At 39.5% G+C, this 288,358-nt stretch overlaps 4 protein-coding genes and 1 long non-coding RNA gene across 9 annotated transcripts in view; 4 read left to right on the forward strand and 1 right to left on the reverse strand.

Annotated features, from left to right (window-relative positions):
• The first annotated feature begins 5,570 nt into the window (after positions 1-5,570).
• On the forward strand, positions 5,571-94,649 carry LOC116507635 (myosin light chain kinase, smooth muscle-like). 5 transcript variants are annotated; one of them, XM_032215940.1, is made up of 6 exons: positions 5,571-5,926; positions 49,882-50,051; positions 85,893-86,097; positions 87,819-87,867; positions 91,083-91,249; positions 94,561-94,649. In XM_032215940.1, the coding sequence occupies exons 2-6, from the start codon at positions 49,890-49,892 to the stop codon at positions 94,563-94,565; spliced, it is 588 nt and encodes a 195-aa protein (XP_032071831.1). In that variant the 5' UTR covers positions 5,571-5,926; positions 49,882-49,889; the 3' UTR covers positions 94,566-94,649. The 5 variants fall into 5 exon arrangements, with proteins under 5 accessions (XP_032071831.1, XP_032071849.1, XP_032071840.1 ...); XM_032215958.1 differs by lacking the exon at positions 5,571-5,926 and adding an exon at positions 6,051-6,680; XM_032215949.1 differs by lacking the exon at positions 5,571-5,926 and adding an exon at positions 6,687-6,814.
• Positions 94,650-98,255: 3,606 nt separating this feature from the next.
• On the forward strand, positions 98,256-199,379 carry LOC116507659 (myosin light chain kinase, smooth muscle-like). The gene is given in 35 exon segments (XM_032215971.1): positions 98,256-98,344; positions 100,269-100,367; positions 100,369-100,469; positions 101,032-101,106; positions 101,109-101,165; positions 107,198-107,350; positions 121,515-121,652; positions 123,272-123,469; positions 125,752-125,998; positions 132,605-132,685; positions 133,048-133,100; positions 133,103-133,314; positions 133,316-133,558; positions 133,560-133,616; positions 133,618-133,730; positions 133,732-133,784; positions 133,787-134,104; positions 144,435-144,551; positions 148,656-148,679; positions 148,682-148,726; positions 159,976-160,026; positions 161,957-162,084; positions 163,807-163,870; positions 163,873-163,959; positions 175,643-175,945; positions 179,697-179,735; positions 179,822-179,915; positions 180,738-180,941; positions 184,784-185,001; positions 185,546-185,669; positions 190,156-190,308; positions 192,216-192,339; positions 193,790-193,916; positions 196,069-196,200; positions 197,073-199,379. Coding segments are annotated over 35 exon segments (4,473 nt in total). The 5' UTR covers positions 98,256-98,336; the 3' UTR covers positions 197,306-199,379.
• Positions 102,032-123,259, reverse strand: LOC116507663. Its single transcript, XR_004255236.1, has 3 exons — positions 122,448-123,259; positions 119,226-119,256; positions 102,032-102,529 (listed from the first exon to the last, which is right to left on the reverse strand). It is a non-coding gene; the product is annotated as an uncharacterized LOC116507663 (long non-coding RNA).
• A 19,426-nt stretch (positions 199,380-218,805) lies between the features above and the next one.
• HACD2 (3-hydroxyacyl-CoA dehydratase 2) lies at positions 218,806-241,544 on the forward strand. Its single transcript, XM_032216554.1, is given in 10 exon segments — positions 218,806-220,554; positions 225,222-225,339; positions 226,606-226,624; positions 228,491-228,579; positions 236,011-236,079; positions 236,082-236,115; positions 236,118-236,133; positions 237,812-237,990; positions 240,712-240,753; positions 240,756-241,544. Coding segments are annotated over 10 exon segments (765 nt in total). The 5' UTR covers positions 218,806-220,393; the 3' UTR covers positions 240,794-241,544.
• A 22,417-nt stretch (positions 241,545-263,961) lies between these two features.
• ADCY5 (adenylate cyclase 5) overlaps positions 263,962-288,358 on the forward strand; it is a 290,915-nt gene continuing 266,518 nt past the window's right edge. The window contains 2 exon segments of the mRNA XM_032226514.1: positions 263,962-266,084; positions 266,087-266,700. Of these exon segments, the coding sequence (XP_032082405.1) occupies positions 265,700-266,084; positions 266,087-266,700 (999 nt within the window). The 5' untranslated portion in view covers positions 263,962-265,699.

The following is a 288,358-nucleotide window of genomic DNA, read 5'->3' on the forward strand; positions in this document are numbered from 1 at the left end:
TTGTGTTTATCATTTATCATTGAGTAGAAAAAAAAGTCTGTTAATTGCCCGTGCACCTGCAAAACCATCCACAATAGATCCCAGTTTATTTTTTCTCCCAGGTAGATCTAATGAATCAAAAAATGTAGTTTTCTCAACAGTGAAGCTTTTCTGTAGAAGAATGTGAAACTCCTGTGAAAATTGTGCTCCTGTTCACAATACAATCCTGTTATAAAGTACAATTCCGTGAATAAATTTAAATTTTACCAACAAATAAATAAAGGGAGACTAGTATAGCTATTTCAAACTGTTTAGCTCTCATCATACCCTTCTGGATTCGAACCCGGGCCACTTGCATATTAGACAGATGTATTAACATCAAGCAGCCTGGGTTCGAATCCCAGAAGGGTAGGGCTAGCTGATGAGAGCTAAACAGCTTGAAATAGCTATACTAGTCTCCCTTTATTTCTTTGTCAGTAAATTTAAATTTAACACAAAATAGGTTGTGGTGGAAGTGACTGCCTGCGAAGGCTCCTGGATTGGGGCTGAAAGGCGAAAGCAGAAGCAGTATGCTGCCTCCCATATTTGCGTAGACCAGGTTGTCCTGATAGACCAGTCTCACTGGAAAAACATTCAATCCTGTGAATAGCATCACTTGAGAGAGGGAGGAAGATAGGAAGGAAGATAGGAAGGAAGGGGGAGAGAGAGGAAGGACAAGAACCTGCATTTTTCTTTGTCTAAGATCAAAGGAGAAGATGAATAAAGATTTTTCAACTTTAAAATGAATCCTTTGGGAATAAAAATGCAGGTGGTGTTTCCTTGATTTGGCAGTGTTTTCTGGTGCATCAGAATTGTTCATGTTATTTCTCATATTACTTCAATATTTGTCACAAATATGTACTATCACTTACACTGAGGCTAAGTAATGAAGAAAAAATAAATGCATAAACTGGAAGATACTTGTAATCAAGAAGAGTTAAAATATCCCTACAATGGAATGATATCAGTTTGGTAAACTTAAAGAAACAGCAGTCTGCCAATTCTCAATAAATGTATTTTGGAAAAGAAATAGTATATGGAAGGCGATACAGCTGTATACAGCACAAGTAAATATGACACAGTATTCGAATAAAATATTAATATATGACTTACTGGACTTTGCATGCAGTGACAAACCAGGAAAATTAAAAAATTATGGTACCCAGAGGAGGGATGAGTGCTAGTTGGAGCCCAAATGTCATCTGGTACCCTTACCATAATTTGGAGTTATTTCTACAATTTAGATTGATATGCATCAAATATGTGACATTGGCATACAGGCAGTCCTCAATTTACAACCATAATTGAGCTTGAAATTATAGTTGTAATATATAAACAGATCACCACTGGTGGGTCCTACCGGTTCGGACTGGTTTGGCCAAGTAGGTAGTAACTTGGCCGCCCATGCATCTGAACCAGTTCAATTGGCAGCGCCTATGGCACTACCATCTTGTTTTTTGCTTCTGCGCATGCGCAGAAGCATTTTTTTTACTACTGTGCATGAACGCGTAACTTGCATCAAGTGTGTGCGTGCCCAAAAGTGCATCTCTGAGTGAACCGGCAGTAAAAGAATCTGGAACCCACCCGATTACCATGTGACTACATTCAATTTGATGACCTGTTTTCTGGTGGTGGTGAAGAATATCACAGTCAGTCAGATGACTGCAAATAAAATGGCAGACAAAATAATATATTACAATTGGTGGCTTATCTTTGGGCAGTTAGAATCTAATTTTGCATAGACCAAAACAGAACCTGGCCACATTCAGAGAAACTACTACTTACTGATCCGATAACAATAGTTGTATATAGAAGATATCAGTTTTCCCCGTATATGTTATTAGGAAAGGTATTCTATATTTGAGTCCATGAGTCCTTAGAGAAGATGCAGTATAATAGGATGTGAGCTTTAAGTTGAATGGCCCCTTGACCTCTGGGGCACAGTCTCAGTTTACATTGGAGTTTTGTTTTTTTTGTATTGGCCCTCCAAAACTGCTTCTGGGAAGCATGTTGCAATGCACTAAGGTTAATGCCCTTCGGATTTTTGGGACACCTATTTGATATAAATATCTCACTGCTTTAAAAGGGGGAAAGACAGTATTCTTGTCAAGAATATGAAATGAGTTTACTATTGCTTTCTTGGTATTTAAAAAAAAATTCCTAGTGAAAATTTCTTATTTCCTCCCATCCAGTTAAAAGACAAGTATGATGGATATTTTCTAAAAGGGACGAGATCAAACTTTCGTAAGGTTCCTTGATATTGCATCACTGAATTTCAGCATCAGATTACAATGAAAGAACAGGAAGATTCACCTCCATATTTTTACAAGGAAAACAAAAAAAGAGCATTTAGTATTTTGTTTAGATTTAAAACCCACGCTAAGAAAGCCTTCCAGTCTAACAACATATTAGACTTAAAATATGACTAATAGATGACTTAATGTGTTTTGGTAACACAACCAGGTAATGTTCCATTTGCACATCCTCTTGAAGGGCAATAGAAAGACTGATGTTACATATAACACTCCACATTATTTTTGCAGTTGCCAACAGAGAGAAAGCAGACAGGAGACACAACACAGGTATGTTAAAACTCAAATGTATTTTTTATAACAAATGTATTTGTCTTTTCTTTCCTGAGGGCTCAGTTACTTCAAAGATTTGTAATCTTCACATCAGCCTTTTGAAACAGGTCTAAGAGAGATTCAGGATTCTCCCTGTGAGTCTCAGATTGTATAGAGATATCAAGGCCTTTTTGTGCAGACTTCTGTAACAAACAAGAAATTTCATTTTCTCAATTCATAGAGAACACAAATCAATCAACCAATCATATTTTAGCCTACCATGCTGTGGAAGTCAAGCCCCTGTGGTTAGTTTTTGGTTCAGAATGTGTTACATAAGCCAAATTATGTGAACATAAACACTACTTTATTAAAGGATAGATTACCCCTTCCTGAATTGACTGTTTGCATGAGTTTACATTAAAGATGTCTGATATGTAAACTCTATTAAAAGAAGTTATACTACTAACTAATCAGAAGATTCTATACATGCTACAATTTCTCTGTGTTTAAGGTTTTCAGTATTTTGTCCTTAGATGTATTGTCTGCTTGTGTCATTCCCTTGCAATTTGAGGGTAAATGGAGGAAAGACAATGTAGAGATAGCCTGCACTTCCAACTGTTTTGTGGGAAGATGCTTTTGATGGAATGTAAGAAACACAGGGTGACATCTTCCTTTTCCTGTCCAATTTTATTCTGAAATATAGAAATAAATCCACAACCTTCACTCCCAGAAACGAAATAAATAGCTTTCTTTATAATCATACCCTTTGCTGGTGGCTTTTGGCAAAGCTGGGATGGGGGTTGGTGTGTCCATTCTTGTGCTACTCCATCTCTCAGTGGCTTCTGACATTATCAACCTTCTGGACCAACTACAGGGTTTGGGAATGGGAGGCACTGTATTGTGGTGGTTCTTCTCCTTTCTCTATGATCAGATCCAATTAATGCTGATGGGAGTGTGGGAGAAAGTTCTGTCCATCGCTTCACAGCTTAAAGCTTTTGCCCTTCCTGTTTAACATCTACATGGAATCTACATGTGTGAGGCCATCTGTTGGTTTAGGGTCCAGTATTATCACCATGCCAATGATACCAATTGTTCATCTTGACTGAGATCGTTCAGGAAGTGCTGTGGATGTCCTGACCCAGGGTCTAGAGGCTGTTTGGGTCTGGATAAGGGAGAATAGGTCAAGTGGGTTGTGTCTGTTTGGATCCTTCTGGCTGTAGCATTTTTCTTCTTCTTTGGATTTAGATGGTTTCCTCATCTGAGAATAGTACCCAACTTGAGGGAGAGGGTTCTCTCCTGGTCTCATAATTACTGCTTGAAAAAAAGGTGGCAGCTGTTGCCAGGAACACTTTTGCACAGATCTCTCTTGTGGACCAGTTGCAGCTAGAGCCTCAACCTAGAGGCCCTTTAGAGAATCACTCATGCTCTAGTCATCTCATATTGGACTACTGCAATGCACTCTGCATGAGCTGCCCTTGAAGACCACCCAGAAGCTACAGCTGGTGTAAAATAGTGAGATGGGCAACAATGAGCAGACCTTAATATGCCTATATATTATAACTGCTCTGCGAACTGCACTGGTTGCTACTGGTAGTTGGCTTCTGAGTGCAATTCAAGAGGCTGGTTATCACCTATAGAGCTTCTTGTGACCAGCCTAATTGTTTGAGGGAGACCACCTGTCTCAAGTAGACTCACAAGATCAAGTGCTCCTGGGTCAATTAAACAATGTCATCTAGTGGGACCCCAAAAGCATGTCTTCTCTATCAAAGTGCCTGACCTCTGGATGCTGTTTTACCCCCCACCTCGCTCCATGGAGATATGCAGAGTTCCCATCCTACAAAGATCCCAAAAGGTTTTGGAAGTGTGGTTTTGCCTGCAAGTTCGGATTTGGTTGCTTGTTTTAGTTTTATGTGGGAATGATTTTGAGAGACAGGAGGAAGAGCTGCAGTCTAGACAACAGTGTGATAAAAACCGAGTCAGAGGGGAAGGCAGAGTTTAGAGAAAGCATTTCAGAAGGAACCTTCTCGAGTTTTCAGGAAAATAAAAATAAGGGACTTGAAAAATTATGTTACTATAACTTTCCAATGAAGAGTTAATACTCAGGTTGGTGTTTCTTGTCTGCACTACCTCAAAAGGCTGACACTTGCTGAACCCTTATGTTCTTTTGCAACACAATGGGTAATTTTGTTCAGGTATTTGTCTTCTTAACTCTGTAAGCCATCTTCCAAATCTAAATAAAAAATACCTGTTTGTCCTGATGTGAAGACACAACCCACCCACCCACCTACCCAAGTGAAAAGATACATCAAAACAGGAATGGGGAGATTTGGTCATAAGTCATGCCTGGGGAAAAAAAGATAGCTCATTTGGGGTGATGCCACCCCAAGAGTGGGTGTTTGTTCCCCCCACATCCCATGTTTCAAAGTTTTAACTTGCTATGTGAGCTGAGAACAACCTGGTAAAAAGTATGTAGAGATTCTCAGTCATCCAGATCATCATGGTCCCAAGGGTGCTTTTTCTGGAGGCAATTGGATTTTGTTTTTCCTTTGAAGACATTTCGCTTCTCATCCCAAAAGTTTCTTCAGCTCTGACAGGATAGTGGGGAATGGAAGGATTTCAGTCTCCAAGGAATATATACTCTTCCATTCCCCACTGTCCTGTCAGAGCTGAAGAAGGTTCTTGGATGAAGCTTCCTTCATTCCAAAGGTCTTCGAAGGAAAAACAAAATCCAGTAGCCTCCAGAAAAAGCAACTTTGGGACATAACCCGGTTAGCCCAGGGAACTCGTGTCCCCATGGACTCTGGAATCTCCAACGTCTGAAGCGACCCCCCCTGACAGTTGTATAACCGCGGAGGGTTGTTTATCGGTGCGATAAAGGCTGTTTTCTTCCTCCTCTTCCTCCGTCCCCCAGGCCATCACACCGGTCTCCCTCCCCTCTCGGCGCAGCCAGCCCATCCGTTCCCGCCTCGAGAAGGCTGACTCTTCCCCTCTGGCTGGCGGCAGGTCACCAGCGTTTGTTGTCAAAACTGCAAGCGGTCCGCTCCGGAGGCGGCGGCTGCCTGCCCCCACCCCTCCGGGCCGCCTTTACCACATGCCCTTGCTCAAAACCCGGCTTCCCGCCTGGGCTCAAAACTCCGACAAACATTTCCTAATAAGGTTTCGCAGGTATTGGCCAGCCCGCGTTTTCGAAAGGGCAAACCGGGGGGAGAGTTAACAAGGGACCCCGGAGTTGGGTTTTGTGTGTGAAAGCGCCGCTGAGAAAACTTCGCGAGCAAAGAGGGCTTGAAATCCGGCGGGAGTTTCTAACTCGCTTATTACACCTAGCAGCCGCCAGAGAGGTCGCGGTGAGTCCTTCCTCCCTCCCTCCCTCCCTCCCTCTCCCTCTCTCTCGCTCCTGCCTTCTTTCTCCCAGCTTAAGGCGCTGGGCTTTCTATTCTCGATTTAGCTCCTGTACCTAATTTGTCCTCAATGCCTCGGGGAAAAGACAGCGGGAGTTGGAAAAAGATTAAACCCGCAGGAGCAGCGCCGGGTTCCTAAAAGCCACGCGGCTCTTTCCACGTTGCCAACCGCGTTTGTGCATTCAGTACGCGCCTCTTCCTCACGAGGTCTGCGTAATCCTCTAGGGGCATCCGGTGCAGACTTACTTAAGAGTAAGTCCCATGAAGCCGCGTGGGAATGAAAGGAAAAACAACAAAACGCAGGGTTGCAGTCTTGCGAGGGCGCCTGGCGTCGTCCTTTTTTTTGGAGTGGGACTTTCTCTGAATGTGCCCGAGAATAGCTTTTTGCGGACGGCGTTTTAATTCCCAAACAGCTATTCCTCCCCACGCAGCCCAAAAATAGTATATTTTTGTCACAATCCTAATTGACAACAGGGAGGAAGCTCTAGGATGCCGCCTGCAAAACGCAGGCAAGAACGACGGTGGGCGCCGAAGTGGCTCGGGCCATGCGAGGCAGTCAGATTCTCAAATAGCCCCCGCCCCTTTCGCGTTGGCTTGGCTTGGTAACCGTCTTGGTGATGCAACAGATCAAGAGTGCGACCTGCGGATTACCTTGGAAAAGGTGGTTTGCGCTTCGTAAAGCAGCCGGGAGAGGATTGGCGTAAGTGGAGGAAGGGAGGGTTTGAAACCCATCACTGAAGCGCGGGAAATTGTGGTGGGCGAAGAAGCGCTCCCTCCCCCCGCTCCCCCTTTTCCTGGGAGCCTGTGGCTTTGTCAGAAATCTCTGGATCGAAGGTCAGTGTTTCGCCGCCTCGATTTTTTTTCCCTCGCGAAGCGCAACTTATGTTGCGGTTACAAGTTTTCCCTCCCTTTCTGAAAGGAACGCCGAGTTCCTGCATCAAATGTGAGAATCCTCTCAACGGGCTTCTCCGATTGCTACGTGTTGTTTGAAGCGCAGTGCCTGGGGATGGTGTAACAACAATAACAAGAGTTGGAAGGGACCTTGGAGGTCTTCTAGTCCAACCCCCTGCCTAGGCAGGAAACCCTACACCACTTCAGACAAATGGTTATCCAACCTCTTCTTAAAGACTTCCAGTGTTGGAACATTCACAACTTCTGGAGGCAAGTTGTTCCATTGATTAATTGTTCTAACTGTCAGGAAGTTTCTCCTTAGTTCTAGTTGCTTCTCTCACTGATTAGTTTCCACCCATTGCTTTCTGCCCTGCTCTCAGGTACTTTGGAGAATAGCTTGTCTCCTTCTTCTTTGTGGCAACCCCTGAGATATTTGAACACTGCTATCATGTCTCCCCTAGTCCTTCTTTTCATTAAACTAGACATTCCCAGTTCCTGCAACTGTTCTTTATATGTTTCAGCCTCCAGTCCCCTAATCCTCTTTGTTGCTCTTCTCTGCACTCTTTCTAGAGTCTCCACATCTTTTCTACATCGTGGCGACCAAAACTGGATGCAGTATTCCAAGTGTGGCCTTACCAAGGCATTATAAAGTGGTATTAACACTTCACGTGATCTTGATTCTATCCCTCTGTTTATGCAGCCTAGAACTGTATTGGCTTTTTTGGCAGCTGCTGCACACTGCTGGCTCATATTTAAATGGTTGTCCACTAGGATTCCAAGATCCTGCTGATGCCAGATTTCCCCACCCAGCAGATGCCAGAAGCATACGTTTTTGAAATGTCATTCTACCCCATCCCCTACCCTCCCAGTCACGTTTAATGAGCACAGCTCCATGCACACAATTCTTCCTCACGTTCTTGGTGTCCCCACCCCCCCAAGCTCAGAGACTTTATTCTCACAAATGCAAAACACCTTTGGGAATAATTGTGTGTGTAGTGCCAATTTCTCACCCTTCCCCTTTATGCATTTTATCCAAGCTTCAGATTTTTCTGACAGTTAATTGAGCCATAGTTTACTTAATTACTACTTAACTGCTGGGTTTGCATGGCAGCACAAACTAACCACATCTGCTGGTTTCTCTCTCTCTCTCTCTCTCTCTCTCTCTCTCTCTCTCTCTCTCTCTCTCTCTCTCTCTCTCTCTCTCTCTCACACACACACACACACACACACACACACACACATCAATATATGTGTGTGGCTTATCAATGAGTCAGCAACACCTAAGTCAAAGTGTCTGGGTCAAATAGAAATCCGTTCATGGAGCCTTTTAATTTGAAACTGCAAGGCTTAGAAGGATGCACTAATTATTGTTACAAATATATTTTTCATGCAAAAAGAGGCAGAGAAACTTCACAGCACAGTCTTCACAGCCCAGTGCTCCCAGATGCATTGAACTAGATTGAATCACTATAATTTGTGTCAGCCTTCCTCAAATTGAACAAGTTCCAGATATATGAACTTCAGCTCCAGAATTCCTGGAGTAGTGTGGCAATTACTAAGAATTCTGAAAACTGAAATATAAAGATTTGAAAAAGTTTGACCTATGGTTGTGCTGTCTGGGAGATTAAAGGAGTGTGGAAGCCTGGTGAATGTGAGGAGAACAAGTTTAGGAAGATTAACTTTAAAAAAATCTACTGCCAGATGTTTAAGTCCAGTACAAAAGCAACCCAAGATATTTTTTTAACTTTGCATAACAGAAAATATCCTCGCCTTTCCATTTAGCTTGACTCTTGACTTGCAACAGATGGATTGGCTGTTGTATCTTGATAGGATCTTTCTTATACAGGTAGTCGTCCTTTCTTGCCACAGTTTTTAAGTGAATCACTGCAGTTAAGTTAGGAATCTGGTTGTTAAATAAATCTGGCTTTCCAGTTGATTTTGCTTGTCAGAAGGTTGCAAAATGGGATGCTGCAATGGTCGTATGTGTACAAAAGATAAGTCACTTTTTTCAGTGCCATTGTAACTTCAAATGGTCACTAAATAAACTGTTGTAACTGTAGTGATGTTCTAATTGTGGCACTTTACAACCATTGTTGCCCTGACATCTTTTTACCATTTAGCTACGATATTAAATCAATCACATCTATATTATGGCTACAAACCAATATAAGGATGGAAGACAAATAATTTTAAAAGATAAGAAATGTAAAATACACAAAAATAAAAGCATAGCTAGGATATTACCACTTTCTGCATCATGTGATTTTGAGTACTGTAGTTCAGGGGTGTCAAACCTGCGCCATCACATTGTCTTGTGATGAATCATGACTTTCCCCTTCCCTCTGCTAACCCGGGGTAGGTGTGGCTAGTGTGTGATGCATCTGGCCTGTGGGCCACAAGTTTGACACCCCTGCTGTAGTTATACTGTAGCTATTTCTATTTCCTACTTTTAATTATTGTTAGCTTTGGGGGCCATTATATTTATGAGCAAATACATATAGTATTATTCTGAACAGAGAGAAATGGTTATGGAGCAGCTGCTCCCTCTAATATTGTTCTCACACCAGTGATAACACTGGCTTTCATCCCAACTTGACAAATCAGCCACTGTTTTGCAACCTGTTTGATTCAGGCATGTGGTAAAATTTAAATGGCCTGGGGATGATCAAACAGTGGTTAGTTGCTCAAGAGTTCATGCAACTTGCTTTGCTTGCTTGTAGCTTTGTAAAATATTGCATTCTTCTGCAGCAATGCTGTAGGATGCAGCGGAGGCAAAGGTTCTGATAAGATTCAGGAACTGTATTTACTTGGCCTTAGCTGATATTGAAGTTAAGCAGGATCAGAGCTGGCTAGTACTTCAGGAGAGACCACAAGAAAAGTCCACTGGCTGGATAGAGTGAAAATAAAAACACCACCACACAGAGATAATGGCATATGCTTTCTGGGTTGCCATCAAGAAAATTATCTGGATGTAACTGTGAAATTACCAAGAATTTATACCTTGATTTGAAGGATAACTTTAATATTTGACTACACTTTTCTTCATAATAAGGGATTCTGAAATCAGTATCTTCTTTGGTCATGGCTAAGATATAGAACAGTCTAGATTCAGAAGGGTCTAGAATCTTCAAGGGCATTATTTAATTAAACTGGGTGATATTCTAAACATACCAGCTTTTTTTAAAAATCATGATTTAATCCAGTGTGGTGAACATCTCTCGGAATTAGAACCCCAAAGATCTAGTCTGGTGCTTAAGGTGTTGATTTAGAAATCAGGAGACTCTGAGTTCTAGTCCTGCTTTAGGCATGAAAAGCCTGCTGGTGTTATGGGGAAAATAGGAGAAGGAAGGACTATTAGGCATGTTTGCCACCTTTGACTCGCTTATAAACAATAAAGGCAGGCTAAAAATAAAGAAAATAAGAATAAACTTGTTAGTAGAAGATGAAAAATGGTCATCTGACCAGCAACTGTAGTAAAATCTAAACTTAATGGACTCCCCCACTGCAGGGAGGTGGAACCGATTAAGTGGTTCCGCCCCAGGCACCTGATGGACCTGCTGGGATTTCAGAAGGAGCTTGGGGAGATACCTGACACTCTTGCCCACAATCCGACTGAGTCGTTGGTCGCCGCCTGGAATACAGCGGCGACTGAGGCGCTAGACCGGATTGTGCCTTTGCGGCCTCTCCGCGGCAGTGGATCCAGGAGGGCACCTTGGTTCACCGAGGAACTCCGGGAGATGAAGCGCCAAAAGAGATGCCTAGAGCTACGCTGGAGGGCTAGCAACTCCGACGCTGGAGGGCTAGCAACTCTGAATCCGACCGAACACTACTAAGAGCCTTTATTATGACTTACCTAGTGGCGATACGGGTGGCAAAATGTGCACATTTTTCCGCTCTTATTGCGTCCACGGAATCTCGCCCAGCCGCCCTGTTTAGAATAACCCGTTCCCTCCTGAAAGGGGGGGAAACGGGGGATGCCTTACAGGGACGGGCTGAGGAGTTTGCTCAGTTTCTGTCGGACAAAATCGCTCAGATTCGGACAGACCTTGACTCCATTTGGACAGAACCAGCGGAGATGCCGAGGGAGGGTCTTGCTCAGACTTCCTGGAATGAATTCCAGCTTGTCACCCCTGAGGAAGTGGACAAGGCCATGGGAGCGATGAGTGCCTCCACCTGTTTACTGGATCCGTGTCCCTCCTGGCTGGTTTCAATCAGCAGGGAGGTAACACGAGGCTGGCTCCAGAGAATTACGAACGCTTCCTTGCGGGAGGGATCTTTTCCACAACCTCTGAAGGAGGCGGTGGTAAGACTCCTCCTCAAAAAGCCTTCTCTGGACCCAGCTATTCTTAAAAAGTATCGTCCAGTCTCCAACCTCCCTTTCTTAGGGAAGGTTGTTGAGAAGGTGGTGGCCCTCCAACTCCGGCGGACCTTGGATGAAGCAGATTATCTAGACCCTTTTCAGTCTGGTTTCAGGCCTGGTTACTGCACCGAAACCGCTTTGGTCACACTGACCGATGATCTCTGGCAGGCCAGGGATAGAAGACATTCCTCTATCCTAGTGCTCCTTGACCTCTCAGCGGCCTTCGATACCATCGACCATGGTATCCTTCTGCGACGGCTGAAAGAGGTGGGAGTGGGAGGCACCATTTTACGGTGATTCTCCTCTTACCTCTCTGACAGGTCGCAGTCGGTGTTGGTCGGAGGGCAGAGGTCGACTCCCATGCCCCTTAATTATGGGGTGCCGCAGGGGTCGATCTTGTCCCTCCTCCTATTTAATATCTACATGAAGCCACTGGGTGAGATCATCCGCCGGCACGGGATTAAATACCACCAGTACACGGACGACACACAGCTGTATCTGTCCAACTCAGCATAGCGGTGGAAGTGATGTGCCAGTGCCTTGAAGCTGTTAGGGTCTGGATGGGAGTGAACAAACTTGCACTCAATCCTGACAAGACCGAGTGGCTGTGGATGTTGCCCCCTAAGGACAGCCCAGCTAGTCCGTCCCTAAGCCTGGGAGGAGAAAATGTGCTCCCCTCAGAGAGGGCCCGCAACTTGGGGGTCCTCCTGGATCTGCAGCTGACGTTGGAACATCACCTGTCGGCTGTGACCAGGGGGGCCTTTGCCCAGGTTCGCCTGGTGCACCAGTTGCAGCCCTATTTGGACTGGGAGGCACTGCAAACAGTCACTCACGCCCTCGTCACCTCAAGACTGGATTACTGTAATGCGCTCTACATGGGGCTGCCCCTGAAAAGTGTTCGGAGACTACAATTGGTCCAGAATGCAGTCGCGCGAGCGATACTGGGTGTACCTATCTTCCGCGAGCTGCACTGGCTCCCTATTGGTCTCCGAGCACGATTCAAGGTGCTGGTCATTACCTTTAAAGCCCTACATGGCCTAGGACCCGGATATCTACGAGACCGTTTTCTGCCGCACACCTCCCTAAGACCAATAAGATCGCACAGGATGGGCCTTCTCCAGGTGCCATCAGCTGGACAATGTCGGCTGGTGACGCCTCGGAGTAGAGCCTTCTCTGTTGCCGCTCCGGCCCTATGGAATGAGCTACCCCCAGAGATCCGGACCCTGCCCACTCTCATGGCCTTCCGTAAAGCTATCAAAACCTGGCTATTCCGGCAGGCCTGGGGTTGTTGAGCTCTTGATTGAGGTCCAGCCCCGCTTAGACTGCGTGTATGTTGTGTCTTTTTTAATCTGCTGTGTTTTATTTGCTTTTAAGTTTTTTTTCTTATTATTTTTATTTCTGTAAGCCGCCCGGAGTCCTCCGGGATTGGGCGGCCTATAAATTTAATAAATAGAAATAGAAATAGAATAGGTGCCCATTAAATACAAATTTATGTAATGAATGTAATTTGTCCCTATTTATTTTAAATATATGTTAATTAATCTAATTAATTATCTAAATGATGTAAACTGATGCAAATTATATCAATTTCTTTAGTGATCTGGACTGTTTCAGAAACACCAGCTTTGTTATTTGTAGATAAGCACAAACTAATTTTTAGCTGTGGCATCCTATGTCTAGGAAATGGGTATCTTTGAAATCAAAGTTTTATTATGTTTATAGAAGTGTGCAAGTGATTTGGGATGCATAAGCAGGACAGTTTTGAGTCTGCATGGATTTATTCCCAAGTCACACTTAAGAGGGTTAGTGTGAGATAAGTAATATGTTAGGGAAACATGAAAAAGGAGGTTAAATTAAATCCAAACAGTTCCAGGCATGCAGAAAGTTTAGCTAACTTCACCCAATGAGTCATGTTGTGGGAAAACCTAAACCCAGTTAACAAGCTTCTTTTGTCTAGTCCTCTGAGAAAAGATGCTGTACAAAGGAAAACTGTAATACTGAAAATCTCCATTAACAGAACTAATGAATTAAGAAATAAGAAATAAACCATGGCTCATGCACAGAGCAACATACTTCAAGCATTAGTAGACGGGAACAGTTATTATGTGGTTAATCTTTGGTGAGATTCACAGCCTTTGGGGCTGGTTGGTAGCTCAACAGCTCGAGTCCTAACCAAGGACCTAGGAACTGTTAAGGTAACGTCGGAGGACATAACCTGTTCCAAGTAGGGTGGTTTTTTTGTACAGTCAGAATGTTCACGTCTGATAAATTTAGAATTTCCAAATAGCAAGGTAGCCCTTTAGGTATTGCTCCAAGGGCTCCAATTGCAATTGGAACAACACTCAATTTCTTTTTCCACAGTCACTCAACTTCAATTTGCAAGTCCCGGTACTTTGTAATTTTTTCTTGCTGCTTATCTTCGATTTGCGCATCACCATGTATTGCAATGTCAGTGAACCAAACTTTTTTCTTTTCAACTATTGTTATGTCAGGTGTGTTGTAGGCCAAGTGCCTGTCAATCTGAATTCTGAAATCCCACAAGATCTTGACTTTTTCATTCTCTAGAACCTTCTCAATCTGATGTTCTCAGTAGTTTTTGCTGTACTCAAATCCAAACTTCTGGCACAATTTCCAGTGAATGATCTTAGCAACTCAGTCATGGCGTTGTAGGTAGTCTGTGAAATTTTGCTACACCCACTGATCAAATGGTCGACTGTCTCATCTTTCTCATTACAGAGGCAACATTTGCTGTTGGTGGTAACATGCTGAATTTTTGCCTTCCTGTAATTTGTGGCTAAGGCTTGCTCTTGAGCTGCCAAAATAAAGCCTTCTGTTTCGTTTTTTCAGTACTCCTGATCTTAACCAGTTCCAAGTTAGCTTTTGATCAGCTTTGCCTTCAATACTTTTCAAGTATTGGTCATGCATAGCTTTGCTTTCCAATTTTTGGCTCGCTTCTCAATTACTTCTTTCTTGTACTCAGCTTTCAATTTAGTCTTCAGAAGGCCTCCATTATTTACTTCCTTAATCATTGGTTCTTCACTTTCTGGATGTAGTCATTCAAGGTGTTATTTGAATTTGTTGTTATTATTATTATAGATTGTTATTAAACATTATTATTAACATTATTTTTATTTATTTATTTATTATCCAGTATACCTTCTTCCTCATATTTTCCTCATAACAATAACTCTGTGAGGTGACTTGCACTGAGAGAGAGAGCACTGCTAGCCAAGGTTACCCAGCCGGCTTTGATGGCTGAACTCATGGTCTCCTGCTTTCTACTCTGCTGCCTTAGCCACTAGACCAAACTGATCTACTACATGCCTACTACAACTGGCCAGATCAATGGGGAAGAAGTTTGTGATGTCATGAAGGCTTGTAGATCTCTTCTAGTGAGGTGGTTTGTGCAGGGGTGAAATCAGTTTACCTTCGCTACTGGTTCGCAAATGTGAGCGCACGCAGGACCTAGGTTTATCATGTACAAAAGAGGTGGCCATATAAGTTTCTAAATAAATAAATGAATTAATAAATACAATTAAGCTGGAATAGCAGGAGGTATAAAACAGACTATTTTTAAAAAGAAGAAATCTATCTACATTCTCTTTCCATAAGAACTAGGACCTTGCCTGGGAAAAATATAGCAATAATACTAGACTTAAATACCGCTTCATAGTGTTTTTACAGCACCCTTTAAGTAGTTTACAGAGTCAGCATATTGCCCCCAACAATCTGGGTCCTCATTTTACCAAAGGATGGAAAGATGGAAAGTTGAGTCAAACCATGAGCTGGTGATACCTGAACTGCCAAACTGCTGGCAGTCAGTAGAATTAACCTGCAATGCTGCATTCTAACCACTGTGCCATCATGGCTCTTATAATATAACACAATTAAAAGCCAATTGAAAAGTATCCTTCTAAAAATCACAAGGGCAACTATACTTAAAGTAGAGGAAAACATCAACAAGAAATAGCAACGTGGGTGTTGGGTGAGGCTATTTCACAATACTACAACTGAGAAAGTGTTTTACTCCATTCTTCCCTCAGGCATTGGGATGGGAGAAGAATAGAGGAGAATTGACATTATGCAGTATGAGAGTCTGCTTGAATTTTATCTAATTCTAGATTAATCAATGGGATCAGCGTAAGGGATCAAAGGATGTTTTCTTGCAGTTTCTATAGGAAAAAAGAGAGTCAGAACTTAGTCAAGTCTTTTACACTAATTCTCAGTCAAACTTGCCTGGATATCCCAAAGGTGCTTTTTCAGGAGGCAACTAGACTTCATTTTTTTCTATGAAGAGGTTTTGCTTCTCATCCAAGAAGCTTCCTCAGCTCTGATGGTGGGGAATGGAAGGATTTATACTTGCAGACAGCTGGTCATTTGCATCAGAGGTGATGTTCTGCCAGTTTGCCCTGGTTTCGGCGAATCAGTAGTGGCGGAAGCAGGAGGCTCTGCCCACCCACCCAGACATCATCATGGATGCTTTGCACATGCACAGAAGGTTCTGCACATGCAGAGAAGTGCCACACACCAGTCATCCGGTAGTGATGATTGGAGCGTTTCATGTCTGATTTGCATCCTTTTAGAGGGTTGTTGAAGCACTTGGAGGTTTATCTGTGTCATCAGGGTCATCTGAATAGTGCTCCTGATTCCTGTAGTCTGCAATTGTTTTCTTCTAGGTCTAGGATGGGAAGCAAAACATCTTCAAAGAAAAAAACAAGAAAGCCCAGTTGCCTTCCGAAAAAGCATCTTTGGGACACAAAGACCTGGATGACTGAGGATCTCTACAGAGATTTGCTGGGATATTGTTCTTTTTTCTTTTTAAAGGGTTGTTTCTATTGTAGGTTAAACATATCAAGTTCCTTTTACCATTCTTCATAGTGGATAGCCTCCAGACTTTTTATTGTCTTCTGAACTTGGTCCAATTTGTCTATTTTTTAATTTGTCTCAAAAAGAATAATCTAAATGGGATCTTACTAAAGCAAAAATAAAGTGGAACAATTAATTTGTGGCCAGGATTTTATGTGCCTGTTAATGTGCCTGTTATGTGCCAGGTGACATTTGCCTTTAAAGCAGCTGCATCACATTATTCACTCATATGTAACTTGTGGTCAGTGAGGTCTCTCAGATGCTTTTCACACATGATACAGCCAAATCAAGTCTTCCTGCTTTTTACCTTTCAGATTTCCTTCCGAGATGCAGAATTCTGTTTATCTCCCTATTCATTTCAGCCCATTGCTCAAGACAGTCTTTTAAAATCTTCTGTCTTTCCATGTTAGACCTTCAAGCTCAGAGTAGGAAACCAATGTCATGTTGGCCATTACAACTAATACTGTAAAGTATAATGACAGAATCTTGCGATTAGGTTCTTGGTTCTCCCTGAAATTGGTTGCTTTCTTGCAGACGCTTCATTATCCAAACGAGGTAACCCAAACTAGGTAACATTATGCTAGCTCAGATGTTACCTAGTTGGGTCATGAAATGTCTGCAAGAAAACAACCAAGCTCAGGGAGAACCAAGAACCACGGATCCCTCATTTTAATCCTGAGCTACAAATGTATGCTGATTATTGTGCATTTGAAGGGACAATAAAGATTCTGTTCTGTTCTGTTCTATTCCATTCCATTCCACTCCAAATACTCTCTATTAGAATCTTGCAAGTTTGAACATTCCTGCCCCTTCCTCCCTTTATCTTTGTAAGAATTATAAAGGTTTTGTCTCAGATACTGTCTCAGGTTACAGTACTGTCCCAGACTCTGATTTCTTCATCTAACCATTATCTTGGTAGTAGCTTTTCTTCCTATCCCTCAAGGTTATTTTCTCTGTCCTCTATATTTCTCTACATAGAGATTTGTGCCATGTGAAAACTATGCTAAGCATCCCCTCAATCCCTCATCAAAATCATTGATAGAAATGTTGAACATCACCGTGTGAAAGTGGACTCTTCGGGTATGGTCATTTAGCCCCTACTCTATAACTGTGTTGTTAGAGAACTTGACATATCATTTGAAATATGTGCCAATATGTAAATATATGTTCAATCTGACTTCTGGTTAGAATATATTGTATCAACTAAATGTGTTTGGGATTATACCCTATCCAACTGGGTGGTTTCTCTTAAAATGTTTTTACATATGAAGTGGAGTCTTATGTTTATTTTTCTTGAACATTTTTAATTTACTGGCTCATTGAATAGCTTATTTTTGTGTTTGAAGAGAGGGTGACAACATGCATGCTTAGAATCATTAGACCAGATTCTACACTACAGTTATCTCACTTAATCAAACTTTTGAGAGGTCGGTGAAAGATTGTTAAGTATCAAAGTACAATATATGTTTAAAAGGGCCTAATTTGTTTTTTTAATAGTTGATATAATTAATAATTATATCCAGAATATTATATTAATGGGAATAATTTCCTACTAAAAATTACCCTCCTTCCGTCACTTATTATAATAGGGAGATTTTGTTTGTTGGTGGAAAAATGCACATTTGGAAGGACACATTAATAATTGGCATTATTGGGCTAGAGGACAAGACAGTTTCTAAGCAGATCCCACCAGTTTAAGCACATTGTTTAAGAAGCATCAGTTAATTTGAAGTTGTGTTCCAGATCTTTTTTTTTCTTTTTTGAGGGTAGCAGCTTTGCTTTGTAGGGAAACAAATCCTTTCATGATCTGAGAGTTATAAATGATGATGCTTAGCATTTTACCAACATTTTTGAAAGTTTTCCTGCTTCCACAGGAGCCACTTATTTTGTGGCACCAGAGGCACAACCTTACTGGAAGACAACTTAGATTAAAACATGGAATTTGCTGACAGGTTGTTCAGGGTCTGATCTGGGACCAGGGATTTCAAAACTCTGAAATAGCAGCTATCCTATGGGAACATGTGCAGATATGAACAAAGTTGTTCATTTACTGATCATCAGCACTGTCAGTAACCAGGTCAAGGATCTTCCCTTTGCAACCAGCAGTCTTTCATAACTGTTTTACATCACACTTTGCTAAGTTCTGTTTTTTTAATGCCCTGTTTTTATAGCGCCACAAATATCTGTGTCACTTCAAAACTTCTCTCGGAAACTTTATTGTATAGAAACTAACATAGTAACACAGGAAACAACAAACAAGAATTTAGAGATGTAAATCATACACCCATCTCAAATTAAACTATTGGTTTAACAATTGTTCAACGTTATGACAGTGCTGAAATAAATGACTTACAACCAGACGTCACATTTGCCACCACTGCAGTAGCCCCAGCAGTAACATGATTGAAATTCAGGTGCTTGGTAATCAATGTTTATTTACAAAGATTGCAACTTCACAGGATCATGTGATTGTCATTTGCAAATTTCCCAGGGGGCTTACAACAAGCACACTCAATAAGGAAAGCCAGATTTAGAGTTTAGATTTTAGAGTTTTATTTCATTTGTATGCCGCCCTTTTCCCAAAGGGGACTCAGGGCGGCTCACAACTCAAACAAGGGAAGGGGGATACAAACAGTTTAACAACAACACAAAACAATACATAGTTAAAAGCACAACAATCATACCATTCGAGATAGGGGCAACGAATCTTTAGCCCCAGGCCTGTCGGAACAGCCAGGTTTTAAGGGCTATGCGGAAGGTCTGGAGGGTGGTGAGGGTACGAATCTCCACGGGGAGTTCGTTCCAGAGGGTCAGAGCGGCCACAGAGAAGGCTCTCCGAGTAGTCGCCAGTCAACACTGGCCAGCGGATGGAATTCGGAGGAGGCCTAGTCTGTGGGATCTAATTGGTCTAGTGGAGGTAATTGGCAGCAGGCGGTCTCTCAAGTACCCAGGTCCAATACCATGAAGGGCTTTATAAGTGACGACTAGCACCTTGAAGCGTATCCGGAGTCCAATAGGCAGCCAGTGCAGCTCGCAGAGGATAGGTGTTACGTGGGTGAACCGAGGTGCACCCACAATCGCTCGCGCGGCTGCATTCTGGACAAGCTGAAGACGCCGAATACTCTTCAAGGGCTGCCCCATGTAGAGCACGTTGCAGTAGTCCAGTCTGGAGGTCACAAGGGCGCGAGTGACTGTTGTGAGAGCCTCCTGGTTCAGGTAGGGACGCAACTGGTGCACCAGGCGAACCTGGGCAAATGCCCCCCTGGTCACAGCTGACAAGTGGTGTTCAAAAGTCAGCTGTGGGTCCAGGAGGACTCCCAAATTGCGGATCCTGTCTGAGGGGCGTACTGTTTGACCCCCCAGCCTGAGAGATGGAACACTTGGCCAATTAGTAGGAGGGAAGCACAGCAGCCACTCGGTCTTATCTGGATTGAGTACAAGCTTGTTAACCCCCATCCAGTCCCTAACAGCCTCGAGGCCCTGGCACATCACATCAATCGCTTCATTGAGTTGGCACGGGGCGGACAGATACAGCTGTGTATCATCCGCATACTGGTGGTATTTTATCCCGTGCCGTCGAATGATCTCACCCAGCGGTTTCATGTAGATATTAAATAGGAGGGGGGACAGGACCGAACCCTGCGGTACCCCACACGTCAGGGGCCTAGGGGTCGATCTCTGCCCTCTGACCAACACCGACTGCGACCTGTCCGAGAGGTAAGAGGAGAACCACCGTAGAACAGTGCCTCCCACCCCCACCTCCCGCAGTCGTTGCAGAAGGATACCATGGTCGATGGTATCAAAAGCCGCAGAGAGGTCAAGGAGCACTAGGACGGCGGCATGACCTCCATCCCTGACTCTCCAGAGATCATCGATCAGTGCGACTAAAGCGGTTTCCGTGCTGTAGCCAGGCCTAAATCCCGACTGGAAGGGATCTAGATAATCGGTTTCCTCCAAGGACCGCTGGAGCTGAAAGGCTACCACCTTCTCAACAACCTTACCCACAAAGGGGAGGTTGGAGACTGGACGATAGTTGTTTAGGACGGCTGGATCCAAAGATGGCTTCTTCAGGAGGGGTCTCACCACCGCCGCCTTTAGAGCGGGGGGAAAGATCCCCTCCCGAAGAGAGGCAGCAACAACCGCCTGGATCCAGCCCCGTGTCACCTCCCTGCTGTTAGCTACCAGCCAGGAGGGGCACGGGTCCAGTATATATGTGGAGGCACTTACATCTCCCATGGCCTTGTCCACGTCCTCAGGGGTAACCGCTTGAAAATCAATCCAGTGATGTCCTACCAGATTATCCCCTGGTGCCTCAGCTGGTTCTGCGCAATTGGAGTCCAGGTCTGCCCGAAGCCGAGCAACTTTATCCGCGAGGAATTGGACGTAGTCCTCAGCTCTGCCTTGCAAAGGATCGCTTAATGATGGCATGATTCACTTAATAACTGTGGCAAAAAAGCTAGTAAAGTCAGGCATGACTCACTTAATGATCTTATCACTTAGTAATGAAAATTCTGTTCCCAGTTGTGGTCTAACTCAGGGGTCCCTAACTCCTGAGCTGCAGCCCATTAATGGGCTGTGAGCTATTTACAACTGGGCTGTTGAAATAGTGAGTGTGCATGTGTGCTCTATTTGCGTGAGTGGCACACCGTTCGCACAAATAGAGCTACATATGTGCATGCACACTTGCTGGCTGCTTGTGTGGAACCATCCCCTCTCCTCTGCCAGTCCCCAAAGCTGGAAGCTTTGGGGAACCTGGTCTAAGTCAAGGACCAACTGTGTATTGTTTTTAAATGATGAATCAAGCCGAAACTCTTTAAGAAGTTTTATAGAATCATAAAGTTGGAAGGCCCCATTCAGGTATTTAGTCCAATGCCCTGCTCAATATGGGAATCCAAATTATTATTGACTTTTTGCCTTTAATTACGGGCAATTAAAAAAAGATATACAAACAGATTTAAAAAAAGAAAAAATACAGGAATAAAACAGAATGAATAAACAAGGGATTTAAAATATCATAGAGATTACATTTCCCCAGTATGTCATTAATCAAGAACAACTGAATATGTTATGTTTAAAAATATAAAAATCACTATCAAGCTTTAAGCTAAACAAAGTTATCAAGACCCATGGTCAATACAGTATAAATCGCTAAGATTATATGTTGCAATAAATTGAGCCCATATTATTAAGGGATTGTTTTAATTTAGATACCTGTAAAATTGAAATATGGATTCTGTGCATTGAAAAACCCAATCCATGGATTTAATATGTAACTGAGGAATGGTTTCCAGTTTAAACTGAATTCCACATCAGACTTAATTTTAAATATAAACTAAGAATCTAAATTGAAGCATCATAGGAGCATATATCCAACACTTTGATAGGTAATTGATTTCCCTTTCTATGAGATAGTTTTTTTTCTCATTTAAAGCCAAAATAGACTGTAGGAACTGACTGTGATTACTTTATCCTTCCTTTCTTTTCCTTTCTTGAAGCTGTCTTCAGCCCTTCAAACTTTGGTGACAGCTTGATTAGTGCTGGGAGAAGGAGTCAATACCCATCTGCTTACAATAGTTATAATAATAGTTATAATACCTAAGAGTTCTTGTCTGAGGAATGTAGAAACAGTGAAGAATTAATACAGTAGCTTATTAAAAGGTAGCTCCAGCAAACCAATTAAAATGGTGGAAGTTCCCATGCTAAAAATCAGTAGCTTTGCAGTAACTTTTAACTTCTATAGATGGCTAACATACAGTATATTATAAATGCTTGCAGCTGCATAATTTCATACCACAAATGAAAGCTGTGATAATTCTTATAAATAGAGACGTAATGGTTCTTTATTTTTCAGCAAGCTTAATGAATATTTAGCTTCATCCTATAGGACATGTACTTGTGGAGTGCAGAGAAGCCAATTCTTCTAAGGTTTATTTTAACAGCAAGAATCAAAAATGATTATGGGGTTGACTTTTTTTCTTTTTTAGGCCTGAAGCTGCCAGGTTTATAATGAAAATGTGAAAATCTCAGTTTTCATTTTAAATATATAGGAAAGGTTTATAGTGTTTTTATATAAGAAAAAAGAAAAGCATGTGAAACTTCAGTGTCTGTGGGTTGAAATGGGGGAATATGCTGTGTTGAAGATGGAATGAACACCAAACATGTGGTAGAGGGATAGCAATCGATGTTATGCAGAATCCACTTAGCTAACATGCTTAGAAATGTAGTAATGGCAGCTAAGCCAAACCACATGATTGGCTAGTCATTCTTATTTAGTAAAGCTTATTTTAAGCGTAGTTTTAAGTACATGTTTGCTTCCCCTGTTATTTCTCTTTGGAAAAGATTGATAAAAATCAACATGATTTATTTTCGTAGTGACTAACAAAAGCTCATTTTATATCAATGGCTTGCTTTACTGTCTCTAAATGTAAAAGGACCTTGGATCAATCCCAGAAAACAAAATATGGGGGTTTAATAGTAGTAGGATCAAACCAGTGGTGGGTTGCAGGCGGTACGCCCTGGTATGGGCGTACCGGAGCCTGCCCAGAGCACCGGGTACCGCTCTGGTACGGTGCTCCAGAGGGCCCACCCACCCGCCCACACTCCTTACTGGTCTTTAAAGTCTTCAGTGCTTCCATGCAGGGCGCATACAGCACCCGTGTGATGCTCTGCCGAGCAGCTGGAGCGTCATGGAGGCTAGCGGAGGCATCGCTGAATGGTAAGACGTGCACGTGTGCGCTGTGCACATCCATGTGGACGCCACCGGGCCCGTTCCAACCGTACTGGTTGGAACGGGATCTGGAACCCACCACTGGATCAAACCAAAATCCTACTAGTATGGCATTCTCTTAAATAATGAGGATTTCATCAATGCTTTATTTAAATGTGTAATTATCCAATGTTTTCTCTTTATTTCCTTTATGGTTCCTAAGACTTTAGAATGTATTGCTATATGATATAATTTTAGAATTCTCTCTTGCAAATAAAGGAGATGGAAATTTGAATGGCTAATCTTTTCCCCTTGCAAATCTTTTTCCCCCTCAAAATCTCTCTTGAAACTTAGAAATTTGTAAGGTGTTTTTATGTAGCTCAGGATTGAACACTGGAGTCCTTGATGCTCTTTGAACTTGATTGTTTTTTGCAGCCATTTTATTACCCAATTTCTGTTATTTTTATCTTCTGACAAAAATATACTTTATTTGGTATAATTGGATAATAATGATTTAAATAATTACACATTTGATTTATTGTTGAAATAAATTATTAAAAGTTGTAGTAGTTGTAGTTGTAGTTTATTCAATTTGTATGCCGCCCTATTCCCGAGAGACTCAGGGCGGCTAACAACCAAGGAGGGAAGGGGATACAAATAGGAAAATAAAAGACAGACAGGTTAAAATACAACAACAGTCACAACATTCAAGTGGGGCTGGAAATTCATCAGCCCCAGGCCTGCCGAAACATCCAGGTCTTAGTGGCTTTGCGAAAAGCCGGAAGGGTGGTGAGGGTCCGGATCTCAACAGGGAGATCGTTCCAGAGGGCCAGAGCAGCCACAGAGAAGGCCCTTCCCCGAGGAGTTGCCTGTAGAGTGCATTACAGTAGTCCAGTCTTGAGGTCACAAAGGCGTGAGTGACTATTCGAAGGGCCTCCCAGTCCAGGTAGGGTTGCAATTGGTGCACCAGGCGAACCTGGGCAAATGCCCCCCTGGTCACAGCTGACAGATGATGTTCTAAAGTCAGCTGCAGGTCCAGGAAGACTCCCAAATTGCGAACCCTTTCTGAGGGCCGTATAATTTCACCCCCCAGCCTGAGAGATGGAGTAAATGGCCAATCTTTGGGAGGAAGCATCAATAGCCACTCAGTCTTGTCGGGATTGAGTGCAAACTTGTTCATTCCCATCCAGACCCTGACAGCCTCCAGGCACTGACACATCACTTCAACCGCTTCACTGAGTTGGCATGGGGTGGACAGATAAAGCTGTGTATCGTTTGCATATTGGTGGTATTTTATCCCGTGCCGACGTATGATCTCACCCAGCGGCTTCATGTAAATATTAAATAGGAGGGGGAACAGGACCGAATCCTGAGGCACCCCATAGTTGAGGGGCCTAGGGGTCGATCTCTGCCCTCTGACCAACACCGACTGCGACCTGTCCGAGAGGTAGGAGGAGAACCACCGAAGAACGGTGCCTCCCACTCCCACCTCCCGCAACCGCTGCAGAAGGATACCATGGTGGATGGTATCGAAGGCCGCTGAGAGGTCAAGGAGCACTAGGATAGAGGCCTGGCCCCTATCCCTGGCTCTCCAGAGATCCTCGATCAGCGTGACCAAAGCAGTTTCTGTGCTGTAGCCAGGCCTGAATCCAGACTGAAAGGAATCCAGATAACTGGTTTCATCCAAGGACCTCCGGAGTTGAAAGGCCACCACTTTCTCAACAACCTTCCCTACAAAGGGGAGGTTGGAAACTGGACGGTAGTTACTCAAGATGGCTGGATCCAAAGACGGCTTCTTCAGGAGGGGTCTCACCACCGCAGCCTTTAGAAGGAGCGGGAAGGATCCCTCCCAGAGAGAGGTGTTAACTATCGTCTGGATCCAGCCACGTGTCACCTCCCTGCTGTTCGCGACCAGCCAGGAGGGGCACGGGTCCAGTATACAAGTGGAGGCACTCACCGCTCCCATGGCCTTGTCCACTTTCTCAGGCGTGACAAGTTGAAACTCGATCCATAAATTCCGCTCAAGACCTTCCCCCGGTACCTTGGCTGGCTCTGAGCAATTGGAGTCCAGGTCTGTCCGAATCCGAGCGACTTTATCCGCTAGAAACTGAACAAACTCCTCAGCTCTACCTTGTAAAGGGTCATCCGCATCCCTCCCTTTCAAGAGGGAGCGGGTTATTCTAAACAAGGCGGCTGGGCGCAATTCAGCGGACGCAATAAGAGCGGCAAAATGCGTACATTTTGCCACCCATATTGCCACGAGATAGGCTCTGACATAGGCTCTCATCAGTGCTCGGTCTGACTCAGAGTTACTGGCCCTCCAGCGGCGCTCTAGACGTCTCTTTTGGCACTTCATCTCCCAGAGTTCCTCGGTAAACCAAGGAGCCCTCCTGGATCCACTACCTCGGAGAGGCCGTAAAGGCGCAATCCGGTTTAGAGCCCCCGCCGCCGCTGTATTCCAAGCAGCAACCAAGGTCTCCACCGGACTGTGGACAAGAGCGTCAGGTATTACACCAAGCACCGTCTGAAATCCCATAGGGTCCATCAGGCGCCTGGGGTGGAACCACCTAATCGGTGGTTCACATGGAACCTGCTTATATTTACTTGTGGAAATATAGAATAGTTAATAGTTTAATAGTTTAATAAAATAAAACAGAATCAACCCCAAGTGTAAGTTTATACCATTCTAGTGATACTATAGTGATAATTCTGTAATTAGTTATGAGCAGCATAAACTCTTTGTGTGAGAAACCATGATCTCCCCCACAATTAGAAACCTATACAGTGGTTGAAGAATTGAATTGAATTAATGAGTAGATTCAGTGAAATCATAGTGTCTTGCTCATTTTCACATGATAGGTCATAATGTTGCAATAGTGGCAGATCCTAAATTCTTTCAGCTACCTGATAAACATACCTGTCTTCTGTATCACCTACAAAGAATAAAAATCTTTCCCCGCAAAGCATGTGATTAGCTTGTTGCCTCAGATATTTAATTCCTCTGCTATCAGGTCACCCACCTTTCCTTTAGTTCTTGTCTTCTTAGCTCATGTAATGATACTGTACCACACATACTTTCTTCTGCACCTCTGCCTTTAATTTCTCCATATGCCAGGCCCTTTTCTTTTCCTGGTCTTTCCTGAAGATCAGTGCCAATCCAAGTGATAGCTTTCCCTTCCCTTCTACAAATTGTAATGCAAATTGTTTTGTTCCCTGGGTAAGTGAGCATTTCAGGCCAACATATTCATGAAACCAAATAGTGTTTTACATTTTACTATCTCAAGGATTGGATTTATTTTGGGCAAGGAAGCTTGTGACTGAATTGGAGGAAGAAAACACATCAGCTAGATGTTTTTAAGCAGTGTAGACATATAACTATGAAATAAATGTGTTTCTAGCCCTTTGGAGAATAGGAATTGAAAAGCCAGCTGTTGAAGAATGAATTTACATTCAGAATACTGCCATTTTTGATTGTGAAATAGGAATATAAGTTCTAACGCTCTTAAGATCTGAAAAGGCAAGGAACAAATTTTACATGAATGTGTGTCACAACTGTAGGACTAATGGTGGGAAAATGCCTTTTGACTATTTAGGGAAGAAGAGAGAGAATCTGAACAGAATCTTAGATTAGGTAAGGTTCAGTGAATAGCTTTGTGGAAAATTCAAGAAGAAGATTTAAATAGAGAAGTGTTGATAAAAGTGCAGGGCATCAGTGATTTGCTTCCATAGCAACATTGTTCAAACAGAGGCTTAACAGAGCATTGAATACATCCTCTACAACAACCTCCAGTCTTAAACAATGTGTATGTGTGTATGTGTGTGAGAGAAAAATGCAGTTTATTGTTGTTTGCTTATTAGGTGTCTTCAAGTGGATATATGTAAGTATGTGGGTAGGTAAATAGTTTATCCTGCCAGTTATACTTTTCAGAAAACCAATGCAAGTTGCTATTTGTGAGTTATTTTATAAACTTTTGATGTGTTTCTGTTACACAGAGGTGGAGAAGTATATGGTCTCTGAATCATGGGTGACACTGATTGAGTTTTTCATGCATCCCTCCTGTTTTTCATGTAACATGCATTATGGTTACTTCTTTTAGCATTTGCAGTTTATCCAATTGAATGGATGGAATACAACACTGCTGCATATATTTTATTAGCAAATCCCTCTGCTAAGGTAAGAGGACAAAAATGATTTATCTTGGTTTCCTATGTCCTCTTTGCCCCCATGCGTTCCAGAGATTTAATGAAGTCCTGACTTTTATGGACTATAATGTATTAAACTGAAACGGAGGCATAAAAAACCCTTCTGTTTGATCATTTGCCATCCTATGAATGCAACAGCATATTTGGATTCTATTCAGCACCTGATAAATAGAAGAACATTTGGTTTGAAGTCTGGGGATACCTAGAGGTCCTCCAAGGCCCTTTCTGAGTGAATGAAACCAAAATTAAAGAAGTTTGCAAAAATTTAAAAGATTTTCATTCTTCATTTTCAAAAAAGGTTTAGCATAATTTCTTTCATAAAGATATTTTTAACTATGGTAATATATAAGTGGTTTAATATTGTTATTTTTTACATGATTCAATAATATTCTATAAGTGCAACAGATTTTTTTACTTGAACTTTTATTAAAGTTTATAATAAGATAAAATACAAATATAAACAAAAGGAAATAGAAGAGTGCAAAACACAAAGAAAAAGAAAAAAAAGGCAGGTGACAACCAACTTTATTTTAGTGCAGTACAGTACAAGAAAAATTACAACCTCATCCTTTTGCTTTACATTCCTGATTATTTCAAACCACAAAGTCAATATAGTCATCAAACCCTAAATCAAAGTTTTATACTTTTTTTCCCATTTCAAGCACAAAATCCAGAATCAATTTCCAGGTGGAAACAAAAGCCGATAAATTCTTCTCTTTATTTAAGATAGTGAGTTTTGCCATCTCTGCCAATTACATCACTTTTACCATCCATTCTTGCATTGTGCATCAGGTTGCTTTTAATTTTTAACACATTAAATATGATAAATATAACTCATATAAATAAAAACTTCTTTTGGGGCCCTTCATAATTTCTTAAAGTGGGGACTGATCATGAGAGCAAAAGGATAATTAAACACAGCTCTAGATGCATGTTTTCATTGCAAGAGTCATGTTTAATGTAATTTGTGAACCAGCTTAAGTGTGATGTGATATCCAGAAGCATTTTTGTAACTAAATATCAGAGCTGCCCAGAGTTGCTGTATTAGTGAGATGGGTGGCATAGAAATTTATTGAATAAAGAAAAGGATGTTCAGACTGGATACTTTTTTCTTTGCAACAGATTTATTCATTAACATTATAGGTCTAATGGGTCAGGAAAATGTGCAGATTATGAATAATTTTTATTATTTTTTATTCTAGAGTGTATCAGCCTGTCATAATGATAAAAGTAAAAGCATCTGTTTTCATGTATGTGATTTTCTGGGTTTTTCCCCTTCATTCTGGAACCAACTTATTTCTCTTCTTGTTTCTGAACTTTATAAGCATTAGTTACTGACCATCATGACCGCAAACAAACAATATATAGATATATACAAATATATATATAGAGGAATATAACAAAACCTTAGAGTAGTAGACATGTAATTACTTCTTGATGTACTTAAAAGCTCTTGTAGTTGCAACTTCTTTTTTTCCCATAGGTTCAATGATTAGGCTGCATATCTGTCACTATAATCCGAAACAGACAAGTACCAGAAAATGAACATTGTGCCTCGTCTTATAACAGTTATGTAACTTTGTAATGTTCTAACCAGAACAAGTAAAGATTGTTCAAAGGTGAATAGGTGAAGTCAAGTGAGACTGGGCAGCTTACAATTCTAAAATTATAAAACAGTTAAAACAATTAAAAACAATAAAGCAGTAAAAACATTGAGAAAATAAACAGCGAATCAAGATGAGTATTCAACTAATAGTAAAGCCAAGAAACAGGACCCTTAATACATTCTGAGCCCCGAGCCCTGGTAAATAGCCAATTGTTTAAAGCCTTGCAAAAGGCCAATAGGATTAGGGCCATTCTAATATCCAGGGGGAGAATATTCTACAAAGCAGGAGATATAGCTGAGAAGGCTCATCTCTAGTTCCCACCAGATAATACTCAGGATCTGCAGCATGTCCAACCTGGATTGAATTGGATGGGTAGAAACTCCAGGAGAGAGAAGTCCATCTTCACTGCAATTCTGTATTTATAAAAAGTTTCTTTCCTCCTGCCTTTCTTCTGGCTACCAACTAAAAAAAAATCTTTAGATAGTTCTTGTTAACTTTGATGTCAGTTCTTTGCTTTACTTTAAGGACTCCTACTACTTTTGCCTAAGCATGGGTATAAGACAGCTGCTCCTCTCAATTCTGTCCTCATTTAAGAAATTCTCCCATTGATGATTGATGTTCTGGTCACTGGAGATGATCCTTTCTCTCTTTCATTGTCACTGTATGTCTCTCACTGTATACCTGGATGAGGAGCTGCTCTAAGCTCTCCAATCTAAAGTTCTTAGCTCAGGTGCAAAACATTGTGACACATCAACAAACTTCATCTTCTCACAGTTTGGAAAGTATAGGTTACATAACCCAATACCGTGACTGTGTGATACAAAATAGCGCAAAAACATCCCCACCTTTTGTACCATATTTTATAGACTTAATATTGATGTCTTCTTCATTTTAACTTCATCTTGGCAATCTGTATATCTGAAAGTGACAACATCTTAACTGGCCAGCTTAGATACCTGAAATGGTTGCTCACAAATGAAAGCCGGATCTTATAATTGATAACACACAACAAATTTTATTGGGGCAGCTTCTGTATTGATGTGTGTACTTCATGGAGTAACAAGCAGTGCTTAACTTCTTATAGTAGTGATGAGATAAATTTCAGTCATTTGAGGTGAACCATGTTGAGAAACAGATATCACAAGAATTACAAGAACTCTATTTTATTGATATAGGCTATATTAATAGACTCTTTGAAGCCTGATAATGTCTCCCCTTCCTCCCTCTTGTATCAAAAATGGTCAAGGCAAGGCAAGGCAACATTGACTATATTTCTCACACCTTCCTTGTCTCTTTTGCTAAGTTTATGTTTACCTCACAGGGTAAAATAAGGATGCGGTGGCTCAGTGGCTAAGACGCTGAGCTTGTCGATCAGAAAGGTCAGCAGTTCGGCGGTTCAAATCCCTAGCGCCATGTAACAGAGTGAGCTCCCGTTACTTGTCCCAGCTTCTGCCAACCTAGTAGTTCGAAAGCATGTAAAAATGCAAGTACAAAAATAGGAACCACCTTTGGTGGGAAGGTAACAGTGTTCCATGCACCTTTGGCATTTAACCATGGAGATGTCTTCAAACAGCGTTGGCTCATCGGCTTTGAAATGGAGATGAGCACCGCCCCCTAGAGTCGGGAACAATTAGCACATATGTGTGAGGGGAACCTTTATCTTTACCTTAGCAGGGTAAAAGTGATGGCTCTTGCCTCCAGGGCCATCTTTGCACTACTCTATGTCTCTTCATCTTTTGGCAATGCCTTCCTGTTTATTCTATCTGTTTCGGTTGTTCCCCTCCTGACCAGAATCTTGGCAAAGATCAAGAAAAGTTTAATTATCTACATTCTCATGGCAACTGTGGTTTACCTTGGTGCTCTAGCTTTTCCATCTGGTGTACCATTGGTTTCTGAGCTAACCTGACATGCCCCACCAAGGACATGTCTTCCATTCATACACCAATTTCCTCCATAATTGGAGAATTTGTTTCCCCAATCTCTCTGGAGAATATGATGTAGCAAGTTACTTCAGCCTTCTAAATTGCTTCCTATGTAACTAACTTGAAATCCTTTAATCAGTCCACCTGGAAACAGCAAGTTAATTCTACACAGTGTCAGGTCCATCATATCTGGATTTTCTCTTACATTTGAAACAGTAAGGCTTGTCTGTATTGTCAGTAAAGATATGATTTGTATCTATTTCCATCATTTTTCCTTTGGGTAAAATTTCTTCTGCATTATCCAGATGTAGCCAAAAGAGTATTATAAAGACAGTCATTGTAAATGAACACTAAGAATCTTGGCTACACTGATGTATTTTTAGAGAGTTGCTTTACTGTAATTTATTGAAAAGCCACAGCTATCTGGATTGATTTATAACTCTAACCCATAAGTCGATAAAACTCTGATGGATTCAGAGAGTACATGAAACCAAAACAAATTGAATTACACTAAGGTTTAGTGTAACATAAACCCAGTCCCTGTGTCACATTATCATGATTGAATGCAGAATTAGACCCAAAGAAAGGTGCTTATTTGTCCCTGACCTTTAAATTGTGCCTTCCACATGACTGCTAATTTTATAGGGAGTGGTTTTCTTGCTGACTTTTAAACATCCAGTGTCAAAAATCAGATATTTTCATTTCAATGTAAAGAATTGATTCCTCCCCTTCCCTTCTTCTCTTTCCTTTCCTTCTTTTCCTTCCCTTCCCTGTCCTGTCCTGTCCTTGATGTTCTCTGATCTTGGTTGTTTTTTTGCAGACATTTCATTACCCAAACTAGGTAACATCATCAGTGCTGGAAAGTGGTGTTTGTTCTCAGTTTATATTTCAGTGGCATTCCCTGACTCTTAAAAAACATTACATTCTAGAAAATCTCATTGTGACTTTAAATATTAGAAGCTAGATAATCAATATTGGAAAAGATAAATTAAGTGTTGTTCCAATCTGCATATCCAATGAGTAAAAATGAACAGAAGAAAACCAAAAATAGAACCAAAGGACTATAGAAAAATAAACATAACCATTGCAGCAGAGGTCGAAATGGTATTGATCTGCTCTGCATAAGGGAAAACTAGTTTTTACAATATTAATACCACTGATGTCATAAATATCAGGTTGAAATTGACAGAAAAAAACAATATCCTTAAATTATGCAGACATATAAAATTAGTGCAATGCACATGGATCAAAACAAAGATAAAATGTATATCAATTCCAACTCCGGTAGATAGTTGTCTATTTAAATTTTGAACAAACCCAGACCCTTGAGTTCTTCCTCTGGTTCATTTTACCTGGACACTGTTTTTTTGGAATTCCTGCCTTTATCTCAGAGCTACAGGAGCATGACCTTAGCTTTCTGCTTCTCTCTGACCCAGCATCCTGCTTCTTGCTTTTCTACAGTTCCCCAGAGAATTGCCTGTCCTCTCCCAAAAGAACAAAGTCACTCCTCCTGCAGCAGGAGGGGTTGAGGTCAGTCTGCACTGTGCTTACACACCAGAGATCATGGTTGAAAAAATACAGGCTCTGAGTACATCAAAGCCTATGTGACATGAAGGGTTGTGCTTACAATAAAGCCAGGTAAAGTAGGTAATGGTAGTCACCTCCATTAAGTAGTTAACATATTAATTTGAATTAATGCCCATATTAGTCTTAAATAGCACTGGGCCTTTTTGAGAACAGGTTTTGCCATTTTCATGCTGGAAACAGCAACTATTACAATGGAAATATTTCATATTTAAATTCCAGTTGATAATTTCTTATAAAGGGAGAACATTGCACCATCATCTCAGTATGGTGTAAGAATGACTAAAACAAGGTTAATATAAATAGATAGTTTTGGACTTTCCCAACCTGGGAGAAATCTAAGACCTTCAACTCCTAAAGTTTCCCAGCTACTGTGGCCATTGCTAAGAGTTCTGGAAACTGAAACCCACATATTTGGAGCGTGGTTAGCTTGGAAGGGAAAGCCAGTTTAGTCTAGTGGTTAAGGCACCAGACGAGAAAATGGGAGTTCAAATCTCACTTTAGCCATGAAAGCCAGGCAGCTGAGAGACCTTGGGCCACTCAATCACTCCCAGCTCAATTCATCTCACATGGTTGTTGTTTGGAAAAAAGGAGGAGGAAGGGTGATTGGATATGTTCACCTCCTTGAATCACTTGTAAAGCTAACAAAGGCAAGATACAAATAAACAAATAAAAAACAATAATAAAGGTAGTCCTTGTCTTACAACAGTTCGTTTAGTGACTGTTTGTAGTTACAACAGTACTGAAAAAAGTGACTTGCAACCATTTTTCACATTATGACCGTTGAAACATTCCTATGGTCATGTGATTCACATTTGGATGCTTAACAACTGGTTCATATTCATGACATGTCCTGTCACTTGGTTGCAGTGTCCCAGGATCAGTGGTGGGTTGCAGGCGGTACGCTCCGGTACGGGCGTACCAGAGCCTGCCCGGAGCACCGGGCACCATACCGGTATGGTGCTCCAGAGGGCCGCCTGCCTGCCCGAGTTCCTTACCGTGTTTTAAAGCTTTCGGCGCTTCTGCGCATGGGCATGGTGCGTACAGCACTTGCGCGATGCCCCACCGAACAGCTGGAGCGTCGTGGAGGCTTGCAAAACCATCGTTTGCAGCTACAACGTATGCGGGTGCCACACGTGTGTGTGCGTGCTGTGCGTTTCCGTGTGGGCGACGCTGGGCCCATTCCAACTGTGCCGGTTGGAACGGGGTCCGGAACCCACCACTGTCCAGAATCATGTGATCTCCTTTTGCAACCTTCTGAGAAAGTCAATGGGGAATCCAGGTTCACTTAACAACTGTATTACTAACTTAACATCTGCAGTGATTCACTTAACAAATGTGGCAAGAAAAGTCATAAAATGGGGCAAAATTCATTTAACAAATTTCTCACTTAGCACTATAAATTTTGGTCTCAATTGTTGTCATCCATTGAGGTCTACCTGTAAAAGCTAGTGTATTAATGTGAGATTTTAATTTGTAGTGGAGAATTGTTCCTGGCTAAATGCAACATTATGCAAATGAACTTCTCATGCAAAGGAAGTTCATTTCACTACTTCTCTCCATGTCTCCAAGTATACTTCATAGTGTCCCTGAACTCTGTCAAGCAGATCTGGAGATTTGAAGATGAATTATAGAGCAGAAGGAAAAAATTATTTGCCAGTGGCGTCTGTCTGTTCCACTGGTAGGACACTGTTGGATTATAAGCCCGTAAGAAAAATATTTCAACATTATTTATTCTGCCCAGCTGCAGAGCTAGTACCATTTTATAATCTCAAGTATTTTAAAATGTGTTCCCAATTACCTTGTGCATATTTAAAGGAATTAAATTGCCATCAAAGGATTTTGCAAACCGTTTGATCTTACTGTGTCGAAAGATTCCTATCGGAACAAAGATAATTTTTGATTCTGCACATTGTTTCATTGTGAGATATGTTTCCTTTTGTCTGGATTGTGTATGCGTATGTGTTTTTAAAGAAGGTCGATTACTCTTTTTCATGTAAATGACCTGTGATGTTGCCAGGGGACATCTAGTGGTTAAGGCACCAGATGAGAAAATGGGAGTTCAAATCTCACTTTAGAATTGAGAGCTGAGGGAACAGGACTGTGGTGTGGCCTGTGTGGAGTTTCTGAATACAATTTGTAACTGATGTTTTATAGGTTTTATGGCTCTGGGTTACAAGGGAGAAGGTAGCAGGTGGAAGTGTTTCGTTCCACTTTGTCCAACTTTGCTCAAAATGATGTGTCAGTATCATAAGCAGTACACATCACTCTACACGGATATGAGCTAAATGTCAAGAAACTTTTTTTGGTGTAGCCTAAAACTGCCCACTTTCAAATTATTTATGTAATTCATTATTTTTCAGAAATAAAAATATGGAAAAGATTCAATGAAGTTGGGCCATTTGTAAGTCTTTGTAGTTTTATTAGCAAAACTAATAAAAACTTTAGAAAAAACGTATTCTAATAAAAAAAAATCCAAAATCAAACAACATATGTAAATTCATGTTACATAGACAATTAAGTTTTCATATTTTTACATGAATGTGGAAACCTATGATACTATTTGTGGTATTATTTCTATGATAAAAAATAAATGACTAAAATAAAGGACAAAAGTGAGTTTTTGAAAAATAAATCTAAAGGACAGCTTTCTGAAATAAAGTCATTTTATATGATGATAGATAGATAGATAGATAGGTTAGATTACCTTGGAGAAAGTGGGGTACGAGGTTTTAAGAAATAATCTTGCCAACCTGCCTCCTGTCATTGGTGTTTTGTGAAGAGCTGTGCCAATAATGACAGTCATTTGTAAAAGTCAGATGCTCAAACTTCTAAATTATTCATTATTCATTGCATGATATTTGAAGCTAGGGGGAAAACCCCCCACTGTAGAACAATACAATTAAATCAAGCCAAGACTGTTTGAGCTATAATTGGCATGAAATACCATTTTCTATTTGAATGTGTCTTGAGATACATTGAACATATTTTGTAATGATAGGAATCTAATCTCTTTCTTGATCTGATTTGTCCATCTTCAAAAAGAAGAATTTGTATATCATTGCAGAGTTCCAGCCATTGCATTTGGTTCCTTTTCAACATTTAAAATGGAACCTGTGGGACATGATAGAAACACAATGCTTTTAATTTAACTTTGTAGATTAAATACATCTATCTCCAGTATTCCCCAAACCCAGAAGTGAATTTTGTTTCTCCGCTGAAAAGGATGATGCAATTTTCGGCTGCTGTTAAATACTAAAAGTCCTGGAGAAGTGAAGGATTCCAAGAAGCAGAAAAATCTGTGAACACATTGCTTAGTTCCAAGAACTTAATGTATTTTTCCAGTATTCAAAATCATTACCACTCTATTGAATTTTTTGTAAGTGGATAGCTTGAAGATGATGGGAAGTTATCCACATTACTAAATATTGGCAAGCTGTCTGTTCCTTAAAAACATTCATATCAGCAGTGCTGTTACATTTTGAGCCTGCTTTTAAAATGCTCCTGAAAAAAAGGTCGCTTTGGTTCAGTCTGCAGTATGTTAAAAAAATGGAAAGGATCAGAATCATCATCAAAACCACCCATTTCCTGTGATACTTGCTTTCTGAAGCCTGAATGATCCAGGCCGCCAATTTGCTATTTGTCTAACAACTTGGGTCACTAGTTCAGTTTACTATGGTACAGCATGTCTTTGGAAGAAGAAGTTTCCCATAAAGCTTTGGTAATATTCAGATTTCCATATAGTGAAATATTAGTGTGGTTGCAAATTGTTTCAGTGATTTCGTAGTGGTACTACAATATAAGCATTGTTTTTCTAGATTGGACCCTGCTCAACTTAGTCCAGCTCTCAGAATAGCCAACCACTTGCATAAATTTCCCACTACGTGGCCTTCAGAGGCAACCAAAAAGAAAAAAAAGACACCTTCACAAATCAAGAATCCAACAGTCAATTGAAGTGGGTTTACTCTCATTCTTGCATAGGACCTTTTCCTGCAAGGCCCCCCCCCCCCCCAAGAAAAATGTTTGTAGTTTGGAAGATTATTTGTAATGGAATGTTTGATTGGAAGATAACTGCAATACTGTACAGTAGGGATATAAATTGAGGGAAGAGGGTGATATATCTCTCATCTTTGGCTGCGATAAAGAAGGCGTGTCTTAGAGGGGACCCATTTTCACAGGGCCTTTCTAGGACTTTCTATCAATTTCAGGAGGATTAAAGAATTTGTTAACTTCACTGTCATCTAATGGGGAATGGATTTAATCCTAGGCAAGATTGGGTCAATTTAAGGCTAGATCTAATCTGCTTGGGTTTAATTAACTGGCTCAATTAATATTTTAAAAAGATTCCTACACTATACTTTTCCTTGCTGACTCAGTTATGCATGTTATAGGGCAATAGGCATAGATAAGGAATGATATAGAGCCCTGAAAATATAATTTGAGAATAATTTGTCTACTTGCTATTTTTCACTTTTAGAATATCCATGGCTTTTAGTATTACAAACAATTGACTTTATAACATATATCCCAATGGATTCAGTTAACTTAAATTCTTTGGAACAGAGGGTGAATTAGAATGTGGATAAGGGCGAGAAGGACAAGCAATTCTTCTGTACATTAATGTCTCTACGTACTATGGAAAATTCATAGGCAGATGACAGACAATCATAACAAAGCTATTAGGGGATTAGATTTTATGCAGAAAAAAGAAAGTGTGGATATATGGCGTTTGCTGAAGTGGAAGCCCTGTGTTCTATAACTGGGAACTGAACTATTGAGACCATTTCATTAAAATTAAAATATATTATTTAAAATCAACCTTAAAATATGACTTTTTGCTTTTTCAATGTACTGTCAGGAATAAATTAAAGCAATTAATCTATACCTTCTAACAAATGTATTTTCTGAAGTTAATGTATCATTGACATTGTATTTTTGACTGGACTAGTCAGATGCAACAAGCTATCTGTTGAAGAGCCTTCATTATTCCTATTTCAGGCTTTCAGCATGCCTAGTATTACATTAAGAGAGGACTTTGGAATTCTTTCTTTATGTCCATAGATATAACAGAGTAGTGCCTTCTCTGCTTTTTAAAGTTAGCCTGGAAGAAAAGCAGCATAGTAGAAAAATGGATGATTCCCCCCCCCTCCCTTCTACTCCCCAGTTTAATGAAAGGAATAATCTACTGTAAATCTTCCTCATTTTAAAATGTCTTATTTCATCACTGATATCTTTATAAATGAAGATGCTTCTTATAATTAATATTACTTTAGGTTATGAAAGTTTTTCTAATTTGAAGTATAATTTTGGGGATACTTGGCTTCTGGCTAACATGTTGTCAACATTATATTCTTGTTATGATTTTAAGAAAAGTTTTGTTTAATTATCTGCATGCAGTTTTAAAATGTTGGGTACAAAGACAGAGGTAACTTGAACAATATGTAAGTAGATTTTCTTTGTATGGGAATTCAACATATGTGCTATTTTGAGCTATTTGGAGGATTTCTTGTTTGTCTCATTTGACCATTGTAATAAAAGTAGCTTGTCTAGTGAATGACATGTTCCATTGGAAGTATATCATGTAGAATTCTGCTGGCATTCTTTCTGGATTTTGATCCTTTCTGAATGATTGATTTGGGCCTGGATATTGTAAGAAAACTCTATCATGTGGTTGAATGATGTAAAGTTGGCCATGCCCACGCAGTCACATGCCCCCCCCCCCCCAGCCACCTCCACAGAATGGGTAGTAAAAATTTTTGAAACCCACCCCGGTAGGCTCATTTCAAACTCACAATTCAAAGGACTTAATTTTAGAGAAACTAATTAAGAATTAGCTGTTTTTGGACAAACATGCTTTCTAATGTTCCTTCATGAATTACTATGCACATGTCCTCACTGAAATTATTTAAATTGCATGTCAATAGTTTTCTGTGTTCATACATTGTGTTTAGGATTATTGAATTTGGGCTGCTGAATTCTGGATAACAAATAGATGGTAATAAAGAGTACCAATTTTCTGTATTTTACTGCTGCCACCTAGTGGTCATTGGAATTTTCCAGCCCAGATCTGATAGCCTTAATTATCACGCTAAACCCTGAAGTAAGGCTTACAAATCAAAATGTGCTAAGTCAGTAAACTAATTACTGGTAATAGCTAACTAACTAAACTAACTAAAATGGGTATGATGTACAGTAAGTATTTAGAAGTACTGAACACTAGAATAGATAAAAGACTTAAAGCCCCTTTGATTTATCTTGGTGTAAGAGGAAAAGCAGAGACACAGTGGCTCAGTGGCTAAGACACTGAACTTATCGATCAAAAAGTTGGCAGTTCAGCAATTTGAATCCCTAGCACTGCGTAACAGAGTTACTTGTCCCAGCTTCTGCTAACCTAGCAGTTTGAAAGCATGTAAAAATGCAAGTAGAAAAATAGGGACCACTTTTGGTGGGAAGGTAACAGTGTTCCGTGCGCCTTCGGCATTTAGTCCTGCCACCACATGACCACAGAGACGTCTTTGGACAGGCTGGCTTTTCGGCTTTGTAATGGAGATGAGCACCGCCCCCTAGAGTCGGGAACGACTAGCACATATATGCAAGGAGAACCTTTACCTTTACCTAAGAGGAAAAGAACAGCAACAATGCAGGAGTGAGCATTGATATGTCTTCTCCTGCTCACTGGAAATCAAGCACGAGAAACTTTTATTTGAGATTCTATGGAGATTTTCAGCAGTCTCAGCCAACATTATGGAGATTATTATGATTCATCAATAGTGAATCAGATGTTCAGACTGGATTTGGCATTTTTATTCACCAATTTCCCATCTTATTTTTATTATTTTTTTATTTTTCTGCTAAATATTTTTATTTATTATCGTTATTATTGTATTAGTAGATTGACAATTTCTTGAGCACCGTAAGTTCTTCATCCCTGCATTTAGTGCCTTCTGTTCATGTTAGAATCAAAGTTGGGATGGGCCATTTAGACCCTGACTCCATGTTCTTGCACACTACAAATTTTCTAAATCATAAATACTTTGGAGTGCACATGAATGTAAGTAGTGCACCATTTACTGTATGTTCGTCATTAAACACTATATAGTAACTGCTTTGTCCAACAACTATTTGAAAGTAAAGTAATTTTGTGATCGGTTTTTGTATTTATGATCTTCACAGATCTGTAAAGCAAAGTTCATAACCACAGTCATAGTTTCACTTAATGACCACTTCACTTAACAACCAAGTTTCCAATCCCAATTGTGCTGGCTAAGTGAGGATTACCTGTATGTCTTTTTCCATGTAAACATCAAACAAGATGCCACGGCTTTAAGGAGTTGATTCATAACAACTTTTTTTCAGAAGCTTGGAAAAAAAGACAGGCTAATGAATAGCAGAGAAATGCTTCTATTTTCAAGCACTTCTGCCAAGCTATTTTTGACATTTGCACAGCCCTGGTAGTAGCTGCTTCTCATAATATATATATTGAGTAATGTCTGTTTGGTGATTGTAATCCATCTAGCCTGAAAATGTTGTATTAAGCATAATGTTAATACTGGCAAAATAATTTAGAAATTAACTTACTTCCAGAGTTGAGTTTCATATCAGCCCTTTTAGAATTCGTTCTGCTGGATGCACCATGAACCCAATATTTGTTAACACTGAATTTTTACAATACTTTGATAAGAATAGGGAGATTGTGGAGTCCTTGTATTCTCTGAGATTGGTTGCTTGCAGTGTTTCATTACTCAACTAGATAACATCAGGGCAAGTTAATGTGAGTTTTTCTCCTTCTTTATATATAGAAGTTTGCCCTGCTAGTATTTGTGAAGGTGTGGCTTTCTCCTGATAGTTCCTTCATTAGGATAGTTTTCTGCTTAATTGTTTGTCTAGTGTTAATCCCTGCTATCTGGGTGTAGGCTGCAAATAGGTAGTCAAATGTCCAACCATACACATCCACCACAAAACATAGTATCCTCCAGAAAGATCTCATCAGACGATGCTAATTCAACTTAGAAGCAGCATTTAAAACAACAGAACTTGGCTCAGAGGTTCAGGTAAGGCAAACAATCATACCACAGACTGGACGAATGCAGAATCAGAGTCAAATCAAAACAGATGACACAGTAAGATGACTTAAGATGACATCTTAAGACATCTTAAATCAAAATTTAAGAACCAATAAATCAGAGAGATATCCATGGGATCAACATTCTGAGTAGTCAAAGCGGAGACCATAATGTAGCATCTACACATGCAAGTATGGATCTGGTATGTAGACGATACTCTTATAATAAAAAGGGAGCAACTAAAGAACTTATATGAAACATTATCTTCAGAACAATAATATTCACAAGAAAACAACTGCACACTACCCTCCTTGGAGCTTCTAATCAACAGAGGAAATGACAGTAAATTTGAAGTGTGTTGAAAAACCCACCCTAACCAAGTGCTCCATTATCAAAGTAACAACCAACTCCTACAGGGGAGGTATGTAAGAACATTATTTAGATGAGTACAGATGCACTGCAGAACATGAGAAAAAGATCACCTGTGAACTCTCTGTGTTGACATTCCATGCAGAGCATCAGTGGAGCCAGATCTCAGATTACAGTAGCTGGGTTGAGATGAATGAAACTATTGGATAATGTGATTTATGACACAGACTGAAGGGAGGACAAGAACACGAGCAAAGTTCAGAAGCAGATAAAGAAAGCAAAAAAGATGGCTGCGAATAAGAAATGCCTAATGAAGAATGCCTAATGAAGCTGTTAATAAATCAAGTAGGTTGTGTTTTTTGTTTGCCCAGTGTATCAACTATCTTTCTTCCTCATAATCCAGTTCTAGAAAGATGATGATAAATAGAAAAATGTTGAATTTAAAACTGAGACACTGATAAAAACTTGAGGACGACCTGGAAGAGAAGAAGTCTATTTAATTTAATTACAAAATTTAAAAAAAACTGAGGAAATGCATTAATATTTTATTTTTATAAGATTGTTAGAACAAAAGGAAAAAATTGCTTCTGTTTTCCACTGTGGAAAAGAAACGAGCTTTCAAGTGCAGATGGTTATGCTTAAGTTACATATTAAACATATCCTGTTGATAAGAAGAGCTCAGCTATTTAACTTCTTAGCTTAGGCGAGTGGAATCTTTTTGAGGAGTTGGAAGCAACTTAGCCAAGATGCCTCAGTTTGGTAGTTTTTCACAGAGCATGGACTGATTTTTTTTGCAGGGAGTGTGGCAGTACAAAGCTGGAAAGAATTTTTGTGAAAATCTCTCATATTTTCTGTGAAAATATCTTTATTTTTGTATACTTTCATATATGTGAGTATTTTCCAGAAGTTACAAATAAGATTCATCCAAGAAAGAAGATATTGGTATGATTCCACTATGTGAAATGTTTTTAGGTAGGTGATGCATTACTTTAGTTTGGGAGCCAAACGAGGTATACTTTATTCCTTACTGATAATTCAGTTAATGGTTTTCCAGGTCGAGGAAAGGTATAATCTGCTCAATATTGTTTTATTAGAGAAGTCAAACAACATAGTAAGCTATAAATCATAGTTCAGAGCATTATAAAGTCTGCCTATATGATGGTTTTGATCAATATCTTAGAAGACCAACAAAGAGTTAAATTTAGTTAAATTCAGCAATGCTAAATCTACATAAATATTTAAAGAAAACCAGTTTTATGAAGTACAGAGGACAGAAGAAACTGTTTGGATTTTTTTGTATAATATAGTATATTCAATCTTGCCATGGGGGTCTCTCCAAGTGAATCTAATGTACTGGAAGATACAGAAAGAAGTATTATTTTTAAACAAACGAAATGAGGCCCAGATGTTTTATATTTGCAGGTGGCCTATGAACAAGAGATTTGTGCACATTTATCCTGTGCAATAAATTCTTTGAAATAAGGGATTAAAACATTAATATGTTTGATGCCTAACTAAAAGAGAGTTTGGTTTTCTGCATAGTAGAACAGATTTGATTCCAGAAACAACGAAGAAAGCTAAGATGGAATTTGGAATTTGTCCACACAAATGTTATATGCCATGCTGGACGAATCAGTTGAGGCTTTGTTGGCATGCCTAGAGCAAAAGGGGGGAGGGGGGTAGAGCCAAAGATTTGGGATTTATTTATTAGGGCTATCTCCAGTTATGGAGTATGATTGGACATGACAGGTTTGGCTTATTTCAGCACTTCTGGGCCTTTTAACTGTCCGGTAAAAAGGTATTCTGATGAAAATAGCTGCATCTGCTAACATTTTTTTCTTTACATACCTATTAAAGAAAAAGGGTTTTTGTATATATGATCTGGAAATTCTATAATATGATGGATTCCTTCTTGGCATCAGAAGTATTTCATTGTAATCAGAATTATTTCCATTTGTATCTATGGAAATATATAGAGAACATTTTCTGCCTTTTTTATTTGTGCATGAGGAAACCTTGCAGTTCAATTAGTTTTAGTCTGATTCTACATGCTTTTTATAATTTTTAAAATATGCTTAGCTTTTAGTATTTTATTCATCAAAATGTAAACACTCCAGTACTCATTTGATTTATTGTAGCAATTTGTGCAATTTTTGAGGATTGTTTTTTGGAACTAGGCAGGTAATTCACAATTTACAGTTCTTTTTTCATGCCTTTCCTAGTTTTGTACTATACTGTAATCATTGGGACATTTTAAGTATTTGCAGTATTGAGTGTTATCATTGCCTAAATGAAATTTGGGAGTTTTGGGTGAATCTCTTCTAAAAGCTTCACAGGAGAGTGTTCATATTATCAAAATACATTCTTGCCATGACAAATTTCTACTGTATGCACCACATGGTTATTGTGTTTATCTCCTCAGCTTCCCCTATAGTCAAATGATTTACAGAGTATCAGAATATAGATTTATATTTGGGCTCATAAAACTTCAAAGGAAAAGGAAAACCCCAAGTATTTTTATTTTTCCCTACCACCTGAAGTTTTATGGTAGAGCCATAAAAGTCCTCATTGACTTTCTGCTTTCAGTTACTTACATTCTGTTAACCTTACCCAAATACTTCCAAGATTCTCTCAGGAGCAGGCAGTTATTATCAGAATATAACCAGTCTAATGATGACTGAACCCAAGAATTCTTCAGTGATTAATTATTGTTATACTTCTCATTACTTCTATTTATTCCCATCCATTCTTCTTCTTCTTCTTTGGTTAGAAACCAGTTTTGAAATATATGAGGAGTCTAAAGTCTGCCACTAATGAACATGTTCAGTATGCAGAAAGTATATTTTCATAATCTTTGATGGATACTGCTTTCTTTTAATTGGGAATAATGGGTCTCTAAGGCACAGAATTTTGAATTGGAAAGAAAATAATCTGTGGGCAAACCCTGGCACTGCAGGTAGTCCTCAACTTAAAACAGTTCATTTAGTGATTGTTCAAAGTTATAACAACACTGAAAAAAGTGACTTATGTCCGGTGAAAGTGACTTTCACACTTATGATCAAAATTCAGATATTTGGCAACTGACTCATATTTATGACCATTGCAGTATTTTAGGGTCATGTGATCCACTTTTGCAACCTTGTGACAAGCAAAGTCAAAGGAGGAAGCCAGATTCACTTAATAACCGGATTACTAACTTACCAATTGCAGTGACTCACTTAACAACTATGGCAAGAACGGCCATAAAATAGGACAAAATTCACTAAAGAAATGTCTCACCTAGAAATTTTGGGCTCAGTTGTGGATCAGTCAGGGGCTACCTGTAGTCTTTTTATGTATTTACTAGCTGATTGACCCATGTACTGCCCGGATATTTTTTCATCCTAATCCCCTCTGCCTCCCACACATGTGTGCATGACCCTCCCCTAGGGCCTGTTTTGGGTCTAGTAGGCCTCCCTGCAGCCTCCTGTGAACCAAAATTGGCTGCAGGAGGACTGTACCCCATTTTTGGTCTAGTACGCTTCCCTGCAGCCAAAATGGGCTGCGGGGGGCTTGCACCGCACCACCCTGCACTCCCCATCCCCCCCGTGCATGCGTGGCACAGACCCAAATATCAGCTGGCCGGAAGAACACGTGCACCCGAGGTGGGCTCTGTGCCAACTGTGTGCCAGGACACACACACACACAAACACTCCAAGAGGTGTTAGGGGTGTCTTACCCCCACCGTATTTTCTTCCACAGCAAGGCATCTGCGTAGCAAGTTTGGTTGGAATTGCTTGAGGCATTCCAGAGTTATGCTGGAACAAATAAATATACATACATAAATACTTTTTTAGATAGATAGAGGATAGATAGATAGATAGATAGATAGATAGATAGATAGATAGATAGATAGATAGATAGATAGATAGATAGATAGATAGATAGATTTTTTAAAAGCTTCAGCATGTGGAAAACCACAGTTACTTCATAAATGACAATTCTGTCCATTACAGAGATTTAAATGAATCTGCATATAGCAGCAATCCAGTAAAGCTACAAATTATATATCTGATATTTTATGTAACAGTGTTCCAATATCTGAGGGGCTGACACAAAGAAGAGGGGGTCAATCTGTTCTCCAAAGCACCTTTTTATAAGTAAAAAGCTAGTGTTGTCCAACATTCAAATGTCAAAAGAAGAAACCTGTTCATGTTGTTCCTCAACAGTCTGCTTCCCACATCTTTCCTATGGTGTTATTGGAAACATCTGGATTAGTTTTTGTTCTTTAACACCCATTAGGAAGATGCGCTTTACTGGAATCCTGACCATTCATGAAAATAATGTTTAGCAGCCTGAAGGAAAATGAAGAATGTAAAGCAGATTAAAAATTTTATTGGTGGAATGTGAAACGGAGTAATAATTAGTTCCATATAGTTTTTAAAAGTAAACATCTTGTACAACTTAATTTATTGAAGTAGAGATATTGAGAGCAAATAGATAATGGCAGTTTGCTACGCAAAATAAATTAATCGATGAAGGTCTACCACGCTAGCTTAATCCTAAAATTTATTCTGAATTCATCCTTGTCAATTACACAATACTGTATTTACGAAAGTATTATTCAATGCTGAATTTTTGAAAAGTCCAGGTTCTTCATTTTTTTTAGAAAACCTGTTTGCAATTTTTTCTCTCTCTCTTTAGGAATAAAATAAGTTTACAACAAATCGGCTGTGCTGATCAGTGTTTGTTTTCCCACCAGAGGAAATGCTTGCTGTACCCAGTTCCTGCTTAGTGTTTCAAGCATCACTTAAAAATCTCTTCCCACAGAGCTCCTCAACCTTTCCAATTCAATAGTATGCTGCTGTGATCTTTTCAATTGGGAAAAGCACACACATTCAGTTTGTCTTCAATGCTGCTTTTACCAAGATTGCTAAAATGTTGTCTTCAGAAGGTCTGCTCTGATAAAGGAGTTTCACCAACAACTTTGGAATTTTCTGGAAATCCTCAGTCCTTGTATTAAACTAACCAAATGTGATCTTGTTTAATTTTTCTGATTTGGGTCAGAAATAAGTGATACTCACTGCTGAAGCCAGAATAATAAAAGTTAGATTAAATACTTTCTTCCATTAAGGCAAGATATTTATATCCAGAACCTATATACAACCCAATACATACAGATAATTCACATATCTGGATCTGTGATGATTATTTCTTTGTACCACCCCTATAGTGATGCATGGTCAACACCAATCATACTTACACAAACAAAATTCTCCAATATAAAACAAGCACAAAAACAAATGTTAAAAGGCAGCCATTGGGCAGTTTCTAAATGTGATAAATAAATAACTAAAACATAAGATTTCATTATGTTGAGCTGTGCTTCATATAAAGATCTCCAGATTATATGAAGGGATGTTGGAAATATTCAAGATAAAATCCAGGAAAGGAAATTCTGTACACATGAAACATTTAAAAGTAGAAACTGAGAATAACAGAAAACCAGATTTATTGATGCTCCCATTCTTACTGTCTCGTGTGGAAACATTGTTTGTTAGAACTGAGATTGTTTATTAAAAATATTCAGTATACTTTGCAACTTATTTTTGAGTGTTTTCAAATCTTTCTATAGCAATATTTTAAGAATAAAAGAAAAGCTCCTTTCTTGCATATGCTCACTCAAAGCTGTTAAATTGATGATGAAAAATCCCATGAACAAGGATGAGTAAAGAAGAACAGTAAAGAAGGGAAACTAAACTACTTTTTAAACTGAGTTTTAAAAGATGGTACAGATTATCCTTGTCAGATACTCAGTAGCTGAGTATCTTACCCAATATATTTAAATCTGTTATGAATGTATGCATTGCTTATGTATTTACTTATTTATGCATTTATTTATGTGGTTTTCTGCATTGATAGTACCATGTTCTCTTTCTCTTTAATTACACACACACAAACACAGTAACACAATCCAATGAACAATGTACAGGTCATAATATACTAAATAGTGAAAATATTATACAAAAGAAAAAGTAGGATCAGATATTGTACACAAACAGACAAAAATCACATCAAACAAAACACTCCTTGAATCTTAATCCAAGACCTGGGAGAACAACCAGATCTTCAAGCTTTCTAGGTGGGAGGCACATAGATTTTCAAGGTGATCTCACTCCAGAGGGCAGATGCCACAAAAGAGAAGGCATACTTTCAGCATCCCAACAAACAGCACTGCTTAATCGAAGGAATTTGGAGCACATCAATCTTTTTGGTTTATAGTGACTGGGAAGATATCATGGTCCCTTATATAGCCTTGACCTGTGCCATATTGGGCTATATAAATGCTAACCAGTACCTAGAGTCATAAGTGGAAGCATATGCAAGTTTAGTTCTCAAAGCACAGGTGTCACATGGGAATGTGACACTGCCCATGAGGTATGCCTATCACTGCCTGCAGTGCTGCATTCTGAACCATCCAAGTAGTATTCAAAGGTACCACCGGGTGCATCATATTGCAGTAGTTAAGCTGTAATATGACTAAGACATCAGTGACTACTTTCTAGTGACTGTTTTGAGCTGGGGGTTAAATGATATAATAGACTTGTTAGGGTTGGCAGAACTTCAGGAAAACTTAATGTGGCATGTTTCCTTCAGTATTTCACTCTTGTTTAGTTTAGTTTCAATGAAATTAAATGCCATCTTCAGTATAAAACTAAAACACACACACATCCTTCATATTCTATACAAGAATTCTATACTCATCTCCTTATTTGTAAAACTATTGAGTATTTATATTTTCACTCTTCATAATGTAATGCATTATTGGATTGAGATATGTCATCCTTTAAGATATTTTGTCAGTTCAGGGTCTTAAGACATTAGGCACTTATTACTGCATTACAGGTTCATAGATGATGTATCCTGTTTAGGCATGCACATTGCTTTTGTGCTGTTATTGTTTTTAATTAATGGTAGGATGAGTGGAAGGAAGAAATCTCTTAGAATGCAATGGTGTCATGGAAAACTGGAAAATGAATCCTGGAGCCCTTTTCATCCTTGCCATATGCTCTAAACCAGATGTTCTCTTCCATTTTTTTACATCCAGTTTTAAATATATTTGTCTTCCTAATATTTGCTAGGTATTAAGCTTAGCATGAAACATCTTTAGTTACAGAATCTTAATGTTCCTATATGCCAGTAGCATGGAGAAAAGCCTGAAGACTTGTAGCAGTAATTGTATGAAGTATCATTAATTCAGGTAGATACAGAAGATAACATTATTCACACACAAAGCTAGTCTTCTGATTCCATGATTTGGCAGGCTGGAGTTTGTTTCATATGTGGTGACGGAAGCCACTTTCCAGTTTAGTAAAATGAACATGGATTGCCCAGTTTCAAAAGATAGTCCCAACATTTGAATGTACCGTATTTGTTGGAGTATAAGAAGCACTGGAGTATAAGACGCACCAAGATTTTGAAGAGGCAAATTAAAAAAAAATTTTCACTCTGCAAACCTCCCAAAAATGGCCCATTTTTCATGAAAATGGGCCCATTTTTGTCAAAAAAAGGGCATGCATAGCCTTTAGGAGGCTTATAGAGTGCTCCTGGGGGTTGGAGTGGGCAAAAATGAGCAAAATATGGTCCATTTTCGCTCATTTTTGTCCTCCTCGGCCCCCAGGAGCACTCTAGAAGCCTCCTAAAGGCTATGCACGGCCATTTTCGCAAAGAGGATGGGGTTTCGAAGGCCAAAAATGCTGTATTCAGTGTATAAGATGCACCCAGATTTTCACCCTCTTTTTTGAGGGAAAAAGGTGTGTCTTATACTCCAAAAATACGGTAATCCAGATTTATCAGAGAATTAAAAATGAATAATTTCTTAAATAAAGAAGTATGTCCCTATTAAACAATACTTTATTCCTTTTAATGAACACATTTGTCTTGCTCTTAATCAACTGAGAAATACCTAGAATTACATGTTAGTCATGATAGGAATGCTCTGTTGTTTACTTTTGTATCGATGAAGGAAGATAGATAATGAACTTTAGCCTCCTGCTAATTGTAGCATATCTGATCTAATAACAAGTTCACTGATTTTCCTTCTTATGTTACAGTAAATGAAGCATTTTCTCAAACATTTAAAAAGTTGCGAGTATTTACTCTTAATAAATGGTAGAGTATGAACTACCAAATAATTTTCAGCTAGGTCACAATTAATACAAATTCAAATAATGCAATATCCAGTTTAGTGCAAATTGATGACAGGTTGTGTTTAATGTGTTTAATGTGTTGTGTTTAACCAAAAGTTCAATTAATGTGATGCTAGTACAGGTGCAGTTATGGTTGGTATTTTAGAAACTGCTAATGTTGTGTGCAACAGGGAGAAAAGGAAGATTCCAGTTTTTCCCCTGGCCAGGTGGTGGTGATAACCCAAGCATGACTGCCATTTTCTCCCACTCACTTGTGAGCAGATACAAAACAGCAGCCATGAAGCAAACTGCTTAATTTTACTGACTTAACACGGTCCGTACAATTCTGAAAAAGCTTTTGCAGTACCATGCAGACCTTGCTAAGGCAGCAAAATGAAGCAGTTTGTCCCCTGGCCACGCAATGGAAACCTGAATGGGTCCACCATCTGTAGGCAGGATAAAATGGTGGCCGCTTCTGGAACTGTGCCATGCGGCTACACAGAAAAGCAATTCATCCCAGCATTCTAGGAGGCTCGGGAACTCTTCAAAGGTAATGAGGAGGAGGTTGTTTGGCCTGGTAGGATGAGAATCAGGCCTAAGGCTGGAGGGACCCAGAGGGAGTGGGAAAAGACCCATGGGAAGCCAAGGTCTGAGAAGTGGAGCGCAGGGTATCTTGGAGTGGTGGTGAAGGGAGGACGGCCTTAGAAGGGCAGGGGGGTGATTGCCTGTGCTAGGCCTCCAAGGGCCTCTCTCACCCTTGAGGTACCCTGAACCCCCTTAACGACTGGGCATTAATTTAACAATTCATTGGGGCAAGCAGGGGTGGGGGCTTATTAGATGAAATACTCCACCTAATGACCATTGCAACATGAAAATGTTATAGGCAGGCTTCATTATGGTCATATCTCAAGGACTGCTTGTATTTTACTATTGGACTTTATTTAGTCATAATTTAGTGACTTCAATTCCCACTTAAATAAATGGAACTTTATTTGTAAATATTGTATGCTCATAGGTGTCTTCTCTGAAGAAAGTCTCATCACATTCAGAGGGGTATACTTTTAACTACGCTTATTGTGACTTGATTGTTCTTCTAATAGTGCTTATTAAGTTCTTTTTTTAAAAAGCATCTTGTTCTTTTGTTTCCTTAATGTTTCTGAAGGTCTTAACATGGGGGATGTCAAACTGGTATCGACTCAGATCTCCAAAGCGACCTTAACTTTGAACCACTCTTCTCTAAGAACTCCCACTGCAACAGAAGCACCAGCATTTATTCTATCTCCACGAAATATCCAGGTGCCAATCGGAGGCACAGCAAAATTTGAAGGACAGGTAACCAGAGCTATACTATGCAATAGTACAGTCTGTTCTCTGGTAGTCTGAAGGGAGTGGAGAAAGTGTGTGTCTATGTGTTTTATGTATGAAAGTCATCTCTGTGTGCCAGGAGTCTACACTAAACCAAATACAAATAATGACAATAACAACATCACCTTTAATGCCTATAAAAGTACACATTTAAGAGAAATGTGTACTTTTATAAGCATTAACGGTGATCTTGTTATTGTCATTATTTGTATTTGGTTTAGTGTAGACTCCTGGCAACTTCCTGAACTAGATGCTGCACTTTTTTTGGCAATAATATTTGTTTGCCATTGCCTTCTTTTGGGGGTTTGAGACAGTGACTTGCCCAAAATCACCTAACTGGCTTCATGCCTATGGACAGAACATACATTTCTACCTTAAACGTTACATTAAACTGGTTCTTTTATTATGAATTAATCATTATTAATTCTGTTATTTTAAATTTTATTTTTATTCTGTCCTGATTCTATTTTTGCAAGACATGATTTTTGTTTTATTTAATTTTAGTTTATCTATTTTTCCTTTTTCATGTATGCATGAGGGATTTTAGGACAACACAATTATTTGGGCTTTAGCCATGTAAATTTGAAGGCCTTATTTCAAAAGTGCTAATTAGGATTGTGGTAGCAATTGTCACTTCTCAATAAACAAAAACTTGGTGCATTTTCTGAAATTGTTTAAGCACCATCAGATATTAACAAGACATTTATAGTTCTCTCATTCTTTCTCAGTTATCTGGAAGCCACAGATGAATGTTAAGAGATATAAATTTCACCACAGACATAAATTTCTTTGGCTATTAATGTTATTTGCTTTCATCACATAATATAAATATTAAGAATATTGAACTATTCTTGAATTAAAACTATTTTTTTTTACAAATAATGGCTAGACAATTTTTTCTTCAAATAACATTTTCCACTGGAATTTATCTAATCAGAAAGAATAAACTCCTTGACATTTCAAGACAGAAAATAAGGATAATATTGTGAAGATCGTATGTTTTCATTTTAGAAGTATCTAGTAAGAATACTTCAGAAAGAAAGGCTTTATTCTTTTCTAAATATATAAAAAGCTTGTAAAGCACTTTGGATGAAAAAGAATGGTGGAGCTTTAGAAAATTACATAAATTCATAGCAAGTACTGTAAAGTAGGAAAAATATTTAATTACATTTGGGGAAAAGGTCACCATCTTTCTGAATAAATTCATTTTTGTTTTAAACTAAAACAAAAGTGTATAGTGCTCCTTTCTAGGTTACTCAAAAACTGGCTACGGAAGTGCTAAAATACAAAATGAAGCATATAAAGAAAACATGAATGTCTATAAATGAATATTTATAAAGAAAAGTGCTTTGAATTCATAAAAATTAATTAAAGTTATATTTATGGAATAGGGTGTAGTAGCCTTTCCCTACACGTTTGCACATTTCTAGAAATACTGTACTATTAAATCTGATTGGCCTTAAATGAATGTTCTCTGTCTCTAAAAAATTAACACCCTGGTTAAAATTAAGTAGCAAGAGGAGATTTGCTAGAGGCTTTTAGTTTTTCTGAATTTTCCTAAACTTGGGTTCCTAGACTTTAGTTCTTCCTTCTAACTGTGAAGAAGGAAAAAACAAAATCTGGGTGCAGTCTTCGAGGATGTAGGAAAGAATCTATTCAGACTTCTGAGTACAGTGGCTATGTAGAGAATAGGAATTCAACTGGCATTTTAAATTGTACGTGCTCAAACTTTATCAGGTTTCCAAACTTAGCTTTCTAAGTTTGTAAAACACTACTTTTTTTAAAAAAAGTAAAATAAGTTTTTACGTTTTCCTACCGTCTGACCTAAGCATAGTAAACCAAATTACCTGCTACAATGTCCTACCTGTCAATGACTACTTCAGCTTCAACTGCAATAATACACGAGCAAACAATATATACAAACTCAAGGTAAACCACTCAAACTCGATTGCAGAAAATACGACTTCAGCAACAGAGTGGTCAATGCCTGGAATGCACTATCTGACACTGTGGTTTCTTCCCCAAGCCCCCATAACTTTAACTGTCTCCTTAAACTGTCTCCTGTGGACCTCACACCATTCCTAAGAGGTCTGTAAGGGGTGTGCAAAAGCGCACCAGCATGCCTACTGTCCCTCTCCTACTGGCCCCATTTATTCATACCCATTTTCTGTGTTCATATCCACGCTTATACTTATATCTGTTATCTCGTACATGTTTGACAAACTAAATAAAATGAAAAAAAATCTTCTGCAGGCTGATCACCAGACACCAGATTTAGGGTGGTCATTGTTTTCCAAAAAGCAAAAAGGGAATGGAATTTATCCTTATGCTAAGTTTGCTTCTCGAGCTGTAGTCTCCAATGTGGCCTCCCGTCACCTCTTGTGGCTCCGCCATTGGCAGGCTGACATTAAATCTAAATGGCGCCTGGCATCCACGCCCTTCAAGGGCGGGGCTTTGTTTGGATCCGTTCTCAATCCCATTCTCATAGAGACTAGAGACAAGCGCAAGGTCCTCCCTTCCTTGGGGGGGCGCAATACCCGACGACAGCAGCCATACAACAGACGCCAGTCCTTTCGGAGCGGCTATTCTGGCTACGCAGCGGCCCCCTTTGTTCCCCATTACAACAGGGGCTTTCACCAGTCACAGGACCATGGCCAGGACCATGGGGGGGGGGGCAGAGATAGGGGACGCCAACAGCACCAGGCGCAATCCCACAACAGGAGATCCTTCTGTGGCTCGGGAAACCGGTCCTTTCGAAGGTACCGGTGACTCGCAGGGGGAAGAGTCAGTGGGCGGGCGTCTGCTGGCCTTCGCTCATCAATGGGCGGAAACCACCTCAGACGCCTGGGCCCTTCGGGTGGTGAGGCTGGGCCTCACACTAGAATTTCTCTCCATTCCTCCAAGACGTTTCATCAGGTGCCCCGTTCCCAGGTGCTCAGTAAAGCGGCGTCTCATGGAAGCCGAAATAAATCATCTCATATCCATCAAAGCAATAGAACAGGTTCCCAAGGGGCAGGAAGGTCTAGGGTTTTACTCCATCCTATTTCTGGTGCCCAAAAGCTCAGGATGATGGCGAGCCATTCTAGATCTGAAAAGACTCAATTGGTACATCAAGTACCAGAGGTTCAAGATGCAGTCGTTGAAAAGCATCCTGGCATCCATCCGCCAAGGCGACATGATGACATCAATCGACATCAAGGAGGCATACCTCCATGTGCCCATTCATCCGGCTCATCGACGGTTCCTGCGCTTCCACTTTGCGGACCATCATTTCCAGTACAGGGCCTTGCCCTTCGACCTCTCATCGGCGCCCCACACTTTTACCAAGCTCCTGGCGGTGGTGGCGGCCTCCCTTCGTTCGGTTCCGGTGAGAGTGAATTGTTACTTAGACGACATCTTGGTCCTGTCACCATCCTGGGACCAGGCCCCATGGGATCTTCAGGTAACGATGGACTCCCTGCGGAGGCACAGTTTCGTGCTGAATCTTCCCAAGAGCCATCTGCAGCCGACTACAACGCTGCTTCACTTAGGGACTGTCATCAATTCCGCCACTTGCCAAGTTTTCCTGTCTCTGGAAAGGCGACAGAGCATCCAACAGCTGGCTTCTCAAGTGTCAGCCTTGCGGCTCGTGCCCCTGGCTTTACTCTCTCAGCTGTTAGGGAAGATGATTTCTTGCATCGACATCATTCCCTGGGCCAGGTTTCACGCACGACCACTCCAATGGTTCCTGCTTCCTTATCAGAGATCTCACACCAGTCATTCTCAGCTCAAGGTCCGTCTTTCACCCAAGGCCCTCAGATCACTCCGATGGTGGGCGTCCTCAAAGATTCTCAAGGGGTGTCCGTTCAAAGAGCCGGAACGTATCCAGGTTACGACGGATGCCAGCCTGTTTGGATGGGGCGGCCATGCCCTGGACAGGGTGGCACAGGGTCGCTGGTCAGACCGGGAGCTGTCCAACAGCATCAATTGGCTAGAGCTGCGGGCCATCAGACTGGCCCTGCGAGAGTTTCAGGACATTGTGACTCACAAGCACGTGCTGATTTTGACCGACAATGTGGCCTCCAAGGCGTATGTCAACCGCCAGGGGAGCACGCACTCCAGAGCTCTCATGATGGAGGCGGAGAAATTGCATCATTGGGCAGAGTCCAGGCTGTTGTCCCTTCGAACGGAACACATTTCGGGCAAATCCAACGTTCAGGCGGATTGGCTGAGCAGAGCCACAGTGGATCATGCGGAGTGGCAGTTACATCCAGACCTCTTCCAGCAGATTTCCCTCCGATTCGGCCGTCCGGTGGTGGACTTGTTCGCGCAGCCTCACAATGCGCAACTGCCCCGTTTCTTCTCCAGGTATGTGACCCCCGGAGCGGAGGGAGTGGATGCCTTGCGCAGCCCGTGGCCGGCCGGCCTCCTTTACGCCTTTACGCCTCTTCCAGTGATCCCGGCGGTCGTCCAGAAGATTCTGTCGGAACGTGCGGAAGTCCTCCTGGTGGCTCCGATGTGGTCCCGACAGACTTGGTATGCCGACCTGGTGCATCTGTCGATCTCCCGCCCATGGAGGATTCCGGACGATCAAATCCAGCTCCATCAGGGGGCCCTCATTCATCCGAACCCCCAGTTGCTACAATTAGCCGTGTGGCACGTGAGCGGACTAGTCTGACAAACCTTCAGTATTCCAGCGAGGTCATCAGTACGATTCAGGCTGCCCGCCGACCTTCCACCACTCGAATTTACGAGGCTACTTGGCAGGCCTTCTGCAGGTGGTGCCAACGGGCTGGGGCAGACCCCCTCCAGGATTCGGTGCCCCAAGTGTTGGACTTTCTACAATCTGGTCTTAACAAAGGTTTGGCACCCAACACGCTCCGCAGGCAGGTCACAGCTCTTGCCACAGTGATTGGGGGAGGTCAAGTACGCTCCTTGTCACAACATTCTCAAGTCAAGACCTTCCTGAAGGGGGCGGCCAACATCCGACCTCCGACCGTGCACCGCTACCCTACTTGGGATCTGTCATTAGTGCTCAGGGCACTTATGGACTCTCCTTTCGAACCTATTTCTTCCGTCAGTCTTCGACTATTGACTCTTAAGTCAGTGTTTTTGGTGGCGATTACATCGGCCAGGCGGGTTTCCGAGCTGGCGGCTCTTTCCGTTCGAGCGGATCTCTGTATATTCCACCCCAGCAGAGTTGTTCTCCGCTTGAACCCAGCCTTTCTACCAAAAATCAACACGCTGTTCCACAGAGCTCAGGAACTCGTCCTTCTGGACTTTTGTCCCAACCCTTCTCATCCGCAGGAGTGCCAATGGCATCACCTGGATGTGCGCAGGGTTCTTCGCCGCTACGTGAAGCGTACAGCGTCCTTCTGACGGTCTGAGGCACTCTTTGTTTCCTTTCAACCATCTTCCATGGGACAGAAAGTTTCTTCTCATATGATAGGGCGGTGGTTGAAGGCGTGCATCGCCCTTGCTTATGACAGTCAATCCCAGCAGGTTCCCAGGCGCATCAGCCCTCACTCTACCAGGAGTGCGGCCACCACGGCGGCCTGGGCTACGCAAGCCTCAGTGGAAGAGATCTGTAGAGCAGCCACCTGGTCTACACCATCACCATTTATCAGACATTACAAGGTTGATGTGTATGCCTCGGCTGAGGCGTCCTTCGGGCAGCATGTATTGCAACAGGTGCTCCCCCCTGCGGGGGACCCTGGCCAGCCTGGTTCCCGCCCTGGACCTTAATTGCTTTGGCATGTCCCATGCTTGGATTCCCCAAGCAGCACACAGGAGAACGACCGTTGACTTACCTGAACGGTCCTTCTATGTGTGCTGCGAGGGGAATCCAAACCCGCCTGCAGCTGCGGCTGGCCAGGGTGGTCATGACTTGACATTCATTATCTTCATTGATATGTTACCGCTTTATGTCAGATGTTATTTACTTATGACTTGCGTTTCTTCTTGACTATGTTTGTATGCCTTTTGGCTACGGCCTTTATTGCTACTGTTATTGTTATGTTATCATTGTTCTTCTTGTTATACATCAATAAACGGCTGACTTCGTACGAAACTGAGCCCATCCGGCCAGTGGAGGCGTGGTCACCAATTTGCATGACTCAGTCTCTAGGCTAATGGACAAAGTTAACCCATGCTTGGATTTCCCTCGCAGCACACATAGAAGGACCGTTCAGGTAAGTCAGCGGTCGATTTATGCTTCCTTGGGTTCATATTATGTTTCATTTGAGCAAAGTTGAGCATGTTTCTCATGGTTGCCTATTAGTATTAGCTAGAATTTTATTGAGTCCTTTACTTTGTTTTGAAAAGGATCGATATGAAGAGACCTGCTCATAAAACGGATCAATTGCATTTTTCTCTGTATTGTTCAGGCTCACTATGGAAAACAAAATAAATGTATTCCTGATATTTGAGAAATAAAATCACTTTCCTCCAATGAAAAACACTTTGAAAAAATCTTTAGATCAGCCAAATTTTAATTTTTATCATTTAGAATGGAAGTATGAAATGGTATCATGCATTTCATTACATTGAGGCACTTTGCTTGGAAACATTCCATTTTCATCATTTATCTTTGTCTTGCTGGCATAGGTGGTGGCCTAGATTCTATAAATCTGATGCCAGGCTGAACAAAGCCAACTTTACACACAGGCATTATTTTCATGTCTAACAGGAAATGGAAAACCTTAATTTGCTATGGATTTTACCTTATATTGAGGCTGCATATTATATTTGCCTTTTCCAGAGCCAATAGCCTCTGTATGAGGTAAGAAGATAATGCATATATGGTAGGTTTCCCCTCTTTCTGTTCCATACTTTGAAGTATAGTTTCTTTTTCCAGTATGGTGTAGGGAGTTAGCACCCACACCTCTCCTAGAAAAATGAAATATCCTGGGAAATATTAAAAAGGCAGAATATTATATTTCCCTGGATAGAAAATGGAGAAACATGTTTTAGGCAGGAAACAGACTCACTCTTAATAACCCCCACCTTTGTTAATGGGCCATTAGGGGCCCTTTATTACTCTACATAATAAAGATAGGTTTAGCCTTCTACAGAAACTCACCACATGGCATCTGGGAACTCAACCAAACTTGGACTCAAAACACAGCTAAGAGAGTTGCCCCTGCACGGCTCCATGGGAGTCTGACAACCAATCAGAATACATTTCTTACACAGGAACAGGAAACAGGGAGGTGGGGCTGAACAGAGAGTATAAAGTCAGGAACTTTCAACATCTTGTCCTTTTTTTTTCTTCACCCATCTTGAAGCATGTGATCCCCCTTTTCTCCTGTGCACCGCTTGGAGAGTCCGAGCATGGGTTATTTCAGTCTGCTTGCCCTGGACTGAGAAGTCTTTTCCCTGGCCACGCCTCCTTGCGTGGCTAAGTTCTCCAGAAAAAATTCTCAGTCCAGCCCGATCAGATTGATTTCTGTGAGCTCCAGCTACTTGTTTTTTTCCCGTTTGGCTTGGACTCTCCATTCTGGTCTTTTCCCTCTTTAAATTCTTTTGCCTTTCTTCTTCTTTCTTCCTCGTCCCTGAGCAGCCTGGATTGCTGCATTTGAGCCTCTTGGAGGCTGGGAGGCAGACGGGTGAGTGGGGGAGGGTTCTCCTGGCCGCGTGTTCACAGCCGGTTTCAGAGGCCTGCTGCTTGCCTTTTAAAGGCGCGGCGATTGGCGGCGAGGCTTTTAGGAGACACAGTGAGGCTGCGCTTGCCATTCTTTGTTGTTTTGCCGCAGTTTCTTTGTTTCTGGCCTCAGTAAGGGTTCAGCCTGCCGCGGAGGCGAGCGAGGCTGGCAGTTTTAGCCGCACTCGTTCCACGCTCGTCCTCTCTTCCTCACACGCTGTTGCGGTGGCCATTTTGGGTGAAGGTGTTTTGCGCCCTTTTAGACCCAGGCCCACCGCTTCAGCTCCGTCTCGTCGGGCAGCCGCTGGGTGAACAGGGGGTGCAGCGGGGGCTCTCAACCATCCCTCAACTGCCCCTCTGCCATCCTCATCGATCGCCAAGCGGCGCTAGCGCCAGTGCCGTCCATGGCCTGTGCCCTGGCACAGAGAGGCCCGGGGCCTGCATGATTGGCAATTTAAATTTCCCCCTCTTTTTTCTTCGCAGGCCCTGTGTATTCCTCTGGTTTCCCGATATGGTCTTGCTTTTATACCGCAGATTCCTTGGCCTCCACCCTCTCTGCTCTGTCTCTGGCACTCTCTCTCTCTGTCCCATGTATTCACGTTTATTGTGGTTTGGATCATTGAGTGCCTCAACTTATGTTTTCCTCTTTGTTCCTTTGTTGCAGAGTAGCCAGTCAGAGCTTTCCTGTTCTCCTGCCAACTTGCCTGATGTGCCTGTGTGATCATTCACCATGGATCCCTCTACTTCAGGTTCCTTAGCTGGTAGACAGGGTCCCCCGCAGGTTCCAAGCGAGGCTCACCCCCCACTATGGAGGGGGTTCAGGCAGGGTTCGGGTGGTCAGCCAGGGTAAACACCCCAAGACCCTCTCTGTGGCCAAGGCTAGGGATGCCAAAAGGCGCCAGAGGGCCCTTGATAAGCAGTTTGAGAGGGCCAGGCGCCTGGCGGAGAAGGATATCCCCCCCATCTTCTACCTCTGGGGGATCCTCAGCCCTGCCCCCTTCCAGGGAGGACCCTGCAGCCTTGTTGGCTGAGGAGGTTGGGTCGCAGGAACTATCTCCTAGCAGATCCTTGGCTCCCTCTTCCCCTACTCCTTCCTGGTCCTATGACCAGGGGCAGGACCCTGTGGGGCCTTCCGGATCTATCCCTCCTGCAGGTTCCTTTCCTCTTCAGGGGGAGCCTGCTGATCTGGATATAGATTCCGGGTCGGATTCTGATTCCGAGTTATCCCCTCACATGCAAGGGGTGGTGGCCTGGGCCATTGCGAAGGGCATCGAGGCTGCCATGCGGAAGTGCGAACTTCCAACCTCAGGCCTCCCTCAGTCCGCTCAGACTGGTCCTCCCCCGCCTAAGCATGTGCGCCACCCCTCTCTTGAGTCCTCCTGGTCAGTGAGGCCTCTGCCATTGAGGACCCTGGCCAGGATCTCTTTCAGTTGTCAGATGATGAGGACCACACTTCCGACGCCCCGGCGTTTTCGGGCCTTTTCAAGCCCAGCCTATTCAAGTCAGTCCTACAAAAAGTGAAGGTGGCTACCGGAGAAAGGGTTAAACCCACGCCAGCTCCAGCCCCTTCAGGGGCTGCTCTGGTGAATCCCAATGCAGCCATGTTTAAGCTTCCTCCTTCCCACCAGCAGTTGGTGCCAATTCCCGAACTTTTCCTTGACCTTATACAACGTCAATGGAGTCAGCCAGCCACCTCATCCTCCCCCAGTGGGGTGGATAAACATATACAATGGAGCCCGCCCTGGAAGACCTCTTGGTCCTGCCAGAAGTGGACCCTCCTATCATGGCTCTCACCTCTAACACGCCCCTCCCCGCGGACCTCTTAGAAGGGCTCAAGGCAGAGGACAAAAAGGCAGAGAAGGCCTGCCACAAGATCCATCTTGCGGCGGCCTGGGCCATTAGAGCGGCCTCCTCCGCCTCATTTTTTAATAGAGCTGTCATGATCTGGCTGCGGGAACTCCAACGCAAACTCCCGGTTGATGATGCTCATCTTCACCAGGACGTGTCTAAGATGGTTGCAGCGGCCCAGTATGCCGCGGACGCTTTGCTTAATGCCACCAAATTTGCGTCCAGGGCCCTAGCATCGAATGTCACCTCCCGCCGCCTCATTTGGCTCCGCCACTGGCAGGCGGACCAAAAACACAAATGGAAGCTGGCCGCGGCGCCCTTCAAGGGTGCCAAGCTGTTTGGGGAGGTGTTGGACCCCTTCCTCATAGAGTCCAAGGACAAGAGGAAGGTCTTGCCCTCTACTTCCAAGAAGCAGGATCGCAAATCCTCCCACTATCGTAGACGGCAGTCCTTTTGTGCCTCCGAGCCCTCCACGTCTGCTGCCTTTAATCCTTCCAAGCCAGTCAGGCCAGTCAGGGGAGAGGGTGCAGGAGAGGTCTCCCTTTCGCGACAGGGGAGGCAGCAATACGGGTTCTGTAAGTTCAACCGCGGTGGGGCCTCCAATAGGCCCTTTCGCAAGTCCAAGTGACTCCCCGATGTCGTCTCCCATAGGGGGTCGACTCCAGTTGTTCGCCTCCCATTGGGCCCAGACGGCGGAGGATGCCTGGGTGCTTCAGACCATCAGGGAGGGCCTCTCACTGGAGTTTCTTTCCCCTCCCCTCAAGAACTTCATCAGGTGTCCCACTCCCTCCTGCCCCGTGAAAAGGGAGCAGATGGACCAGGAGGTCCTTCACCTCCTGGAGATAAACGCCATAGAACAGGTGCCCCCTGGGCAGGAGGGGAGGGGTTATTATTCCATCCTCTTCCTGGTGCCCAAGAGCTCGGGGGGGTGGAGGGCCATCTTGGACCTCAAGAATCTCAACCGGTTCATTGCCTACCGGAGGTTCAAGATGCAGTCCCTCCAGTCCATCCTGGCGGGGATTGCCAGGGAGACTTCCTGACTTCTATCAATCTAAAGGAGGCGTATCTCCATATTCCCATCCATCTGCAGCACAGGAGGTTCCTGTGCTTCTTTTATGCCGGCTGACATTTCCAATACACGGCCCTTCCATTCGGCCTGTCGTCGGCCCCCAGGACCTTCACAAAGTCCTGGCGGTAGTGGCTGCTCACCTCCGGCGCAGGCCCATATGGCTCCAGTGCTACCTGGATGACATCCTCATTCAGTCGTCGTCCAGGCCGCAGGCCGTGCGGGATCTGCGCATCACCATGAGGACCCTCAGGAACCACGGCTTCTCTCTCAACTTGGAGAAAAGCCACCTTGCTCCTTCCACCAGAATCAACCACCTGGGGGCGGTGATAGACTCCTCTTCATGCAGGGTGTTCCTATCCCAAGACAGGGTAGAGGCTCTAAGGTCCTTGACACACAGGGTGATCCGTGCAAGGCAGGCTCAGGTGGTTCTCTTGTCGCAGTTGCTGGGGAAGATGATTTCATGCCTGTTGATTGTTCCCTGGGCTAGGCTCCACTCAAGAGCTCTGCAATGGCTACTTCTGCCCCACCAGAGGGCCAACAGGAACAACTCAAGCATGCTGATTCCCGTTCCTCCGGCCGTGAAGAGGTCCCTCCCATGTTGGACGTTGCCTGCAATCCTCAAGGGACACCTCTTCATGGAGCCCGACAGGGTGGTCGTCACCACCGATGCCAGTCTCTCCGGCTGGGAGGCGCATCTGGGCCAACTCGTGGTACAAGGCAAATGGTCCGCGTCGGAATCCCGCTGCAGCATCAACCTTCTAGAGCTGAGGGCGGCGAGGTTGGCCCTTCGTCACTTCCATCTGTCGGTTCATCGACGTCACGTCCTCCTGATGACAGACAATGTGGCCACCAAGGCGCACATCAACTGCCAGGGTGGCACGAGATCCAAGCGACTGATGGCGGAAGCGGAAGCACTGGGCCGCTGGGCGGAGCGCCACCTGGAGTCCATCCGCTCCAACCATATCTCGGGCGTCGACAACACCCACGCGGACTGGCTCAGCAGGACTACCATTGACCCTGTCGAGTGGCAACTCGACCCGGCCCTCTTCCGCTACCTGACCTACAGGTTCGGTCTGCCCCTGATGGACCTCTTCGCCACCAGGGAGAACGTCCAACTAGAGAGGTTCCTTTCCCGATTCCCGACCCTGGGGGCGGAAGGAAGGATGCTTTGCGGTGCCGCTGGCCCCGGGATCTGTTCTACGCCTTCCCTCCGCTTCCTCTCCTGCCGCAAGTCCTATCCAAGATCATTGCCGAGGAGGCAGAGGTCATTCTCGTGGCTCCCCATTGGCCCCGGAGATCGTGGTTCGCCGACCTGGTCAGCCTGTCGGTGTCCCCTCCATGGCGGATCCCTCCGAGTCAGGTCTCACTCCGCCAGGGGGTCGTTGTCCATCCAGATCCCCAGTGGTTGCAGTTGGCCGTATGGCACTTGAGGGGGACCTGCTGAGGAACGAAGGTCTCTCAGAGGAGGTGATACGCACCATACAAGCTGCTCGGCGTCCCTCCATGATGAGAATTTACAACACCACATGGGCCTCCTTCGCCAGATGGTGTGAGGACCGTTTTTTGGATCCTGTTACTGCGCCTGTGTGCCACATTTTGGACTTCTTGCAAGGGGGCCTTGAGAAGGGGTTGTCCCCCAATACGCTGCGATGCCAGGTGGCGGCCTTGTCTACTGTCTGGGCCGGGGATCCTTCCTTGTCTCTCAGCAAGGTCCCCAGGGTACGTGGTTTCCTGAAGGGCGTCCACCCACCATCCATCGATACCCCACCTGGCAGCTGTCCGTAGTGCTCCAGGCGCTCACCGCTCCACCTTTCGAGCCTCTGCATTCCATTTCTCTTCGTCACCTCACGCTGAAGACGGCCTTCCTGATAGCCATCACCTCTGCCCGCCGTATCTCCGAGTTGGGGGCCTTGTCGGTTCGTCAAGACCTTTGCATTGTTCATCCCGACAGAGTCGTCTTGCGACTCGATCCGTCCTTCATCCCGAAGGTTAACACCCGCTTTCATAGAGCGCAAGAAGTCATCTTGCTGAGTTTCTGCCCGTGCCCTTCCCACGCGCGTGAGCGCTCTTGGCACACACTGGACGTTCAGCGAGTCCTGAAGGTCTACCTCCACCGAACCTCAGACTTCTGGCAGTCTGAGGCCTTGTTCATATCTTTCCAGCCTGGTTCTCTGGGCAAGAAGGTCAGCTCCACTACTGTGGGAAGATGGCTGAGGGCTTGCATCACCTCTGCCTACGAAGGCCAGGCTCAGGCGGTTCCATGTAACATCACTGCCCACTCTACGAGGAGTGCCACCACCTCGGCAGCCTGGGCCACCCAGGCTTCGATTGAGGAGATATGTTAGGCGGCCACGTGGTCTTCTGAGGAGATTACCCTGCTAAGGAAGCAGGATCTCTTCAACCAGCGGGCCAAATCACGATTCCAATCCTAGACAGTTTTTCCCAATGAGACACGAAGGCAACGTCTGGATGAATTGGCTACTCTGTCTTTCCAGAGAGCTATATTTATTAGAAAAGTCAGTTTACATTGCCATACATCAAGAAAATAACAAATGACACAAAGGAATTCACAATCCTCTACTTATCTTATCAAAGAAGTTTACAGTATACCCTTAATCAACATCTTGTCAAAGGGAGGGTAGAAAAGAGGGACAGGAGGTTTACAATAGAAGATTTACAATTGAATAGTAAGTGGTATAGCTGGAGAATGTTTGAAAGGAAGATAGAGGCTATATATCACAGCAGGGAGTAACTGGGAGTTATAATTCAACATAGACAGTTTGGAAGTAACTGGCCCTTGTTACATGGCTGCATTTTTATGAGTTAGGTCACAAAGGTGTATGTTTGGAATAAGGTTTCTTCATCTCTGTGCTGATAATGGAAGGTAAACATTCGAGATGAATTACCAACACCTTTTTATCTAGATTTTTCCCAAGAAATGCCTTTGGGCTCTGGCAAATGTCCACTAAAGATGTTTTGATGTCTTTTGATTCCTTAGCTAATTTACCAGCCTTATTATAAAGGTACAATCTGGGATTCCCACAGTCTTCACCTTCTCCTTTTGTCAGGCATTACAAACTTGATGTTTTTGCCTCGGCTGAGGCGGCCTTCGGCAGAAGAGTACTCCAGGCGGTTGTTCATGTGAATGAGTCCCAGGACCATCTCTCTGCCCGCCCCATTGGTTAACGCCAATGCAGTTTCATTTGTAATTATTTCTAATACAGCTTGTAATCTAATAATTCTATTAATCATATATATGGGGGTTCTATAACCCCATGAACCATCTTGTGCCCACGTGGCGGGATCATAATATGCAATAATTCTCTCTGGGGGCCATTCGTCATCCTTCCAATTTCCTATCTTTATCCCTTTAGAGAGATCTACTGAACGTTTACGTCTTCCAAGAGTATCATATACAGGGACTCCCAATTTTTGTTTTTTCTCTATAGGAATTAGGAAGAATGAGGGTTGAATGGCCCCTAAAATACATGAACCGTACCATCCTACAGGTAACATATTATAGGCAAAGTTACCACATATCCAGTATAACCCATCAGGTGAATTCCACACAATAGTATCATTTTCAGGATCTGAAAGTCCTTGCAATTTAGTCACTTTCAGCAATGAGTTTTCAGGTTGGGTCATATTAATTTGTGAAACCCAAGTATTATTTTCCCATTCATTAGAACATTTTAGAAATCCCATAGGTTTGTTTCTTTTGATCCGATTGTTTTTATTTCTGGTATAACATATATGACCTATTATATGGGAAGTAACTTGCCAGGTTTCATTGAAGTTATTATTAAAGGTAAAATTCCCTTGCCATAGTGCTATCTCCGTATAATTTGCTTCCTGAACGTGCCATGGCCAGCGGTCTCCCATAGTAGTACCTCCACATACAAAATAATTTTTTAACATAAGTTCTGTGGCAACTTCCTGGGCCAAATTAATAAACATATTTTTTGCTCGTGGAGGTGTAGGTAGATCATTAAGTTTAGCAATTTCCTGTTCATAACTCCAAAAAAACTTTACAGGTTGATTAGTTAATCTTGTTGCTTCAGTCTTTATAATAATATATCCATAAGGGTCCTTTCCTGTTTTATCTATACCAATACCATAATGATAATATCGGGTACCCAAGGTACCTGCTATCTGTGCGGAAAGGCAGAGTGGGGTACAGTGATGGGATCGACAATTAGTAGTGGTTGGAGTAACAGAAAGATTGAAATTATTAGGTCCATAACCACTTGTATACCAATACACACTTGGTTGGGTATAGCCTCCATACGATGAAAGCGTTGAGCGAGTAAATAAATATCTACGATTTTTGATATATGATTGTTCCCATGACTGTCCTCCACAGAGTACCCCTGCGGATCCCCCTCCTTGCCCTTTTTCAATTGCTAAACATGTATCAAAACAAACAGTAATAGGTGCTATCCCCCTTGAAACATTATGGGCTATGTACCCTAATAATCTTTGTGCTGTATGAAATTCATGTTTTAAACCAGATCCTCCTTTATAGCCATAAACATAGATACTACTTGTTACAGGTCCTACCGCCTTTGGTTCATAACATTGTATCCCATTTGGTGTATAGCACTGATTGTATTGTGTATTGTTATGTGTGCATGGTGGTATTATAGTTCCATTACATTCAGGCTTCATAGTATAATATATTAAGGTCATAGAAATTCTTGTGCCTTGTTTGGTTTTTTGTAAACAGGCTGTGCAAATGTCCTCTTTTATCTCTCTTTTTTGTAAATGACTATGTAAACCTCTTCCCCTCTCTTGTTGATAACTCAATAATGCTAAAAACCATTCACTAACTGGGGGAAATTTTATACTTGCCCTTGAAGTTACTTCTGTTTTTATTATTTTATTAGGTAACCCTTTTTGATATTGTATACATTGATACCAACCTATAGAATTTTCTGTGATGATTATTCTAATTTGTGATAAACAACCATTCTCTTTCGGGTGGGAAATACCTCTCACATATCTGGAAGCCTTTTTGTATTTTGCAGGCAAAAATCGCCATGTAATCAAGCATGGTGCTTCTGGATTTTTCAAATGACAAGTTAAAGTAACTTGTGTATTGGCTTTTCCATATGTATTGTGAGGGTAAATACACAGTCCTTGAGAATTGCAGTTTTCCCTAGCAGAATACGGAATCATTGCTCTTTTTGAGCGGTTGTGTGGGAAAGGAATCTCTTGGATATCCCCTATTATTCCCTTCTTAGTTTTACGTTCGTATTTACATGCTCCCCAAACTATTAAGAGTAAAATGCCCATCCCCAATACCATACCCAAAAGGTGCAATATAAAATGCTTAAAAGACATAGGAATAACCCAGAAATCCCAAAAACCCATTTCTTGTCCAGGCAAAGGTCCTCTGATAAATGGGCATCGGGGTTGTCGCACCCTTGGGACATAGGGATGGCCAATGACTTGTTCCGGGCGGATCTTCATCTTAGGTATCAAAAGAGGGGTCAAGAGATCCTTGGTGATAATGGTTATAAAAAGGATTGTCAATAGCTTGTTGCACCGTTGGTGTGATACGAAGTTCAGTGTGAGATGGATTGGTGTAGGAAAAATATTCCTCAAGATATTGTTCAATTATCACAATGTCACACGGAATCTTGCAGTGGGTGCAAAGCACACAGTAAATGCAGTGAGAGCAACAGCAGGCCTCGCAGGGACAGAGGCAAAACCAGCACATTGAGTGCAATAGCAGGTCAGTCGTCTGTCGTTTGGAACAGAAGAGACAGGCTTGCTTCTGGATTCTTTTTGTTATCCGTTCCTACCGCTTTCTCATGGAACGGTCGCACGCATCTTCCAGGAACCCACAAAACCTTGTCTGGAAGTTGTACGGCAGCGTAACCTCGTCCCCAGGTCACGAGCTCCACTGGTCCTTTCCACTGAGGGTCTGGTAATTGCCTGTAATAAACAAGAGGGCGGGGAGAGACTACGCTATCGCTATTCTGAAAATGCCTCTCTGCCGCTGTGGAGGCTATAGGCGAGCCTGTAAGATTTAAAAAATTCTGAGTGTACAAAGCTTTACTCAGGCGGTTTTGAATTTCAGGCAGCCCTATCTTAAAGGTATCTTTTTGCTTCTCAAGCATCATTTTTAAGGTTAAATTTGCTCTTTCTACTATTCCTTGTCCTTGGGAATTGTATGGAATGCCAAACTTATGAATAATCTTCCACTGATTGCAAAAGGTAGCGAAAGCAGAACTGCTATACGCAGATCCGTTGTCTGTCTTAATTTCCAAGGGATTTCCTAGGACTGAAAAGGAACGTATACAATGGTTAATCACCTGCTTTGCTGTTTCCCCTCTCTGTGGAGTTGCAAAAATAAAACCTGAAAAGGTATCCACTGTGACGTGAATATATTTCCAGGGTGCGAAGGGAGGGTATTGTGTAACGTCCATTTGCCATATCTCACATCGTTTAATTCCTCGGGGGTTTACCCCCATGGGAATTGCTGTTCCCTGCTTGCTGCAGGTTGAGCATTGCTGGATAATCGCCACAGCTTCTGTTTTTGAAATTCCAAACATCTTCATCAAGGCTTTTGCATTTTGATGAAAATATTCATGGCTTTCCCATGGGGTTGCAAATCCAACAAAACTTTCCCTAGCAGCTTTATCTGCATAATCATTCCCTTCTGTTAATATCCCAGGAAATGGTTGATGACTCCTGATATGAGCCACAAAATATTGAAATTTTCTTTCTACTATTAATTGCTGTAACTGTAAAAACATATCTAATAATTGCTTATCTAACGCTAATTACTTGATAAACATACAAAGAGTCCACAATTAAATTAATTTCTTGGTCTTTAAGCTTCTCAAAGGCCAAAATGGAAGCAGCTAGTTCAGAACGTTGTGCTGAACTCTGGGGGGCAGTGTGATAAGTTATCCACTGTCCTGAGATCTGATACACACAAGCTCCCCTATTTTTTGTTCCATCAGCAAAAACTGTAACTGCTCCTTTAATAGGTAATTTACTTTGTAGCGAAGCCAATTGCAAGTGTTGTTGATTCAGCAACAAAAACCTGTAATCTGTGGGAAGGTGGTATTTAATTGTCCCTAAATAGTCACTTAAGGCCAATTGAAGTGCATCTGATATTTGAAAATACTTCTCCCACCAAGGTAATGGGAATGGGACATAAATGATTTCTGGATCCATCCCCACTACAGCTCGAGCTCTCTCTCTTAACTTTATAATTATCTGGGATAACAATAAAGGTTTTGTTGAAACCGTCCTCCCTTGGGTGTTTGATAAATGTATCCATTCTATGATAAAAACCCTTTGTTGTTGTGTTTGCAATAAACATCCTGTGGGCAAGTTCTTAGTATTGAAAATAGCTGCTGAAAGAGGAACGTGTGAAATCATTCTATCTACCCACTTCTTTGCTAGGGCCCTTTCAATGACCTGAATACACTGTTTTTCTCTCTCCCCTATTGTTAGTATTGAAGCAGGCTCTTTCCTCCCTGCCAGTAATGCAAATAAAGGTTGTAACTGACTTGTGGTTAAACCCATGTAAGAACGTGCCCAATTAATTGAACCCAAGTATTGTTGTAATTGCACCAAACTACATTTATCCATTTCAGGCAATTTTGGAATTACTGGTGAGGCATAAGTTGTCATTATCTTGTGTCCTAAGTACAAATACGGTGGCATCGTTTGAATTTTTTCTGAAGCAATTTTAAAACCTTTATTATTAAGTTCTTGCATAATTTCTTTTATCACTTGTGAGTGTGTATCTTGTGCATTCTTTTCTGTTGCCAATAAGATATCATCCATGTAGTGGTAGAATAAAGTACCCCTATATTTGGCTCTAAAATGTTTTAAAATTTTATTTATATAATATTGACAAAGAGTTGGGCTATTCAGCATTCCCTGAGGTAAAACTCTCCACTGATATCTTATTGTAGGTTCACTGTAATTGAAAACAGGAATAGTGAAAGCGAATAATATTCTGTCCTTTTTATGCAGAGGGATAGAGAAGAAAGCATCTTTTAAATCAATAACTGTTAATTCATAATTCTGAGGAATTATGTTAGGATTGGGTAAACCACATTGCAGAGGTCCCATGGGAGTTATCACTTCATTTATCTTTCTTAAATCCTGAAGCATCCTCCACCTTCCTGATTTTTTCTTTATTAAAAATACAGGAGTATTATAAGGGCTATTTGATAATTCTATCTTTTTATCTAATAACAACTGTCGTACAATTTCTTTTAAGGCTTCTAATTTAACAATAGGAAGTGGCCATTGAGCAATCCAAATCGGTGTGCTATTCTTTAATGTAAGCTTCATTAGGGGATCCATTTACAAGCAATTAATGGTCTTTGGATTTCTTTGTTAGTTTATCCCTTTCTGGGACACACACTCATCCAGAAAAAACACTCTGCTTTTCTAACACTTCTCAGGTCCCTCCCCTTCTCTACTCTGCACTCTCTCAACTAATCTGGAAACAATAGCACACACACGTACCTTTAAACAACCTTGCAATTTGCTGTTTCTTTAAAAAAGAAACCCAAGTACCTTCGTACCAACTTCTACCACCAATACACATTTGCACTGCAACTGAAACGCCCGTGCAAATTGATTTCACATTCAAAAATCCCTTTTTTCTTCAAGCCCAGCAACTATCACCACCGTTTCAAAAATTCATTAGCATCATTTCAAGGAGCTATACGTAAGCCAATGAGCTCCGTTTTCTACTGTTATACACACTCCCCCCGCTACTTCTGTTCCCTTCCAAAGAACAGCTTAGGGGGAAGAGAAAGGGGGGGAAAAAACTCACGCAGGCGATCACTTACACAGGCACGTAGCACAAAGCAGCACCTTTCAGACTTTGTCACTTTAAATCTTTAAATCTCTTTCCTTGAAAAGCTTATGAGTCTTTCTCCAAGCAGCCGGGGAAACTCAAAAAGCAGTTTAAATCCTAACTGCTCTTTCACAGCTTCAAACCCAAATGAACTTATTTATTTAGTTAGCTGGCCAAACATATCACCATCAATCCAATTCAATTTTACACATTATTAAAAGCACCTAAAAGTTTTTTAACAGACATCACATCAAGGCAATCAAGTCCAATTACCTAGGTCTTCCCATTCAGTCAGGCTTTACCTCGTAAAAACCAACTATTAACAGCTTTTCAACACATCCCTTTTCCTTCCTACTAAGCAGCCATTACCATCATTTCCAACATTCGTAAAAAAAAAAAAAAAAATTCCAACTCCTCTCCAGGTGTGAGAAAAAAAAATTATCCACATGCACCTCATGAAACGAAACTTTCAAGCCTGGGGAATGTACTGTCACTTTAAATCCTCAACTTTCTTTCCCTAAAGAATTTGAGGCTCGTGCTCCAAGCAGGGGGAGGAAAAAAAAAACTCAGAGAACAGTTTAAATCCTAACTGCGTTTCCTCCCCCCACAGAAAAGGCTTTGTTGGAGGTAGAAAGCTCACAGAAAATCAGTTAAACACATGGCAGAAGCAAGGATAAAACTTTTAAAACATTTACTGGGCTATTACTTTAAAACAAAGGGAAGGAAGGAAGGAGGAAAAACACTTCCCCGTGCTCCTTTCTTGGAGGGGGGAAACAAACTGAGCGAAGGCAATTTCTGCCAATTTACTACAATTACCTTGAGGGTGTACAAAAACTTAGGCACACATTTACACAAAAATAAGGAAAAAATAAGAATAAGAAGTGAAAGAGGCAAAACTCTCAGGTTTCCACATCCTACATTCCCAGTACAATTTATTAAATTAGGGAAGGTACACATTCATGCACGCACAAAAACATTTTTCTCCATTCCAATTCAAATCCCATAAATCAATTACTTTATGAAACATCTGTGAAAAAAATTTAGGTACTCAGGATGAGAAAAAACTTAAGAAAGACATCGTAAGAGGGACATCGTGGGGGGTAATAGAAGAGAGGCAGCCGAGATCATTGAATATAAAAAGGAAGATAAGAAGCAGCCTGTTGTGAGAAGCAGAATGCCCCCAGGCTATTCCCCCCCCCTTTCCTGACAGTGAGTCAGGTTAAGAAGCAGGCAGAAACTTTCTCTAAAGAGAAATGCTCTGATGCTGAGGAGTTTTACGGACTGGGGACAAAGAAATGCATATAAGGAGAAAGGAAGCCTCGAATTCAAAGTGTGAATTTAATAAAGAGGTTTCCAAATATGGCAGGGGGGTGCACGCAAGCAATCAACAGTCTCTAGATCTCTTTAGTTACTACAATCACGCCTAATCCTTAAGGGAAAAAATCCTTAAGTTAACAATCAACTTAAACAAATTAGCTCAAGGTTTTAATGGGCAGGAAATTTTAGACAGAAAATTATCCTGCTTTTTCCATACATGGAGGCAATCTCATTCCAATGTTAAGGTTGCCCCAAATTGGGAAAGCAAATCCCTTCCCCAAAGATTAACATGCAATTTTAAAACAACCGGGCGGATACGTGCCTTAGTTGCTGAACCTGGAATTGAAGCCTCTAACCACTCTGCACTGGACTGGGCCAACTGGACCCCGCCTACTCCTTTAACAGCAGCGGCTGATTGTAAGGGCCAAGAAGAGGGCCATTGAGCAGAGCTTATCACTGAAACGTCAGCGCCCGTGTCTAAGATACCAGAAAAGGGAATGCCATTAAGAATTATGGTCAAAAAAGGTTTTTGAGCTTTTACTCCTGTGGTAAAGTAATTTTCATGTGTAGTAATCAATTCTCCCAAAGGCACCTTTTCACAATGCCTCAGAGGATTATATCCATAGGGATTAACTTCTAAAGAGACAGGGATAACAATAGCAGCATTTCCCCCCCCCCTTTACTGTGAGCGGGCTGTCACAGATGCATGCCAAAGCTAGAGAAGAGATATCTGTGCCTTCTAGCAGGAAGGGTGAGGCTAGGACCTTACGGGATATAAGGTCCCTGTGGGGGTACATAATTAAGGGGGTTGCTGGTGGAAAATGGGCTGCTGACATATTTAATGGCAAAAAATATACTAATCCAGGAGTAAACATTTCAACTGTTTCTGAAGCTTGAATTATTACTGATTGCACAATTGCATCTTTTTCTGCAAAATCCACTGGTTTTCTTGGGGAGGTAACGATAGCAATGGGTTCAGGTTTATCAGATGGTAGTGAAACTATGGATTTATGATTTTTTGAAATAAATTCTGGACAGTTTACGTTAAAAGTGGCTCCTTTGATTAGCTGGCTGGAGTCACGCCCGCTGTTTAGTTTCCCGAAAACTGTTGTCTATTTTCACTTTCTTTCTGACTGTTTTTTCCCCTACACTCCCTTGCCCAATGGCCATTTTTCCCACATTTGGGACAAGGGGTCTTAGGTCTGGCCCCCTCATTTTTAATGGGTGATCCTGCCCCCCCCCTGGGGCCCTGCACTGATTTTTAAAATGACCTGGCTTTCCACAATTAAAACAATTTCCCATCCTTGGTCCTCTAGGTTTTTGATTATTTTGACTTATTACAAACGCATCGGCCATCAATTGTGCCTGATACGTAGCAGACCCTACCACTGAGGCTTTGCGTAAATAGTCTACCAGCCTCTTTGTTGAATCCCCTCTTAACGGCTCTAAAACCCTTTTACAGTCTTCATTAGCGTTTTCAAATGCTAGCTTCATCATTAGTTCCTTTCTGGCTACAGCATTATCAATCTCTCTATTTATTACAGTCTGCAATCTCTCTACAAAGGTACTATATGGCTCTCCATTTTCCTGTCTGATAGAAATAAAATTAGAAGTGCTAGCAGATTTCATGTCATCTAGATGACAAAAGGCAAAAACTGCAGCTCTTCCGGTCACTTTTAAAGAATCCCTAGGGATGGCCATCTGTTGAGCCTGTGTTTTAAAATTGCCTGATCCCTGCAGTTGTGCGACAGGAAAATTGGCATTGGTGCCATGTAACACCATGCATTGTTCTCGGAAAATGGCTTTCCAAAGCATGGCTTGCGTCATGCTGAGAACTGCCTTTGCCATCGAATACCATTCTATTGGTAACATAACATAGTTATCAGCTACATTTGCAAATAAACCTTGAACATATGGAGACAATAAGCCGTAAGTTGTTATGGCTGATTTTAGATCTTTTAAAACACTAGGTGGCAAGGGAGTGTGCACAGGATTTCGTCCTGTAAAATCAACGGGGAAAGCAGCCAACATTTCTAAGTCCTCCAATGTCACATTGTCCCCACTTCTTGCTTTCTCCATTCCTGTGGTGAGGGGTCCATATGGACACTCATTATTTAAAACTGAGTAAATTTGAGATTTCTCTTCCTGAGGAGCTTGCTGTATAATTTCCTCTTTTATTTTTTCTATAATCTCTGTTGTAATCTCCTGCTTTACCTTCTCTACAATCTCTGTTGTTCCTTTTTCATATTTTTGAGGGATATTAGACCCTTCTTCTGGAGGAGTGTGCTGCAAAATTTCCTTTTTGATTTCTCTTTCTACTCTCCCTCCAGCTTTTATTGTTACGTCCTCATATTTGGGAGGGGCGGTTGGTGTTAAAGTTGTTGATTCACCCGCCTGCTTTTTTGAAAGAGTAACTGTGTCTCCGTGATGGAGACAGAGGGCAGTTAAAACTTTTTTCCAATTTATTAATATAATTGGGAGTGCCCTGGGCTCCTCGTGCAAATAGGAGCCTATTTCCGCCCATGTGTCTATATTAAGAGATCCAAAAGCTGGATAACACGGACAGTTCTGCCAAATGTATCTCATTAATTCCTGAATCCCTGTTTTGGTAGGAAATTCACTTTTCTCCTTTAATATAATTTCATGAGCCATAACAATCTGTCTAAGCTCCTTAAGGTGAGCCTTCTGCTCTTTAGACCAACCTGTCCCCCTAAGGTGGGCCGTCTGCCCTCTAGACAAATTTCCTCCCATACTCACGGATTTTGCGCTGAGTGAGCGTTGGAAGTTGTTAGGCACGCCAGAGACTGGAAGTCCCTTTTCTGCGTCACACCTCGACGGATGTTTCGTTGTGAAAGTAGAATCACGTCGGAGGTCACCAATTGAGGAGATTACCCTGCTAAGGAAGCAGGATCTCTTCAACCAGCGGGCCAAATCACGATTCCAATCCTAGACAGTTTTTCCCAATGAGACACGAAGGCAACGTCTGGATGAATTGGCTACTCTGTCTTTCCAGAGAGCTATATTTATTAGAAAAGTCAGTTTACATTGCCATACATCAAGAAAATAACAAATGACACAAAGGAATTCACAATCCTCTACTTATCTTATCAAAGAAGTTTACAGTATACCCTTAATCAACATCTTGTCAAAGGGAGGGTAGAAAAGAGGGACAGGAGGTTTACAATAGAAGATTTACAATTGAATAGTAAGTGGTATAGCTGGAGAATGTTTGAAAGGAAGATAGAGGCTATATATCACAGCAGGGAGTAACTGGGAGTTATAATTCAACATAGACAGTTTGGAAGTAACTGGCCCTTGTTACATGGCTGCATTTTTATGAGTTAGGTCACAAAGGTGTATGTTTGGAATAAGGTTTCTTCATCTCTGTGCTGATAATGGAAGGTAAACATTCGAGATGAATTACCAACACCTTTTTATCTAGATTTTTCCCAAGAAATGCCTTTGGGCTCTGGCAAATGTCCACTAAAGATGTTTTGATGTCTTTTGATTCCTTAGCTAATTTACCAGCCTTATTATAAAGGTACAATCTGGGATTCCCACAGTCTTCACCTTCTCCTTTTGTCAGGCATTACAAACTTGATGTTTTTGCCTCGGCTGAGGCGGCCTTCGGCAGAAGAGTACTCCAGGCGGTTGTTCATGTGAATGAGTCCCGGGACCATCTCTCTGCCCGCCCCAATGGACAATAACTTGGGTATGTCCCATGCTTGGACTCTCCAAGCGGTGTACAGGAGAAAGACCATTGGCTTACCTGAAGGGTCCTTCTCTGTGCACCGCGGGAGAGTCCAACCTGCCCAGTTGTCTCGGGATATGTGGTGACTTGTCTACTGACTTGAACTTGATCTCCTTATGACATCCTCACGGACTAGACTATTCTATTTTTTCTGGAGAACTTAGCCATGCAAGGAGGCGTGGCCAGGGAAAAGACTTCTCAGTCCAGGGCAAGCAGACTGAAATAACCCATGCTTGGACTCTCCTGCGGTGCACAGAAAAGGACCCTTCAGGTAAGCCAATGGTCTTTCTGTTCCGGACCTCAAACCAATGTGGTCCTGTCCACCATTAAACCCATCTTTCCAAGGAGCCTCCATGTTTCCAGTGTCTTTTTCCCCACTTGGAACTGAACCCAGAAGGACTTTTCTTCCAACAATTGCATCAGAGTCCTTAAGGCAGTGGTCCCCAACCTTTTTATCGCCGCGGACCAGTCAGCCTTTGATAATTTTACCGTGGCCCGCTGAGCGCGCGCAGGGGCACACGGGGCTCTCTTCCCTGGAGCCTTTGCGCACGGCCCAGGAGCTTTTGCGCACGGCCCAGGAGCATTTGCGCTGCAGCCTGGTCCTTCGCCTCCCCCCCCCGGAGAAAGCCGGTCCGGAGAAAGCCAGTCCCCACGCCTCTCACTCCCACACGCGCCACCTCCGAGCGTCACAGCCCCCACCAGCCCCGCATAGAGCGAGCGAGCAGCTCAAGGTCACCTCCGGACAGCGGCAGTGGCCCCTTCCAGAAAAACCTGCAGCAAAGGCGCCAGTTAACCACCACCTGCTTACCAGGGTTGGCTGCCTCGGGCGCTTGGGCAAAAGTGGCCCCGAGGAGGCGGACGCGCACAGCTGACGCGCGTCTTTCCGAGCTCCACAAAAAACCCCAACGGCCCCCTTTCGGTGCGGGCTGGAAGCCAGGCGGGAAGTTCCCGTTCTCTTACCTGGGCTGTGACGACTATTGGGGAAGTGTGCAGCACCTCAGAAGTAAAGCTGCCACCGCTGACGCCGTTCCTTGGAAGCGACGGAGTGGCTGAGGCAGGAAGGCGCGCGGCGGTGGCAGCTGTTCAGCCAGCCGCCTCGCAGGAGAAGAGCCGCTCTTGGGTTTCGCAGGGGGCGGCGGTGGCGGCGGTACCAGCAGCGCCCGGGGATTCCACCAGCGCGCGCGCGGACCTTTGGGCAGCTGTTCATGTCCCCCGGCCGCTGCGCGGCCCGGTGCCAGGTACTCCACGGCCCGGCACCGGTCCGCGGACCGGGGGTTGGGGACCACTGCCTTAAGGTATTTGTGAGCCTTTTCTGTTTCTATAGGTAATCCTCAACTTACAGCAGTTCATTGATCATTCAAAATTATAACGGCATTGAAAAAAGTGACATGACTTTTTTTCACATTTATGACCATTGCAGCATCCCCATGGTCACGTGATTTTTACATTCAGATGCTTGGCAACTGAGTCATATTTATGATGGTTGTAGTGTCCCAGAGTCATGGGATCCCCTTTTGCAACCTTCTGACAAGCAAAATCAATGGAGAAAACGGGTTCACTTAGCAGCTGTGTTAGGAACTGCAGTGATTTGCTTAACAAATGTGATGAGAAAAGTCATAAAATGGGGCAAAAGTCACTTCACAAATTTCTCACTTTAGCAACATAAAGTTTGGGTTCAATTGTGGTCATAAGTTGAGGAGTACCTATATTTCGGAAAAACTGCTAGCATGTCTAGCTATCAGTGTCAATAAGACTTGGAGGTTTTGGAGCTGCTTGGCAGTATGTTTTGGGCGTCAAAGTAGCTGCAAAAATCTGGTTGGAGGCAGCACATCCTTTCTCCTAGTGGTGACATTCATAGTGGTTTTTTTTTTTTAAAAAAAAACGCTCGCAAGTCACACAAGCCTGCTTGGTGGCATATTGTGCAGCCTGGCTAGAGATCATCTCTCTGTGTCATGTGTATAGTATTGCTTATCATTAACATTGTCTGCAAGGAAGGGATTCAAAAAAGTTAAGATAGCAGCTGTGATTGTGTGATCCAAACTATCTATCTGTAACTATCTATCTATATCTACTATATATTTAGCTATAAACACGTGCTAAACCCACATTTTTTCTCCACTTCAGCTGCCACTGGTTAAATAGGTACTGATTTGACTTTTTACATTTTTAAGTGACAATCTGTAGTAGTCAATCTATTGTATTTCAGCCAAGTGAACTTTTCAGGAGCACAATTCCTGAATGAGTAACTAAATAAATGGCTCAGTGAATCCTATTGATTCTAATTCCAGAACACTCATGGCAATCATGCTTGCTAAACAGCTATGATTATTTTGCAAGTGACAAGTTTAAAAAAGAGCATAAACTGTATCCCTGGTATGCTGCAGTCAAAAAAGGAAACTTCTAGTATACCCTCTCAGTATGTCTTTCAGATGTGTTCAGCTACCATTTCCATTTAAAATCTTTCTGCCTTTTGAATAAAATTGTGATCATTTTAGCCTTGCAAAGCTAACCATAAGCTTAGCAGAGCTTAGCTCTGGCATAGTGAGAATGGTATATCTGGTTTTCAGTTGGATATGTACTTGTTAAAAGTTTCATGTTGGCTCATCAAAATTCCAATGATATTATGTTTAATTTAGCTATTTCAAAAGAAGATAAGATTTACTGTGAATTGAAACTGAATTCCTCTTTGAACTTTTCTAAAATATGCGTTAGCAGAAATTAAGATTGCTGTTTCTACATTTTTGGAAAATGAAAGAAAGTAAGAAAAAGCAGTGTATCAGATTTGGAGCTTATACATAAAATCTAGGTTGAAGGATGGACTGTTAGAATATCTGTGTTCCCCATTCCGCGAGAAACTGAAGAGGCTAGTCTGAGATGTGAGACAGTGAATGTGCCAAAGGATGAAGAAACTTGATTAAGGGAATGTGCTCAGTGATGTTAAATATTTACTTTCTATATGCAGGGATGCTTAAGTTTCTAGAATTGCCTTTCACTCCTAGTGCCATTCTATATAAGTACAGGGTTTTTTGGGGGGCGGGGGGTATAGTTCTTTAGAGAGCCAGCTTGGTGTGGTGGTTAAGGCATCTGGCTAGAAACTGGGAAATGGTGAGTTCTGGTCCTGCCGTAGGCATGAAGCCAAGTCACCTTGGGCCAATCGGTCTCTTTCAGCCCTAGGAAGGAGGCAGTGGCAAACCACTATTGAAAACACTGCCCAAAAATTATAAAGAATAGTCCAGGCAGTGGCTGATACTCAAAAAGCTGACTTGAAGGCACATACACAAACACAGTTATTTAATACTGTCCAATAGAATAGAATATATTATCTCCGGGTTGAACTTTGGAGTCCTTGGTGTTCTCTGAGCTTGGTTGTTTGCCTACAGACATTTTACAGAAGTTACTAGATAACATCATCAATACGAGTGGGGGGGGGGGGTTGCTCCTGGTTTATATACAGTAACTTACCCTGGCTATTGTTGATAGGGATGTGGTTTCCTCCTTAGTAGTTTCTTGACTATTGTTTTCTGCTTGATTGTTTCCCTGCAGTCAACCCCTCCAGGTTTATCTGTGTAATATTGAGTGATGTATGTGTCTATTGATGGGTGATTTGTTTGAATGCCAAGCTTTTATTTATTTATGTGTATTCATTTATCAAATTTAAATGGCTGACCTCTCTCAAGAACTGTATTTTTTTGTATATTTTAAATTGTACTGCTAACTAGGGCATACAAAACCTTTGCCAGACCAATTCTCGAATACAGCTTATCTGCCTGGAATCCACACTGCATATCAGACATTAATATGACATTAATAATAGTATACGGACATACTATATGTTTCCAGGAATTCCCTGGCATTTTTTGGATTTAACTTAGTCTAGGATAGCTGAGTCATTAATACTATATATCATCACCCTGCAGCAGACTCTTGAAAATTGTAAAGAAAAAGGTGTATTTCATTATTTTCCTGTACTTCAAGGCCTCCTTCTCCATCCACCTATTGGGGCAACACCAAGGCATCTTTTCAAGCTACATCTGCATTTCTCAAAATAAGGTCACAAGAGCTATTTTGGGATAGTCGTAAAGGTACCTGGCTAGAAACCAGGAAAGTGTGAGTTCTAGTTCTACCTTGGAAACAAAGCCAGCTGGGTGACCTGGCAATCAATCTCTCTCAGCTTAGAAAATAGATAAGGGCAAATCACTTTCTTGGCACGAACATTGTGGGGACTTATCCAGGCAGTTGCCAGGAGTCAAAAACTGACTCAAAGGCCACATTCAAAAAAGGTCATGAATATGATGTGGAGAAACATCATGAGACAACAGATAGGTGGTTGCCATAGAACACCTTCCTTGCAAGTCCTTTCTTGGTAGGCATACCACAGAATGCCAAATTCAAGATAACAGAATAGTTCCAGGGACCTGCATGAAGTCTGAATGTTCCTTTTTGAATACACTGTTTGCATTTCAGTGGTACTGTTGCCTGGAGAGCAAAGTCTCTGTGCAAAGCTCTGACTATCTAACATATAAGCTGATGCTTATTCTGCTTAGGAAATGACAATGGAGAGAAGGTGGGGAACGTGACAGGCTACAGCATGATAGGGATTTAACAAGGACCAGGCACTGTGCTTTAAGAAAAAGACAAGATATGTTCTTCTTATCTTACAGTGGTTATATGAAAAGTGAAGTGCCCATGCATATTCACTCTGCTCGTAGGAAACAGTGTGTGTATACAATATATGTAGTGTAAGTGCAAGGGTGACTTTTTTTTACTGCAAGTCAAGGTGATTGCCCTTGCCTAAATGCCACCTCAGCCACATGTTGCAAAACATCAGGTTTTATTTGCCTTCCACAATTTTTATATTCATTCTGAGGCACTGCATATTTTCCAGAAATCATCTTACAAATCAGTTCCAAAGAATCTTGCCAAGAAAAGTGCAATGATTTGTCCAGGCAATCGCCAGGAGTGAAAAACTGACTCAAAGGCACACACACACAGACATTAAAAAAATCATGAATATGGTATGAAGAAATGTCATGAGGCAACAGATAAATGGTTGCCATAAAGCACCTTCTTTGCAAGGCCTTTCTCAGTAGGCTTACCAGTCTGATACCATAGAATGCTAAATGCAAAATAATGCAACAGTTCCAGGATCTTACATGAAGTGTGAAAAATGAACTCTTCATTTAAAATGGAAAATGTATTTGAAGAAAGAATTGAATTTTACCAAGTAAAGGGACACTTTTAAAGAGTTATTATGCATAAGAATATTGAAAACAACATACATCTTTTTAATGCGGTGAGATGCTATAAGAGTTGAACTATAATTGTTTAGTGATCATATATTGTCATATATGCTGCAATGTTCTATGAATACATCTAACAATTCACACTAACCATTTTTTAGAAAGGCTACACGTGTGCATCCTCACAGAATTACAATTGTCCCATTAATACTCATCAGCATGTGATGTGCATGTGTGCGTAATACATATATGTACTGTACATCATATAAAAGAACAAACATTGCTTTGGGAAATCCCACTACTGAGGGCTGGGAAGTTTTTGGAAACTACAGGTGTGGAGGCAGAATACAATGAGTTGTAGTTGTTCTCAGCTACAGCAGCTATATTTTAACACTGAACTCAAACTTTTACATGAAAGTTAAATGCATGTATGATTGTAGATGGAAGTCACATGTATCTCTCAAGTACATACTTATACATCTATGTACAATTTCACCTGCAAAATGTTAGTCTCCACTTAGTCATTACCATTTAGTTAGTCACCAAGTAGTACTAAAAGAATGAAACTCAATCTTTCATAACCAATTATTTACATTTCAGTAGTGGCGTGTTATAAAAAATAGCACTGAGACATCACAGTACATTCTTAGCAACCATAAGGCTAGTAATAGATTTTTTTATAATAATAGAGAATTTTTAATACAATATATAGAAGCAGAAACAGTATTAGGAAGTTCGGAGGAATGTGTGGTGTGCTTTTTAGTGGCCCAGATATCACAGTGCTGATATATTTCTGAAATGTGTTACTTGAAAATGTATCCCACTTCATTCTAGTATGGTAGTGTTGATTGTAGTGTATTTGAATCTTGTAGTAATTTTTCTAACATTAAAAAAGGTGGGGGGAGCTAAACCTTTGGAAAATAATGCTAAAACCCTAGTTTATCTAAACAGAAATAATTTAAAATGTGTGTACTAAGGTACATTGCTAAAAGAATTCAAGTTAATATGTTGTTATGAAAAATTATGACACCAACCTCTGTGCAACAGTCCTCCTGGATTTTTGAAGGATACATTAAAAAGAGCAAAATAATTATCAAGAGTATGGTTTGCAGCTACTGCCTGCTTTTTTTATTACTAGACCTTGTCTCTTATAAATCAATCATGAACAGTTTTCTGTTGCAAGTATTGGGAATATCCTTGAAAGACAGAGCCACATCCAGGGCAACAGTCATATGATATATCTCAGACCACAGAGGGAATGGAGGTGTAGAAAGCATCTCAGAAGGGATCCGTCCAGTGGTGGGTTGCAATTTATTTTACTACTGGTTTGCTTGTGCACGCAAGTACAATCGCATGATGCTTCTGTTCATGTGCAGAAGCATTCAGGTGGGTGGGTGGAGCCTCCAGCCGCCATCACTACTGATTCGCTCAATCTGGGCCAACCAGCAGCAACCCACCTCTGGAGTCTGGATCCACCCTAGTTCCCTAGAAAGTAAAGATAAGGCAGGAGAGATGTGCTTTCAGATGTGCAAGATTCTATTCCTATAATTTTATAACAAAAAGTAGTGTTATTTACTCATGGCTTTGGTTTCTTGTTTGGACTACCTCAAATGGCTGGTAGATGTTCTGTTTAGTTGGTCGGGCTAATAGATCTCTGTAGCTTGACAGTTTTTTCCCCTTTTTATTGTGGGATGAAAAATAGACAACACAGCACTCCTGAAGATAAGTGTCATGAAATTTACTTATTTTTTGCATTATATATTTTTTCTCTTGAGTGCTCAGTGAGAGATGGGAGAAAATCTTCCTTCATTTGATTCTCACAAAAACAGTATTTATAAGGTAGACTATAGTGAGAGTGAGAGCAAGAGGGAAGTGTGAAGTGTGTGATGGCCTAAATACACTCACAGCTTTTTGGTCAATAGGAACTTCTTTTTGCAACTCCTTGTTCTGAGTTCAGCACCTTAGCCATTACATTGTACTGTTGGTAAGGATTCAAGTATTTGATCCAGTGAAATGTATTGATTGATTGATTGGACTTATATACTGCTCTGGTATGAAAAGATCTGCAAGTAACTAAGTATAAGATAAGGTTTCTAATTAAATTGTCAGAGACAACTGAGAATTGGAAAGCGTGTTTTTGTTGGTGTTTTTTTTTTTTTTTTTTTTTTGCTATTTTTGGATCACTGTGGGGTGTGTGTGTCTAAATATGAAGCATATTGTCTTTGCATAATAGATTATTTGGATCATTCCAAAATAACTTACTTATTAGTACTATTTGCATATGGGATAAGAACATAAACATCACCAGATGTGGAATTTCAAAATGTTATTTCTTTGTGTTGTAGTTGAAAATTGCATTGGAATTTATAGTTAAACAATGTACATTTTACCTCATGATTAGAATATTTTATTGAACTCCATTCCTATTTCAGAGAAAAGTCTCTAAATTTCTCTTTTGGTAGCTGCCAAGTGAATTCTGCAGTTAAATTTAAGAACAATAGGTTTGTAATAATATATGCAATTGAAACTTAAAACTTAAATACTGGCTCTACTTAGAATTTTGATAACCCTAAATGGATATTTTTTGGAATTCTTGAGACAGAAATCCTAAGAATTGAAAATCACAATCTACTAAATCTGCCTTAGTAGTTTCTAGACCTGCTAAAATTACATCTTCTCAAGAGCACCAAGTTGAACAAGATTTTTTTAGGGCTATTCATTATCCATGAGAATGAGGCGTAAACTTTGAAAGATTTGCTTCATAACCATGAATTGCTGACTTCTGGAATAATAGTTTTGTTATTTAGATTTTAAGTAAACTATGAGCATGAGAAGGAATCTTTTGCAGTTTTACATCTAATGTACCACAGTAGTTTTTTGGTGGGACAATTTTATTCTTTGGGAGTGATATTTAAAACACTAGTTTGTACTAATGCTTGAAAAGCAGCAGTGATTTGACTTTATATGGCTGACTTTCTGCCTAACAATACCCTGCTATGCTAACTATGTGCTTATGAGCCATAGCACTCAATTTCTTTCAGAAATTCATGGTCTATGTATTTTATTTTAGATAGATCTTGAAAAATCTTCTGCTGGTCTCAGAGTTACATTAAAAATTTAGTCTTTGGATTTAAAATGTATCTGGATTTTTTTCTTCATCTGATCAAATTATAAACGGAAGGCCTGAATGCTGTCATTTACCAGATAGAATGTAATTATGCTTGAAAGCTGTTGCTTCTTGAGTATGCTTTTTGTGTGTGAATGTGTCCTTAGAGTACAATCTTAAATATATTCATACATATTGTATCTCTTGGATGCAATTATGTATGAAGAGAGCATGATCATTTGCAAACTCGAAGTTCAGGGAAGATAATTCAGTATCTTGAATTATGCAAGTCAAGGTGCCTGATTTGCATGTTTATAAAGAAAAAGGCTCTTCTTCAATATCAATAGAATTTTCTCATTGAAGCCATGATTAATCAAGTAGCATGGACTTAATTCAACTTGAACATACTATGTATACCATACAATTCAAATGTTTGTTTTGAATTCTTGAATTCTCTTTGAAAGTGTAGTACTTATTTTAAAAAATAGGTAACGGTTAAAACAAGTGGTGGGATTCAATTTTTTTTACTACCGGTTCTGGGGGCGTGATTTTGAGGGCGTAGCATGGCTTCGTGGGCATAGCTTTGTGGGCATGGGCAGGGGAAGGATACTGCAAAATCCCCATTCCCTCCCGACCCCACTAACCTGCTTTCCAGCTCCATTCTCCTGTTCAGGGAAACAAAAGAAGATCAGGCGGGAGGGAGTGGGGGTGGGGCCAGTCTATTTGCCGGTTCTCCAAACTATTCAAATTTCCGCTACAGGTTCTCCAGAATATTGGCTGAATACCACCTCTGGTTAAAGCTCTTATGTTGCATAATATTAGATAGGTTAATAAATTCATCAGCCAATCATTATTGAATATATTATTAATGACAGATGTTTCCACAGAGCAAAGAAGATTTACCAGAATAATTAATTTTAAGTTTATGTGAACATCTGCAGTTTTGGAATGGGTCAATTGGCAGTTTTGGGTAGCTGGTGGTTTGTCTTAGAATCTATGATCAAATTTCTAATTATTTTTGGAGGGTTATTTTAATGGATCCTGAACAGAATACCAAAATGTTATCTGAAAGAAACAGATTAGTATGAGATATGACACCCCTTGGGTAAAACTACTTATCGGAGTTATCTTGCAGTATGGTTTATCTGTTTTAATACCTAACTTCAGTTAAATATCTAGACAAGAAAATGTTTAAACATAGGATTCTGCCTGTAATGCCCAAATCAGTATTAAGTCATTTGCAGATATTAGTCCCTTAAAATGCTTGGCAAAGAATAAGAAGAAATTTCAAACAGAAAAAAAAAAACCCAATATACCAAAGAACAGTTTTTATCCGAGTGAGATTTGAGTTGTATGATTCTATGGTGAAAGTAGCATAGTAATAAAGAAATTGGATACATGTGTTAACTGTGCATACTACCCATAGTCACATGCAAATGAGATGGGCAGCTACATATACTTAATAAATAATAACTGGAGTATCAGACAAAAATATTGCATACATGATCTCCTTTACTGGAAATTATGTGCCTCAGTAATAGTGAAGTTACTAGTTGACAAAATAGCCTATTGGGATACTGACAATAGATTACTTTATTTCTTTCATAGTGTACACATGTGTTACTCGTAGGTCTGCTACGAGTTAAAGATGAGAATAACTCATTTTATTAAAAAGATTGAGGAGAATGTAAAGCTAATTATTGCATTTGAAGGCACTTCATTTTATATCTTTACATCTTTGCATTTTACTTTTTGATGTTGTTTGGTATTTTGATATAGTCAATTGACCAGTAAATGAATATGAATAGGGGTGCAAACATGTTTGTGCATTGGCATGAGATTTGAAACTGATAAAGTAATTTAATAAGATAATAAATATAATGAGAATTATCTTTGAGCTCTTGTGTTAACTGCTGTGTTCAGTGTAACAGGAAACATACCACAGGGCAGGTCTATATTTATTGCTTTTTTCAGTCTCTCATTTAGTATGTGAAATGATACATTGTTGTTTGGTCATTGAATAGTTTTGTGTGGAGTTACACATTATTAAGGCATTCTGGCAATTTAAAAAATGAAAAACATAATGCAGAAGCCAAAATACCTTCAAATATAAGCAAATCTTCCCTTAATTTTAATCTCCATTGATCAAATATAAAACCTGTACCCCTGTATATTAAAATTATATAAATATGAGTATCTCCCAATATACCTTTCATCATATTCTAACTTTGACATGCACAGTATATCAAATAAATTATTTATCAGTTCACCTTGTTGAAAATACATATCCTTTGAGTTAATGTTTAAAAATCAGATTCAGATATAATTTTTCCTCAAGCCCAGATTAATGTAAATGCGTAAAATAATCCACAGATGATAATCACCATGTTTTGGCCTTCTGTGGCCTTCTACTATCCAAAAGGAAAAAGAATAGTTAAATTTACAAAATTTAATCATCTGCAATGATTTTCATCTGTGAAAAATGTTGTTGAGCAGACTTTGTACACTGACTGTTGCTTGCTTTTTATTTTGCAGCTGGTTTATATGGAATTGTCTGAATAATGCTGTTTCTGAATACTTTTCAAGGAGAGTTCATCTGATAAAAGAAATTCTATCCTGTGATTTTCAGTCTACATATGGTTGCTTTAATTTACACTGTTATATGTCTGCCACACCAGACTGAAAAATGGGTTCATAGATTTATCATCTGAAACTATTTCTCAAAATTTCTCAGTTTTGGCTTTTAAACCTCAACAGGCAGAAGAAGTTCTTGGATCAACATTGCTAGTATTAACAGCATGATGCATCCATAGATTCTCTTCTTTCTGTTCGGATTTTTGCGTTTTGGCTCTTGGTGATTTGTATGTATTTAACAGACATTACTTCAGAAAATACTTATTTCCACTGGCTTGCAAAGTGTTCTGCATTTGTTCCAGGTAAAATCATTTTTTTTTGTTTTTTTCCTTCCCCAACCCCCATTTCTTCCCTCTGGTTATTTCTATATGGAACTGTTTTAGGTTAGAGGCAACCCTGAACCTCAGATCACATGGTACAGAAATGAGCACCTTGTCACAGGAGAGCGCTGTGTAGCAAATTGCAGCATCGGAGGGATTTTCAGCTTGATGATTAAAGGGGTGAAGGAGGAAGATGGTGGTCTGTATACATGTCAGGCCAGAAATGCTGGTGGGATTCGCCAGGTGACTGTGGAATTGACAGTGGAAGGTAAGATTGTTAGCAATCTAGCACAGATTCCATTCTGGAAGCTGTTTTTGCTTCTCTGCAATGACTTGCCCCATCCCAACTTTATTTTTTTCCTGATTACAAAAGCAAATGTGGAAAATTGAGGACAGAATGCCAGTTGGCTACCATTTTTTATGCCTTGGCTAACTCGGTGGAAGAAGGGAACTCAGCAATTGAAAATACATGTTGAAATGTGTACTTGCTGCAAAGAATTTGGGGGACAAGGCCTTCAGCCATGAGGATAAATCAGGAACAATAAACCTGTGATTTCAGAAAACTACATCTCTTCACGATAGGCTGTGGTGACTTGGGCTATTGGGACCTGTAGGGTTTCAATATCTGGAGAGCTAAAGGTTACCCCATCTTAATCTAGAGATAACACTTTTGAACCTATCACCTTTGAAAGCGTGAAGGCTTTAAAAGGAAAGTGAATTAATTCATGGAGGACAGGTCAACTGAATACCATCTGTCCTAAATACTCAATCTTCCCTCCAAGATTTGAAGAAGTATGCCTCCAAATACCAGTTGTGCAAAGAAGTTTCAGTGCCTCCTGCTTGTGAGCACCCAGAGGCGTTTGACTGGGAACAAATTGCTAAGTTGAGGTGTGCCTTATGTCTGCCTTAAGCTGATCCAGCAGGCTATTCTTATACAGAATTCTCATCTGCAGAATACCAAGTGGGAAGACTACTTTGGTGTTTCAAAGCAAAGGTTAACCTAAGGAATTTATAACAATTATTTTTAAGGATAGGACATGGTTATCCTCCTATCACTTGCCTAAGCATCTCTAGAACAGCGCCCCCACCTTTTGGGCACCAGGGACTGGTTCTGTGGAGAGAGCTTTTTCTGCAGAACAGAGGGGGCATGATTTCGCATGCTGCCTGCATCCCATGGATGGGGCTCCACTTGTTTGCACGGCCTGGTGCCAGTCCAAGGCCCGGGGGATGGGGACCCCTGCTCTAGAAGAAGCCCATGATATGATTTGATCTGAGAACATTTTGGTTTAAATGTCAGACTTAACCACTATGATTTCTGTTGCAATAAGCATATGTGATTATTTACAAAAATTTGCATTAAATTATATTAATGTTTTTCAATATTTTCTGCTGTCTCCCATATTTTACAGAAACCAACTGAATTTACCATTCATTAAAGTTCATAAAGTTAGTTGCCATCCACCAGTAGATGGTGCTGTAGACTCACAACATAATATCTTCCATCCTGACTTAAATGTTTTTGGATGTGACATGTGTTATTGTCTTAAATATGTTAAGGTAATAGATGCAGGCAGGTGAACTAAATATGGCTTCAGGTTAGTCACTTGGAATTAAATAAAAACTTCGTACTGAAAAACTATGAGCAGTTTTTGAAATAGCAAAAAAAATCAAGTAATTCTATTTGTATGTATGGATAAATGCGACAAAACAACATTTTCAGTAGAAATTTATTATTTTAGTGAATAGGACTGTAGCTTGGACTGCTTCTCAAAGCACTCCACAGCAAATAGTTGTTCGTGCCCTGCAATTACTTTACCTCTGTTGTAAGGTACAAGTAAGCAAAACTTGATTAGATTACATTAGATGTAATTTTTTTTAAAAAAATGGACAAATATATTGTTTTAATATATCGAGATATATAGGGTCCCAATGATTTGCAGTCCTGATAAAGTATTTTTTTATGTCTGACCATTTTTCTGTTTTCTTTAGGAAAAGTTTTGAAGAAATATACCTTGCCTTCCAGTTCCAAAAGTTCTGGGTAAGAGTTTGGGCATTTATTTATATACTTAGAGCAGATATCTATTCCATAACATGCAGAGCTTTAGAAATATCTAAAAAAGGCAAGATTTTCTGTTTGGCTTTAGTCATAATAATTCTGCTGCTTTCAAAACATTTCATGGAACCATATATTCATGACAATGTCAATATATTTTCCTGTCTAGCCTACCTAATGTTGCAAATCTGGTTGTGTTGTATTTCTTCTCCTTATACTCTTATGAATTAGGGAGGACTTCTTCCTGAGCCACTTCCAAATTATCTTGTTTGTTTCGACTTAAAAAAAATTGGCTCCATTTCCCTAGGTCAGGGGTCAGCAACCTGTGGCTTTGGAGCCACATGTGGCTCTTTCATCCCTCTGCTGCAGCTCCCTGTCACCAGTCGGTAAAAGGAAAAAGGATGCCATGCTAGGAGGACTTCCTGGGGCGGGGGGGGGGCTGGACTTCCAGTTTGCAGACGAAAAAGGACGTAGCACTGGGAGGAGACTCTATGGTGAGGAACCAGACTTCCGGTTGGCTCCAGAATTGAATGGGGGGCTTCCGGTTAGGACCTTTGTGGCTCTTTGAGTGGTTAAGTTTGCCGACCCTTGGCCTAGAAGTGTTCTTGTACATTTCTGTCGAGTTCATCTTCCTTACTTTTTACAGTATTCGGTATTGTTAAGAATTGTAAGCCATTTGGCCTCTGTGCTTGCTTTGTTCAGCTGACTAAACTTTGAACCAAATTTATAAGTAATGTGTTCCACCAATTTATTTCATTTTAAATTTGTTATTAGATCTAATCTAGACATCTCTAGTCTGGCCAATAGAAACTTGCTTTTGCTTTTTTTTGGGGGGGGGGGGGTTATTATTCACTGTTGTTACACCTCACATTCCAGGTTACTGTCTGACCGTGATTCATATTTAGGAAGCTGAATTGCTATTTCCCCCCATGAAGAATAATTTCATGTATTTTCTAATATGATTCTTAACTCTTATTATTTCACTAGGAAGTACAGTTTAGAATATTTACCTGCTAGGTGTTTTTCAAAGCAAGAAATAGAGAGAAGTCATTGGTGGCCCATCTTTTATAACTTTTGCCCTTTATTATATTTAGCTAATTGATTATCACCTAATTATAATTTGCATTATTAAGTTTCCCTATATCACACTGTTTACAATATAGTGTTTGCTTTTTGGGCTGAAACCTCATAGTTTCTTTTAGTATTATTATATATTAGAGAAGATGAGCAAACGTTTGCATATGTTTAAGCATTTTGTGCAGAGCACATAATCATGACTTTAAATTTGCTTGAAACTCACAGCTTCATTTTCATCACTGTTTTATTATTCACATTATGTGTGATCGTGATATTTGCCATTAAAGTGAGCCAGACTTCTTGTAACCCTAATCCTACCCTTCTGTTTAACATTGTTTGTAAATTAGCCAAAAGCATTTTGGCTTGGGAATTTATAAAAATCAAAGTCCACTGGAACTGGTGGAGAACTAGTATGAACAACCCTAAATAGGTATTGCTTAGTGTATATTGAATATTCTATTACTGTTCCTTATTTCATGGCTTTTTATCACAATTTTAAATGATGGACTCACTGAACTTGTATTGGTTATTTGACCTTTGAATTTCTGAAATATAAGCAGAGCTTGGTTAACATTGCAAATATATATAATCAATTTAATTCATCTTATACATAGCAATGGCCACTTTCTGATCTTTTTTCCGAAAGGCCTCCTTCTGAAATATTTATGGCAGTATGTTAATAATCATCTTTAAAAATGGAGAAAGTATAAAAATAAACGTCGTTCCTCAACTGCTCATTCTCAAATCACAAGATTCTGACAAGCTTCTTGGTATTACTTGTTAAATAACTTTTAGTTCTTAAAGTTATTAAAGTTATTAAAAGAAATGCTCATAAGGTAGTAAATGTACTAGTTGACTGGAACACCATGAACAAGAGGGTTTCTCCCACCCCCACCTTTGCAAATATGCCAGGAATCATTCCCAAAATTAACCAAGCCAAATAGCCATAGGCTTACAGCATGTACCTAAAACATAGGGTGTTGTAGTCTCTTCCCTACAACACTCTCATTTAACCCTTTCATCATCAGTCAAAGGGGGTAGAACCTGAGTATCAGAAAGTATAATCTGTTAATATTAATCTGTTAAAATGAGTGATTGTCTTACAGTTTTGCAAAACAAATTCTGATTTTTCTGCAGAGTTGTGGTTTTTTTTTCCAGGCTCTTGTTTAAACTGCATAATTAGTGTTTCTAGATGAATTGCCAGAACTCAACTGCAGTAAATAGTTCCAATTCTTCCAAAAACAGATGTATTTAGAGAAGGGGTGTCCAACTGGATTACTTTGTGGGCCGGATCAGCATTGTATTTCTCCATGGGCAGATGGGATGGACACCTCCTGCAGTAGCCTGCCAGCCAAAATGGGGTGAGGGTGGCGCTGCAAGACACACACACCCCGTGTCCTGTTTTTGACCTAGACAGCCTCCTGCAACATTTTGCTGGCCAAAATGAGGCATGGGGGCGGCCCACAGTCCTTGAGTTTGACACCCCTGTATTAGAGTCAGCTTCATAGAATCATACGAGTTCATTTACTGTGGGGAGAATATCCTATGAGAGTCAAAGCAAGTGTGGGATATTTTCAATAGAGGAGCTGATTTTCTTTCCCTTTTGGTCACGATGGCTTCTTTCTATTAGTACTTTTGCAAGTAGAAAGAGGCTTCTAGGTGAGGTATTTTTTCCAAGCCATTCAAATGGGGGGGGGGGATCACTCTGATATTTTTCAATTAATCTAATGATAGCTATGAGAAAGTTACCCGATTTATGCTCGTACAACATCTTCCCCAATGTTCACACAGTTGAGTTGGACTTCCATGATGCATGCACTAACATGCATGCACACAGTTTCCTTTTCTTTCTTAATTATTTAGAGTTTTCATAGAGACCAAGTATATTCTTGCTGTACCAAATCTAAATTTACCATTTGTTCAAGTATGGGCATGTGTGCCTCCCCATACTGCTGGGGGGGAAAGCAAGCTTTTATTTTCTAATGCTTGAAAATACACGTTGTACTCCTGGACAATATGTGGAATTCATTTCCAGAGTGGCACTTTGCTATATATTGCCTTCAATATTCTGAAATTCATTAAGAAGCATGATTCAGTAATGATATTTGATTACTTCATTCCAGGGGTCAGTCTACTGTTCTACCTATAGAACAACGGCCCAGCATCTGGGGCGAATGTCCACCCAAGTTTGCTACAAAACCCAACCGGGTTATTGTACGAGAAGGACAGAATGGTAAATTTTCCTGTAAGATAACAGGGCGACCCTCAGCCTCGGGTCATTTGGTTCAAGGTATAGTTGATTTCACAGCTATTCGGTTTTTCTGAAGAGTTGATTATACTTGTCTATTGAGAGGATCTTCAATTCTGACTCATTTTCCCTTTTTCTATTATATTTAGGGGGGATAGAAACTTTAATCCCCTTTTGCATCCCTAGTAAAATTGTGGTTTGGCATATCAGAATGTATCCTTTTATTAACATTGAAAGACAGGCTTTCATACAGTGTCCTAACTTTATTCATTGTCTAATTTTTACTTAGGTTTTTTGCAAAGTAAAAATAATAATTTAAAGAAAAATATAGTAACAGAAAATTCATAAGTAAATACACAAGTAATAAAAGGAAAAAGGAAAGAAATAAAGGAGTAGCTTCTGATCACAGAAATTATAAATGCATTTATATTTATCCCCTTTTTCTCTAAGATTCCATCATGGCTCCCTTCTTTCCATATTCTATTATTATTTATTATTTTTAAGCATCAAAATACATGTTCATTTTTTTCCATTTTCAGCAAAAAGTACAAAAAGGGTTTCCAGTTATTAAGAATTTCTTTTTTCCTAATTTAACAAATCAATGTTGCCATCTCAAAGTGTTCTAATTTTAGTGGTCTGTAATACTGTACTTCTGACTTCTGATGGTATAAAATGATCAGATAATTTCTTGTCACTATGCAACGTGAAGCTAAAATTAAATTTATTAAAATTAAAAATAGTTATCAGAATCACTTACAAGTGAAATACTGGTAAAAGAAATCTGTCTGTATAGATTTTCTAAATGCGGAGAGAGTTGGAAGTCAAATGCAAATCCCTTGAGAATGTGTGTCATAGTTTTGAAGCAATACAAATGAGGACCGGGCCAAAATTCTGTTGAAATGCATTCGGAAATGCTGAACCTGTGAAGTCACCACTTCTTGATTACCTTTCCCAGTAATTAAGCATTTGAAATGACCCTATAGATCCACTGATTTAAATGAGGAGTAAACCTTTTATTGCAAGCCCTTAGGCAAAGGGGAACACATCCTTCCATGAAGAAGTATTGATCAACTTTCTTTAATGAGGCCAGTCTTGCTTTGGTTTACTTAAGCAAATGGTCTCTCCACATAGTCTGCCCACATTCCTGGGATCTACAGCCCCCCCCAAGAGGGGGGGGAGAGGGAGAGGGAGAAGCACATACCAAGTTTTCTCTCTCTGATCTGCCCCAATGTCACATTGTAGATAGATTTAATTACCCTGATCACAAAGAATACTGCAGATTGAACATAATAATAATATTCCAGAGCCTTCCCTTGGTAGAAGAAATGTCACACAGTAGGAAAAGCAGGGTTGGCTGGTTCAGAAGAAGTAAATATTATTCTGTCTCCACTGCAATTGAACTATTCAGGTGGGCTTTGCTCACTTAATCTGACTACACCTGAGAATTTCTGTGCTCTGCTATAACTGATGTCTTATCCGCTTCATCATTGTTTATTCTCTATTATGTCGTGCGGCTCTGTAAGAAGGAAGGGAATGCTTAGGAACAGTAGAGTAGGGTCAATACCAATCCGTTTCCATCAACAGCATTGCAAATAATGATACAGAAGCATAATCAAGAAATCATTCAAATCTGTTGGGTACCTGGGTTCAAGTATGGGATCTTTACCCCTGAAGAAGTTTATGGATAAAACTCTTGACTATGATTTGTCCAAGATAATGAAGTTGCGCAAGGCTCTTCCATCTTAAAATCACCAATCCACCTGAACAGAAAGTGCAATGCAACATGTGCCATGCTTCAATCACAGGCCCAAAACATGTAAAGATAGGTTTGTGGTCATCACAAAATGTTTAAAAAATCCTAGTTGAATATGGTTAATTACATCAGAATGGTCATTGATATACCATAGGTCAAGGAAATAGGCTGGTCAGTGAGATGTCCCTGAGTAACCCATTTAGCTCAGGACGAGGAAAAAGTAGCAGCATGCATGGTAGCTAACAGTTGCCATACCTATCCCACTCATCTAAAGATAGCACTATGCACTCCAAATGGACAGAGCATACAGCTTGATGGAATCTTATAGATCATGGGCACTCTAACACTCATTGCCCTCTAATCCTGGCTTGTTTTAGTTTGTGTGTCTGTGGGTGAGTAACATACACAATTTTATTAAATGTTTTTTTTAAAGGATATAAGCTATTCCAAACTGATATAAGTGAGAAAAAGAAGAGAACAAGAAACAAATCAAGAATGTAAACATAGTTTCTGATCTTCTTTACAAGAGTTTTAAGTACAATTATAAATTTACCTTTTACTCTATGGTTAATAGCTCTCTTCTTTCTATATTCTGTCCCATCATCCAAAACTATAAATCATAAATTCATTTTATTTTGTTTCATGCCCAAATACCCATAAGGAGTTTTCAGTTAGCAATAATATATAGATACTGTCTTTTATCTTTTCAAAGTCAATTTTAGCCAATCTCTGCAAATTCCATTATCTTCAACCATTCTCTGTTGTGGGTAGTGCTGAATCTACACACCTTTGTGCATGCAATAATCTCACTGCAGTTATCATGTATAAAATGAAGTTCTGTGGCTTTTTCAACTGTTTTTCCATCAATCCCAAAAGAAAAACCTCTGATTTCACATATATATTAATCTTTAAAATCTTCTGAACAAGTGTATGTATTTCTAGATTTTTACATACAGAGGATTTACATACATAATCCTCTGAACAGGTGTATTAAATTTTCTACCTTTTTAAAATGTCCATCAAATATGGTAAAATATCCTTTCTTGTGTCTTACATTTCCAACATAAATTTGAATTGCCTTTAAATATTCTAAGCAATCTCTCTTTTGGCATATACTAGTGGTACCTCATTTTATATATATAAAAAAAACCTTATACTGTAATGTAAATTTCAGTCCTTTCAACCACATATTTCCATTGTTCCATCTGTATATTATAACTAAGTTTTGGCCCACTTTATCAGATATTTTTTCACTGCCTGCTTTAATGTTGAGAAGCCCAACAGAAAAACTAAGACAAGTATACAGCTAGAAGTTACCTTCAAGGATGGCATACTCAGACAAGTCTTTATTCAAATAAAAATAGAAGATCCTGACCTGGCTTAAAGAAACTAACTCTATTAATGCTTATAGTTTGAGTATTACTTTGTTTCTGGTATAGAGTGGAATGGTTTATTTTGAGGATTATTTTAACATTGTATGAACATGCCAAGAAAAGCCCTGCATTGTGAAATAAAATAATAAAGCATGAAATTAAATAATATTTTTTCTCTTTTCATGACTACATCTAGATGTGTTATTTTATTTTCTTCATGCATGCAGGATGAAATTCAGGTGCAGAAAAAATGATCGTTTTAACATGTTCGAGGAAAGCAGGCATCCAGTTTTTGGAAATCCAAAATGTTCAGCTGGCTGATGCTGGAATTTACACTTGTACCTTGATGAATAATGCTGGGAAGGCTTCTGTGACTGCAGAACTCATGGTTCAAGGTATGGTCAAAACAGACTAAAAGGAAAAAAATGCAGGACATGCCAACTAAATTCCAGGAGTTGGGCCAGGTCTTCTTTATTCTTCAAAATTCTTTCCATCCTCCTGTTTTTTTCAGAGTGACTCCTAAATTATGGTCCAAACATACAGGTCAGGTTTAATTTTTTTAAAGTTGCATTTTATTTTATTAGAAACAGATTATAATGAATCCAGGCTCCTTTTTCTTCCTCCTAGTCACAGTTAAAAATTGAAGACATCTTGTGACTGAAATTATTGATGGTAGTGAGAATGATTATGATGATGTCATTCTTTTGTTGCTTCTGCTTCTGTAAACTATTTCATATTTAAAGGAATTATGATTCATAAGAGAGTAGGTTTTCCCATTAATACTCAACCATGTAAAAATGTTACATAAAAGCCTGGCCCAATGTCATCCTATTAACTTCATATTAATTCCTCAATCTGGTGTTACATAATCAGACAACAAGCTAACACTAAACAACAGCCTAATCAAGGAACTACCAAGATCAACACCATTAGTATATAAAATGAGAGCAAATCCTACTCCCTTCTAATGTATCTTTTCTTTTACAGACTATAAACTAACTGAGCATTGATTATTAAAATTGGATCAGAAAGAAGCAAAAGCTGAAAGGCAAGAGTAGACCAATCTTTGATAAGAATAAAAAGTAATTCCTTTGTAATCATCAAAGGTTTGAATCATGATTTCATGTGAGTTTGAGTCTCTCAAATCTGATCAGAAGGTAGTTCCTTGCCAAGGAGATTAAGGATGAAAGGCAGCAGCCAAGCAAAGTGCATTGCAGAAGGCCAAAACACATCAAATAAAAGAACATATATCTAAAGAGACACTTGATTTCCTTCTCTAGTTAGTTATATGCCAACAATTTAATTAATGGCTATTGTGTTGTTTCCAAGAAATTCCTGCCATTTTTTATCATGGTAACACTTTTCAATGATATGTTCCCTGATCTCATTCATCTGCCTTACTGATCATCTTCCCATTCTTCTGTACACTTGAACCTTGCCAAGTATAATTGTTTTGTCTAGCCTTGATTTGATCACATCAAATGCTGAAATCACATGAACTTCTGCTTTCTGGTCATGGCCTCAAAAATGCCATCAGTTTTTATTTCACTCAGGATCTAATGATAGGTTCTACCTGAACCTTATGGTGTTATTCATTATTGCAATATAATCCATAGTTCAAATTAATATTATTTTTTATTATTTTACAAGGGAGGAAAGGAAAGGAGCAATAATAGAATACTTTTGCCTTCCATATTTCTTAAGTTATTCTTTCCGTCTTCTCTTTTTGTGTCTGGAAACTACATCTGCTGTGAATTGTAATGGTACCAAAATGATTGTGTATATATGATTTTGCCATCATACAAACACTGCTATTTGTAATTGTGTTAAAGCTGTGCCATTTACATGACAACCTTGTCAAACAAGTGTGTCATTTAACCTGTTTTCTCTTTCCCTGCAGATATCTATGTTCAGGGATAAATTAACATGAGACCAAGGATGAAGAAGTATAGTTCTATCTTAAAGCAAACTGCAATTTGTACTTTAGCTTGAAATGTTAGATTTTATTTTTAATCTTTTATCATTTCAGGTTCTCTAAAAAGGGATGCATGTTCTCAACCTCTTTGGTATGTATTTCCATTCCTTCCTCCTGTATCTTAATTTTTACTTTTTAAACACAACACGATAACAAATTTTATGTTATTATTATTATTGCTTAAGCCTTCAGCTTACCTGCTGTATGATAGTAAATATTTATGTCATTGAATCTTCAATAGCCCAACATGAAATATGGTTGTAGAGGGGCTCCTGTATTAGAGCATTTCAACTTTTGCATGGTTGGGGACTATGTAAATTAGTAGTGCTAAAAAGGAATGTAAGCGATTACATTTCTTTCAAGTTGTGAGCCCCTTATTGTGATTTTGCCCAATATTATAGTCCCAAGACAAAAATGTAAAGGCAATAATTTTAAAAAACTAGAAGTGAGCCAATCTGTTAAGATCTCCACTGAGGAAAACTGAGATTTTATGAATTTCATTGACATCTGAGATTTTGGTTCTTTTTCAAATCTTTTAAACATGTACTGAGGGAGCTGACCCCAACTGTAAACCATTTGGCCCTGCATTTGGAATAGAGCTATGGCATGGTTCAGAAGTAGGGCTTCAGACCTAAACAGGCAAACCACTTCTGTTTTTCGTGAAAGCTTCTTGGAAGCCTGAAAAAAGCTGCAGCGGCTTTAACAAATCATTTAAAGCGCTGTGCACACACACACACACAATACAACTGTGGAAAGCACGCCCCCATTTGCGAACCGGTGGGGAAGGTAAATGAATCCCACGCTGGTAAGCTGCCATAGAGCGAGGTGGTGCAGTGGTTAGAGTGCAGCACTGCAGGCTACTTCAGCTGGACTGCAGTTCTGCAGTTCGGCTGTTCAAATCTCACCGACTCAAGGTTGACTCAGCCTTCGATCCTTCCAAGGTGGGTTAAAATGAGGACCTGGATTGTTGGGGGCAGTATGCTGACTCTGTAAACCGCTTAGAGAGGGCTGAAAGCCCTATAAAGCGGTATATACGTCTAACTGCTATTGCTATTGCTAGAGTTTTTTGTTCCTATTCCTAAAAAACATTGCCATTAAACTTAACAATGGAACTGAATGTTTCAAGCTTTGTTTATTGAAATTATTTTTACTGAAGTTACTGAAAAATAAATGTGGGATTTTTACTTGGTTTGCTTCATAATACGTATATGCATTGGCCTTATAAAGAGTGGCTTGCCTCATCCTCGATCATTTATTTATACAGAAGTAGCCTATAAGAATGCAATTCTGTTCCTTTTACCTAAAATATTATACACATTTGATGTGAAACAACGTCACGGAACAGAAATCAAATGCCCTGCCTAAAATCAACATTCAAACATTAAGCAAGTGGTTTTTAAGAAATAAACTTACTTTTACAAATTGTTCTCTTGGCTTAAGAAAATGTTTTCCCTTTAGCACATCAGTAAACCCCAGTGCCTCTACAAAATCCACCATTATTACCAAAGCTATTGAAACCTCAGAGATCAGAAAACCCACCAGCAATGGGATAGTTAAAGACCTCAAATTAACTACTACAGAGCTTTTGCTAGAATCCAAAGAAAGGCCATTGGTTGAAAAAAGAAATTCACCTTGTTCCACCCAAAGAAGCCAGAGAGACTCAATTGCAACAAGTGAAGGAACCCAGCAGAGAGCCACCTAAAGAAGAGAAGAAAGGTCAACAACTTCTGCAGAAAACATCAAGCACTATAACTCTTCGCTCTGTGAAAATACAGCCCGGACCAAAGGCAGAATTGAAGGCGGTTTCCTCTGAACAGGAAGTTAATGGAGAACAAACAAAGCAGTACTGGTAGCAGATTGGCAGGATGCGTTGTCTACCAAGCCAGATAACGTGACCTCTGAAGAATTGGAAAATAATGTTGGGTTAAAGAAGAATGCCGCCGAAATAAAGATTCAGAGAATCCCTCCGCAATTTGAGTGTCGGCCTCAGAGCCAAGAAGCTTTAGAAGGAGAAGTGGTTACATTTAGATGCAGAGGTAAGAATGATTCCTTTCTAGGATGTTTTTAAACAGAAAATGGATGGCCAGCTCATCATGGATATCAAAAGGGTCCCCCCCCCCCACTTGACAAGGGTTGAGATGTTTCCAGCCAGAGCTTTTACATAACATGGGCAATGTCGGTTGCCCTCTTGTTTCCTCAAGCATAGACAAATAACTGCACTTACTGTAACTCTAAGGGATGTGTGATTAGTTTCTATTGTTCAGCATTATATCACCTCCCATCAAGAGGCTTTGTCTTCCTCAAAAAGTAAATGAAGTGCAAGAGGCATAGTACTCGGTCTTCCTAGAATGGTGTACCAGTTCAGCTCTAGTGCCCAACAAACTGCCCCCTCTGGAGGAAACTGATGGAAGAGCTGAAAAAAATGTTACAATCAGATCACACAGGTCAAATGGCTACGTAACACTCCTGCTTTCAGCTTTATAATTTGATAATGAAAGCCAAAAGATATATTAATAACACTATGGGTATGTATGCAGACGCATGAGGGAATAGAATAGAATGGATTGTGTTATTTACACTTCACAGGGAGGAATCATGTGCATTGCAGACTTTACATGTTCTAAAGAGAATACAACAGTTCATTTAGTGATGGTTCAGTTACAGTGTCACTGAAACAGTGACTTATGACTATTTTTCATAGTTACATCCTTTCCAGCATCCTCATGATCAGGTGATCAAAATTCAGACGCTTGGCAATGGTTCATATTTATGATGGTTGCAGTGTCTTGGGTCATGTGATCAGCTTTTGCAACCTTCTGACATGCAAAGCCAATGCGAAAGCCAGATTCACTTAATAACTGGGTTCAGGGGTGGGTTGGTGCCAGTGTTGCTGCGGTTTGCTACATGCACACTTCATTGGGCGCACATGTGCGGTTGACTGCGCATGCATAGAAAATGAACAAATTAATAAAAGACATGCCAGCGGCGACTGGGGAACCGGTTCAGGGGCGTGGCCAGCCTGGGTCACCCAAACTGGTGTGAACTGGTAGCAACCCACTCTGACCAGGTTACTAACTTATCAACTGCAGTGATTCACTTAACAACTAAGGCAAGAAAGGTGGCAAAATTGGGCAAAACTCACTTAACAAATGTCTCACTTAACAACATAAATTTTTGGGCTAGTTGTGATTGTAAATGAAGGACTACTTGTATAGAAATTTCGGAGAATTAGCAGAGTTGGTTTAAATTATGTTATGTTGTACTTCTTTAACATGGAAGAGCATTCAACAATATCCTGCTACCAATGTTGGCTAGACAGAGATGGCAAATTCACAGTAGGAAGATGTTTCAACTATTTAGAACTTTGAGTTCAATGGTTTTTATATCATTAGCTCTCTTAATTAAATCAAGCACAGTCTAGTGGATTTGATTTAATGTAACGGTTGGTTTAACTTTGAAAATTAAAAACTGAAAATAATGTGTCTTGCTTTTTCATTTACATTCATTTTTTAAAAAAATCTGAAGGAACATTTGGAAAATATATCTCTGCAGTACTGTCCTGTGGCTCTAGTAAATAAAATCTTTTTTAAGTCTGCTGATTTAAGATTAATAGGATGAGCCAAAAAATATTCTGCCTTGATTATTCATTGGAAAAATTTTCAAATTCAAACTTTCTCCAAACAGCATGTCATATGATAGTTTTGCAACTAAGATTATGACTGTAAATTATGATTGTAAAATTTAATCTAGACAAGCCAAATTTTATTTCGGTTATTGGTCAGTAAAAAATGAATAACACAAATCTAATCTTTAAAAGTTGAGTTAACTTTTTAGCAGTGTCAAAATTATGGTTACTCATTAAAAGGCAAAGCTAGAAATTGGTGATAGCCAAAAAGACACATTGTGAAATTGTAAATTTTTGATCACCAGCCCCATGCTTATTCACCTGTAATGAACCAGTTCAGGGAAACCCAAGGCAACTGTTGAATGGTTCAAAGAAGGAGCCCTTCTGGAAACTGGAGACGGCATCCTGATATATGAGAAGATGGAGTCCATGTTTATGCCTGAACAATACTCAGCTGGAAGACAGTGGATTTTACTCTTGCAAAGCTTTCAATCCTGGAGGACAAGCTTCAACCAGGTGGCTATTGACAGTAAAAAGTAAGCATCTTTTAGTTGCAAAATATGCTTAGGTGACTGCCTAGGTAGATAATAGTTTCTTCACTGGAAAAAGAAAAAAAGGATACCCCTTTCATACAGGTAGTATAAAACACACTAAATAATGCCAGTGCTACATCCTTTTAGACTTGACTGTTCCCCAATCTTTGAGCTAGGGTGGGATATGAGGTTTTTTCCGTGATGTGCTTTATGTCTATTTCAGTATGATGACTATCTTTCTTTTTGTTTTCTGCTGCTGTTCTACTTCTTTGGTGTTAAATTTGTGTGCTGCCTAGAGTCACCAAGAAGTAAGCAAATTTAGGGATATGAATGATAAATAATTTATAGATATCAATTTGCATTCTGGTTTTTAGAATGAATTCAGTTCATAGGAATTATTTCTAAAGTTCTTGACTAGAAGCAGCTAAACTTGGTTAATTTTTCTCACTAAGCTTCTGCCACTTTTTCTCTTTAAGGATTAACTTTGTCATTGGTCTACAATATCTTATTCTGAGACCATCTCTTAGCACTGAGTTTCATAACTGCCTTTTGCTTTGATCTGTAGGGCCTAAAGTGAAGGAGGTACCTCCCCATTTTCTCCGAGTCTTGAAATCCTGTCACGTGAGTGAAGGGCAAGATTTTCCCTTCGATGCTCAGTTGAGGGGATACCTGTTCCTCAGATTACCTGGCTCCTTAACGGTAAGGTCACGATCAGAAAACTTGTCCATGCATATGAAGAATCAGCTGGGTTCCAAATTATCTAAATTTGTCCTCACATTTTACAAATGGAAATTTATTTCACTTTTAGGTACGATCTGGAACAGACAAGCAGAAGAGGTTTGCAATGCCTCATCTTTTGACAGGAACATATAAAATATGGGTCTATGTATCACGCTAAACCATAGTTTGCTAATTCACAATTTATTGAATAAACTACAATCAGAGCACCGTACTTACTCCTACTAAGCCATGAATGGTTTATTACAAATCAAAAAGTCTGGTTTCACCAACATTTTAACTAAATAAAACTCACCACATAATAGTTTCATCCAGGCCACTGATTGATTTTGTGAGCTCCTCTATGGTTTTCAGGTTCTGAGACTCACTAAAAGGCTATTTTCTTTGATCAGTCATGAACTTAAGTACAGCTTTGAACAACTCAGCAGGACAGAATTACCTTTATTATCTTAACATTCTCAATTACAAGGAGTCCTCATTCAACAACTTTCTTATTTAGTGACTATTTGCAATTACAACGGCAGTGAAAAACTAATTTTACAACCTTCACAGGACTGTAAAGCAAAGGAAAGCTGAAGTAAGCTCCTAAGCCAGTGGTGGGATTCAAATTTTTTTACTACCGGTTCTGTGAGCGTTTCTTGGTGGGTGTGGTAGGGGGAGGATATTGCAGAATCCCCCATTTCCTCCCCATTCCAGGGGAAGGTTTCGCAAAATCTCCATTCCCTCCCGATCAGCTGGGACTTGGGAGGCAGAGAATAGATGAGGGCGGAGCCAGTCAGAGTTGGTATTTACCAGTTCTCAGAACTACTCAAAATTTCCGCTACCGGTTCTCCAGAACTGGTCAGAACCTGCTGAATACCACATCTGTCCTAAGCACAGTCTCAGTTTCCACTTAGCAAATGCTTTGCTTAACAACTGAGTTGCTAGTCCCAGTTCTGGTTGCTAAAACCAGCACTACCTGCATATTAATTTTATTTACCTCTGTGAGGAGTCTAATCTATAAGGGTGAAAAGGCAGCAGCTGCGCTAGTCTTTAAAAGCTGTCCAGCAGGGAGCGTTAGTGACAAGGCTGCATTTCATACTCCTGGCTCCAAAGAATAGGCTTTATTGAAGTTGAATATAGTCTTCAAGTGATAAGCTTACATTTTGAACATGTATTTAATTGCCAACCACATGAGGTTTGTGCCATCTTTTGTACTCTTCTCATTTTTTTCCCTGATGGTCAAAAATTGTAACTCTTAAGCATTCAGTATTCATGGGAGTGGTATTCTGTTGAAGTACGGAAAGAGAATACACTTTCATGTGTGCTTCATCTTCATCAGGTTTCTGTGAATGACAGTGAAAAATTAGGGAACTACTTGTACTTGCTCTTCCGTGGCCATTTACTCCGCAGGAGTTTCTGCTAGAGGTCACCTGCATGCAACTCTCCATACACATTGATTCTTTGCAGAAAGGTAAAGGTGTCCCCTGCAGTTTTACTCCACTAGTCATAGAGGACTTTAGGAGGCAGTGCTCATCTCCATTTCTTTAAGGTATTGAGCCAACGCTGTCTGAAGACTTGTGAGCAGCATGACATCACTCTGCAGCGCAAAGCATATGGCGAAACACAGCATTTTGTTACCTTCCACCTACTTGCATTTACATGCTTTCGAACTGTTAGTTTTACAGGAACAGAGGCAAGTGATGGGACCTCACTCTGTCATGTGGTGCTAGGACTCGAACTGCCGTAGTATAGACCTTCTCTGACATCTTTTAAGCCACTGACCAACTGCTCCTACTGATTTATGCACATTGACTATGGCTTAGTTTTTGCTCTTCCCTAGGCAATCCTGGTTCTTGTTCTATTTTGTAATAGAAACAATAGGAAATCGATTACTATATAAACTACGTATAGATGATATAAGTTTATTGTACTTTATGTTGTTACTCTGCATTTATTATCATCAAAACACAGTTTTAAAACCTGATTTACAGATGGCAGGGATATATGGAATTCAGAGGTGAGAAGAATTGGAGCAATTATGGTTGTAAATTGAAGACAACCTGTATATGCTTCAGCGCATTTCAGGTCCCCCCCACCCCTGCAACGTGAATGTGCATTTTAATGGCACATTCAGAATTGGGTTCATTCAAAGGATCTGGAGGAAAAGTCAGCATTTTTTCTTTAAAAAAACCTTTCAATCCATTTAGGGCTTTGGAACTTAAAACCTGGATTTCAGTTCTACATAAAATGGTTTTGCCTAATAGAAGTGTCAGGAATTTGTAATTATGATAGGAACATAGTGTTTTATCTGCAAGGCATAGACATGTACTTTGTTCCCAAGTTACATCTCTCACTTCTGATCATGATGCAGAGCTGTTTATATATCATTTGGTACTGGCTTGGTCTAGTTTATAAACTATAACTAAACACTAAGTTTTCATGCAGCTTCTCGCCATATACCTTTTAGGACAATTTTATTTAAGAATCAAGTTGGGTAATTACACTATCCTTGTGAATTCAAACTATCTATTAACATTCAGCAAATGATGATTATATTGCAGGAAAAGATAGTTGCCTATTACCAATAAAGGCAAGAATTGCATTCCTGATTCATGATTGCTAATACCCAACATGCTTAATTATGGTACATTGCCTAAGTTGCAACTCAGGACAGTATTGTGTTAAAATATTGTTCAGTTGGCAGGCTGTAGCTTGATGTTTGGAATTCACAATTTAAAATACTTCCATATTGGGTGAAAACATGGATCCAGTGGTTTTCAAGCCTCGAATAACCTTGAGTTGCTTTTAAAGAAGATTCCATAGTATTTAACTATCTCTTTGAACTTACGCCAGACAGTGACTGTTAGAGGTTGTAGTTTAGGAGACAAGGTTAAAAGTATATAACGTAAGGATATGTTAATAGCAATAGCAGTTAGACTTATATACCGCTTCATAGGGCTTTCAGCCCTCTCTAAGCGGTGTACATATTGTAAACGGTCAGCATATTGCCCCCAACAATCCGGGTCCTCATTTTACCCACCTCGGAAGGATGGAAGGCTGAGTCAACCTTGAACCGGTGAGATTTGAACAGCTGAACTGCTGAACTGCAGTGAGCTGAAGTAGCCTGCAGTGCTGCATTTAACCACTGCGCCACCTCGGCTCTACAGATTCTTAAATACCTACAGATTCTATAAACAAAGATAGGATCCATGGAACCAAAGGCAGGAATATTTAATAGAGGCCTGTATATAATTAGAGAACCTGTTTGGTAAAATGGTTAAAGACAACAGGCTGGAAACCAGAACCATTTTGAGTTCTAGTCCTCCCTTAGGCTTGACGCCATCTAGGTGACTTTTGACCTTTCAGTGTAGTAGCCGTAGTAAGAAGACAGCGGCAAACCACTTCCAAAAGTGTTGGCAAGAAAACTGCTAGACAGTTGCCAGAGGTCAAGAATGACTTGAAAGAACAATAACAACAAAAAGGATAGTCAAAATAGACTCAGGAAAATACTGTATATAAGATTAATAATGTAATCCTGTGCATTAAATTTTATTTAGTCACAGATAGGAAATTTTAGATTATCTATTTAATTATTTAAATTATTTATATAGCTCTAACATGCCCCATCTTATGCAACATAACCTGGGGTGGTTCACAACAACAGTAAAAAAAAAATCTACACAGAAATTTTTGGCGCTCCAACATACAACACATCTTTACTCATCCACCAATAACTTGACATCTCAAGAAACAATTTTACATCCCAGATTGACTTACAGTATAGATGTTAAATGACTTGTGGTAGAAGCACCTTCCTTGTGTTGACATTAGAGTTAAACTGATTTTTACATTACGTCCTTAGTTATGCTTATAATGCCATATACATTTTCAAATAATAAAAACAGCATGCAGCTCATGATAAACAATGTCAAGAACAATTTGTTAACCAAGTTGAGGGTTTATGGAAGAAAGAATCATCCCTTTGTGTTTTCCACTCAAGAAATTCCTTAGGAAAATTCTATCAAAGTAGCTAATTGGCTGAGATGGTGAAACTGACTACTTTGATTATGGAAAAGACTTTTTTTTTTCTACAAGGAGACCATTTTTGGACTTTTTGTTTGAAACTGAAAGGAACTCTAATTTTAGGATTTGACAATTAGAACTATTCATGATTATAAAAATACTGGTGTACTATTGTTAATCTTAGAGTAAGAGGTTAATATACTATGTATCTAGCAAAGAAGGTCTGAAGTTACTCTTTTCCTACACTCCCAACTTGCCTTTTTTCTAATCTTTTCTTTCTTCTTTCTTTCTTTCTTTCTTTCTTTCTTTCTTTCTTTCTTTCTTTCTTTCTTTCTTCTTTCTTCTCTCCCTCCCCCTCTCTCATTGAAACTTTTTTTAAGAAATAAAAGTTCTATCAAGTTTCTGTTAAACTGATCAAATACAGAAATATGTATAAGGTATTGATGCCAATCATGTGCATCAAATTGAAGAGCTGTGTGTTATGTCTCTTTATCTTGGTGAAGTCATTTATAATCAGTACATTATTTTGATAGTTTGGTGTAGTGGTTAAAGTGTTGGCCCAGGAAGCAGTAGGCAGTGAGTTGTAGGTTTTCTGTAGGTTGGGTGACTTCAGGCCAGTCACTTTCTCACAGCCAAACACAGAGGGTTGTAGTTGTTGGGAAAATAGTCAATTCATTATCTAATGAATTGACTTTTCAAAGTTGCTGTGAAGTGACTCCCTAAATGAAGGAAAGGGATTTTTTTTTCAAATTTTCAAATTAAATTAGATTTAACTTGTATTGTACTTTCTCTAGATTAATTTAAAGAGGTGGTCAACTAAAACCAAAAGACTAATCCCTCAACTTTTGCTGCTTTTTACTTTAGAAGAGTAGAATGTATCAAATTGATATTTGGTGTATTTGTTTTAGCAGTCCAATATTAGTTCTGTCATTCCCTAGAATAGCATTGCTTCTCATAAAATTACTATATGTGCCTATTTTACGCTATTGCTATCAATATAGCCATTACAGAGGTGAGTTGCTCTCAGTTTGGCCCGGATCAGGTGAACTGGTAGTAGCGGCAGCAGGAGGCTCCTCCTACCCATCCGGATGCATATGCAGAAGTGTCGCATGCGCACAAGCAAACTGGTAGTAAAAAAAATGGAAACCCACCACTGAGCCATTACTACATTCCCCATAGAGTTCATCAAGGGCTTCAGTTAAACCTAACTGGCAATCTCTCATAACTGGCATTTCAAACTTTTTCTTAGACTCTGGATTCTTTTCTCCCTCTCTGGGCATCTATGCTGGCTAGCACGTCTATTTTACCGTTATGTCATGTCTTCTTTTTTTTTTTTTTTTGAACAGAGGTATCCATGTTGATATATGTTCAGTGCTCCTAAATCATCCAGAAAATTCCTTGTCTTCTTTCTTAAATTACTTATTCCCATTTTGTCTTTCTAGCCCTTTTGTCTTATTAGCCCTTTAATTTTTCATCCCTGTTCTATACAGAAGCCTTATCTGATTTTCCCAGCTCTTTTCCATCCTCAAGTTATCACTGCAAGTATTGATGGTATGTCTGGGAGATTATGTGACAGATGGCAGACAGTATTTAAATTCTCTATATTCTGTCACATTAGTTCTAAATGGGAAATATCATTTGCTAGAGTTTTTGTAATATCATCCTTTTTTTCTCAATAAATTGTGTTATAAAAAGACGATAAGAATCATTCTTGGAAAGAATCACTTTCAGTTTTAGGCACTTGCCAAAGAGTCTGATGTATGTATAAAATCACTGTGCTTTTTTGTTTTTAAATCTGCCCCTCATTTTATAAGAGTCCATAATAATTTATCTCTGGGGCCATCGTAAATGCTTTATCAAATGGTGAACAATTGTGCATAATACAGATTAAGTTTAAAAGGGTCATATTTGAGGAAAAGTCTTCCATTATACTTTTGTGGGTGCAAACTGGAACTTCAGCAAATTTCTTGGTTTTCTCTTTTCTGTAGATCAGCCAATTCAATATGCGTGTTCTGACTTTGAAGATGGAATTGCAAAATTGACTATTCAAGATGCTTTACCAGAAGATGATGGAGTATATACTTGTCTGGCAGAAAATGCTGCTGGAAAAGCTTCCTGCTGTGCTCAGGTTACTGTTAAAGGTAATTATGAAGATAAATGCCCAACTGATCTATCCTTTGAGGACTGAACTGAAAACTTTAATTATTTTATTTCTCTTTGTTTATATATATTTTTACTATGCATTTTATTCAATGGAGATATAATCAATGGTCATTGATGAACTGATCTTGTTGTATCTTTGACAGATATATCTTCTTATGTCTTTATCTACTTATCCGCTAAGAGGCATATTTGAGTTTGTGAGGAGTTTTATGCATCCCACTGCTTTTAAAAACCCCTGCCCATGTGTTTGACCTTTACTTAGTAGCATGATATCTTTCAATTGATTTGGAAAAACATTAATGAGTTATGTTTCAGTAAATTATAGTAAAGTGCAGTTGTCTCCATTGAAATTATTTCCTTCTGTACTACTATTCTGGTTCCGATGTTGATTAATTCTATAGCAAACTTCCTCAGTCTGATGTCCTCAGTTATTTTGGAACTGTAAATTCCCAAATTTTCAGCTTTTGGCAATGTTGGCAAGGGATTTTGAAAGCTGTAACTCCAACATATAAAAGTATCTGACTGAAGAAGTCCATTCTGCAAAGATAAATTAGAGTAGAGAAGAGATAGAGATAAGAATTACAATTTGAGGAACCATGAATTGCCTCCAGGTGAGACGACTGATCTAATGAGCTCCTTCATTACTCCACTTTTAAAATTCCTATATTCTGTGGGCTGACACAGTAAGCTTTTAATTTCACATTTATCTTAATCTTCAGGCAGTCTTCCATCCAGATTCAATTGAAGCAGGAATCTGCTTAGATTCAACAGTTTTGCAAAGTAACATACTCTCAAACAATTTTAATTGTGATTCCAAGTATCCATTGCTGTTTTGAATGAATCCACATTCCCTACCTAGCTCCAGTGAAGAAACAGAACAAAACTGTGGACCAGGGGTTTATTTTAGCAAAATAAAATAATCAAAATAAAAGAAAGTTATAGTACTGTGTTTAAAGACATTTGCATTGTGTATAGCACCATCTTTGCAAATCCTCTGTATTACTAATTTCAATCTTTAGTGCTCAAAACACAGAGAATTGTTAGGAAATGTCATTAGACAATCATTGCTATTTCTGTGTAGAGAATACAAAATTTCATTTCTTTGCTGTACTACTCCCACGCTACTAAAGATTCTAGAACACGGGTGTCAAACTCGATTGCATCACATGACATATCACAACATTTTTTGCCTTTGCGGAGCTGGGGTGGGCATGGCCTGCACACAAAATATCTTCAACCCTCCAGCCACACTACCTATTTAACTGGCACAAACTAGCATGGATAAACAATTCAATGTCCTCTAGAAGTTTTGGATTTCAACTTGCATTCAACCCCTTTCATCAGTCATGTTGGCTGGGGCTGAGAGGAATTAAAATCCAACAGTTTCTGGATTTCTAGGTTGTGTTCTCCAAACAAACAGCTTATGATGGAGCAAATAATTTGAAGAAGGTTACCTGTTACCTGACACTCAATGGCTTTAAAGTGGACCCACACACAACATTTCTCCAGAAATCCTTTGGAGCTTTTTCCCTTAAAAATACATTATTGAAGAAAACAAGAAATATCGAACCAACCAAAAGATTTTCACATTAACAGTTTTGTAAAAAGATTATTGTATATAAGCAGCTTGTATAGCAAATGGAAAATTACATTTTTAAAAAAGAGGGACAAGTGTGTCTTTATAAATTCCACTGGATTATGTGATCAGATTTGAAAACTGAAAGCATATTACCAGCCCAAAAGGAGATGTTCTGTCAACCGGATATCTTGAATGTAGAACTTTCCCTGTTGCTGATTTGCTACTCCTGGGAATAAAATCCTCCCTACATTACATGTCTGTTAAGCTTGTCTTCTAGAGGAGAAGAAGGTGCTGTTGAGGAAAATAGGTTCATGGAGGGAGAACCATTGGATTTGGCAGAGGCACCGGTAAACTGCATCATATTTGTTGGAAGTACCAGTTGCAATCTTTTCTGTGCTGGTCAAATTTAGCAATGGCTGCATGCCGTCTTTATTACTGCAGTGCAATTTATGGTGGGTTAGACTTGAAAAATATCTGGAAATTGCCATTAGTGGAAAATGCCAGGCTGCTTACTGGAGTATAGGGATCACGTGAAGCTTATTCTAAAAGACCTGTACTAGCTGATTATTGACTCTTGGGCTCAATTTAAGGTGATGGCATTGACCTTTAACATTGTAAATAGTTTTAGGTCCTTATGATCACAAGGATTGTCCCTTCCGCTAATCTTTCCATTACTTAGATTATCAGGGGAGTACCTTTTGAAGACCTCCCCCCTCAGGCTTTCTACTGTGTGGCTCCCCAGCTGTCAAGCTTAGTATCAGAGCTTGGCAGTAAATCTCCAGCTTTAGATATTTAAAACCTTATTCAGGAATGGTTTGAAGACTCTCAGGGATGCCACAACCAAATTAAATTCTCTGTTGTGGTCAAAAATTATGCCATATGCGTACAGATTTTTGCTCTTTGTGGGTGTAAGAAATCACAGTCTTTATACAGGTATGTAATCCAAAGATTAGGTTTTTTTGTTCTGCCTTTCTGAGTTAATGGATGCCTTCATTTGGTGACATTGGGCAGCTCAGACATAATAGTCCTCTCTACCCTGGGAACTGCTGGATGCTGCTTTGCCAGATGTGTTGGTTTCTGTGCCTGAAGAAACACACTGAGGCTCAGTATTTGGCCATACTGTTCTAGGCATGTTGCTGCTGTTTTTGAATCCAGACATGGCAAATGTAGATAATTTGTCTGCCCCTCCTCCTGTTTTGCTCTCATCTTCCTTTCTCCGCCTTTCTCTCTTTAACTTTTCCTCTCATGGCCTCACATTTTTCTCCTTCCTCAATTGCCCAACACTTCTGAACATGCATATTTCAAAGCTATGCCCCAAGCAGTTCTGTGCATGGAACATTTTGCACATCCCTAGAATTTATCTGCTGAACAAAAATACAAAACGATGTGTATGTTATCTATGCTACATTTGCTATATGTATGTTTTAAAATAACCTGGAACCCAGAATTTCTTCTTTTTAATATAAGAACAGTCTTGTTTGATCATCTGAAAGCCCAGCTTAGTCCAACATTATCTATAACAGAATTGTATGGGACCTTGAAAGTTTATAAGTCTAACCTCCTGCTCAGGCAGGAAACCCTATACCATTTCAGACTATTGATTGTCTAATCTCTTAAAAGTTTGAAGCATAGTGGGACATGCCCTTCCACTGATTAATTGTTCTCACTGTCAGGAAATTTTTCCTTAGTTCTAGGTTGGTTCTCTCCTTGATTAGATTCTATCCATTGCTTCTGCCTTCAGGTGCTTTGGAGAATAGCTCGACTCCCCCTTCTATGTGGCAGCCCCTTAATTATTGGAACACTGCTATCATGTCTCCCCTAGTCCTTCTTTTCATTAAACTAGACATACCCAGTTCCTGCAACCGTTCTTCGTATGTTTAGCCTCCAGTCCCCTAATCATCTTTGTTGCTCTTCTCTGCACTGTTTCTAAAGTCTCAGCCTCTTTTTTTATATTGTGGCAAGCAAACTGTATGCAGTATTTCAATGTGGTCTTACGAAGGCAAAAGTAGTATTAACACTTCACGTGCTCCTGATTCTATCCTTCTGTTAATGCATCCTAGGACTGTATTGGCTTTTTGGTAGCTGCAGCAATTTGGTAACTGCTGACTCATATTTAAGGGATTGTCCACTAGAACTCCAAAATCCCTCTCGCAGTTACCATTATTGAGCCAGGTTGTGTTGTGTTGTATTGTGTTCCATTTTATTTTGCTTCACTTTACAGGTTACACTTAGTCTATTCTGGCAGCAGTTGTAGCATTTCTTTATTAAGTAGATTGGGCTGAGAGCGAATGTCTGGCATCAAGTTCAATAATCTTCCATGACTGAGAATGGATTTGAACTTGATCTCCTTGATCCTAATTCAATACCTTACTTACTGTACCACTTTGGCTCTCCATTTTATTTTAGTGCCCAATGGTTTTTTTCTGGACTTTTAAAGCCATCCATGTTAATGCCCATTATATATCTTGTGGTTATTAAGGTCACCATAATTTTATTGTTCTCTTGTGCAATTTTATTTCTTCCACTATATTCCTCTTCAATTATATAAACATAAATCATTCTGCATGAATCAAACTGCAGATATATCATAGATCTATATAAGAGCACAACAATTTAGGCATTTTTATTTTAATTATTCTAATGTTCCTTAGCATTGATTTTGCTTTTATGTTTTTACAGCTGCTACACAGAGTTGCCATCTTCATTGGGCTATGCAGTAGGCTCTTAATATCTTTTTATAGGATGGTTGGTGGGTAGCTCAGATCCATCAGTGTATATACGAAGTTATAGATGTCCCAGTATGCATCTCTCTTCACTTTCTAAATTCAGTCAGATTTGCCCCTGGATTCCCTTAATCAGCCACTTTAAAAATATTTTTCTGGAGCTTGTCACAATTTTCCCCCCCTCCCCCTTTTTTTAACCATCCAGAATTGTTTAGTATTGTCTGCAAATGTTGAAACTCAATCTAAGCCAGGATCATTTATGAACAACTTAAAAAGCAGCAGACCCAACAAACCTCTGAGGTTTTTCACTTCTTACATCTCTCCATTGAGAAAATGTCCCAATTATTTCAATTTAGCTTTCTTTTTTGTTTTGTTTTTTAGTCAATTAGTAGTCCATAAAAAGGCAACTTTTTTTATCCCATGTCTCCAAAATTTACTCAAAAAGTATTTGATGAGAAACTTTATTAGTATCAAACAGAAGTTTATTTGCATCTTATAAATAATTGGATGATTTGTCATCGGGATTTCCCTATCTCCACCAGGACATCTTGGAATTCACCAGTTTTTACTAATGTGAACATCCTATCATTTGCAATATTTGGCTTACAGTACTTTGATTAATCTGCTCGTTTTCATTATTTGATGAAAAGCCAAGCAGCTAATAGCATATACTTAGGCTTCTCTTCTCCCTCAAAGAGAGAATCTGGGAGGTGTACAATAAACATCAAAATATAAAACAGTATATAAATATTAAAATGTTAGTTAAAATTTAGAAAAATTTTCTCAGGACAGAAATTTAATATCTTTATCTTTGTCTATGGATAATTCATGTGGGCTCCTTAGCATTAAATGTTTTTGTTAGATAGCCATAGTTCTCATAATCTGCTTATAGCAGCCATTCATTGATCAGATTCAGCAGGCTACCAGATTAGAGTCATCTAAAATCTTTTTAGAACAGCTGCTCTGAACAGGTTAGCTCAAACCAGAGATGCTGGCTGCAAAATATAGTTTGTGGGTCCCAGGTAGGATTCTCTTCCAGTTAGTATAACAGGGAATGTGTTTATTTGTTGTGGCTATTTATTTATTTATTTATTTATAAATTTTGTTTACTGCCCATCTCATATCCAACGACTCTGGGTGGCTTCATTTGTTGTGGTTAGATATTTATAAAACCATAAACATATCTCTTTATAGATAGTAATCATGCTAAAGCAAAGGTGAGAGTTGCACAGTAATTATTGGTTGGTAACTTTAAGCCTAACTTGATACCTGCTTGATACATAAACTTCAAGGAGATGGGTAAGTGTTTTGTCTAATTTATTAACTTGTTTTAGAAAAATATAACATGTCCACAGTCATGTATTATTTCATAACTTGGCATATTGATTTTAATAGGTCTGCTTTATACAAATTAATTTGGTCCTGCCCATTAATTACAGTATGCAAATTGTTTTAATAAAACCATACTTAACAGTAACCCAAGGCTATAACATCTATAAACATAGAAATGTTACCATAGCAACTCTGTTTTATTGCAATGTTTAATCAATTTGTATCTAAACTTTGAGGATGCTCAAGACATGATAAATATTACTTTTGATGATTTAGAAAGTGGCTACATCAAATCACCACTGATTTTTGCAGATACTTCTCTATTTCTGGAAACAGTGTAAACTATTGATTTTTTGAAAGGGTTTGATTTAAAAAAAAAACAAGTGTCTCTGCTTCTTTAGGTTTGTACGACTAAGGAATATAGAGACATGTTCTACATCTAATATGAAAGCCATTATAATTTGACATTCTACAGCTATGTTGGAGCTGAGACTCAGAATTAATCAAGCAGCATAATCAAAATTGCAGTCATAGAAATTTTAGAAAGCTGTGCTATGGAGTAAAATTACAATATATTTATGTTATGGTTCATCTAATTGCTCAGTCAATATTTATTAGGAGTTTTAGAACAAGCTCTGCACCATTTACAAATTACAGTAAGTTTTCAAGGCTTTTGGAGGGCAGATTAGCTATAGATATAGGTACAGATAAATAAAAACTACAGGCTTTCAGTATTTTCTTTAGATGCTCCTTGAAATTGAAATTTTCCACTTCTAAATACAGTGTGTTCTTCACATGATCCTTGCACATTATTTACAGTATTTCTAAGCCATGGCTGAATATCCTTGGCAGCAGATGCTACATCATGGACTCAGTCCACATGTTAAGGAAGAGTAATGAAGTTGCCTTGAATACAATTGCAATAGAATGCACAAGACACTGCAATTAAGTAATGATCATTTAATGCTCTTGGTCCTCCTTCTAAAACCCAAAACAGAGCCTTCAGGAGTTTTCCCTCCTAAAGTATATGAGTGTTTAGGATTGCTGTTCACTCTATACATTCCTAAAGTATATTTCTAACGTATCAGTACCTATATTTAAAGCTGTGTTACACATTTGTATTTGCCCTGAACATTTTGTTTCTGGTCATTAAAGTATCTTACAGTAAGAAAGTCTTTTCTATCTAAAAAGCAATTATGTTCCTGTCATGTGTCAATTGATATGATCCTTTTCTGGAATATTATGGTATTGTCGTCAATGTTTAATTTATGGGGTGTTTCATCCATTTCCTATAGTGTGTATTTTCACCATATTTACATTATCCATGCTTTATCTCTTTTTGAATTTTCAATATCATTTTCTTTTCTTTTTCCTTTCTCAATATATATGACATTCATTTCCCAGGTTTATTTGAAACTAAAAGTCCTTCTGTTTCAAATATTTTAATTTTGTCTTTATATCTATTAGCATAGATAATTATTGTTATAGAAGTTTTGTATATATAATAGTTGTAATATGTCAATTACTTTTGTAAATGTTTTTCTTTCTTTTTAATTTCATCCAAAATGATCTGCATTTTTCTTGAGACTTCTCTTTTTACCTCTTGATTATGTTGGATTAAAATAACCTCTTATAAAAGCTTTACTGGCATCCCAAATGTTCTTTAAGTCTGTTCCTTTAACTAAGTTGTTATCAAAGAGTTCAGTTAGTTTTTTCTACAGTTGTCTACCACCAAGTCTTTCTGTAATAAGCGTTCATTTACTCTCCATCTAAAAATTGTAGATTTTCTCATAGGCATCAAATTGATAGGGTTGTAATCAAAAAAAGCCTTAGATAGAATCTCCACCTTAGAGATCTTATTTGCAAGTTTCTTAGAAAGCCATATCATATCCATTCTTTAAAACGATCTATGTATTTTTGATATATTTAAATATATTCCCTAGAAGTACCATATCTCTGTTTCCAAGTGTCCACCAAGAACAGATTGTCCATCATATGTTAAAAAAGATTTTGGTAATTTGCCTTAGTTAAGTTTTAATTTCTTTATCTGAAGTTCTATAAAACTGTGGAGTAACTACTTCATTCCAACCCCTCCCCCCCCCCCCAATCATGCACCAGTTCTCATATGGAAACATAGTCAATGCAAGTCATTAATGCAATAAACAATTATTATCAACCTTGGAGTGTAATAACATCTGAGATTAACCTTCTCCATATTGCAGTTAAGAAAAAAAAAGCAGAATATTGATTGCGTTTAAAGAGATGGAATTGTTGCTGGATAGCATGTTCTGAATCATTAAAAATAATCACCAAGTCTTGAAAGTACTTCAGCTGAAAGAAATGCTGCTTTATTTATGTCTAAATAGAGTTGTTGCAACTGACATGACCATATCTGGGATTAATTGCATTTCTCTTGATTTAAGCCAATGGGATGATAAGAGTAAAATTCCCAATTATTTAGATAAGCAATGTATCTATTTTTTGCTAGACTGAAAAAGTTATCTCACAGCCATTATAACTGGGTTATATTTAGGGATCATCTTGTGTATATACAAAATTGCTGAGAAGGTTTGCTTTCTCTCACTCTCATCCTTTTGTCCAATTCCAGACATAGCAAAAGTAGATGCTTTCCCTGATGGGAAACTCCAGGCTGAGCTATGAAGAGATAGGAAATTAAAGAAAACAAATCACATTCATAAATGTGATGTTGATTGTACTACAACTTACACATATCACACCTTTTTAATTTCAAGCTGTGTTTGTGGGATTGCAGTTTTAAAAACACTTTTTGTAGCAAAAAACAGAAACCAAATGATTTTGCATTTTGGGTTCCTGTTAAGCAGCTTGTTTCTTCCCTTTGAATTAACAGCATCAAAGCACAAGTAAGGCGGGGTGGGAGGGTTTCTAGATTGTAGACCAGGATGGAGCTGAACTCTAATGTGGAACATTTTATTTGAAGTATGCTGAGTGATTTGGCTTCATGAATATTTGTATGTCTACTTCTCTGCACGCTTAGCAAACTAGCACTTTGAGAGTTAAGTGTTTTTCTGCAGCTCAGTTGATTTATGAGACTGGGAGCCAACACAATATTTTAATCACCATAAATGGTCAGTATTGCTGAGCATGTGTGTCTGCAAAGGATTCAGGCTAGGCATTATTTGGCTGCCTTATTCTAAAGCTCTGGCAAATAGATTCCTTTGGCCGATTGAAATCTCTTTTCCTGAAACTAAACAGTGGGATTATGATTCCCCCTTGTACTAAATTTGGATTTAGTTTATTTTCATTAAAAGTTACTGATGAGAAAATAAAACCACTATTTGATTAGTTTTAAATTTGTGAATTTTCTATTATAAAAGGAGAAAAGGTCTTGACCTCCTTTTCTGAAGTGATAACTATTCATTTGATGGACAAGCAAATAGGTAACACAGTCAGCTTAGATTCCAGAACCAATACAAGACAAATGTGTAGAAAATTGTGAATAAGTATTAAGAAATGAATGCACACACAAACCCTTCCTTTGGAATTTTTAATATGTGCAAAGGTTCCCACAAAAATATCCAAAAAAATGGCCCAATTTCTCAGGCTTTAAGGACCTGCTTAAAGTTTTGAGAACAGAAGGACTTATGACAGCAATATTCACAGGAAATTTTCAAAGACTAAGAATAGAAATTTGGCCATTCTTGGGCACAACAGGGAATTCCTCAAATCTAAAAAAAAAAGCTGAGAATTTTTCTTTGTCTATTCTTAGAAATCATCCCACATTTACATTATGTTATATGTTTATCCATAAATACAGAGAGTGGAGAAGGAGGTCTAGCTACATATTATACATAGCAGTTTCTCCTCTCCTTTGGCCCTCTCCCCGATACTTAACGTTTGGAGGCACTTAACGCAATGTGGCCATATGAGAAATGAATGAGATTACTTTTAAGAACTACCCATGTGAGATGTGCTGAAAGTTGAAAGGGGGTGGGGAATAAAAGTAAATGTGAACCAAACCATGAGTCTTTGAGATATTAACTCTTTGATGAGATGCAATGTTAAGAGCAGCAGAAGTCCAGTGATTGGCTAAGAGATGCTAGCAGCAATTATTGGTGCCTTCCCCTGTTTGTATTGCTGAACGAATCAGACTGCTGGCCAGTCAGATACTAATTTGAGTTCTTGAAGTATATTGTTAAGCATGTGAAGAAACATTAGGAAGGTACTTTAATGCATTCCCATTTTAGTACATCAGTCCCCAGAATGGGGAATGTAGAAACTTGAAATTGGCACGTGAATTAATATTCTTTCAATTTCCTGATAGTTTTGGCTGTGATCTTGGGAAACTGTCATATGGGCAGAAGAAAGTAAAGCAGAGCAGAGGGCATTTTCTACATTTTGGAAAAAAAAAGTATTTCTCTGGAAGAAGGACTTGAACCTAAATCTCTGGGGAGCTGACTCAAGGAGCATTGTATGCCACTCACAGTCAGGATGCTAATAAAAGATGGCCCCTTTCATTCATGAACAAGCTTGCAGCGGTATTAAGTAAGGAGTGCTGTGGGAAAGTTGTTTGTGAACTTTATGTGTAATAAAATTCTTTTATGATTTAGAAGTTTCTTTTCCATTTTTAACATTCAAACTAAGCGTGGCCATTTTTAGATTAGTAATTGGAGAAGCTGCTTCTTGTTTTCTCATTGGAATCTGCATCCTGTGTCATTATAACTTCCCAAGGTTGGAGCGCAAAGTATCAAAACTGAAAGGAAGAGACACACATATAAGGGGGTCAAGGGGGAGCGGGCCTATGATAACACATTGTAAGATGACAGATACAATTTTTAAAAAAAGAATTAGGATTAATCTTTCCCATTCTCTTGTTAAAACTGTATTCTACTAATGTTGCTCCTTTATAGTCAAAAGTACATTTTACTGAGTTCAAAAGGAAAATATACAGATTTCAGTGTCAGTTCTCAGTGACTACTGGTGAGTTATTACTGAATAACTCACTGATTCTTGAGCAATGGGTTTTGGAATAAAGACTGTGCCATAGTCCTGGCACATTTATACGCCTTGCTCATTTCAATGTGTTAAGAATATATAGAATAGCCACTGACCAAAAGAGGAGATTTAATGACAACGTTCATCAATTCTTCGATGAGAAGAATTTCCCCTGAAAGAAGAAGATGAAAACATTTATTTAATATATTTAGATGGGCTAAGTAAAAAGGGATGTGCGGTGGCTCAGTGGCTAAGACACTGAGCTTGTTGATCAGAAAGGTTGGCAGTTTGGTGGTTCGAATCCCTAGCGCCACATAACGGAGTGAGCTCCTGTTACTTGTCCCAGCTTCTGCCAACCTAGCCATTCAAAAGCACATAAAAAATGCAAGTAGAAAAACAGGGACCACCTTTGGTGGGAAAGTAACTGCATTCCATGTGCCACTTAGTCATGCCGGCCACATGACCATGAAGACATCTCAGACAGCACTGGCTCTTCAGCTTTGAAACGGAGATGAGCACCGCCTCCTAGAGTCAGGGACGACTAGCAATATGTTTGAGGGGAACCTTTACTTTTACCTTAGTAATAATGGAAATTATTAATTAAATCTGTTTCAATAGAAATTTGAAAGGAGTCGTGTCTGTTACTAGCCACAGCAAGTAGAAGTTAAAATGTCTTTGGTATCTTTTAAAAAAACAACATTTATTTATTAATGGATCATTGGTTTTATTTATTATTTATTAAAAAATAATTAATTGACACACCAAGTCCGAGCAACTTCTAAAAATAAAACCCCAATACGAAAACCAAAAACTCCCCTTTCATACAGGTTTTGCTCAACCGGGTGGATAAGAGAAAGAAATATGTCTCAGATGCATATTTGATATTCCCATACATCAAGGGAGAGATATAAGTATATAAAAGCACCATTTAAAGTTTTTAAAAAATATATGGCAAGTTTCATTGCTTAAGCGTCTTTACCTGCTCATGAAATAAATGTAAAGTACTCATAATTTTTCTTCCTGAATATTACATAAAGATTATAACCCAATTAGTTCTAATAATAGTTTGTGGATGTTGAGAGCCATAGTTTCTAAGGTGGAGATGGCAGTTATGTCAACAATACTAATCATCTAGCTTCAAAGCTAAGTACAAGGCAAAAAAAACCCACTAAACAATAGGAGGGCTAAGAGAAAGAATTATTGGAATTAAATTATAGTGTGTATAAAAAGAGAATTGTACCGTACCTTCCGTGTATTCCTTTTGCTGTGTTCCTTCCTGAAAATATGAAGAGAAAAAGCAGCTTGTCAAACTGTTTCACTAAAACAGAAAGCTCCCAATTTCAGTCCACACAAGAATCAGATCAATGGCTGTACGCTAAAAATAGATGAGACAGGTCTTGGGCCTTAAGTGGACATAAGGCCCGAATTCATTACGATGATAATAGGAATGCTCTGGAGGCCCAGAAGAGATGCTGAGGAACTACATGTGGTTCTGATGCTATACCATTTCAATCCTGATCTAAAGTCAATTTGCCTGCCTGAATATGATTTTCACAAACTTGATGGGATTTAATCCACCAATTGCAGCAATCATGCAAATGGGTTTTTCCTAACAATAAAATAGCTATCTTTCTTAAGTTCTCTTGAAAACATATCATTTTCCCATGTAAATATAGTATATGCTACATTGTATAGTATGAAAACTATATCCTTCTCTTTCTAAAATATTTGCTCCTTTGTGCTCTATGATTCTCAGCCCCCGATTCCCTCCCCACTCCAATTTTCATTTTCTTTATTATTTCTTGCACTTTTTTTTTTTTGTAAAATGTGTTTTTTTATTTTCCATTTTTCATTTTCATACAGTCACATATATACTGTGCATAACCGGGGCCATACAACATTAAACAATAAACACAGCAATTCCTTTTGTCAACAATACCCCCCAAAATAGAAACCCAATATACCTCTTCGACCCTCCATACACCTCTTTCTTTCGCCCCCGTCCAACTTTCCATCTTCCCTCCATCATTCCCCTCTATCCTACTTCCCCTCCCCCTCTACCACTCCTCTCTCCCAGTCCACTCCCTCCCTTCCTTCTCACCCTCCCTCCAATCCTCTCTCCCGCCCTCTCTACCCCTCTTTCTTCTATCCCGCTACTCCTCCCTTTGGTGTATTTCTACTATATGTCAATATATTCAGCTTGTCCTATTTTTACAGTGAAATTAAAGAAAAACAATATACATGTGAAATCGCATTGCATTGAAATCTGACACATACTATTTATCCCCCCTCCCCCCCCTCCCCCCTAACACCCCACCTCCCTTCCCCCCCCCCGACTTCCCAGAGCCCGTACACGGTATAGATTTTTAACAAACACAGTCTAAAATATATTAAGACAAAAGAAATAAAAAAAGAAGTTAATAACATCTCTACATTGAACTCAGCTTCTTCCTGTTGCACTAACTTTGAGCAGTTTAGATTATTCCTGATCTTAAGCATAGGCTATATGGAATTTCTTAGTCCCGTATTTGTTTTGTATATAGTCAATCCATTTTTTCCAGTCTCGTTTATATCTCTCATTCGAATGATCTTTAAGATATGTCGATATTTTAGCCATCTCGGCTAGGTTTGTAACTTTCAATGTCCATTCTTGAGTTGTAGGCAAGTCTTCCTTCTTCCAATATTGCGCCACCAACAGTCTTGCTGCCGTTATTAGGTGCAGAACCAAATTAGTCTCTACCGCTGTAAAGTCAGTACATATACCTTTTTTTTCTTTTTACAACCCTTTAATCCCTTTATTTGGGGTGGAGTCGTGGCAACTGAATGGAGCTGAGCATTTTACTGGCCAGGTGCCCTTCCTGATGCCTATGCCAAGTTTGCACCAGATATTTTCTCTTTGTGCCCTGATAAAGAAACATCTGCCACTCCCTAGAACTGAACTCTCAATCTTCTGAGTTGGAGGCAAGCATCTTCACCTCTAGGCCACCACACTGCTTTTATTATTTCCTATTCTAATAGCTGCAAAAAAAATCTATCTCAATCTCCCGGACATCTTTTTTTCAATACACTTCCGAAGATATCTGCCCACTAAAAAACAATTTGCCATTAGTTACATTTGAGCCAAATAGCATCCTTAAGGCAAGAATGATTGTTCTTATTATTTAAACTTTCTAGGAGGAAAAAAATGAATGGCAAAGATCTTTTTAAAAATTGCTCCACAGAGTGATCCAAAATTAGGATACGATTTAATTTTATTTTTTACTTCTATCTTTAGCAAAGACGTGTAAATAATAAAGTTGGTGTTCTGTGTTCTATAACTTTCAGAAGTTTTTGCATGACAATTAACTAAATTAAAATACTTGATTAATAATAATAATAATCTGTAAATGTAGAGTTATACTTGTTCGTGTAGATTTCTGATGAGTATTGTTGAGTTGGAAATTAATATCCTATTAAGTTTTGTTCTGATAAGAGTAATTGAATCTTTTTACAAGAGTTCCTTATGGGAAACCATTGTGTCTCTTATTTAAGCAGAAAAGAGGAGCAGAATTAAACTAGAAAGTGCACATCCAATTGCAGCCAATAAAACCTTTCCTCCAGTCCTTCTGAAAGGCTTAAGTGATCTTAAGGTAATGGATGGAAGCCAAGTGATTATGACAGTAGAAGTTTCAGGTAAATATTTGTGTTTTCTAGTGGGATACTTGGGAGAAAAGCAATATAGAAATAGATCTAAATAAGAAATAATAAACTGTTCAGAATTTTAACAGGGGTATTATTCTGTTTTGCAATAAAGCAGTATTTTTTGCCTTTGGTTCATATTTATCCCCTTTTCTAACTTTTTATCATTAGGGATAATGGGAAACCAATGGAATCTAAAGTAAATAGATGGCTCTACTGTCATTGTAGAATAAAGAAGTGCTTGAAATTTGAAGAAAGGAAGTTAAAAGCAATCCATGGCTAAAATGCTAGAATGTTTTCATGCAACTTTAAAACGATGGCCTTCTTTTTATGGAATATGCTATGTTAACTTTAATATGTTATTTTGGCTTTGTTGTAGCTTGGCCAGACCCTGTTGGGTTAGGCTATAAAACTAGTACAAACGAATAAATAGAACCCTTTTTCTTTTAGATCAGGGGTCCTCAAACTTTTTAAACAGGGGCCAATTCATGGTCCTCAGACTGTTGGAGGGCTGGACCAGCTGAGTGGGTGTGGCTAGGTGGTCATGCAACTGGGTGGGCATGGCTAAATGGTCACGTGACTGGTGGACGTGGCCAATTTAGCAGTCCATTTTGCCTTTATCCTTGCTGTACTTGCTCCTCCCCTACTCACCCACCGGCCCTGGATCATATGGCTATGAAAAACATCCTGAAATGTTTTTAAAGCATTTTTAAAGACTTTTAAAGCACTATTTTACAAGCTGGCAGCAGAGGTGCTTTTCAAGCCAACAACAGCCCCTCCCCTACTCACCCACCGGCCCTGGATCATGTGGCTGCACTGGCGAGATCACCCCTCGGTCAGCTTGTCCTTCCTTCGGCCTTTCCTGTGGCAGCAGCAGTGTGATCAGAAGTGCAGCTCAACCGGTGAAATACGTAAGCAGAAGTGCAGGTTGAGTGGATGCTCGCTGGAAGATAAGGCCAATGCGGGGGGGGACTAAATCCCACCACTCCACCAGCAGGATACTTTGCATTGGTGGGCTGTATCTGGATTGTGGGCCATAGTTTGAGGATCGATTTCCTAGATCTATGGAAGAGTGAGAAATGATTTATGAAAACTCAGTTTTTCTATTAAATAATAGCATTATATGGGGTGCAAAACAATAAAACACACTATGAGAAAAGTGCCTAAGAGTACATGTGAAGAAACTATGATTTCTATTTTTGCAAAAGACATTTTCAGAAGATTAGAAAAAAGGATGGGGAAGACAGTTCTACTAATTCTGGAACATAATATGTATGTTTGAACACATATTTTGTTCTTGATAGGAAGCCATAAAATAATAGTTGATCAGACACAGGTGCATTAATGTGACTAAATCCAAAGAATTGATCTGTGTGTGCATGCATGTACTGTATGTGCAGATAAGAATTCACTAACATATATGTGTTCTACATTATACCCCTGTATTTTACTCAGAATACAGCTTTTTAATATTGTTATGGCAGCAGGAAGTCCATGTGTGTTTCTTGTTCTGCCTTATCTTATAGTTGCAGTTGGCCTAATAGAATAGTTCATAGACTTCCCCTGCTGCCTTTGTTTTATCTCAAAGACTTCTGTTTTGTTTTGTGGCTCAGCTAATCCACCTCCTGAAATAATTTGGCTTCACAATGGTAAAGAAATCCAGGAAACAGAGGATTTTCACTTTGAGAAGAAGGGCAGTGTGTATCGCCTCTGTATCCAAGAGGTATTTCCTGAGGACACAGGAGAATACACCTGTGAGGCCTGGAATGACTTGGGAGGAATTCATACTGAAGCAACCCTGACTGTACAAGGTAAAGTTTTTATGTCTATATGCCGACAGGTATATGCATGCGCACAAACATATACTTTCTGTTATACTTTAACAGATACACAGGAAAGTATTCAAAAAGTTGAGAACCTCCTTGTTTCTCTGAAACTCCATGGTTTCCCTTTATATACAATTTTAATGGATATTTGGCCCTATCCTTCATTCTGCTTCACTAGGAAGAATGTACTCTAATTTCTATAACCAGAAAAGAAAGTATTAAATGAGAATACATACATTTCTAAAAAGTTGTAATGTGTTTCTGTAGATGGTAGAAGCGTAGGGATGTGACTATTTGATTGAATAGCTAATTCAGAAACTTGGTTATGAATACCACATTTTAAGTTCAAGTTACAATTAGTATATTTCTATCAATTGTTTTCTTATTTATGGGCGAAATAATGGTGTGTGTGTGTGTGTATGTGTGTGTGTGTAATTATAAGCAATTACATTTATTTGCTCAAGCACCTGATGGAATTGAATATTTAAAGATAGAAATTATGTGTATTAATTACCAAAATAGCAAAAATATACTCCCATGTGCTTAATGACCTAATTTGGACATTTCATGTGTTTAGAAAACTATAGGCCATAACATAATAGCTTAGAGTAATCTAAACAAGCAAAGAAGGAGGAAGCCCATATGTTGCATGCATGGACACAGACATAGCGTCTGTCGGCAATTCCAGAAACCAAATATGTCTTTTCCCAGAATTGTACTGTAGCAGTTCTGGGAAAAGTTGCTTCCGCTGCTACTTTAAAGGATTACCAGAAGGTGCTGTACAGGTGGCCCCTGAAACACCATTTTTACTCTTCGGATCTGAAGTAATGCATGGGCCTATTCATGGTGCAGCCCTTTCAAAAAGATCCTTAAGGTTACAATAAGCCCATGGTACTAAAGCTAAAGGAAGTGCAGACCAGCCGTTGTGGGTATAGTGAATGATGGTAGTGCATTTTTGTGAAGAGAATAAAGCAAAGCGCATAATGAAAGCAAATGTTATTTAGCCAAAGTGAGACACCCAGCTGCATGAATATGCTTGTGGGTCAAGTGAAAGGTATACACAAATGCTTTATTTGAGCATGCATCCATGTATATTATGTATTAGGGCAGGGATGGGAAACATCTATTGAATTATTTTATCAAGGTCCAATTCTTTTAAGGAATACTCTACCATGGCTCGCATACAAGAGAATAACACTCAGTTAAGGTCCCTTGCTGACTCAATTTTATTTAATAATATATTATTGTAAATTTCACATCAGAATTTTAGGATGCCAGGTACTGATTTTTTTGGACATTACAAGCCTTCATTTTCCAATTTTTCATTTGTCTAGGTATTTAAAACAACCATGGACTATATTTATCTTTCTTCAGTTTATTTACTTAAACATTCTCTCCAGCCCACAGCAGACCAGAGGTTTTTTTTTTAAGAAGTACACAAAGTACCATCTGGGTTGTTGCTTTTTGTTTTAAAGACTTCAGATTTTTGGAAGCAAAAGAAACACAGAGATCCTCCGGGAAACTTTTTATAAAGTCAAACACATTTGAAATGACTGAGCTATCATCTCTTTACCCTAAAGAAAATAATGTATTCACTCGCCTTTTTTCAAAATCTTTCCTTCTGTATTTATAGATTACCTTATTTGTTTGGTTTTTTCCCCCTTTTCTTTGAACCGATTGTAATCACATTAGACATGCTGTTGCTGTAGCTATTATGGAAACTTTGTTACTGCAAACACTTAACTATTCAGATAGAAATTATTTGAGGTATTATTAGCTTCCCCAGGAAAGAGATGGATGGATATGTACATAGCATGCAAGTTTTCTGCATGTTGTGCAAAGTGACTTATGATAAAGTCTGAATTTAAATTTTTGTATTCTGAAGAGTGACCTACTAATTCACGATGAAAAAAAAAGAGAAAGAAAACATAAAATGAAGTAACTTACTGCATATTTCAGAACATAGCATTTTATAAGTTTCTTTGCACTTTCACAAATGGCTGCTGTGATAGGCATGGCCATTAAGGAAAGTATCTGGGGGTACATGTTGACTATTTTTGCTATGTAGAGAATGCCAAAGATTATTCCTTCTGCTGCTGCACTAGCCAGAATATTGTGAGGAGGTTCTCAATTCAGAATATACATCCAAAGCAAAATATCCATAAAATGGTTTGTCGAAAGCTAAATGAAATTCAGCACAAGTGATTCCACCAGTGCTATTAGATTTTCTCCCTGCCTGTCTTAAACATTTTTTCTTTGGGTTGCAGAACCTCAAGATGGTATTCAGCCATGGTTTATTAGCAAACCACAGTCAGTGAGAGCAGTAGTGGGGCAGAACGTCATTATTTCTTGTGCCATTGCTGGAGATCCATTCCCCACAGTTCATTGGCTCAAAGATGGAGAGGAACTAACAACAGAAGCAGGCTATGAATTCCTACAAAATGAAGACATCTTTACCTTGATTATAAGGAATATTGAACCTTGTCATGCTGGCCAGTATGAAATACAACTCAGGTGTGTCAAGGGAAGTATATATTTATAGGAGGAAGAGCTCTTTCTGTTGTCTAAACATGAATGATAAGGTATTTTATTTCTATTGGCCTTTGCTTTCAAACAAGTGGGTTCATTATATATTGCCTATGGGTTTCTAAGATATCAGTGCCTACATTAGTTGCCATATGGATTTCATATTAAACTATTGAAACAGTCAATATTCTCCTCACTCCAAACAGTTGCTCTCCTGGCCTATTCTTAGTTTCTTTATTAATTTGCTTACCTTTAATAATTTTTTTAACATTCAATCTGCAATTCATATGTGATCCTATGTGTTTATTTATTCTTCCTTTTCTCATAAAGCAGTCAATTGGGCAGCACTCAGGAAAATCAAAGGCTTGCATTCAAATGGATGCTTTCAGTCATAGATGCAACTCAAATCTTGAAGGAAACAGGCACGCCTAGAGGATTCTAGAGTGAAGGGCCCACAACCAAGCAATCCTTCTCTCAAGAAAATGTTTTGAAACATTGTCCATTGGAGACAATTGTGATACACAAAATATCATATTTGAACAAAATATGATAGAAATATGGTCAACTTGTTATGGATGGACGTAATTTTTCAGAATTTTTTTTTGAATGTTTTGATTTTTCTACATTTTTGCTAGAACAGCTTTGGTATTTCTACCATCGGAACAGTGGGATTCAGAATTCGAACTGCAAAAAATCTGGACCAGCCAAAAGTCACACATGGGTAGTCTGTTTGCTATCCCCTCACTGACTGGCTGGAGGCCTGTAAGGTAACCTTAACTGTCACTTAGTACCTAGAACTTGGAGGTGTTGAAACAGAAAGGAATGAGAGCACAGAAGTGCCTTACCAAGTCTTGCAGCTAGCTAGGAACATTCTCCCTTTTCTCCAGTATTTAAAGGTTTCCTTTCCCCCCACTGGTTAAAAACACATTTTTTTTAATCTGGTAGATTAAAACATTTTTTTTAATCTGATAGAACAAGCATTAGTCAAAGAAAAACAAAAGAGGGATTTTTATACACACACACAAACAGAGAGAGAGAGGCACCCTCCCTGGCTACTCTCATTTGCATCTGAAATAGATATTCTCAGTAGCATTCAGAACAAAAGAATAGCCAAGAGTCATAATTCCTGCATATATCCTTGCTCAGCAAAACCTCTTTTGTTTTCAGACTTAAGGCACTAAAAGCCAAAACTGTAACAAACATGTCAAATCAACTATTTGAAACTGGCTTTTATAAGCCATACTACGGATTTCATCAACCTTGTGCCACCACTTGGACAGAGTTAATACATATTTAAGCTAAATAGCCAACCAGCAGAGAGTCTTTTTATATTCTTAAGTGCACTTTGAAGTCTCCATAAACAAAAAGGGCATGAGAGAATGTAGGGGCAGAATGGGCAGAGAACAAATAAAGACTTAAAAACTTAAAAACAAAACAAAAAAAACAAGAGCCCGAATTACTCTTTGCTTTTCAAATGTACTCCAAGTCAAAAACTGCAAAATGAGTTGACCAGGTTAAATAAGCCACTAATGTAGACATTTTGAAAAGCAGTCAGCCAAATTCTGTTGATGATGGCTTGCTGAGTTTAGCTGCTCATGTATTGTGCTCACTCTTTTGTCCTATTTTATGGAGCTTGCAGGGTCCCTTTGAGGATGAAGGTACTTCATATTGTATATAAAGACTTAACAATGTGCCATATTTGGATCTGTAGCTATAGCAGAAGTACTCTTGCTGCGCCTTTTGGCTTCTTAATGAGGCTGATGTTTTTCCTGGCTCTCATGGTGGACTATCTTGGGTCTACCTTGGGTCTGCAGGAAATATGCAGTTGATTAAGAAAGAGGTGGAAGAAATCCCCTCATTCTCACTACTGTCCCATCAGTGCACATTGTGAGAGAGGAAAGAATGGTACACACTCAGTTGGACCAGATGTTTGAAGGGACATGGATGTGAAGTAAGGACCTGCTGCTCTTAGCAGTTCTGACACATCTTCCTGCATTGCTGAAAGTTAATGAGCTGAAGAGTTTGGGGATCTAAACTCTTTGGGCCAATGGTGTAGTGGTTAAGGCATCAGGCTAAAAAATCAGACCACCATAAATTCTAGCACCGCTTTAGACACAAAGCCTGTTGGGTGACTCTCAGCCATAGGAAGGAGGCAATGGCAAACCACTTCTGGACAACCTTGCCAAGAAAACTGCAGGGACTTGTGAATGAACGGGGTGGGAGTGGGGGGGAAACAACCTAGGACAGTTTGTTGTCTCATATGCCAAATATATAACAACGTGTTGTGTTAATTAGACTTCCCCTCAGGAATTTTGTACAATATTCTTACAAAGAGCCTTATCAATCATTTATAATGTTATATTGCAATTATCTGTAGAGTTTGAATTTAGATATTTTTAAAAATTACACTTTCAAAATATGAAATGTTTTAACTAACTTTAAAAAAAAACTTTCAACCAAGACAAATCAGCTACAAAACTGTATTCTCTGGCAAGGTCTTAAAAATATAATTGCACATCTTTTTACTGATAATATCCTTACATCCTACCGTATTTCCCAAAAATAAGACAGGGTCTTATTTTCCTTTGAACCCCCCCCCCCCGAAATAAGCACTTGGCCTTATTTTGCAGGGAGGTCTTATTATTTTTTAGGTGCAGGAGGCGGCGAGCGTGGTCACTTAATGGCTGCTGCTGTGTTGCAGTATTTTGGGGAGGGCTTGTTTTTGGGGAAGGGTTTATTTTTTGGGGGGAGGGCTTATTTTAGCGCATGCGCTCAAAACCACAATTGAGCTTATTATCTGGGAAGGTCTTATTTTCAGAGAAACAGGGTACTTAATGCACTGAGATGTATTCGCTTATTTACGTAATAATTTTTATTTTATTTGACCTGCATGGCTATTTTGGCCTGGGATACTTTAAATAAAAGGTTTCATGTGCTACCTTTTTTATTTGATTAGAAAAATGTTCAGATTTTGGTGGGGGGGAGTGTATCACATTTTTTCCACCTCTGAATGGAACTTTGTTAAAAGTGTTCCACTATATCTGGTAGGCTTTACTCCAGGATAAGATGCTTGTTTTTTCAGCCTTCAGTGTAATCTTTAAATTTTACTATTCACAGTTATGTGTTCTCTTTATTGAAGTTAATATTCAAATAATTATGAATTCTGCTGTTGTTACTAATTATGATAAATGGGATCATTGTTTATCCTTCGGTGCCAGGGAGTTGTTGTGTGTAGTGAGTTTCTGTGTTTCAGTCCTGTAAATCACCCAGAATTACTTGTGTGAGAAGTATGGGTATATAAATTATAGATTTAAAGAAATAAAGTTATTGTTTTCATATTTAATGTTTATTTTGAATAAAAATCAGATTGTGTGGGCAAAAGACTTTCACTGTGCTTTTGGTTTAAACATAAAGTACAGATGTGTTGTGTGGATTGAAATCAGGTTATGTTTCAAATTGAATATACTTTCAAAGTTATGGGCTTAAACATCATAAGAAATAAAAATAGTCCCTCTTGGGAAGAAGGTAGGACCAGCAGGATCTAGCTTACAGTCCTTAAGGATTCTAGTTATTTATGGCTAAAATGAAAAAAAAATATTTGCAGATTATATACGTATTAGACACCTATATTACTACTTTGCTCAATATTTACCATGTACTCGATAGACTCTGTTAGCCACCAATTTGTATGATTGCAAAATTGCTGAATTTTATGGATCAATATCTTGTGGATCCCTCTTTTGCAAATATGCTCACTGAACATTTTCATTGCAAGCACAACTACCTCATTTGTAATATACAATTGTCCTAGTAGATTGGTTAATCTGTTCGTTTTCTATATTTTCAAACACAGAGTTCGTTGGTTTACATTGGTTAAGAATATAAAGTGGTTTGTTTGGCTTGATTTTGATGTCTTTCTGAATCTAGATATTGCTGTTTGTGAGTTACCATTAGTGATTTGCAGTGCTGCATGTACAAAGCCATTTGTGGTTTATTCAAACCATGATTAAATTCCCTATGCTTACCATAGTATGTGGATCTCTTCATGGCAGCTGATATATAACACAAGCTTGAATCAAGTTAAAAACAACTGCTTCAAAATTTAATTCAGTGTGCAGGATAATTGTGGGATAATTGTTGATTACTAAACTTGATAATTAGTTATTGCTGGGAATCTCATGTTTTCAAAACTTCATAACATGAAATGGTTCTTTTTTTAAATAAAACTTAGCGCTGTGTGTGTCAGCTCTGCTAAATACTCTCAGAATAAAGTAATTAATGTAACTAGTATCAATCAATACCTGCTTCACAACAGCTTTTCTCCCAGTATTACAATTAATACCTATAGGTTAAAAATGATGAAAAGTCTTTTTATTAAGAGTGTAATGTTAGGATTGGATTCTTTTTTTAGGGTTAAAGGCTAAGTTCTCTTGGACAATGAAGTAGTTGTGTAGCATTCAATTTTGTCCCAAACTCTAAATGGACAAAATATACTTTTTTTCCTCTTCCTTTCTGTCTCTCATCTATTGATTATCCTATTGATGATTTCATTCTCAAATTAAGCTAAGGTTAATTTAAAAGCAGTTATATTTTTAGTTTTAATGTTTTTATTCACAATCATATTTATATAAGCTTGCCCCACCTGTCTTCTAGCATGCAAACTCTGATTCAATTGGAAATATCCTCCTCCATAGAAGTAAATTTCTCACTCCTAGATTAGAAATTATTCTGTAAATGTATGGATCAAGCAAACTATAATTTATTCAGTTATTTTAAGATATTTTTTAACCTTGTGTTCCAAAGGTGCTTCTTCAGGAGGCAACTGGATTTTCTTGGTTTTTTTTTTCTTTGAAGACGTTTCGCTTCTTATCCAAGAAGCTTCTTCAGCTCTGACAGGGTAGTGGGGAATAGAAAGATTTATATTCCTTGCAGACAGCTGGTCATTTGCATCCTTTTAGAGGGTTGTTGAAGCACTTGGAACACTGTATCTGTGTCCTCAGGGTCACTGGAGTAGTGCTCCTGGTTCCTGTAGTCTGCAATTTTTCCTCTGGAAATTCATTCATACTCCCACACCATTCAAAGAATGTTTATCCCAAATTGTTTAGCTATACATATTTAGCTATAGTGGTGGAATTCAAAAAAATTTCCTACCGGTTCTGTGGTCGTGGCTTGGCGGGCATGGCAGGGGAAGGATACTGCAAAATCCCCATTCCCTCCCGATCAGCTGGGACATGGGAAGCAGAGTATAGATGGGGGCAGGGCCAGTCAGAGGTGGTGTTTACCGGTTCTCCGAACTACTCAAAATTTCTGCTACTGGTTCTCCAGGACTGGTCAGAACCTGCTGAATACCACCACTGATGGTGTGGGAGTATGAATGAATTTCCAGAAGAAAATTGCAGACTACAGGAACCAGGAGCACTACTCGGGTGACGCTGAGGACACAGATAAAGTGTTCCAAGTGCTTCAAAGCCCCTCTAAAAGGATGCAAATGATCAGCTGTCTGCAAGGAATATCAGTCCTTCTATTTCCCACTATCCTGTCAGAGCTGAAGAAACTTCTTGGATGAGAAGCGGAACATCTTCAAAGAAAAAAAAACCCAAGAAAGTCCAGTTGCCTCCTGAAAAAGCACCTTTGGGACAACCATGACTGGTTGTCTTTGACAGACTTTGAGCCTTGTGTTTTATTTTGATAAGATTGTTGAAGTACTGAAAGAAGAGGCATTTCTCTTAAACAATTAGAAAAACACTTTAATCTAGCTTTTGGATAGCAAAATCTTGAAAATCCATCGATATAATGCCTACCTCTTCTTCAGCAGTTGTCAGAGCAAACCCTTCTTCATAAAATGGCAAGCTGCTTATGATGTAGTAGCAATGTTTACACAATTTGAATTATGTCTCCCCCCCCTCTTTTTTTTAATCTCTTGGGGAGATGAACCATTTGAAGATGTATCTTCTGTGAAGCGTAACATTTCACTGGGGGTGGGTGGGAAGAGGGGAAAGTATTTTAATGACTTTAATGGGAGTCATTTTCTGCAGGCATCTCTGGCATTCCTCTGCAAAAGGAAGAATAAAGGCTCAGCACCATATATGGTGACACTTTTATTATTATTTTTTTAAAATATAAACATGCACAGGCTGAAACAATCCAAGAGGGTTGATTATACTGCTTGATGGGGGAGGGAAAAGAAGGAGCAGGGAAAAGAGACCCTGCTTTTAATGCCTCGGTGCGAGGAAAGTTAAAAGCTTGGTCTTGTATAAACAAAGACTGGGACAAGGATTGGAAAGTGTGTAGATGTTGTAAAGAGAGTCTTTTTCTTCCAACCCACCCTCTTCGGCTACTTTTCTTCAAGTTACTTGTGTAGGGGTATATTCTCTTCTGATTTCTACCTGTGGCTTTATTTTGAGGAGAAAAGTTTGGGGTGGGTGGAATAATGTTTCTTTCTAGCCAATGATGAAGTAGTTATCTACTACTGTGATGCTTGGCTGGGGAACATTAAAAAAATCGGCATAGTGAAGGATTGATCTCTTCTGTGTACTATCTAACAGAAAGCAACTTTTATTTTTGGCTGAGTCTCAGTTTCTGGTACTTTTTCAGAAACCCTGTTGGAGAATGCAACTGTCAGGTATCTTTGACGCTGGGAGAAAGTTCATTTTCCAAAGAAGGAATGCAAAAAAAGTGAGTACCGTTCCCAGGGACTTTTGTGGGTGGGTTTTATTTTTTGCTCAGCTAATTCCTTTCCTTATAGACTTGGGGCTGGCTGCTGTTCAATCTAATCCCCAAATGTGACCCAACAAGCTGTTTTTATCATACAGCTGACATGTGGAGCACTTTTAAAAAACTTTAGTTCCCTTTATGGTTTCCTGGAAGTCATCATTGATGCAATAAACTATTACTCTAATCAGCCTTCCTTCTATAAAACTATATTTGTCCTTTCTCTCTGAGGGGGATTCCTGAATTTGTTAAACCAGCATCTTGCTCCCCCTCGTTCTCTTTTCCCGCCCCTTCCTCTCCTCCCCTCAAACCCTTCTCTGCTACAGTGGGAGGCAGAACGTACGACAAGAGGCTGATTGTGGAGAGGATGCACTGACATTCAGAACATCAGTGGCTCCTTCAGGAGGAATACTGGGGAAGGCCAGCAAGTGGAGGAAGATCAGGAAAGTGTCCGTGGAGTACTTAAAAGACGAGTAGAAACCCGAGAGAGCCAGAGGAGAAGCTAAGGCAACAAGGAGGACTGAGCAGATTGACTTCACGTGGACATTTTGGCAAAGAAAGTTAATACCAAAGGTTTTTCTGAGGAGGAAGTTTGAAGGAAATCCCAGCCAAACAATGGACTTCCGTGGTACCCTGCAACGGCAGGTCAAGCCGAAAACCTTGTCAGAAGATGAAAGAGAGGTCCATGCTCCACAACAGGTAGACTTCCGTGGAGTATTGGCAAAAAAGGGTACTCCCAACCTTCCTTGCCCAGACAAAGCAGTGAGTTCAAAGCCAAGCACCCCAGATTTTAGATCTGTGCTTGCTGCAAAGAAAAAAACACCAACTGAGAACGGATGGCCCTGGGACTCAAGTCCAGAACGTGATTGCCAACTCTGAAGTACAGAAATCTAGTGGCCAGCAATAAGTGCCAAACACTCAGCATCACCTCTAAAATCCTGTGGACATCCAAGAAGTTGGACACTGTCAATGCTACTTCTAAACTACCAGAGACCACCACTGTTTCAGATGTCCCAGGATACCAGCTCTAGATATAAAATACAGAATGCCAGCACCAAGAATGAAACCAAGTTACTAACTCCAGCTCTGAAATGTCGCATGTTAAATCAAGGGAGAAAGAGAATAAGAATGACAATAATTGCAAAGGTGACTGCCCAGCAGAAGTAGATGGGCGGATAAGTGAAGATAAAGGAAAAGATACAAAAAAGAGCCTGAGGGAATAGCCACCAACCTTTACTGAAAAGCTGCAGGATACCAAAGTAGTAGAAGGTGAAAAAACTGGTCTTGCAATGTCAGGTTCCTCAGATCCACCTGCTACTATCATCTGGACTCTGGATGGCAAAGTCATCAAATCATCAAAGTTATTGTTCTTCATCCATCAAGGTAAATTGATGTAACAGCAAGGCAACCCCACTGCATGCTGCTGCTGCTTACAGTAACCTACTTTGATTTCATTATGTTTAACTATAATATCTCACTCTAATTTTGTTTACTTCTGTCCCTTAAATCAAAATTTGCCAGTAATTTCTTCTGCAGGAGCAAGAATAGTCTTTTTAAAAATGTTTCCTACAACTTCAGAAACATCAGCCACATTTTTGTTACAACAAGTATCTATTAAATTCAGGTTATGTTTGGATATAAACATAAACTCAAATGAGGAACTCCGTCAGAGCAATTGGATCCTTTCATTTTCAGTATCTAAATCCTGGCATAATTACCATATTAAATAAAATTTTTGCCTTTGTGCTGAAATTGAAACAGCAATAACCAATAGCTTTGGGATTTACATTGTTTAAACATGTTCTTCAGTCCAGAATTATCTGAGACAAAATATAGGAAAATTAATTCCTAATTTGCTCAGGTTAAATATTAATTCACACTGATATTATTTGATAATTTAGTTTCTATTACTTTACAAAGATATTAGAATTCAATAATACCGGTATTTAAACAATAAGCATATGCTAATTTCTTCAAACCTAAAGATTAAATTATAATATAAAAGTTATCCAACCAGGTTCTAATCGCAGAAGTCAGAACATCCTTTGCCAAATATTAGACCAACCTTTACTTGGTCTAATGGGAAACCCCTGGAAATCCCGGGGTTGCTAAAGAGCATGGTGGCTGGCAATTTTGGAAGTTATAGTCCCAACCATTTGAAAGGCCCAGGCTGAAGAAGGCTGAATTAAGACCCCCTTTACATATACATTTTACATACCTTGTAAGGAAAAGTGAATGCTGATGATGTAAAATAATTCTAGTTGTATTTCTTTTCTGGTCTTCCCTGTTAACTTTTTACTTAATATATGCTACTCTTTCTCTGGCCTGTTACATAACATGAGTCACTTGAAGAAAGTAATGTAAAGGCTGTGTATATATCCAGAGGGAGAGAGAGAGAGAAAGAGAAAATGACCTGTAGTGCCTCAAAAGGGCATAATACAAGCTTTGGAAGGTAGCTTTTCTTCCCAGAACCTATTGCACTACATTTGTTGCTGAGTCATAACACGTTTGTCATCCCTCCACATTAGGTATGCTGGCTGCTGGGAATTATAGTTTAATACCATTGAACACCACAGATTCCCATATTAGACACAGTTCCAGCTTGATGATTAGGGTAGTTTGGGGGAAAATAAGATCAAGTGGGGATGGTTTCCTTTTTTCCAGTTGGTCTCTGTCCTCCCAGTACCATCACAGTTAGCTGGTTGCCAGAGAAGTTGTAGTCAGATGAGTAGCACTGGCTTTGATTGATCCTGTTAGGCCACTCATGGCCCATCCATTCTGTACCAACAGTACAGTGAACAATCACGTAGCAGAAACCTGGAGGAGGTGGAGAAAGGGAGCCACAGGCCAAATGAGAGGTGGGGGCCGTTAGAGGGTAATGAATCTTCAAAACTACTTAGACCACCATGTGTGACTGTCAACATTTCATGATTAATAAGCCATGGGATTAGAGCAGGGTAGTGAATTAGATACGTGGTTTGATGTGATGAAAATAGAGTTATTATAATTACAGCAATATTTTCTCATTACTGTACTTGTACCTGTTTCTGTCAGTTAACAGGAAGAAAAGGGCAGAGATTCTATCTAAAGGGTCGTATAGCAATAAGCTAGTTCTCATTCATCTAGGCATATTTGATGATAACAATTCGCTAAAAAATATGAATTACCCATAAAGTTCAATAGTTGTACAGGAGAATTGTGATGTTAATGGAGTTCTTAACTGTAATAATATTTTATTTTATTTATTTTAATAAATCTGTGTATTCAGTTCACCTAGTTTTCACATAAATGTGAAATCTAAGATTTGCTACTTCAGACTGCAATGTTGTGTATCATAGGATGGAATGCTGCTCTATAAAAACATTTTTCCTAGTAGATATTAGAAATGAGCCTAATTATGTTTCTGACATAGTCTTTGCCTCTCTTATTTTTGTGCTTCCAAACATATCTTCAAGTCAATCTTGATTCCTAGCAATGGAAGAGGACTAGAATTCATAGTCTCCTTCTTTCTATCTTGGTGCCTTTAACAACTACTGCACCCCCAATTTGCCTTCCCTTCTATCATATAAGTTAGGCCAAAGATTTAGGGAGGACTAGGCCTTGGGCTTTTTTTAGGCAACTCTGTACCTATATTGCTTCATTCACTGTGTGCACCAAATTACCAAGCTGTTGGCTATGATATTGTAGGCTATCTTCAAGGAACCTTTGAATATGTTACAAAAAACCGCTGCAGAGAAAGTGATAGAAATCATGGATCCCAGCGTCTTAAACTCCCAATCTTTCTAAAATAAAAACGCATATACAGCAGAACTCAGAAGAGTCCAGTCAAAGAGGGTAGAGTAAATTTTCTCCTGGTTTGCAACTGCATTCAGTGCTTGAAGGCTTCAATGACTGAAAGCCAATCTATTGCCTAGAGTAGACAGTCAGTGAATTGCACCTGACATACGTATGGCAGTGGGATTTGAGATACTGCCATTCCTAAAAGCTGATATGGAAATAACTAAATGTTTAATGATTGCTATTTCTTTTGTGTTGTTGTGCCCTGCATTTCAGAGACCTTGTTTATGACATACATAAAAATATACTGTGAACAGATTTGTCTAACTCGAATTTCTATACTGGTTTACAACAGCTTGAAAATCCTGATTTGTTAGTCCTAAAAGCTTGAGTCTTTAAAAATAAATAAACACTAAAAATGATGGCTAAATTAATTTTCTATAACTAGATTTTTACATGTATCCTTTACTTGTTCTTGCATATGTACTTCGAATAATCAATTAAATTTACAGTGAACATTAATTTTAATTCCTATGAAGAACAGAGAATCTACCCAATAAAAGATATAATCTCCCACTCTTAAACTTTCAGCTGATCAATTACTATTAATAGCAATTTAATAATTGTTTTCATTAAAGCATTGTTTCCTATCATTATAAACTAAGACATTTCTCCTGCTCAAATTTCTGAAGAATTTCTCTTCTGCTAATCTGATTTGAATAAAATATCAGTACATCAGAGGTGGTATTCTTCCAGTTCGCGCCAGTTCATGCGAACTGGTAGTGGCAGCTGTGCGAGGCTCCGCCCACCCACCCAGACGTCATCATGGACCTTCGGTGCATGAGCAGATGTTTCTGTGCATGCCCAGACATGCGCGCCAAACCGGTAGTGAAGAAAATAGGATACCATTACGACAGTACATATTTCTAAAATAAAGAGATCCTGATTTATTTTTCTTTATATATTATTATTGTCACCATATTAATCCCTCAATTTAATAAGTCCCTTAACAAAAGGGAACTTTTGAATATTTTGAATTTATAGTTTAGGGAGAGCAAATGGGATCCAGATCAATGATTTATTGAATAATAATTCAATTTAGGGCCATTCCTCTTGTTTTTAAGTATGCAGGGGTTGTCATAATTTTGTATATTTGATGCAGTCTATGTAACACCATTGTCTATTGTTTGAGCCATGTTATTCTTAAAAACCATAAATTTGCTTAGGTTGAATTGGGATTCACTTCATGCAATAGAAAAAAAACAGTAACATATTTATTTGACCATGCTAGGAAGTCATAATTCTTCCACTGGTTTTATCTATTTACTTACCATATGCATATGTGGAGGCATGCATAAAAGGCAATAACTGAATTCGTTTTGATAACTATATTAATCCATCAATTTATATCCTTGTTCTTACTATATTCTTTTCTTTTCTCAGAGTCATTCATTTGGCTCTGCTACTCTGCTAGTTTTTGCTCTGTTACAGATCAGAATACAAAAAGTATTAGTTTCTACTTAGATGACCTTTTTAATTTAAACAAATATTATGCCTGAAGTAAGAATATAGTTTAGTAACTTTAAGACATCAATAATAGCATAAGGAATCCTGATTAAATGCAGAGGAGTAAAGACATAATTCTACAATTTTTACCCAATTATTTAGCCAAAAAAGGCAGCTTATAAAAATCAGTAATCAGATAACCCTGGATTTAAACTAACGCTCTAAAAATATAAGGAAAATGGAATGGAATGGTGAGGGAGGGACTGGATGGTAATTTCAAGAACTACATTCTGGTAGGAAATTTTTGATTCTCAGCATTGATCCAGCCAGCTCTCCACTGATTAACAGTGGCTCTCCAGGATAGGACTGCTTCCCAGTTCCTATACAGCAGTGTTTCTCAATCTTGGAAACTTTAAGACTTGTGAACTTCCACTCCCAGAATTCCCCAGTCAGACTTTGACATGGCTGGCTGGGAAATTCTGGGAGTCGAAGTCCCCAAGTCTTAAAGTGGCTAAGGTCGAGAAACGCTGCTATACAGGGTTGTCAGAATTTGAATTTGGTACAGTAATGCAAATAAACCAAAATCCATTATTACATCCCGCTACTTAAATTTGGTATAGGAAAAGAAAGAAAGTACAGGTAGTCCTTGACTTATGACCAAAGTTAGGACTGGAAATCCAATTGTAAGTCATTGCAGTTGCAAGTCAAGGCATCCACACAATCAGATTCATTTTTTCAACATTTTTGCTGCAATTGTTTAGCAAATCACCATGGTCATTAAGCAAAAACATTTTTCAGAATTGGTGTTTTTTGTTGTTGTTTTGTTCTGCCGAAAATCAGCAAAAAAAGAGCACAAGCCAGTTTCCAAGTCCGTGAAATGAGATCACATGACTGCGGGGGGGACATTTTCTGATGGACAGAAGGGATTTATGGGCTGTAAAGTACCTGCTCTGAGGCTATCGTAACTCCAAGTATAAAACAACCAGTCATAAGTTGAGGATTTCCTATACACTCAAGTTATATAACTATTCTTTCAATCTGTAGCAACTCTCAATAAACTTTGCATTTAATCCTGACCTCAACTATTGAAAAGTCTGGTGTAGTAGGGAGAGGATAAAGTAATGCTACTTGGAGCTAACTTACCTTAATGGAATTAATTTCTACAAAACTCTTTTTGAATTGCCAATCCATAACAGAAAAATAATAATGGAAATTAAGCTTCAGGCCTACTGTTTGTTGTGATATGATCACACACTAGCTTTCATTTTTTTAATGGTATTGCTTTCCAGGGCTGTAATTAGTCCAATTTTACATACAGTTTGATTAGACAGTCCTGTAGATGATGTTTAAAACAAGATTGATAAAACATCAGATAGTAATTGTCTTACTGTGCTTGTACTCTTAAGAGTAGGGATGGATAGATGATGTTAATAGAAATTAATTAAAATTACCTGTCAATATAGTATCCTGTATAGTTATGTGATTCTGCGTTTCTGTCTTACATAACAAACCTCTCTCTCATACACACACATCAAGTTCCCCTCCTATCTTCCAGCAGTAGAAAGCATGGTAAAAATGAGTTAAATTAACACGTGTTTATGGAGATTCTCAGATCCAGGTCATGGTTGTCCCAAAGGTGCTTTTTAAAATATATCCAGTTGCCTCTTGGGGGGGAAAAGGGGGCGGGGAAGCAACTTACGGTAACATGGTAGCCACACTAAAAGAAGATCTAAACTGTAAGTGGGGGAGCAGAACTAGATAGAGCTGAAGACCAAGGAAGATAACTGAATAGGGAAGGGAAGAAAAAACAGCAAGTAGTTCTGTTTAGATGTCACAAAATGAGTTAAATTTACAAATACTTCTTCTTAATGAATAATATTCAAAGAAATGGATACTTTTCAATACAGTAGCCATGACTACAGTCGTTCAAAGTGGTCTGCCCACTTCTTTCATCACCTTATTCTATTCTTATCAGTCACATTCATTATCATCAACCATGATAGCCTTCTGAGAGACAGTTGCAAGGGGTTAAAAACAGTGTTGTGTTGCAGCAGCTTCTAGTGTTTCTGGAAGGGGAAGATGAAACCCTTTGGTACTTTGTTATGGGTCCTGCAATGCATTGCCCTTCTTCTCCTTCAGTTTAACATACACAAAGCCACTGAGAAAGGTCTTTGGATGAAATATCATCAATGTTGTTTCATATCCTAGAGAAAGTACAGTGAAAGTCTTGGTGCCTGAAAGCTGCTAAGGTCCAGGTTGGGGGAATAGACTTTGGCCCAAGCAAGATGGATTCCCTGTGGATTTGAAGCTAACAGATTCTGGTTATATCCTTAGTTTTGATCTGCATAGGGTTGGGCTCCCCTAGACAGAGTTGACTTGCTATCTCTTGGACTCATACAGTTGGAGGCCTCGTCCAAAAGCTTTTTGCACAATTACATGGCCAGTTGTAGCTATTTCTGTAACAGGAAGTTTTGCCTGATAGTTACTCATGCTCATCTCTAGATTATTGCAATTTGTACTGCATGGAGATGCTCTTGACGACCACTCAGAAACTACTACTAGTCCTGTGTATAAACATATTGTTATTGGTGTGCATTGGCTGGCAGGTAGCTTCTGGGTTCAATTTGAGGATCTGACTGTCTTCTTTACAGCCCTCCATGATTTAAGGCATGGGTACGTCTCCTCCTCTAAGTCAAATATTCTTGTCTAGTGAGATCTGCCATTTGAGGAATGTCATCCTCACAGCTGAGCTTTCTCAAAAGTGTCCCCCCTCTGATCTGGAATAATCTCCCTGCAATATTCAAACTGTCTTAAGTTGTCAAATAACTGAAAAACTACAGCTCTTCTGGAGGGCATTTGGGGAAAAAATACCTGGAAGTGTAGAAAGTACTGTGTTTCCCCAAAAATAAGACAGGGTCTTATATTCTTTTTACCTCCTAAATAAGTTCTTGGCCTTATTTTGGGGGAGGTGTTATTATTTTTTAGGTGCAGGAGGCAGCGAGTGTGGTCACCTCATGGCTGCTGTGTTGCAATATTTTCGGGGAGCGCTTATTTTAGCACATGCGCTCAAAAGCCTGATTGGGCTTTTTATCCGGGGAGGACTTATTTTCAGGGAAACAGGATAGTTACAGATATTAGTCATTTTTTGTTCCTAGTTATTACTATTTTTAAATTTACTCCTGTATTCAAGATTACATAAGAACCTCAGGGTTTTCAGATTGGTGTGACAAACAGAATAGAGAAGGTTAAAAAATGCTATTGGGCTCCTTTGGTTTGGGCTTGTTAATTTAAATTTTTAGTTGGGAGAATTTATATGTTGAGTGATGGTGTTAACTTGGTTAGAACTGACTTGGATTTGCTTACCTTTGTATCATTGTCATTTAGTGCTAGTTATCACATAATATTAGATAGAGATAAAGTTTTTCACCAAACAAACTCTCTGTATTCAACATGAATGCCGGAACATGACATTATGATTTTTATAGTTTGGGATTTTTATTGTCATGAGCCACCCAAAGTTTTGTTTTAAGCCTTACAAATCTTTTAAAGAAATAAAAATAAATTATTCATACCATTTAGAAAATTTAAAGATTATCTGAAAGATGTTTCTTATTCAAAAATGATCTGAGAACATTCCTGCATTGCCTTGCTTTTTTGAGAGGGGAAAATAATCCCAGTAAGTATATGTTCCAGACAGTACAATACTTATATTTCCAACACTGATAGCCTCTATCAGAACCTGTTTTATGTACAAACTTTGTGTTCTATATGTTTATATATTCTGTACATCCATTTTCTCTAAACCCATATACAAAAAATGACCAGTAGCTTTAAAAATAACATGTAGAATTTTGTTCTGCATTTCTGCATCAATTTTACCCTAGCACTTACTGGAAAAGAACAAATGACTTCTAATAGTAAGATCTTTTTTACACATTTGGAAAGTCAGAATTATTTTAGAAACACTGGATGTCACATGTAATGATGAATTGCTAATTCTCAGAATCTTGCTTGCATTGCCAGATGCTTTCTTAGTGGGAGTTAGGGTAGCTCTGGTTCCTGACCAGCTGGGACCATAATTTTCTAAATTCTTTGATGTTTCCAGTTTTACTGAACAGATGTGTCTGTCCTTCATCTGAAGTATTTTAGAATTAGCAAAAAAAAAAAAAAAAGCATAAGAGTTTTTTTTGAATTCCTCCCCATAATCTGTGGGCGAGTAAATCTGGGAATAGTCCTTGTGGAAAAAAGAGATATCCATGATTCCAATGTTATAGCAGAAATCAGTATACAGAAGAAGTATAAGCTACACCTTCTACTAAGATTATCAAATTTAATTTGGAGAATAGGGAACTGTTTCTCAGTGCATCAATAATGTGCAAATGAGGTTGCTCATTCGCTGCTCTTCTTTCCTTAGTTTTATAATCATTCCCAGTCTTTTATAACAAGTAGAACTCTGGTGCTTTATCCATTGCCAACACCATCAAAAGCCAAGAAAGAAATGGCAGAAGGAACATTGACTTTTAAAAACTTATCCATATTTATGGTCCAGACCTGGAACCATACTTGTGAAAAATATTATTATTTATTAATTCATGGAATAGTATATCATGGGGGCCTTAATGCATTAATGTGATTTTGCAGAATACAAAATGGGTATTGTAAAACTGGTATATAAACTGCATCAGATACTTACCATAAGTAGGTAGCATACTTCCACAGGAATGCATAATGTGAAAAGATAGTTGAACTTAAATTCCCAACTTTGTTTATTGTATGCCTCAGCTTTAATTGTTTTTCAGATTTCAGCATCCCAATAATTTATTTTTTAGATTCCTTGAGGTACATAGCAGGAGTTATTACAGCTGGAAGAGGGAACATGTTTTGCTGACCAGGATAGGAAAGTAAAACACAAGAGCTACCCTGTTCTGATGCTTTGCATATTTGTTTTGAGGACAACTGACTATCAAGCTGTCAAGAACTGGAAATCTTTTGCCAAGTTTGCACTATTTCAGTTAAACTAAACATCACCTTCAAATAAGTTCAAAACTCAAGAGTGTCTGAGCCTATAACCTATGCTATAAAGCCTATGAAAGATTAGATCCTTCCCATAGCATTGGGAAACATGTTCCGTTATAATCCCAGCTATAAACATTTTGACCATGTTGTGCCTAATGCACTGAAGTTGCTGCTTCAAAACATTGCAGTGCTCATTTCAGACATATAAATTTCATAACACACTATTAGTTGGTTGACAGCTATATAAACAGATCAGGGAAGGGGTAGATCAGCTTTTGCAGCAATGCTGTTGTTCCCTCTCCTGGGATTTCATTTTGTAAGGTGCCAAGAAATTCAGAATTGCGGACTGGAGTCACCAGACAGAGTTTTCTCAGAACTATGAGAAAAAATCTCATCTCTGGAGGTCAACAAAGGGCTTTTGTGGAGGAAATACCAAATGTTTCATTGAGAGGCATGTGGTCTCCCAGCCCAGGGAATGAAGCAATTGCCTAGGTCACAGACTTTTTGGAAAATGTTGTGTCCTTAGTAAACATAGCTAGCTTTGCTTTTTGTTTGTACATTTACTTGAAGTACTTTAAGGAAAACACTTGTGCATGATTAAAGCGTGGAACATCAGATATTTTTAATCCTAAAATATGAACATCCTCTGTCCTGACTTTTGAAGAGAGAGAGAGAGAAATTGGTATTTTTAATGTAGTGAGCAATCAGAATTGACTTGACTCTACTAATTTCTAAACTTTATTGAGTGGTGATGGTGGATTTATTTTTTACCAGAGTGTTGACATGATAATATACTGTTCAAATGACTTTTTTCTAGAGTAGGGATGCAAAAGATATGGTTCTCCAGATTTTCTTAACCTATAATTCCTGGCAACCCTAAGAACATAGCTGATGGTGAGGGATGCTCCCACAAATCTGAAGGCTACTAGGTTTATGAACACTGGCGAAAACACAGTAGGATTTGTAAATTTTGATTTCCAAAATCAAAAGGAAACAAAATCTATAGGAATAGTTTCATGGTCAACAGTCATATTATTTGGAATTTCTGGGTGGTGTCATTCCAGCCAGAGCAAAGGTTATTGTTTGAATTGCTTATAGCTTTCTGTGTTCTGATTGAATATGTGTAGCTTTAAACGAAAGTTGTTGGACTTGAAATTGCACTGGAAGAGGAGAGATAAAGGCAGGCATTAAAGATGTTGATGTCTTAATCATAGTGCCATCTTTAATTTCTGAAGACCTGTTTCTATGCAATTTAGATACCACTGAATCAAAAGTAAGACCAACCTTTTGGCATACTCTTATGTTGGGAGCTATGGTTAGATTATGGTTTTGGTCTTATCAATACTTTGTTGAGTAGAGTTCATTTTAATTTAGACCTTTACACTTCTATGACTTGTCTCTTGCTTTCCCTTAGGCTCATTGTGCTCCATGACCATTGACAAGGTCTTTCCTGAGGATGAGGGCCAATACAAATGCGTAGCTGAGAATACTGCAGGAAAATCAGAATGCATTTGCAGCGTCTTGGTGGAAGGTAAGTAAATTGTCCCAAGACTCAGAAGTTTTCTTAAGAGGCCTTAGGTGGTACTATTCTGATTCTGTTTATGTCAAAATTCCAATTCCTTTCTATCTGATTCCCATTCCTAAAACTTTGCAAAAAGGGGAGGGTGTTTCTTTTTAGTTTATTCTTGGTCCATATGGCTTCCAAAGTAATTCGGCTTTTGAATGGGACAGTGAACCAAACAATCATGTGTCCATATTGTGCTTCAATTAAAGACCCTTCATGCTGCCAAAATTTTGATAAATATGAATTTGCTTTAAAACCATGTCAGTATTATTAATACAATTATGGAATACAACTATTGACTGTTTCTGTACCAAAGAAACAGCTATATTTGGAGCATTTAACCCAGAGGTGGGTTGCTGCCGGTTCGGCCCGGATCGGCTGAACCGGTAGTAGCGGCGGCGGGAGACTCTGCCCACCAGGAGTAAAAAAATTAGCAACCCACCTCTGATTTAACCAAATGATGAGCTACTGCACAGAAGATAAGATTTAATAGTAGCAAACTAATAGCACAAGTGAAGTGAAGAACAAACAAGTGAAATGTTTCTTATTTTAATGCTTTGTTGTTGAATTGGAACTGTGATAGAAATTTATCAACCAAGAAAATAATGAACAGAGCCTGTGCTTATTTGTTGTTCTGGGCATGCCTGTTTCTTAGTTGATTTTCATCCACCACTCTTAATGCAAGCAGACAAAACCAGCTCAAGCTTAAATCAAAGCACATGTAACTTTTGTGGCAGCATAGATTATCCCCTAAGACTTTTTATTTAGACAATATATTAATTTTATTTTACTTAAATCCTGCCTTTTGCCCAGTTTACTTAGAGCAGTTTATATTATTGTGCTCCATAAAGTAGCTTGGAGATGACCTTGGGGAAGGAATTCATATAAACCTCAATTTAGCCCAGATAAACAAAAGGAGGTGGGGGAGGAAAACATTTAAGATTGCCTTGCCTTGATTCCCTTTAGTGTAAGTGGGAAGAGAGAGAATCTATGTCAGTTTTCAAGATTCTTTTATTATAGCCTAAAACAATAAGAGTTTCAATAGTTCATGTGTTTCCTGGCCTGATCTAGCTCATTTTCATTCATCCTTTCTTTTGGGGTTTATTAGACTGAATGTGTTTGGTGATGGCTACTTTGTCAATTACAAAACTAATATTTAGACTCTTGATTCATCACACTAAATATTGTTTGTATCAAAAAGGATAATTTGGCAGGATTCATATATCATGCTAAGTCATACACTGCTATAAGGTAAACCGATATAACAAATTAATGTAAAACCAAGTACATTTCAATATGAAATCCTGTTCCAATTCTGTTCTTAGCAGCTCAGTTCTTTCAAAATCTGATTGTTCTATATAATCATCATAATAATTACTAGTCCCTCATAAGCATTTCATTAATTAGTTATCTAATTAGTTTTTAAACCCATTACCACATCCAATGGCACTAGACTCTATAGATTAGTTACGCATTTTAGATTTCCTTTATCTGTTTCTGAATTCATTGACAGTCAGTATCATTGGATGTTTTAGTTTTAGACTATTGGAAGAAGAAAACATTACACACGTACAAGTGCTCCTCATTTAGCATCCACAATTGGAACTAGCAACTTGGTCATTAAGTGAAGCAGTTGGTAAGTGAATTGTGACTGCATTGAACCCTAGTTCAGCTTTCCTTTGCTTTACAGGACCTGTGAAGGTTGTAAAGGCTTGATGATTGGTCAAGTTTACTGTTTCATCTTGGTCATACCTGCCAACTGTCATATACAAAGCAGTCACTAAATGAGGACTATCTGTAGATTTTTCCTCCTATAGTGGGATTTCATGTAGTTTTCCAGTTCCAGCTGAAACGCCTAACCCTGCTCTGAAGGAATTTTTGGACTCTCCTTATGGATTATAGGTTTTCTGAAGTGCCTTGAGGGGACAATGAGGGAAAATAGTTCTGTCAGCAGAGATCATTCTGTGTGTAGAACAATACCACTGTAGTCACAAGGTCCTTTAGCTGAACATTCCTCAGAAATGCTGACTAATTTGTGACAAATTGTGTAGACGACACTCAAGGCAAATATGAATCCCTGACTTTTTAAAATCAGTTGTTCGTTCATCACAGTTGCTTTATTTCAGGTTCTGGCCTTCCTATCTTCCTCCATTATTGGATAGTGCACAGCTATGTGCTAAATTCCAAAGACATTGACAGAATGTCAGTTCGAGGATCCAGTTATAGTCACAGATATATTGGTTGTCCACAATGTTCCTTCTTTAGTGTCCCCAATTCATCTTTCTGTTCACATGTAACTCTTACGCATTTGAGGATAATTTAAATCTTGGCAAAGGGCATCAGATAAAAACCTGCCTTTTGCAAGATACATTGCAAGATCCTCAGTGGCTTTATAAGGTTATGTTGCATCATTAGAACAAATTAGCTCCTTGCTGTTGTTTAATGCAAATTTATTTTGAATATTAGTCACCTTTACTCACAAGAAATTAGAACAGTACCATAGCACTTCACTTTTCAGTTTCCATTATTTTATTATAAGGTAATTATGCGGTCACTTACCATACAAAGAAGCAAGATACCTAGGATACAAATGCAGCCAGTATAATGATGTTCTTCCTAATAATAGCAGTTTTTGCTATCCTATTAAATTCTGCCAATCCAATCCTTCTATAATATTTGAAATAGAAACTTGAGAGGTTAACAGTAGCTCATATCTAGAATAATTATCATTTTTGTTTTAAATTTAGACTAGAAATATCAATATTTTGTTACTAATTTTGTTTATAAAATTGTACTGGAAATAAGGCGGCTATTGTTTTCCAAAGAGTCACCAAATTTTAAAATTACATTATATCTTTTTCCCCATGGAATTTCAAGTATTAGACATAGTGTTTCCAGTCAGCACTTAGCAGACCTAGATCAGTTCATGTTCATCAAAATTATTGTAGCATGTGTCCTTATTAGTAACTTGCTTGACCAGTCCGATATAGTCATTTCCATCCAGTAGAATATTGTATTGTGTTCTTTGCTTCCCTTTCTTTGTTTTGTTTTAAATGCTTGAAATTGATTTTTATTTACCACAGGCAAGCACACCAGTGTCTATTTAGAGCAATCAAAGATGCAAGATTACTTCAAAAGACAGAAGACATAGTTGATACCAAAGAATTTTGTTTTGCTTGAATATATCTTCTAATACCATGTTTTCCCAAAAATAAGACAGGGTTTTATTTCTTTTGACCCCCCCAAAATAAGCACTTGGCCTTATTTTGGGGAGGTCTTATTATTTTTGAGGTGCAGGAGATGGCAAGCGTGGTCACCTCATGGCTGCTGCTGTGTTGCAATATTTTCAGGGAGGACTTATTTAGCGCATGCGCTCAAAAGCCCAATTGGGCTTATTATCCAGGGTGGTCTTATTTTCGGGGAAAACAGGTAGTATATATACAAGCTCTGTTGGTTTCACTATTGCTTCTGGTTCAATACATTTTACAATAATACAGAGATACAAACATCTTGTTTTGAATAGAACATACATAATGTGAGTAATCTTCGTTGCAAATAGTCTTGATTTTCCTGAAGTCTTTAGCATAAACCCTGATATCAGCTTATGTGGCTCTACTCCAAAACTGCAAACTTGATCACTTCTTTCAGCATTAGTTCAATCGACTTTATTTTTCCTAACTCCTTCATTTTAGTCCTCTTCAGCAGATTCCTATGTTTTCATAGAAAAATAACCTTCCACATGGGACATAACCCAAATAACCTGCATGCATGCTTTGAGTACAGTAATAAGATGGATGTTTAAAATTTAGAGATTTAAAGAGTTCTAATCGTAACATTTCCTGGGGAGCAAAGAAACTATTTTCATTCTGTTCTTCAAAATGTATCCTGTCCAAATCCTCTTTGTTAAATATCACAACAGCCAACAAGCTCCATTTGCTTTCTAGTCCAATCAGAATCAAATGAAACACAAATTAGAGTTCTTTTTCATTTCAGTTATTGCTCTTTAACTCAAAATGGTGATTTGATTCTTAATTATTCTAACCTCCCCTGCCAACCTGTTTCCAATTTGAGAGTCTTTAAAGTCAACGGAAAAGAAGACAAAAAGCCAAAGACTTCACTGGGTTCTGTGCATGGAACAGAAAGTATGTATCTTTGCTTTTTCTTCATTTTTTTCTGAAATTATATAGATGCTTTGAAGTTGTTTTCTGTAACTGTGGTTTAAATGGTCTCTTCCAGGTATATTTATTTAATTAGTTTGTATGCCGCCCACTCTCAAGAGACTCGGGCGGTATATTGAAACCAAATATTTTTGAAAAATCCTGGGGATTTTGAGGAGTTCCCAAACTGGTTGAGATGGTCAATCCGAAAAGTCTGATTATAGTAACACCAAAAAAAAGTTGGCTGGCACTGCTTGCATGGACCCTCAAAGTCTTGTATTTCTCTGTGTGGTTGTTCCTCTATTTCCCAACAGCTGAACAACAAATGTCAAAGTAATCATTTTCACCATGGAAATAGGTGAAAACTTTTCTGTATGGACCTGGAAACCTGATAAAAATACTGGAGATACTCAGATATATAGCTTAGATACTGTCATGAATGAATTCCATCCCTTTATTTTGCCAGAAAGCCTTTTCTCCATTACCTCTTCCATTCTTTCAACATCCAGAGATAAGCCATAGGTGTAATCAATCCAAAAGGTCCCTTTCCATTAAAAAATGACACCTTCCAATTACACCAAGTAACTTTCACAGGTTCCCCTTGCAGCCGCATAACCTCCTCTAATCCTACTTCTACATTAATCTTAATCTTACCTTAATCCTAATCCTGGACAACCATTTGACCATTTGAGCTTCTCTTCTTTTTTGAGGAGGAGGGTGTAAGTGCTATCATGACATTGTACAGTGTGCAAGGAGAGATTATGTGATAGATTCTTTTAGAGAGGGAGAGTGGATTACTAATGTTCATTTTGCTATTGTTGCTGCTGCTGTTGATATATAAAGCCAATCTGAAGGTCATATGCTCAGCCTTCCATCCTTCCGAGGTGGATAAATGAGGACCCAGATTGTTGGTTGCAATATGCTGACTCTGTGAACCGCTATAGGGTAGGCTGTAAAGCACTGTGAAGCGGTAGATAGTCTACGTGCTATTGCTATATATATTTTATTCAAGATTAATAGTAATCAGGCACCTGTAATTTGGTAGTTTATGGCTGAGTTTAGCAGTTTGAACCTCATGTACTCAGAAGCCCACAACAAGGGAATGTTGGGGCTGTATGATGACGAAGTATGTTAATATTATCTGATAATTGTTTTGATGATTAAGGAATTGTAAGTGCAAGAAAACATTAATGAAAATTGCTTATCCTCTGCTGATAGAATATTGTACATGTAGCACAAGTTCTTGGATATCCTGCTTTTCTGACAACTTTGGTGCCTGTCAGTTTCTTGTGACTTTCAATGAAGACATTTGACTAGCTGTGATTGTTATGATGCAAACAAGCTTTGGCAAGTTTTGGAGGACAATCCAATGTGATTATGAACCATTGCAACATAAATTTTCCGCTGTAATATAACCAGGGGTATTCAATTAACTTCTGTGATGGCTTTTTTTCTCTTTCCAATTTGCAGTTATCTCACAGGCTGGTTATTTTTCTCCATTATGAAAATGTAAATGTTTGTTTGGGGTTTGTGAGTTGGCTGAGGAAAATCAAACTTCTGATTTGCTGAATAAGTATCTCGCTTTATTCTGAAATTAATATTGACAAAAGACTGCATGGAGAGGAATTTAGTACTCACATAAAAGTGTTAATCAGGAGTTTCACGGGTATTGTGATTCCTCATAGTCCTCACACCATCTCAGACAAATTGATTGTCCAATCTTTCCTTGAAAACCTCCGCAATAGAGCATCCACAACTCCAGGAAGCAAGCTATTCTACTTAATAAACCATCCTGGACAAATGATTGTCCAATCTTTCCTTGAAACCTTCCAGCAGTGGAACACCCACAACTCTGGGAGGCAAGCTGTTTCATGGATTAATTATTTCCACGGTCAGGAAATCCTTCTTATTTCCAGGTTAGATCTCTGTCTGCAAAGTCCAGGACAAAACCTTGATTAATCCCACTGCATACTTCTCTCCACATAAAGACACCTCTATTGAGGACCACACGTGAGTGTGGTTAAGTCAGCCAACTACAAATCCATCTGGAAGTGGTACCATTCTATCCCACATTATTTTATGTTTACCAAGCAGGAGCTGGTCTGCTTTATTAAATGTCTTAATGAAATCTATAAGTATATTACATCCACAGCATTCCTGGTCCAGTAATTTAATCACTTTATTAAAAAGACAATAAGAGTTGTTTGGCATGACCTGTTATTAATAATCCACGCTGGCTTCTAGGAATAACCTTGTATTCTAGGTGATCATAAATCCGCTCCTTGAATATCTTTTCCAGATGCAAAGACAGGTGCAAGAAAGGAATTAAGCAGTTCTGCCTTCTCCCTGCTGCCCATTTCCTTTTTGCCATTGTTTCTCACTAGCGGACTAACCATTTACTTGTAGTTAGTGTCCTATTATTGTCCTTATAACAAGTTTTGGTGTTGGAAGGAGAAGAAAACTTTTTTTTCATACCAGAGCAACTAAAGATGAAATCTTCTGTAGAAGTTTTAGGGAAGACACGATTGACATAATGATGACTTGGCCTTTAAAAATGCTTATTGTCGTACCTTTGGGCCATAGTAAGCAGAATTAGCTCATGGTCATGAGTGTAATATATACAACATGCTAGTCACTGACTTTTAGGTTACTATTCCAAATAAATGCAGATGTGTTATTCAGAGAATATAAGATACAGCCATTAATCTAGTACTGTGATCATCTCAGATAGTTTTGATTTAAAGTTCATTTAATTTGACTTATTGATTAGGAAAGGTGCAATAACTACTTTTATAAAGACTGGAAGCTCTTTGTGGATTTTTTTTCCTGAAAATGAACAAAATGAACTGGTGATCTGTGGATTTACTGATTTAAAAGGGTTCTATGCACTCACATTAAGTGTTATTAAATGTTATTCTTCAGTTTGGTATGAGTGAAGATTTTTATGCTGAAAATGATGTTTATGCTATCTTGTGAATAATATCTTCAAGATACATATCTGGAGTTTGTATAAACATAAACCTCATTTTCCAGCCCACTTTCCAATAAAATATGAAATATTCCTTTAGGCAAAAGCCTGATGAAATCATTGCAAATTCACTCACACATAATATTTACGTAGTAGTGGTGCTAAGTCAGAATTTAATTTTTTGTTCTTGCTGCTTTCAAATAATTTTCTGAGTGTCTTCAAGTCTATCCTTGAATTGTTATTTTCTTTATAAAATCCTGGAATTATAAGGAATTAGCAAAAATGAAAGGGCTGATTCTGTCTCCAAATACTTTAGGGAAGTTCCCCTTTCATGTTTTCTGGAAAAATCAGCATGTTTATGTTCTTTATGTTCCCCCTTTTCCAATGTTTCTCCTGAAAAACAGCATTGCAATATGTCTATGGAGATCAACAGCAATTGGACTTTCTGGTTGTTTTTTTTAAATATTCACTTCTCTTCCAAGAAGCTTCTTCAGCTCTGTCTGTATTCTTCCATTCGCCCACCATCCAGTCAGAGCTGAAGAAGCTTCTTGGATGAGAAGCAAACGTCTTCAAAGAAAAATCAAAATGCTCAGTTGCCTCTTGAAAAAAGCATCTTTGGGAGTAGTGCAAAAGCTTCAAAACAAGGATTAGAATTAGAATGAAAATTGTTGTGGAAAAAAATGCAACTTTTAATAGAGATACTTGAATATTTTTGACCATTTCTTTTTGAAAATCAGTTCTGTTCTATTCAAGGATTTTTCTGCTACCCTTAACTTTTTGCAAATTATTTACAAAGGTCATTTTTTAAAAATATAAACACGTTGTTTTTTGACATTCTTTTCAAACATGTGCCAGCCACTTGTTTAATTCTTTATTGATTGTGTGTGTGTATGTTTCCAGAATAAATATCTTAAATTCAGTGTTAAAATTGCTAATATAACCTTTTTTAACTTCTAAGGGACTCTAGAGAATATTAGGGATGTTACCCAACTTGGCGATTCCAGGCAACCCACACCCCACTGTTCCTCAGAACAACTGCTGCTATGACTTTTAACTCGTGGAAAGCAGCAGGACCCCCTTTATTTCTGATGTAGCTCACAAATCCATCAAAATAGCTAAAAAATATTTATTTGTGGAACATAATAAGCAAAGCAGTCATTTGATACCTTTAAAAAGTGTTATCCAATAATGGAATATAGCCTGAATAATTCTCTTTTAGCAACATTGTTAGTCAGGAGTCTTAGTTTCTTGTTATCCCTAATTCTGTTTATTAACTGCCTCATGCTCATTACTTTGTTTATTTTTTTATTATACTTCCCCTCATCTTTTGCTAAAATAGCATTTCATAAATCCACAAATACTAAATTCCGGAGAGAAATGTGTCCCTTCTGTGCTCAGTGAAAAATTCAGCTGCTTCAAGTTTATGGTGTGGTTCTCTTCTGTCTTCCAGCATCAAAAAACAAAAACAAAAAACCAATGTTTATGTGGTATCTGAATCCTTGAGGAAATATATCCTCATGCCTGCTACTACATAAATCTGTCTTGATTTTTAAGCCAAACAAATGTCTTCCTTGATTACTCTACTTTTCCGGAGAAAGAGGTAATAAATATCATTCCTGATACAATATGTTGACTCACTTCTTCAGAAAAGAAGAAGGTGGAACCCTGCACAGTGTTTGAATTTCCAAATTAGAGTTACCTCTAAGAAAATTATATAATGGCATAGCATTCTATTCAAAATCAAATAGAACAATATCAGGTTTTTCAGGACAGCCAAACTCGGCATAACACTAATTCATCTTCCGTTTGGAAATAAACTTGTCCCCATCCAAATGCTTGTGTGTTTGGGAGGTTTTGTGCCCAACTTAATCCTAGCATTTGGCCTAGGCCAGTGATGGCAAACCTTTTTGGCTTGCGTGCCATAAGTGGGGGGAGCGCAGGGGGGTTGTGTGTGGGCGTGCTACACCTATAATGCAATGCGTGACCCCCCCCAGTGCGCATATATGTATTAAAGGCGCAACCCCCCCCCCCATTTTTTGCATCCTTTTTTTGCCCTCCCCAGAATCCAGAGGCTTTATAGGAGCCTGGGGAGGGGGGACAAAGCCTCCCCCGGAGGCCCTCTGGAGGCTACAGGGACCTTCAGGAGGCTTCCCTGAAGCCTCCTGATCACTTAAATGACCCTCGAGCAAACTGGAAATCCGTTCCCGAAATTCTGGTTTGCCCATAGGGCTGTTTTTTTGCACTCCGGAGGTTTCAGAGAACCTCATGAAGCCTCCGGAGGGCTTCCAGGGGGCGGGGGAGGCTCTTTTCGCCCTCCCCAAGCTCCTATAAAGCCTCTGGAGCCTGGGGAGGGCGAAAAATGGCTTTTAAAAAGGGGTGAACTTAGCTGGCCAGCGCGCGCATGGGTGCTGGCCAGCTGACAGGGCAGTGCCTCGCGTGCCCTGACAAATGGCTCCAAGGTGGCACGCGTGCCATAGGTTGGCCATCCCGGGCCTAGGCCCTAGAATATTACAGCAATACTTTAATAGATTGTCATCAAATAAATATGACCAGTGTTTTTGTATCTTTTTCCCCCCTCTAGAGTGGAAAATATAGAGCACTTTTTAGTAGGGAAAGGGGGAAATTATTTATCTATTATTGTATTATGTATTATATTTTATAAGAATATTTACATCATTATCTCTGTTAGATAGTATGCAACCAAGGCATCAAGTGTTTAAATTTATTTTCATTTCTTTTGTCTTGAGGAAAAAGTGGCATTGGTACAATTCCAAAACTTAGAAATTGCTACTAAAATTGCTATTAAAGCCAGGCGCACAAAAACACACATTGAGGAAAAGAGCCTAGGGGTAGCTCTAAGAAGGTTTCACTTTAACACTACCCCTTGCCTGGAAAGATTAATTCCAATTATAGTATAATAATTTCATGGCATTAGAGACAAAACCTGATTTTGGCAGATAAATCACCTTTTTTTTACATTCCGGAAGTTGTATACTTATGGCTTTTCCTTATAGCTAGGCACTTTCTTCAAGCTAGTGTGAAAATCCAGTTGTTATATGTAGAGCAATGGGGAGAATGTTCTAGTTGAACAAACCATTCCTTCTTGGCACCCAGTTAAAGCTTCTGCGAGGTATGCTATTGAGATTCAGCCAGATTATTATGCTTTATAGTTTATGCCATCCGGACACAAGCTGTGATTTAGTTAATACTGGCAAAGAGCAGAATTTTCCATGAAGGATTTATTTACAGTTTATTTTCTGCATTGCTATCTGGGAGCAAGCAGAAGGAAAGTGTGATTGTTATTGATTGCCACCACAGAAGTAGATCATGAAAGCTTATCTGTGCTGTACACAAAGCACAAAGTTGGTTTTTTGCTATTGCACTAACCAGCTTTATTCTTTTTTCATTTGCGATGCAACAGCCACTTTAAAATTAAATTATTCATAATTATCTAAACTTCTAAAATGAACTGTGATATGTTTCTTTGGCAAATATTTCTTCAACGATATCAGTACATCTTAATCTGATTTATTTTTTTTGCTGCCCTCAGTTTCTTATATGTAGATTATGAATTGTTCTGTATCACTTTACTTATGTCCCATTGCCTGTTGCTGCAAGCTCAGCATAGGTTATCAATGTTGCATAGGATTTTCAACATTTTTATCCAATACAAATGACCTTCTTGTGTTCATCAGGCAATCTTGTATACAACCTATAGACTAACCTCAAAACCAAAACCTGAGAGCAATTGGAAAAATGATTAGGACCCTTGTATCTAAGTTTCCAAGGACATCAGCAAAATCATACATCAGTACATCTGCAGCTGTTGTTCTGAATTTAATACACTGTTCCAGAACATTTGACATGGTTGTTGCGGCAATTTTCAAATAGCAAATAGTTCCTGGGTTAGATTTAAGGGGACGACTCTGTAATCTGTACTGAAGTGACTGAGTAACCGAGTTTTCTTAATTTAGTGAGGTAAATATTCCCTGTCTCTGCTATAGAGATTAGAACAGCAATAACTGAGAAATAGCTTAGGGTAGGGTTCTTATTTTTATTCTCCCATCATTTTTTTTTTTTAAATTGAGACCTGGTTGTCCCCGGCCTGTGCTTTTAAACTTGGCATTTAGGTCTTTCATTAAGGAATGGTTGGTTTTTCATTAAGGAATTGTGCCATCACAACCATTGTTAAGTGATCTACATATGATTGACAATAGAAAAGATAAAGACGTGAGGCTTTTTATGCCATTTCCTCTTTCACTATCCTACATGCCTATTTTCAGTGGTGGAAGAAGCAGTCTGCATAAGCCAATTCCCTTTCCTTTTAACCTTCTTCCTCTCAGCTCTCTTTCTTTTTCACATTCATCTTTCTATGCAAGTTTGGAAAATGGAATCTGGATCTTGGCTAATGTCTGTCTATCCTTCTTACTTGATTTCTAATTAAAGCTGGTTTTCTCTTTTATGATATTGACTTTTCTTCCTGCACAAGATTCATAATCATTATTGAGAACTAATTCCCATACAAAATTGAAAGCTGCCTTTAATGTTTCCTTGCATTCTATAATGTAAGGCAAAACAAAGTTGCATTCAACTTGGAGCACTGAAATAGGAGGACTCACAGGGCAGTCCAAAATGGAAAGTTGGCAAGTTAGTTGGGGGTCAAAGGTTATCGAGTATGTTTATGCTGTCATGTTGGGATCAAAAAGAAAGAAAATATACCAAAGCAGGCTTCATGAAAAGTCTTTTGCTCATTTAACCAGAAGACTTTGTCCTTCCTTTACTTATTTAACACAGCAATATGTTCAGAAGTGGTATTCAGCCAGTTGTGACAGGTTCTAGAGAACCGGTAGCAGAAATTTTGAGTAGTTTGGAGAACCAGCAAATAGCCTGGCCCCACCCCCACTGCCTCCCAGCTGATCTCTTTTGTTGCCCTGAACAGGAGAACTGAGCTGGAAGTAGGTTAATGGTGTGGGAGGAAATGGGATTTTTGCAGTATCCTTCCCCTGCCACACCCACAAAGCCATGTCATGCCCACAAAGCCATGCCACAAAGCCAGTAGTAAAAAAATTGAACCAATCTCTGAATACATTCATGTGTTCTAAGAGGTGGAAACTATAATATGCTATATATATGTGGGGAGCAGTTCATAGGAAGAAGAGTAATGACTTAGAAAGCAACAAATCTTGCTAATCTTAGTTAAGGATATTGCAGTCAGAGTTCATTCAGAGACATAGCTTCCCCAACACCAGTCATTTCATCTTCAAATTGAAGAAAACCCTTAAGTAAATAGTTCCTTGCATGCTTTCCAAAGTAGATATTTGATAAACATACGAAATATTTAATCAAATTCCTGAACGCATTTGTTTTTCATGCTAAAATTAGCTTTTCCCTTGTTTTTAACTCCTCCATTCCTTTCTGCTCTCAATGCTTTGGAAACTGTTTGAAAATTTTGAATCCAGTAAACGTTCCATTGAGTGGGGCAGCTTGGATGTCTCCATCGGAGGAGCAGCTCTATGCCCCACTTGATTTCACTGAAATTCTTGATAGCGTGGAGGTAAATGGGGCACCTCAAAGCCGATTGGTGAAGCACGGCCTCTGCCCCACATATTCATTGTGGTATGATTCCAGTGGCTCTTTATGTTAAAAGAACATAAACACACATTATACCACTGTGAAGTAGTAGATATGATAGGAAGAAATCCACAGTGGACAACATAATTCCCTTGGCTCCATCAGGTTCCTTGAATTGCATTTAATTTTTACAAACAATGTTTTAAACTAATTATTTTTAAATAAAGTTGACATGCTGCAGAACAATTAATGATCTGCATACCTAATATCTTTAGTGCATAAGGAAGCTTCTACAGCTCTATGAGCTTTTTTAAGAAATAAAAATAGTAGGCATTTCTATCTCAGGGTTTTGTTTGAAAAGTGCCCAAATAAAAAAAGAAACACAAAGCAAAATAAGAAGTCCGGAAGGCAGATTGCAGATATATTTTGGATTTTGATCATTTATTTCTGTGGCAGAGGTAGATTTATACTGGCCAGGTTTGCTTGGCATTAAGTCTTATTGAACATCATAGGACTTAGATCAGCTTTTTCAAGGAAAAAAACCTTGCAGGAGTCTGTTAATAGCTATAATTAGTGGCTAGATGAGAAAATAAGGAAAATATCATTTGCACCTCCAGGATTTTGGCCTTTTCTTTGTCAGCAGCTTTTCTCACACTATAGCAATAGCACTTAGACTTATATACTGCTTTACTGCGGTTTACAAAGTCAGTATATTCCTTCAACAATCTGGGTCCACTTTTTACCCACCTGGAAGGATGGAAGGCTGAGTCAACCTTGAACCTGTTAGGGTCAAACTGCTGGCAGTCAGCAGAATTAGCCTGCAATACTGCATTATAGCCACTGCTCCAGCAGGGCTCTATCAGTGTTCAAGAACCCTCTATTTTTATTGCTAAGCTACTTATTTCTCATATTACTAGCCAAAGGCTGCCTTCATCTATCCCAATTTTCACTTCTGTCTTCTTTTGTTTTGGATGGTAAATCATTTCAGAAATTTACTCTGGCACTCTGTGAACAAACAACTTGAACTGCCTTTGAATTATCTGTTTGCCTTTTTTCTGCATGAAAAAGAAATGGTTAGTGAAAGAGTACATTTGCAACACAGGGCGGAGTTCATTCGTGTTCATTGGGAATTGTATCTGGGTGAAGCAATCTTGGTGGAACTCTTTTTAAGGATATGTGGATGGAGGTAGTCTCTGTGCAGTTGCATGCATTTTTCCCCATTTTTGAGAATTTGCTCTTACTGGAACTGCACAGAGAGCTATTTATTGAGAGGTTAGAGGAGTTGGGAGTTCTGCATTTCTATTTTTAGTAAAATGCCTGAAAAGGGAAACAGGAGAGACTGGGACAGGAACAAACACAGCCTTTCTGAACATCTCTTCTTATGGGGCTGTAGTTAAATGGCATGACAAAAGTTTCATAACAGGCCCAGGAAGTAGATTTTTCTCCCACATAGTATGTACTTTTCTTCAGGTTAAAGCTACAGTGTATTAATGATATTTAATGACATTCTTCCCCCTCCCATACCTAAGTCAGGTTACTCCATACCATATATAATTTAAATGGGTTTTTTTTCATTTTTAATAATGACTTCTTGTATGTTTTTATGATATTTTGATATATTTACTGCTGAATTGATTGAATGGGAGGCTATATAACAACATGCCTAAATTAAAGAAAAAAGCTTTTCTTCAGCCTTGTTCTGATATCCCATGAGTATTTGATCACTGAAGACCAACATCATTGGAGATGTATAGACACACCCATCTCCTTTAAGAGAGGGACGGATTGTGTGCATATGTGAGACAGAAAGAAAATACGTTTACCAAATTAATGATTACCCCGCATAAGCCTAAGATGCATTCAATCTGTTCCTTGGACTGTGGTCCATCCTTCCTGTGCTTTCACAAACTTCCAGGTACACTGAACATTAGCACAAAATATAGAAGAGTAAATGCATTTCAATAATTCTAGTTTTTAATTATGGTATTTTGGTCAGCCTGTTGATTGCAGAAATGCGTTTAAGAGCAAGATTATGTGGGGCATTATCTCTTTCTATTTCATTATTACTCTATGTACAGAAAATATTTACTGTCATGCCTCCAGGTTCTATGAATTCATACTATCTTTCCCAGTGATTATAAGTTGAAAACTTCCACATCTGAAATTCCTATTTTGTTTTTCGTTTGTTTTGTAAAAAGTAAACATATCTCCTTCCCTTAGATTAAACAAGAGACATGGCACAGGGAAAAGGGTAGAAATAGTTCTATTAATGCCCCACTAATAGATCTTTGTAGATGTGGTGAGGAAAGTGTGCAGCCTAATGTTTTGTGTGCATAAGCTTCACCTTTTGGTTAAAAAGTGTAGATTTAAAGGTCCTCACTAAGAAAAGATATGTTACTTTTCCCTTGAACCCTACTCAAACAAAGAACAGTGAGAGCTGTGAGAGCTTTTGGGAGCTTCGTCATAAGTTTCGTTATGTAGTTTGCCTTTGTTATCACATACAGTGACCTGTGTACACATTTATTTCCACTAGGAATCCTTTCTAGATTAGAGATTACCAGTCTCCTCGTCCCTAAAGCATATTTGTAAGCAGATGTTGCTTAAGATAAGATATGATGAGATTTGTTGGATAAGTAAGAGTTTCAACATTCAACATTCCTACCTGAACTAGCTGAACTTTTTTTTTCCTTACTAGGTGAAGCAACTGTAAAGAAGAAACCAGCTCCAAAGACTCCACCCAAAGCAGGTATTGCTCAGTATTAGTATGGAGAAGACTATGAGGCATGAGTAGGTAGTTCAGGACAATATGTGTTTATTGAAAATGTTTACACCCTGTATTCTGCTGAAAGGTTTGCATGTGATCCTAGAGGCTTACAGTCTGGATTAAAAAAAAAGACAACGGAATCTGAAAGAAAGGTTAAAAAGCAAAGTCAAGGATCATTTCTTAAGTTAATCATAATTCTTTTTTATATAAGTATTAATTCTAATTAAGAATTTCTTGTATTTAGAATATTGCAATTTAGAATATTTAGCATAAAATTATTTGAGTTTTCCATATCAGATTGATTACAACATTAGAACAAGATATTGCCACATATTACATCAAAGTATTTGTTGCACAATAAAGGTTTTGATTTTGAACTAGTTACATAGTATTGAAGTTTCCATTGTATAATACCAAGAGCCGGGGGAGGGGGGAGAGGAAGAGAGAGGTCAATAAAAGGAAAAAGGTATCAGCAAAACAATTTAACTAGAATTTAAATAGCAAAGTTCTTAAGTTTAATCACAATTCTTGCAATGACTAGATCTTCCAGTAACAGAAGCTAATCACTTGGCATAACATGTGCAGTGATTGCCCTTTTCTCCAACCTTCGCATGTCCACATTCTGTTGTAATACCTTAATTAATTTATCTGTGAAAGAATAAAAATGTCTGAGGATTATTAATCCTCAGGTGGGTTGCTAATTTTTTTTATTACCGGTTCGGGCACGTGCATGACGCTTCTGCACATGCCCAGAAGCAGGTGGGCAGAGCCTCCCACCACTACTACTACTGCTGCTTCACCTAATCCGGGCCGAACCGGCAGCAACCCACCTCTGGTATCAGGTTAATATATTGTATACTTTGACATACTATTTTAAAGAAACCCTGTCTCTACAAAAGAAATGCTGAAGCATCTTCTTACTAGAATTTTTTAGATTAATCAAATAAGGAGAATGAATGATAACAAATTGAAACTTTATTCAAATTCTGCTTAAAATTTCATTTAAAAAATGCAGTGAATTTTCTATTTTAGTTATTGCTATATGCCCTTAAGCTAAACACCTGAATAATCCATGACTTTCCAAATCAAATCAGTTACTCATCTAGTCCAGTATGACCAGCTATTTTGTAAGAAACACACATAAAGGGGCTGGAGTGTCTTATTACTCTACCAAAACAATTGGAAAGGGAATTAATGAACTCCTACAAGTCCTGGGTAATGTAAAGCAGGTTTGTTCCCATAAAATCTGAAGCAGGGAATATAAGAGGGTCTCTAGGTCTAAACCAGGAAGATCCCAAGATCAAGAGGACTTTCCATGGAAGTGGGAATCCTCGCCATCTTTACTGTTTATACATAGGATGATTGCTTGAATAGCCAGTATAATTTTGGAACTCTTTTTCCCCTGTAAAGAATCTTTGAAGTTGGACTGGACTTACAGCTTTAGCAGGAAAAGGCTTGTACAGTCTGGCAAAGTTCTTAGTGCTTTTCATAGTGGACTATCATTCTTACCATGCCTGTCAAAAGTGAACTTTGGGTAGGTGAGAAGGATCTGGATGGTCAATTGTATTCCAAGGAAACTGGCAGGTTTCTTTTCCAGGACTCATTGATCAGCACAGATTTATAAAGCTTCCTCTGTCCTTTGAGTTTTGACTAATGGTCATTCATGAATTTGATTCAAAAGAGGTCTAAGGACTCCTTAGTTTGGATACATATTTTGCTAGCAGGCCTTGAACCATTAAGTAGAGGTTGAAGGATTCTGTTATCTTAACCATAAACCAGATCCTCTTTTTTGTTAGATATAATTTTGAGGCTGGATAAACAATTGGTTTCTATTTTATATATCTGGTTCAATATATTCGTAATTTTTACCTCTGGAAAAAAAATCCTCAAAAGTGTTTCCTCTTTTTATCAGCTCTTCCTCCTCAGATTGTTCAGTTCCCAGAAGACCAGAAAGTAAGATCTGGTGAATCAGTAGAGCTATTGTGCAAAGTATCAGGAACCCTGCCTTTAACATGTACTTGGATGAAATTTCGGAAGCAGGTAATAGAATTTTTGCGGCTATTCTTTTAATCATAAAATGCATGAAAAAAAGATGTTACATGAATGGAATTTTGATCAAGATTGAAAATAATTTCTTGCTTGTGACATGTAAATAACCAAAAGCTGATATGTAAACAAATATGCATTGGGAAGGGCAAAATGTTTTAAAGCTATGAAATTCTGGTAATGATAACTCTGAAGCCCAGTGTTTGTTAACCTTGGCAACTTGAAGATATGTAGACCGCAACTCCCAGATTTTCTCAGCTAGCTGAATGCATTTGTGGTAAAGTCCTTGTGTTATATGTTTGTTTAATTAATTAATTAATTAATTAATTAATTAATTAATATCTCTGGTTTTGGGGGACAGAAATGGACAAATTAACTTGGCGCTAAATAGGTTGCTGGCCTTATATGAACACTTTCTACTTTTAAAAAATGAGATTTTTTTAAAGGAAAGTAGGTACAACAATCCCATTCTTAAGGATTGAAAATTGAATATGTTAGTAGAAAGATTCAATTTTTTTACACTGCTCCAAGATGTAGGTTGAATTAAAAAATGCTACAACTGTAGAGAAAAATGTTAAATTTCTTGACCTAGAACTGTGATGGTGAACCTATGGCATTCGTGCCACAGGTGGCATGTGTCAGGGCAGGCAAGGCGTTGTCCTGTCAGCTGGCCAGTGCCCATGCGCATGCTGGCCAGCTCACTTTGGCTTTATTTTGAGGCCATTTTTCGCCCTCTGGAGGCTTCAGGAAGCCTCCAGAGCGCAAAAATCCGGCCCTATGGGCAAACTGGAACTTCAGGAACAGACTTCCAGTTTGCTCGTAGGACTGGTTTTAGCCCCCCGGAGCCTTCAGGGGCTCCGGAGGGCAGAAAACGACCCTACAAGCAAACCGTAAGTCACTTTTTGCCCTCCGGAGCCATCAGGCAAGGCTCCTGAAGGCCCCGGAGGACAAAAAAACAGCCCTATGGACAAACCAGAAGTGACGCTGGGCTAAACCAGCCCGATGAGCAAACCAGAAGTTCATTTCTGAACTTTCAGTTTGCCCATAGGGCTGGTTTTTTGCACTCCAGAGGCTTCAGGGAACTCCTGAAGCCTCCGGAAGGCCTCGGGGGGGAGGCTGTTTCACCCTCCCCAGGCTCCTATAAAGCCTCTGGAGCCTAGGGAGAGTGAAAAAAGCACACCAAAAATGGGGGGGGGGAGTTGCTGGTCTTGTGTGCATGCGCGCTGGGTTCATGCGCATAGCACTATGGGTGTGGCATGCACACGCACGACCCCCCTGCCTTCCCCCCGCTTTTGGCACATGAGCCAAAAAAGGTTCACCATCGCTGTACTAGTCATTTCTATATTAGTAATTCACTATAATTGTTAAAACCCCAAATCAAAGTTTCATTTTCTCTTTCCCGCCGAAAGTGCAATTTTAAATTTTGACTGTATTGGGTGAGATTGTTCATAATTTCCTCATTCTAAGCATCCTTAGATGAGATGAGTTGAAAGTCCACCACTGGGATAGGAATGTCTTCTCTAAGGTTTTTCTTGACTACAAATGAGATTAATATCGCATGAGAGTATATAAAGAGTTGATCTCAAGAAAAGACAGAATGTTATAATCAGCCAAACACACTTCCCTATCATTTCCTATTAGTATATGTAGCATATGAAATCCTAGTTTACTATATTTTTAGAATACCTATATTAATCTACCTGTTTAATTTGGCAGCTCCAAGAAAATGAACACATCAAAATTGAGAATGCTGAGAATAGCAGTAAGCTAACCATCTTCTCCACAAGCAGGAACATTGTGGATGTTATACTTTAGTAGTGGAAAACAAGCTGGGAAGCAAGCAAGCACAACTTAACCTTACAGTTGTAGGTAAGTACAAAAATGATGGTTTTATTTTTGTTTTTCATGTTTCTGGAATCAGGCTGTATTTTCATTTGTAATACTTGAGTTAATTATCTAATTAAGAATGATTAGATTATAATTTGATGTTATAAATAAATTAACTTTAAAAAGCAATGCTAATTCAAAAGAAAATTATTAATATATAACAAACAAGAAGAATGGTTTCAATAAAAAGCTGGAGTACTGTCTTCTACTGACTATATATAGATTTGAGAATGTAGAATGAAATTGTCCTGGTATTAACTGAGTTTAACTTCTGTAAGATTATTAAACAGTTTGGTTCCAACATGTTTTTAGTGTAAATGGTGAACCTAGGCTGATATTATAACAATTATAATTTTTTAGTACTGATCCAATCCTCAGAAACACCCATGCTTTTCAGTAACAGTAGGTTTGCACTTTCATTTTCATCTTTCTTCTGTCTTTAACAGTAGCTTCTGTTCTGGGCAGTCTTCCCTCAATTCATTTTGAATAGCTTCCTCCTGTACTGAGTAAACATGAATGAGATCACCTTCAGCAAAGTATTCCTGGTTGAAGGAGGTGTCTCAAGAACAAAAATGAACAACTTGTAGATTCAGGAGCACCATGACTCAGAGTCCCTTTTGCTTCTTGGGGTTCTTTCTGATCAAGACTTCTATGATCAAAACTTTGCACTATTTCATTATGAAAAGCAAATTAAAGTGCAAGTGCTATAACTGGCATATCAGAATGGAAACCCCCAAACCTAAAGCTTGATCTCTCACAGTGCAAAGTCGCCCCCCCCCTATTTTGTGTCCCTCACTCCACTCCAAAAATGTCATGTCTTGTCCTACCCCACCTATATGTATTCAACGTCCCTTAATATTTTCACCATAGAAGCCCACCGTAGCAATATTTAACTTAGTATATAGCAATCTCCTGTATTTGGCTCTCCCACAATGATAAATATAATGTGAGCAAGTAATGCCACAGCACACAACAGGATTAATGGAAGCCCAACTATTTCACTGTTTATTTCTGCACTTCTTTGTCTTGATTGACAGGACTATCCCTAAATCAGGATCTTGTTCATAGTTAGAACGATGTGCAAAGCTGTTGGCTGAGAATGCTTAGATAAGAAAGGGGAATTACCATTCTCATTTTGTACAGGGTACCCAAGAAGGTATAAGATGTTGAGGAATCCCTTTGGTGAGGATGCCAAGATATTTAAGTCATTGAGAGTAGAAGGTTAGGAAGAAGCACAGCAACAGATAGCATTACTTCCCTTAGCAACTGTTCTATCTGTATCTCTTTAATAAGAATGTGTAAATTTGTATCTATTATTTCCAATAACCATCTACTATCATTTTAAACATCGCTATAATTTATGCAAGAATATCTTTTCTTAGTTAGGTCAAGTTGTTGCAGGAGTTTTTTATTATTATTATACAATTGTATCACAGCGGCCAGTTGTTTCGCTGGATTTGGCATTGGTTACTAGTCGGGCCCCACCCAGGGGCCTAGGACGTCGTAACGTATTTTCGTAATATGCGTGCAGATCCAAGCAGTGCGGCTTTTTGCATTTGACTGATGGTGATTTTGTCAATTTTAACTGTTTTAAATGTAATTAAATGTTGTTGTTGTTGTTGTTATTATTATTATACAGGGAAAATTAGTGTGAGCTGTCAAAATAGTTAAATTTCATGAACCAGTACAAGCTATAAAATGCCTGTTTATAATAACTATTGATGTGAGTTATGATCATCTTTTTTTTCCAAATGTGAAATTGAAAGCAGTGTGTGCTAATGGCAGCTATACTAGGCTAGATGATTTGATTGATTGACTAAAGGTATTGGATAGCTTCCTCTTTTTATTTCCTACAGTTGAGCATATTTCAGGCTATTCCAGATCCAAAAAACCCTGTATAAATGGAAAAATAAGCAAGTAGAATAGTAGGGTTGGGATATTTCAGGTAACACATGAAGGAACTACAAGGGCAGAGAAACAAAACATAAAATATTGAGTGATTTAGAGTGTTTAAGAGAAAAGCAAAATGTTTGTCCAATAGATTTGGAAATTGACACCCTTTATTCAAGTTGAAACATTGTTTCCCTGGAAAAATATTAATCTTAAATTCATAAAGTTTGGTCCCTGTTACCTGATAGCATAAAGACATGAGTAGATTTACAAAATATTGAAAGTTCGTCCAATTTTCAGGAATTTTTGGCTTGGAGATGGTAACTTCAAAAGAGTTAATAAAAGATTTTAGAAACCTTCCTTTCCAAAATTTGTTAATATAGTTGCCACTGTCTATTTCATGATTCTGATGCTAACAATATTTGCAAACACAGTGTATTTTCCTTTTACATTCATGTTTCGTGTTTTTTTTTAAGTTACCCAGTATGTAACTCCTCTTCCTTATCCCTTGTTACCCTTATGAGCCTTAATGAAAGTCTCTCAACTTTACAAATGAAATTGGAAACATTTTATAATTCAGTGTTTAAAATTTTCTAAATATTATCAAAGCAAGATACCTGTATTTTTTGGAGTATAAGACGCACCGGATTATAGACACACCAAGGTTTTGAAGAGGCAATTTTTTTAAAAAGGTAGGTAGATAGAGGGATAGAGAGGGAATGAAAGAGAGAGAAATACAGTAGGTAGATAGGGAGAGAGAGAGAGAGTAGGTAGGTAGATAGAGGGAGAGAGAGAGAGAGAAAGAGAGATACAGTAGGTAGGGAGAGAGAGAGTAGGTAGGTAGGTAGGTAGGTAGGTAGGTAGGTAGAGGGATAGAGAGAGAGAAATACAGTAGGTAGGTAGGTAGATGTTTCCATGTGTATTTATCCATGTGCTGGAGAAGGAAATCACTGACAACCTGCAGCACCTAAGACTTGTTTCTGCTGGCACAGCACTTGATCAATATAATTCTTATCAATCACTCTAACTAAAAAGCTTTCCGAAAGGAAAAAAAAAGTTTTTGCACTCTGCAAACCTCCCCAAAATGGCCCATTTTTTGTGAAAACGGGCCCGGTTTTTTTTTCAAATAAAAGGCATGAATAGCCTTGGGGGAGCTTGCAAAGTGCTCCTGGGGAGGTTGGGGGAGCAAAAAAATAGCCCATTTTTCACAAAAACGGGCCCATTTTTTGTCAATTTTTTTTTGCATGCATAGCCTTATGGAGGCTTATAGAGTGCTGCTGGGGCTGGGAGGGGAAACGGCCCATTTTTTGCTCATTTCTGCCCTCCCCAGCCCCTAGGAGCTGTCTGAAAGCCTCCATAAGGGTACGCACGCCCATTTTTGTGAAGGGGCAGGGCTTCGCAAGGGGAAAAAATGCTGTATTCGATGTATAAGACACACCCATATTTTCAGCCTCTTTTTTGAGGAAAAAAGGTGTGTCTTATACTCTGAAAAATACAGTATATAGCAATGTATGAAGATGAAAAACACTTTCTAAGATTTTCACAAATGCATAAGGAATATTGGGATTCAGTATTGTCATTCAGTAATTCTTCATTTTAGCCATAAGATTTAATTAGAGAAAGTGTTGTAAAATAACATAATCAAAGATACCACATTAGATAATTTGTCTATTCAACTGACACCTTTTAGGAAGCTAGGAAGCTTTCAAAGAGAAATAATGTTCACTGTAGCTTCAGTGTTAAAAAAGATACAGTTTTATGAGAAGAAAGTTTATTATGGAACTTGCTCACTACATGATTTTATTTTTAGAAAACTTATCCATTTCTTGACTAAATCTAATTTTTTGCTAAAAATAGAGTTCATTAACATCTATATAGAATAATGCCTTTAAATTACAGTTCTTTCCTCCCTTGGAAATATAAGCTACACAATGTTTTTTTTCCAATGAAAGCAGAGAAGTTTACAGTGACCCCAAGTCCTGAGAGCAGTAACTTAAGAGTTTAGTTATGGCCTTTTATGGTTTCATTTTTCTTCCACAAATGAATCTCAAGTGCAGCCTTTGCCAGCAATGTCGGCATGGACATCATCCAGCCAGCTTTAGCAGTATATTAAATACCTTCCCTGGCTAAACAGACGAGCCCATGGAAAAGAATTAATTGTTGCTTTATGCCTGCTCTCTATCTGGCTGGCAACTTTCTCAATAGCTAATAATAGTGTGGAATGATAATATGATCACTCAAATTAAAAAGGAGCCAAGGTATCTAAAGAGAAATTTCTTGAGAAGATGCTGCTTCCATCCTGAATGGAGAGCAGTCTGTGAGTAACTGTTGGAACTTTGAACCTAGAATTTTGCAATGAATGCTAATGCCTCTGGATAACTGGTTTTGAGAAAGGGCTCAAGAAAGAACCCACATCCCACATTATTACTATTGGCTGCCCAGAGTTATTTAATTTTTATTTTATTTATATCTGCCTTTTCACCAGCAATTGGTGTTCAAGATTTTGACAGAAAGTAAGATCATTTTTTTAAAAAGTCCTTACTACAATACAATACCATAGCAGAGTTGGAAAGAACCTTGGAGGTCTTCTAGTCCAACCCCCTACCTAGGCAGGAAACCCTATATATTTCAGACAGATGGCTATCCAACATCTTCTTAAAGACTTCCAGTATTGGGGCATTCACAACTTCTGGAGTTGTTTCTCTCCTTGATTAGTTTCCACCCATTGCTTCTTGTTCTACCCACAGGTGCCTTGGAGAATAGTTTGACTACCTCTTCTTTGTGGCAACCCCTGAGATATTGGAACACTGCTATCACGTCTCCCCTAGTCATTCTTTTCATTAAACTAGACATACTCAGTTCCTGCAAACGTTCTTCATATGTTTTAGTCTCCAGTCCCCTAATCATCTTTGTTGCTGTTCTCTGCACTCTTTTTAGAGTCTCAACATCTTTTTACATCGTGGCGACCAAAACTGAATGCAGTATTCCACGTGTGGCCTTACCAAGCATTATAAAGTGGTATTAACACTTCACGTGATTTTGATTCTATCCCTCTGTTTATGCAGCCTAGAACTGTGTTGGCTTTTTTGGCAGCTGCTGCACACTGCTGGGTCATATTTAAATGGTTGTCCATTAGGACTCCAAGATCCCTCTCACAGTTACTACTAGTGAGCAAGGTACCACCTATACCAGCAATGGCGAACCTTTTTTGGCTCATGTGCCAAAAGCGGGGGGAGTGTAGGGGGGGTTGTGCACGTGCATGCCACACTCATAATGCTATGCGCACAACCCCAGCATGCGTGAACAACTAGTGCTCCCCCCCCCATTTTTGGTGTGCTTTTTTTACCCTCCCTAGGCTCCAGAGGCTTTATAGGAGCCTGGGGAAGACGAAAACAGCCTCTTCCCCCCGCGGCCCTCCAGAGGCTTCAGGAGTTCCCTAAAGCCTTTGGAGTGCGAAAAAACCGGCCCTACGAGCAAACTGGAAGTTCATAAACTGACTTCTGGTTTGCTCGTAGGGCTGGTTTTAGCCAGCATCACTTCCAGTTTGTCCGTAGGGCTGTTTTTTGTCCTCTGGGGCCTTCAGGGGGCTTCAGTAGGCTTTCCTGACAGCTCTGGAGGATGAAAAGTGACTTCCGGTTTGCTCGTAGGGTCATTTTCTGCCCTCCAGAGCCTTCAGGGAAGCCTCCTGAAGGCTTCGGAGGGCTAAAACCAGTCCTACGAGCAAATTGGAAGTCCGTTCCTGAAGTTCCAGTTTGCCAGTAGGGCCGGGTTTTTGCATTCCGGAGGCTTCCTGAAGCCTCCAGAGGATGAAAAATGGCCTCAAAATAAGGCCGAAGTGAGCTGGCCAGCATGCGCATGCGCGCTGGCCAGCTGACAGGACACTGCCTTGCGTGCCCTTACAAATGGCTCCACGTGCCACCTGTGGTACGCGTGCCATAGGTTCGCCATCACGGACCTATACTGTACCTGTGCATTTCGTTTTCTTGCCTAAATGTAGAACCTTACACTTTTCACCATTGAATTTCATTTTATTACATAGTGCCCAATCTACAAGTTTGTCAAGATCCTTCTGTATCTTAAGCCTATCTACTGTTTCAAGGATAATGAAAACATTACTGAAAGCACAATTGCAACACTAACAGCACTACCCAGAAAATTATCTTAGATAACAGAAACTTGCCTTAATAACAATATTTTTCAAACTGATTAAAAAGTAAAAGAAAGGAGACTTGTGTGAGCATCCTTGGCAAAGTATTTCAAAATCTGAAAGGAGTCACCCTCACACATTTTAATTATAACAAAAGGAACTCTCTCAAAGATCTGACTCCCCTATAAAAGCCAGATGAGCAGCATTTCCATTTATTTGAACCAGTTTTAATAAAGTTAAATACACCAGTTTTGCAATAACAGTCATGTGCCACAGCATGCTGTAATATCAACACCTTGAAAGCCAGCTTATTGAAGAGTAAGCTTTGAAGCCTATTCTTCTTCCTGATGTGATTCAAGGTTTCAGTGACAAGATACATTCATAATTGTCCTCCTGCATGTTTGTTAGGCCATAATGCATCCTTTATGAATATAGGAATGAACCAAATAAACACATCTAGCTTTAAAACTGCTGGATAAGCTTAATTGTTGGTGCCTTCTGTTTCATACTCTGGCTGAATCTCAGAGACCACCACAGGAAATTACCTATAGCAGATTGTGAAAGCATGGGAATTCTTATTTAGAAAAATGAAATGCAAGAAACATAGGATTGGCATGATGTGAGCACCTAAGTGTGAAGTTCACTGTGAATGTTTGCTTAACCTTTCCAGACCGTGCTGTCTGTTTTTAAATTGTTGAAATTACTGACAATCATTAAAATATTTCCAATGCTTAGTAGACTAGAATTAATATGGCATCTTTGTCTGGGTCCAGGCTTTATTTGTATACTCTGGGTGCACCCTGCTTTTATAATGGGACATTGTGTTCCTATGGGCAAAAATGTGGGATATAAATAGAAATAACTTCATAAGTGGTAATAAAAATACACCGACTGTAATGACATAGAATGAGGGATGGCATAGCAAAGCTAGCTGTTGTACTTAGAGCCGAGGTGGCGCAGTGGTATAGAGCCGAGGTGGCGCAGTGGTTAGGGTGCAGTACTGCAGGCCACTTCAGCTGACTGTTATCTGTAGTTCAGCGGTTCTAATCTCACCGGCTCAAGGTTGACTTAGCCTTCCATCCTTCCGAGGTGGGTGAAATGAGGACCCAGACTGTGGGGGTGATATGCTGACTCTGTAAACCGCTTAGAGAGGGCTGAAAGCCCTATGAAGCGGTATATAAGTCTAACTGCTATTGCTATTGCTATTACTTCCAAGGAGATGAACCAGTTAAGAGTGTGGAAGGCTGTAGAATTCTTGTAGACATAATTCTACATTCTCCTGGAAGCAACGGAGTCTAGTAAATACTGACCATTCATAGGATAGACAGAATAAGTCTATTAGAATCCTTAGAAGGAAGGGCTTAGATGTTCCTATTTTAGTTATGTTCTTTTAATTTTGTCCTTACTTGCTCATTAGAAAAAATTAAAGCACTGTAATTGGTGACCTGGTTGCAGGGAATTAAAACAGTTACATTCTACCCTTAACTTGTGCTGTCAAATTATGAGAATAATTATGTGCAGGTATATATGGCTCCATATATAGCTTTTCAGCATGCGTAGAAGTATTTGTGTCCATTTTTAGAAACATTGTGACCCAGAACAAGCTTGCACATGTATAACAAGTACAGGTAGTCTTCAACTCACAACAGTGACCATTTTAAGCATTGAAAAAAAAAGTGAATTATAACCATTTTTAATTCTTATGACTGTTGCAGCATCCCCATGGTCATGTGATCCAAATTCAAAAGCTTGGCAAATTATGTCTCATAATTATGATGGTTGCACTGTTCTGAGGTCATGTAATCACTTTTTCTGATCTTCTGACAAGCAACATCAATAGAGAATGTTGTTGATGCAGCCTAGAACTGCACTAACTTTTTGCCACCTGATTCATATTTAAGTGGTGGTCCACCAAGACTCCTAAATCGCTCTCACAAGCAGTACTGTAGAGCTAGGCACTGCCTGTTCTGCACCTGTGCATTTGGTTTTTCCTACCTAAATGCAGAACCACTGAATTGTATCTTGTTGGATAGTGCCCAATGCTTAAGTGTGTCAAGAGTCTTCTGGAACTTGAATCTAGAATGTTAGCAGTTGCTCCCAGCTTGGTGTCATTTGCAAATTTGATGAGCGCCCCTTTGTTTCTCTTATCTAGGTCATAAATGAGGATGTTGAAAGATGTTTGGCCTAAGATAGAACCTTGAGATTCTCCACTGCATGCTCTCCTCCATGTAGATGTAGTTCCATTGACAGCCAGACGCTGAATCCGTTTGTTCAGCAAACTGCAAATCCATCAGATGGTTGTATTGTCTATCCCACATTGTTCTATCTTATCAAGAAAAAGGCTGTGGTTTACTTTACCAAATGTGTTACTGAACTCTAAATATATTATATCACCAGCATTTCCTTGATCCACTCATTTAGTCACTTTATCAAATGCTTTTTCAGACTATTCTATGCCTTAATAATAAATGAAACACAAATTTTTGGAGAGAGAAATTTACTCTGCATTTTTTTCTTCTCTAATTTATTTCTAATACTGCTGATACTGCACAAAAGATGAAAAGTAATAACATATTGACACTTGAGGATTAAACACTAAAGAACTTCTTAAATAAAAACCCAAACATTACTTGTGAATGCTATTACTGCAACTAATCAGTTCCTACCAAGAAGGAAACAAAACATACATGTTTTTAAATCACAAGGAAGACACCCAGTAATGGGTTTTCACTAACACTACACTATAAATATGACACAATTGTATCAAACATCATAAATCTATTAATCTGCAGTGTTTCCAGCTGCAATGATTTCTTCCATGCCTTAAGAAAACTTTAACATTTATACACAACTAGCTGATAACCTGGTGTTGTCCGGGTATTTATTTATAGGGGGGGGAAGAAATGTCCAGACCAAACATAATTTCTAATATTGGATTTTCCCAATTACCAAAGAGAGCCCCCTTGTGGAGTACTGTGAAGTTGTTCACAGTAACAACTCTATTGCTCTGTACAGTAGAAGCCATTTTATGGCAGTATAGTAGAAGCCATTTGAAGACACAATAGGCTGTATTGTAACAGAACACACACCCCTGAGGGGTGTTAGGGTATCTTATCCCCACAATGTTTCTAGAGTGTAAGACATCTGTGTACCAAGTTTGGTTATGCTGGAACATACGTGCGCACGCACACACACACACACTGCCATTTTTATATATACATATCGATAACACATTTAAGTCCATTCATAAATATCACTTCTTACTGTATATGTATCCAATCTTTTTCTTCCTTTCTAAATATACATGAACACAATCCATTAATTTTGATATCAATTAATAGCATTTTCCATAGAGCTGCAGCCAAATAAAGATGATGGAAAACAGATTCCATTGAAGTTAGTGGTATTTAAAGTCCATTCATTAAAAATAGAAAATTGCAGCGGTTCTAGTTGATGATTCAGCAAATACAGCATCTTACTTCCCACAGCAGCCCACCAGTTCTTCTGGGAAGCTGGCAAGCACATTAAGAAGACAAAATCTTGTCTTTGTTACTCTCAACATGTGTTTTCAAGGCATAATGGACTGCCTTTGGTGGTAGCCATTGTTAGGGTTGTCCTTGCTTACCCTGCCCCATTGCATCCACACCTTATTGACTTCGTCCAACTTTCCCAATATGGGCCATACTTGTACTTCCTTAGTGCACCTATACTTAGTGCACCTATACAAGTAACAGGAAATGTATGCTTCTTTTAAAATGATTTAGTTTTACAGTTATATATGGTGCTGGGTTCAAAATATTAATCTTCACTCTTGGAAATTGAATTTTTATTTTAAATTATGGCTAGCTTTTATTGAAAATCCTTTTTTAAAAAAAGCATATATTTTAATGCCAGAAAGCAACTAGGATAATAATGTATCTGAGCCTTAAATAGTTTGTACAGAAAATTCTTAACCCTAAAATATTTGGAAGTTGGAAAGAAGGGAGCCAAATACAATTAATGCATTGAGTACAAAATATTATCTAGCTTTTGTGGCTACTGCATCTAATACTTATCTAAAACCATTTTAAGTTTGTACTCTAGAAAATAAAGTCTTAACAAATTCAAGGTATTTCAAAGGCCTGCTATAGAGCCAAATCATTAATTTTCAGTACACTGAATTGGTTTTAATAGTATTAATTGTGTTAATATCTGTTCAGCCATCAGAGAAAGAGGGAAAGATTCTTTTATCTCTGGACAAGAAAATGCTTATCTTCATTTTAGGGTGTGGCACTGTGGCAGGGAACCATATATGTGTGCCTGCTGTAAATGTGGGATTTAGTAAAATGTAGCATAGATTATTTTTTTGAATGCAAATATCAGGCCTTGCACAGCCTCACATGAAACACAGACCTTAGTATGCTGATTTGTATCAGCTCAGTATCTTGGCCAAAAATGATTGCCTGGTCCTGGCATGTAGCATAAATTACTACAGTGAATAATATTTGAATGACCAAAGACTCTCCTGCTGACAAATCACTTCTGTCTCTTACTGTCTTCTAAATAAGGATGATAAATGAAAGTAAGGAGTGTTGAGTATAAAATAACATTGTTGAATCCATGATAAGTGCAGGATTACAGAAACCCTCTAGGATTCTTCAAATCTAACAAGTTTGTGTCCAACACTGTATAGGTAAAGTCTTAAAGTGTGGTTTGCTGTCTTGAGAAAAACATTTTTTTCCAAATTTACTTCAAGCTTAGCCATTCCTCTGTATGAGAATAAGAAAGTAGGTTTCCTGTGGAAATGATTGTTTTTGGTTATCATATTGATGTGTCCTTGTTGTGTTCCCTTTTTCATTTTATATTTTACGGTTCTATTTTAATTCTATTCTGTTTATACTTATTTCATTTTTCTCTTTTTATTATTGTAAGTCATCTAGAGTAGCCCCACAGCAAGATAGGCAGCAAATAAATGTAACAAATTATTATTAATAATAATAATAGCAATAGCATAGGATTTGGACTTTTATACTGTTTTACAGTGCTTTACAGCCCTCTCTAAGAGGTTAATAGAGTCAGCATATTGCCCTCAACAATCTGGGTCCTCATTTTACCAACCTTGGAAGGATGGAAGGCTGAGTCAACCTTAAGCCTGGTGAGATTTGAACCACCAAATTGCAGGCAGCTGGCAGTCAGCAGAAATAGCCTGCAGTACTGCACTCTAACCACTGCATGATGATGATGATGATGATGATGATGATGATGATGATGATGATGATGATGTACTTTTATTCATTAAACATGAAACTCAGTCAACTGAACATTTTAAAATGTATCACAAATATTGACTGGCTGTGATGACTGATACAGGTTGCTGCCAGCATCCTAGGTATCAACCAAGTATCTTCTTAAAATGTTGTTCTACCGGTGTTATTGCAGGAAGCTGCAATTTCTTGAGGTACTTTGTAAAATTCTTAGACATGGTGCCAAGTGTCCCGATGACAGTGGGTATCACTGTCACGTGTTTCATCCATAATTGCATAGTTTTGATGGCAAGGTCACAATATTTCATAACTACGTGATGAAGATGATGATGATTATTATTATTATTAACAACACCACATTGCATATACATTTCCCTATCTGCAGATAAGCCTGATCCTCCAGCAGGAACTCCCTGTGCATCTGACGTTCGGAGTTCTTCCCTCACCCTTTCATGGTATGGCTCCTCGTATGATGGCGGAAGTGCGGTGCAATCCTACAGTGTGGAAATATGGGACACAGTAGACAAGAAATGGACAGATCTCACCACTTGCCGCAGCACTTCATACAGTGTCCAAAATCTTCTAGCTGACCGGGAGTACAAATTCAGGGTGCGAGCTGCTAATGTGTATGGGATCAGTGAGCCAAGTCAAGAATCTGAGCTAGTAAAAGTAGGAAAGAAAGAAGAAGGTAAGTCTACCACAAGGGATTATGCTTTGAAATATTTCTGTATCACAGGAATGCTAGTTGCTATAAGTGCATCCAATCCCTTTACACAAAATGAGAAAGTGAGGGTGGGTTATGTGAACACACATGAAAGCCCTCTGGAAGAGCATCCCCCATGTCTCCACCCTACAATTGATTGGTAATTCTTTTGAAAATCTGACTTTGTTCCCAGCTTGGGGTTAGAGTGGTTGTTGATGTTCTGGTTTTGATTTTTTTGATGAGGTATGGTTCCCCCCCCCCCCCCCCCCCCAGAAGTATGAAGTTTTTTTTTCCTTCATTTTATTGTTTCTTGCTTTTGAGATATAAGCTGCCCAGAATCACTTGGAAGTCGTGTAGCTTCTAAATCCGATAAAATTATGCAATGGAGGTTTTATCTATTTGACCCAGTTAGTTGCAAGATCCAAACGTTTTGGTTTGATAATGAATAGTGGTACTTGGATATGAATGTTATTGTCTTGGGAAAGATATGTTTGCTTTAGTCTTATGAATTATAGTTGAATCATTGCTGCTATCTTTCTACTTTAAATTCAGCAAAGTGAAAGCTTTGCTGTTAGAGTGCAAAAATTCAGTTCATCACTTTCTTTCTGGTAATTCATCATTTAAACATTAGTCTGGCTATGAGTTATTAGATAGCTTGGTGTAAGTAAACTATACTTAAGTAGTAGGTTATATCATTTTCCCTTTTCTACTTAGCGAAGACAAATCAGAGTTTTATGGAGCAGTTGCCCATAAGGCATTCTATAATAGCACACCACTCTTCCTTGCGACTTGAGTTCCCATCTCCAAAATGCTGTTATGAATTACTTTGCAGGTCTGTTATATGATAACTGAAATAATAAGCATAAAGTATTTTAAGTTATTATGGGAAAGGAGTATATACATCTATCAAAAAAGACTGCTTTGTGATCTTGGGATGGAGGGAGACTTATGAATTGCAGTACAGTATTTTTAGATTATCATGACCAGGATGTGGTACAGACTGTGCCATTTCCTTATATGTACATCAACAATGAATTGACAGATAATAGCTGTTTTTGAGAGCAAGGTATTGCAGTTTAGTTGAAAATACAATTCTGTATATGAAGACTGGCTCTCCAGAACTGGAAAACAGATTATTTTTTAAAAGACTATTTATTTAGAAAACAATCTAGCACAGGACAGAGGAAACAAACAATCATAAAATGTTTTTGCTTCTTTGTTTATTATAAATAATACTCCTGCTTACCCAGTCAGTATATGATAAAGTTAGAATAAAACCATCAAACATTGGAGCAAAAAGCCTCATGTACTAAAAGGAGAAAGTTTCATTAAAATTAGTGACAAACGACACAACTTCTTAAGCCCAACAGGATTTTACTGTCTAAAGTGAACAGAACAAAGAATATTTCCAGAGCTTATATTCCACAGCAGGTACCTAGCTTTTAGATACTTTGGCATCATTTGATTGGTTCATAGGATTACGGTAGCTCCTTTAATCCTTTACCTATGTAAGATTACATTGTAATGTGCAGCAAAACAAAAATTAACAATGAAGGGGAAGGATCATTGAAAACATGAAGAAAAAACTTCTGATCTAACAGTCATTTCATTATGAAGTTCCTCACCAATTGCACATTGAAAATGTCAATCCTATGCCAAAAAATATTTTTGGCAGAAGAAACTTTTGATTCAGGTTTCATCTTTTCCAAAAAAATTCAATCATACCCAAATGCATTTATGATTGATACTGTATAACTTGCTGGATAAAGATAATACAACCCCCAAATAGTATCTTAACTTTCCTCAGCCTGTTTTGGACAGCAATTTCTAAAAATCCCAACCAGCAAAGCCCCATTTGTAGGTTGACTATTATAATCCAACATATCTGAAGAGTTCCAGAAAGCCAGGTTTAAGCACTTGAAATAACAAGTTGTTTTGTTTTTAGAGAAAAATTTTTAAAAGGTACACCACACCATATATTTTTTTACATTGTCCCTAAAGAATGGACAATGTTTCAGTGTCCGTTTTCCTTTTTAAGATGCCCTCTTTATAGATTTCAGTCGAAATAAGAGTTCATACTATTATTTTAGAGTAAAACATTGCTGTAATTTATATATTTGTAGGATTCTTTCACTTTTGATCACTCAGGATTTCACTAAAGGTGTCTCAATGAAATTCTTATTTATTATATAATCACACTGTCAAGAATGTGTTCCCTTCAAGAAAACAAGCAATGGAAAACAACTGTTTTAAGCAACGGTCCATATAGAAGAAAGATTCTTCTGTGCTGCAACTTCCCCACAACCCTGTCTGTGGGGAAAAAAACATTGTGAACTTTTTAAGTTATAAAAGGAAATATAATAAATGTGATTATACTTTGTATGCAAGCCTGAGGCATGTGTTTAATCTGAATCCAGGCTTCTTTGGAGGCCATGCATTATAGCTCTGCTTCAGCACAACAATCTGTAAGGAAATAAAATAAACATTCAGATAGAAAATACAAGTTTTATTTAGAATTTATTACATTTGAACATTGAGAAGATACTGATTGCATAGCATTTACTAGTTTCTGCGTTCAAAAGTGTGAGTAAGACCCCAGGTACACTGCCAGCTATATGCAAATGGCATGAAGATTGATCACACCTGGCAATAAAAGAAGTTTTGGAGCAGTGGAGGGGCTTCAGAAGTCCTCTACATCAAGGCTCTCCAACCTTGGCAACTTTAAGACTTGTGAACTTCAACTCCCAGAGTTCCTCAGCCAGCAGAGGAACTCTGGGAAATGAAGTCCACAAGTCTTAAAGTTGCCAAGGTTGGAGACCCAGCTCTACATGATTTTATATTTATAACATTTAGTAAAATAAATACCAAATATTAATTTATAAACTCATAAAATATTTTGGAAAGCTTGTTTTTGGTCTCTGTAGTTCCACAAGATACTGTCTTAAGCTAGATCAGATAATTATTGTCTGCTCTGACTGACCCAAACAGGAGTTTTCTCATGAATAGCCATCTGATCCTCATAACTGGTGATTGCTAACCTGAAACCCGCGGCATACATATCAGATACTATTCTATCACTGTGCTGTAGCTCTTTCCCATAAATGGTATCTTAAGAGATATAAATAGGAGAGTTGCAATAATGAAGCTAAATTTTTAAAACAAATACCATATGCAAAAGTGCTTATAGAAAGTTAATCCAAAAGCTTTCTTCTTAAAAAAAAGTAAACAAATAATATGTTGCTAGTAAAACCGCTATATTAATGTCTCTGCTTGGAGTGAAGGAATAATATATGGAAAAGGATATACCTTGCATTATCTTTTTTAAATTTTTTGGTAAAACAACATAAATTTATAAGAAGGAAAACTCAGTTTGGGAACCTATTTGCAAAGGCTATATTGGTAGAAAAAATATCAAGCATATAAATCCGATGTACTCAAATAAAATTCAGATTATATTGCCAACAATAGCCAGGAGTTTGGTGTTCCCATTAAATGATCAAGAGCTAAAACGTTTCCTTTCAGTATTTCCAGCATCTTGGCAACCATGAAAATGTTCATGAGTTGGTCATTGGGCAGATCACAGTACATAGGAAAGCAGTTCAACAATATTGTGTACCTCCAAACTTTAGAAAGAGTTCCGTGTGCATAACTGCCTTATTCCAGAAAGGAGTCACAACAAGCTGGATCATGACTGTTAAGAGGCATATACATATATATGTGTGTGTGTTTTCTTTAGGCCCTAAAGAAGAAGAAGAAGCTGAAGGATCTGATGATGGTAAGATCTTGATTATTGCAAAATATGGGATTTATAGTATATAAGAGATTTTTTTAATAACTAAATATTTTTGTACTGAATTGTAGAAGAGAAAGAAACAGAATTTGATTATCGGACAGTATCTATCAATACAGACCAAAAAGTTTCAGAATTCTACGATGTTGAAGAAAGATTGGGATCGTAAGTATAACAATATGTTTCCCCTTTTTACTGAAAAAGTACATTAAAGAGAATGTATAAACAGCTGTTGTGAAAAACTGTTCATCATTCATAGAGAAAGGTAAAGATTTAGTAGATCCAATGAATCTCCTTGGTGGGCATCCATTCACATTCTCATACGCATCTTATTGTTGAAGTCTAATCCAGTTTATCAGATTTGCAACTCCATTCTTTCTGGAAAGTCATTTCTCTGTAGAAGGGCAAAGCTGCTAGATTCCAAAATCATGCTAGAGAAGTTAACAAAGAAATTATTTAGGATTCCTCTCTTCTAGTTTACTCAGAATGTTCAATGATGCAAAGGACTTTCCGTCCTGTTTCTCCACATCTTTTGTAATTGAGAAATTTCCTACATATTCAAATTACATTTTAATCCTTTTATTACTGGATTAATTACTGTGTTGCTTAACAAAAAAAGCCTATGCTTTGCACATTAAAGACTCCAAACTCAATACTTGGTGTTCTAATGTTAAGATATCTGGTATCAAGTATTGCAAGGGCATGGAGAGCTATTGCTAGTCACTGCAGAAAAAAAAAGTGTGCTATATAGGCAAGTTCAAAAAAACCAGAGCTGTTGTAGGGCAGTTTCCACATTCCGATAACTCTTGCCTTTTCATGTCTGTGCCTGTGAATCCAAGCATGCTGGTTCTGGCTAAGTACCTGTCAGCCAAGCATAAGAATCACATTAATCATCTTAAACCCTAGAATCTAGGTTATCCAGAAAGCATGTTTTCCTATGTTACATATTTTCATTTCATTGGGATTCTTTTTTTCTATATTTTTCAGAGGGAAATTTGGACAGGTTTTCCGACTTGTTGAGAAAAAAAATGGAAAAGTTTGGGCAGGAAAATTTTTTAAAGCATATTTAGCTAAGGATAAAGAAAACATAAGGCAAGAGATCAGCATAATGAACTGTCTGCACCATCCAAAACTTGTCCAGTTGGTAGATGCTTTTGAAGAGAAAGCTAACATTGTCATGGTATTGGAAATGTAAGTATAAAGTTGACTGTAGTAGAAATAATATCAGTGTCAATGTTTTTATCATCTTTATTTTCTTACCTAACAAGACTGAACTTGTTTATTATTTTTTTAAATGACATATTTCTCCTTAGTTCTTCCTGTGACCCAAAGCAGACTAATAGTAATAGTAAGCTGCTGTTTTACATTGGAACAGTACAGTCACTCTCTGCCTTCTCAACTTTGAGTGCAGTAATTGCTTTAAGTAACATCTTTCAATTCAGAATACTTCATTCAGCTCTACAAAACACAATAGTCCACTGTTTTTAAACAATTAAATATTATTTCCCTTTAAATATACTGTCTGCTGTCGTATATAAGATGTTTTTACAATATGAGCATTTTCATGGTTTGCAGACTTATGGGGGAATGAACTCATTGAACAAAATGAGGCAACTTCTGTGGAGAATGAATTGCATTAAATTGTATATTCCTGTTTTATCTTTCAATCTAGTATTTCCCAGAAATAAAAAGAACGACCCTGCAAATGAAAGCTCTTAAAATAGCATTTCAAGCTTGTTTATCCCATCATAATTCGAGGTCATCTAAGATTATATGAATCTAGCCAGTTTTTAATGCATTTCCTCCCCACCTTTAATGTGAGAATTATGTTCTGGCTTTAGAAATCAGGGGACAGAAGAATGCTAATAATTCCATGCACAATCCAGCTTTATCAAGCCTGAAAATCTCCTGGTTTTATTTTGACTTTTAAAGCATTATGGTCTAAGTGATAATGACATGGTATCTTAAAAGAGTTCAAAAACCTGGAAAAATGTTTTAGCAGTCTTTTTAAACAAATAGTATCCTTCAGTTCCTTTGCATCCACTCCTTATTTAGTGACCGAGCTCTGTTTTAACTGTCATTGAGCAAAATAGTCATTAAGTGATACACACACACACAGACACAAACAGAGAGAGACAAGAGACAGAGAGATGCTGCAAAGATCATTGGTCTCATTCAAATTAAGTTCTCATACAACTATGCCAATGTTACTCTCATTCTAGAATGCATTTTTGTCAGACACACATTGATCAGATAATGAATTTTTTTTATGGTTGCAATATTTGCAAATGTGTGCTAAACAAAGAGTGGGTGTATTGTAATTGCAGGAATCATTCCACTAGATCTGTTATTAATATTAGGTCATATTTGCCTTACTGGTTTAGTGATTCAAGACCATGGGAAATAAATAGCATGATTTTTATGAGCCAAAATTTCTTCTGTTTTTTTTTTAATTGAAGGATTTAATAGATCCCATTAAAGCAACCCTCTAACATCCTTCTGTATTGCACAGATTTGTACCTGATAATTTTTTTTCAGAGTTTTACTCTTCAGCCTTCTGGATTCAGTTTCAAGTGTCTCTAGTTAAACCTGCCATACTTCAGTCAAATAGTATTATCCAGTACTTGTCCAAAAATCTTCCGTTTATCTCTTGATTGGTTGTTTAAGGCTCTGTTATCTGGGTAGAGAAGATGGATGAGAATATCACTTGAGTACTATTGTTCTGAACTTCCTCAAATCTTCATAGTCCATTATGTTATAATTATAACTGCTCTTGGCATCATCACTTGTCTCCACTTGGACTAGCAGAAAGGGATAACTATCAGTACCTCTTTGAGATTTATCTGTCATATCCATGATCAGATACTTAATGGTTCCAACTGATATAAGTTTGTTTTCTTGGAGAATCAGTCACCAGTTACCTTGTTTCTTCACCTTCTTACAAAGCTGCATCTTCTGGGATCCACCTTCTATCTCTTGTTTAGCAGTATGATCCCCCCCCCCCATTTTTGCAAACTCAGAACCTATTTTTATTGTGGGGATCTGAAAGCAGCTTCTAAATTCTTGCAATGCTGAGTATCTTCTTTAACCATTATCCATAGTAGTCATTTTCATCTGCTTAGTTTGCTGTGCTCAACTGTCTTAAGTAGAATAGCTTTCTTTGCCATCCATTGTAGCACATCCTTTGTTTGATCAAATGAGTCTTCATCTTTTCTTATGATCTGAAATTGTCCACTTATTACTCAAATCTTCATAGTTTTTCTTCAGACACCACTTGATGCAACTAAATTCTGGGTTGTGTTCGGGCAGGAGCACAAATACCACAAGTAGTTCAGAGTAGGACTTCAAAATGTCTTTGCTTCTGTTACCTAAAGCATAACCAATACAAAGTCTTACATTAGTGACTACCAAATTTCTTGTTCAATTGCTGTCAGCTTCTTTGAATATTTTATAAATAGAGAGGAGTGATAAATATTGAATAAATAAATAAAGTGTAAACAGTACTTAGCTAGATTCATTAACTCTTCCTTTTTGTGAAAGTCATTTGCAGATCCAAGCTTCCACTGCTGCTGTTTTGTTTTAAATTCAACACCATATGTGAGGGGAAATGTTTTTCCTTTCTCAATAGAAGTCTAACATCATTCCTTTTACTAAAAACCACTAAAATGACATTACTATATGTCTGTAACTGATCCTACAGAATGAAACACCCTTGACAAGAATTATATGTCAGCAGTTCAGTGAATATGTAGGTTGTGCTGTTACATTAAGATTCTTATCTGTAAGTGTATCAAATGCTGAGTGATGTATGAGTAATTTATATATTTGGGTTATACCTTTTTTTGAGACCATTATTTAAAAATGATTTTTTTTTATCAGTATTGATGGAGAGTTTCTGAATTTTGGGGAAACTGTTTTTCTGTTATGCTCTTGTTCCAGAATGTTAAAACAATATATATTGTGAAACATCAAATCAGTGAGGTTCAGAGTATGTGAATAGGTTTGCAATAAAGCATTTCCATTTAATAAAGCATATTTTCACCATTTGTACTCAAATGTAATCCATTTAAACATGGATCTTTTCTTAAGTTGGTTACATAAATACTAGTTCCCAAGATATACTACTGTTTTAATTCATTTTTAATGTTTATTGGTATTTTTATCTCTACAAGTTTTATCCAAACATGTGGTGTTCTTTTTAAAAATGTATTTAAAATCATATTGGGTAATATGAACAAAATGAAATCTAAACGTTAGAAGCAGAGGTGGATTGCTACCGGTTCGGCCTGCTTCGGCCAAGTAGGTAGTAACTCGGCCTGCCAAACCCCCGAACCAGTTCTATTGTCAGCAGTGCCATCTTGTTTTAGGTTCTGCACATGCAAAAAATTTTGCGTGCCGAACCCACCCCTGATTAGAAGTATGAATTCCTGAAGAGACCACAGTACTCTTTCACTATTGCAATGTGTTCCAATATCTAAGGGGCTATCGGAAAGAAGAGAAGTTCAACTTAGTCTCCAAAGCATCTGAAGGCAAGACAAGAAGCAGTGGATGGAAATGAATCAAGGAAAGAACCAACCTAGAACTAAGGAGAAATTTTCTGACAGAATAATTAATCAATGAAATGACTTGCCTCCAGATGTTGTGGGTGCTCCAATACTGGATGTTTTAAAGAAGAGATTAGAGATTTGCAATTAGATTAGATTGTTCAATGAGATTAGACAGCATTTGTCTGAAATGGTATAGGGTTTCTTGCCGGAGGAGTGGGTTGGACTAGAAGACCTCCAAAGTCACTTCCAACTCTATTATTCTTCAAAATAGAAAGTGTTACTTTGTCTTGCATTGACAGAGTTTGAGATGTTCAAAAAGTTGAATGTTGGGAGAAAGGAATGCTTGTGCATGGATATATTACATTGTTCCTATTCCCCATCCCATCTTAGTCCTCCAGAATAATCAGATTTAGGTGATCTGACTTTCCTTCATGTAAAGGATGTGTTTTCCATGCAGTCTGTTTTCTCTTTGCTATATTGCTTTAGTGTTTCTGGAGGAGAGCTCTTTGAAAGAATCATTGATGAGGACTTTGAACTGACAGAAAGGGAATGCATTAAATACATGAAACAGATCTCAGAAGGCGTACAATTCATTCATAAACAAGGCATTGTACATTTGGACTTGAAACCTGAAAATATTATGTGTGTCAACAAAATTGGTACAAGAATCAAGCTGATTGATTTTGGACTTGCACGAAGATTAGGTAAAGTTTCTAAGTTATCTTAAAAACTGTCAGGAACAGTGTTTTTTTATAATGGATAGTAATTGTAATCACTATTTGGTACTTGGAACCACTATTTAATTGAAAATTGCCTTGTCCCACACAGTATTTTTCTCCAGAGAGTAAGTCATCTGTGTACCAAGTTTGGTTGAAATTGCTCGAGGCATTCCAGAGTTAGATATATTTACGCACTCATACTCACACGCTGTGCACATATAATGGATTAGAAGCATTTTGAATAGGGAAGGGGAGGGCATGCAGGGAAAGAGGGAAGGAATATTTACTTGACTTTCCAGTCTCCATATAAAACTGTTCAGCAGTAGAGGGATGTATGGATTAATGTTGTAAATTTGGATAATCAGCCAAGGTTTCCGTTCCTCATTGCCTTTATATTCTACCTAGACTGCCTTAAAATTATTTTTCTATGTTAATTATGAAACTTGGGGAGAATTTGCTTAACTTCAGAGAGCAACTTCAGAGACACTATATTGAACAGACAACATTTTAACCTTCTCTGTAACCTTAGAAAATGCAGGTTCTCTGAAGGTCCTTTTTGGAACACCAGAATTTGTGGCTCCAGAAGTTATAAATTATGAACCTATTGGCTATGCTACTGACATGTGGAGCATAGGAGTCATCTGCTACATCTTGTAAGTAATCAATTGATTCAGACATTTAAAATACCACATTCTCTTTGCTTACATTCTAGAGCCTTACTTTCTGAAAACATATTAATCTAAACATATCCATATACAGCAGAACTGTTTTATTTGAGATTATTTCCCCTTAAATGTACATTCATGCTCTTTAAACACAAAAATATAAGAACTGAATTAGATCAGTTTTGTAAGTACGTTAATGTCCTTTGAAGACTTAAGGAAGGATATATGTTGTTATCCTAGTCATAATATGTAAATTATTCCAGTTAGTCTTAATTAAACTTCACAGTTGCCTCAAACTACTTTTAAACTGAATCTGAATCCTTTTGACTTCAAGGATACAAAAGTATTTCATTTAACCACTGTGAGATTGCTGAGAAATAATACAATAGACAATAGAAATAATTACCCTTCCATACACAAACATATTTTGTTCATTCTCATGTACTATGAGAATGCCTCTTTCCTTATTCACAATTTCATATTTAAAAATTTAATTCTTCCTTTAGAGTTTTCCTTTTGTTACATCATTATCTGCAAAGCAGTTCCTTAAGCTGAATGTATGAGAACATGGGGGTATAAAATGTATATTTTGTTATTAAATCACAGCAGGATATTAGCTATTTTCATTTATGCGTTTATTAAAGAGCCAGTTTGACTTAGTGATGAAGGTGCTGGTCTAGAAACCAGGAGACCATGAGTTTTAGGCTTTCCTTAGGCTTGAAAGTCAACCAACTTAGGGTCAGTGTCTCTTTCTCTCCCTCCTTCTCCCTCCCTCCCTCCCCCCCCCCCCACTCTCTGTCTCTTTCCAACCCACTTCACAGGCTTGTTGTTGTAGGGAAAATAGGAGGAGGAAAGTATGAGATGGATAGATAGATGGATGAAAGGATAGATAAATGAAAGGATATACACACACTCACACACTGTTTTATTGGTATATTATTTTGTTTTCTCATATTTCTATATGTTGAAGTACTGTATATATTTATATTTCATAGCACATTTCATTTTTCCAATAAATGAAATGCTTCCATTTACTTGTTTCTGGACTCTGTTAATTTTAAACTATTTTTCTGCCTTTTGCTTTCATTTGTTTCACACGCTCCTCATGTTTATTTTAGCACTTAGTAGGCATTAAAGTGCTGTTATTCTTGTAGAATAATATTTAGCAAATACTTTGTTCTAATTTTACTCTTTAAATGTGCTTTGCAATACTTTTTATACCTATATATAATTATTTTTTCTGGTTTCTTCATAATTACCTGTGCTTTAGATTTTTTTTTCTACTGTCCCTATGTTTGAATTTTTGCATTAGATGTCACATTGGTGTCTTGCAGGGTATTAAGCTTTGGCTGCACTAATATAGATTCCAATAGATGGCAGTATACAATATAGAAACATCTGCTTCTGCCACCTAGTGGTTGAATGGATTTTTGCAGCCCAGATCTAATAACCATAGTTTCTTAGCATTGTTTATTTATGATTAAGGTAAATTCCAAGCAATACTCAGAATAGTGGATTAAATTTTGTTCTATACTTTCCTTACTGCTTTTCAATTTAGAGATTCGTTGTAAATTCCAATCATTAAAGTCTTGCAATTATATAATTTTTTGAGACTCAGGACAAGATTAATAATCTTCTTTCATCAATACTTCTTTTAGAGCCAGTTGTTAAGTTTGCAAAGTAATTGAAACTTGAGACATGTGTTTCCACTTAAATGACACATCCATTCTATTCCCAATGCCCTTGAACAGAGATGGACCTCTTTTCCTCAGGGTCTTGATAAAACTTATAAACATATTACTTTACCCTCCCAATTTTGGGGGGGACTGGCCTTGTTATGAAAAAGGAAGAAATAATTTCCTTCCTGGAGCCAGTGAAATCCTATTTAAAACCTTTCTAAAATGTAGATCCTAGTCAGGAAAATGAAATGACCTTTCATTAAATAATTAAAATGATGAAACCAATACTAGTTTTCAACATCCAGAGGAACTTTTTTCCATAAAACCCTGCATTGGAAAACAATTGTGCATTTTCTAACAGAAAAATCGCATCTAGATGTTTCTTTAGCACGTAATGAGCCATTATATACTTTTTTGTATGAACAATGGCTTATCCTTTAGTGAAGATTTACACTTAAAAAAAAACTATGAGCGTAAGGATAAAACATAATGAAGCAAATGTTATTGGTCAGCCAATAGGCAAGGGAGGTCAAAGAAGTAAAACTGCATTACTCTATTTCAGTTGGGAAAAATCCAGAGTTCAAACAGTGTGGTTACATATAAATACTAATTTTTCCATGTCCTTTATGTTGTGCAAGTTTATGGAAGGAAAGACAAATGATTTCTTAAAACATAAGAGAAGTGATAAGGGTAATGGATTGTAAATACATTACTCTTGGGGCACAAATAGGCTGATTCCCCCAACCAGCAGTATTTCTTGGTAAATAAGAGTAGTGTAATTTTCAATTTGCACTGAGCTAATACAACCTTCCTGTCCTCTACCATCCTCTGGAGTCCATTTAAGCTCACGCCTACTGCTTCAGTGTCTCCATCCAGCCACCTCATTCTCTGTCATCCTGTTCTTCTTTTGCCCTCCATCTTAGGTCTCGAGTTTCTCTGTAAGCCATCTTGGAGGAGCTGGTAGTCAGTCTCAGATAGTATAAATGAGAATAAGGGTTAATAGGGAGGCTACCTTGATTTCATTTTAGCATTATTGAAAGGCGCACACATCATTTTGTAATTGTCCAGTAAAAGTAGAATTGCCAGAGACTTTTAAGGTATGCCTGAGTTTATTCATACCATACCAAGAAGATGCTGATTCTAGTAGCTGAAGAAAAGTTTCCAATAAACAACTCAATATTAGCTCTAAGTAGCTGCATACCTTCATCTCCAAATTACTTTTTCCTTAAAGGTTGCTGTTCATTTTCATTTTAACAATGACACTGCAGAAAGGAAATAGTTTCCATAAACAAATACTGCTCTGTTTTACTATTAGATACTGTTTCACTATTGAATAAAATAGAGATCACAGATCAAGGTTACAGAGATCTGTGGAAAAAATGAAGACACTCCATGAAGCATGCCAGCAAATTCCATTCCTGAACTCTGTATTCCTTCCCAAAATAGTTAAGGAATACTGTTTTTCTTACCATTAATTTCAAGGCAATTAATTTAAAAGTTCATTCTTTGTATCTTATTCTATGTCTTGCAGATCCAGAGTGAACTGATGGGGCCTTTTTTGACTCATATTCTGAAATGAAGTTTAGCAGTTATTATATCATGTTTTTCAGCTTTTCTATCTTGAAATGACTCAAAATGGCTTAGATAAAATGCATTAATAAGCTAGTATAGCAGTGAGCTCAATTAAAATGAACTTAGCAACTAAAAAATTAAAATTAAAAAGGGGGCATGCATAAGCGCACCAGCGTGCCTAACATCCCTGTCCTACTGTCCCCATCTATTTGTATTCATTTCTTTCTTTTACATCCATATTTATATCTGCCATCTTGTATGTGTTTGACAAACTAATAAATACAAATACAAACTTGGAGATCCAAAAGTCTGCTCAGTGTCAAAGAGAAATCAATGAAGGAGAGAGAGGATGGGAAATTTTACACTTTTTACAGAAAATACCTTTTCCAATGATTTCTTGATCAATTGTGTTTCTGATGTTGGAGAGACAGTTTGTCGCTATATAATTCATCTACAATGCCAGCCTAATTGTTTCAATAGGTTTCCTAAAGCACAATAGTAAAATCTACAGTACTTTTTGTTTAATAGCTTGTGTTAACTGTACACTGTAGAACTGAAATTAGTTTTTTTCAAACCATGCAATAAAATTTTCACATCTAATTCTAGAGTACACACAGTTTTTTCACCAATAATTTGATGAATTACATTTGTATTGTATATTATTTAAGAGTAGCACAACTACTATTGTGCAAATGAAATAAACTTCAGTATTGTATAGACATTGTTCGGTCAAGGGTTGCTTGTAATGGTATGCATTTATTCTATTGTCCAATTATTTTTATTTTGCATTTGGATCAGAAGCTTCCTTCCACTAATATACTGCATTTCCTTTAAAACAAAACAAAAATTACTGATTTTCTTTTTAAAAGACCTCTAGCTTACTGGCTCCCTCTAATGACTAAATAATGGAACTGCTTATTTTGTTTACTGCTTCTATGCATTTCAAAAAACAAATCCACCTTATTTTTTCTTTGGCTTAGAGTATTGAGATCTAATTGAGAATGAGATCAGTTCTGCTTCTAGTATAGTAAATCTTTGGTTTATCAGGCTGTTCAACTCTTTTGAGAACATATTTCTAAAGTGGTGCCTTCTTGTATGTAATCGTTAAATGTACATATTTGCAAACCATGCATGCTATTAAAAATAATTTATTCCTTTCCTTCAGAAGATATCAACACTCTCAAATAAATGATACCATTCAGTGTTTTCATCCTAAATTTCAGGGTCAGTGGTCTTTCCCCTTTCATGGGTGATAGTGACAATGAAACCTTAGCTAATGTTACCTCAGCCACTTGGGATTTTGATGACGAAGCTTTTGATGAAATATCAGATGATGCTAAAGACTTCATAGATCACCTTCTAAAGAAAGATATGAGGTAAGGATACATTACATTCAATGTTTACATACTACTCCAAATATGAATGCATAATGACTGTTTTCCTGGAGAAACTTCTTACACTGTTTTTCCCAAGCATAAGTGTATCCTTATTGTCGTACTTCTGTATTAATTTAAGGTACATGATGAATTTAGACCCATGCTTATATTCACTTTGCCTTTCTGGAACTGATCTAACAATCCCAATCTATGACTTATAAACCTTACTAAATAATAAAATTAATACATTCAACTCTCTCCTTTAAATTTGTAATGACTTTTAAGGTATGGATATATTTTAACATTTCTTATTCTAGTCCATTGTTTTCCAGATGTATTAGCATTCAACTTGGCTAATGGTGCCATGTGTGGGAAATGCAAATGAGCAGGTCAAGGAAAGAGTTAAGTTCTAGTAGTTTTAGATTACTCCTTTAAATAGTTACTAGCCCCATAATCCTACCATCCGAACACTGACACCCAGTTTGTAAATCAAGGCAAGTGGATCTACAAAAAAAATTATTAGGTGTTTCAGGTTTACTCAAATTGCTAATTTATTGGCATTTTCCACAAAAGCAGTCCAGCCATGAGTAGTACCTCTTTAGGACAACTAAACTTTTTTTTTTACTGAGTGCAATCATAGAAATATGCAGATCGATGTATCCCCAAAAATGCTTAATTCAATGTATAGTGTAATTATGTTATACTTAATATAACTACATATGAAATGAGGTTTAATATGTTTAATTTAGAAGGGAGTTGAACTAGAAGACATCCAAGGACTTTGACAATTCTCTGATAATATGAAATGATATTCTATGTGCACTTTGCATTGATTGCTTTAAATTTTAAAAAAAATTCAAATCCTCTAGGGACAATTGTGTGCATGTTTGAAACTTGCACCTTTCCCCCATGTTGTTGTTGTTTATTTGTGGAGATTACAAAATAGCTTCAAAATGAATGCCACTTTAATTTTGGCAGCATTATCCAGAGAATCTGTGTGGTCTACAAAAACAAATCTGGAAGCTGCATACAGATGCTAAATGTTGCATTTCCCACCCATGCTTCAGGAATAAAAAATATGATGTAATCTATAACATACATTTTTTTTCAGAATGAATAATATATATTTTTCTTATTACGTGATTTCTCTGCCTTCTGCACAGCAGTTATGAGAAAACATAGTGACAAATAATATGTTAATAGGTAACAAATGTAGACTGTTTCCAAGAAAAATATGGTATAGTTGTCATTTTTATTGCTCCAAAGATACCAAAAAGTAATGAAATACATCTGAGTACAGCAGAGGTTTTTAAGAATTAAATTTAGATTTTTTTTGTCATAATATTCCAAGGACATAAATCTTTTATCACTCTGTGAATTAAAATTTATTTATTTATTGACATATCACTGGAACTTATCTCATGGCTTATTTAAGGTAGTTCTCTGCCCTGCTGTGAGTTAGCTGCCTTGTGCCATCTGGAAGTGTATGGTAAAAGTAAGTATTTATAGCTCTGGGTGGCCATATTCCAATTTAAAAAGATTGACCCTCAAGAAAGCAAACAATTTTCTAGTCTTTCTAATATAACGCTGGAAATAAAACATCTGAGACATTGGGAATTGTTTTAAACTTACACTTCAAAAGAATAGTCAATTATTAAAAACTTAATTAAAATATAACATAAATATATGAAAGATTAGACCAAAAAAATTGAACCCAAAATATATTGCATCCATTTCCTTTACTTTTTATGTAATTCATTAATTCCCATGTTCAATATTCAAGCAAACCATGCAACTGAATAAAACTGTACAGTAGTCTAATGAGCCATATTATTAAATATAGAGCTAAATAAAATCTAAGTTGTATTTATGTAAGTATAATAGTTATGATCTCTATTAACTCATAGGGACCGCTTGAATTGTACTCAGTGCTTACAGCATCCATGGCTGCAAAAAGACACCAAACACATGGAAGCCAAAAAACTCTCCAAAGATAGGATGAAAAAATACATGGCTAGAAGAAAATGGCAGGTAACATATGTCTCTGGAGATTCTCAGTCATCCAGGTCATGGCTATCCCATGAATGTCAAAGAATTTGTTTCATATGTTCTTGATCACTCTGTTTACTTGCCCCAAAAGTGCTTTTTCCAAAAGCCAACCACCCTTTCTTTGTTTTTCCTTGAAGATGTTTCAATTCTCATCCAAGAAACTTCTTCAGTTCAGAACTGAAGCAAAATGTCTTTAAGAAAAAACAAAGGAAGTCCAGTTGCCTTTTGAAAAAGCATCTTTGGGGGCCGGTAAACATAGTGATCAAGAACATATGAAACAAATTCTTTGTACATTCTATCTTCAAAGTGCATGAATTTGGAAGATATATGAAAATAAAAGGCCCTTTGTTTAAGAAAACAATCCATCTTTTGCAGGAAAGCTATTGCAAGTAGTCCTCGACTTACAACAGTTCTTTTAGTGACTGTTTGAAATCACAGCGGCACAGAAAAAAGTCATCTGTGGCCATCTTTTACACTTAAGAGTGTTGCAGCATCTCCATGGCCATGTGATTTACATTCTGATGCATGAGAACTGACTCATATTTATGACAATTGCAGTGTCTGGGGATCATGTGATCCCCTTTTGCGACCTGACAAGCAAAGTCAATGGGAAGCCAGATTCACTTAACAACCGTGTTACTAAGTTAACAACTGCAGTGATTCACTTAACAAATGTGGCCAAAAAAGGTAGTAATGTGGGGCAAAACTCACATTTCTCACTTAGCCACATAAATTTTGGGCTCAAATGGTGGTTGTAAGTTGAGGACTACCTGTACAGGATAAAAGAAGGACATCTTAAATTGCCTTATTCCAATCCCGGTCCTTAAAGTAAATATATGTAGCTTACATTCTCTCCTATTGGTACATGTAACTTAATTATAACAGATTAATGATCATGTTGGCTTTGATCAAATGTTTACCTTTGCAAGAAAATTCTCCTGAGATAATTATGGATGTATTCAGGGGGATTTTTAATTGTTATGTTAAACAAATTAATAACATTTGTCAGTATTTTATTATGGCTGTAGCAAAGGGGAAAGAGACATGGTGATTACACCATTTTGAAACATGGCTGGTAACTTTTTCCTTCATTTGGGCAGGTATTCAATATTGATTTGCCTTTTGATTTCCATTTCTTCCTCTGTTCCTTTTGAGAGGATAAATTCCTAAAAGTCCAGCTGCTTCACAGATTTCCCTGCCAGCCTATAATGCAAGTTGCCCAAAAGTTCTATGGTTGAAATATTTACTAGACACCTGTTACCATCCATTCTCTGGGTCAACTTTTACGGGACCCCCATCTCTAGAGTTTGCTCTCAGTGCACTAAACAGAACCATTCTATTTTTCTCTATCTTTTGCATCTTATTTTACAAATATGTTAAAAACAACAAATGGTAAGTAGGAATTCATCAGCATTTCTTGGTTGTGTTACAGAAAACGGGAAATGCTGTTCGTGCCATAGGAAGGCTTTCCTCTATGGCAATGATTTCTGGCCTGAGTGGACGGAAGTCCTCTTCAAGTTCACCAACAAGCCCTGTTAATGCAGAGATTGAAGCTGGAGGTATGGAAATTCTGATATGAAGTGGAGGTATAGGTGTATACCAGTGATGGCAAACCTTTTAGACTGCGCATGCGCACATGCCCAAACTGAAAGGTGAGTGCAAGCACAAACATGGACATGCACACATGCACGGACATGTACGCATGCACAGCAGAGACCCAAAGACCAGCTGGCCGCTGGGATGCAGGGCATCCCAACACTGGCAGCGTGGCAAGAGGTAAGATCTTTTTCTTTTGTGCGCTTCTGTTTCCTTGTTTGCCAGGAAACAGTAGCTCACGAAAGAAACGCCACAGAGAACTGACCTGGGGCAAAGGTGCACGTGCCAGCAGAGAGGGTTCTGCATGCCACCTCTGGCACATATGCCATAGTTTCGCCATCACGGTGGTATACCAGAATCTTTCCAACTTTGAACACAATTGCAGAAGAATATGAAAACTGAAGTCCAACGCATCTGAAGACCATAAGGTTGGAGAAGACTGATTCTGTTAGTTCCAAAACTACAATATTCATTTGTGTATCATCGAAAATCTTGTGGTGTCATTACTGGTATTTTCTTAATTTGGACATATGGTTAATCACTCTTTTGCAGAGATCTATAATCTTTTGTGGTTCAGGCTAACACCTAGTCTGCATTTAACCCAAGCACACATTTGTCCATTTCTGCATATTGATTATTCATTCACCAGTAAAATATTGGGCAGAGATTGCCATGTAAATCATCTGAGCAGTAGAATTACCATGCCATATTTCTGGAAGCGTATTTTACTATCATTTCAACTTTCCATTGAAATAAGAAAAGTGACATGACTAGCTTCACAGATATAGTTAAGACAGATGTCAAGCAGATGGGACACAAAAATATGTATGAATATTGTAGGCTTTCATATTGTTTTGAAAGAAGTATTTGAGAAAGCTTTCGATGACATTCAGATTACCACATTATTTAAATGTAGATTATATGGCATAACACTTAAACAGATGCTTGAAAATTGTATTCTATAAAGAATATTCATTCACAACAAAAGACTGTAGAGTCTTTGTACTCTTTAATTCCCCCCCCCCCAAAAAAAATCAATTTTTTAATGACTTGGATAAGGAAGTGGAAAAAAAGATCTCTCAAAAATACAAGTAGTGCAGAATTGGGTGGAATGGACAATGTGTTAGATTGAAAAGGAAATTTGACAGAAACACATATAAAAACAATAGAAAAATGCAAACAGAGAATGAGGGAATGTCAGCTTGGCAGTAATACCTGTGAAAAAGATACCTACAGTTGTTGATTATATAGTGAATATAAACCATCTCTATAGGATGGCTTTAAAAAGCTGTTTAAGGTTGTGTCAACAGACATATAACTTTCAAATCACAGGAAATAATTAGCATTGTATGACTCTTGGTCAGATCCTATCTTGAGTATTTTGTTCATTTCTGATCAACCATACCACACATTGGAACAAGTTTAAAGAAAGTTGTGATAAACTGGAAACTAGAAATTAAGTTCTATGAAAAAAATGGAAAGAACTGGGAATGTTTTAGCCTTGAGAAGATACTGTGAAAGCACTTTAAAAATATCATAAGAAGTGTCATATAGAAGGCTCCAATTTGCCCTTTATCACTTTAAGGTGCAAGATATGATAATGGTTTTAAGTTTCAGGAAATGAGTCTAATTCTGATTTTTGTTTGTTGTTAATCACAATAGTATAGAATAAATATGACAATGGAACCCAGATAATTGTAACATCCCCTTTCTCTGAGTGTTTTCAAACAAAACTGAATAATCATCTATCTGGGCTACTTTAAATTTAAGTTCAGTTTGAGCAGGAAGTTAGTTTCAATAAACATTTGGCTCCTTCCAAATTTATGATATGTGTGTTGTCCTTTGCCACAATTTATGTCTGAACTGCAGGGATATATCCAATTCTTGGTATCCATGATGTTTTATCACATGAATTCTCCCAAAAGGAATAAAATGTTCCTATTTGAATTCTAAATTAGCAGTCATTAAAGATTACCATGGAAATAATATAAGGTAGACTTCTGTGAACTGCTATGTTATGGCTGAAAGACAAGCTTTGATGTTTATTAGGCTGTAAGAATTATTATCAGACAATTGTTCTGTGATAAAGCAGAACTGTGTTGATTTTTTCCCTAGATGAAACAGCCAGTGCTCTCTTAGAAGCAGTTGATGAAGAAAGGCCTCATGTTAAACCCTATTTCTCTAAAACAATTCAAGATATGGAAGTTGTGGAAGGCAGTGCTGCTAGATTTGACTGTAAAATTGAAGGTATTCTTCACTAATTTAGAAGACTTTATCAGCTATCCACCTGTCATTTTCCTTTTAGTGTTGGTGTATTGGTATTTTTTAATCTTCATGCAATTTGATGTACTTTATTTGCCAATTCTAATTCTCATTTTCTGGATGACCTGTAAGATAGAATTCCATTTTAAACAGTGTTTTATTCAGGTTATCAATGACCAAATCTGGCTTTTAGTTATTGATTTATCTTGACGTACCTTGAGAGGGCTGCCATGTAAAGAAGATGTTGTGTGTTCTGCCTGTTTCAAATTAATTGGGTACTAACAGGAACTGCAGACCCACAAATGTATATATTGATTGACATTAGAGTCTCTATGTAACTATAATTGTACAACTAACACGTATCAGGGAATAGTCATTGTTGGACTCTGGCTGAGTACATGTGTTACAGGTAAATGGGTTTAAATTTTTATAACCATATATGGTCACTCTAAAAGCAACCGTACATCTATTCACTTTACATTTCACATGGTAGTTACTGTATCTTGTATTTACTGAGTTTATACCATACCTGCTAATAAACTATGCAGCATTTGAAGGGAGCTGTTAAAGAGCAACATCTGGATTATGAAGATTCCACAGGATCCTCTTACATGGCCTGCAATTTCTTAGAATTGGACTTACTCTAAAACCTTCATTTGTACTGAACTTTTTGTACACTATTAACTGTTAAATAACTTAGTTGATAGATGCACATCTACATCCCCAGGCCACTATAGCCTGTTTTTTTAATGAAAAATTCTAATGATTGTCTATTTCTTTTTTATATTCAACACTTATCACTTAAAAAACATTTTTACAAATAAAATATCTTCATTTTCGCATCTGATATTTCTCAGGTTACCCGGACCCGGAAGTGATTTGGTACAAAGATGAGCAATCTATCAAGGAATCCCGGCACTTCCAAATTGACTATGACGAAGATGGCAACTGCTCTTTGATTATTTCTGAAGTTTGTGGAAATGATGATGCCAAATATACTTGCAAGGCAATTAACTGTTTGGGAGAATCAACTTGTACAGCAGAACTTATTGTGGAAACGATGGGGGAAGAGGAAGAAGAAGAAGAATGAATCAACAGAAGAGGAGAAAAACCACTCAGTTGAAGACTCTTTAATGCTCATGTAGTGTGACATTAGGTCATAGTTTTCTTCATTTGTTTTATCAGCAGTGTGGCTGACACCTGTTTTATTTATGGGCATTAACTTGAATTAACAAGCACTTTAGTTGGCTGTTGTGCTTGGATTTAGTTTAAGTTAAAGCATAAGTTGCAGAGCCCAGACAACGAATGTGAACACACCATATGAAGCTAATCTGCTAAAATCAACTCTTTCGTAAGCATATGATCAGGAGAGAGGAACTGGATAAGTATACTAATTGTTTCATCAAGCAATATAGCTAGCAAAAATGCATCTTTGGTGTCCTGTGACACCATTGAAATATGTATGAATGAAGTACATTTGGTGCATTAAAATTTTATCTGCAAGGGGCCCACTGGAAATACAAGAATAACACAGAAAGCTTCCTGATGGGATGCAAATTTAGACTCTAATTAGCTTCTCTTATCAAACAGATACTAAATATAGGTAATTATAATTATCTCAATGCCATCTTTGCAACACTTTAGCATATTCAGGTTTGGGGGGAGGAGTTCCACCAGTGGCATCCCATTAACAGCATTTTGTGTCTTTCTTAACTTTCCCCTTGAGAGTTATTTGTAAATTCAAATAAAAAAAACCTCAATTTCAGAGTAAGTTATTACAAGTTCCCCCCCAAAAAACTAATACAGTTTTGAGTCCAGCAAAATAGCTTGACAGTTCGGTAGATTGATCTGAAATCCTGTTTAGAAAATGAAAGACATTTTCCCTATTTTTGGTGGATTTTCATACTGAGTTGTATGTTATTGTGATCATCATGGTAACAGTAAGAACAAAAATGAAAAAAGGAGAAAAAGTTGCAGGTACAATTTGTAACCAAGTTGGCTGAATGTGTTCGCTGAAATTCTACATTAATCCTGTTGCTGTGAAAGATGAATGGCATGCCAGGTTGCCTCATCATAACCTCATTTGGTACTGAATGGCTTTTTTTTGAAGGACGGAAAGAAATCATAATTAATACTCTGTCCTGATTGCAGATTTCTATTTGCATCACTGCTCTGAATGCCAAAAGGAAAATGTGTCAGAACAAAGTAAAAGGTTTTGACATGTAGACTTGTTGGAAACGAACAGTATATTATAAAACATCAATGCCTGTGTGATGCAACTTGGGTTTATTTGTATCATTACTTTGCTCTTATTAGAAATATTTGCTAGAAACTGGATAGCCAGGAAAGAGAGCTCGATTACAAGGTCCTCTACAAACTCAGTATTGGTGAGGTTGATAGCTTCCTGCTAAATAAGCACATGCAAACAAATACAAAGAGGCACCGAATGGTTAGAAAATATGTACCTTCCACCAAATTGATTAACACGTTCAGATTTTTCTGTGTTGCTTTCGTTTCAAAGTTAGCTGTCATTCAGAACATCTAACAGTACCTGTCTACACCTGCATCATTCCAACTAAGGCTTTTCTCCACTTCTGCAAGATGCAAATATTTTCAGCATAGCCATTGGCTTCATTAAAGAACACAGAGAACAAATTTAGCATTAGCCTCTCAAGCCAGAAGAGGAAAATTAAGTATACTTCAATATAGATACATACAGTATCTTTAGAACGTTTGATCTTATTACTGTAGTCTTACATGTTCTGTATTTGCTTGTCTGCCTGTTGGAATGCAGATATTCAAAATTCCATTTATGATATGTACTCACATTTGCTGTGGGGGTTTTTATTACTGCTTTCGCTGTTTCTTAGTTGAAGTTATCAGCATGTCCTCATTTTAAGTGGATGAGAAACTTTTGTTATAATAAAACACAGTCATTGCCAGTTTGCCACACATTGTTATAAGGCAATTTTAATATTATTTAGTGCATACAAGGCATTTTTTCACATGTTTTCAATGTGTTAAGAAAACAGTGGGGTGTATTTTTGTATATCTTAATTAAAAAAATATGCTAATGTTTTCTGGTGTCTTAAACAGAGAGGGAATATTCGAGAACACTACAGCTGTAATTATTCACAATTTCTCAATAAATACATATCACAAAGCATGTTGCTACCAGTTCATTTGTTCAATATAAGCTCTACATTCCTTTCTTGATCCAGGGTGAATGTTTGAGAACTTGTTTACCGCTCCCTGATAAATTTATAAATTATACTGCTTGCATGACCCAGAGTAATATAACTTTCTACCTAGACAATAGATTTATAAAGTACATAAATATGAAGAACATAGCTGAAAACTAAATTATTCCTCTTGGCCCATGAATCTTTTTAACTTGTACAAGTGGTTGTGTTTGTTTGCAAAATGGTTCTACTAATAGTTCTTTTTTTAAAAAAAATAATAATCTATAAGCCTTGAAATGTTTGCTTAAAGGCAAACACAGCACACCTACTTTATTTAAAAATTTTGGAGAAGCGATTCTTTCAACATGCTTAATTTTTAAAAAAAAACAAATCTTAAAAGATCAGGAAAGAAAAATAACATATGAACATACTGCTTTGAGACCCATTCTAGTCAGCTTTCCTTGCAACTGGTGAATTATTTGCAAGTTCCCAAAAAGGAGGGAAGGAGGAATGGGAAGAAATGGTAGAGGCAGGGAAAAGAGGTGTAGCCTTTTGGAGATGATCTGGCTGAGTCTGGTGTGTGGGGATAAATGAATCATTAATTTGGGGTCTACACCCCATAAGAGACTTGAGTCTAGCCCCCCCCCCCCCCCCGAAGTTCCTTGACTAATCTAGCACCAATTCATCTTGATTTAGATCAGATTGTTGTGTATAGGTAGCATGAAATAAGCTTGTAGCACTCTTAAACTCCATTCTGGTTTCTAATGTCTTACACCTGACATCACCTGCTGGAGGAAATATTGTAGGCTCAAAATGGTGGCCTGCTCTCCTGTGGTCTATTGTGGTTTCTTTCTTTGCCCACTGCCTTCTAACTCACTTCGGCACCTTTCCAACATACCTCTCCACCTCCTAGGCATTTTATCCTTTTTTTTTCTTTATTCTCTCTTTTCCCTTCCATGAAGCCTACATTACTACATCCTGGAGTATGACAGGAGCCATCTACTAGCATTTGTGCGATGTGTGAGGGTGTGCTTCTACTTTCTCTTCCATGGCTGCTATTTCCTGGCATCCAGCATTGTGAAGAAATGAGCAGCTGCCAAGGACGGAAAAAAGAATCATTTTTAAGAATTTATTTTTCAATGTTGGGGATGCTGTGTTAGAGTTGTGGTGGTGCAATGGTTAGAATGCAGTATTGCAGGCTAATTCAGCTCACTGGCAGGAGTTTGAGACTGACCAGCTCAAGGTTGACTCAGCCTTCCATCTTTCTGAGGTTGGTAAAATGAGGACCCAGATTATTGGGGGCAATTACGCTGACATTGTGAACCACTTAGAGAGAGCTGTAAAGCACTATGAAGCAATATACAGTATAAGTCAAAGTGCTACTGCTATGCTGCTTTTAAAAAGTTGTTTTCCACTGGGGAAATCAATGTATTTTCTGAAGTTATAAAATAAAAACTATAAATGTATGCAAATGTTTAATCTCTTCCCCAAACTCCCCCTTGTCATCCATTGTTTTAACAGTTGTCAACATGTTGCAAAATAGCTAATATTTGCAGTGTTCAATCTTGATGAGATAGGATCAAAAAGGCAGAAAGAACAATTCCGCATGAATTTTGTTTGTGGCGGTTCTTCATTTAGAAGTATGATATTAAGTGTTCCCTTTTCTCCATTCCAAACTGTCCTGTCTTCAAAAAACACAAAACTACTTGTGTAGTTCTCTCTCTTCCTACACAATATCCCTCCGGGTTGCGTTAAGTGGAAGAAGAGAGAAAAGTTATTTTCAGGAGACAGACTGTATTATAACCGATATAATTCACCCTGTATGTAGTTTACAGTCACTGCTGTGCATATTCTGAATTAAAGGCAATCTGAATAAACTATGGTTATTTAGCCATCTATGGGCATTCTTATGCAAAGTCAATTTTTATTGCAATTTATATTGCAGTTTGAACTTCCAAACACATATATACATGCACAGCAGTGGTGGGTTTCAAAAAATTTTGGCCTGCTTTGTGGGAGTGGCTTGCCGGCCATGTGACCAGGAAGGAGTGGCTTGCCGGCCATGTGACCAGGTGGGATTGGCTTGGCAGTCATGTGACCGGATGGGATTGGCTTGGCAGTCATGTGGCCGGGTGGGAGTGGCCAAGACGATGTAACTGAATTCTTTGCCCCAATGGATGATCTACAAAAAGATATAAAAAAGGAAATTTATTATTTTGTGTACTTACTACTTAAATAAGATTAAAATAAGTACACAAAACAATAGAAGAGCTATTTACAGAAGGAAGATGACTGTCCTTGCCAGTTTTCAATATCACTGACTCCAATGAATGGCCTGCACAAAGAAGAGACACAGAAATGAACTCTTTCATTGCATGCACTGCATTAGGATGAAACCAGTACACAAAATAAAAGGAAGATTACTGTCCTTTTGTGTGTTGAAGTCACCCACTGATCACCTTGTTCCAATGAATGGCCTGCACAAAGAGATACAGAAAGGAAAACTTAATTGCTTGCACTACTATATTAAGGATGAAACAAGCACACAAAGCAATAAAACAGCTATTTACATAGGAAAGATGACTGTCCTAGCGGTCATACTCTGTTGCCTCTTCATTCTGTTAAATAATACTAACTGCAAAAGAAATAAAACAATATTGGACTTGATTGGTTGTTAAGCTGAGGACTACACTACAGGTAACAGAAGGGACCTCTGTTTTCACGCAACAGTGTACAGTCTTTTCAGGAAGGATGTCCCATCTAAGAAGTTAGATCAAGAATGAATGTCATAGGTAGATTCACAGAGCAATACATATTTCTTTTTCTGAAATTTATTCCTCAGTTCAAAAAACAGGAATGTATGAATTAGATTCAATACTTAGGACAGACCAAGTAGCTATTCAAGGGTTAGTGGTGTTATGGTTAGAAGCAATGGTAAAGCAAGATATGGATTTAAAACCAGTAATATTTGGTTGGGCATTTCAAAGGGAATACAATACATATTTAATTTTACACATGTTAACAGTTGCTGGAATTGTGTTTTCACAACAGTGGAAAAACAAAGATATGAAAATGAATAAATATTAGAATGTGCAGGAATGAATAAATTGACAATTAAAATCAAGAAGGTGTCAGCACCTCTCCATTAAATAATTAGGAAAGAAAGACCACGAGACTACATGTGTGGAAATCAAGTGTACTTTTACTAATTAAAAATGATTAAAGGCATAGCGAAGCGAAATCTGAATATTTAGGCGCGAAAGCAATTGATATATAGAATAGCCCATTCCCCACCCCTTGGCATCACAGTTACAGTCCAATCATAATTCTCCCAAGTGTCAGGTGCGAGATAACTTCAAAAGGCATCACGAAGATGGAATGTCGGTGCCGTTAGTCTTGGCGGGAAACTCCCACGCATGCATAGTCCGATCAACCGGTGAACTCCAGAACCTTCCTCCAGCACAATGAGTAACCCCTCCCAAATACCATGCCCTCCCTCCCCGTTTCATGGCAGCCGAAGCAACAGCAAAGCAGAGGCTGACATCCGGCCATCCCCCGGAAAAAGGCGGTCAGGCCTGGAAAACGAGAAAACACAAACAAACAGACGAACAACAAAACACAGAAGAGAGAAGAGGGGGGGGGGAGAGAAAAAAAAATCAAGGCTTGTCAGGATAAGCAGAATAAAACTGTCGAAGCAGCCGGGGGGCACGAACATGGGATTTGTCAACCCATTCCGTATGAGAGGGAGGAAAATGCTTCCAAGCCACTAAGTACTGGATCCGATTACGCCGCCGTCGAGAGTCCAGTATCTCACGAACTTCAAAGTGACGTTCACCGTCAACCAACAGGGGAGCAGGTGGAGGGTCGACAGGCGGACGTAAAATAGAAACACAAACAGGCTTAATGAGGTTAACGTGGAACACGGGATGAACACGGTTGAGATGCTTGGGCAGCTGCAAGAGAACAGAAACAGGATTGATGATTTTGATGATGGGAAATGGACCAACATACTTAGGCCCCAATTTCCTTGACTTTTGTGTGGTTTGAAGGAATTTTGTGGACAAGTAAACCAGGTCACCCTCCCTGTACTGATAAGGTTGCGCACGCTTCTTATCAGCTTGTTTCTTATGAGCACGATGTGCAGCATCCAAAGTAGCAAGAGTCAAAGGCCAAACATGGCTCAGACGTTCGCTCCACTCAGCGACGGAAGAAACTTGCGGTTGGTCACGAGGCAGCTCAGGAATAGGAACAAAATCTTGACCAAAAACAACACGAAAAGGGGTGAAACCAGTGCTGCTATGGACAGAATTATTGTAGGCCACCTCAGCGTGCGGTAGCAAGTCCACCCAATCATCTTGCTGATAATTGATGAAACAACGTAAATATTGTTCTAAAACAGAATTAGTCCTCTCACAAGCCCCATTAGTCTGAGGATGGTGGGCGGAGCTTAGGCCCTGGGCGGAGCCAATGCGTTTAAGAAATTCCTTCCAGAAAGCCGAAGTGAACTGGACACCCCTATCGGAAATAATGCAATCAGGCACCCCATGCAAACGGTAAATGTGGGAAATGAAGAGTTTAGCCAGTGCCTTAGCAGAAGGAATCTTGTGGCACGGAACAAAATGAACCTGTTTTGAAAATAAGTCCGTAACCACCCAAATGACTGTGTGCCCCTGGCTCTCAGGAAGTTCGACAATGAAGTCCATCGATATCTCCTTCCAAGGGGCGACAGGACGGGCCACAGATTGAAGTAGGCCCTGTGGTTTTCCAGGTGGCCGTTTAGCGGCTGCACAGACCGGACAACTGGCAACATAAAGTTCAATGTCCTTTTTCAGAGAGGGCCACCAAAATTGTCTCTTCACCAGGTGTAATGTTTTTATGAAGCCAAAGTGACCCGCCAACTTAGAATCGTGAGCTCGTTGGAGGACGACAAGACGAAGAGAGGCTGGGACGTACAGCTTGGCTCCGATCCACAGTAAATCGTCCCTCATCGTGCACTCATCCTGATGCTGCTGGAACCAGTCATCTTGGGGAAGGGCGCGTCTGAGGTTAGAAAGAAAATCTTGAGGCACCTCCACTTTCGAGCGTGCCTGCTGGCGAGTGACCACCGGAGCCGCCAGGCTGGATGTGGGAACGACAGGCTGAACAATACTCAGTTTAGAGCAGTTGTATTGAGGGAGTCTGGACAAAGCATCAGCCATGAAATTTTTCCCCCCAGGGATGTACTTGAGTGTGAAGTTGAAACGGTTGAAATGTTGGGCCCAGCGCATCTGCTTAGGGGATAGGCAGCGTGGGGTCCTCAAAGCCTCCAAATTCTTGTGGTCAGTCCACACCTCAAAAGGGTGTTTAGCGCCCTCTAGAAAGTGGCGCCACGTGGCCAGGGCCCATCGCACTGCAAATGCTTCCTTTTCCCAAACGGCCCAACGTCTTTCAGTGTCTGTGAGCTTGCGGGAGGTGTAAGCGCAAGGTTGCAAATTACCTTGGTCGTTGGCTTGTAGCAACATGGCCCCAACAGCGACGTCACTGGCATCGGCTTGGACGACGAAAGGCTTGTCCATGTCGGGATGCTTCAGAACCGGTTCCGCAGCAAAGAGGCGCTTCAACTTCTCGAAAGCAGCTTGACACTCCATGGTCCAATCCAGTGGTTTGCTAGGCTTAGGTTTAGGCCCACCTTTGGACTTCAACAAATTAGTGATAGGAAGCGCAATTTTGGCAAAGGAAGGAATGAACTGACGGTAGAAATTAGCAAAACCCAAAAACTTTTGCAATTGCCTGCGTGTCCGGGGTGCCTCCCACTCAGTGACCGCCTTCACCTTCCCAGAGTCCATCTCAATGCCAGCGGGGGAGATACGATACCCTAGGTAGTCAATCTTCGCCTGGTGAAATTCACACTTGGACTGTTGCAGCAGATTGTGGTTTGTAATCTACTTACGAAAGATCAGGACTTGAGACCACGAAGGAAGAGAAACAGGTTTATTGGATGCATCAAGTTCAGCGTGTTCACACACCAACATCTGAACTGGCCTGGCTACGCCCAGGGCAGTGATTTTATACCTTTAATCAAACTTCATCAATCAGAGGGCGTTTAAAGAGGCGTATTCATACAAAACGTAAAAACCCCTGTTCAGAACAGGGAAGTACATTTTGGAAAAATACAAAAGCAGATATTCATACCAACAGTTTTCTGCAACTTCTCTGTTGTATCTCTCCCCCACGTCTGGCTTCCTGTGCCCCTCCTTTACAGAGTCTTGCCACACTGTTCAGCCCTATTTGTAATATGAGGAAGTTAAAAGTCAACTTTGGGACTCCAGGGCACTGGAGTAAAAGGCCAAACTAAAATGAATCTATAAGGTCCATTCTATTAAGACCACCTAACCTGGCCAACCACTGGTGGGTTTACCTGTGCAACCCATGCTGTATCATTCCCCCCTATTGAAACTTCACCCAATCCTAAGATTACTGTGTAGTTTCATAAATGGCAGGTTCCTCTCCATGAAGCATGAGCCCAACATATTTGCTCGAGCGTCCTTCTTCTGAGCGTCCCACCAGGGCCAGAACCTTTGCAGTGGCCCATTTCTCCATCAAGAGGGGTGAAACCCTGGCAATTTCGGGAACCAGGAGTTAGAAGTTAAATCAAAACCTTTCCATTCCTGCCCTGGGACATGAGTGAGTTGCCTTATTTCTGTGGTGAGCTGCTTAATGACACGTTCAGTCTCATCAATGTGAAGGCAACAATTAAACAAGTTGAACTTCCCACAGACCCTCCTTCCCTTGCGTGGAGGTAATCAAGAGCCAATCGATTTTGGTACACTGCAGTACAGAGTTTGCCAGTGGCACTGGAGAGGATATTCAAAGATTTATCAATCTTCTCCCCAGCCAAGTCCAATACTGCCTGCAAATGCATGATCCAATTGATCATATAAATGGGGGTGCGGTAACCCCAATACCCATCCTCTGCCCTAGTGGCCCTCCCATATGTGCATACGATTCTCTCTGAGCTCCACATGTCAGATTTCTCGTATTCAGCCAGTTCCTTACAAGGAAAGTTAGAGAAGGCTGTGTCCACCTTCCTCTTCTGACGGATGGGGCCTACTGAGTCATACACCAGGACCCCTAGCACCTGTCGTGATTGGATGGGCAATAGTAAGAACGAAAGTTTTATCCATCCAAGAACACAGGGAGAACTTCGTAGGCCAATGTGCCACGAATCCAATACATGTTCTCCGGGGCTTCCCAAGTGCTAGATGGGGTTTTGTGGCTTTTTTTTCCATTTTGTCCTTCTGTGGATCCTGCAGGCATTGAGTGCATTCCAATGGAGAGGGGGGTAATGGCCTCCCTTGTGGCCCTGGGTTCCCTTGGGGCTCCCTTTTCCTTCCCTTGTGGGCCGCCCCTCCCACCCTCCTGAGGGGTCCATGTGGGATGGGGGTTCCTACCCTTTTGTAGGAGTGGCTCCAGAACCACCATTCCCTTTCCCTGTGTGTTTAGGGTGGCTATAGCTGTTCTGCTGAGGTTCTTGTCAAGTGTCCCCGCATGGCATTGATATGTTTCCAAGTAGTTGGATTGGGTTATCCAGACCTCCAGGCGACTGGCTTTAGCACTATGGTTACGTGTTACACCTATCTGCCAGTACTTACTCAGGTCTTGTGCATCCATGCTTGACAGATTTTCATCCTCTGACCACCATTGTAGAAACCACTGATTCCCTACATCCCCAATAAGCTGACAAGTTATCTCCACTGTTATGGGAATCTGGTCATAAGTTATGTCATATTCCATTTTCAGACTGAAATCAAGGGGGGCCCACTTCACCTGAGCCCTTGTCCTTTCTGGAAAGGGGTCTGGGAAGGGTCTCTGAATGGGCTTTTTTCGATGGCACCTAATGGTCAAAGTGTATCATTTGTTTGGTGCCCAAGTTGTGACATTGGGGTTCATGCAACACTGCCAATAGTTCCCTGTCTCCTCTGAACAGGGGGATAGCCCCTCCTCCGGATGGCAATTTAATAACCAGCATTCATTATACACAAAATGCAGTCCCTGTTCACCCTGATAAAAGCAGTTTTTGCAAAGGGGGAAAGGCCCTGAACCCATTTCTTCTAGCATTGGCTCAGAAGTTACCTGCGGAGGGGAGTCATTTGTAGAAGTGAGAGGCCTAGCTTCCGTTTGTTGGGGAGTACCCTCATTATCCTCATTCCCCCCTATAGGAAAGGATGGAGCGGGGGTCCTCGTAATCATTCGGATCTTCCCACACCACCAATGGGCCTCACCCTTTGCCAAGATTGCCTGATAGAGATAAAGAGAGTCAATGAGAATAGAAATGAATAGGAGAAAAACCACGATCAGAACTGCCGGCATCAGGCCTCTCCTAATGCACGCAGCTTGGCGTAGGCGCTAGTCAGTCTTCATGGTTGTGCCTGGGCATTGGACGGGGCGGAGTGTCCATGGTAGACGCGATATGTTGCCTGTGCGATGGGTGTCGACGGCACCTGGAGCGACACCTGCAGAGGGCGCTGGTTCTTCACCACCTGTTCGTAGAGCGACAGCTTCCCGTGTGTCCGCAGAAGAGGTGGCGTTCCTCCTGGTGTTTCCAAAACGTGAGGTATAGAGGCTTGGCAGGGTCACTGGAGGCCTTCCAGTAAGCTTTCGCAGCCAATTTAAAACGGGTCCAGTGAATCCAAGGCCTAATTTCAGCAACCTTAACAACAAGGGGAGAAAAAACAACAACAGTATACGGCCCCCACCATTTGGGGCCCAATAGTTCCTTCTACCAGTCCTTCACCCAGACTTCTTGTCCTGGGTGGAAGTTGTGGACTGGAGTTACAATTTCATGAGCACGACAAGACAAAACATATTTTTGTAATTTGTGGACTATGGCATTCAGGGCTGGCAACTGTTTGAGCTTCACCATGTCTGTAACTTGGGGTTGGGCAACACCTGTGGGCCATGCAATTAGGAACCCTCCCATACAACAATTCAAATGGCGAGACACCCAACTCCTCGGTGAGAGTGCACCTCTTTGCCAGCAACGCCATGCTGTGGGCATCATCCGGCCATTTGAGATGGGTTTCCTGACAAATGTTGGCCAACTTATCCTCTATGGTGTGATCTGCCCTCTTTACCCTCCCACCTGAACTGGGCCTTGACGGAGGGTATTAGCAGCACATACCTGACATTGAGAGCAAACAGCAGCTGCCAGGCTAGACAAATTGTTGATATAGACCTCCCTGAGCCAAGGCCTTTTTTTTTTTTTTCAAAGCCGTTTTTCCTAAGTGCAAATGCTTATGCAGGGAGGAGACAGCATCCCATGCCAACTGCTGGGAAACAAACACCTTTTTTGTCCGGCAGAACCCACCACCCATCTAGTAGTTCCACCCCTATTGCTTCAGCTTGCTGGGTTCCTCAGTGACTATACGATGGGGGTTGTTCTTCCTGAGCCGGGGTCCACAGAGTAAGGCATGTGGCCTGTAAAGAAGGGGGATCCAAGGCTGCTGCTCTGGCAACTTGATCAACTTTGTTGTTCCCTCTTTCAGTTATTGAAACCCCTTTCTGATGACCCATACACGCATAATGGCAACTTGTTTGGGGGTCCATACACTGTCCAACAAATGCACAATTTGGGCCATATTTGATGTCCTTTTCTCCAGCTGTGATGAGGCCTCTTTCCTGTGAAGAGCTTTCTCCTAAGACTCCATGGACTCGGACGGTTTAGGAAGGCCTATTTGGACTCTGTGTAAATGTTGACTGGTAGATCTCATGCCAATTTCAAAGCCTTGTGAGGGCATGTAGTTCTGCCAAGTGGGCACTGGTTTCCGGTGGTAGGGGCATGGCTTCCCACACATCATCACGGGTCAGTTGGGTCAGTCAGGATTGGTAAGCCACAAATGACCTTTCTGGTCTAGGACAGCTCGAAGAGCATGGGGGGTGTAGATATTTAATTGCTGTCCAAAGGTGAGCTTATTGGCTTCCTGGGTAAGTAGGGCAGTTCCTGTCACAGCCTTGAGACAGGCTGGCCACCCTTTGGCCACCGGATCCAGCTGTTTGGACAAATATGCAACCAGACGATACCATGTTCCCAACTTTTGGGTCAGTACCCCAATGGCCATATTCTGCTTAGTGTCCACAAACAACTGAAAAGGCTGTCAAGTCAGAAAACTAGGAGCCTGAGTCACAGCATGCTTCAATTCCAAAAAGCTGTTCTGTTCCTCTTCCTCCCAACTCAAGGGTTCCTTTTCCATTCCCCTTGGTAGCTTCATAGAGTGGCTTTGCTAACAATGCGAAATTGAGAATCCAAATGCGACAAAATTCTGCTGCCCCCAAAAAGCTCCCTAATTCCTTCCTATTTTGTGGGACTGGCAATTGGCAAATGGCTTCCTTCCTCTCATGGCCCAAAGTTCTTTTTCCCTACTGGATGTCGTAGCCCAAATACCTAACCTCCAATTGCATTAATTGGGCTTTGGTCCGAGAGGCCTCGTAGCAGGAGCAGTAGGGCTGCTGCAGTGGCATGACAAGCTTCCTCCGTCTGGCCTGTGACCAACAAGTCAGCTACATCTTGCAAAACCACATCAGGTGGGGCAATGTCTAAAAGTTTCAAATCCATGGCTAATGCAGCTCCAAATAAGGTGGGGGAGTTTTTTCAAAGCCTTGATGCAAACGTGTCCAAGCATATTGCTGCTTTCTGCCTGTGACTGGGCATTTGAAGGCAAACAAAAGCTGACTTTTCTGATTGATGGGGATTTCAAAGAAAGCATCCTTTGAATCAATGACTGAAAACCACTTTCCTCTGCATGCCATTGAAGGCCCTCCTGTAAGATTCAGGTCTCCTGGGGCAGCTTGGTGGGGGGATCCCTTGGCATCCTAGGGCGGTCATCTTCCCTTTCCTCAGGGGGTGGAGCCCAGTCCCAGTTGAGGCACTCCCTTCCCCAGTGGCCATGTTCGTAACAGATGGCACATCGGTTCCGTCCCAAGGGTGGGGCCCTGTTCCCCTCCCTAATTGCTGCCGCGAGCACTTCTGCTTTTTTCTGCATCTTTTGATTTTTTTTTCTTCTTTTCCTCCAACAAGTCTCTATTGACGAGAGTTTTTCTAGCTACTTCCATAAGCTCATTGAGGGGCTTCCCCAGTGCCCCTTCCAGCTTCTACAGCTTGTGTCAGATGACTGAGAAATAAAGACCATAGCTAGCATCCGAATATTTTCAGGAAGGTTAGTGGTTACCATAAATAAAAACCTCAGGGCTTTCGGCAGAGTTAGACATTTTAGTGACTGGCTTTCCTCCCAGCCAGACAGCCCTTACAATTAACTGGTGATGATTACGTAGCAGAGTCAACTGGTGGGGGTCATAGGGGCTCCATCTCGGGTCCCTTGAAGGGGAGCGTTGCTCAGTAAAGTCAGCCAGATTGGTGTGAGCAGGAACATCAGGTTTTAGAATGTTAGACACTGCAATTCTAATCTTCTCCCTCTCTTCAGACTGCTCTATCTCCTCTTCCTTCTTCTCCCAAAATTCTGGTGAGCTCAGAGGGTCCCCATCCCCTGTCCCTCTGACAGGACTTTCTTCTGACATCATAGAGGTCACACCGTCCAGCCCTCACTCTATCCACTCCACAGATGCTCGGCTTGTTGATGCCCTCAAGTCTCTTGAGCTACTAGGTGTAGCCCCCCTTTGGTATGGTCGTGGTGAGGGTCGTGGTGATCCTCTTCCTGTTCTGGCAAGTCTTCTGGGGCACTAGCTAGGATTGGTGGTCTCTGCTTGGGACATTTGGGGTGTGCAACCCGAACAGCCATAAGAATATACTGTTGGTCTTTTGCATTTGTTTTTTAGCCAAGCTGTCTCCTCAACAAATTGTACTACACGTCAATATACGGATCCTGTTTGAACAGGATCAAACACTAACCTCTGGACATTCAAAGCTATGTTGGGATCAAAAATTGCCTTTGTTAGGCCTCCCAAAACCAAAAGTGGGCCATTCAGATTCACAAAACTTTTTAAGCTCATGCCTGCTCCACTCAATGCCATAGTCCTGAGTCACATATCCTTCTTTAAAATGATTTTACACACAATGTAAGGGGTCAAGGGAACACTGCTGCCCCCCCCCCCCACAACTCTTCCCAGGGTACCAGACAACAAGGATTTAGCAATCACCCCACACAGGCTTCTGACCCAGGATACCGGATGGACACGGCTATCGTAGGGAAATGCAGTAGCCCCCTCCTCAATCACACACACACATACACTAGACAATCCTCCCCAAAACCTTTCACCTAGTGAGGGAGATCAGGCCTCACCTCCGGCTCAACAAGGAGTCTGGGTCTAAATAGGGTTCCCACAGTACTTGCCTCGTGTACTTGGCTTCCCTCCTGCGATGCTGGCCAGCCTTTTAGATGCCTGGTCTCTGGTCCTTCTCTGGTGGTTCTTGGAATCGCCAAACGCTGCTGCCAGAGCCCTCTGTCGCTGGGAAGTCCCTCGGATCAAACGGGTCCGTTGGCGCCAGGGAGGTTCCCCCTGACAAGATGAGCTCTGACATCGGGGTGGACGTTCCAGAGGGTCCCAAAGACCCCTCAACTCCTGGCTGGCTCGCCAAAAATGTTGCAGCAGATTGTGGTTTGTAATCTACTTACGAAAGATCAGGACTTGAGACCACGAAGGAAGAGAAACAGGTTTATTGGATGCATCAAGTTCAGCGTGTTCACACACCAACATCTGAACTGGCCTGGCTACGCCCAGGGCAGTGATTTTATACCTTTAATCAAACTTCATCAATCAGAGGGCGTTTAAAGAGGCGTATTCATACAAAACGTAAAAACCCCTGTTCAGAACAGGGAAGTACATTTTGGAAAAATACAAAAGCAGATATTCATACCAACAGTTTTCTGCAACTTCTCTGTTGTATCTCTCCCCCACGTCTGGCTTCCTGTGCCCCTCCTTTACAGAGTCTTGCCACACTGTTCAGCCCTATTTGTAATATGAGGAAGTTAAAAGTCAACTTTGGGACTCCAGGGCACTGGAGTAAAAGGCCAAACTAAAATGAATCTATAAGGTCCATTCTATTAAGACCACCTAACCTGGCCAACCACTGGTGGGTTTACCTGTGCAACCCATGCTGTATCAGGACAGCTTGGCATACAGTTCAGCGGCCCTGAGTTTTTTCAAGACAGTGCGGACCAAAGCGATGTGTTCGTCGTAAGTCTGAGTATAGATAAGGATATCGTCCAAATATACGATAACGCCTTTGTAAAGGTGGTCATGCAAGATCTCATTAATTAATTGCATGAAAACTGCAGGCGCCCCCTGCAGGCCAAAAGGTATCACCCGGAACTGGAAGCAGCCGAGGGGGCAGTTGAACGCAGTCTTCCACTCATCCCCCTCCTTTATGCGGACTCTATAGTACGCTTCTCTGAGGTCCAGTTTAGTGAAAATGCGGCCCTTCCCCAATTGGGCTAACATGTCCTTCATTAATGGCAACGGGTAGAGGATTTGGGCCGAGATCCCATTCAGATTCTTGAAATTAACACACAGCCTCAGGGAGCAATCTTTCTTCTCTCTGAATAATACAGGGGCAGCTACTTTTGGGCGTGCTGGCTCAATTAAACCCCGTTCTAAATTTTTATCAATGAATTTTCTCATTTCCTCCATCTCCCTAGGGGACATGGAATATATTTGGGGCTTTGGAAGCTTGACACCGGGCAAAATGTCGATGGAGCAATCAGTAGGCCTGTGGGGCGGAAGTTTGTCGGAAGATTCCTCACTAAAAACTCCTCTCAGGTCCCAATACACTTTTGGAATCTTTTCCTCTCCTTCAATCCTCTCCTGCCCTCTGGCGGCCAAAGCAGAACTGCAACTAACAGGCTCTGGGGAAATGCCCTTCCCCTCAGGAGGCGTGCTTGTGTGAATGCGCAACCATCCCTCCCTCCAATTTATGCGAGGGTTCCATTTTCGAAGCCAAGGGAGGCCTAAAATGAGGGGCCTGTCCATTCCAGGAGCCACAATAAAAGAGATCAATTCGGTGTGGGAGCCCATTTTCATCTCTAGAGGTTCAGTATAGAAATGGGCTGGGCCACCCCCTGCTATGGAACCATCTATCTGGCAAAAGACAATAGGGGTTTTCAAAGTTTTTAACTTGAAGCCCAGTTTCTCCACCATAGCAGGGTTGATCATACAGCGGGAACAGCCTGAGTCAAGGAGGGCGGGAAGGTGTTCTGACACCCCATCGGGCGGAACCTTTAACTCTATTGGGATCAGCATGGGGCCTTTGTTTGAACTCACCCAGCGAGGCGAGGCGTCGTCATCGGAATCATCAGAGGAGCTGGTAGTGGCGTCAACCTCTCCCTCCACGTCCTGTCTGAAACGCGGGGGGGTGGCATCCGCAGCGAAAGCAGCTTCCTTTTTCTTTTTGTCCGGGGCCTTGCTTGATCTCCCTTCCCTCTTGGCAGGGGGTGGGGTGGTCGCGGGAAGTTTAGCGCGGCATTCCGGAGCACAGTGGCCTCCCCTCCCGCAACGAAAGCATGTGAACGGCTTGACTTTGCCTGTGGGGCCTCCCTTCCCCTCGCTCCTGCCACGGGAAGGGGGCTTTTGAGTTGGGGGGGAGATCGTGCTGCTCTTTCTTTCTCTTTCTCTCTCTCCTCTTTTGCACGCTGGAGTCTAATTAAATCAAGCTCAATATCTGCTGCATTTTCATACCAAGCTGTAACGCGCTTAGGAAGGTGGCGATTAACACATTGTTGATAAATGTCCTCATTCAAGCCCAATGCAAATTTATCCAAAAGCGCTTCTGCAGACCATCCTCTCATATAAGTACAAAGGTGTTGATACTCCTGGATGTACTGAGTCACCGGCCTATCTCCCTGTGTGGGGGTCATAAATTTCAGTTTCCCCCGTTTCTCAGTTAGGGGGTCATCAAATCGTCTCTTGAACGCAGTCATAAAAGCGTCAAAATTCCTCAGAAGGGGGGAATTGCTTTGGTGCAGACCCATCATCCAGTCAGCAGCCTCTTCCTCCAAAGCAAGTAACACCATACGTACTTTCATGTCATCCGATTCTAAATCGGGCCCATAAATTTCCATAAAGTTATAAACCTGCATAATGAAGAGGCCCAGCTTCTTGGGATTTCCGTCATACTTTACAGTTAAGGGAGGGACTTTTGCCATTCTGCGTCTTCTTGGGGGGCCCCCTGCTCTGGCAGCCCCCCTGGCTGGGGGGGGGGGGTTGAAGCTGTCTCTGGGTTAGCTTGCTCCCATTCCCCCTCGGCCTCTTCACCCTCCCCGAATCTTTGCCTAGCGTACCTCTGTTCCAAGTCCTCCGACTGAACTCTTTCTCGGGGCCTTCGTTCGGCCCCCGCTTCAAGCGGCCTCTCCTGATGTTTTCTTCTGGTAACTCCAGCATCCCAGCTTGCACTGTCCTCCTTTTGTCCCACAGACAAGGACCAACGGGGGGGGGGGGGATCGCAGGGCCCGCTATTTCCAGCTCAGCCATCCTCTCAGGTAATGATGGACCAGCAGTTTCCTTTTCAATTTCTTCATCGCTTGCGTGCAAAGACATTTTCTCCGTTTCTCCTTGCAATTTCACCCCCCACGGAAGGTTGTATTATCCTGGTGGGGTGTTAGTGAGATTTCGCTTACTGTCAGCACCTCTCCATTAAATAATTAGGAAATAAAGACCACGAGACTCTATGTGTGGAAATCAAGTGTACTTTTACTAATTAAAAATGATTAAAGGCATAGCGAAGAGAAATCTGAATATTTAGGCGCGAAAGCGATTGATATATAGAATAGCCCATTCCCCACCCCTTGGCATCACAGTTACAGTCCAATCATAATTCTACCAAGTGTCAGGTGCGAGATAACTTCAAAAGGCATCACGAAGATGGAATGTCGGTGCCATTAGTCGTGGCAGGAAACTCCCACGCATGCGTAGTCCGATCAACCGGTGAACTCCAGAACCTTCCTCCAGCACAATGAGTAACCCCTCCCAAATACCATGCCCTCCCTCCCCGTTTCATGGCAGCTGAAGCAACAGCAAAGCAGAGGCTGACAGAAGGCTTCAAATACTGTTTCACATGAGATTAGTTTTATCAATTGCTAACTAACAGAAACAGAAATTAGAAATCTAAAAGTATGAAAGAAAACACCAATTATGTAAGGAAAGGTCACTAAAATGTATAAGGAAATATTATTAGTACTTGATCATTATTAATGCGTAGATAACTGCGGGACATTTTGCACCCACACTCACACAAACTATGACAGTGCCAGGAAAACACCAAAAAATAATAATTTCCCCCAAAAGATTGCAGATGAAACCAGTTTTTTTCCCTAACCCTGATGACAGGAAAGACAAAGCCACTGGAATAAAAACCATCAAGGCATTGTGGGAAGTTATAAAGGACAGTGCCAGAAAGCTCACAGAACCAGGAACCACAATTACCTAAACAACCAGGTATCACACAGAAATACACAAAATCTGGCAAAGCTGCCTTGCACTGGCCTGGCCATAGAAAAACAGCCACTTTAAGACACATAAACCATGCATCAACCTGCACACTTAAAAGCAACATATTGCATCACAAATAAAACATTTGCAAAAAGGAATAACATTTCTTGTAATAAACATATTCTATAAACAATAAATAAATAAAAATTCCCTAAAAATAATTTTAAAAATCTATAAATAATAAAAAAAATCCTCAAAAAACATTTAAAAATATTATATACACAATAAATTAAAATAAAACCATTTTAAAGTATTCCACACACAATAATTTAAAATAAAACCATTTTAAAGTATTCTACACACAATAATTTAAAATAAAACCATTTTAAAGTATTCCGCACACAATAATTTAAAATAAAACCAGTTAAAAGTATTCAACACACAATAAATTAAAATAAACCATTGAAAAAAATTCTATACTCAATACTTTTAAATAAAACGATTTTAAAAAATTTTATACACAATAAATAAAATATTCTTTAAAAAAACATTAAAAGCATAAAAGAAAAAAAACGGGTCACTTACCAGCAGGCAGAATCAGCAGCTCTCCGATGCGATGGATGCAGCAGGGAGCAGGCAGGCAACGAGGCAGCAGGTAAGCTGGACTGAAGGGACAAGGGACAACAGGGTCAGTTAGGCCTGTTTGAGCGAGGCGGCCGCCCAGGCTGGGGACGGGGGGGCGCGGGGGTAGCAGGAACTGCCCTTTGGGCCACGCGGCGTATGCCAGCTCGCGGCAGGCCTTCCCTTGTGAAAGCCGCGAGCTGGCGTACGCTAGCCTCCTGCTGCCGCCGCCCACCCCCTTTCAGCTGCAGGCTAGCATACGCTAGCTTCCCACTGCCACACCCCTTTGGGCCATGCGGCATATGCCAGCTCACGGCTTTCACGAGCGAGCTGGCATACGCTAGCCTCCCACCACCCACCCCCTTTAAGCCACGTGGCATACGCCAGCCTCCCGCCGCCGCCACAGCCCCCTCTTGCGCTTAGTTGCTTACCTGAGGGAAGCAGCAAGCTGCTGGAAGGCAAAGCAAAGCGAAGTAGAACCTCCTCTAACCAGTACGGTAGATTTGACGAACCTCTTCTATGGAACCAGTTAGAACCGGCAGGAACCCACCCCTGATGCACAGAGACTTAAATTGATTCCTACTCCATGGATACTTTTCTTGAGATTGGAATTCCAAGATTTAAACTATAACTGCAAATCCCTCTTTTTGAACATATAAGAAATACCAATCAAAAGTCCATTCAGCATTTAGAAACCAGGACAGGGTGAATTCTAGTCCCACCTTGGGCATGATAGCTGGGTGGGTGACTTTGGGCCAGTCATTCTGCCTCAGGTCAACTCACTTTACACTTTATAAAAACAATAAAGGGAACATAAACAAACAATGGCAAAATTTCACTAAAACAACTAGTTCAGAGAGTATTTCTATGTGATTTAAAGTTTGGGAAAGTTTGAAAGCTTTTTAGTTTCATCAATTCTTAATGCATAATTTCTGGAAAGATGTGCTCTTTGGAAGACAAAATGCTCAAGTGCTTGATATTTCTATTCATGCACTGGATTGAACCAAGAATTGTGAGGCATAGGTATTTAATGTCAACATTTCCCAACAGAAATGTGATTTGACATTAGCTATTAGGACAACAAACTGACATTCCAGAGTCCTGACTTTTCCATTAGTAGTCCTTCTAAGTCAACATTTTGAAAAAGCATTAAAGTTTCACACAAACACACTCACACAATAGGTATAATTGTAGTGTAAATCATGGAATCCTGACTATCTTCTTCAGCATATAATTCTGGAAGGAACTAAGAAGCTTGGTATGCAATCCCATAATTCCAATGCAAAACTAACTACTTTGCTTCTCAGTAAACCTGTATAGAATTCTGATAAAACCAAGAGCTTTCCTAAACATGTGCAATCACACATGCGCACACATAATTATCCACAGCCTCCCACACATAATTATTCACAGCCTTGTTAGACAGGGCTTCCTTCTAAAAAAAAAGGTACAGATTCGAAGTACTAATATACATCAACCAGTTATACTTGTAAGACAGTTGAAAAACATGTTCCTTGGTTGCTTTTAAAAGGAAACCCTTAAATAAAATCTGTCACTTCCCAAACAGAAAAGGGAAGATCCCAAGATTTCTCTGTGGGAATCTTTGAGGATTTCCTTTCTCCTTCTCTATTGTCACACAAAGTTATTTATTTATTAATCACATTTATACAGCTTCCCATCTCATAAGAAACTACTCTGGGTGGCATACAACTATCGATACAACCATATAAAAATCATTATAGAAATATAAAAATTCATATAAAAATGGGAAAGCATTATAAAAATTTAAAATATACAAACCACACTGGGACAGTAGAGAGATTGATCACAATGAAATTACCTTAGGCTATTTGGTTCTCTGGGTCCCCCAGACCTGGTAATATAATTGGTCTTGAGGGACTTTTTAAATGGTAACAGGGATGGAGCTAACCTGACTTTGGAGGTGAGAATAGGGAGGGCTCCATAGCAGAGCAGACCCTCCTCCTGTGACTCACCAAATGTAGATTTCTGGCAGATGATAACCATAAGATGCCTTCTCTGCCCATTTTGGTAGGACAGGCTGATGTAGTCATGGAGAGACAGTCCTTCAGATAACCTGCTCCCTTCGCAATCTGAAGGTGGCCGGGGCATGAGCGATTGTGAGCACAACTGACTTGGGAAAGAGGACAACTGGTGCACAATTACAAAGCGGTGCCACAACTGCCATTTGTTTTTGTTTTCTTAGTAGGAATTGTGGGGCTAGGACCCTCAAATTGTATACCAAGCCTATCTGGATGTCAGCCCTCCCAGATAAACCAGACAGAAAACAGGACTGAATGAATGAATTCTACTTTATTGTGTAAGGTTATGTGGACAGAATCTTGCAACTCTGAAAGTACAAACTACTGCCTCCATTTTTAACTGCTCAATCTATTAGGGCAGATCCTTTCTAAGTGTCATTCTCTGACTGCTATATTACTGGGGGTTCGTCCCTCTCTGATTGTTTCCTTGGCAGCATCTCTTCATCTCTTTCCCCAAGGTCATTCATATATCCCATTAAATCAGGGCAATGCCAGCACAATGAACACCAGATGTGGCATAGTCCTAGAACCAGTAGGCCCATTCATTCTTGCCAGAGTTCAGCTGAAGCCTTTGTCCATCATCGTAGCCTCCAGACATTGGGATAAGACATTCATGGCTTCATTTAATTCACCAGGAATATATCCGCATTCTGCATGCTCATGATAACTCACCCCATGGCAAAGGACAAGTTCACCAAACAGCCTCATGTAAAGAAATGTTCAATAAGAAAGGAAGATCATTCAACCATGTGGCACCACATATAGTAGTGGCCAAGGGTGGGCCTCTCCTTCCTAATTGCCACTTTCCATAATTGACCACAAATAAAGGAGACAAACCAGGTAACCAGACAGCCCACCCCAATCCCCTGAGCCAGTCCATTGAAAGCTGCTGAGAGGTCAATAGGCAACCTCCATCCTGCCTATGCTAGATATTATCCAAAATAGGATAAATACTGTTTCCATCCCATACCTGGGTCTAAATCCTGACTGAAAAGGATCCAGATAATTCACAGGGGCCCCTGAAACTTGATCCCCAAAACCAAATCCTTGAAGATCAAGGACAAGGAACCTCCTATTGTCCTCACCATCATCCCTGGAAAAAGCCAGGCATCCCATGGCATTATAGCTTCACCACTTGTCAGAGTCTCTGGCTCTCACCCAAGAGAAACCAGTCCATTCATAACAGCCTTGTAGCAAATTAGTGGAATCACCTTGTTTCTATCTTATCAGGGAGACCTGGAAGACAGGCAAAGTCTACTACAAATATTTTTAATATTTACAATTGCCATTCAAGAGTCACTTTGCAAAGAGAGATGGATGGCACATACATTTAATAAACAAAGACATCAATAGATAAAGTATTATTTCTCTTTTTAAAAAAAATCTCGGATCTGGTGAGGCTTGCCTCCATTGGAAGTTTTCAAGAAGAGACCCATTTTTCTCAAAAAGGTATAGGATTTTCTGCCCGAGCAGGGGTTGGACTAGAAGATCTCCAAGGTCCCTTCCAACCCTTCTGTTATTCTGTTACTTATTGGTCCACTAAATAGGGTCCAATGACAGACGCCGGAAAGGTCGTAAGGAAGGACGAATCCGAGTCAAACCGGGGGTGAAGAATGCCGTTTGCTGAGCCAGCCTAAACGCACGGCGAGGATTTACAGCGCTGCTGCGGTCGGCTGCTTAGGTACGCGGCGCTGTTCGTGCAGGCTCCCGATGCAGCCGCTCAGCCTTCGGCCGCTCTTCTCAGACCAGGCGGCCTCATTCCCCCTCTCCCTATCTCCCCAGGCGAGCCCGCGTGACGCCGCGGGAGGCGAGGCCCTCCTGGGCGGCCGCCTCGCTCAAGCTCCGCCTCGCGCGCCTGGCCTCACGCTCTCCCGGCACAGGGGAAGCAGTTGAAACGGCGCCATGGCGACCTCCGGCAGCTGCAGCGGGAGTGGCCGCCGGTCAGAGAGCGGCTCCGAGAGCAGGAGCCCGCAGCTTCAGCAGGCCGGCGGCCGGGGGCGGAGAGGCCCCGGCGCTTTAGCGACGGCCTATCTAGTCCTTTATAACGTGGTCATGACAGCAGGGTGAGCGAGCGCCGGCGCACTCTTGGCGGGTGGGTGGGCTCGTCTTCGGGGCGCGGAAGGAGGGCGTTTGTTGGGCCGCTTCTTCTGGGGGAACCCGGCGGCCCTCTGCCTCCCCTGGCTTCTCTCCCTTCCCTCTCCTGGACGAAATGGCCTTTTGATCCTTTGAACCTGCCTTTCTTTGCCTTTACCCGGGGCAAAGGTTGGAGATGCACATAAGCAGGCGCCTCTTCTCTTTGGGATCCTTACCGAGGACCCCAGTTTGGTGATTGAATAAGAAATATATATATTTTATTTCTAAGCGGGAGGCCATTGTATAATTAATATGCTTTGCTTCCCCAAAGAGCTTTCCTTGTCATGCATCATCATGTATGCTTTTAATGGGGTAATAATGTTCAAGGCTTGGCGTGTTCTCGTTGTGCTGGGTGGTGATTGTGGAGGCTGAAGTGCTGAGCTTGGGCTCTGGGAAATGCTGTGGTCACCTCAGTTTGCACCTGTGGCAAGTCTTAAGCAATTCTCATTAGAAATAGCAAACTCCTTTCCTAAGGATGGAGACATAAGAGGTAAAGCACACCTTTGGTGGGTGGGGAAAAGTAGAGGGATTAGGATTTTACAGTAACAGCTGGAAATAATTATAAGTAGTGCCCTTGATTTTCTTTTAAAAAACATTTGAAGTCTAAAATGTAGTATTATGCTGATTAACATAGGGCATTTGGCATTTTCCAAAGAAATTATGACAATGTTTTGCATTATGCCTTGGATTATCTGCGGAATAACTTCTTTTAGCTCCTTAAATTGATTGGGGCTATTTCATCATCGCTTTCTTAAACCATTACCTTAACTATGTAAGATAGATATGTGCCATGTTTGTTAAAATACATTTGTTCTTTTTGTTTGCCTATAGAATTACACTAACAAATGATTATTGGACTCTAATAATAATAAAGCAATCATTTGAATCTGATATGTTTGGGGTACATTACACATTTCTGTTTTACAACAGTACATACAACATTAAGGTTCCCAAGATTGAGCATACATGTGGTAAGAACATACTCAGAATATATGAGGTGTGTATGGGTTGAATTTTGAACTCGTGTGTCCATTCTAAATGTCAGCAGGTTGTCTTTCAGTATAATCAGGGTCATTTTCAACCATTTTTTTGGATGTATCACACTATCATATCACTATTCTATCACCTTATTGCTATCTAAAAAGAAAGAACAGCCAAGAGGTTGCTCAGTGATCATTGTCATAGAACTGCTGTCAACTAAAGTTATCATTTGCTTTGGATGTATTTGCATATGGTGAGAAATAGGTGATATTTCTCAATGCTGATGCACCACTAATCCATGCATGTAATGCACAATATAAAAATTAAGTCACTAAGCTGCTCAGAGTTGCTTTGAATTGCAAGATGGGCAGCAAATAAATTTCATAATAATAAGTGATAGTTTTTGAAGAAGCAGAATGATAGTGAGAAAAATTGATTATGAACAATGTTTCTCATAAGAGTTTTTCCTTGCATCGATTATCTCAGTGTTTTTCAACCTTTTTTGTGCAAAGGCACACTTTTTTCATGAAAAAAATCACGAGGCACACCACCATTAGAAAATGTTAAAAAAATTTAACTCTGTGCCTATATTGACTATATATAACACAAGGTGTTATATAGCAAATCAGATACTAAGGCCTAATGCCACAGAGGGGAGAGAAATTCATAAGTTTTCAAGATTTCCTGCACTGCTTCAAACATATACACTTAATACCAATGAATCCACAGCTATTATTTGATACAAGAAGATGGGTATGGAGAACGGAAAGAAATTTAAATTAATAAAAAAAGATGCCACTGAAATCATCTGTTTTAAATTATAATCCCTCCTCCTGACAGTGGATCAATAAAAAAAGATTATGCCCAATTCAAACTGGAAAAATACATTTAGCTCAAAAAAATAAGATCACCATGGTGATGAAAGAACATGGCAAGTATCCCTAGGAATTATCTATCTCCAATTTTTATCAAAGGGCTACCAGCGGCTGTGTGCGTGTACGTTACTCCACGTTATAAAGCTGTATAAAATCCCATCCAATAGGCAAATAAGGAAATACCTGTTGCTCTGGTCTTTAATGCAATTCTTGCTTAAGGCAGAGCCCTCCTCCCACCCCAAAAAACGAGGCAAGCCACATTGAAGCAAACAGCCTCCGCCACAATTTTTAAAAAAAAAAAACCATGCAGTGGCAGAAATGTCAGTTGTAGGAAAGGGGAAGAATGGCTGGAGGGGGAAGGGATTTTATGAATTACCTCTCTCTCTCTCTCTCACACACACACACACACACACACACACACACACACATTCTCCCACACACAGAGCGGGAAAGGCGGGACCAAAGCCCGGCCGCAAACGAGGGAGCGCGTGGCGAGCAGTGACGCCGGACTGCTTCCTTCTCCGCCGCCGCCGCCGCCTTCACTACCCAGCAGACAAAAGCGAGGGCCGGCCAGCGCGGGCTGCTTTCGCCGCGGCTGTCAGTCCCGGCGAAGGCCGCGCATTGCTTGGACGCCGGACCCGCTCCTAGCCCTTCTGGAGAGCGCGGCGCGTTTGCGGGAAGGAATCCCACCCTGGGTCAGAGAAGGCGACGACATGCATCCCTCCCTGACACTAACACGCGCAACGTGCACATTCCCTCTCTCTCAATTTCTCTTGGCTTGCAGCTGCAGCTGCTCTCAGGCAGGGTCAGCCCAGAGCCTGCAATGACAAGCCCCATCCTTGCGCGGCTCACTCTTCCTCAGGCTCGTCGTCCCCTGGAGAAAATAGGATCGCGCACGTGTGCAACGGCCACGGGGCTTGCCCTAGCTCTGGTTCGGGAAAGGGACGAAGTGCTTTTCCTCGACTTTTAGTTTCGCCACGGCGGCGGGAGATTAAGCGAATTTGCCCCGAAGGCTCCCAAGACAACAGAGGCCGAGTTCAGAAAGCGCATTTTAAAAAACGATTTTTGGGGGGGGGGGCGAAATCGTACCGCGCACCTCTCATTTGACTTAAGCGTATCGGTTCTCTGCTATCACGGTTCGGGTGCTGTCCTCCCCCTCCCTTCTCCTTTCATTGTCGCCCTTCCTCCCTTAACGGTTAGAGATGTCAGAGATATCAGAGATGTCCCGAGGCAAAAACACCCGGCGGGTGTTTTTCCCACGGCACACCTTACATTATGTCACGGCACACTAGTGTGCCGCGGCACAGTGGTTGAAAAACACTGTGTTAGTGAACCTAACTCCACAAGTATAGTCATTATCACAGCTTTCATGTGATACCACAATCTTGTAATTCCTGCAAACCCGGAATGATGATCTAGAACTTCCAAAGAGTGTGCAACTCCATTCAGAACTGGATGAACAGCTCTAGCTAAAATGTATTTTCCCACCATCAGTTTCTGTCTAGTCTGTATTAAGTTGCAGATCATTTTCATCTATTCCAAAACTGTCTCTAAACCTCTGGAGCTCTCTACTTTCCCAGGGATTAGTGGATGTTTCTTAAAGATAAAGATGTGTTTCAGTAACAACTTTGTGACACTTTAAGTTGAGTAGAATAGATTTCTCTAGCAATGTTATCTCAAACATCAGCTGAACACATTCTGCTTTTAGAAACATAGAATCATAAGACTGGAAGGGACCTCAGAGGTCTTCTGGTCAAGCTCCTGCTCAAGGCAGGAGCCATATACCTTTAAAACCTTATCTTTTGAAAGAATTCAAGTTCCAAAGTGCAGAAATCTAAAGCCAGCACAACATTGTGCCTCCTAAATTTCCCATATGCGTGCTTTGCCATAAATAACCATGAATGTGACTAAGCTGGTTCATTATGAGATTGCTAAATAATTCACATTGTAATTTTAAATTAAAATAACTCCCAGTCTAGTTTCCACTGAGGTTTTGCCTGCAGACACTCACCTATTTCCAGGTCCTGCAAGATTTTTTTTCCCAAAAAGGCTGACATGCATAACACCAACACCAAACAATGCATAATGCCAACTTTCTAAGAAAATGAGTCTTTGAAGTGTATATAATTACTCGGTAAGTCTCATTGGATCTACTGGATCCTAATAAAGAGTAGCTAGTAAAGTAGTAGTAGAACACAATGTATTTGATGATGTGCACTTGTGCTTTGTTTCTTTGGAGACATTTAATATTGAATTCTGCTCTTCATACAACATTGCATGACATTGGTAATCTTCATATGAGAGCTATGTGTTAGAGAAGTGAGCAAATCATTATCAGTTGATTAAACCTAATGGCTTTAGACTCAGTTTTATTCCTATTTTTCAGTTAATACGGGTGCTATTTACTTCTATTTAAAATGTTTAAAAGAAGCTCATTTTTAGCTTTGCAGTTGTAACTGTTAGACTATAATTCACAGTTTTTTCAGCAACCAGACAGGTAAAGCATATTTCTGTCTCGGTGGAATATAATGCTGAATCGCTTATTTTGAGAAGAGTATATTACTCTTAAAATATTTCATAGTGCATGGATCCAGATTGCTGGGGGCAATATGCTGACTCTGTGAACCACTTAGAGAGGGCTTTACCACTTAGTAAAGCACTATGAAGCAGTATATAAGTCTAAGTGCTATTGCTATTTCAATAAAAACATCACTGTGTTTTCCTATCTCTTTTTCTTCTAGGTGGCTTGTTATAGCAGTTGGTTTAGTCAGAGCATACCTTGCAACGGGTAGCTATCATAAACTCTATCATTCAATAGAAAAGCCTTTGAAATTCTTCCAGACTGGAGCTTTGCTTGAGGTAGGTGTATCTCAGGGAAAGTCTTCAAACCCTAGGCTGATGATGGCAAATCTATGAAATTTATGTAAGAGGTGGTGGTGACATGCCAGGCTTCAGGAATCCTTTGGAGGTTGTGCAAAAAGGCCTTGCTCTCGTGCAGCCCGAACATCCAAAAATTGCACATTCTCATTTTCATACAGTTTCCTGAGGCTCCAGAGGCCTCGCAAGAGCAGAACCCCCCCCACATGACTTTCAAAGGGTCTGGAGAGGCCTTTGAACCCTTTGGAACTCAAATAGCTCTGAGGTGTCAGAAATAGCTCAATTTCCAAAGGGTCCAGAGACGAAAGGACAGTCTGAAGATGAGGTCTGGAGAGACCTTTTTTTTTCTTCAGGATACCAGAGTCAAGATTCTGATTTTTTTTTTTTTTTTTTTTTTTGTCACACCAAGCCGAAAAGGTTTGCTATCACTACCCTAGGCATTTCAACTTATTTCTATATTGTAATGCTGAGTTAATTAATATCCCTTTTAAATGCATCATCTTTTTGCAAGGTTTATTCTGTCAAATGAAAAAAAAATTTGATAAAACATAATCATAATAGGAAGCATAATGATATCAGTTGCAACAAAGAAAGAATGATAAATAATAAGTTACTACGTTCAAGTGAATGTGTTTTCCTTTGAAATTAAAGTTTAGGCATTTGACATATTTGGTAAAATGTTTAATTAGAGACTTCATGCTTTTTAATCACAGTATAAAGAACAAATATTCTATTGATAGTTCATCAGAGAAAATTAAATTATTTTTAAAGGTGATTCAGATATCTCAAAGAAGCTCACATAACTGCCAGATCTTCCAACACGTCACTCACTCCTCTTCCCAATAATGCCAACAGAGGAGGGATTGCTTTATTTCATGGAGGAAGTTCTAATCTGACAATGATTATTGTTTCATGAACATACCCAAGGAAGAATAAATGTTTGAGAACCCCAGAATCTCTTTTAAAAGAGATAAGTCAATCTTCCTCTAATAATATAGTTTTCTAAAAGGTGGCTTCTCAGTACAGAAGAATTGTAAATGAAGAATTTAGTCATTGGTGAGATGAAAGTTGCACACAATTATTATTGAGTAGATAAGAGATACATGTTATGATAACAATGACTGGTGGAAATACTATTTAAGAACAATGCTCTTAGTCATAATCATGATTGTGGTAGTAAAGAAAAATTATAGTATTGTAGTAAAGAAAAATATGTGAGAAGTCTTAATTATTTCTGCCTTTTTTTAGATCGTGCACTGTGCAGTAGGTAAGTTTTTAAATTAAATATTTAATATATCTTTCTTGGAAGGCAAGGAGGGAATTCTATTTGTATTCTGTGGTCAGTCATTTAAAGGAATAGCAATTATATATAGTATGACATACATCCAGTTTCTCAGTATTTGGTTTTCCTTATTTTTGTTTTAAACATGCATTTGAACATGCAAATATAACTGTTTTCTCAAAAGTAAGAATTGCATATTCAGACTAACTGAAGGTATTTCAACGTCATGTTTATTGTTTATATTGAATTGAATATAGCATTTGTTATGGTGTTAATTGTTTAATAATAAAAATTGGCCTACTTCTGCTTCATACTGCTTATGGAACAACTGTTAGGTATAAACATTAAAGTTTGCCAAAATAAAATGCAGCATTTTGAAGCTATTTATTTACAAGTTGAAAATTTGATCCAGTTTTCTGTTCTTCTGGCTTCATCAAAGGAAAGTCAAAGTGATCTCCCCCCCCCCCCCCCCCGCCTTTAAAAAAAAAAATCGCTGACCTGGCTTCCAGAAAGCAAATGAGCATGTTATTTCAACTGCCAGGCTAGAAATAATCAAACTTAGGCTTTCAGTTAGGTGGAAAAAGTCATTTTGCAGGACCTCTGAGGAGAGATCATTGTCCTGGGACAAATAGGCAAACAGGGATGGAGACCAGTCAGAAAGGGAATCCAAAGGAGAAGGAAGAGTTAATAAGGTAAGGATAGTCACAGGCAAGAGATGGGTTTTAATTAAGTTGTCCTCAGCATTGTCCAAAGGGAAGAATGGCCTTTAATAAGCCATGCTGAACCTCTGCCTAGTCCACATAGATAGTAGTCTGCTCTTCCCTCCACCCCCCCACCCCCACCCAATGCCTTTTGGCTGTCTCAGATTTGTGCAGTTGTGGACTGGATCTTCATGAAGGATCTCTGCTTCAGGCCAAGGGTCTGAATATCTGAATCTATTACAGTTGGAAAACAGTATCCCATTTGTCACCAGATGTCTAGGAACTTCCAACACCTAGCATAGTTTATTATTTGTTATATAAAAACAAACTTTCTACATGTATGTATCTAATAACTCAGTGACAAAATCTAAAGCAAAATTTGATTATGTTGATTGAGAGAAATGCAATTGAATTAAAAATAGTGCTTTGCGTATGCACAAATGTTTAGAGGTGAGAACTGATATCACTTTACTAGTATTAAACTATATTAATTTATGGAAAGATATGGGTTTTACACATGAAAAATCTTTCATATATTGCCTCTTCCAGAGTTATTAATTAGTTAATGCTCTTCAGACATTTCAATGGAAATGTTTGGATTTTAATTATAGTCCCTAAAGAATCATTGGTGCCATGAAAATAAAATTTCTGGGGGGAAATTTATATTTCCTTCATCTGACACAGGCAATTGAATATTCACATCATTTATTCAGATATGACATTGTCCCTTTACTGTCTGAGATAAGTGCTGTTTCATAAACACGAGTTTGCTTGAAAAGGCTATTGTTGTAATTGTCTTACTGGGTGATTTGTTTCTTTCTGTGCTTGGCACCAGCATCTAAGAATCTCATACAAGTATGTCACATGGGACATAATATCCTCTGTTGTTTTAGCTCTGGCATCTGATAATCAGAAGGGAAACTAGTCATGCGTTTAGCAAATTTATTACTTGAAAATCATAGCTTGCCATATTTTGAGGTTCAGCTATAGCAGTGATGGCTAACCTTTTTGTTGTCATGTGTCGAACAACAAATGCAATGCACGTGACACACACACAAACGTTGTGTCGTCGCCCCCCCCCCCCCCGGTGCCCTGTTTTAGGCCTAGTTTAGGAGCTCAAAAATGTATTAAATCTAAATTGTCTTTACAGGGATTGTTCCTTCTTCTGTTGTCTTGACTGCTTTCCAAATCATGTCAAGAGTTTTTCTGACATGGGGCATAGCCCACAGTGTAAAAGAGGTAAGTTGAGATTGAACTATTTTATTCATCCTTTATCATGAAGCTCCTATCTCTGTTCACTATGGACATCACTATATAATCTATTTTGCTGATATCAAATGTGTATGTAGACATGCAGTAAACAAATAACTTTTCGGTGCTGTTGATTTTAATGTCATATTTCAACACCTTGGACATGTAATTTAGAATATTTTTGGTAGACATTATTTTGTTGCCATTTAATATATCTCAAGTGAGATTCAGTAGGTTGAAGAGAACTAGGAATCATTATCCAATACCTTGTTTGGAAAGCACAATCAACATTCACGTGAACATTTTCATTTTTTACTTCATTGGTTTCATTTATTGCAACCAATTTTCCATAATCGAAAGTTATCATTATTATTTATTAAGGTTGTATGGCCAGATACCTTTCTAAGTGATTTTGAGCAGCTCCCAATTTAAAAAACTATATAAAGGAAAAATATATATTTTTAAGTAATTTAGTTTGCAATTTCCAGGTAGCACTGCTGGAAGACTTGAGAGAGGATCTGTTTTTCAAACCTTTAAGCAGTTATAATGTAGATTCCATTGGAATACATAGTTGTAGTTCTAATATAATTTAAACATAAGATTGGAAATAATCCCAATCTCTTAACTATAGCAAAGTAGGAACTTAAAAATAGAACACAAACATCCAAAATTAAAATTGTAGCTGTAAATGTAATTTTATTGATTATCTAAGCAGCCCAGGCTAGTTGAAAGGATGTATTGTTTTCTTTGAAAAAATAGTTACTTGCATTGTTACGAAAGCATTCTACATTTCTTTTGAAAGGCTGTCTACATACCTGAGTTCTTTGAACAAGTTCAACTATTGAGGATGTTGTAAGATGCATGTGTTTGATCTCTTGCATAAATCTTCTATGTCTTTTTCAAGTCTTTTAGTGAGAGAGTTAATAATTTTGTTCAGATTTCTCTTGAATATAATTTTCTCTCAAACAAAATAAACTATCTTACCTTATTTGCCAGTCTAATGAAGAGATTATCTGTTTTGGTATCAAATATATGATAGCAGATTGTTCTTCTAATGTTTTCTTGGATGATTTTTAGTGCTAATATTAATTGCATGAGTCCAATGATGCCTGAAGAAGTGCTTTTTCTACTAAGAGGATAACATTGTTAACTTCGCCTGTCTTTCCTCCCTCTTTCAAAAGTTGAATTCAAGAGGAAAAACCTGCCAAATCTTTAATTTAAATCCTGTTTTCTTACTTTTCATTAGGAAAGATAGTGACTCAAAGATAGGGGTGCCTTGTATGATTTCCCTTTAAATCAGTATGGCAAGCAAATGTGAATTAAAGCCAAAACTTTGTATGTCAGATTGAAGACAATATGCCAACATTCAAGGGTATTGCAAACTAGTAGTTAATCAGACTTCGGTATATTTTGTTTCCTTGATGTGTTAACTTTAATATCTTTACATTATTCACAGATTCTTTAGTTGGTGGGAAAAGCTTGGTGTCCAGTACTATAAAGCTCTTATTCAGAACACTGATATGTCATTAGCTTTCTGCGTATTATTTTGATGGACAATTTATGATGTACATGGCAGAATGAACCCAGTGATCTCTATACTCAGTTTTAAAAACTGAGATTTCACCAATTTAATCTAGTTTAATCCATACCTTGACAACTAATCTTCTTAGCAATATATATATAATATAAATATATAAATATATAAATAATATATAAATATATAAATAACTTGGTATTGCTGAAAGACTCAAAAAGCAAATGAATCTCCCTTTCAAATGTTATTGAGCAAAACTTCCAGTCATGGCTACGCATGTTGAAAGTTTGCAATGCTAAGATTATTGTCTCTAATAATAATATGGAATAATATGGATGAGACTTTTTTGTGGGAGTTATTGAGCTGATGTTAGCAGAACAAGTTTGCAGCTCTCTTGAAGATTACCTGAACTTTTTCATTCAGGGTACTGCTTCCAGGTTTAGTATTGAGGCAACATTGGCCACTCTCTTAGAAGAGCTTTGTCAGGACTTGAATGGGGGTAATCTATCCCTCCTGATTTATTGGAACTAGCAGCAGTTTTAATACCATCAATCATGATATCTTATTGGACTGTCTGCAAACATTTGGGATAGGTGTTGTTTCTATTGGTTCTTTTTCTTCCTCAGTGGACAGTTCCAACCTGTGATGGTGGGGGAGGAGAGTCTAGCTGAGTGACCTTTGTTGTGTAGATGCTCTAGACCAGTGAGTCTCAACCTTCCTAATGCCGTGACCCTTTAATACAGTTCCTCATGTTATGGTGACCCCCAACATAAAATTATTTATGTTTTCCATATTTTTTCAAAAATATGTGTTTTCCAATTATCTTAGGCGACCCCTATGAAAGGATCGTTCGATCCCCAAAGGGTCCCGACCCACAGGTTAAGAAGCGCTGCTCTAGACTGAGGTCATCCCTCTGTCCCCTGCTATTTAACATCTACATGAATCGGCTGGGAGAGATCATCTGATGGTTTGATGCTTAGTATCAATTGAGAAAGAGATACTGGTAATATTACTTACCAGTTCCTGTAGGCTATGGGAATCTGGGATGAGAGAATAGACTGAAGTGCGATCATGGCAAGTCAGAGTTGGTGTTGATACATTAAGATTATCTGTCACCATCAGAAGTGTTTCTTGATGAGCAAACACAACCTATCAGAGAGAGCAAGTTCATGAATTGATACCTTCTGGACTCATGGCTCTAGCTAGTGTACCATTTGTGATCCTACCTGTAGCAGGAGCACCTAAATAGAGCTTATCATCACCATCCAGTTGGATTGGATGAGTATAATGGACTCTTAGGCCTTAAAGACTACTTTAAGTTAGTCCAAAGTTGGTCCAAAATGAGCAGTATACTTCATGTGTTCCAATATCATCAGCAAATAAGACAAAGTTTTCCCAATAGTTTTCCAGATACAATTTAAGGTGTTAGTTTTAACCTCTAAAGCCCTTTATTATTTACAACACAATAGCTATATGATCAGCTACTCCAACCACTACTGGCCCGAACTGACCAAAGAGAGATATTTTTGAGAATGGGAGGGTTCTGCCTTTCTTTGTCAGCACCAATATTGTGCAACAGCTTCCCAGCAGAGATTAGGCTAACCCCCTCCCAGTTGACATTTTGGAAGCTACTAAAGACAGAATTGTTTCGGAGATCCTTCCCCTGATTTTATCACACAATTTGAAACTACTATTTTTATTATGTTCATTCTTATATTTGGTGGGTACTGTTTTATTGTTCTTACTGAGAACTTTGTGCTATAGATGTTTTAACTGGTTTGTATAAACCAGTGGTTCCCAAACTTTTTTGGCCATGCCCCACCTAAGCATCTTTAAAATCTGATGCCCCCCCTTACATATAATTTTTACTTTTCTCAAAAAGTGAACTCTACTCACAGGGAGGGAACCTAAAAGGCTATTAACTTTCTTTAAACAAGGTTCAAATTGCCCCACTGTGGGGCCTGGGCCCCATGTTGGGAACCTCTGGTGTAAGCCACTAGGTTTTTTTAAAATCAGAATAGAAATAAGTAAAATAAATAAATATGTTTAAATTTTGATAGATTTATTGTTTTTCTTTATTTGTGCAACAGTAAAGAATGAATTCCTTACTGAGGACTATTTTTGAAAGAAAGAATATTTGTTTACCTGACATTGGAGAGAAATAAACCAACTATTGATTGTAGATGGAGGGATAGCTGTGTTTCATTTTAAGCTATGAATTATTTGTTAGTATAGCAGCATTAATTATTTATAGTAGCTCCAATACTCTATTAGTTTTGAATGATGCTGAAAATGGTTTTCCAGTCATTAACCGATCTTGAGTAGCCATTGTTTAGTTCATTACTCTTGTCATTGGAAGAATCTTGTCATTGGAAGAATGGAATGCAAAATAGTGTTTATCATATGCCCAGTAGGTGGCAGTAGTTGACATAAGATAAAATACTTATGAGAGTCTAATAGGACATGAATGTACTGTCTGCAGTCTTGTATGAAGTTTTTTAAAAAAAATAATAATAGCACAGAGGGAAGATTTAAGTGCAAATCAAAGCTTTTTCATCATTGATATAAAATATTGATCACTTAGGCAGAGTATTCTTTTGAAAGTAGAATCATTGACTGTTCTTTTCTAGCACAGAAGCCAATCGTAAGCATTGTTCTTTATTCAAACATTATCACATGGTTACTTGTATGATGTCATTTGAGCTATTTTCATAGAGAGAACAATCCCATTCATCTTCTCTGCCCTGGTAGAGTCTATATAGTGGTGTTTTGTCTGCATCAGCCAATTATTACCTTAGAACACTCTTCTTCAACCCAATTTTATTGGTACTAAGTGATAAGGTTCCTCCCTCAATTCTTTCTTCCATTTCCTCTTATTCTGTACTATCAGAATGCATTGGTGAGATAACCAGCTGTAAATTCTATTCCCGAAATATCTGCCGTATTGAATCTATTTCAGAGGGAGAGCTGTCCAAGAATCAGTGAGGGAGTCTTGAGAGAAACAGACAACAATTACATAAACAAAGAGGGCTAAAACATTCCCTAAATCCCAGGGAAACAAGACCATAAGAGAAGATACACAGGCAAGCTCCTGAAGTAAAACATAATCTGGTCTACCAAATTGATGTCAACCTTACAAGGTAGATCAGGAAACAGACTTCTCAGGGAGAGTAGAATGATACTTTATTGAGACATAATAAACTTGCAAGATTGCTTTGCCTTCTCTCCATGTTGGAATGACATATAGTACCAGTAAACCTTTCTGTTCATACAACTCTAATTTTGATTTTTTTTAAAAAAACATGGACTAAATGACCAGTTGTTTCCCTTTTGCATAAAGGAGTGTCAGAATGTCATCTACACGAATAACTGGTTTTTCATAGATCTACACCTTTCCTCAGCATTTTTTGCATACCCTTGACACTAGGAAGTCTGTTGCATTTTGCTTCAGCAGAAACATATCCTTTCTAAAAGAATCCCACGTTGTTCATTTCCTATGTTAGCACAAAGCAAGGTATTCAGTTTCATTTCAGTGTTTTTGAAGAAGAGTGATGGCAGCTCTTAATCCTTTGATCTCAGTTAAGTGACTATAAAGTTCGAGGGCCACTTACAGTGGTGCTTAAAAGTTTATGAACCTATTTGAATTTTCAATATTCATGTTTAGGTCATATTCATGTAGAAATACTGAACATTAAAAACAATTAATGAGACTTCACTATATAACATAGGTTTGCTCATCTTAGCAGTTTTTTGTGGGAGCACACTTTTATCCAGATCTTTCAGTTTATTCTCCTAGTTTCAGCTTCCTAATTAATTTGGCAGTATCAATTGAACTTTCAATTTCAACAAGATGGGATTGGCAAGGCTCACTCCTCCCCCACCCCAGTTTTTATTTTAGCTGTCCCCTTCTTTCTGATAGATTATCTGGCTGATTCCTCATATTCCTCAGAGAGCCAAGGTGGCGCAGTGGGTTAAATGCAGCACTGCAGGCTACTTCAGCTGACTGCAGTTCTGCAGTTCGGCTGTTTCAAATCTCACCGGCTCAGGGTTGACTCAGCCTTCCATCCTTCCGAGGTTGGGTAAAATGAGGACCCAGATTGTTGTTGGGGGCGATATGCTGACTCTGTAAACCGCTTAGAGAGGGCTGAAAGCCCTATGAAGCGGTATATAAGTCTAACTGCTATTGCTATTAATATGTATGTTACAGAGACCATAACAAAGAACATGGTAAGGTAACATGGTTAAGGTTCCCTGCAGGAGAGTTTCAATACAAGTAGTCCTACAATAAACAATCAGGACCAAATTTCAATTGTTCAGCAAGCAGTTATTAAGTGAGTCATGTCTCATTTTGCAACCTTTTTTTAGAAACATAGAAAACTTGCAACAGAAAAAAACCTACAGTCTATCAAATTGTCAGGCCTGGAAGCCATTTTTTGCATTGGGCCTTCAGGCCTGCTACATTTATTGCTATGGGAAACTGGGGAGGGGGATTATATGGAGTGGGATAGATTTAGTCAAAATAACATTTATTTCTCAGAGAGTCAAGATATCTTGCCCTGCACATGGAATGGCATGACTGGGAGGCATCTCCAGTTGGGATTGGAACATGTGATGGACATGTGGGTGCTGGGCAGGGACTTGAACTTTTGTTTGGTGGGGAAAACCTAGAAACTTTCAGATTCGTGTTTCCCTGATGTGCCAATGTTGACATCTCTAATAAAATGGAACTTTGAGGAAACTCAAGCTCAGAGTCTTCTTTCGTTAGGGATGTTACTTGGAACCCTGACACAAGTCTGTTTTCTTTTTAATTAATTATTTTTAATGTTTTATTTATTTTTAATTTTTACCAGATGATGGACATATGTTTATCAGAAGAATGTTTAACTCAGTTACTAGTGACTGACTGACTACCTCTGCTGGAAGTTGGTTCCAAGCTTCCACCACTGTCTATGAAGTAATTGTAATACTTTATGATATTACTTTTGAACATCCCTCCTTCTGAAATTCTGCCCCCGTGTTCTTAATTTTGCCATGGCTGTTAAGCAAATCACTACAGTTAAGTGAATCATGCATTTGTGAAATGATGCAATTTTTTGTACCCCTGAGCCATTGCATCTGAATGTGCAGCAATTCCCAAAAGATAATAAATGTTACTGACGTCGAGTCCAAAGATGTAATTTTCTCCTAATCTTTATCCTTTTCTATAATACAACCGAAATAGTTTCCAGATGAAGCTTTTATTATTTAATTGCCTCTAAATCAAAGTTTTACAGGGATTCTTAAGAATGTTTCTACTTGAACCCTCCTTTTATTCATCCAATTTCTTTCTTTTCTTATTATAGAAAATCAGTTAACAAATACAGAATAGCCATCCAGTATCTTTTGACTGGTAGAGCTAGGAGCTGTGTTGAAGTCACCCCTCTGAGTCACCCAGAATTCTTTACAACAATGCATTACATAGACTCCTTCTTTCTGTTGAATTGGCTGTCTTTTAATTATTTCATTTTAGAGTAATAGCACAAATCAGAAGTTGGTATTTTAAAAACGAAGAATCATGTGTGCAACATTTCTATTTTCTAAAAGACTCCGTTTCAGTGTTTATTAATGGGGGAGGCAAAAATCAATTTAAACCTACCACTTTCCTGTAGTCTGTTCTGGAGGGAGAATTGAGATGGCTTTTAAACAATAATGAAGAATGAATCTGTGTGATTATATGTGCAAAGCTTGAAATCATTGGAAGGATGGTTATGCCGAAGCCTCATGTTGCCTGATTTGTAATGGTATGATTCACATGCTTGGGGTGAAGAATATAGCACGGATTGATATTTTAGATTAGATATATAATTTATTTCCCACTTTCAAACAGCAGCAGTTATCTTTTATAGGTGCAAAGTGAAGATAGCATCCTTCTTTTTGTCGTCGCCTGGACGATCACAGAGATCGTCCGTTACTCCTCCTTTTTACACTTTAGTTACTGAACCATCTTCCTTATTTATCAAGTGGGCCAGGTAAGGTGATTAAATACTTAATAATTATCAGTTAAGAAACAGTAGCTCAATGAAGCAGAAGAGAAACAGACACTAGGTACTTTATGTAAGGAAAGAATTAATGAAAAGCATTTGGATTTGAAGGACCTATTTTGAGCATGGAAATACTGTTTCAGATGTGAAATGTTTTAAATATTCTAAATATTTTGTAATGTAATGTTTCAAGCTCAGGAGCAGAGCGTCCTCAGACTACAACCATTCATCCGACAACCATTTAAACTTGCCACAGTGCTGAACAAGAAGTTGCAATCGCTTCTTGGGTACTGGCCATTATAGCATCCACATGCTCACATGATTATGATTTTGGCACTGAGTACCTGGTTTGTGATTACAAGATTGCCGTTAGCCACAGTAATGTGATCGTGATTTCTGACATTTCTTGCTGGTTTTCTACGAATAAAGTCAGTGGGAAAGCCAGCAGGAAATCAGAAGACTCGGTCACATGAGGTCCTCACTTAATAATGGCAACCAGGACGGCCCAAAATACTGTTACTAAGTAACATGGTCATGTGTTGTTGCACTTTATAATCATGTCACTTAGCAAGATCAGTCCCAATTGCCATCATAACTTGAGGACTACCTCTATTCCAATGTAAAATATTTCCAAAAAGATTGGAACAGCCCATTTAGCATTTCAGATAAGGAGTTTTGAAGTTGAAATGATTTCATCTAAAGCCTTTTGCATAGGAAATGTGTTTGACTGCCTTAGAATTGCTCTGACTTTGAAGATCATTAAGAACATCTGGGTGCTGTAGGACTTGGAGAAGTTGTGTTTTGATTGGGTTTCAAAAGACCCTTTGCTCCCCTTTCAGTTTCCTACAATTAAGTATAAGATAGGAGAAGGGGGCATTAGGATTGTTGCTGTTTTATGTGCTTGCAAAGGAAGAAAGTCAATAGAATTGGATCCATTTTGCTTAATAAGGCATGTGCATGAATACTTGGTGGGGGGAGAAGAGTGCATGGAGGGGGCATTATTTTCTTTCTTTTGCATATTCAGAGAACTAGTTGATGAGCAATTGCATTTTTATTTGCAGTAATAATTGGTAAAGCACATAAGCATATAGCCAGTAGTGTGCTGTAGTTTCCAAGCTGTTTCTATTTAAAAGTACTTATTTGCAGAAGAGTTAACTTTTCTCAAGGACCACCCCGTTTTTCTTTTCTATATACTGGACTCCTTTTCCTTTCATTATTTTTAACCTGTCAAATGGCTCTTTAATTTGTCTTCATACGTCTCTCTCTCCCCCCTTTTCTTTGTTTGTCCCCTCTTTCAACTGTCTTGCTATTTTTGATTAAGGAAATGTCCAGGAAATCCTTTGCAGAATCCTACTGAAGCAACAATCTATACTTAGAAGCAGTTCTGTTTTGTTCTAGAGGTTCCAGTGTTTTTTAATGAAAGTTTATCCAAGTAAATATGTATTAGATTATACCCTGAATTCCTAGAAATGAAAAAAAATGCAGTTATTAAATTAACTTTGAATATTTATCCTCAAACAAGGTATAATTAATCAATTATAAGAAATTTTATAATGATTTGGTTATGAAACGGGGGTATCTTTAAGTCATTGAAATTTCAATAAGTATGTCTAGAATTGCCTCTCTGACTTTTATCTCTATGTGAATATTTGTTTTGTTTTTGTAGGTATACTTTATTCATCATACTATATCCAATGGGAGTTACTGGAGAAATGCTCACAGTGTATGCTGCTCTGCCCTTTGTCAAGCGATCTGGTTTATTTTCTATTAGTTTACCTAACAAATATAATTTTTCATTTGACTACTACACATTTCTGATCCTGGTTATACTTGTTTACATTCCAAGTAAGTGCAAATTCCGTTTCATATTTTCTTGCCTCGTGTGTATCTAAAACAATTTCAAAATATTTGTAATCTTTTGCAGTTAAAGATTTTGTGTGTTGGTATCTTGCAAAAAAGCTGGCAGGATAATTTTCAGACTTGACTTCTGGGAGTTGTCCCATAATAGAATTCTATGTGGAAAATACACCCCAATCATCCAATAAGGTTCTCTGGTTGAAAATCAACTAGTAATCCCAGTTCTGCCTCTTAACCATTACACCAACCTGTATGACTATGTAGCAATAGCAATAGCAGTTCGACTTATATACTGCTTCATAGGGCTTTCAGCCCTCTCTAAGTGGTTTACAAAGTCAGCATTATTGCCCCCACAGTCTGGGTCCTCATTTACCCACCTCGGAAGGATGGAAGGCTGAGTCAACCCTGAGCCGGTGAGATTTGAACCGCTGAATTGCAGTTAGCAGTCAGCTGAAGTGGCCTGCAGTACTGCACTCTAACCACTGCGCCACCTTGGCTCTTGCATGTTTAAGATTACCACAGTGAACATAAATATACAGTTCCTGTGAAGGGGGTTTTCTGCAACAGTTGTTATAATGATCACCTGCTAAAGCTCAGAACTGTCAGCCCTGCATGGAAAATCTACACATCTGTTAAATATACAAAATTCTTCACTAAATCTCTCTTTCCTGCATTTTGTTCTGGCAACTTTCCACATTAGCTGGGCTACGCAGATTTCACATTGGGCTCTTCCTCGCAGCCCCATTTATGGTTTTTCCCTTCCACCATTGAAAAGCCAGGAAAGCATCTCCTTTTCAAAACTGATGCCCCCCCCCCCAACACATTATTTTTACCTCATGCCTCAAGGTGAGTAAGCAGCAGCTCCTGCTGCTGCTATTAAAAGGCAGCACTGTCCAGCAGGCGTTTATTACCTATTTCTGGATGACATCAAGAATGTCTCCCTCCTTCCCTCATGGCCATCCTGGTGTGATAGAATAAATATCAAGTTAAATAAAAAATATATCAACTTATAATGTTACCCAACTATAACAATTGAACTGTTTGAAGTGATGTTTTTGCTTTTCTCTTGTTCACCAGAAACAACAGCTTTGCAAGACTGTTCTCCCTAGTTGGAGACCCGACTCCCCATCCATGCACATACTCCCTTGAGGGTGGCCAAGGAAAGTCACCATTAAGGGAGCATGAGGGTGGCTTTCCTTTGTGGAAAAAGGAAGGGGACAGGCTTTGTGGAAGGCTGGGACAGGTTACACAATGCTTGAGATTGGCAGAGTGGAATGAGGCAGTGGGCTGTGTAACACTTACCAAGTAAAGCGCTTGTGCAAAAAACAAAACAGTTTTTAGAGAGACCAGTCTACAAGCCCCATGCCAGTCTGCAGAGCCAGCTTTTAAGGACTTTCCTGGAGGATAAAAGAGAGGAACAGGTCTTACCTCCTATGGCAAGATGTTCCAAAGAGCAGGAGCCATGGCAGAAAAAACTCTTTTCTTGGATCTCACCAAGTGGAATGCCTTGGCTGACGGGATCTGTAGTAACCTCTTCTGCTAGTACAAATGGGATGGGCGAATCCCATCGGGGAAAGTCAATTCCGCAGGTATGCTGGACCCACACTACAAAGGGCTTTAAAGGTAGTAACCAACACTTTTTGAATTGCACCCAGGGACAGATCAGTAACTGGTGCAACCCACTTAAGAGTAGTGTTTCATGTGCCACACTAGAGTCCTCCGAAATTTTCTGCGCTGCTGCATTTGGACCAATTGTAGCTTCCAAATGCTCCTCAAGGGTAGCCCCATGCCCTTGTTCCTAGCGGAACATCTCTTTTCTGCTGGACCACTTGATTTCACTTCATTCTTCTTCAAAAGCAACTGGCAGCAAGGTGGGACCTGCTCTTTGAAGATGTGCCCTTAGTAAGCAGTCCATATCAGAATCAGGAGGATTAGCCCATTGTCATCTGTTTTCCTAGATTTAGAAAGAAATTGGTGCACTGATTGAACAACAAAAGTTGCAAATTTAATGTTTCTGTTACTAGAAGATACGATCTCTGAAAATCTTTCTAAGGCAACCCCCAGGAGTCAGCACTGTCTCAAAGGCATAAAAGAAGAGATACGATATTAGACAGCAGCATTTTATTGTATTGTGCTGTAATTGAAGCATAAATCTATCAAAGTAGTGCTTTTTCATGGAAGAAGCAGAAACTATTTGAACAGAAACTTTCTGCAGCTGTTACATCAAGAATGAAGATAATTGTTTTTGTGAGATACTGATTTTTTTTTTTTTAAAGAAGGGATATTTACAGTGTCCAAAGAAAAGTGAATAATAGAAAGAAAAGGAAGTAGAGGAAAGAAGGACAGTTTAACTTCTGAATTTTGAAACTAGTAGCTATCATTTTCTTTTTGATTTGACTTGTTTTATTAATTAAATAACTTCTGCAGGGTATACTAGGACTAAGTATTGCTTGTACTTTAAGCATATTATACTCTGTCATAGAGGAAAAATGCAATTAATTGAATATTGAAATGAAAGGTGTCCAAGACAAACTGTTTAGCTAATAGTGTTTCCTGGGTAGTTTTTTACCCTGATATATTGAAAGGACCAAAAATGCAACTTTTGAGATACCAATGTCTTTGTGTGAGAGCCTTTGAATATATGAAACTAATCAAATGTGCATATATAAAACTCTTTATTTCTAATTACCCAATTCTGTTGTTTTTCAGTCTTCCCTCAGCTGTATTTTCATCTGTTACATCAGAGAAGAAAGTACTCTCTGTTACTGAAGAACACAAGAAATCTGAATAATTCCAACTTCTATTTAGAGTTGTGCCCAAATATGTATACAAACAGGAACCTACCCAAATATGAACACTCAATCCAAGTTATAAATAATACAGAATACAATACAGATAGAGAAACTCAAATAAATACTTGATCAACTGCTCAAATATTACTAAAATTATCAACAGTAGTAATTTTAGTAAAATCATTATCCTATGAAATTGCATTTTCCAGCATGTCTTGTTATAGTGAAACCTGTTTTTATTTTTTTACTATTATCTCTTGATTAAAAACTACCATCACATGCTTGATAATTAAGGTCATAGATAATTAAACATTATGCTTGGATTAGGATTAGAATTATTTCAAATTTTGCATGTCTTACATTGCATCATAACAATATTATCTGGAATGCTTTGAAACATTTGCCTAAACTGCCATCAGCTTCCTAAAAATTGCTTATTCTGATCTTACAGAAAATCATATTCATATCCAACAAGCCTAAACAAAGAGACAGTGTTACCATTTTAATAGCTGTAACCAGTTGCATAATCTGCACAACAGATTTTGTTTTATGTAGTTGGGCCTTAAAATACTGCATTGTTGCACAAGAGTGAATGAGTGTTTTAGACATGCAACGTAATCAATACCTCAAACTTGGATGTTCTCTTGCTATTCTTGAGTGCTTCTCTCCACCAAAACCCTGTTTTATTGAAATGCACACATTATAGCTAATTTGTTTTTATAATCTGTATTTAATTGTTGAAGTACAAAGAGAATAAATACAAAGAAAATATACAAAGATAGGAAAATAATAAAAAAGACTGCTACATTAAAAAGAGTAAAAAATAGAAAAAGTAAATTACTTTTCAGTGATACAACTTCCTCCTTTCCTCCCTTTGTATTTCTAACTACTACACTAGTAGCTTTAGGTAATTCGTGATTGATATTGACAAAAAAACCCTTTTGTTATGGCTTTAAAATTGCTGTCCAAATTCATCCAATTGCAATCTGTTAAGGAAATGTTGATACTTTTTAGAAAAATAAGCATTTAGAGAAGTGAAGATACTTTTCTTAAAATCTGTTCATGTAAAATTCACAACATTTTAAGGTCCATTAATTTTGGGCATCAAGTTGATGCTATTGCATGAAATTTTAATGTGTTTCAAAGCTAACTCATTTGGAAAATAGATATTTTATATGGAAAATTATTGAGGAATCTTTGAAAATGTTTTATTAAATAACTGCTTTGAAGAAAACACAAATTGTCATTTATATTTTAATTAGACACCATCATGGTAAGGGGATAAGCTTTATTATTGCTAAAAATGATGCTGGCATTGCTCATTTTCCCTAGGACTACATTTATGTACATTAACTTATAGTCTAGGAAGCATATCCTTGTTTACTCCATCGCAGTAACTTACTTTGCATCTCACTGTCACTTTTTACTTTGTTCTACCATGGGGGATGTACAGGAACCTTTGGCATTCTTGTTGATCATTCTTAAAAAGATGTAATTTTTTTTGTCAGTCCCATTATTTCCTCAAGCCAGATACATAGTGCAGCATGTTAAAGAGTTTGCCTTAATGGTTTGTCTGCAACAATTTTGCATTAAGTAGTGGTTTGTATTAAATGGTTCATAGCCAAATTTATACACTGAAAAGGCTACCCATTCTCATCCCCATGTCTGGCAGGATCATTAATATATAGCATGCATTTTCTTGGAATTTTTGCTAGGCATTAACAAAGCAGCCACATCCACAGATTCAGGGGATTGATTACAAATTCAGCACACTTAGCTGTTTTATATTTATAACCGGGGGGGGGGGGGATTCTACCAGACTCTGGTTCAATTTTATCCTTGTGATTGTGCCATAAGATCAGGTTATGGATTAACTTTAAAATGGTATATTCATGTCAACTTGGACATAAGGCAATTCAATAAAATTTGAGTCCATCTGAATCATAAAAATGCTTTTCTTCTGCTAGCCCAATTTATAAGGGCTTTAGGAACCTAGCAAATATTGCATAACCTCTCCTTTCAGCTCATCATACATCTATCTACTCGGGGGTGGGGGGAGAGGACATGGAATAGTTTACTACTTCCGTTAGTTGTAACGCTGGTCAAGTACTTCTCATTGGCATAAATAACTCTAAACCCCTGTTGCTGTTCTTAAGGTTGCTTTGCATGTTATGGGGCAGCAGTTGTGGGATACATGTGTGTTGTGGCCCGGCATGAGCCGTTGGAGCTGCTGCCAGACTCCGACAGTGAGGGGTCTTATGAGTCGGCCTTGGAGGAGGTGGAGGACCCTGGACAGGGTGTCAACTCTGAGTAGGGCGAGGAGAGACTGGTTGGACACCAGGTGGCGGCAGAGCATTGGATCAAAGGGAATGTTCATGAAAACATTTGGGAGTTGTTTCAGGATGCATGCAGACAAAGGGCTACTCGACGGAAAAAACAACGGAGTAACTAACAGGAGGTGATTACGAGCAGCTGATGCTGATTAAGATCCTCTCCTGATTATAAAAGGGACTGTTTGAGCCACGCCCTGGTTGCAGGAGTCAATGTTTTTTTTCTTTTCCAGTTCAAAAGTTTTATTTCTTTTAAAACAAACATTTCATCATTCCTCAATCAGTAAGACATCGAAGTACAATTTTTTGTGTGTCAAAATAGTTCTAGTTACCACCAAATTCTTGTTTAAACCTAATGTATAACCCTCCCTCCACCCTCCCCCCCCAACCCCCCCTCCTCCTCCCCCCCCCGACTTCCCAGAACCCGTACACGGTATGGATTTTTAACAAACAGTCTAAAATCTATTGAGGAAAAAAGAAATAAAGAAATTAATGACATCTCTACATTGATCTTAGCTGCTTCTTGCTGAGCTAACTTTAAACAATTTAAATCATTTCTGATCTTAAGCATAGGCTAACTGGAATTTCTTGGTCCCGTATTTATTTTGTATATAGTCAATCCATTTTTTCCAGTCTCGTTTATATCTCTCATTTGAGTGATCTTTAAGATATGCCGATATTTTACCCATCTCGGCTAAGTTTGTAACTTTCAATGTCCATTCTTGAGTTGTAGGCAGGTCTTCCTTCTTCCAGTATGCGCCACCAACAGTCTTGCTGCCGTATTAGGTGCAAAATCAAGTTAGTCCTCTACCACTGTAAAGTCATACATATACCTAGTAAGAATAACTGAGGAATAAACTTTATCCTTCTTTTAAAAATATTTTGCATAATCCACCATATTTTTATCCAGAATGCCGTAACCTTTTGGCAGGTCCACCATATATGATAATATGTAGGAATCAATGTTCATGATTCAGAGAAACCAACTTGGATAAGTGGGTTGTGAGAACTTGCTGTGAGAAGCTTGCTTGCATTGTCTAGGTTTGTAGTAATTGCTGTCAGAGAGCTTATCTCTTTGTTTATTTTGGGCTTGCAGCCAACGAGAGCTTGGACTGATTATAAAACATTCTTTTGTACGTCTGTTTTGGCTTTCATTCCTGGATGGAGAAGGGGGGTCAGAACACATGTGTATGCAGTGTTTTAGATTTGATTTGAGAAAAGTCTCAGCACACCAGAATGCAGGTGTAGCAAACTGTGCAGCTCAGAAAAATAGTTACATCTGCCCCTGGATTGCATAGCTGCTGCTTGATGGATTTCTGCATCAGGCTGAGATTGGACTAAATAATCTTCAGGATTATCTATCTAATCCTTACACTCTGGGAGCTTGGAAATTGTCATAGCTGTTGACAAAAAAAGAAGCAGTGCACATCAATGTTTCCACATATTCCATAGTTCTTCCAAATTGGATTCAAGACAACAGGTCAATGTTTCTGATGGGTTAGTTTGTATTCCCCCCTAAAGAGATTTACCTAACTTTTATATGGCAGCCACACACATTGTATTGAGATGATTGATTTTATTTCATCTTTAACAGTCCTTTCTTTAAGCTGTTATGCTTCTGCTATTCCTACTATCATATCTTTGCTTGCTAGGGTTCAATAAGGATATTTTGTAAGCTGCTTGAAAATTGCCCTGGTAGTTTTATAGCAGAGAATGGTAATTTCTTTATTGTTGAGAGCTATTCTGTATTTGTTTGCTTTGCAACTAAGAGCCATAAGGGAGATGACTTAACACTGTGAATAATGCCACTGAACAAAGGACAAGATTTTACCGATTTCCATTTTGGTGGAATAGGAATCCTTTTAAATAAAAGATGGGTACATGTAGTTTGTTTAGGATATTTTGGATTTCAAAAACTACAGTTGGAGGTTGGCTGTAATAAAAAGGGAAATGTAAACTTGTTCTAGAATGTAATAAGATTATATTTTGTAGCAGTTGGGTGAAACATACCCAAATTCAATTATTTACTTTTCCCATCCAAATTTATTGTTTCTGAAGCTCTTGATGAAGAAAAGAAACATATTCATTGTTAGGAAACAAAACCGTTCAGAAACATTTTAATGCCCTACGTTTTGAACTTCTAATAAACGTAGAACAATTTTTTTGAAATTGTGAAGAAGTAGCAATGTCTGACTTAAGTTCTGTAAAGTTTTGCAGAATCATGTTCTTTTAAATTAATTTTGGTCTAAGAATTGTGCCTGAAGCACTGGATCTCAAACTCTTAATTCTATTATTTTATGGCACCTTTGAGCTTTTACACCCCACCCCACTAATGTTCTTTTAATATGCCTTCTATTGTGTTTTTCCTGAATGGAAAAGGACCAATCATGAAGGCATTTGATCCCAGCTACTGGTAAAAAACATTGTAACTATTACTGTATATGGGAAAACTCCTAAAGAGTAAACGGTCTGCTAATTACATGCTTTTACTCACAGTCATTGTGAGAGGAAAATCGATTTTTGTGTAAATTATTGCTCTTACATCACCAGTTTAGACTAATGAGCCTCTATTTCGGACCTTTACATAAACCAATATATCAGAGCAGCAGGAACTATGTATCTGAATGATCCAATAGATTGTGCTTGTCCTTTAAAGAGGCTCTTCTAGAACACCTGAATGGCATATCGTAATGGCCATAAATATATGCCATTGGAAAGTGGCTGGCTTTGTAGTTTCCACAATATAGTTATTTATAAAATTTATTGGCCACCCATCTTACCTCAAGGTAATTCTAGTAAGCACCTACCTTTATAAACAGCATTGATATGGGCATAATTCTAAAACAGAAAAGCTAGAAATAATGATTATCTGCCTTAACCTAAAATTAGAAATTATCTTCAATGTCATTTTAATGTGAATTTTGTATTTTATATAAGGGTGGCTCATGGCTAAAACGCTGAGCTTGTCAATCAGAAAGATTGGCAGTCGGTGGTTTGAATCCCTAGCGCCGTGTAACGGAGTAGCTCCTATTACTTGTCCCAGCTTCTGCCAACCTAGCAGTTCCAAAGCATGTAAAAATGCAAGTAGCAAATAGGGAGCACTTTGGTGGGAAGGTAACAGTGTTCCATGCGCCTTTAGCGTTTAGTCATGCCAGCCACATGACCACAGAGACGTCTTCAGACACGCTGGCTCTTTGGCTTTGAAACTGAGATGTGCACCGCCCCCTAGAGTCAGGAACGACGCATATAACATAACGTGTGAGGGGAACCTTTACCTTTTATATATTTATATTCCTGCTCTGCATTGTACTTCCACAAACTAAACTTATTACCTTAGGGTACTTCTATGAAAGTTTCTCTGGAGAGAAGATATCAAGCACTTAATCACTACATTTGATGTCATTTTTCCTCTAATAAACTCTTCAGGCTCTTTAGATGGATTTACCATAAAGAGGTGGATAGGAAAAAAAGGAGAGGCATCTAACCCTTAAGGGAATTGGCCTACCCATTGAGTCTGCTTAGATGATTTTTCACTAGCAATACCAAAGCTTGGTATAAGCCAGACTAGGATGTAAAAGAAATAAAACTAGAGAATGGATTTTAGGACCAATTATTTAGAAGCTGACATTTGAATTCTATGCATAGGTTCATGTGTTCCAGTAATTAATGAATAAATGCTGCCCGTGTGGTATTGTATAAACCTGAGTTGTTACTAATGCTGTTCAAACCTGTTTATTATAAAACTTCCTGCTCACCATTTTCATCACACTTCCAAAATATGTTCCCAAGGAGATACAGTATGTACAATAGTATAAATTGTGTGTGTAAGGAAACTACATCTCTGAAGGCAGCATGCTAGAAATACGGGAGGAATGGTGTAGTGAGGTTACATTGCCCGTGAGTGTATGCCATTGGTTACAAATGGGTACATGACCCCCTAATATGTTAAATGAATTAGTGCAATTGATGATTTCAATTTGTGTTACACTCAAAAGTACTGAGTTAGACTTCCATATTTTAAAAAAAAAAAATAGTGGGACTCCCTTCTAAGAAACTCCTGAACCTGCCAAGGGCCCCAAACCACAGTTGAGGTCCATGCTATAGGTTATTTTGATACTTGAGTAACTTTCAAGCATTTTCCCCCTGTGAACAGACGATTTATGGATAGCCCATGCCGAGATCCCTATGTGGAGAAGGAAGCAGCTGGGGGAAGAGATGTTAATTTTTATCTTGTATCAAAAAATATTTGCAACCTTGAGCCTCTTTGTGTTGAAAGAAAGAGACCTTTGCATGAGTTCTGCGTTTAAGCCGGCCCTTAAATCCATGGATTCTGTGCTGTACCTTTAACACCGCACTGCTTTTTAACTTGATGTTTCTCAATGTCACAGCAATGACAACTACTAGTTGTTGAAGAACATCACTAAGGAGGAAAAATGTATTAAATTATGTATCATGGGTTTCCATTAAAGACTTGCTATTAGGACCTGAATGGTTTACTTAGTGAGCTAAGGCAAAAACAGCTTATCAGTGCCTTCGATACTATTTACTTAAGATACAACAATGCGTAAACAAGACTTTTTCAATTAAAATCTTCTCTGGAAGAGTTGGTGTTGGACTGCTGGGAGTTGTTGTCCCAGGGTAGCTGGGAGAAGGCTGAACTGCTCTGCTCTTGCTTTGTCGATCAATTAATGCAATATGAATTCTTCTGTCATATTAGTGCTGTGCATGGGCACTGTGCTCATTAACGTAAAATGGCAACCAAGCTCTATGCACATAATAGTTTGTGGAGGGTTAGCACATTGTATTTGTGAAGGAAGAGTTTAATCAGGTTAATATCTATAGATGCATGCTTCCTGAAGGGAAAAAAATCGATGGTTTATTACCAGACCCAAATATATACATATAACTGCACGCAAGTTAATGTATCCCAAATGAGAATTTATTGAGTGTTAAGTATCCTTATCTATAACTTTGTACTATTTCCATTTACCAGATGGCTGTTAAGATGACTTGATTTCAAGATAAATTTGCCTTATTTCTCAATTCTTGTAAAGACATCTTTAGAATCTGGATTAAGCTGCAGTGTTGCTTTATTAAAATACATTTTACGTCGATCAATATCGCAACTTCAGTATTAGTTGCTCAGTCATCAGAAATTAGTTTGTTTGATTTGTACTTTTTGAAATTGTTGAATTTTGTCTTTTGAAGTGTATTTTAGTGAATTATTTATGGGATTCTGCTAGGAGGATTTTCTCATGTAGTATAGTCTGGGATATTCTTCATATATTTATTAATTTTTCTTCTGCATGTATATTAAGGCTGCAGCAAAAGCCATGTGCTTATGTTGGGGATAATTTTTGTGATGTATATAATGATAGTAATAAACAGGATATCTAGTTTGTATCTTTTACTGAATTTACAGATGGTGATTTCATCTCTATTGATTATGATAAATAATCATAATGATTCATTTAATTTGGTAGGAAAGATTTGAAGCATGTATATGTAAGCAGTTTATAAAGTGTTATGCTTCAAGTAACATGTTTATTACTGGATATACAATTGGATTTTTAAATCCATATTCCTGTAATAGAATTGATAGAAATGGTAGTCTTTTGTAATTTTTTAATGTTTGTGAACAATACAATTGTAATTTTAATAATAATACTTTACAGGTGCAAATGTTTTCAAATATTTTTGAAATTTGATATTAACTGAGGCTTTGAAAAACAATGTATGTGCATTTGAAAGATATTTTTTTGTACTTGCTGTGTAGTGAATGGTGGTTTGAGTACATTTTCCCCTCAGTACTGCGGTATCAAAGTATGATGCCTGCTGAATTTGGAATAGTAACCAGTATTACTGATAATCCAAATAAAAATGCTCCTGGGACATTAACCTAGACAAATCCATTAATTAAGCATACTAATTTGTATGGATGGTTTCTTCTACACAATTACGTTGTTGTCTTTTCCTTCTTCTCTTGAACAAATATTGAATGTAATTTACTGTTATTTGCATCTGTGGAACTTAAGATCTTAAGATACTTAAGATCATCCTCAAACCTGAGATGGTTTTTCTATGAATGTTTTCAGATACTTATTTGCAAAGTTAAATATAGAATTGCAATGAATCCATCAAATATCTAGTCTGCGCATTGTTGCTACTGCTATTCAATTAAACATCTCTGGCTTCTTCTGCATCTACTTTGCAATTAAAAGAGGTAGGGGCTTTATTCTATGATGTATATTCAAAGTATAATTTTACCCTTGCTTGCTGTCCTCAAAAGACTATTTAGAAGTACTTCTGAGATCCCTTATTACCTAGAATATTTGGCTATATAGTTGCCTATTATTAGCATTGGCTGAGTCACTAGATTCCTGGCCTTGTATGAAGGGGTTTAGTCACCCTTGTACGCTTTCACATTGGAGGTCTATAATAACCCAACCTGTATGGAAATTCCCAACAAAAGCTATATATGAAAGTTATAGCTAGTACAAGTACAAACACATACACTGGACACATCTACGCTTTCAAAGTAAAATACTGCCAATTAGCTTCAGAAGTGAATTCAGGCTATTGTCTTGTTTACATAACTTTTCAGGATAGTAAAATAAAATTTGTTTTGAAGGGATGAGAGCCATAAACTAGAGGTTCATGCAGCAGAGTAGAAAGTGGGAACCATGACTTTGGGACAGCTACTCTCCCTCAGCCCAGCCCAACTCACAGGGTTGTTGTGGAGAAAACAGGAGGGGGGAAGGTGTGTTGGATATGTTTATTTTTGTAAAAATAAGTCATACAAATAAATTAAAATTAAAGAATAAAATTTTTGACCTTAAGCATATGCTCTCATGGAGAAGCCCAAAAATGCATGGAAACCATTTCATTTGGGGGGGACAGAATAGGATAGAAATCATTATCTACCAAGTTCACATGGCTAAATTCAATTTTACTATAGGGATTCTGTTAAGACTGAACTCGTAGTGATGAGAAAAGGACGTGCAGAAGCCTCCAAATTGTCCAGCAAAGAGTTGATGGAGAAGCTGTATCTGCATAGAGAACCAATGTACAAAATATTCCTTTCTGGCTGACCATTAGGAATATTTTAAAGTAGGCTCTCATAACAAAGGGGGAAAAGTCCATCACTGTCTGATGAGTTGGTTTTTCATTTACAACAATCTTCTTCACATGGATCAATGTAATAAGCATTACACATCAATATCCAAGCATTAGCAAAGAGTAAAAGTTGATAATGTTACGACTTCTGCTGAAACGTATGTCAATAGAGCAGAATTTAGCAACCTGTCATCTTATAATTGATGGACTCCATGGCCATTCTCCACCTTAATAATGCGTTTAATTAGAAGGGCTACTATACATAAGTACAGGATTCCATATAACAGACAGGGTGCCACTGTGCCCTAATTCCTTGAGTTCACATAAATCCAACCCTTTCTATTTGTGTGTGGTGCTGAATTAAGGATAAGGAATGTAGCCAGAAAAAGGATAAGCTTTTCAAGACAACAAATCAGTATTTGACAGGTAATAAAGGTAGTGTTCTTGATCCCATTGCATTAAAATGCAGGGTTTTGTGAATGGACAAGGTTACTATGGTAGTTTCTGGGAATTACGTGCTATGGCTGCTATGTGTTGTTAGTAAAACAAATGTTTTGTGAGATATCTTTTAAACCAACTGATATGGCAATAACGATGCCTTGGATTTGAAAGGGAAATGTTGCTTCTGAAATATAGGGGTCCTCATTGTCTTTCAGAAATTTCTTTAAAATAGTTACATTTCCTCCAGGATTGTGTATCCGCCTTAATACTAATGCATTGTAACACAAGAGTTTGTATTAAACTTAATAACCAAGAGTAATTGTACTACTTCAGACTTATCCACAGAAGGAAGTTTCAGTGAAGATTCAGTCACTCGGTACAAGACAAGACAGATTTAAATTGCTCCAAATAAAACAGAAGATTATTTTTGTTCAAATTTAGGGGAGTAGAAGAATGAAGAGAGGCTTGAACAAGATGACAAAGTGATGGCAGACTGGGTACAGAAACAAAGTGGGGCAAATTGAGGCATAAGAAAGGGTCAGAGTTAAAGGTTATGGTAAAGATAAAAGGGAAAGGATTGCAGAATGTAGATGATCAAAGAAGAAAGGTAAACAGATTTCTATTTTCAAAAGCTCCAGAATGGATTTGAAACTGCCTTTATAGGAAACCTGCCTAATTAATTCTAATAGAGCAGCACTCTTGACAACCACTCTTGACAGGAGGTTGATTTGCAGAGGTCAAAAAACTCATTGGTCAGCATGTTCTGACCCCCCTTCTTCGCTCGTTAACAGACAACAGTCAGACAGACTTAAAAGGAAATAACTTTATCAGTCCTGGTTCACCGCTGGCTGCGAGCCCAAATAAACATAGATAAAGTCTCTGTCAACAAGGGTTACACAGCAGAATGCAGAAACAAAACTCTTACAGCACCAGTTTTCAAGAAGCAAAATCACTTATCCAAGTGTCTCAGAAACCTCAAACAGGAACGGAACTGAATTCTCCATAACGAACGCCGAACCACGAATGAACAATGAACGTTGACTTCTGCCACCAGGGCGTGGCACCATCCGTCCTTTTATCTCCAGAATATGGCACTAACGAACTCCAGCTGCATTGTTAGTCCTGCATCCCGACTCAACTCACAGCAACTTCTTCTGAGTCACAACACTATCCCCCACCACAGTGCTCTTTCCCCCGGGTTACGATGGTCTGAATGCGGTCGGAATGGATTGTCCCATAAGATGGCCCACACTCTTTCCTGTGGTGCCTCTTTCGGGCTTCCCAAATATCTGCAGGAACCTTCCCCTTGCTCCAATGCTCCCCAGGTATCCCGGTGGCCACCACGTCTCCTCTCGCCCTTCACAGCTTCGACACCCCGTCCAGGGTCCTCCACCCTCTCCAAGGCCAACCCACCAGCCCCCGTACTGTCAGAGTCTGGCGGCGGCTCTAATAGCTCTGGCCAAGCCCTAACACCCTGTCCAGGGTCCTCCCCTCCTCCAAGACCAACTCATATGACCCCTCACCGTCGGAGTCTGGCGGCAGCTCCACCGACTCCTGCCCGAGCCACCACACACTCCCCTCCCACAGGGCCTTTCCCCCCGGTTCCGACGCTGGGGTAATTGGCCCAGAAGGTTGGTGACGGCCTCCACGGAACACAGTCCAAGACACTGGTACCCCGCCGGGAACCTAGAAACAAAGTCCAGTGCTGCGGGGACCGGGTTGACAAAGGCTGGAATCTTGGTGAAGCCCTCCTCGTAACCTGGCCCATTGGCACTGGATACATGACTCCACGCACCTCGGCACGTCATTTCTCAGATGGGGCCCCAAAATTGACGGGAGGCCAGGCGCAACGTCTGGAAAAAAACCCCAATGTCTCGATGCAGAAGCGCCATGAACCTGCAAGAGCACCTGTTGACGGAATGTGCCCTGCGGGAACATAGTGCCAGCCCTGATACTTCAAAAGATCCCCTTCCAAAGTCCATGGGGATGCCGGCCCTACTTCCGCCTTTTGTCGCTCCACCCAGTCGTCACCCTGCTGTGCATCCCATATCACAGACTGTATGCTCACGGGAGGACAAATGGCAGCGCAGATGCAACGGGTAGAACAGTCCTGAGGTGGAAGCGAGTTCGGAGGGTCAAAGTTCTCCACTTTACTAGGCAGGGCATCCGCCCTGGAATTCCACCACCCCCCGAATGCACGCTACCTTGTGCGAATGGGGTATCACGGGCCGCACAAACGTGCGGGTTGTCCAACATGATAGTGCGTTGCTGAGGGATGGCTGCAGTCCGCGCAACCCTTCTGTTCTTCTTGGGGCAACTCCCTGCTAGGTGTCCAAGATCCCCACAATAGAAGCACATCCCTCAGCACGTCGTCTGTCCATCTCAGTACGTGACACTCGAGGTCTGACAGCACCCACTCCATGGGATCCTCCCAGTCCACTGCAGTCTCTTGCTGAACCGGCATGCTGGTGGTCTCCTGGAATGCACAGCGAGGCCTTCACCTCTGTAGCCGGGCGTCTATCCAGAAGCACAATGCGTCGAACATCGGTGGCCTGTCCACCCTCGCCAGTTCATCCTGCAAGGCCTCAGACAATCCATCCTGGAACGTGTCCATTAGAGCTGGTTCATTCCACAGGGAATCCTGGCTATGCAGCCTGAATTCACTAACATAGTCCTGCAATGAATCAGTTCCCTGCTGCAGTGACTTCAGACTTCTACCTGATTTTCCCCCTTGATAGGATCTTCAAACATCCGTTTAAAAGTACTGACAAAAAAACCCTGGAAGTCATCCAACAAAGGGCTCGGCTGAGTTAACAAGGGGGTAGCCCAACGGGCAGCTGTGCCTGAGAGCAAACTGATAATAAATCCCACCTTCGTCCGCTCAGTGGGAAAGTCCCTCCGCTCTCAAACTCAGGAAAAGCTGGCATTGTCCCAGAAACGTGGCAAACATGGCCTGACTCCCATCAGTTTATCTGGCAGTCTACTGGGCACTTCCTCCTTGGCTGGGGGGGGGGGGTTTGCAGTTCTCTGCAGCTGTGCAATTTGGTCCACCAAATACCGCTATCTGTTGAGCCATTTGCCTATTTTTCAGCAATTAATTGCTCCATAATTAATCAAATGGAGGCTTGTCTGGCAGAAGTCAATCTGTTCTGACCCCCATTCTTCGCTCGTTAACAGACGACAGTCAGACAGACTTAAAAGGAAATAACTTTATCAGTCCTGGTTCACGCTGGCTGCGAGCCCAAAATAAACATAAAGTCTCTGTCAACAAGGGTTACGCAGCAGAATGCAGAAACAAAACTCTTACAGCACCAGGTTTTCAAGAAGCAAAATCATTTATCCAAGTGTCTCAGAAACTCAAACAGGAACGGAACTGAATTCTCCATAACGAACGACAAATCACGAACGAAACGATGAACGGTTGACTTCTGCAACCAGGGCGTGGCACCATCCGTCCTTTTATCTCCAGAAGACGGCACTAACGAGCCTCCAGCTGTATTGTTAGACCTGCATCCCAACTCAACTCACAGCAAACTTCTGCTGAAGTCAGCAATTGCTATCAATATCAGATACTGTACCTAATTGCTTCGTTCAAATTCCATCTTACTCAGCTATGTCCCTACATGGAAGAAAGTAGCAATAGTGTTTTGAGACGACAAAAAAGCCTCTGAACATTTTATCAATCTCTCAATTGCCATTAATGTAATTCAAAGGCCCTGATTCTACCCATTAATATGTTAAAATACTTCATTCCCAATATAACATAGTGAGATGGCTTTGTCTGGAATTAAAGCAACGGCTAGAAAGCCAAACACCATGACTTCAAGTGCCGTCTTAGTCATGAAAGCCAGCTGGGTGACCTTGGGCCAGTCATCTCTTTCAGCCCAACCCACCTCACAGTGTTGTGGGGAAATAGGGAGGAAGGTGGTTGGTTATGTTGCCATCTTGAATTGTTGTTTTTTAAAATAATGAAAGTGGGATATAAGCAAATAAATAAATATGCTTTTGTTAGCCGACCAGAATTCCAATCCTAAAGTGATGTTTGCTAAATATAGTGCGATGTTTGGACAGAATACTTCCAACACAACTAAGAAGCCATAAGGGAGATGACTTGCTTTAGCCCACGAAGCTTTTAATAATTCCTTTCTAGGACTAGTTGAAAATAATGGTATTCACCTATCAATAGGAATAATTATCCATATCAAGCGTCTGTATGTTGAAGTCACCTTTGAAGGCTCTTTTCAAGTCAATTCAAGCTGCATGAAAATGGGGAAAGAGCTTTCTCTGTTCACCACTTTGCTTATGGAACACTGATCTTGAGATACTCCACACAATTATTATACCCAAATATAATTGAATTAGCTTCTAAATAGATTTCTGCACATGCCTCGACAAAGCTTTTTGATTTTATTTGCTTGGCATTATTGCTCAATTGCATAATTTTGATTAATGGTTTTAAATTTATAAGATCAATGATCAAATCTTTGTGATTTAAAAAAATGGAAGCAGGTGTTGTTGTTTTGAGATGAACACCTATTATTGGCTAAGATATTTTCTTGCAACAAGTATGTGAGAAATAGATGACAATGCTTCTCATTGCCAGTTTTTATAGGTAGTTGTAATAACAATGAGAATATGTATGTAAAACTGCAGGCTTGTGTGTTTTGAGATGTCATAATCGGTTTTAAACAAGCAACTCCAGAATAAAGGAAATAACATGTTTTCCCCCGAAAACAAGACAGGATCCCGGAATAGCACTTGGCCTTATTTTTGGGAGGTATTATTATTATTATTATTATTATTATTATTATTATTATTATTATTATTGAAATATATTTTTATTATTTTTACATTTAAAAACAATGCAGTACCGCAGAGTCGAAGTGACCATACATTCACATTATACACAATTAGTCTCAACCATTAACTATTAGCCTATGTAGGGCATTATCTATCCTTCTGTCCAATCCAATACAGTATATACAGTTTGTTCCAGTGTTGTCACCTTGTCTTATACCAATAATAAAATCTGTCCCAGACTTCAAATATTCTGATTCCCCTTTATTTTAAGTTCAAGAGTGAGCCATCTGCTTCCGCACAGGCCAACACTTTGGGGAGGTCTTATTATTTTTTGAGGTGCAGGAGGTGCAAGTGTGGTCACCTCATGGCTCTGCTGCTGTGTTGAAATATTTTCAGGGTGAGCTTATTTTCAGGGAGGGGTTATTTTAGTGCATGCACTCAAAAGCCCGATTGGGCTTATTATCCAGGGAGGTCTTATTTTAGGAGAAACAGTGTGTACTTTAAAAAGAAGAAATGATAGTACCAATGTTTGCTAAATTTTAGATAAATAAAATATAACCAAACAAACACCATGAGTATGTGAAGCACAAAGTATTTCCGAAATAGAAGCTACTGTAATTACTGTATACCATATGAAGCTATGTTTAAAAATGCTTGTGTTTGCATAATGAACTGTTTTTTAAAAAAAATGTATAGACTACTTTTCTAAAATCCTAGTTTTCAATGAACTGTGTATTGTTTCAGTTTTGCCTTTTCATATTGATGGCAGATGCTTGACCACCTTCTACTTAACTATAACTAGCAAAAAGAAGCTCACCATTTAACGAGGGTAATGAGTTCATTGAGGAATGTGATATTGTTAAGGTATTTTACCTAACATTGGCACCAAATGCTCTTGAGTCCTGTTTGGTAGACTAATGGGATGAAGAAAAATTACCATCTGTGCCTTCCACAATCTGATCCAGCATCTATTTAATCGGACTGGATCTCCCATTTTCTCTAGACACCATGGTCAATTTGGAAGCTGCAATTGGAAAACTTTTGGAAGGCAACTTCTGAAGTTGGAAATGGCTGGGCTAACTCCTTCCCCCTTGCAGTTCTTTCTCATTAACATTTTATGTAGTGAATAATTTCACATAAAAGAGACACGGTGGCTCTGGCTAAGACACTGAGCTTGTCGACCAGAAGTTCAGCAGATGGCTGTTCGAATCACTAGCACTGCGTAATGGAGTGAGCTCCTGTTATTTGTCCCAGCTTCTGCCAACCTAGGAGTTCAAAAGCATGTAAAAATGCAAGTAGAAAAATGAGGGTCACCTTTAGTGGGAAGATCACAGCATTCCATGCGCCTTCAGTGTTTAGTCACATGACCACGGAGATCTCTTCGGACAGCGCTAGCTCTTCAGCTTTGAAATGGAGATGAGCACCACCCCCTAAAGTCAGGAACGACTAGCAGATATGTGCGAAGGGAACCTTTACCTTTACCTTTTAATTTCACATAAAATATACCAGAGGATGTTCAAAGTATTCAGAAATCGTCCAGTTCAGATGAAGCTGTCTTTAAATAAAACCACAGATTCAAATTACATACAGAATGTACAATACAGCTTGGGTTTAGGTTGGCTCACTCAATATGGAACTTTTATTAAAAAGCCAACTCAGAGACTTGGATAATGGCAGTTTCACTGCTTGTGACCTGATTTGTAGAGGTTAGTGATGGCAGTTGCAGCTGACAACAAAGAAACCCCACAAGCTCTTCAGAAGCAGGGCAGAAAGTAGGTCAATTCCTCAGCCCAGGAAACAGCAGCTGTTCCCCAACAGTATGCTCGGACATTATCACGTATTACATTAGCCATAAATAGTCTGTTGGTTATGGTTTGAAGCAATGTCTCCCAATAGAGGTAATTCTAGATATGTGGACTTCAAATCCCAGAATTCTCAGGGACAATCTTTTATGGCTAGGGAACTCTGGGAGTTGAAGTCCACACATGGATTACCTGTTAGGAACACGGTTTAGAGCAATGTATGTATTAGCTGTAGTAACTTATTTGTATTGTAAGTACAACAACCCAATACTCTCCTTTTAAAAAAAAAGTCTATAGTTTTAATGAGAATGTCCAAATTGTAGAAAATATTTGCAAGAGTTTATTCACTGATTTTTTCCAGATAGACGTACACAGCTGTATCTTTCATGAATCTTCTGCTTTCTATGGATGTAATAATGACCATGTTGTATGAAAAGGTTGAGCTCATCTTGTCAAGTATGGTGTTTAAAACTACAAGAATAGTTATTTTTTATAGCCAGCATATAGATTTCCTGGATTTGTTATTGTAGTAACCTGTGCTGAATTGTGATTTCTAATCTGATCAGAAATCAGGGTACCAAACTTGTTCCTGATCATACAACCAGTTGAGGAATGCTAGCTAGAGAGGTGGTTACTAAATACAGGTAGTCCATAAGTTTAGCAACCGTTCAAAGTTATAACGGTATTGAAGAAAGTGACTTATGGCTGGTCCTTGCATGTATCACAAGGATGCCCACAGTCAGATTGCAACCTGTCCCCATAGCAAAAAACAGTAGCTTTTCCAAGGATATTTCAGTAATGTCTCTGATTCAGTATGTCTCTGTCGCAACTCTTTTGCTTCTACTTTTTTCAGCTTTGCCACATGAAATCAAGTATTTGGGTATCTGCTTGCTGTTAAGATAGGCACAGGGCCCGCTTTAGGCAAAAGCCTAGGGCACCAAAGTTTAGGGCAGGCCTGAACAATTCACAAAAGGAAAAGGGTCACATTGATACCTGAAAACATAATCATGAGCCCCAAGGAATAGTTGGCATGCCAGTCTTCTTTGGCAGCAGTGATTGGACTGGTTCTGGCAGTGACACCTGGAGGCATTAAAGATGTTTAGCAGTATGTCTTTTGTGGGCAGAGGTGCTTGCAAAAGAACAGGTGATGGCAGCAGACCCTTCCTGGTTGGCAGGCAGTTTAGTTTTCCAAAAAACTCTGACAAGTCCACACTAGATTGTTTGTGCAACTCTTTCTGAATTATTCTAACATTGCAAATCTTCACATTGGTGGGAAGTGATGTAATCAGGTGAAAAGGACTAGCCTAAGGGTGGTTATGTACCTGTAGAGACTAAAGAGGGATGAGCATGATGGAGAGAGGATGATGATCCGTTGCCAAGGCAACCGAGCAGATAAACATTGCACAAACCCAGAAAGGCTAGAAAGCATCTCAGACACCTCCAAAATTATATAAAAGTAAAGAGAGACTCATTGGCAGTGGTGGGTTGCCAATTTTTTACTACCATTTGGGTGCGTTCCCACACGCGCTCCCAATGCTTCTGCGCAGAAGCATATGGGTCAGTGGGCAGAGCCTCCCACTGCCGCTACTACTGGTTCGCCTGATCCAGGTCAAACAAGGAGCAACCCACCTCTGCTCATTGGGACCTGTAAGGTTTTGTTACTGTAGACAATCTTAATCAAAATAGCTTTAGGCACATATGGTTTGTTCTGGTCTGCCAGAACAATCAGATTGGTCAAGCATAAACAAACAGTGAGGTTGTAACAACAGCAGACCAATTAATTGTGAATCCCTAAAGGAATAAAAATAACCTTGCCATCATCATGATCCAAATGATTATTACAGCCTAATTTACTTCATGTTTACTTCATATTAACACAGTTGATCAAGGTTCTCACCAAGAAGATTCTTGAAAGTATACATCTATCTATATATACTACGGTGCTAAAACTCTAGTTCTCGTAACTTTTAACAAGAGCAAAATGGTGCATTGTAAGTCCACAGTTTATGAACCACAGTACCTCAAATGGGCTAACTTAAGAATGGTTTCAAAATCTGGAGCACATGAGTCCTGTGGAATTGAAATTTTGCAAATTGTTTAAACATTTTATGACAAACATCATAAAACAGTTTATGATGTGATATAATACAACAGTCATAAAATATTTATCATACTGATGTTTGCCTGGGTTATACAGCCTGCCTGCTGCTGCCTACCAATCTCCCGGCCCCTCCTACTGCCCGCCGCCAAAATTGCCTCTCCGTCGGGGGATGCGGCCGACGTGTACCCTGAGTGGCTGGTTGATTCACCTCTTCCTCCTCTCTGGGGACTTGGGGTAAGCTCCATATCCGCCTCCTACTGGAAGGCCAGCCCTGCTCTATGAATTGGACACTGGCTCCGCTAGGTCTATTATGTCCTGGGACTCCCTCCGCACTCTTTTGCCCCACTACAAGAGGAGCCAGCTGGTTCCTGCCCGCTGCCGTTTACGTGACTACCAGGAGAACCCTATCTCACTCTTAGGCTGCGGCCATTTCCTGATTTCCTATGGCATTTCCAGGCCCGCCTTCCCCTTCTGATTGTAAAAGCCTCTCTTCTGGGTTGGATTGGTTTCGGGCTCTGGGGCTGTCTATTGCTGGGGTCCACTCTATCTGCCCCTCCCTGCCTCTAGGGGATGACCTCTCCTCCCTCCTTTCCGAATTTGCAGACGTTTTCCTCCCCCACTTTAGGCTGCTATACTGGTACCCCTGTCTCTCTCAGCCTTGACCCAGCGGTCGCTCCCCATTTGCCTGAAGGCGAGGCGCCTGCCCCTCGCATTGAAGGCTAAGGTGGACGAGGAGCTTGATAAGCTCCTGGTACAGGGCATTCTGGAGCTGGTGGAGTTTGCCCCCTGGGAGACCCCCATTGTGATCCCCTTGAAAGCCGATGGATCCATTAGGATTTGCATTGATTTAAGTCCACCGTCAATAAGGCCCTGCAGGCCCACCCCTATCCGGTGCCTGTAGTCCAACATGTGTTACATGCCCTAGGCAAAGGTAAAATTTTTGCCAAACTGGATTTAGCGCAGGCGTATCAAGCTGCCTGTTGATGACGCCTCTGCGGCTGCGCAGATGATCATCATGCACCGCAGGGCTTTTAAATGCTGCTGCCTACAGTTTGGCATTAGCGTGGCCCCAGGCATTTTCCAGGGCCTCATGGAGCATTTTCTCTATGCATACCTGGGGTCACCCCTATTTTGATGATGTCCTGATCGCCACGGCCGACAGACCAGGACTCATCAAAATACTGTGGATGGTTTTGCGGCGTTTCCGCGCCGCTGACCTCCGTTTGAAGGCCTCCAAATGCCAACTGGGGGTGCCTCCTGTCCCCTTCCTTGGCTATTGGATTGACCAGGCCGGCATTCATCCGACCCCATCCAAAGTTGAGGCCATCCTAGCTGCTCCTACCCCTACTAACAAGGTTGAGTCGCAGGCCTTCTTGGCCTCCTCAACTTTTTACTCTGCCTTCATTGCCCATAAGCTGCTCTTGCAGAGCCGCTCCACTGGCTGCTGGACAGCTCCGTTCCCTGGTTTGGACCAGCCACGAGGCGCATGCACTCGCGGCTGTCAAACGCTCTTTAACCTCCCTGCCCGTCTTGGCCCAGTTTGATGAGCGCCTACCCTTGCTGCTCACCTGTGACACCTCCGCCTTTGGGGGCGGTGTTGTGCTGAGCCATGCCTACCCTGATGGGTCGGAGGCTCCCCTTGCCTTTTATTCCCGCACCTTATCCAAACCTGAGCGCAATTACAGCCAGTTGGATAAGGAGGCACTGGCCGCCATTGCGGGAGTAAAGAGGTTCCACCACTACCTCTATGGCTGTCCATTTACTATTCTCACTGACCACAAGCCCCTATTGGGGATTCTTGCGGGCGACCAGCCTACCCTCCTATCATTTCCCCCCGGATGTCTAGGTGGGCTGGATTCTTGGCAGCCTATTCCTACACCCTTGTCCACAAGCCTCGCCGCCATATAGGTCACGCGGACCGCGCTGAGCCACTGCCCCTTGCCTGCCTTGCTTGATGACCCTGCCCCTGTTAATTCTATTTGGCTCATAGAGGACCTCCATCTGCTGATGTCAGCCTCTGACATTGCGCAGGCCACCCTCTCCGACCCTGTCTTCCTGGCTGTCATGGATGCTGTCCGCCGGGGCTGGCCTGCCAGCTCTGTGGAGACTTCCCTGCTTCCCTACTTCCGCCACCACAACCGAACTCTCTGTTCTCCAGGGCTGCCTCCTTTGGGGCACCCGTGTGGTCATCCCTGCTACCCTCCACCGAGCCGTTCTCACCCCCCTCCATGAAGGGCACCCTGGCATAGTCTGCATGAAAAGCCTCGGGCGGGGCTATGTCTGTTGGCCCACCATGGATGCGGACATTATGGCTTGGGTGCAAGCTTGCACAGCTTGCCAGCAGGTGCGACCAATACCTCTCACCGTGCCGCATAGGGACTGGAAACCTTCCCCAGGCCCCATGGAGCTGACTTCATGTCAACTTCCTTGGTCCTTTGAGGGGCTCACCCTCTTTATTGTTGTGGATGCTTGGTCCAGGTGGGTGAGCTCTTCCCCATGAAGAGCACGACCTCTGGGGCCACTATCCATGTCCTAATTCCCTGTTTATGACCCATGGCCTTCCGGATGTGTTGGTTTCTGATAACGGCCCCCAGTTCACCTCCTCTGAATTCCAACTTTATCTCTCCAGCCTGGGAATTCGCCATGCTCCGGTGGCCCCATTCCCACGGCGGGAACGGCTTGGCGGAGTGCGCTGTTCGCTCCACCAAGGAGGCCCTCAGTCACATGGCTCCGCTGCCCTGGTCTACCTGGCTCCCTACCTATCTCCGTTCACAACACACCACCCCTTGTCGGGTAAAACTCCTGCCGAACTCCTCATGGCTGGAAACTCCGCATCACCCTAGACCGTCTGCATCCCCACTTCACCCCTTCTGCTGTCTTCCACCCCCCCCCCTCGGGCCTTTCTGGTGGGTGAGGGGGTGTTTGCCCAGAATTTTGCAGGCGACCCGAAATGGCTGCCTGGAATCATTCAGATGTAACTGGACCCTGTTCCTACAGGGTCCTCCTCAGCAATGGGAGACATTGGCGGAGGCATGTAGACCAGCTCTGCCAGCGAGTTGCGGAGGGGCCCATAGACCGTCCGGCCACTCCAGAAACAACCAGCCCTACCAACGCCGCCTGCCGGCCCGACCAACAAAAAACCACTAGCTCTGAGTCCGTGCAGCCCGCCACGGTCTTGTCGGAACACTTACCATTGCAAACTGGCGCCAAGGCCAGGGTGGGCCCTCCAGCGTCGATCGCAAGGCCAATCCAGTGGAGCAGAGACAACAGCGCTCCTCCTTCGGCGGCGGCCACACCTTTACTGAGACACTCGCAACGCGTGCGCAGACGCCTCGAGTACCTTTGCGACTATGTTTGCGCAGTCCAGGGGAAAGGGGCGTTGTGTCCTGACCAGCAGATGGCGCTATACAGGGCGCCTCTGATTGGCCAGGATGCGTCTGCCAGCTGGCGGGAGGAACCGGGCTCTCCCATTGGTTCCCCGTCTGACAGCTCCTGGTATAAATAGCTGTCATTTGTCTTGCCTGTTCTAAGTTTTAATAAAGGTTCCTGTTGCAGTTAACCGGTTCTCCTCAGTTGTGTCCCGCAAAACATAAAAATTTGTTTTTCTGTTTTAAACTTTCAAATATCTTTGAAAGTTTGACCCAAAACATATGTTGATTGAAAATTAGTCTTGTCAAATCCATTCAATTTGGAATTTCTAAATATTTGCTAAATCCTTTTAATATTGCATCAAGAGCTTCAATTACAATAGGTACGACAACAGATTTTTCTTCCATAATTTTCAAGCTCAATTTGTAAACCATGATATTATATTATTTTCTCCATTATTTTTTCCAAATCAGTTTCACTGTCTTGAGGCATTGTCACATCAGGGAACCATTCATTCTTTTCTATAACAGTAATATTTTCCATACTGTATATGGTCTATTAATTTGTTTTCTGAAATTTCACAAAATTTCTATCAACCCATTTTGCAAATTTTTTTCAGGTACATCACATGCCAGTGGTTTTCTGGCAAACAGTGCAACAGAATTTTTTATATAAAAAAATCTAGTGGACAATTTCAGCAACCCTATCATGATGTCATCGTTTATACTGTTTGAACAATTTTACTACAGCCACCCATGAGAGGATCTCCACTTTTCCTCTTAATTTTACAAAGCAGACATTTGGTGTTGTCATATTTAGTTTTGACTTTGATTGTATTGCAAGGCTGGTTCTGGAAGTGCCATGATTATTTTCCTCATTTTCTTTTTTTTAAGTGTACAACCATAACCATGTTAGACTTTGATGATGATGATGATGATGATGATGATGATGATGGTTATGATGAGTAGCAGGGCACCAGATCAACATTGCCCGCCTCTTAAACTACCCATTGGAAGAAAAGCCAACCCAGCAGATTATTTCGCGAAGCTAGCCAATCCTACACGGCGGCGGCCGACAGACCAGCCAATAGTCTCGAGACCGAGGCGGAACTCTGCCAGGCGGTAGCTCGGGTGGAAGAGGGGCCGTACAAATGTTGGTTTGAAAGGGGCGGGCTGCCGTTCCCCGCAAGAAGAGCGTGCGAGCGCGGGGCGAAGGCGAGGAGCCGTGGCTGAAACTGAGGAGAAGCGCCGAAGAGGCCAGGGAACCAGCCGTACGCGGGAAAGGCCCCTTTTACTCGTGCAAAAAAAGAACCGGGCAGCCGCTGCCTAGCTGACGTTGTCGGAGGGGAAGGTCGCCTCTCCTCTACCCGCCGCAGCGCCTTGCACGCTCAGGCATGGAGGTCTAGCGCGACGGCGGTGGCAGTCTTCGAAGTCGCGCCAAAACAGCTCTTGCGCGCTATCCAACACCTCCCCCCGGCTCCCAGCCCCACAATTAGCTTGTGGTCGTGCGTTTTGCCCCGCCGCTACAGCTGGTGAACGGCTGGCGGTTCCTTTGGCTGCAGCGGAGAACGACGCATCCTCGCGTGGAGAGGCAGCAGCGCAAGCAATCGGCTTTTTGCCGAAGAACTCCTTGCTGAAGCGACGGTCGAAGAAGGAGCCTCTCGCTTTCCTCCGCCTGCGCCCTGCTTCCACCGCCCCACCGCCGGCCCTGCCTAATTCTGCCTTCGATCCACCAGAGCCGGATTTCAGGTCCCATCATTCCAAGGGCAAAAATAGCGGCGACCGTCCCGGCAAGCGTCGGCGATCCCACCCACTTGGCTCCCTCCAAGCAGGGAGAAGAGGGAAGATAGGCGCCCGGACCGACCCGGTGGTGACCGATTCACTTCCAATAAATAACGCTTCGAGTGCCGGCTCCGGGGTTGGTGGTGCTTCGCTAACCCTTCCCACTGCAGCAATGTCGCCGCTGCCTTGAGCAGGAAGAATTGAGAGAGGGGGACGGGCGAGTGGGCTTCGGAAAGGCGGATGGCTCGCTCGCTCGCTCGCCATTCCTCTCAGGCCGATCCTTAGGGCACCCTTCTCGAAACTAGAGGGGATCGGACAATGAGCCAGTCGCTCGCCAGACGCCTCGGGCGCTGCCTCTGGGGCTGCCCTCTGCCACAGCTGCCCAGATGACCAACGCATAGGCGGTTGCCTCCGGGCCAAATAATTTAAAATGACGATTCTGGATGGTTTTTTTGCTCCGCTTCATGGAGAGTAGATCGCGAAGGAATGATGCCACCTCTTTGAGTTCGTTTTGGCCAGCAGGTCCTTCGCGGGGAGGAGATCCTGAAAGAGAGAGAGAGACTTGCCAAGATGCTCCACAGTGATGATTTTACAAAGTTACGTTCTGGTTGTAGAGTGATTGTGGCTTAAAGCGAGAGGGGGGAAAATTTTCAACACTCCAGGTGCCTTTTCCTCCTCTGTCTCCGTTTTCTATGTATGCCGGTGTAGTGGATTTGAATTCTTGATGCGCCAGTGAACTGCCAAAACTCCAGGGACTTGGGCGGGAAAATGACAGAAGGGGAATCCTTGCCCGAGAGCCCACCTTTCCCTAGGAGGGGAGGGAAACTTGCTTCCCAGCCAGCTCTCTATGTGGCTATATAAACCCTGCATGAGGAAACGTTGGACTCCTGGGAAGGGAAGGAGACCTGAGTGGCTTTCCAGGTGGCAACTAAGAGAGATTTGAGTATCCTTGGGGACACTGTTGGATCTGGTTCTGGATTTCAGTTTGGTCTCTGCCCTTGCTTCCATCCTCCTGTTCATTGGTGGAGAGATGCTGTTTGGAAGATCCGGAGAATTGCTGTTTGGTTCTGTGCCATGAACCACCCAATGTCTTCTGGTTGATTTCCCTCCCACCTTCTCCTGGTTTCCTGGAATTCCTGCCCTTCCTCTGCTGCCCCAGCAGGGCATGTCCCGCTCCAACAGCGTAAGCCCTCCGGGGTTTGGAGTTCCTGCTGCGCCCAGGGGTGGAGGGACAGAGTCACACCGCTCTGCCTGGGGAGAAGCTGAATCCAGAGCCAATGGCTACTCCTACCCACTCCCTACCAGGGCCTCAGTCAAGGAATCTTCCAGAATGGCAAGCAGGTGGAGGAGTGAGGAGGAGTATGATCTGCCAGGTAGCAGGAACCATGGGGTAAGTGGCTGCAGGATGATGAGCTTCAGGTCCAAATCTGCTTGGCAGGATCGTAGTGGAGACAAGAGCCAGCACTCCTGTCGGGCAGGAGATCCCTCCCTTGCCCCAAGTCCGAGACACTATGGTAGTGAGCAGGGTGAGGTGCGCCCACGTTCTGTGGAGCTGGACTCGAGGAGAAACGGATCAAGGCCAAGATCGACGAGCTGGAGGATGAGGAGCAGGGGGGTGATGAAGGGGGGTCTGAGATGATCTCAATGGGCAGCTGTTGTGGAAGCCTGCTACAGATCTTCAGGTCTAAGAAGTTCCAGTCAGAGAAGTTGGAGCACCTCTACCAGCGGTATTTTTTCCGTCTCAACCAGAGCAGCCTGACCATGCTGATGGCAGTGCTAGTCTTGGTGTGCCTGGTCATGCTGCTCTTCCACACTGTTCATGGCCACTACCGAGTGCCCTATGTGGTGGTGCTGTCCCTGGCCATCCTGCTAATGGTGTCCCTGGGGGCCGTCTGCAACCGTAATGATTTCCACCAGGACCACATGTGGCTCATGTGCTACTCTGTCATCCTTGTGGTGTTAGCTGTGCAAGTGGTTGGCTGCTTGCTAATGCAGCCCAGAAGTGCCTCAGAGGGCATCTGGTGGACCATCTTTTTTATCTACAGCATCTATACTTTGCTACCCATCAGGATGAGGGCAGCAGTCATCAGTGGTGTGCTATTGTCTGCCATCCACCTGGCCATTTCTCTCAAAATCAATGCAGAAGACAAAGTCTTATTAAAACAGGTAAGGCTGAGATGTTAGATGTGTGGCTGCTAATTCTGACAGAGAACTTGCAATACCTGGAGATTGGTTTTGGAAGTGCCTGGCTCCAGGCTTAGTTGTTGATGCTCCCTGTCATTTAATTTCCTTGCATTTCTTTTATTTATATGTCTAACCTTAACCGAACACTTGGAAAGGGGTGTGGGGCATGGATTGTTTGGGCAATAGGAAAGAAACATAGCCTCTTGCTGTTAAAGAACTCTGGATTTGATTATTGATACAATGCTCCAGTATTGTTAATTAAAGAGGTGAAAACAGTTGGGAAATACATCTTTACTATGGTACCAAGAACTGCATTGTTCTGTGGCAATTGTCAGAATTATTTTTTTTCCCCAATGAAATTCCACAAAGTTGTGGAGGAAAAAAATGCTTCGAATAAGTATATTGCATAGTAAACCTCCCAAATTAGCTTGTTCCTCTGGAAGGAAATTTTCTTTCTAATAAAAAAGCAGTTTCCTCTTTGTGTGGGTGTAGGGAGGATTTTGTTTATAGTTATGTCACTATTGTCAAGACCAGAGAATAAAACATGAGTTCAGCTTGGATGTTTTATATACATATAAGAACAACATATATATATGTGTGTGTGTGTGTGTGTATATATACATATATATATACATATATATATATATATTTCTTATATGTAAACTTTCCTTTCACGAAGGTAGGAAGCAGGTGCTTAGATTCCTCCGGAGTATCAGTTTATAACTAAAGAGAATGTTTGATGTTACATCGGTTGAATATGTTATACAGGCTTTGTGTTCTAACTTCATCTCACTTTGTGCATGCATATTTATTGATTGCCCCACCTCCTGCCCAGTAACTTCATTTGGGAATTGGTATCAAAGTATACAATATCTGTGCTGCAAAAATCATAATAGCCATTATTCTGTTAAAAAAAATCATATGATTTTACTATCATCTAGTGTACATCTAGGTATTTTCAATCCAGATAGTGAAGCCCTCAAGTTATTCTGGGAAAGATTCCTTAAAGTGTGACCATAATTTTGTGATTATTTCATTTTATTTTCTCCTATTAGCATGAAAATTAAATAGTAACAGTAACAGAATAGCTTATTAATATTTTTTGGAAGAACCAGCTTGTGGAATAATATTACATGCATAGGTGCTACTTGAAACTTATTAAGAGAATTGCTAAAATTATGCAGTTTTACTGAAATAACTCTTCGGCAGGTCATTTCCTAATTTAGAATACTTTCATATTTGTTAAACAAAATTAGTTGACAAAGAAGGCAAGGAGGGCTGTCATATCTTGCCTCCATCTTTTAAACTTAACTTAGAAAATCTTTCTAAGCTTGTTTTTTGTTTTTCCTTAGAAGCAGCCTAATAAAGCTTTCGGCTTCAGAGCGCTTTTGTGTTTCAAACTTTGCTGCTATAACACAACTTCTGTTGTGGTTTTACTTAAACTTTAAATAAATTTCCCTGATTCTCCCACTGATTATCTGCAAAATGAAGATGATAATTCCCGGTTACTTTATTGGACTCTTGTAAGGTTCTCTACTAACTGACCGATTGAGCTTCAATTTTGTGCTTTTTGCTATCACATTACCTGATTACCTAGTTTATTTTCCTGTTTAGCACACATCACATTTGCACTAACACCTGAAGTGAAACAATAGTTTTACAGATATAATAGGAAATTGTAAATCAACTGGAATGCATGAAGAAAAAGAGATTATTTTGAATTAGTGGTTTAGTTTAATTGTGAAGTCACCCAGAATATAAAGTGTTTGTAACGCTTGAAACTTTGGACATAACACTAGCCAGCTATGTTCTATGAACTATCTGTACTACAATTATATTTATTTTTAATTTACTTTAAATTACAGGTTAGTTCTTCACATCTTTTCTATCAGAAGAGTTGATACCTAGTCTAAAATGTTGCCTTTCAAGCTATAAACGGAGGTTATACTTGGAGCCATCTGATACTAAAATTTAAATTGGCAACTGCCTCACAACTTAACAGGCCGTTTATTACCTAGGCTGTAGCTTGTTACCATAGAAATTTAATTTTTTTCTGACACTGCCCCACTGATGCATATCCTTCCTTTTTCTTCCAAATAAGAATGTCTGGGGTGGGCGGTAGGGGTAGGAAACATGGAATGGACCGAATCTAAATATATTATTCTAATACTTTTCCGTTATTTTCAGTTTTTGTTTGATTCTTTCCTAATGAAATCCATATAGACAGGACATTTGCGGAGTCATGATATGGGCCAGAAGACTGCCTCTATCTTCATAGGAATAAGAGCCTCTCTACTCTTGTAGGGGTTATTTATGGGTAAACTAATCTAGGATTGCATTGCATGCAGATAAGGTTGGTGAATGAAACCCAGTATTGCCTTACTGCAAGGTTTCAGAATCTTGGTCACTTTAAGACATGTGGACGTCAACTCCCAGAATTCTGAAGCAGCCATGTTGGCTGGGGAATTCTGGGAGTTGACATCCACAGGTCTTAAAGTGGCCAAGGTTCAGAAAACCTGCCTTACTGGACTTCTCTGGCGGTGTTCCCATAAAAGCCTCAATATTAAGGCTTTCCAAATTATTCCAGATTTTTCTGTGAGGGGGTTGCAGGATAATTCACTCCTTCCCCCCAGCAGTGTTTGTTGAAGGATCTTAGCAGGAATTCTTCCTCTGTTCGATTTCATAGCCATAACCTGAGTGGCTCTGTGTTTCTCAGATGTGTTGGCTCACCTGCATTTACTAGGAACAATAAAGCCAAAAAACCCATCCCATTTTATTTTTAAAAAGTGTATACTTAATTATGCGTTATGTTGTAATTCATACATCTTGGTTTTCCAAATCTAGTGTTATACAGTCACTTTATCACGACTCCCTTCAAAACTCTGTCCTGAAAGTTCATTTCTAGCTTTTCTTTAGGTGAGATTTCAGTGGCAATTTCTTGATTCATTTTGCTAAAGTGTAAAGTGTAGGGTTACTTATGATTGTACATGCCCAACAAATGTCCCATTGCAGATGCTATGTTATTGTATGTCTGCTTTAATACTGTATTTTTTAAAAAAGAAAATTATTTTTAGTGTATTTTATTTGGTCACACATCTTAAAAAAACATAGGGATGTGGAGGCTCAGTGGCTAAGACACTGAGCTTGTTGATCAGAAAAACAGTTCCGTTTGAATCCCTAGCACTGCGTAACGGAGTGAGCTCCCATTACTTGTCCCAGCTTTTGCCAACCTAACATTTCGAAAGCATGTGAAAAATGCAAGCAGAAAAATAGGCACCACCTTTGATGGGAAGGTAACAGCATTCCATGCGCTCTTGGCATGCCGGCCACATGACCATGGAGACGTCTTCAGACAGCGCTGGTTCTTGGCTTTGAAACGGAGATGAGGACCGCCTCCTAGAGTCGGGAATAACTAGCACATATGTGGCGAGGGGAACTGTTACCTTTTGCCTTAAAAAACAGAAGGATTATATGGTTCCTGGAATATAAAATGCATCATACAGAGAGATCCAAGCCCTGGAAAAGAGCTCTCTGAAAGTCTCAAACATAAGGGTAGCTATATCTGTAAATGATATACTTTAATCTACTGTTAGCTTTCCTGTTGACCTGAGATGTGACAGCAGCTACAATCTTCTTTTCCAACTCTTGCATTTTTATTCAGATTCTCTCTCTTTCGAGGCAAAGCCCGATAGCATCATTTCTAAACAGCTGGCATCATCATGTGTCTTTATTTTATAACTCTTCTCTTATCCAAGCCAGTCTCTCAGCTGTTTAGACTTTTACCAAGGCCTGTGTCACAATACCCCCCTTCAGTACTCTTGGCTTTTCATGTATGAGAATAAATACAATGCGGTGTCTCTTCTGCCCATAATCCATGCTCATTTGAAGCAACCTAGTTGTAAGATGATTACCTTTATAGAGAATGTATAAAAGCCCACCTGCCCCTTTCTGAACGGAATGGGACAACGCCCCCATGGCCAACTCACCGAGGCCAATTCGCAGCGGCTACTTTGCAGCAGCCAACGTGCCACCTCATGGGAAAATTTGCTGTGGCCAACTTGTTGTGGCACAACTCGGCATGGGATTCCTTTAGTTCCTTTATTTTGTTTACCACGTTTTATCAAAATTATTTTATCCCCTGGAAGTCATTCCTGTGACTACCAGCTTTATGTAATGCTTTGATGATAATAACAGGAACCAATCCTACGCTGAATTTAAAAAAATGAGTATCATTAAATGAGTTGTTGAAGTTTAATGGCCAAAGATAATGGCTTTAACAACACACACGTGTTATATGAGTTCATTGTGACCTTCATAGCAGTTCTGCTGCGTTTGGAGCTAAGCTGTGATTTGATTCCATATATGATGGGACTGCTCTTCCATGCCAGGAATGAGCAGCCCAGGGACTCAAGGGACTACTTGTAGCATCTGAATCTGTTTTTCATCTTTCTGAAGCCCTGGAATGCCCTCCAGCTACAGTTGTTGGAAGTCAGCAGGGTGACTTCTTGTTCCTTTGATAAGGGAAATGTATGGAAGCTGTTGGATAAGCCATTTACTAGTTATCACCTAACCCACCCACCTGGATCTTGCTTAATAAAACCATTTGCTTCAGGAACAACACCTCTCCTACAAGTAGCCAAAACAATGAGGAAAGACAGAATTTTAACACCAAGCTCATCACTGGTTTAAGAATGTTCATGTCTCACCAGAACTGACTAACTTTCTGTTCAAGTTGAAGCCATTCTCTAAATTATATTAGTAACCTGGGTGTAAAAGATATAAAAACCCTACATGGCATGGGACCAGATGGTAGGTAGTCCTTGACTTACAACCATAAGTGAGCCCAACATTTTGTTGTTAAGTGAGACATTTGTTAAGTGAGTTTTGCCCCATTTACGGCTTTTCTTGCCTCAGTTGTTAAGTGAATCACTGAAGTTATTAAATTAGTAACACAGTAATTAAGTGAATCTGGCTTCCCCAATGGCTTTCTTGTCAGAAGGCCACAAAAGGGGATCACGTGATACTGCAACTGTCATAAATATGAGCCAGTTGCTAAGTCTGAATTTTGATCACATGACCACAGGGGTGTCTGTGTGCTGCAAAGGTTATAACTGTGAAAACGGTCACAAGTCCCTTTTTTCAGTGCCGTTGTAACTTTGAATGGTCACTAAAGGAACTGTTGAAATTCGAGGATTACCTGTATTTGTGGGGCTGCATCTACCTATTCCATCAGGTTAGGTAGGAGGAGTATGCTATGGGTCTCCATCTTCAAAGGAGCTCTATCTGATAAGACCCTGACAGTGGGGCTTTTCTGCTGTGATCCCAGTGGGACCTCATTTCCCCCTCCCATGAGGTTTGCCCCCATCTCTGTTAGCCTTCCTAGAAGATCCTTTAAATATCTTTTTCTTACCAGCCTTGGGGATCCCAGGAGAGCCTGCAAGTGACTGTGCGAGATTAATTGATGTTGTTTTCCTGTTTTCTTGGGTGTATCTGTTTATTTTATCTTTTTGCTTTATATGTGTATTTCATTTCTTTTTATTGTTTTTAAATTGTTATGGAATTTTAAAGTGCTGTTATGGTGTATGCTGCCCCAAGTCACTTGTTTGTGTGATGAATGGCTGTATAAATAAAGAAAAATTTCCATGGGCCAATAACAGTGGTGGTCAATTCAGCAGGTTTTGACCAGTTCTGGGGAACCAGTAGTGGAAATTTTGAGTAGTTCGGAGAACCGGTAAATACCACCTCTGCCTGGCCCCACCCCCATCTATTTTTCTGCCTCCTGAGTTCCAGATGATCAGGAAGAAATGGAGATTTTACAGTATCCTTCCCCTGCCACGCCCATCAAGCCACACCCACAGAACTGGTAATAAATCCCACCACTGGCCAATAAGGTGAGTGGGATGTTAATCATTTGACTGTAAAGTTGTTAAGCAACAGATATTAGTTTGTCTTTTAAAATATAAAATTATATACTACATTATAAATAATATAAAATATATACTATATTATAAAAATATCGTCTGCCTTTTAAATTTGATCTTAATTTTATTCACTTGGTTGGGGAGGAAATAAATTCTGGATTAGCGATTTGGAAGAAATTTGCTGACATCAGGAAATTCAAACCACTTTTGGTTTGAAAAATTTTTTTAAACTGTTTTTTTAAAATTCCAATCTGAGTTTGTGACTAGGGATACTTGTGGTTCTGAAACAAATGCTAACATTAGAACCCAGGATATAAGGTGGGATTTGCACTGGGACATCCTCATATGCGGATTGTGGGGTATTTTTCATCAGTGTGGTCAGCTGCAGACACCCATGCTGTCAAATGCCTTGAAGATTATTTATATCTAGTACTAGCAAGTTGTAGCATTGTAATAGAACTCACAGTAGACCAATCCAAAGGTGTACATGTTAATTTCTATTTTTATGTTAGTATATTATTGGCTTTAAACAATCATGTTCAAGAGACTAATTTCATAGTTTCACAATTCTTGCTTGTTTAAGTAATTAATATTTTGTCAATCAATTCTTTCAAGTAGTTGCTGATTATTTAATTGCGTATGCTAAGTGTTATTTTTTTTCATGGCACAAATGTCCAAATCAAGTAAAATTTGACTTGGATTAGTTTAGATGCTGAACCTTGGCAAGGTTCTCATGAGAGCTAATTCTCTATTTAAATTAACAAAACATAGTTGGTATTCTTATAATAGACCAGTGCCCCAACAAAAAACCCTAATTATTGCTTAATAATTTATTTATATCTCACACTTATCAATTTGTCATACACAACTCAAGATGGTGAATGTACCTAATGCTCCTATTTTGCCCACAACAACAACCCTCTGAAGTGAATTTAGTTGAGATAGTGACTGGCCAAAAAGTCACCCAGCTGATTGTCATGTCAAGGTGGGATTAGAACTCACAGATTCCCAGTTTGTAGCCTTAGTGTCTTAACTACTAGACTAGACTGGCACTCTTCATATAATGGTTTTAGCCACAGAGCATGCTTAGATATCTGGGAGCTACAGCTACCATCTAGTAAGTTAACACTATTTTAGCCTAAGCTAGCATGTTGTGAGAAAGCTGTCTCATGATTACCAAATTATTAAAAGGGGATAGTATTCCACGTATAAATTATTCTATATTATTCTATAGAAGAAATGCAGTATAGTGATACAAATGCAGGTTTGACAAGCTTGTATTTTTAAGCCTAGCTTAATTCACATAATGGTTGTGGGAATGAAATGAAGGCAGACCATCACACATGTCTGCTTGAGTTTGCTGAAGAAAAAGTAAAATATTAAGAAAATAATAGTTGTTAGTCGAGACTTTCTTCAGATATAAAAATGTTGGATATGATTCTTCTCTCTAGAAAAATAAATGCTCACTTCTGTAAGCTCATGACAAACCATTGAATGCTCTATTAATTTGGTGACAGTATAAAAACTAATATATACTGGTTATATTGTGTTTGCAACAATGCAATAATAAATTTTAGGATTGATATCTATAACTGAGTATTCTCCTTGGGACAAAGAGAGCTAATTAATGATGCAGCTTTTCTCACAAATGAGAGGATCTGCTGCATCAGGCAGAGGCCATTGATCTGTTTGTTGGTGGACAAGTTTGTCTTTTAAAATATTTGGAAGACTAAAGAGAAATAATTGTAGCACCAGTGGCAGCAGGCATCAAAATCTTATGTTTCTGCCATTGTTAAATGGCAATTCTACAGAATTTTACACTGACAGGTAAGATTTTTGTAAGAAAAATATTATCTGACATAAGCAATTACACCAGAGGCAACACAGCAATCAAAAACAAGCAGACCAGACAGGTTCACAAAATAATCTGACCCCATGCTGGGGAAACCTGAGTGTCAAGGACTTATGTAAAGAAGAGAAGGTTAGAAATATCTGGATCTTGGAGGGGATAGTGGGCAGGGCAAAGAATGATGTTCTATGGGGCAGGTGTATTGACAGAGGAAAACATGGGTTCTAGATCCCACTGGATGATGTTTTTTAATAGAAAGTCAGATTATGACCTGGAGAACAGTGAATTCCTCATGCTGAAGCACAAAGATGTGGGACAACTGTGGTAAGGCTACTAAGGTTGTTTCCTCATGAATGTTCATGATCCATATTGCTGCATCACCTCAATATAGCCATATTTATAATAAACTGCAGTAATGTCAAAACATGGCATCATCTCACAAGGCCACATTACAGTAAATACATTTGCATTGATCTCCAGTGAACTTATGTGGCATTCACATAATGTTACAGGTAGTCCTGATATAAAAGATATAAAAATCCTACATGACATAGGACCAGATTACAGGTAGTCCTTGAATTGCGAACCAATTGAGCCCAAAATGTATGTTGCTAAGTGAGATAGTTAAGTGAGTTTTGCCCCATTTTATGACCTTCTTGCACAGTTCTTAAGTGAATCACTGCAGTTATTAAGTTCACCACAAGATTGTTAATTGAATCTGGCTTCCCCACTGACTTTGCTTGTCAGAAAGTTGCAGAAGGTGATCACATGATCCCGGGACATTGAAACCATCATAAATATGAATCAGTTGCCAAGCATCTGAATTTTGATCACAAGACCATGCAATGTCCATAAGTGTGAAAAACGGTTGTAAGTCACTTTTTCCCAGTGCGGTTGCAACTTCTAATGTCACTAAATGAATGGTTGCAAGCCGAGGATTACCTGTATTGGCCTGATCATTTCGCCCTGTTCCCCAAAGGATGTTCTTGGTTAACTGGGCATTGTTGAGGCGATATAGCAGTATATAGCAGCAGTCCAGCAATGATCTGATGGTGGTAGAAATTGTTGCATACCACTAGAGAGGAAATGCCCTAAGATTAGGAGTAGAAAGGCAAATTATCATGGGATGTTTACACATCTGGAATGTGAACTTTCTCCATCGGGCCATTTCTGAGATGGGTTAAAACCAACAATATAATTTTCCTTCTTGTTTAACTTTGTAAACCGGGAGTAACTCAAAACTTGTTATCTGTTGCAGCCTGCCTGGCTCTTCTTATAAAGCTGGAACGTTTCTGGAATGTTTATTTTTATTCCTCCTGGGTCGAGGTAACAGCAGTGCCTTGAGTCCATGCCATTAACTGGAGCTGTTAATTGCATGCTGAGTAACATTATAGAGTTTATTTGGTCACAGATCAGCCCTATTGCTGGTAACCAAATGTTGGGCTATCCTTGATTGCAATCATGAGGATGTACTAAACTATGGGTTTCAAAATCCAAGCAGGACTGTTTATCTTTTATGGTCTGCCACTGTAACTGTTTATTAGTGTTTTGATAATGAGCTGATGTCCCCTAACTGTGTTGGGACCATAACTTCTAGAGTCCTCAGCCAGCATATCAATTGGAGTAGGTTTCTGAGAAGTGTTTTCTCAACAAGACAAAAAGGGAACAAAAAGACCCAAAGATCTCCTCCACCAGCAATGAACCCCAGATGAGCATAGATGAACTCCAAGATTTTCATCCAAACCAACAACCAAGAAGTAACAGTGCCCAATCAAGGAACTTACAGTCAGGCTTACAGCAAATAACCCAAAGAACCTACACTCCCCCCACACTGACAGGCAGCCACTAGAATATAAACTGAGGAATAAACCCCATTCTTACCTAGCACTAATGATGTTACCTAATTTGGGTAATGAATGCAAGAAAACATTGAAGCTCAGAGATGCCCCAATATTGTCTCTGGATGACTGAGGGAAGATATGACAGGATCTTTCAAGGACCTGGGAAGATGTCACAGGGTAGGGGTCCCCAACCCGCAGGCCACAGCCACTACTGGGCACGGCCTGTTCAAAACCGTGCCACAGGAGAGATGGATAAATGTGAATCTCTACTCATGTGAGCAGAGGGTGCTTGCACCTCCATGAAGAGAGTTTCACACACGAATGCAAGTGCTTACCACTTGTGCGAGTGGAGCTTTGCGCATGAGTGCAAGCACCTGCCACTCATGCACAAAGCTGCATTTGCACGACTGAAGGGCACGTGCACCTGTTCTCCACAAATTGAGTTATGCATGCACACCAGTGGTTACGGTGCTCCGGAGGGCCCACCTGCCCACGATCCTTACCTATCTTTAAACTCTTTGATGATTACGCGCACATGCATGGCATGTACAGCGCCTGCACAATGCTCCGACGAGTAAGACACGTGTGTGCTGCACGCATTCACGTGGAGGATGCCGGGCCCCATTGCAACCGGGATCCAGAACCCACCACTGGTGCGCAAATGCACCTGCCACTCACACAACTTCTCCCCTACCCTGGGCCAGGCCGCCAAGCTGGAAAGGTTGGAAGATCACTGTCATAGGGGTTATGTGAACACCATTTATAACCTTTGGCCAGCAAAGTCAATGGGGAAGCCAGATTTACTTTACAGTGATGTTACTAACTTAACAATTGCTTTGATTTAGTTAACAACTGTGGCAATAAAACTCATAAATGGGGCAAACCTCACTTAACTGTCTCACTTAGCAACAGAAATTTTGGGCTCAATTGTGTTTGTAAGTCATGGACTACCTGTAAGGTATTATGTAATACGTTTTACAGAGGTAACTACATTGCTGTCAACAGTCTATTTTAAAAACTCATTACATATAATGTTCTAACTCTTGATTATGTTTTCTAGGGTGCTTTCTTACCTCCTTTCCCCCTCTCTTTTTCCTTTCCTCCCATGAAAGAAAGGAATTGTTTTCTTATAGAACTGTGATGACATCTGCTCCTTCTAGAAGGAAAGAGATGAAATCACCCTGGTCCACTACAGCGTCCCTCCCCAGTCATAAAAAAGCTGTATTTGATTAAACATGTAAAGCACGGGAAATCAGTGCACTGGCCCAGAGCGATCTCCTTCTGCTGAATGGTTGAACAATACTAAGTGTTGCCTGATGCCAAATTACACAAGTTCTGTAGCACACATGTTGTAACTGGCATAGCTGTTATCTTTTTTGCTTTAGATTAACGGGATTCTCGTGTTTCATTCAGTTTATTGTTGTCTTTCAGAGGAAGTAGCAATAAAGCCAATCTCATGGCTTTCCATAACTAATCAAAATGTGTTGCTTACAGGCAGGCTACCCTGAGCTAGAATTACTAATTTTTGTAATGCAGTTTTCACTCAGTGTTCTCCCCCCCCCCCCCCCCCCCCCCAATGCAAGGAAACAAAGCAAACAAGGCCTGGATTTATATTGCTTCGGTACAGATTTAAAGTTTTTATACTGTTGCTTAAAATGCTACACGCTGACCATGTTTTTGAAACTTCAGCAGATCCAAACTGCAGCTGCTCCGACTGATGCTTATGAACTGCAGTGGGTAATTCTTTTATTTATTTACTTAAACATTTTAGCCCACCCTTCAGATCTTAGGGTTGGCTATATAGAATAAAGTAAAATAAAAATAAACTTTATTTTAAAAGATTAAAACAACAGTACTGTAACCATAATGCAATAATAAAGAGGCACAGATTGTCCAAGGGATGATAAGTTAATGGCCAGCTATGATTGGTAAATTCTGTATACTATACTAAAACCAGGCCTTCTCTTGACAATGAAAAGAATTGGTGCTAGCCTTCCAGGGGGATATTCCAAAGTTGCTGTGCCACAACAAAGAACCCACTTTCTCTTGTTCCAATTTAATGCATCTTCCTCAGTGGTGGGCTGCTGCCGGTTCGGGCGAACCAGTAGTAGTGACCACTGACTGGGCCCGCCCCTATGCTAGCCTTTCCATATATAACTAACTTTCTGGCTTGTTTCCCCACCCACCCACCCCTCGCCCACGCTGCCCAGATGAGTTCTGTGCCACGCCTGCTGTACTCACCGGAACTGCCAGGATAGATTAGCTGCTTGTTTGAAGCTCCGTTCAGCACCAAAGGGGTGGTGTGCGAGTGAAGCAAATATGCACGTGCACGTGCACGCGCTCACAACCAGCAAACTGGCTGTTAACGTTCACCCACATCTGGTGGAAATGCCAGTAAGATGTAGATCGTGTCAGAAGGTTAGCACTGATGCTAGATAAATTCTAAGAAATATTCCAGACACCATCACCTCCGATGGCTTCTGCACCAGTTGCAGTTTCAGATTGTTCTTCCAGAGAAGATAACTGAACACTGCATAGTCTGATCAGACTATCCTAATTGAGGAAATGTCACTGCTGGTAGATCAACTACTACTGTTGAATATGCTTCAGATTACCAACAATACCTGGGCTTCAAGTGAGTGTCAACTGTCCCAACTTGGTCAATTAGGAAAGAAAAACGTCTGACCCATGGGTAACCAAACTATACCTTACTAAAAAAGACTAAGCAAAACTGGATCTGAGTTTTTTTGTGTGTGTGTGCAAATGATACAGTTAGCTTTCCCTTGTTCCTGGCCAACTCCCTGATTATCTGTGACTGTTCAATTAGGTATTATAAAGTGTTTGGGAAACGGTCCCTGGCTTCATGAGTTCACCGATTCTGCATTATTTTGGTATGATCTTGAAATGGCTGGTACTTTTCACGGGATGGCATGGCTTGGTTTTGATTCCTCTTGACTCCCCCCCCCCGCATCTTTGCCCCCCCCATTACTAGTAACCTTGTAATTTAAGTAACAGTAACAGAGTTGGAAGGGACCTTGGAGGTTATCTAGTCCAACCCCCTGCTCACGCAGGAGACCTGAACTAGGGATTTGAACCACTGAACTGCTGACCTTTCTGATTAACAAGCTCTGTGTCTTAGCCACTGAGCACCTAGTCAGGCTAATGTCTAGCTTCCAGCTTGCGAGGCGTAGCTTAGCAGAATGGTGCCATGACAGATAGAAGTGAATAAATGAGAACTCCAAAATGTCATACTTTTTCATAGGCAATGAAAAATCATCCATAGAAACTTATCCAGTTCTTGGACTCCTAAGCCATTACTCCATAGTGTTTGTGCCTTCGATCAGGATATCTTCTTGGCTTATTGACCCTCATTCACTCCATAGCAACATACAAACTAGGTGTGGTTGGGGAACCACCCTCTGCTGTGTAATGAGCATTTACCACTCCTTGATGTCACTTGTCCAACCCCCTGTGCTTGCTCTCCATAGCAAGAATAGGCAAGGGTCAAACATACATCCAGTTGGATAGAAGATGCAACTGTCAGATTTACATTCTCAACAACTGAAGCAAATCCCCCCAAATGAAATTAGAGGATTTCTCAGATGGAAGGATGCAAGGAACCTCCCTTCATGGTACTCTGCAGGAGTTGGAGTTTAATTCTCAAAAATGTAGGGCAACATGGGCCTTTGTCTGCCTCTGTCCCACCTGTGTGAGATCAACTGGAAATTAGAAATCAAAGGTATATGCCGTGCACAACTGCATTGCTTTTATTTTAAAGTTGACTACTGTTTGTTTTCATCTTACGTAAATTTGTGCATGCCCACAAACCTCCATAGCCTTATTGGTTTGGCCCTCCCCAACAATCCCAGTGTCTCGTGTGGCTCCTTGGGAAAATTAATTGCGTACCCCTGGTTTAGTGGCACCGAATTTCTTACGCTACTGTATATTTTAAGGTCTTAAACAATTTAGATCTGAGGTGTTAAAGAACATTTCCCACACTCCTATTATTTATTATTGCCTGTTATATGCTTGGTTGCTAAGGTCTTATCAAGCTCACTCATAGAACGTATAATATATGGTGAGAGAAGGCTGCCTCAAAGATTGGCTATCTCATTATACCCAAGTTTATTCTCTAAAATTAAAAGTGTGACGTCAATGCCCAGAGCAGAAGTTCCGTCTTCCCCAGCTATTGCATGCCATACACTTTCTTGAGAGTTAGTAGTCAATTCCATATGAGCCCAATTGCCTTCCTCAATTGCTCTTGCCAAACACTGAAAGAAACAGAATGTCAGTTTCTCCCTTAAAGGCTGTAGTTCTTTGATCAGAGTAGGTAAGAAGAAGGAGCTGCTCAGAATTTCTGGGGCAGAAATTTCCAAACCCTCACCCAAATTGTGGTTCTCTGCACTGTTTAGAAGACAGGCAAATGGTATAAAAGTGAAAGAAATTAATCATATTGAGGTCTAATACAATTTCCTATAATTCTCATCTAAAAGGTTGAAAAAAGAAAGGAAAAGATTCTCCCCTTCTTAAATATTCTAGAATGTATTACTAAAGTTGATACTGGTGCACGTGTCTATTGTTTTAAACACTTGGATCTTATATGTACCTTCCTTCCGCATCACAAGTGGCAATGACACCAGAACACCATACATGCAGTGGCATCATTACACAAATGCTGCTATTGCAGATTGATGTCCTGACTGTTGCTTCAAATAGACAAGTCACAGCATTTGCACAATGCTGTCATTATGCACACTCCATCATTTGCATCCTCTCCTCTTCTCCTTTTGCCCTGCCGATGCACATGATTGCAAATAATCGCCCCCCCCCCCAAATCTGGCCAGCTTTGGGTTACAGTCACAATCAGCAAAATACTTTGAACAGATTGTAGAAGGTTTTAAGGCTGTTGAAATTCTCCAGTGTTTCCTAGTCCTTAAATATGAAGTTCAACTTCACTCTTGAGAGATTGATAGTAGAAACCTCTGTGCAGTAAATGGAATCAGATGAAGCAAGAAGGTGAGCAGGATCTTTCAAGAGCACAGCTGAGAAAAGGAATAATAGGGAATTCCTGTAGGACAGACATTAGGTAAATTTCTTCTAAAGAATGTGAACTGAACTACATATGTCCTCAGTTATAATTGGAATATGCTGACCTGGTTTTAATTTTTGTCAAAAATATTAAATTCTTTTAATCTCTCTCTCCTGTCTGGCTCATAATTAAAGATTTTGGCTGAAAACAGGTGTCAGAAGAAAAAAAAAACAGGCACCAGGAGAGAGACAAAACATTTTCATTCTTTCCTGATGCCCAGGAGATGCCATAGGATTCAGAGATGTTCTGTATGCATGTGGCAATGACAGCACTTGTACAGGAGACTGATTATGATTTACACCTAAATGAGCAGTTTTTTAAGAGGAAAGGCAACCTTCCTGCTACTTTTCTCTACTTCCAAGGTAAATGCTCTCTTCTTGATTCTTTAATGTCTTTGGGAAATGGTCCAAAGGAAGATACAGTATTTAGGAATAGCTTTTGTGTGCTTTCTATTAGCTTTGGTCCATAGCATTATTTATAGATTAAAGGAAAAATGCTTGAGTCATAAAACAATTTGAAAAAGCAGTATAGGGGAGTTCTTTGTCAGCAATCCAAAGGATAAAAGCCAAATCTACTTTCTTATGGAGGGTATTCCACAGATGGGCAACTTCTGTACCAATATAATTGAGTGACGGCCTTACTTTTATTGTGGAAATAGTAAAGCCGGTCAACATACCACCTGGTTACATTTTTGCTTTGGTAAATTATCATTTTTGGAAGTGGCTTTGCCTGGGCTACATCTGTATACTGACTCTTTGCTGCCATCTAGTGATTATCAGGGGGCTTTCATGCTTAAACCTTTGAAGGTCTTTGAAGAAACAGGATTGAATGACTATTGACAACTTGGAACTTTGGTTTGAAAAGTCTTCTGAGAAGCAAACCAGTGGATCATTGAACAACCAGAATTTGTCACTTGAGAAAAAAATGACCAGGCTCAAATTATTTTATTTTGGATACATTATCCAAAGTCCCATCTCTTTGGAGAAGGCTCAACTGTTGGGAAAAAGTAGAACGATAGAGAAGAGGATGATCAAAACAATAAGGTGGATGGCAGTGGATGTAAAGTTGAAAGGTCAGGTAAGGAATAGAGTGTCATAGATTTAATGGTTTCTAGAGTCAAAAATGACTTGATGGCACAGAGCCAGAAAACTCAGCAATATATCTGTTGGATCTTCAGATGAGAATGTTGGACAGAGTTAAGGATGGTAGGATGATAAGATTAGAATAACACTAGCCTGATCTTCTGCACAGGATTAGAGCAATTCTGGGCCTGTGTTAATCTACTTGAGAACATTTATATTCCCAGTGTGGTCATTAAAATAGCAAGTGGAGGGGTAGCCCAGGTGTATTCTAGCTTCTTAATACCTTTCTCTCCTTATCTGTTAATGGCTATAATTGAAGGAGGGTCTCAAAGGAAGAAGCTATTTTGAAAATACTAATTGAGTTTGTCTAACACTTAATATGGCACTGCCATCTGTTTTGCTACCATTCTCTTTCCTGCAATCAAAGCTGGCAGTTCGGTAGCTGCACTTCCCCAAAAAACAACTGTTCAACCACACATAGGTTAAGCCTTATGTAATTGTAGGGATCTTCTGATAAGAATCCAGAACTTACCGCCAAACAGTGACATTTAAGATTTACTGCTTTTGCTTTGTCACATCCCCGTTACAAGGAGCACAGGATGGCAAAGTTATGTTCCCCTATTCTCCCCTTACAGCGGTCTTCCAATTAGGTGGTGGTATGATGATTGGCTTAAGAGAAGTTGGATTTCTTAATGGGCAGATGATTTGTTCTCTGCTCTCAATGTCTATTATATACCTCAAATTACATGAAATTGATTGACATTGAATGATGTTTTCTAACAATATCTGTTTACTATTCCTGTAAGCATGGCTTACATCTTTTGATTTTTAAAGACTTAGACTGGTTATTAATTTTTTGTGAGCACTTTTAAGCTAATGATTTAAACTTTAAAATTTTAAATAGCTTAAAGCCTAATTATTTCAGGGACTGTTTCTTATTATGAACTTGTAGGGATACTAAGATTTATAATGTAGGAGAAGCCAGTGTAAGGATCCATTACAGAATAAGTTTATTGGTTAGCTATACATGAAAGTGCCATTTCCTTGGTCATTTCTACACTGTGGATTGTGTTCCTCTGGAAACAGCATGTAAAAGAATTGAGGCCATCTCTTCATCCTCTAGCCTTCTAAATTGCTTTAATGGTTTTTTATTACTTTTACTTGTTTAAATTGAATTTTAGATTTCATTAAATATCCATTAATTTAGATTTCATTAAATATCCATTTCTTTTCTGTAGGTGAGAATCCAAGTACTGATTTTACTTTTACATTTAACAGACTCTTGTGTAATTGTGTCATTTAGCAGTTTGGTGTAGTATATGTAGTTTTGAGTTAGCTCTGGTGAGATCTTAACTATCTTAGGGGTTGTGAGAAAAATGGGTGCAGTGTCTTGAACTGAGGAAAAGATAGAAGGTATATCTAAAAAACTAACTTATAAATGTAATTTAGTGTAAGATGCTTAAGCTCCTTGTTAGGTGGAAAGACAAGATACACATTTAATAATGCAAATAAAGTGATTGTAAGGAAACAGTTTGTAATTTTATTATCATGCATCTATCCTATTTTTTACTGTGAGCTCAAGGCAGCATCGATGGGAGACTTCCTTGGTATATTCCAGCAGCCAGTGTTGTGAGTTAGATTGGATAATGGAGAGTGGTTGATCCAAGATCAACATATTACATTAGGTCCCCAGTGTATCAAGACTTTATATTCCTTCCCACCATTTGCAACATCTGAAAACACAACAATAATAACAAAATAACATTGAAAAAGAAGAACTAGGAAAATTAACGATTGCTTTTTTCCCATCTGTCATTGTCCAGTCCTGAAGCGTCGTATTATATTTCCATGACTGAATGTCTTTTGAGATCTGAACTACTTGAGTTGTACAGTGTATAAGTAATGATTTCCATGAGCTATTTTTTGTTGCAGAAGTGAGGTGTTAACAATTCTGTTGCAATCACATGACTGGGATCACCATAAGTGACTGCAAAAATCTGGAGGACTGCTAGAGGGTGGCAAAGAGTTACAGAAATTTCTCAGTCTCTACATAATTAACTGCAATTAGTTTATATATTGAGGAGTGTCCTATGGTGAAAGTCTTCAGGTAAATGCATGATTTTTTATTGGTACCCCGCATGACAGCTGATTGAGTCCTGTGATCAAAATATTGATATGTTAAAGGCACTGCAGCCTGTAAAATTAAACTGATATTTTTGGATTATATGCTTTAGCAATATGTATCAGAGTTTGCTCTTCTCTTTTACTGACAAAACAGGCTTGGATTGTCAGCTTTAAATTTGGTAATTGCAAAATAAATATTTTTTTCTGCCAAAGATTGCATCATTTGAGACAATCTTGATGGGTTTTCAAGTTCAAGCTTCCTCATTCTACAGTATTATTCTCATTCTTGTCTAATTGTCTGCCTGAGTAGCACTTTTCCTTTGTTTGAGATGACATGGGCAAATCACATGTGTTTTTTGTGACAGACCTCTGATGTTAATGAAATCGGGTATATAATACTGCTTAGCATATTATCACAAAGCTATGTAGGATTATCCTGCTAATCAAACTGAAAGGTGATCAGGACATATGAGGCCAAGGACAGTAATGGAGTTTGGAGGGATTGAGCATCATTAAAACAGGGTTTGCAAGGAGATTTGAACATTACTGAAAATTGAGATTATATTTCCAAATTCATGGAAATGAAAGCAAATTGAGTATGGAGCTTCTGTTCAGTCGATAAAGTGAGCAGCATGAGAACGAGTATGATAGGAGCACATACAGTATCTTCCCAACTTGGAGCCATCCAGGTACTTCGACTTTTTCCTTAACATCTGGCCATAGGCATCGAAAACAGACTTGTTGGGAATTAGTCAACATACCTGGCAGACACTTGATTTAAGAAAGCTATTTAGAATATAGTTGCTCAATATGTATCCAAGATCTGGTATGGATTTTTTTACATGTTGATCTAGCTTTTGAGCCCATATGGATGAATTTAGTATTATCATCATGCCCTTTGTATTGCTTGTTGCACATTGAGATAATTTGTGGGCAGATGAAGCTGTTTTGGGCAATGTAATCCAAACTTTCTCAAACTGTGCCTTTCAGAGGTATGGATGTTCTCCTTCCAGAACCTCTATCACCAAGCAGAAGCAGAACTTCAGGTTGAAGTTCATTGCTACCTACTCTGAGAGGCAGCAGCTGTTGAAAATTTAAATGTATTCTCTCTGACCTAGAAAATGGGGGACAGCTCATTGTTCCATACTGAACTCATGAACCAGCATGCAAAAGCCTTTTTGTTTGTAAAGACAACATCAGCTTTGTTATAATGACTTCTTTTAGTCCTGCTACCTGCCACTCTTTCCTGTCTCTGATGTTAAACTGGGAACCCTTTTGCATGCTGGTTCATGAGTTCAGTATGGAACATTTTCCTAGGTTAGTTATTTCCTTTATTTGCTCTTGGGGGGAGTGGGGCGGGGAGAGGCAGGAAGTTTCCATCCTCTTTGCACATACAGTTTGACATGAGAAGATTTGAGGTGAAAAGAGAGAAAAGACAACAAGTTGAGCCTCTAGTTTGGTGGAATCATCTTAGTAACTCTGGTGTACAAAGATTCTGAACTAGTGTTCATCCTTTTGTCAGAGTGTTGACTAATGGCACAAGAGAATAAGAAAAGCCAAAGAATGGACAATACAGCAGTGTGCTGTGAAATCTCAGCAACTCCTTTTTAATCTTGTAATAAATCAGCTTCTGTTGCAAAGATAATAATGCATTAGACATCCCTGTTCTGTGAATGCTGCTTATATGCTCGCTGCCTAACAGAAGTGATTGCTTTAACATGGTCATATATTGTGAAAACAATTCCCACAGTGATATTTTTCACCTTCGCCTTCAGTAATTGTACTATTGATATGTATTGCCTTTTTTAAAAAAAAATTGCTGTACTATTCATAGCCAGGTATTTCTGAGTGCTTGGGTTAAAGCCAAGTTTGCCCTATCGACTAGAGAATATGCCAGCATGGGAGTTTCCCACGCCATTAGTTCATGGAATAAAAATGAAATAGAAAGATTAAGACTTCAGAAATACTAGGGTGTGGTAAAGATCCTTATATACAGCTGGTTTAGTTTTTAGGGCTCTAAATTTTGTGTCAAAGAATGGCTTGCTTTAGACCAGATTGTTAAATTTGATATGATGAGGCAGAAACAAATTGTTCTTTTAGCCCAGGCTCAATTCTGGGGAAAGACATTACCCAGCGAATTAAATAATCTTGGCTCGTGTACACCAAGAAACTGATGTGTTTGTGGATTAGAAGCCAAGGTTGAAAGGCAGACCAGTGGAAGATGTGGAGTAGAAAAGAAAAACAGGGATGTGGCTTCTTAAATCCAAGAAATCATAGTTGGAAAGTATTACCGTATCAGTTTGTAAAAGAAAACAGTTTACACACTTCCAACTTCTAATTCCTCTCCGTTTAACTTTCTCTGGATTTGTCGAGTTCGAAAGGAGGTCTTCTAGTCCAGGGGTGTCAACGTCATGGCGGTGCCACATGCCATATCAGGATTTTTCTCCTTTCGCTAAACTAGGCCTGGCGTGCCCAGCACATGACACACCTGGCCCGTGCACCTGGAGTTGACAGCCCTGTTCCAGTCCAACCCCCAGTCCTACTCAAGCAGAGAGGGAATATTGTAAGAAGTAGTGTTCTACTTGGCAAAATAGCAAATGTATGCCTAAGCTGTAGCATAAGCCTCTATCTTTTAATAAATAATTCAAGGTTGTTTCAGTTCTCAGGGATGGGCACTGAAGTACCTGCGGAACTATCTCTGGCAAACAATCCTTAACTTATTGTTCACCCTATCCTAGAGAATAAACCATCCTTTTATAATCTGGGATGATAGGATAAGAGGTAAAGTTAGAAGTTAGTTCTTGATGACAGATAAATATAGTGAAACAAACTGAAGCACCAATATATTTTAGATTCCAGGGTTATCTATGGTTTGGGTGAGGAGATAAAAATTAAAATAGTGGTAATGACTGCAGAATCAAATCCACAATGGTTTGTATGCGTGTTGACATACATGTTTATGGGGGTGGGCTTCAACACCATGGTTTTATCCCCTTTCTAAAATGTTTTACTTTGCTCTGCAAGACACCTGTATTAAATCTAATTATTATTATTAGTGCATGGCATTGTTACATTAACCAGGAGACTACAATTGCAATTGCAGAGTAGTAGTTTGGCTACCGAGGTACCCGCTCTGCTGTAGGAAACACTCACACACTTTCCATGGTGCACCACAAGAGGGTGAGCTGGCTTTGCACCAGAAAGATAAGCAGCTCTTCCTGCAGCGTCATGCAAGGCCCCCTCCCTCGCTGAAGCTGCTTCACAAATGGGTGCCACAACTAGGAAGGTTCAGAGAGCAGGAATCTGCCTGACTACACGGAGCACCAGCTCATCCCCCCCACCATTGTGCCTATTTTATCTACTCACCTAGAATATGCTTTCAAACTTTTAGGTGGACAGAAAGCTGAGGCGAGTGACAGGAACTCACTCCGACACATAGTGCTAAGATTCAAACCGCTGCAGCAGAAACCATAACCAATATCATTAAGTTGTTGAGACATCATGCCTCTCATTAAATTTAATGATACAGTATGAAAAAACAGGGTAAATGTCTCTAGGATTTGGTTTTTTTATACATGATACCCTTATTTTGAGCAATATTAGAGCATTTCAACCCTCCCTGTCATTCCATGGCAGACCTCTAAGTGATTGTTTTGGCAAAGTGGACGTTAATAGTGAGAAATTTAATTCACCTTGAAAGGTTTCAAGCAATCTCAGAAAGTCTCAACAAACAC

Source organism: Thamnophis elegans, chromosome 1 (assembly GCF_009769535.1).
Source record: "Thamnophis elegans isolate rThaEle1 chromosome 1, rThaEle1.pri, whole genome shotgun sequence".
Lineage (NCBI taxonomy): Eukaryota > Metazoa > Chordata > Lepidosauria > Squamata > Colubridae > Thamnophis > Thamnophis elegans.

Bases quoted from the DNA above. Each gene is read 5' to 3' on its own strand.
- LOC116507635 (XM_032215924.1), top strand. From the start codon at position 40,869: ATGCCTAATGAAGCTGTTAATAAATCAA. The intron at 86,098-87,818 runs GTAAGATTGTTA...TGTTTTCTTTAG, and splicing joins TGTGGAATTGACAGTGGAAG to GAAAAGTTTTGAAGAAATAT. The intron at 87,868-91,082 runs GTAAGAGTTTGG...ACTTCATTCCAG, and splicing joins TCCAGTTCCAAAAGTTCTGG to GGGTCAGTCTACTGTTCTAC.